Raw genomic sequence first — 288358 nt, 5'->3', positions numbered from 1 at the left:
ACTAAAATAACACATCCTAGATCTGAATTAATTAAATATTCTTATTAAATACTTATTTCTTTACATAGTTGAATGTGCTGACAACAAAATCACACAAAAATGCTCCCTCAGTAAGAGCATCAGTAAGACCATCGTGGCTGGGTCTTCCAGCATGACAACGACCCAAAACACACACCCAGGGCAACTAAGGAGTGGCTCCATAAGAAGTATCTCAAGGTCCTGGAGTGGCCTAGCCAGTCTCCAGACCTGAACCCAATAGAAAATCTTTGGAGGGAGCTGAAAGTCTGTATTGCCTGGCGACAGCCCTGAAACCTGAAGGATCTGGAGAAGGTCTGTATGGAGGAGTGGGCCAAAATCCTGTGCAAACCTGGTCAAGAACTACAGGAAATGTATGATCTCTGTAATTGCAAACACAGGTTTCTGTACCAAATATTAAGTTCTGCTTTTCTGATGTATCAAATACTTATGTCATGCAAGAAAATGCAAATTAATTACTTAAAAATCATACAATGTGATTTTCTGGATTTTTGTTTTAGATTCCGTCACTCACAGTTGAAGTGTACCTATGATAAAAATTACAGACCTCTACATGCTTTGTAAGTAGGAAAACCTGCAAAATCAGCAGTGTATCAAAAACTTGTTCTCCCCACTGTATGTATGTATGTATGTGTGTGTGTGTGTGTGTGTGTGTGTGTGTGTGTGTATGTATGTATATATATAACTTTAACTTTTTGACTTTTTTTACCAGAGCTGCCTACACCTTGTGAATTTACCAGAAAACATAGTAAAACAGGTTAAATTGTGTTTATTTCAGCTAAATACCTCCATGTATAGTAGAACACTGATACAGCAATACAGCAGTTTGATTAGTTTTTTTGCGTCTTTGGGGCACATTTTTACATATAATCTAGTCATCCTACTGTTCTGTTAAATACGCAATAAAATAACATTTATGCTTTGAATAAAAGCAAAACGTCATTTAAAAAAGAAATCTACAAAAAGGCACACAATCAGAATATATATTAAACAAAAATATAAACGCAACATGTAATGTGTTGGTCCCATGTTTCATGAGCTGAAATAAAAGATCCCAGAAAATTTCCATATGCACAAAAAGTTTCTTTCTCTCAAATCTTGTGCACAAATTTGTTTACATCCCAGTTTGTGAGCATTTCTCCTTTGCCAAGATAATACATCCACCTGACAGGTGTGGCATATCAAGAAGCTGATTAAACAGCATGATCATTACACAGGTGCACCTTGTGCTGAGGACAATAGAAGGCTAAAGTGTGCCGTTTTGTCACATAACACAATGTCACAGTTGTCTCAAGTTTTGAGGGAGCGTACAATTGGCATGCTGACTGCAGGAATGTCCACAAGAGCTGTTGCCAGATCATTTAATGTTAATTTCTCTTTCATAAGCCTCCGCCAACAGTGTTTTAGAAAATATGGCAGTACGTCCTACAGGCCTCACAACCACAGACCACGTGTAACCACACCAGCCGAGGACCTCCGCATCTGACTTCTTCACCTGTGGGATCGTCTGAGGGGGAGGGGTGTTGGAGTATTTCTGTCTGTAATAAAAAACCTTTTGTGGGGAAAAACTCATTCTGATTGGCTGGGCCTGGCTCACAAGTGGGTGGGCCTATGCCTTCCCAGGGCCACCCACCTGCCCAGTTATGTGAAATCGATAACTGTAACTCAGAAAAATGTTTGAAATTATTGCATTTATATTTTTGTTCAGTATACATGAAAAAGGCTTGCAGGAGTAGTCCGTTTGATACGATTTTACAGAAAGTCAGTGTTGACGACAACTTTGGCATAAGTGGAGAAATCCCTTGTATTAAAAGATAAATACATATATTTTTTTAAATAAACCAACAATTAAAAAGTTGAGAGAGAAACCGAGTAAAAGACGTGTGTAAATGTATAATAAGCTACTTGATGTATAAAGAAAATGTGTTGCCGTGGTAATCGGCCCCAGAGGTCAGATCTTGCACATTAAGCCACAGTCATGATTATTACAATGTTATGACAAGCTGTTCTGATGCACAGGCCATTTTGGTCCACTGATCTTTACATCACACTAGTATATACCAACTGCTCTGTTGTTGCAGACTACCAAAATATAGAGCATTGTAGATCAGATGGCATGTAATGTCTTGAAAATAATCTGATTATCCATTCCAAGTTGGGACCCCCTAGGAATTCTAGCCCAATACAACCCCTGTTGAATCAGAGGAGTTAGTGCTAGGCTAGAACCAAAATGGTCCCCCCATGGAATAGATTGAGAAACACTATCATAAGTGCATCCTAGACCCTTACACATATCGTCCTCTTCTGTTTGCATGGCACAGTGGTAGACCCCATGACTAAACGGGGTCGCTGGGATATGATGACACTGGGTGGCAGAGACTAGACCCCTCCCCATTCCTTCTCTTCGTGTTCTACTCTCAGTACGGCTCTGCCTTCAAACTCCGATATAGACAGCAAGTAAACACCATCCCCACAATCTGAGAGAGGGAGAGAGAAAGAGACTTCTACCATTACCCCTGAATTTCGAGAGACCAGGGCAAGCATGTTTATGGTGGCCACCTTGGGTTATCTTTGTGCTGTAAACAGTGAAATGGCTTATTTTTGCTCACCTGTACACAGGCGATGCCCACGCCCACCGCTCCAATGATCTTCAGGTGGTCCAAAATGAAGTTCTCCAGTTTAGTGATACAACCCCCCTGGAGAGAGAGGAAAGATAGGACCACATTGTGTGTGAGTGAGAGAGAGACTTTCAAGATGACTTTCAATTTTGATCATAGCTGTGTGAAGTAGGGGAGCTGAGGGGGATGCAGCACCAACCTGAAAAATCAGATTTAAAAATATATATTAATAATACAAATATATATATATTTGTATTATTAATATATATATATGTTTTATATATATTATGTTTTACTAAAGTAGTGCACTGGGCCTTTATTAGTATTAGTGGACCGATATAGACGTCTGAAGCGTGGGAAAAAAACATTTTCAGCATCTCCGCTTTGTCAAAAAAGGTAGTTGTATAATTAAGAACAGTATCTTGCAGGATTCAATAGTTGGAATTGTAATAATTGTTGCCCTGTCCCTTTCCCTGCAATTGCCATTATAATGGAATCCATAAAGAACAAAACCCTGTCCTTTACATCAAAAGGTGCAAAGTTATGGCCAAAGACATCAAATAAAATATTTTTCTTTCTTTCTTCAAATAACATGGAAAACAACCACATTTTGTGCAGCATTAATTTACCATCCTTACAAACCACTTAACTTCTTCGATATAGGGGGCGCTCTTTTAATTTTTGGATTAAAAAAAAACGTTCCCGTTTTAAACAAGATATTTTGTCACGAAAAGATGCTACGACTATGAATATAATTGACAGCTTTGGAAAGAAAACACTCTGACGTTTCCAAAACTGCAAAGATATTATCTGTGAGTGCCACAGAACTTATGCTACAGACGAAACCAAGATGAAATTTCAAACAGGAAATGGCCCAGATTCTGAAGGCGCTGTGTTCCAATGTCTCCTTATATGGCTGTGAATGCGCCAGGAATGAGCCTACACTTTCTGTCGTTTCCCCAAGGTGTCTGCAGCATTGTGACGTATTTGTAGGCGAAAGGCAACTGCCACGAATGATTTATCATCGAATAGATATGTGAAAAACACCTTGAGGATTGATTCTAAACAACGTTTGCCATATTTCTGTCGATATAATGGAGTTAATTTGGAAAAAGGTTTGGCGTTGTAATGACTGAATTTTCGTTTTTTTTTCTTAGCCAAACGTGATGAACAAAACGGAGCAATTTCTCCTACACAAATAATATTTTTGGAAAAACTGAACATTTGCTATCTAACTGAAGTCTCCTCATTGAAAACATCCAAAGTTCTTCAAAGGTAAATGATTTTATTTGAATGCTTTTCTTGTTTTTGTGAAAATGTTGCCTGCTGAATGCTAGGCTTAATGCTATGCTAGCTATCAATACTCGTACACAAATGCTTGTGTAGCTATGGTTGAAAAGCATATTTTGAAAATCTGAGATAACAGTGTTGTTAACAAAAGGCTAAGCTTGTGAGCCAATATATTTATTTCATTTCATTTGCGATTTTCATGAATAGTTAACGTTGCATTATGCTAATGAGCTTGAGGCTATGATTACGCTCCCGGATACGGGATTGCTCGACGCTAGAGGTTAATGTAAATATACATTACTCTATTGTACATAGGCTGGTCATCTAGGTGTGTACCTGTATACTTTCCATAAAGGTAAAATAAAAATCACCATGAAGAAGAACAATGCACAATATAGTAAATGAGCACATTGAGACATCAAGGGGTTTGTGATGATGTGGCTCAGTTGGTAGAGCATGGCGATTGCAACAGTAGGATTGTGGGTTCCCACGGGTGACCAGTACATAAAAGTATGAAAATGTATGCACTCACTACTGTAAGTTGTTCTGGATGAGAGTATCTACTAAAATGTAAAAAGAATGAATAACCCATTTCAGTTTACAAATATAAATAAATTGCATTTGCAAAGTATTTCAAGAAACTGGAAAACATATCGGGCAAGTATTTTTATATTCCACATGTATTATCAGATTACAGTGCTGTAAAGTACTTCAGTAAAAATACTTTAAAGTACTACTTGCGAAGTGTTTTGGGGTATCTGTATTTTATTTTCTTTAGTTGTCAAAATATAAATAGTAATGACCTTTTTACTCCATACATTTTCCCTGACACCCAAAAGTACTCGTTACATTTCGAATACTTAGCAGGTCACGAAAATGGTCCAATTCACGCACTTATCAAGAGAACATCCCTGGTCATCTGTACTGCCTCTGATCTGGCGGACTCACTAAACACAAATGCTTTGTTAGTAAATTATTGTCTAAGTGTTGAAGTGTTCTCGTGTCAATCCGTAAATAAATAAAAAACTAGAAAATTGTGCCGTTTGGTTTGCTTAATATAACGAATAAGAAATTATTTATACTTTGACTTTTGACAAAATAAATTGCAGCACACCCACCCTCAAACTACTTCCCACAGCTATGATCTGGATACACAAACCTGAACTCAAGCAGAATTTGCACTAAGCATTGCATGCACACTAACACTCAACAACACTGGCTGCTCTCTGTATCTGACACTCACCTCCACCTTGTAGATGTTTGATGGGTGGTCCCTGCGGCCGCAGTTTAGAGTCTGGGTTTTACAGCAGCTATCCGGCACCAGCCTGCCATCTGCCTCACTGGTGCGGATCCACACGCTCTCGCCCCAGTCCGATGAGCTGTTGCTGCCACAGCACTTAAACTGGCGGAAAAGAGAGAGGAGGAGAGGCCATTTCATAACAGGTTGAAATGCCTTGCAGTTGTTTCAGAAGACGAGCTGAATGATATTCAGTTCATGAACCAAATCCGTATACAAAACATCTTTCAAATAAGTTGCATAATGACGAGTTACATGTATGGCTATAACATACTGTAACCATGCATAATGAAAACACATAACTGTGCCAGTGTAAATAACAGTAGATACAATGAACGTAAACATAAACAAGTTGATTATTAATTCATATGGGAGAAAAATCCACAAATTCCCACATTAATATTTCCAAAAACCCCTAATCAAACTCTTCAAGTCTGCTTATGTTGTCTTGTCTTACCTCGTGCTGCAGCTTGTCCACTGCTTTGGTGACATGCTCCTGCTCTGGCTGCCTGTACTTCTGCACCATGGTCTCCCGCAGGTTCTGTTTCAGCTCCTCATTGAGCTGCAGAGGAAAACACGACACAGAGGATTTGAGAGAACAGACACCGTAAACATGACATTGGTCAGACTACAACACAGTTCCCAGCAGACTATAGAAACCGAAGACTGAATCATCTGTCAGTAGAATAACACTTGAAGGAATGTAATGTATCTCATTGTTGATTTAATAGAATGATCCACTGTATCAAAAAGGTCAAGAATAGCTAAAACTGTAATTATAGAAAGAACTCCTCTTGAGGAAAGAAGAAATTATATACATAAAGGTAAGAGGAAGTACATTTTCATTCATTTATAACCGTAGCGCAATACTTAGGTACTCGGGTAAGAGCATAGGCGTACATCTAGCTGGTTCGCAGTTTCTATGACAACCACAGAATGTAGAGCCAAGTCAGAATGTTAAGGAGAGATAAAGGGAATAAATGAACAGGGGAGGGAGGGTGTAGAGAAATAGAATAGGTTTTTATTTGACCTGTTGACAGCGTGGGAAACACTGCAGCAGTGAGATGAAAACAGGGTGAAAGGCCAAAGGAACATGAGGAGACAATTACACAGAGAGAGTTGAAATGACACACACCAAGCTGGTAAGATAACATTCCTGCAGGTCGAACATCTACACAGCAGGGGTATATAGTAGTAACAAGGATAGTAGTGGGAATCACATCTTAGTGATATCATCACACTCCAGAAATGCTACAACAAGAGGTGGCAGGCATGGGAAAGCAGAGCAGGAGAGAGAGAGAGAAAAGCAACAGAGAGACTGGGACATTATCCATGAACCTTCCCTTGTTGTAGTTTCAGTTTTTTTTACAAACATACACTCTTCTGTCTCTGGTCAGGCTCTGGGTATAGAGTGTTACTGGCGATGGAATCAGGTGGTGAATCAAGTCATTCATTACCTGTTGGTAATAGATGTAGGCCAGGACACCGGCGAGGATCTCCAGCAGGAAGATACACAGCAGCAAGACAAAGTACTGTGGGGAGACAATGAAAGGTAGGGGATTAGGTTGAAATGGATATACCCTGGCCCTCGGTCTATGGACTTCACAGTTAAAACAGGCAAATCCAATTTAGATGAGCTGGAGTTAAATGTATCAGAGCAGTCGATTGGTGGTTGTGGGGTCACTGTTGTTATTTTGTTATTTTGAGAAAAATAGACTAAGAATGTTTACCAATCATAGTTTTAATTTATACCATATTGATTATGTGGTGAGATGTCAATGGAGCTGTACAAACAGTATGCTGCCCTTAAAGGGATCCTTCAGGATTTTGGCAATGAAGAGCCAAAGCCAGATGAACTCGTGGATACAATTATGTCTCTGTGTGCAGTTTGAAGTTACTAACTAGCATTAGCGTAACTGCTAACTAGCCTTAGCACAATGACTGGATGTCAATGCTAACATTTATAGCACAATGACTGGATGTCAATGCTAACATTTATAGCGCAATGACTGGAAATCAATGGATGGTAACAGCTTAGACTTCCAGTCATTGCTTTAACGCTAGCTAGCATTGGCTCCCGAAACTAATTAGCTTCATTCATACTGGATGCAGAGACATACTGTAAAAATTGTATGCACGAGTTCATCTTCATTGCCAAAATCCCAAATTATCCCTTTACCAACTGGCCCAGAAACAGTTTCCTCTTTGATGATAAGGGTTAGCTAAGAAGTTGGTAAGGAGAATATCCTAAATCAGATATGAAAAAGGCATAAAGTTATCACAACCCCTCTGGGTCCAAGCTATGGTTAGAATCATGGGAAACATCTGTTATTGGGTTGGAAGTGCACTACGTAAAGGAGTGTGTGAGAACAGTCCTTTGCCTGCATGGACGTGTATTTGTTCCCAAGACATGCCCCTTAAAAAAAGGTACAATATTTAAGTATTGTTCATTCAAATAGCTCTAAAATGGCCATAATAAAGTGGCAAGGATTAGAGAATAAAATGCTTTCAAGTTGACATGATGTCTTTACACCCCAGGTCAAGGCCAACAAGCATGGATGCCATTAGCTACGGAGAGGATGGAAAAAAAGTTTAACCAAGGACAAAAGATTTAAGTGCCTTTGAACGGGGTATGGTAGTAGGTGCCAGATGCACCAGTTTGCGTCAAGCACTGCAACACTGCTGAGTTTTTCACAATGTGTGTATCAAAAGTCCCATTCAACAGTTAAATGTAGCTAGCCCTACTAGCCCTACTTTGCTAGACTACTTTTCCCACATGAATTGGCTATGTGGAGTATTATGTTGACAAATTATAACTTCATATGTCAATTTCGGCCCATGCATTGTAACGTAAACTCACTCACTTTTGTACATCGCCTTGGTCCGTACAATTGACCTTATTTTAGCGCCCCAAAAACATAATACTTCCAGATCAACTGTAATTTCAATACCATTGTAAGGCATAATTTATCCCCTTTCCAACAGAATTCACGCCGAGACCTTCATGCTGCCTGTTTCTGCATGATTCAAGAAGGCAATGAGCTCCTTCGGGTCTTTTTAAAAATGGCGGGTGGGGAAGCGAAACTAATGCGTGATAGTGAGAAGGAGAGGAGATGTATGGGAAAACTACATTTTTTCACGCGATCCGTCCAACTTATCACCTTATCGCCTCTAAAGTTAAAATAAAACACTATAAAAAGTTTATATAAAGTGTCATTACATACCTATTTGAAGGTTTGTGTCGAACTTGAATCGGGTTTTTAGGGCGGCGCTAAAGTGATCTTCAGAAGTAAACACTGTCTTTTGATAGTCTCGATCGTTTACAGTGATGACGCAAAACATGACTAGGTATCTATCCCCACTTACCCCGTAACTGTCCATTTCTTGTTTTTAAACGATGAGACAAGTGCTACACCTGGTGGAGAGATTGTAAGACAGAAATAGTTGCTTTATGCATGCTGTATGTTACAGCATGACACGTCACGATGTAACGGAGGGTCAGTTTTTTTCAACTTTTCTCCAATACTATAGAACCATTACCATGTCGATCAACGCTTGAATAGAAACGTAGTTCACACCCCAGATTTTAAAGTCAACACAGTCGCGACAGTCCCATTCGTTTTCTTTGTAGCCTCGTTTGAATGTCGCGGTTGGCCTGAAAATATGATGACTTTGCTAAAGTAGGTAAATAATTAATAGGAAACAACTTTGCCATCATTATGATATGGTCAAATGTTCTTTAGAGAGATGGCAAAGTTTGTCAAAAATAGCTAGCAATGGTAACGTTAGCTAGTTAAAGTTATACTAATTAAAGTCCCCAGGACATTCACAGTATTAGGCAAGACTGCCTTCTTCTCTTGTGCACCAGACACATGGAATAAATCTACAATCCAAGCTTCATCTAGATATGTTAAGAATGAATTTCAAATATTGATGGGCGACTGTTTCAGAGGAGTGTAAATGCTTTTTTTTAGGCTGAATCATGTTGTTATATGTTTTAATTTTGTAATGTATTGATTGTTGCTGCCTTCTTGGCCAGGTCTCCCTTGAAAAAGAGACGGGGTCTCAACGGGCTTTTCCTGGTTAAATAAAAGTTAAATAAAAATTTAAAAACTGCATCTACAGACAATCTGGTGACATCACAATGATGACAAAGGGTTCTCATACGAAATTATTTTCCTCTTTTTGAAATATCTGCATTGAATAGAACGTTCATTAATTTTTAACAGAACATTTATTCAGACAAACATGCAACCCATGAATGGCAAGTGTTGATGTGTATAGAGGTGATCTCTGTAGTACTGTAGAGGGGATTCAATGTTGAATCTGTTTTTTATTTATCCCAGAATCACATTTCCATGTTGGCTATGCAACTGCTAAATGTTTGGCCTTGTATCCTCATTGCTGTTGAATTATAACCACAACAGATCAGTCACGCAGAACACAAAATGTCTCCCGAACCTGGAGTTCTGAATGGAGTTTTGAATGGAGTTCTGAATGTAATCAGAACTCTATACAACAAAACTATTTCTCACTCAAGGCAAAATAACAATGGAAACTTATCTTAAGGAAGGTATTGAGGTTCCTTGATTCAATTAATATTTCACCAAATATGTTTTCTTTTGGTCCAGAAGTCAAAGGGCATATGCATTTAAGACAAAATAACTACATCTACACCACAGACCTCCAAAGATCCAGCTAACATCAGACCAGGGGATGCCAAGAAGAAGCCTCGGGCTGATAACCGAACCTATGCCAAGGTCAGGAGAATGACTGCCACAATGCACAACATAAATAGGACGGGAAGTCTAATGTTACTGCTAGCACAGAACATTTCCTAGTCAGAAATACTAGGATGTTGAGTTGTGGTTGGTGGAGGTTTGATGACCTATTGTTGTGCATCTGTATACTTTGAATAAAAACTAAAATCATGGATTTGGTGATCTTCTTTGTACAATGTTTTTTTTACAGGCCTATACGGCTACTTGTAATTTGCAAAAAAGTTATCATTGCTAAAGTATGAACATTTTTGGTATTAGCTTGAGGTCATAGAGGTCTTCACGGGTCCAACAGACACATAATTCCATGATTCGACCCAGGAGCCGAGCGGGTCCGGGTCCTAAATTCGGACTTTTGTTTCAGACTTGGGTCGGGTCTGATATAATTGCAACGTCTCTCAGGTATGTGCAATTCAAATGTATTGACCGACTGGACCCGGTTGGACACGTTCTCTGTTCATTTAATGTGTGAGGTGATGAGAACTGTGCGAGCTTGTTATGTCAGCCAACTGTAGGTCAATAAAACGTATAGCTTATGTCCAGCTGAAACTGGTTCCAGCTGCTCACCTCACGTGCGCCTGCTGCTGAGTAGAGAGAGGGCGCAAGTGAAAGCAGCCTTGGCCTAGGCTACTATTGATTGTGAAGATGGATGCCTTTTTCACTGAAGTAAAACAAAAGATAGATGAGAAAGAGTTTAGTGAAAAGAAGCCGACAAGTGGAGCATTTTCCGGTTCCGGGTTGGAGCGAGCGGTCCCATCTACACTTCGGTCCGCAGGTAGTATAACTTTTCATTACATTTCATTATAGTACAACGGTTTGATTTGTCTAATCTTAGCAATTTCTTCTTAGCTAGCTACATAGCCGTCTTTGTATCAAAGATAATTGCATAATTATCGTATTTCGTCGTCCTAACGTCCTAACGTATCTGCCCAGCAGCTAGCTAAGCAGCTAGCTAACATCCACTGTCCACCAGCACTGTAGAAACTATTACACTCAACTGAACGACTCGATTAGCGTAGTGTCAGCTAGCTACATAGTTGTCTTCGCTGTCTTCGTATCCAAGATAATTGTGTAGTTTAGAGTGTGTAGACTTAGAGTGATTATCTTATTTTACCGAGGTTAGCTAGCCAGCTATTTGTCGTCCTTAACGTAGGAGATGCTGCTAGCTAGCTAGCCAACAGCTAGCCAACCTCTACCGAATTGAACTTCAACTACCCGGTCAACATTCCGCGTCGCTCCACAGGTAGTATCACATTTTCATTTCACTTCATTACAGTACAACGGTTTGATTTGTTTGATCGTAGCTAGCCAGCTACATAGCCGTCTTTGTATCTAAGACAATTGTGTAGTCTAGAGCGATTTTCTAGGTTAGCTGGCCAGCTATTGTCGTTCTTTTAACGTAGCTAGCCAGCTAGCCCCCGAATAGCAGCACTGTAGAAACTATTACAGTACAACGGTTTGATTTGTTTGATCGTAGCTAGCTAGCTACATAGCCGTCTTTGTATCTAAGACAATTGTGTAGCCTAGAGCGATTTTCTAGGTTAGCTAGCCAGCTATTGTCGTTATTTTAAGGTACGTAACGCAATCAACCTGCTAGCTAGCCAGCTAGCCCCCAAATAGCAGCACTGTAGAAACTATTACACTCGACGGAACGACTTGATTAGTGTAGTGTCAACATCGCAGCCACTACCAGCTAGCCTACAAAGTCAACAACGCAGCCACTGCCAGCTAGCCTACTCCAGCAGTACTGTATCATTTCAATCATTTTAGTCAATAAGATTCTTGCTACGTAAGCTTAACTTTCTGAACATTCGAGACGTGTAGTCCACTTGTCATTCCAATCTCCTTTGCATTAGCGTAGCCTCTTCTGTAGCCTGTCAACTATGTGTCTATCTATCCCTGTTCTCTCCTCTCTGCACAGACCATACAAACGCTCCACACCGCGTGGCCGCGGCCACCCTGATCTGGTGGTCCCAGCGCGCACGACCCACGTGGAGTTCCAGGTCTCCGGTAGCCTCTGGAACTGCCGATCTGCGGCCAACAAGGCAGAGTTCATCTCAGCCTATGCCTCCCTCCAGTCCCTCGACTTCTTGGCACTGACGGAAACATGGATCACCACAGATAACACTGCTACTCCTACTGCTCTCTCTTCGTCCGCCCACGTGTTCTCGCACACCCCGAGAGCTTCTGGTCAGCGGGGTGGTGGCACCGGGATCCTCATCTCTCCCAAGTGGTCATTCTCTCTCTCTCCCCTTACCCATCGGACTATCGCCTCCTTTGAATTCCATGCTGTCACAGTTACCAGCCCTTTCAAGCTTAACATCCTTATCATTTATCGCCCTCCAGGTTCCCTCGGAGAGTTCATCAATGAGCTTGATGCCTTGATAAGCTCCTTTCCTGAGGACGGCTCACCTCTCACAGTCCTGGGCGACTTTAACCTCCCCACGTCTACCTTTGACTCATTCCTCTCTGCCTCCTTCTTTCCACTCCTCTCCTCTTTTGACCTCACCCTCTCACCTTCCCCCTACTCACAAGGCAGGCAATACGCTCGACCTCATCTTTACTAGATGCTGTTCTTCCACTAACCTCATTGCAACTCCCCTCCAAGTCTCCGACCACTACCTTGTATCCTTTTCCCTCTCGCTCTCATCCAACACTTCCCACACTGCCCCTACTCGGATGGTATCGCGCCGTCCCAACCTTCGCTCTCTCTCCCCCGCTACTCTCTCCTCTTCCATCCTATCATCTCTTCCCTCTGCTCATACCTTCTCCAACCTATCTCCTGATTCTGCCTCCTCAACCCTCCTCTCTTCCCTTTCTGCATCCTTTGACTCTCTATGTCCCCTATCCTCCAGGCCGGCTCGGTCCTCCCCTCCCGCTCCGTGGCTCGATGACTCATTGCGAGCTCACAGAACAGAGCTCCGGGCAGCCGAGCGGAAATGGAGGAAAATGCCTCCCTGCGGACCTGGCATCCTTTCACTCCCTCCTCTCTACATTTTCCTCCTCTGTCTCTGCTGCTAAAGCCACTTTCTACCACTCTAAATTCCAAGCATCTGCCTCTAACCCTAGGAAGCTCTTTGCCACCTTCTCCTCCCTCCTGAATCCTCCTCCCCCTCCCCCCTCCTCCCTCTCTGCAGATGACTTCGTCAACCATTTTGAAAAGAAGGTCGACGACATCCGATCCTCATTTGCTAAGTCAAACGACACCGCTGGTTCTGCTCACACTGCCCTACCCTGTGCTCTGACCTCTTTCTCCCCTCTCTCTCCAGATGAAATCTCGCTTCTTGTGACGGCCGGCCGCCCAACAACCTGCCCGCTTGACCCTATCCCCTCCTCTCTTCTCCAGACCATTTCCGGAGACCTTCTCCCTTACCTCACCTCGCTCATCAACTCATCCCTGACCGCTGGCTGGTCCCTTCCGTCTTCAAGAGAGCGAGAGTTGCACCCCTTCTGAAAAAACCTACACTCGATCCCTCCGATGTCAACAACTACAGACCAGTATCCCTTCTTTCTTTTCTCTCCAAAACTCTTGAACGTGCCGTCCTTGGCCAGCTCTCCCGCTATCTCTCTCAGAATGACCTTCTTGATCCAAATCAGTCAGGTTTCAAGACTAGTCATTCAACTGAGATTGCTCTTCTCTGTATCACGGAGGCGCTCCGCACTGCTAAAGCTAACTCTCTCTCCTCTGCTCTCATCCTTCTAGACCTATCGGCTGCCTTCGATACTGTGAACCATCAGATCCTCCTCTCCACCCTCTCCGAGTTGGGCATCTCCGGCGCGGCCCACGCTTGGATTGCGTCCTACCTGACAGGTCGCTCCTACCAGGTGGCGTGCCGAGAATCTGTCTCCTCGCCACGCGCTCTCACCACTGGTGTCCCCCAGGGCTCTGTTCTAGGCCCTCTCCTATTCTCACTATACACCAAGTCACTTGGCTCTGTCATAACCTCACATGGTCTCTCCTATCATTGCTATGCAGACGACACACAATTAATCTTCTCCTTTCCCCCTTCTGATGACCAGGTGGCGAATCGCATCTCTGCATGTCTGGCAGACATATCAGTGTGGATGACGGATCACCACCTCAAGCTGAACCTCGGCAAGACGGAGCTGCTCTTCCTCCCGGGGAAGGACTGCCCGTTCCATGATCTCGCCATCACGGTTGACAACTCCATTGTGTCCTCCTCCCAGAGCGCTAAGAACCTTGGCGTGATCCTGGACAACACCCTGTCGTTCTCAACCAACATCATGGCGGTGGCCCGTTCCTGTAGGTTCATGCTCTACAACATCCGCAGAGTACGACCCTGCCTCACACAGGAAGCGGCGCAGGTCCTAATCCAGGCACTTGTCATCTCCCGTCTGGATTACTGCAACTCGCTGTTGGCTGGGCTCCCTGCCTGTGCCATTAAACCCTACAACTCATCCAGAACGCCGCAGCCCGTCTGGTGTTCAACCTTCCCAAGTTCTCTCACGTCACCCCGCTCCTCCGCTCTCTCCACTGGCTTCCAGTTGAAGCTCGCATCCGCTACAAGACCATGGTGCTTGCCTACGGAGCTGTGAGGGGAACGGCACCGCAGTACCTCCAGGCTCTGATCAGGCCCTACACCCAAGCAAGGGCACTGCGTTCATCCACCTCTGGCCTGCTCGCCTCCCTACCACTGAGGAAGTACAGCTCCCGCTCAGCCCAGTCAAAACTGTTCGCTGCTCTGGCCCCCAATGGTGGAACAAACTCCCTCACGACGCCAGGACAGCGGAGTCAATCACCACCTTCCGGAGACACCTGAAACCCCACCTCTTCAAGGAATACCTAGGATAGGATAAGTAATCCTTCTCACCCCCCTCCCCCTTAATGATTTAGATGCACTATTGTAAAGTGGCTGTTCCACTGGATGTCAGAAGGTGAATTCACCAATTTGTAAGTCGCTCTGGATAAGAGCGTCTGCTAAATGACGTAAATGTAAATGTAATGAGTGTCCCCTGTAAGGGACAAGTTTTAATGTTGTAGTGGAAAAAGATGAGAAGAACGTGCGGCCAAATAAACTGTGTGCAACTCGCTATTCATCTTAATTGCAATTTTATAACTTTTATTTATTTTTGTATTTATTGACATTTGTTTTGTCATTATTATGCGATATCATTATTATTATTACTATTATTATTGTAGGCCTATTCAAGAATCTGAAGCAGTTCTTTAAATATGCAAAACGTGATTTGTTTTATTTTTGTCGAGACATTTCCGATGGCTAAATTAAGTTTGAACTGTCTTTTTAATTTTGTGCTCTGTATTTAGAAAAAGATACATTAAAAGTAGGCCTGTTGTAAAATAAATATAATAAGCCTATTGCTGTTATTTGTGGGGTAGGCCTGAAGGCACTCGCCTTTGTTTTATTGCTGCAATATAGGCCAGATCTTTAAATATGCAACAATTGTTTTATTTCATTCTTGAGCCATTTCCTTAGGCCAAATTATGTTTAGAGGTCAACCAATTATGATTTTTCAACACCGATACCGATTATTGGAGGACCAAAAAAGCCGATACAGATTTAAATCGGACGATATATATACATATATATTTGTAATAATGACAATTACAAGAATACTGAATGAACACTTATTTTAACTTAATATAATACATCAATAAAATCAATTTAGTCTCAAATAAATAATGAAACATGTTAAATTTGGTTAAAATAATGCACAAAAAAAGTGTTGGAGAAGAAAGTAAAAGTGCCATGTAAAAAAGCTAACGTTTAAGTTCCTTGCTCAGAACATGAGAACATATGAAAGCTGGTGGATCCTTTGAAAATGAGTCTTCAATATTCCCAGGTAAGAAGTTTTAGGTTGTAGTAATTATAGGAATTATAGGACGATTTCTCTGTATACCATTTGTATTTCATAGACCTTTGACTATTGGATGTTCTTATAGGCCAGCCTAATCTCGGGAGTTGATAGGCTTGAAGTCATAAACAGCGCAATGCTTGAAGCACAGTGAAAAGCTGCAGGCAAATGCAGGAAAGTGCTTTTTGAATGAATGCTTACGAGCCTGCTGCTGCCTACCACCGCTCAGTCAGACTATCAAATATCAAATCATAGACTTATAGTATAATAACACCCAGAAATATGAGCCTTAGGTCACTAACATGGTCAAATCTGGAAACTATCATATCGAAAACAAAACGTTTATACTTTCAGTGGAATATGGAACCCTTCCGTATTTTATCTAACGGGTGGCATCCCTAATTCAAAAAATTGTAGTTACATTGCACAACCTTCAATGTTATCTCATAATTCTGGCAAATTAATTACGGTCTTTGTGAGGAAGAAAGGGTCTTCACACAGTTCACAACGAGCCAGGCAGCCCAAACTGCTGCATATACCCCGACTCTGCATGTACAGAACGCATGAGAAGTGACACAATTTCACTAGTTAAAATACATTCATGTTAGCAGGCAATATTAACTAAATATGCAGGTTTAAAAATATATACTTGTATATTGATTTTAAAGAAAGGCATTGCTATTTATGGTTAGGTACACATTGGTGCAGCAACAGTGCTTTTTTCACGAATTGTTATGAAAACTTGAAAATCGGCCCTAATTAATTCGGCCATTCTGATTAATCGGTCGACCTCTAAGTTCCCACTGTAATGAAAAGGAAAAATCAAAGATGGCGAAATTAAAGACGATTTAATGCTGAAATATAAAAACCTGTTCTTATTTTCCCTATAAACAACAATTTGCCTTAATTAGGGTAATATCAAAAGTAAGAAACTTTTGTGGTTTGGTGTGATAAGGCTATTATTACTGCAGGCCTATGAAGGCAGTGTGAACCAGCACTCCAACAGTTGAACTTGAGAAATAATGTTTTATGCCTACCAGAGTTACTCCTTTAATATAATGCTCATCTTAATAAAATATTTTGATAGAAAATTGAAGAAATAGCCTCCTTCTGTATGCATATACAGTGCATTCGAAAAGTATTCAGACCCGTTTTTTCCACATTTTGTTATGTTACACTGACAGAGATCCAGAGTTCTCTCAGAATCTCAACCATCTCTGCAGCACTCCACCGATCAGGCCTTTATGGTAGTGGCTAAACGGAAGCCACTCCTCAGTAAAAGAGGCACATGACAGCCCGCTTGGAGTTTGCCAAAAGGCACCTAAAGGACTCCCAGACCATGAGAAACAAGATCTGATGAAACCAAGATTGAAATCTTTGGCCTGAATGCCAAGCGTCACGTCTGGAATGAACCTTCCACCATTCCTACAGTGAAGCATTGTGGTGGCAGCATGGGAGGTTTTTCAGCGGCACGGACCGGGAGACAGCCAGGATCGACTAGTCAAGATAAAGAGAAAGATGAACGGAGCAAAGTAGAGAGATCCTTCATGAAAATCTGCTCCATAGCGCTCAGGACCTCAGACTGGGGCAAAGATTCACCTTCCAACAGGAAAATGACCCTAAGCACACGGTCAAGACAACGCAGGAGTGGCTTCGGTACAAGTCTCTGAATGTCCTTGAGTGGCACAGCCAGAGCCTGGACTTGAACCCGATCTAACATCTCTGGAGAGACCTGAAAATAGCTGTCCAGCGACGCTCCCCATCCAATCTGACAGAGCTTGAGAGGATCTGCAGAGAAGAATGTGAGAAACTCCCCAAATACAGGTGTGCCAAGCTTGTAGCGTCATACCCAAGAAGATTCAAGGCTCTAATCTAAGACAAAAGGTGCTTCAACAAAGCACTGAGTAAAGTGTCTGAATACTTATGTAAATGTGAGCTTATTTTATTACATTTGCACAAAAAAATAAAGATTTTGCTTTGCCATTATGAGGTAGTGTGATGAGCAAAAAAACTAACATTTTAATCCATTTTAGAATAAGTCTGTTAAAAAAAAAATGTGGAAAAGGTCAAGGGGTCTGAATACTTTCCGAATGCACTGTATATCTGTATAGCAGAAGTAGCTTATTTGACAAGGATAAAGAAATCCATGTCGCTGTCAGGAACATGCCTCCAGCATATCTCCACCTTTCTCTCGGTCTCTAGGCCTAAACTTCTCTTCCTTTATATTTATTTTTGTAATATTAATACCATATAGTGGATGCCTAGGCATATAATCTAACAATATAATTCTCATCTTTATAAAAATATTCTGACCGACAATTCACAAATTAGCCTCCTTCTGTATGCATATACACTGAGTATACCAAACATTAGGAACCCCGCTCCCCTCAGAACAGCTTCAATTCGTTGGTACATGAACTCTACAAGCTGTCGAAAGCTGGCCCATGTTGACTCTAATGCTTCCTACAGACATCAAGTTGGCTGAACGTCCTTTGGGTGGTGAACCATTCTTGATACGCACAAGGAACTGCTGAGCGTGATAAACCCAGCAGCTTTGCAGTTCTTGACACCAACTGGTGAATCTGGCACCTACTACCATTCCCCATCCAAAGGCACTTCAATTTTTCATCTTGCCCATTCACCCTCATACACAATCCATGTCTCAATTGTCTTAAGGCTTAAAAATCGTTCTTTAACCTGTCTCCTCCCCTTTGTCATGACGTGGCCCTCTTTGGATATAGCAAGCACCAACCCAGGCTCTTATCTCAAGTTGTAAATTCCTGGAGGAGTCTCTCTCCCTCATGCAGTATAGAGATAGAGGGTTCACAGTAGAACAAAGAAACTTATTCTACATCACAGAACTTGAAAACTGAACAATGTCCATGTTTTGGAGAAGGCGTAAACGGTCGGTGGAGAATCCAGCTACGACCGGTCCATTTTTATGATTGTGACCTCAGGAAAGACAATACAGCCACATTACATTCATTCTGTTTATACAGGAGCCTCCGTTCTGAGCCTTGCATCTAATTATTGTATAAAATGAATGAGTAAAGATTAAACTATTTGTGAAATTGTGTAATGTGATTTTAAACCGTTAATGTGACAGTGAAACTTTAACCAGAAAAAAAAGCAGGTGTCCTTAATGTTTTGTACACTCACGTGTAACAGCAGGATAAAGAAATCCATGTCGTTGTCAGGAACATGCTGCAGGCATATCTCTATCTTTCTCTCGGCCCCTAGGGCTATAGGCCTAAGCTTCTCTTTCTTTATATTTACTTTTATAATATAAATATCATACAGTGGATGACTAGGCCAGTGGACACCATGCATACAATGGTGTATGCATTCAGTGCTCAAATCTCAGCTGAACCGTGAGGTGGATAATTATTGTTTTAGGAAAGTAAAAAAACAATAAATCAGGCTATAAAGTTTTGAATATGCTACATATCAAAACACAACAAATAGTTTTTTGGGAATTTGTTACAGGCAGTTTTTAAGGACACGTAACTGTGGATAATTTGCCCAATACCGTTTCTTGATTCTGCTGGCAGCGCCCAGTTGGAGGTTTCTTTCTTGCTCTCTTTCTACTTTCGGATCTGAACGGGTCTCTCAAATCCAAACCAGCACGGGCCTGTTCGGGTTTGTTTGTCCACAGGCTATTCTCGGGAACTGGTTTGAGTGACCGTTTGACTGTCCTCGGGTCTCTGCCTTCTTCACCACACTGTCTGTGTGGGTGGACCATTTCAGTTTGTCTGTGATGTGTACACCTCCAGAATAATCTCCTTTGTTTTGTTGACATTGGTGTCAGGGAAACAACCTCTCACTCACACTCCGAGTGCCCTCACCTCCTCCCTGTAGGTTGTCTAGTCACTGTTGGTAATCAAGCCCACTACCGTTGTGTCGTCTGCAAACTTGATGATTGAGTTGGAGGCGTGCATGGCCACGCAGTCATGGGTAAACAGGGAGTACAGGAGGCCAGAGTTAGATTAGAGTTTTATCTCCTATCTGATTTGAGCAGACACATCAGAGGTAGGGCATGGGCAAGTCTGCATTCACCGCCAAGTTCCTTTAGCATTAGACAGACGGGGAGATAAAAATCAGGGAAACCTTGACCCAATTCTCCTGGCTCACCGCTGATCTTTGGTGTTAAGTGGAGTTGGTCTTTGTCTTTTCTCAAAGTGGCTCTGATCTTGAATGCTGAGTAAGTACACTGATCAATGCTTGTTGATGTGGCCACAATGGTGTTGAAGAAACACACAGACACTAGGGTTGAGCAATATTACGATAGCATAGGCAAATGAATAAGCTGTCAATCATCGTCGATGGTGACGACATCGTGATATGACAGACGATGCTTTGACCTATTTGAACTTGACTGACGCCCTGCAGTAAATAACGGAGTATTGTAGTGCACAGCAGGGCAGCACACAAGTGTCATTCTGAGTAATTTTGCCTATTCCTACTTGATATAGCCTATTTCAAGAAATATGTGATACAAAATGCAAGAGAGGAATGTAGGCCAGACAGAGCGGAGAATATATTGTTTCTCTCTCCTTCTGTTGGCTGCATGGATTTTAGGCTATAGCCTAAACCTATTCATTTTTATTATAACAGACACTCCTTAACTATCTTGCATTTAGTCGTAAAAAAACCCACATAGCCTATATTCCCTTCTCTCTAACATTCGATAGGCTTTATGAATATGACCGAAGGCTATGTTTCATCGGTTTATGCATGGCTTTCTCCCCAAAAGTGATTTGAATTGCCTAAAAACGTAAAAGGAAGCCAGGGGACTAATAATGAAAGCAAGCATGAAAACCAAATGTCCAATAACCTATCCCCATTTATCCTACTGACCCATCATAAAAGCTTTAATACAAGTTAAAGTTATGAAGGTGTTGGCTTGGGCAGTATACCGCATGTACTGTATATAGGGGTATTTGAAAAAAGCCACGGGATAGTTTGTTAAAACGATTTATTGGAAATTTTTCAGTACATTTTAATATTTGTAGCTACTTTAAAGTTATTACCTGAAGTCAATTTGTGCAATACATTAGGAGATAAAGCAGATTGCGTTCTTCATTTGACCGGTCACATTATTTGATATTATGAAGCTTACCATAGTTCTCCGGAACAGTTGAGCCAGTCACGTGTTTGTTTGTAAATAGCACAAAGGGAGACTGCGGAGTATGTTGTGCGGCACCCATGAGCTGGATGAGTTATCTGCACAAGCTGTCATTCTTTCCCTGTGCTTCCTACTAGCATTTAATTCCTCCTCCATTATTCTCTCCTCTGCTCTGAGTACACATGCTGCTCTTCCTTCAGAAAAGCTTTATCATTTGCAGTTCACTTTATCATCTTTCAATTTCATTTGTACATTTTCCCACTCACCACAAATGACATCCGGGAGCTACTAGCTATGCTTGCATGACTTTATGAGGTGGATTAGCTAATAGCGTCTATGTGATTTCGCTATTAGTTAGTGCAAATTTTGTTCACATTCTGATAATAGAGCCACAATTGGCTATTCTTGCATTTTCCGCCACTTTGTGTGCAATGCCGGTAATACTATAAATCACAGGATGAGAGAAGGATGGTATGACGATATGAAAATCTGGGCACCGCCCAAGCCTAATGAGCAGTAGCTTATTTCACAAATATTTTAGCCTACGAAGGTACTGTATTTTTATTTGTTTTGCTCCAAGATGGCATAGCAGTTCAGACATCTTTTGTCCTCGTCTTGTCGTGTCCCATATATATATATATTTACAACTTTTTTCACATACATTTTTTAATTTTCCATAAACTCATCTTCAAAACTCCTGCAACCCGCCTCACCAATTTATATTTATAAAAAAGTATTATTTACCTCAAATCTGTAATCCTCCAAGAAGCTAGCCAGAAACTCCAAGAAGCTAGCCAGAAACTAGCCAGAAGCTAGCCAGGAGCTAGCCAGAAGCTAGCCAGAAGCTAGTTCAGAAGCTAGTTCGCTTCTTTACTGGCAAATCGTTAGTATTCAGCTAACCACGGTTTGTGGTCATCAGCTATCCTTTAGCTTGAAAATCTATCGCCAGTTTTGTATGGCGCAGCGCAGCAGCGGCTCGGAACGGAACATACCGGACCAATTTTTCTCTCCATGTCCCTGGATTTCAACCGCTAACTCTGGACATTCATACCTGGATCTCACAGCTAGCTAGCTGCTATCCGTGTGACTATCGGCTTTCGTCGATTCCGGAGAAAACATCAATTATTCCGGAGCTAGGCAGCTGAAGAGTTCCATCAATCACTCCTGGGCTAAAATCACATATCCGGACCCGTTTTACTGCCTACGCGGAGCCCCACCGGGCCTTCACAACTGGACTGCCGGCATTATCTACCCGAAGGAGTTATCCGGCTGGCTCCTCCATCGCGACGTTACCTGAACGCCCATCTGCGGCCTGCTAACCGTTAGCTGTCTTATCGGCTGCTATCTGAATAGACAATCGGACAATTTTATTATTATTTTTATTATTTTTTTTCTTTCTTCTTCTTGGGCCTCTATAACTATATCTATTGTTTATTTTTATTTTTTTGTGTGATTTGGATTAATCCCCTCTACCACACGGAACCCCACTAATCTACTGAAAGGAACGCAAGAGGTGGCTAATAACAGACCTCCATCCTATGCTAGCTTGCTACCGATGGCCTGGCTAGCTGTCTAAATCGCCGTGACCCCCAACAAACCTCTCCACTCACTGGACCCTTTTGATCACTCGACTAAGCATGCCTCTCCTTAATGTCAATATGCCTTGTCCATTGCTGTTCTGGTTAGTGTTTATTGGCTTATTTCACTGTAGAGCCTCTAGTCCTGCTCACTGTACCTTATCCAACCTATTCGTTCCACCACCCACACATGCAATGACATCTCCTGGTTTCAGTGATGTTTCTAGAGACAATATCTCTCTCTTCATCACTCAATACCTAGGTTTACCTCCACTGTATTCACATCCTACCATAACTTTGTCTGTACATTATACCTTGATGCTATTTTATCGCCCCCAGAAACCTCCTTTTACTCCTGTTCCAGACGTTCTAGACGACCAATTCTTATTGCTTTTAGCCGCACCCTTATTCTACTCCTCCTCTGTTCCTCTGGCGATGTAGAGGTGAATCCAGGCCCTGCAGTGCCGAGCTCCACTCCTATTCCCCAGGCGCTCTCTTTTGACGACTTCTGTAACCGTAATAGCCTTGGTTTCATGCATGTTAACATTAGAAGCCTCCTCCCTAAGTTTGTTCTATTCACTGCTTTAGCACACTCTGCCAACCCAGATGTTCTAGCTGTGTCTGAAACCTGGCTTAGGAAGAATATTCTGAAATTTTAATTCCAAACTACAACATTTTCAGACAAGATAGAAATGCCAAAGGGGGCGGTGTTGCAATCTACTGCAAAGATAGCCTGCAGAGTTCTGTCATACTATCCAGGTCTGTACCCAAATAATTTGAAATTCTACTTTTAAAAATCCACCTCTCTAAAAACAAGTCTCTCACCGTTGCCGCCTGCTATAGACCACCCTCTGCCCCAGCTGTGCTCTGGACACCATATGTGAACTGATTGCCCCCCATCTATCTTCAGAGCTCGTGCTGCTAGGCGACTTAAACTGGAACATGCTTAACACCCCAGCCATCCTACAATCTAAACTTGATGCCCTCAATCTCACACAAATGATCAATGAACCAACCAGGTACCTCCTCAAAGCCTTAAACACGGGCACCCTCATAGATATCATCCTAACCAACTTGCCCTCTAAATACACATCTGCTGTCTTCAAGCAAGATCTCAGCGATCACTGCCTCATTGCCTGCATCCGTAATGGGTCAGCGGTCAAACGACCTCCACTCATCACTGTCAAACGCTCCCTGAAACACTTTAGCGAACAGGCCTTTCTAATCGACCTGGCCGGGGGAACCTGGAAGGATATTGATCTCATCCCGTCAGTAGAGGATGCCTGGATATTTTTTTTAAATGCCTTCCTAACCATCTTAAATAAACATGTCCCATTCAAGAAATTTAGAACCAGGAACAGATATAGCCCTTGGTTCTCCCCAGACCTGACTGCCCTTAACCAACACAAAAACATCCTATGGCGTTCTGCATTAGCATCGAACAGCCCCCGTGATATGCAGCTGTTCAGGGAAGCTAGAAACCATTATACACAGGCAGTTAGAAAAGCCAAGGCTAGCTTTTTCAAGCAGAAATTTGCTTCCTGCAACAAGAACTCAAAAAAGTTCTGGGACATTGTAAAGTCCATGGAGAACTAGAACACCTCCTCCCAGCTGCCCAATGCTCTGAAGATAGGAAACACTGTCACCACTGATAAATCCACCATAATTGAGAATTTCAAGAAGCATTTTTCTACGGCTGGCCATGCTTTCCACCTGGCTACTCCTACCTCGGTCAACAGCACTGCACCCCCCACAGCAACTCGCCCAAGCCTTCCCCATTTCTCCTTCTCCGAAATCCGTTCAGCTGATGTTCTGAAAGAGCTGCAAAATCTGGACCCCTACAAATCAACCGGACTAGACAATTTGGACCCTTTCTTTCTAAAATTATCTGCCGAAATTGTTGCCACCCCTATTACTAGCCTGTTCAACCTCTCTTTCGTGTCGTCTGAGATTCCCAAAGATTGGAAAGCAGCTGCGGTCATCCCCCTCTTCAAAGGGGGGGACACTCTTGACCCAAACTGATACAGACCTATATCTATCCTACCATGCCTTTCTAAGGTCTTCGAAAGCCAAGTCAACAAACAGATTACCAACCATTTCGAATCTCACCATATCTTCTCTGCTATGCAATCTGGTTTCAGAGCTGGTCATGGGTGCACCTCAGCCACGCTCAAGGTCCTAAACGATATCTTAACCGCCATCGATAAGAAACATTACTGTGCAGCCGTATTCATTGATTTGGCCAAGGCTTTCGACTCTGTCAATCACCACATCCTCATCGGCAGACTCGACAGCCTTGGTTTCTCAAATGATTTCCTCGCCTGGTTCACCAACTACTTCTCTGATAGAGTTCAGTGTGTAAAATCGGAGGGTCTGCTGTCCGGACCTCTGGCAGTCTCTATGGGGGTGCCACAGGGTTCAATTCTTGGATGGACTCTCTTCTCTGTATACATCAATGAGGTCGCTCTTGCTGCTGGTGAGCCTCTGATCCACCTCTACGCAGACAACACCATTCTGTATACTTCTGGCCCTTCTTTGGACACTGTTAACAACCCTCCAGGCAAGCTTCAATGCCATACAACTCTCCTTCCGTGGCCTCCAATTGCTCTTAAATACAAGTAAAACTAAATGCATGCTCTTCAACCGATCGCTACCTGCACCTACCCGCCTGTCCAACATCACTACTCTGGACGGCTCTGACTTAGAATACGTGGACAACTACAAATACTTATGTGTCTGGTTAGACTGTAAACTCTCCTTCCAGACCCATATCAAACATCTCCAATCCAAAGTTAAATCTAGAATTGGCTTCCTATTTCGCAAACAAAGCATCCTTCACTCATGCTGCCAAACATACCCTTGTAAAACTGACCATCCTACCAATCCTCGACTTTGGCGATGTCATTTACAAAATAGCCTCCAATACCCTACTCAACAAATTGGATGCAGTCTATCACAGTGCAAACCGTTTTGTCACCAAAGCCCCATATACTACCCACCATTGCGACCTGTACGCTCTCGTTGGCTGGCACTCGCTTCATACTCGTCGCCAAACCCACTGGCTCCATGTCATCTACAAGACCCTGCTAGGTAAAGTCCCCCCTTATCTCAGCTCACTGGTCACCATAGCATCTCCCACCTGTAGCACACGCTCCAGCAGGTATATCTCTCTAGTCACCCCCAAAACCAATTCTTTCTTTGGCCGCCTCTCCTTCCAGTTCTCTGCTGCCAATGACTGGAACGAACTACAAAACATTTTGAAACTGGAAACACTTATCTCCCTCACTAGCTTTAAGCACCAACTGTCAGAGCAGCTCACAGATTACTGCACCTGTACATAGCCCACCTATAATTTAGCCCAAACAACTACCTCTTCCCTACTGTATTTAATTTATTTATTTTGCTCCTTTGCACCCCATTATTTTTATTTCTACTTCACACATTCTTCCATTGCAAATCTACCATTCCAGTGTTTTACTTGCTATATTGTATTTACTTTGCCACCATGGCCTTTTTTTGCCTTTACCTCCCTCATCTCACCTCATTTGCTCACATCGTTTAGACTTGTTTATACTGTATTATTGACTGTATGTTTGTTTTACTCCATGTGTAACTCTGTGTCGTTGTATGTGTCGAACTGCTTTGCTTTATCTTGTCCAGGTCGCAATTATAAATGAGAACTTGTTCTCAACTTGCCTACCTGGTTAAATAAAGGTGAAATAAAATAAATAAATTGCCCTAAAGTTGTGACTTAAAAAAATAACAACAATGGCAGTCTATAGCCCAAGCCTAGGCTTATTTATGACAGAACTAACACAATTATTTGTAGAAAAAAGGAAAGTCTGTTAGGGTACACAATAATATGTCTTTGTAGGGGTAAATTCGTCATCAAAAAGAAAGGAGAATCAAGGGATTCTTCATATAATTAATTAAAATGCATTTATTTATATGGCACATTCACTGAAATAACAACTTAAAAACACATTTCAGCTGCATGGCCAAAGATACGATGAAACGTTGTCTTCTTTTGAACAAAACATATTCCAATCACCCCTGATTGAGAAGGGAGTGGTCACAGAACAGCCAAAATTCATTAGACAACACCTAGTAAACAACAGTAGGCATTCAAAAAGTTAAATAGATAAGTTATCTAAATGCACATCAAGGTCAGAAGCATTAGAAACACTAGAAAAAAATAGGTAGTTCTAGCCTTGAACGAGAGTGGGCAAAATTCTGAGAATAGGAGAGCCATACATTTTATACACTGAAAAAAATCGATAAACGCAACGTAGTGTTGGTCCCATGTTTCATGAGCAGAAATAAAAGATCCCAGAAATGTGGTTCTCTTTCCTTTTTGAAAACATTTATTATTATTTTTTATTATACTGAGGCAAATAAAGAAATTATTATCCAGTTTTGAAGAGGATAGAGCAGTTACATATACAGTTGAAGTCGGACGTTTACATACACTTAGGTTGTAGTCATTAACTCGTTTTTCCACCACTCCACAAATTTCTTGTTAAGAAACTATTGTTTTGGCAAGTCGATTAGGACATCTACTTTGTACATGACAAGTAATTTTTCCAACAATTGTTTACAGACAGATTATTTAACTTAGAATTCCCTATATCACAATTCCAGTGGGTCAGAAGTTTACATACCCTAACTTGACTGTGCCTTTAAACAGCTTGGAAAATTCCAGAAAATGATGTCATGGCTTTAGAAGCTTCTGATAAATGATGTTAATTAGCCTGAATCAATTGGAGGTGTAACTGTGGATGTATTTCAAGGCCTACCTTCAAACTCAGTGCCTCTTTGCTTGACGACATGGGAAAATCAAAAGAAATCAGCCAAGACCTCAGAATTTTTTTTGTAGCCCTCCACAAGTCTGGTTCATCATTGGGAGTAATTTCCAAACGCCTGAAGGTACCACGTTCATCTGTACAAACAATAGTACGCAAGTATAAACACCATGTGACCATGCAGCCACCATACCCCTCAGGAAGAAGATGCATTCTGTCTCCGAGAGATGAACGTAGTTTGGTGCGAAAAGTGCAAATCAATCCCAGAACAACAGCAAATGACCTTGTGAAGATGCTGGAGGAAACAGGTATAAAAGTATCTATATCCACAGTAAAATGAGTCTTATATCAACATAACCTGAAAGTCCGCTCAGCAAGGAAGAAGCCACTGCTCCAAAATTGCCATAAAACAAAATCCAGACTATGGTTTGCAACTGCACATGGGAACAAAGTTCGTACTTTTTGGAGAAATGTCCTCTGGGCTGATGAAACAAAAATAGAACTGTTATGTTTGGAGGAAAAGGGGGAGGCTTGCAAGCCGAAGAACACCATCCCAACTGTGAAGCACGTGGGTGGCAGCATCATGTTGTCGGGGGTGCTTTGCTGCAGGAGGGACTGGTGCACTTCACAAAATAGATGGCATCATGAGGTAGGAAAATTATGTGGATATATTGAAGCAACATCGCAAGACATCAGTCAGGAAGTTAAAGCTTGGTCGCAAATGGGTCTTCCAAATGGACAATGACCCCGAGCATACTTCCAAAGTTGCAAAATGGCTTAAGGACAACAAAGTCAAGGTATTGGAGTGGCCATCACAAAGCCCTGACCTCAATCCTATAGAAAATTGTGGGCAGAACTGAAAAAGCATGTGCGAGCAAGGAGGCCTACAAACCTGACTCAGTTACACCAGCTCTGTCAGGAGGAAAGGGCCAAAATTCACCCAACTTATTGTGGGAAGCTTGTGGAAGGCTACCCGAAACATTTGACCCAAGTTAAACAATTTAAAGGCAATGCTACCAAATACTAATTGCGTGTATGTAAACTTCTGACCCACTGGGAATGTGATGAAAGAAATAAAAGCTGAAATAAATCATTCTCTCTATTATTATTCGGACATTTCACATTCTTAAAATAAAGTGGTGATCCTAACTGACCTAAGACGGGGAATTTTTACTTGGTTTAAATGTCAGGAATTATGAAAAACTGAGTTTAAACCGTATTTAAACTGTATACTGTAGATATGGCTCTGTTGTAGATTGATTCTATCCAGCCCACAGAACTACAGTAAGATTGCCCTATTCCTCATCAGACAGTCAATACTCCATCACAGCACACCACACAAACCTCCACCAGAAAGCAATATTAGAAAAGATATGCTTGCAATTAGCCTATGCCCAGGCATTCGAATCAAGATTCGTCCAGTTGCATTCGATTTCTCCACTGTAGCCCAACTGACATTTTTGCAGTTAAAAAAACCTTGAACATATAAATACATTTTTTTGGGGGGGGGGTTATAGGGGGCGATAGCATCATACATAATCACGATAGGACAAAGATTGACATCTCCCAACCCTAACACGCAGAGAGAGAGAGAGAGAGAGAGAGAAGAAAGAGAATGAGAGAGAGAGAGAGAGAGAGACCTCTGTGACAGCTGCTGAGAGGCAAGACATCGGAGGTCGTTCACACAGATTTGACAGCAGTTGTCTCGCCCTTATGGACAGGGTTAAGTTACTCGCACGCACGCACACAGACACACGCACAGACTCACACCCCTCTTCTCCCTTTTCCTTCCTAACCATCTCTCCCCTCCCTCCCTCCTGACAAGTTCATTCCTTCAGCATGATTCATCGGCCTAATCTTAACTCCTTGGGATGCACTCTGCATTCCAACACTCAAACACACAAAAGCCACAGCATATGCTTGGGATCAAACGTAGACATTTAGTAGAGGCCCATCTAGAATAGGAGCTGATAGATAACAAAATAGTTTGAGAAACCTTACCCAATGTGAATGAATAATACTGAATTAGGCAGCTTCAACTACTCTTCCCTTGTACCTTCACTAAGGAATATAACGCTCAAAAGGTCAGGGTAAGGAATGGATAGAGATCCTATTATTACTAAATAACAAAAGTCATTGAAGTGTTAGTATTGGTTTCCTCAAAATTCCATGTTCAATTTGATATGGAAACAATTGTCCTATGTGAATACCTATATATCACTTGAATTCAAATTTTGCCATGCAGGTCATTGCATGCCAAAACCAGACGCGCCACACAGGCTCTGATGACCTAGTTCTGTTCCTCACCAACCTAAAATTATTTGGCAACATGTTGTCAGCAGGCATTGGTCTAGACATCATTTGCAACATGTCTAAAAGAGAAAAAAAAGTCTACAGTGTATTCTTGTCATTCTGAGACAAGGGCACCTTACCACCTATTGCTTTAGAGTAATCATTGTGAATGTTTTCTATGGCCACCACAGTATAGTAATGAAAGTGTTATTGTAAATCACAGTCATTCATAACCCATTCACATTGAATTACTTCTAAGGTGAGGAAAACAACAAATTCTCATTTGGGTGCACTACCCCTTTAAGTTTGCCTCTGCTTCCAGCACAGTTCTGCTCTGTCTATGACAGCCTTGTAGGGCTCTGGCCAGTCAGAGTATGAGGTCAGTTTCTCCGTTCATTGCCTCTGGGGTTTTCTGACTCAGCCAGTGGTATAAATTTTGTCTGTTTGGAAGGAAAACAGTTTCCCTCCACTCTCTGTGCCACCTCCCTGTCAATTCTGCCCAGAAGAATGGACTGTGCTCGTACCAGACCCCTCCTTATGTGAGCGCTCTCTCTCCTTCTGTGCTCACCTTCTGTGAGCACACACTCCCCTTCTGTGCTCACCTTCTGTGAGCACACTCTCCCCCTTCTGTGCTCACCTTCTGTGAGCTCTTTCTCTCCGTTCTATGCTCTCCTTATGTGAGCCCTCTCTCCACTTCTGTGCTCTGCTTTTGTGAGCCCGCTCTCTCCCCCTCTGTGGTCTCCTTTGATGAGCTCTCTCCTTATGTGCTCTCCTTCTATGAGCTCTCTCCTTCTGTGCTCTCCTTCTATGAGCTCCCTCTCTCCTTCTGTGAGCACTCTCTCTCTACTTATGTGCTCTCCTATGAGCTCTCTCCTTCTGTGCTCTCCTTCTGCGAGCTTGCTTTCCTTCTGTGGCACACATCAACTCCATCATCCCAGACAACCCACTCCAATTTGCATACCGCTTGTCTACAGAAGATGTAGTCTCAATTACACTCCACACTGCCCTCTCCCACCTGGACAAAAGGAATACCTATGTGAGAATGCTGTTCATCGACTACAGCTCAATCAATGTTCAACACCATAGTGCCCTCCAAGCCCGTCACCAAGTTCGGGACCCTGGGACTGAAGACCTCCCTCCGCAACTGGACCCTGGACTTCCTGATGGTGATGAGAGTAGGTAACAACACCTCTGCCATTATGACCCTCAACATGGGGCTGCCCTGGGCTGTGTGCTGAGCCCCCTCCTGTACTCCCTGTTTACCCACGAATGTGTGGCCACACACAACTCCAACTCCATCACCAAGGCAGAGCCAGAGTGTGGTGCGGACGGCCCAGCTCATCACTGGGGGGGGGGGGGGCTCCCAGTCATCCAGGACGTACATGCCGGGTGGTGTCTGAGAAAGGCCCGGAAAATTGCCAAAGACTCCAGCCACCTGAGACATGGACTGTTCTCCAAGCTCCCATCCGGCAGGCAGTACCAGTGCATCAAGGCACAGACCAACAGACGAGTAAACAGCTTCTATCCCCTGGCCACAAGACTTAAAATGGCTAACAGCTTACTGCTCTCCCTCTCCCACAGCCTATCCACACTGACTATGCCCACCCACAGGTCTCTACCCACTCAGACACACACACACACACCTTCACTGTCACTCTTACTCACATGCAAATACTCAAAACACCCATTACTGACGCCACACAACTATTATTGATTAGATGTATTACTACCATTACACAGCTGTTCATAGATTATTGATTTCCATTACCATTAGTATTCACTGTATCTTGCTACTGGTCGATATCACTCCAGTTTACATGTATATATTACCATAAGTATTTATATATTCTGGTTACCAGTCACGTTTCAGACCTGTTTCCATGTATATCCTACTACCAGCCACATTGATGTATGAACCTACCTCAACCACCCCAGTATCCCTGCATATTGAATACAGGTACTGGCTCTGACACCTGCATTCTTGTGTTTCTTCAACTTATATCTTACTTGTGTTTTTTTTAATTATATTGTCGATTATTTCAATCTCACTCATAGACATTATCCTGACCAACTTGCCCTCCAATTACACCTCTGCTGTTTTCAATCAGGATCTCAGCCTCAGTGCCTGCATGTGCTATGGATCCGCAGTCAAACTTTCCCCCTCATCGCTGTCACACGCTCCCAAAAACACTTCTGCGAGCAGGCCTTTCTAATCGATCTGGCCCAGGTATCCTGGAAGGATATTGACCTCGTCCCATCGGTAGAGGATGCCTGGTCGTTCTTTAAATGTAATTTCCTCGCCATCTTAAATAAGCATGCCCCTTTCAAAAAATGTAAAACTAAGAACAGATATAACCATTGGTTCACTCCATACCTGACTGCCCTTGATCAGCACAAAAACATCATGTGCCGGACTGCACTAGCATCGAATAGTCCCCGAGATATGCAACTTTTCAGGGAAGTCAGGAACCAATACATGCAGTCAGTCAGGAAAGCAAAGGCTAGCTTTTTCAAACAGAAATTTGCATCCTGTAGCTCTAACTCCAAAAAGTTTTGGGACACTGTAAAGTCCATGGAGAATAAGAGCACCTCCTTCCAGCTGCCCACTGCACTGAGGCTAGGAAACACTGTCACCACCGATAAATCCACAATAATCAAGAATTTCAAGAAGCATTTCTCTACGGCTGGCCATGCTTTCCTCCTGGCTACCCCAACCCCTGCAACCCCTGAGATCCCTGAAGATTGGAAAGATGCCACGGTCATCCCCCTCTTCAAAGGGAGTGACACTCTAGACCCAAACTGTTACAGACCTATATCCATCCTGCCCTTCCTTTCTAAAGTCTTCGAAATCCAAGTTAATAAACAGATCACTGACCATTTCGAATCCCGCTGTACCTTCTCCGCTGCACAATCCAGTTTCCGAGCTGGTCATGGGTGCACGCTCAAGGTATTAAATGATATCATAACCACCATCGATAAAAGACAGTACTGTGCAGCAGTCTTCATCCACCTGGCCAAGGCTTTTGACTCTGTCAATCACCGTATTCTTATTGGCAGACTCAACAGCCTTGGTTTCTCAAATGACTGCCTCGCCTGTTTCACCGACTACTTCTCAGAGTTCAGTGTGTCAAATCAGAGGTGACAGTTGTCCGGACCTCTGGCAGTCTCTATGGGGGTACCACAGGGTTACATTCTCGGGTCGACTCTTTTCTCTGTATATATCAACGATGTCGCTGCGGGTGATTCCCTGATCCACCTCTACGCAGACGACACCATTCTGTATACATCTGGCCCTTCTTTGGTCACTGTGTTAACAAACCTCCAAACGAGCTTCAATGCCATACAACACTCCTTCCGTGGTCTCCAACTGCTCTTAAACTTTTTGGGATAGGGGGCAGCATTTTCACTTTTGGATGAATAGCGTACCCAGAGTGAACTGCCTCCTACTCTGTCCCAGATGCTAATATATGCATATTATTATTGGTATTGGATAGAAAACAATCTGAAGTTTCTAAAACTGTTTTAATGATGTCTGTGAGTATAACAGAACTCACATGGCTGGTGAAAACCTGAAAAAAATCCAACCAGAAAGTGGGATATCTGAGGTTTGTAGTTTTTCAAAGCTTGGCCTACCGAATACACAGTGTCTATGGAGTCAAGTTGCACTTCCTACATTTCCACTAGATGTCAACCGTCTTTAGAAACTGGTTTGAGGATTCTACTATAAAGGAGGGGCTCATGAGACCTGTTTGAGTCAGTGGTCTGGCAGAGTGTCTCAGGCTCGTGACGCGCGCTCCCAACAAAGTTAGCTCTTGTTCCAGTGCTTTTCTTCAGACATAGGAATTCTCCGGCTGGAAGCTTATTGATGTTAAAAACATCCTTAAGAATGATTCCATACATCGTTTGACTTGTTTCTACGACCTGTAACGGAACTTTGAGTTTTTGTCTGGACAAAGTGCTCGCGCCTCATGAAGATGGATTACTGGGTTGAACACGCTAACAACGAGTGGCTATTTGGACATAAATTATGGACTTTATGGAACAAATCAGTCATTTATTGTCGAACTGGGATTCCTTGGAGTGCCTTCTGATGAAGATCATTAAAGGTAAGTTAATATTTATAGTGTTACTTCTAACTTCTGTTGACTCAAATGGCAGATATTTCTCTGGCTGCATTGGGCTCTGAGCGCCGTTCTCAGATTATGCATTTTCCGTAAAGTTTTTTTTTAAATCCGACACAGTGGTTGCATTAAGGAGAAGTCTATCTTTAAGTCTGTGAATAACAGTTATTATCAATGTTTATTATGAGTATTTCTGCAAAATCACCGGATGTTTTGGAATCAAAACATTACTGCACGTAAGACGCCAATGTAAATTGAGATTTTTTGATATAAATATGCACATTATCCAACAAAACATACATGTATTGTGTAACATGATGTCCTATGAGTGTCATCTGATGAAGATCATCAAAGGTTAGTGATTAATTTTAACTATATTTCTGCTTTTTGTGAAAAATGTCTGGGTGTTTTTTTGACTTGGCTATGACCTAACATAATCATGTTGTGCTTTCGCTGTAAAGCATTTTTGAAATCGGACACGATGGGTAGATTAACAAGATGTTTATCTTTCATTTGCTGTATTGGATTTGTTCATGTGTGAAAGTTACATATTTCAAAAAATATATATTTGAATTTCGTGCGCTGACTTTTCAGCGGAATGTTGTCGAGGGGTTCTGCTAGCGGAACGCCTGCGCTAGAAAGGTTAAATGCTAATCAAACTAAATGCATGCTTTTCAACCGATCACTGCCCGCACCCACCCGCCTGACTAGCATCATTACTCTGAACGGTTCTGGCTTAGAATATGTGGACAACTACAAATACCTAAGTGTCTGGCTAGACTGTAAATTCTCCTTCCAGACTCATATTAAACATCTCCAATCCAAAATAAAATCTAGAATCTATTTCGTAACAAAGCCTCTTTCACTCACGCCGCCAAAGATACCCTCGTAGAACTGACTATCCTACCAATCCTTGACTTCGGCGATGTCATTCACAAAATAGCCTCCAACACTCTACTCAGCAAACTGGATGCAGTCTATCACAGTGCCATCCGTTTTGTCGCCAAAGCCCCATACACCACCCACCACTGCAACCTGTATGCTCTCGTCGGCTGGCCCTCGCTAGATATTCGTCGCCAGACCCACTGGCTCCAGGTCATCTATAAATCTTTGCTAGGTAAAGCTCCGCCTTATCTCAGCTCACTGGTCACAATAACAACAGACACCCGTAGCACGCGCTCCGGCAGTTATATCTCACTGGTCATCCCCAAAGCCAACACCTCTTTTGGCCGCCTTTCCTTCCAGTTCTCTGCTGTCAATGACTGGAACGAATTGCAAAAATCGCTGAAGTTGGAGACTTACCTCCCTCACGAACTTTAAACATCAGCTATCTGAGCAGCTAACCAAATCGCTGCAGCTGTAAATAGCTATCTACTATCTACCTCATCCCCATATTTTTCTTATTTACTATTTGCACACCAGTATTGCTACTTGCACAGCAATCACTCCAGTGTTAAATTGTTAAATTGCAATTACTTCGCAACTATGGCCTATTTATTGCCTTACCTCCTCACACCGTTTGCGCACACTGTATATGGACTTTTTTCCCCCTATTGTGTTATTGACTGTACGTTTGTTTATTCCATGTGTAACTCTGTGCTGCTGTTTGTGCCACACTGCTTTGCTATATCTTGGTCAGGTCGCAGCTGTAAATGAGAACTTGTTCTCAACTGGCCTACCTGGTTAAATAAAGGTGAAATCAAAAAGATAACTATATTATTAAATCACTACATTGTTAGGAAAGAGCTCTCAATGTAAGAATTAATTTTATATTTATATAGCCCTTCTTACATCAGCTGATATCTCAAAGTGCTGTACAGAATCCCAGCCTAAAACCCCAAACAGCAAGCAATGCAGGTGTAGAAGCACGGTTGCTAGGAAAAACTCCCTAGAAAGGCCAAAACCTAGGAAGAAACCTAGAGAGGAACCAGGCTATGAGGGGAGGCCAGACCTCTTCTGGCTGTGCCAGGTGGAGATTATAACAGAACATGGCCAAGATGTTCAAATGTTCGTAAATGACCAGCATGGTCAAATAATAATAATCACAGTAGTTGTTGAGGGTGCAGCAAGTCAGCACCTCAGGAGTAAATGTAGGTTGGCTTTTCATAGCCGATCATTAAGAGTATCTCTACTGCTCCTGCTGTCTCTAGAGAGTTGAAAGCAGCAGGTCTGGGACAGGTAGCACGTCCGGTGAACAGGTCAGGGTTAAATAGCTGCAGGCAGAACAGTTATGTTGTGTTACAGTGTAGGGGATTGGGAGTTTGCGTCCTGGTTGGGACAGAGTTTCCACTTGTGTCACCCATGTGTACGTGTGAATGAATGCGTGAACGCGTGTTCATGCAAACGTCTGTGCAAAATTGAGGGTCAACACTTACCACTCTCAGCAGCCTCCTCTGCTCCTTGAAGGTGGCGCAGCAGCCCAGCACTCCAGTCACCATGACGATGGCCCCGGCAAGGATTAGGATATAGGCGGAGGCGGCGTAGGTCGCGGAGGAGAGCAGGCTGATGTAGTCGCTCTTCTCCACCAGCGTCCAGATGCCCACTGCCATCACCACGCCCCCTGCCAGCTGGGAGGACAAAGTACAGAGGAAGAATTAGACACACAGGCTAGTGGGTAGTGGGCTGACACCGAAAACAGTGAAATTGATTGATCTACGTCGAGGAAGGAAGAGTTTTTGTATTTGTTATTTGTATTTTTTTATTTAGCCGTTATTTTACCAGGTAAGTTGACTGAGAACACGTTCAAGACGAGAGGGATGAATGAGCCAATTGTAAACTGGGGATTATTAGGTGACCGTGATGGTTTGAGGGCTGGATTTGGAATTTTGCAAGGACACCGGGGTTAACACCCCTACTCTTACAATAAGTGCCATGGGATCTTTAATGACCTCAGAGAGTCAGGACACCCGTTTAACGTCCCACCCGAAAGACGGCACCCTACACAGGGCAGTCACCAATCACCCTGGGGCATTGGGATATTTTTTAGACCAGAGGAAAGAGTGCCTCATATTGGCCCTCCAACACCACTTCCAGCAGCATCTGGTCTCCCATCCAGGGACTGACCAGGACAAACCCTGCTTAGCTTCAGAAGCAAACCAGCAGTGGTATGCAGGGTGGTATGCTACTGGCTACGACAATGAAATATTCTTATGATTACTGTAAAATTTGTTGTCACCTTCAATTCTTGCAAAAAGGTACATTTGAGAAAGTATATCTCAAAAGTCTTCAGGTTATTTTGCAAACTGCTAAACTTGGAACCAATTAGAACTCCTGCACATACCCCTCTTGATGAAGGCAGCCAAGATGTTAACACAGCCTCTGATGTGCTTTCAGTGTGTTAAGAGGATCTAATGTTAGCTCCCAAAGACTGAAATGAGATAAATATCGGTTTTCGAGTGCACTTGAAATATGCAGCATGCAATATGAACGGTCTTGATCATATGGAGTGTTAACTATTGAAAGCTCGCCAATGTTACAGCTGACTAGACTAGCCTAGCCAGCTAATACTGTAAATGTCAATGTGCCTGCTCAGGAAGCTAGTGTTTCATTAGCTATCTTTGTAAGTGAATTCAATAAAGATTCATGCTTTGGCATGATTGTCTGATTTCAAGGAACTAGCTGCAGGCTTAAATAAATATCCAATCAAATAATTAGCATAGAAACCCAGATATACAGAGCATTCGGAAATTATTCAGACCTCTTTACTTGTTCCACATTTTGTTACGTTAGTCTTATTATAAAATGGATCAAAATACATGTTTTCCTCAATCTACACACTATAACCCATAATGACAAAGCGAAAAAAGGTTTTTCAAAATGTACCATATTTACATAAGTATTCAGACCCTTTGATATTAGACTCAAAATTGAGCTCAGGTGCATCCTGTTTCCATTGATCATCCTTGAGATGATTTTACAACGTGATTGGAGGCCACCTAGGGTAAATTCAATTGACTGGACATGACGTGATGACTGGCATATATAATACAATGCTCAAAAAAATAAAAGGGAACACTTAAACAACACAATGTAACTCCAAGTCAATCACACTTCTGTGAAATCAAACTGTCCACTTAGGAAGCAACACTGATTGACAATAAATTGCACATGCTGTTTACAAATGGAATAGACAACGGGTGGAAATTATAGGCAATTAGCAAGACCACAGACCACTTCTCAGTTCCTATGCTTCCTGGCTGTTGTTTTGGTCACTTTTCAATGTTGGCGGTGCTTTCACTCTAGTGGTAGCATGAGATGGAGTCTACAACCCACACAAGTGGCTCAGGTAGTGCAGCTCATCCAGGATGGCACATCAATGCGAGCTGTGGCAAGAAGGTTTGCTGTGTATGTCAGCGTAGTGTCCAGAGCATGGAGGCGCTACCAGGAGACAGGCCAGTACATCAGGAGATGTGGAGGAGGCCGTAGGAGGGCAACAACCCAGCAGCAGGACCGCTACCTCCAATTGAGCACATCTGGGACAGCATGTCTCGCTCCATCCACCAACGCTACATTGCACCACAGACTGTCCAGGAGTTGGCGGATGCTTTAGTCCAGGTCTGGGAGGAGATCCCTCAGGAGACCATCCGTCACCTCATCAGGAGCATGCCCAGGCGTTGTAGGGAGGTCATACAGGCACGTGGAGGCCACACACACACTACTGAGCCTCATTTTGACTTGTTTTAAGGACATTACATCAAAGTTGGATCAGCCTGTAGTGTGGTTTTCCACTTTAATTTTGAGTGTGACTGCAAATCAAAACCTCCATGGGTTGATAAATTTGATTTCCATTGATAATTTGTGTGTGATTTTGTTGTCAGCACATTCAACTATGTAAAGAAAAAAGTATTTAATAAGAATATTTCATTAATTCAGATCTAGGATGTGTTATTTTAGTGTTACCTTTATTTTTTGAGCAGTGTATATATGTCGATATAAGGTCCCACAGTTGACAGCGCATATCAGAGCAAAAACCAAGCTATTAAGTCAAAGGAATTGTCCGTAGAGCTCAGAGACAGGATTGTGTTGAGGCACAGAACTGAGGAAGGGTACCAAAACATTTCTGCAGCATTGAAGGTCCCTAAGAACACAGTGGCCTCCATCGTTGTTAAATGGAAGAAGTTTGGAACCACCAAGAACCGTCCCAGAGCTGGCCGTCCAGCCAAACTGAGCAATTGGGGGAGAAGGGCCTTGGTCAAGGAGATGGGAGAACCATCTCTGCAGCACTCCACCAATCAGACCTTTATAGAGTGGCCAGACGGAAGCCCCTCCTCAGTAAGAGGCATTTGAGATCAGACCATGAGAAACAAGATTCTCTGGTCTGATGAAACCAAGATTGAACTCTTTGGCCTGAATGCCAAGCATCACGTCTGGAGAAAACCTGGCACCATCCCTATGCTGAAGCATGGTGGTGGCAGCATCATGCTGTGTGGATATTTTTCAGCGGCATGGACTGGGAGGCAGTCAGGATCAAGGGAAAGATGAACGGAGCAAAGTAGAGAGATCCAGAGTGCTCAGGACCTCAGACTGGGACGAAGGATCACCTTTCAAACAGGACAATGACCCTAAGCACACAGCCAAGACAACACAGGAGTGGACAAGTTTCTGAATGTCCTTGAGTGGCCCAGCCTGAGGCCAGACTTGAACACGATCGAACATCTCTGGAGACCTGAAAATAGCTGTGCAGTGATGCTCCCCATCCAACCTGACAGAGCTTGAGAGGATCTGCAGAGAAGAATGTGAGAAACTCCCCAAATACAGGTGTGCCACGCTTGTAGCGTCATACCCAAGGCGGCTTTAATTGCTGCCAAAGGTGCTTCAACAAAGTACTGAGTAAAGGGTCTGAATACTTACGTAAATGTGAACAGTTTTTTATTTTTTTATACATTTGCAAAAAGATCTTGCTGGGGTATTGTATGTAGATTGATGGGCAAAATGTTATTTAGTCAATTTTAGAATAAGGCTGTAATGTAACAAAATGTGGAAAAAGTGAAGGGGCACTGCATGTTTGAATCAGTGACAGCACCAGTAAACCAGACAGCACCATTTTCTTGTTTTTATTATTTACGGATAGCCAGGGGCACACTCCAACACTCAGACATCATTTACAAATTAATGTGTGTTAAGGGAGTTCACCAGATCAGAGGCAGTAGGGATGTTCTTGATAAGTGCATGGATTTTACTATTGTTCTGGCTGCTAAGCATTCAAAATGTAATGAGTACTTTTCAATGTCAGAGAAAATGCATGGAGTAAAAAGTACATCATTTTCTTTAGGAATGTAGTGAAGTAAAAGTTGTCAAAAATATAAAGAGTAAAGTACAGATACCCCCAAAAATGACTTAAGTAGTACTTCAAAGTATCTTTACACCACTGGTTAGAATGGAGGTTTAAAAAAATGACAACTGCATAAGCATATTAGCCAATACGTATAGCATACCATGCAATAAAATATTTTCTAAAAATTGTTGTACAATGGGCTCTGCAATAACCGAGTTTGATTTCTAAACCAGATGAGTCCTCAAATAGCAGCTACCCAATACCATGGTGGACATGCATAATGTTGGATGCATTGGAATATAAGGAATAGAGAATGATAAAGACCGTGTAGGATTATAAGAAAAAGCAGCTAGAAAACTACTGTTTTAATGTTCATTGAATGAGTACGTTTACATGCGCACAAATAATTTGATACTAAACGGATTATGGCAGTAGGCTGGTTATGGCGTGTCATGCAAACACCGCACTCTGCTTATCTTAAAATCGGCATAAGGTCATAATCGAAGTAAGCATGTGCTGATTAAAACGTGTTTTTCTGAGCAATCTTTCAAATTATTAAGACATGTAGATGCCTTAATCAGAGTTATAGCGGTGTATTTGATCTGCGCATGTTCGAGCACAAGCAATGTGAGCTTCTTTTAGCACAAGTGAAGTGACTACAGAAAAACTGAAAGTATGCATCTTAGAAATAGTTTTCACATACAAACTTTATACATGTCTGAACTCAAGAATCAAATATTCTTCACAAAAATAACATGGTCGTATTGGTAGAACGTTTCTGATTTCAGACGTGTCCATATAAACAGGATTATTAGGGAAATCGTTCTGCTGGCAAAGCATGTAAATGTTTAAATCTAAATTATAATAATCTGACTATTCGCACTATTATTGTGTTCATGTAACCACTCACATTGAGTATATTTAGGTGTTTTAAATGAATACCTTTCCGACTAACATTCTAAAAGTTGACCCTGCCAAAATCTTGCCAACCCATTCCTTATTCTACTAACTATGCCTGCGTGTGAGACATGTTTTCTATGACATACAGTACCAGTCAAAAGTTTGGACACACCTACTCATTCCAGGGTTTTCCTTTTGGTCTACATTGTAAAATAATAGTGAATACATCAAAACTATGAAATAACACATATGGAATCATGTAGTAACCAAAAAAAGTGTTAAACAAATCCCAAAATATTTTACATTTGAGATTCTTCAAAGTAACCACCCTTTCCCTTGATGACAGCTTTGCACACTCTTGGCAAAAACCTGGGCACCTGATGGGAACAATAGAATTCATGTTACAATAGTAAAATAATCTCTTTGTCATCTGTTAAACTGAATTCAGTCTTTGAAATGCTCAAACAAGCACGTACGTGTATCTGTAGTTGGTGTTCTTCAAATCTAAAATGCACTAGACTGTGTCAGGCAAAACCCACAAAATAGACAACATGCAAATACATATGTCAGTCCAATGTCTAAATAGTGACGGCAGGGCAAGTTCAAATTGCAGTAAGATGCTTCTCCTCACAGGTGAGTGAATCAGCTCATGCTTAGTGAATAGTACTTGGTTGATCTCTGGGAGCAGGACACATGAGAACTGAATAGATTATGTGAGAAAAAAGTGAGACAAGAATAAATACAATAAACCATGACAGCAAAGGAATGTAGTTTGAGTTAAAAATGAACATCCCACTCCAACTATTGACAGGGATAATGTGGTATTTCTTATTTGTCAGTATGAATGAAATTAGACGGTCCTGCCTTGATGAATAACTGTATGAGCTTTACACTACTTGTCCTGCAGATTTCTTTAGTCTTAAATTATTACTTGGAATAGACTGATATCTGAAATGGTCCTTGTCCCTGATTGACATGCTAGCTAGTGATAAAGCCCCAGTACCTTCAGAAAGTATTCATACCCCTTTATTTGTTCCACATTTTGTGTTACAGCCTGAATTCAAAATTGATTAAATAATGAAAGTGAAAACATGATTTTAGAAATCTTAGCAAATTTATTGAAAATGAAATATGGAAATCTCATTTAGATAAGTATTCACATGCCTGAATCAAGACATGTTAGAATCACCTTTGGAGTTTACAGCTGTGAGTCTTTCTGGGTATGTCTCGAAGATCTTTGCACACCTGGATTGTGCAATATTTGCCCATTATTCTTTTGAAAGTTCTTCAAGATCTGTTATATTGTTTGTTGATCATTGCTAGACAACCATTTTTAAGTCTAGCCATAGATTTTCAATCTGATTTAAGTCAAAACTGCAACTCAGTCACTCAGGAACATTCACCATCTTCTTGATTTTTTATACTGAAACATTTCCCAGTCCTTAATTAATGTTTACAACCATACCTATAACATGACGCAGCCACCAATACACTTGAAGATATGGAAAGTGGTACTCTAATGTGTTGTATTCCATTTGCCCCAAACATTACTCTTTGTATACAGGACAAAAAATGAATTGCTTTGCCACATTTTTTGCAGTATTACGTTAGTGCCTTGTAGCAAACAAGATGCATGTTTTAGAATATTTTTTATTCTGTAGAGGCTTCCTTCTTTCCACTCTGTCAGTTAGGTTAGTATTGTGGAGTAACTATAATTTTGTTCATCCATTCTCCTATCACAGCCATTAAAACTCTGTAACTGTTTTAAAGTCACAGTTGGCCTCATGGTGAAATCCCAGAGTGGTTTCCTTCCTCACCGGCAACTGAGTTAGGAAAGAAACTTGTATCTTTCTAGTGACTGGGTGTATTGACACAATTTCCAAAGTGTAATTAATAACTTTAACATGCTAGTTGTTGGGTGGCTTCACTGCAAGTATATTGTATGTTTTGGATTCAATAAAATCAAATAAACTTGACCATACTCAAAGGGACATTCAATGTCAGATTTTTTGAACCCATCAACCAATAGGTGTCCTTCTTTGAGAGGAATTGGAAAACCTCCCTGGTCTTTATGGTTGAATCTGTGTTTGAAATTCACTAATCGACAGAGGGACCTTACATATAATTGTATATGTGGGGTACAGAGATGAGCTAGTCAATCCAAAATCATGTTAAACAGTAATGCACACAGAGTGAGTCCATGCAACTTGTCACTTGTTAAGCAAATGTTTATTCCTGAACTTATGTATGCATGCCATAACAAAGGGGTTGAATACTTATTGACTAAAATATATTTCAGCTTTTCATTTTTAATACATTTGTAACATTTTCTAAAAACATATAATTCCACTGACATGATGGGGTATTGTGTGTAGGCCAGTGACACAAAATCTTAGTTTAATTAAAAAATATTTAGGCTGTAACACAACAAAATGTCAAAAAAGTCAAGGGGTGTGAATACTTTCTGAAGGTACTGTATCTGCGCCTGCTAGCTAGCAACTTATCTACTTGTTGTAACTAGCTATCTAACGAGCAAGCTAGCTACATTACTGAGGTTGCTGCATTCTAAGTTGGGAGTAATTTTACAGCTTGCATTGATAGATTACAAATAAATAAAAAATACTTTACCTGAGAAGTCGGCGGGAGATAACTCTCAAGCACGGATAACGTGATTGGCAGACGTTTTCAGCAGAGATAGTACCATGGATGGTACACAATGCAATGCTTGATTGGTTTACAGTTTAGTACTCGGCTGCCAATCGACTAGACAACATTTTTTAAACGTGTATTTTTCCATATATTGACACCTCCTATGTGTTTTAATCAAATCCACTATATTCACTGAGCTTGTCTGATGCTTTAAGCACACTCTTTAACTAAATAATTAAGGCACACAAATGACTAGAGGGAGTCCAACCACCAATTGATTTGATTGCTTTAAGGCTATGGATGAGAAAGTTTACTTATCATTTCCAAACGTTTAGGTCAGTTGTATGCTGTTAACGAACTATTAATAACAGCAAGGGTTACATTAAATAGGCTCAATATTTTTTACTGATACATTTGCTAATATTCAATTCATATGCACATAAAACAAACAAAAGCATTCACTTTGAGAATTGATAGGCTACATATAGGCCATTCATATATAGCTTATGCACAGCATAGTTCAATTTATCGAATCAATTGTTTTCTTGCGCAAACTGTGAGCAACACCTGTCAAACGCAGATATTTCTCCGAAAATACAGGGATGTTGATTTGTACGGGACTAGAATAACTGCAGGTTATAGCTTGTCATTCATTGCATGATGCTTGGTGCTCACGGAATCAGTAGGCTGTCAACCAAACACTCAAACAGGCAACAGAAGCAGGATCTGTCTTATTTATGTAGATATATTGATGATTTAATATATCTATATCTTTAATATATATGATTTAAGACCAGCCACATTAAACAGTTAGGCTATTGATTATAGACCTAATAAAGTTGGGATTTCCTCTCTCCTCACTTTTCTTAGACAATAAGGCATTCTGCTGCTGCCTCCGCCGCATTGTTCTTAACACCAATATGCTGGTTAACTTTACTATTATGCACAATGCAACATGGTCTAAGAAAAGACACCAATTCAACAGCAGACTGGGGGTAAACTACCTGCCCTCCAGGACACCTACACCACCCGATGTCACAGGAAGGCCATAAAGATCAGAGGACAACAACCACCCGAGCCATTGCCTGTTCACACAGCTATCATCCAGAAGGCGAGGTCAGTACAGGTGCATCAAAGCTGGGACCGAGAGACTGAAAAACAGCTTCTATCTCAAGGCCATCAGACTGTTAAACAGCCACCACTAACATTGAGTGGCTGCTGCCAACACACTGACTCAAGTCCAGCCACTTTAATAATGGGAATTGATGGAAATTGATGGAAAATATATCACTAGCCACTTTAAAAACAATGCTACTTAATATAATGTATACATACCCTACATTATTTATCTCATATGTATACGTATATACTGTACTCTAGATCATCTACTGCATCTTTATGTAATACATGTATCACTAGCCACTTTAAACTATGCCACTTTGTTTACATACTCATCTCATATGTATATACTGTACTCGATACCATCTACTGAATCTTGCCTATGCCGCTCTGTACCATCACTCATTCATATATCTTTATGTATATATTCTTTATCCCTTTACACTTGTGTGTATAAGGTAGTAGTTTTGGAATTGTTAGTTAGATTACTCGTTGGTTATTACTGCATTGTCAGAACTAGAAGCACAAGCATTTCGCTACACTCGCATTAACATCTGCTTACCATGTGTATGTGACAAATAACATTTGATTTGATTTGTTCCTGAATTGCAGACAGCGACCACTATCCAACGAGGGGAGAAAGAGCATTTGTTATAAAAACATAGTGTTTTTATTAGTGTTGCACAGTTGTTCTTATGTAATATAACCATACACAGTTGAAGTCGAAAGTTTACATACACCTTAGCAAAATACATTTAAACTCAGTTTTTCACAATTCCTGATATTTAATCATAGTAACAATTCCCTGTCTTAGGATGCCCACTTTATTTTAAGAATGTGAAATGGCAGAATAATAGAGAAAATTATTTATTTCAGCTTTTATTTCTTTCATCACATTCCCAGTGGGTCAGAAGTTTACATACACTCAATTAGTGTTTGGTAGCATTGCCTTGCCTTGTCTTGTTTAACTTGGGTCAAACATTTTGGGTAGCCTTCCACAAGTTTCCCACAATAAGTTGGGCGAATTTTGGCCCATTCCTCCTGTCAGAGCTGGTGTAACTGAGTCAGGTTTGTAGGCCTCCTTGCTCACTCATGCTTTTTCAGTTCTGCCCACAAATTTATATACGATTGAGGTCAGAGCTTTGTGATGGCCACTCCAATACCTTGACTTTGTTGTCCTTACGCCATTTTGCCACAACTTTGGAAGTATGCTTGAGGTCATTGTCCATTTGGAAGACCCATTTGCGACCAAGCTTGAACTTCCTGATTGAAGTCTTGAGATGTTGCTTCAATATATCCACATAATCGTCCTACCTCATGATGTCATCTATTTTGTGAAGTGCACCAGTCCCTCCTGCAGCAAAGCACCCCCACAACATGATGCTGCCACAGCCGTGCTTCACAGTTGGGACAGTGTTCTTCGGCTTGCAAGCCTCCCCCTTTTTCCTCCAAACATAACGATGGTCATTATGGCCAAACAGTTCTATTTTTGTTTCATCAGACCAGAGGACATTTCTCCAAAAAGTACGATCTTTGTCCCCATATGCAGTTGCAAACCGTAGTCTGGCTTTTTTTAATGGCGGTTTTGGAGCAGTGGCTTCTTCCTTGCTGAGAGGCCTTTCAGGTTATATCAATATGGGACTTTTTTACTGTGGATATAAATACTTTTGTACCTGTTTCCTCCAGCATCTTCACAAGGTCCTTTGATGTTGTTCTGGGATTGATTTGCACTTTTCGCATCAATCATCTCTAGAAGACAGAACGCTTCTCCTTCCTGAGCGGTATTACAGTTGCGTGGTTCCATGGTGTTTATGCTTGCGTACTATTGTTTGTACAGATGAACGTGGTACCTTCAGGCATTTTGAAATTGCTCCCAAGGATGAACCAGACTTGTGGAGGTCTACAATTGTTTTTCTTAGGTCTTGGCTGATTTCTTTTGATTTTCCCACGATGTCTAGGAAAGGGGCACTGAGTTTGAAGGTAGGTCTTGAAATACATCCACAGGTACACCTCCAATTGACTCAAATTATATCAATTAGCCTATCAGAAGCTTCTAAAGCCATGACATCATTTTCTGTAATTTTCCAAGCTGTTTAAAGACACAGTCAACTTAGTGTATGTAAACTTCTGACCCACTGGACTTGTGACACAGTGAATTATAAGTGAAATAATCTGTCTGTAAACAAATGTTGGAAAACTTACTTGTGTCATGCACAAAGTAGATGTCCTAACCGACTTGCCAAAACTATAGTTGTGAACAAGAAATTAGTGGCGTGGTTGAAAAACAAATTTTAATGATTCCAACCTAAGTGTATGTAAACTTCCGACTTGAACTGTACAATTTCAGTAGCACGTCTCAGACTGATGGACTATGCCATCCCCACGGCCTCCACAATGGATCATTCCACTACTGCCCGACTAAAGAAATCTCGGTCGACCAACAGCCTATTGACCAAACAATTGACCAACCGACTAAATGGGGTGAGCCCTACAAATATGAAAAACCACTTCCTCCCTTGACATAGATCGATCATCTCAAAACTAAAGCAGATAGCTTTCTACAGCCCACCACCTACAGTGGGAAACAAATGGACCACTGCCACCTTCAATTCTTATAGACAATCATCCTTATGCAGTATTAAACACTGTGGAATAGTTCCCATGAATGAAGATGGCAGTACTTGGTGTGTATTCTTCTTTAAACACAACATTACAGGCCTATATCAACTTAGAAAATACATCACCATCCACAGTTTGAATATGATGAAAAGCTTTTAAATCGACAGTATACTACATTTACACTTGTACATCAGCAGATGTTGCAGCACTGCACCAAAAAAATGTGTCCCCCGTGCCAACTCAATCACTTACACAGCTACTGATCTCCTTGTAATGCAGGGTCATTCATTCACTAAGAAGGGAGCAGAGGAGATGGGCGGCTATACACTCGATGTGAATGACATTCAGTCTGTGAAATATACACAAAGTCAGTCATGCTGATGTTTATATACTGTAAGGCTGTTCCCGACCTTTCTCCTCCCACTGCTCTTCAAAGATTCCGCCATTAAGCTCCTAAAGTTGTCGGTAACAGGTTACACCAGCGGTCGGCAACCTTTTCCATTTGGAGTGCCAAGTTATCGTACAATTTCTACTTATCTGCATGCAAGTTATGATTTTCATATGCACATTTTAGTAGAACACTTTCATTTATTTTATTATAAAGTCTTCAGATCTCAAAATCAATGTGTTAATCAAAATCCTATCAATGACGTGTTAATCAAAATCCTAAATGAAAACGATTCAAATCTTAAATTAATTTCTATTGCCATTTCCAATATGTAAAAATAGCCTACATAAAGCCAACAAATAAAAACATTGCAGCCTGCAGGTAGAAAATATGCTGATAAAAATAAATATCCTATAAATCACATTGGCTATGCATGGCCGGTCTTCAAGGAACTTGCAACATTGTAAAAAATATTCTGGGCTATCAGAGTTTCCTGCACCAGTGAGGTCCGGACAGCCAGACACAGCTGTAGAATATTTGCACAAGGGATAAGAATGTTACAAGTTTTTAGGGGAAAACATGTATTTGAGCATATGTAGCAGCCTAGGAGGGCTAGATTATTAGGTTTGCATTAGCAGACATCTTTCCTGAGATCTGTATTAGGACAGCTGCCATCTCCCACAGTGTGGCAGACTAGCCATTCAGTCAAGCAGTCTGGGAAGCACAGTTGTGTGATAGAGAATGTGGGATGGAATGACTGGTGGTGTTGTGTTAGTCTGTGGACACCAGAAAGATGCAAAAACCCATATTTCTCAGAGGAGTTGTCCTCCCAGCATGAAAGTCACATGCAGGCAGACAGACTCACCCAGAAGAGGAAGTTGAATGTGAATAGGAGATACTTCAGACAGACGGTCCCGCATGTTTCCTTCTTCTCGTCGTACGCTGTCGCTGGTGCCCCCATGCTGCAGGAGAAAGAGAGAGGTGGGTTTGAAAGGTTCAAATAGTTAACCTTATATCTGTTGTTGTTTCTTTTAGGCCCAGTTTCCCAAACACAGAATAAGCCTATTTTTGCTATCACAGATTGTTCTGGCAATTCTCAAATAAAAACTTAATTGGAGGAAGGATGTTTAACATGCTTTTTACTAGTGGTGCAACGGATCATAAAACTCACGGTTCGGATCTTATCACGGTTTTGAGTCACAAATCGGCTAATCAGCAACAAAAAAAAGGAGACAAATATAACTTTGCTTTCCATTTATTACTTAAAGCGAGGAACATTTCAATGTTTAAAAAAAATCTTAACAGTCAATACTCAATTGTTAAATTAAAGTGCAATGAGGCATGATACCTTCTTCCTTTGAACAATAGTGAATTAAAAATAACCTGTGTCCACATCAAAAAAAAAAAGCAAAGCAGACTTGAGCTTATAACTTCAAATTATTTTTCATAGAACTAGAATTGTGGCAATAACATTTAATAAAAAACAATATTATTATTCCAAATCAAAAATGGATGATTCTAATAGCAATAGCATAGACTAAGATTAGACTTCAGTATATTTATTATTTAAGTAATTCACACATTTTTTTAACCTCTTCAGTGGCCACAATCTCAGTGGTAAGAAAGATCACTCTATGTCCTCTGGTGTAGGGCAGGGTCTAGGTGGGACAGGGACTTTAACCTTGGATCCAGTGCAGTAGATCTATGAAGGTAGTCATGTACATTAGGGGGGTACCTGGGGTTCAGGTCCTCTCTATAATGGCAGCCTTGACATCTTTAGTGGTGGTGATGTCGTCCTCACTTGGGGCTATGGATTGTAGAATCCTTGTTTTCAGAGGTAGGATCATGGACACAGACGGTTCAGTTTCAGTGCTCAATAGAGTTGTAATCGTTTTGAGGGGTTTGAGCACCTGGATGACCTCCTCTGCCACTTTCACGTCATCGTCAGACAAGGTGACGATGTCTTTACTTTTTTCCAGGGTCCTGTCTGTCAGTGCAGAGTATACAGCTGCCTGCTGCTCAAGATAGCGCTCCAAAATGTCATAAGTGGAGTTCCATCTTGTTGTGACATCGTGTATGAGCTTGTGGGTCGGTAGCTGTAGAATTTCTTGCTTGGTCTTAAGCACATGAGCGGCTGTTATGCATCGGTGGAAAAAGGAAACCACCTTCCTGATCCTCCCAAGGAGGATTGTGATATTGCTATTGGGCCTCTCTAGCTTCCACTCTGCTACTGCTCCGAGCAGTACCTGTGACAGATTTGTCACTGTGTGACTCTCGTGCCTGTAGCACCGGACTTTGCATCTCCCACTCCTCTGTGGTGTAGTGAGCAGTCACACTGACATAGCTTTCCGTTGCCCTGGAGGTCCACCCGTCTGTGGTGAGGGCAACAGAGGATGCCTTGGATAATTTTTCGACAATTTATCTTTTTCTGTTCATAAAGATCTGGCATGATCTTCATACTGAAGTGGGTGCGTGAGGGGCATTTCATAGCATGGCTCAAGCACCTTCACCATATTTTTAAACCCTTCATTTTCTACAACAGAGTATGGCCTCATGTCTGCAGCGATAAACATCAATAGATTTGGTGATGGCTTTAGCCCAGTCTGATTCTGCAGCAAAGGACTGCTTGAATGCCGCGGGGAGACGTTGTTACGTCTTGGCTGAGTTGTCTCCTGTCACTGACACACTAGGGTGATGATGCTTTAAATGTGTGGCCATGCTCGATGTATTTCCATGATCATACACCTTTCTTGTGGCACAACGCCTACACACCGTAATGGTGTTGTCCACCACCCTTCTTCCGTCATCATATTTGACATTGAAGTCAAAATGCTCCTATACATGACTTAAATTAAGAGGGAGGCTTTTCCAGTACTTCAGCTCCTCCGCTAGCCATGGCTGTCACTGCTCTTTTTTCTTCTTTGCTTTTTGCAACGCAACTGCTTCAAAAAAATTATCAAATCAAACTTCAGGCTTCAGAGCAAAACACAACACGCATCTCTTATCTTTAACTTTTCCCTGCAACTCTGCCCAGAGATGTAGGGAATTATTACTTTAAAAAGTAACAGAGGCAGTAAAACTATATTTCACACGATGATGGTTAAACTTTGCAATTGATTTGCAGTTCACATGCGTGCCGAACCGTGGGGGGTGATCTGTATGGATCAACTACAGTCCGTACACCACTACTTTTTACAGTGCCTTGCAGAAGAATTCATCCCCATTAGTGTTTTCCCTATTTTTCGCCAACAGCCGATGCAATTGCAGGGCGCCAAATAGAAATCAACAGAAATGTCAAAAATCAAATTTCTCAAACATACAAGTATTAGGCACCATTTTAAAGATACAATTCTCGTTAATCCAGCCACAGTGTCTGATTTCAAAAATGCTTTACAGCGAAAGCTCCATAAACGATTATGTTAGGTCAACACCAAGCCACAGAAAAACCCAGCCATTTTTCTAGCCAAAGAGAGGAGTCACAAAAAGCACAAAGAGATAAAATTAATCACTAACCTTTGATGATCTTCATCAGATGACACTCATAGGCCTTCATGTTACACAATACAGTGGGGCAAAAAACTATTTAGTCAGCCACCAATTGTGCAAGTTCTCCCACTTAAAAAGATGAGGCCTTTTCATCATAGGTGCACTTCAACTATGACAGACAAAATGAAAAGAAAAAAAATTCAGAAAATCACATTGTAGGATTTTTTATGAATTTATTTGCAAAATATGGTGTAAAATAAGTATTTGGTCAATAACAAAAGTTTATCTCAATACTTTGTTATATATCCTTTGTTGGCAATGACAGAGGTCAAATGTTTTCTGTAAGTCTTCACAAGGTTTTCACACACTGTTGCTGGTATTTTGGCCCATTCCTCCATGCAGATCTCTTCTAGAGCAGTGATGTTTTGGGGCTGTTGCTGGGCAACACAGACTTTCAACTCTCTCCAAAGATTGTCTATGGGGTTGAGATATGGAGACTGGCTAGGCCACTCCAGGACCTTAAAATGCTTCTTACGAAGCCACTCCTTCGTTGCCCGGGCGGTGTGTTTGGGATCATTGTCATGCTGAAAAGACCCAGCCACGTTTCATCTTCAATGCCCTTGCTGATGGAAGGAGGTTTTCACTCAAAATCTCACGATGCATGGCCCCATTCATTCTTTCCTTTACACGGATAAGTCGTCCTGGTCCCTTTGCAGAAAAACAGCCCCAAATCATGATGTTTCCACCCCCATGCTTCACAGTAGGTATGGTATTCTTTGGATGCAACTCAGCATTCTTTGTCCTCCAAACACTACGAGTTGAGTTTTTACCAAAAAGTTATATTTTGGTTTCATCTGACATTCTCCCAATCTTCTTTTGGATCATCCAAATGCTCTCTAGCAAACTTCAGACGGGCCTGGACATGTACTGGCTTAAGCAGAGGGAGACACGTCTGGCACTGCAGGATTTGAGTCACTGGAGGCGTCGTGTTACTGATGGTAGGCTTTGTTACTTTGGTCCCAGCTCTCTGCAGGTCATTCACTAGGTCCCCCCGTGTGGTTCTGGGATTTTTGCTCACCGTTCTTGTGATAATTTTGACCCCACGGGGTGAGATCTTGCGTGTGTGGCAGTATAACTTTAGACCGTCCCCTCGCCCATACCCGGGCGCGAACCAGGGACCCTCTGCACACATCAACAACAGTCACCCACGAAGCACCGTTACCCATCGCTCCACAAAAGCCGCGGCCCTTGCAGAGCAAGGGGAACTACTACTTCAAGGTCTCAGAGCAGGTGACGTCACCGATTGAAACGCTATTTAGCGTGCACCACCGCTAACTAAGCTAGCCGTTTCACATCCGTTACACGTGGAGCCCCAGATCGAGTGGTCTTGTATGTCTTCCATTTCCTAATAATTGCTCCCACAGGTGATTTCTTCAAACCAAGCTGCTTACCTATTGCAGATTCAGTCTTCCCAGCCTGGTGCAGGTCTACAATTTTGTTTCTGGTGTCCTTTGACAGCTCTTTGGTCTTGGCTATAGTGGAGTTTGGAATGTGACTGTTTGAGGTTGTGGACAGGTGTCTATTATACTGATAACAAGTTCAAACAGGTGCCATTAATACGGGTAACGAGTGGAGGACAGAGGAGACTCTTAAAGAAGAAGTTACAGGTCTGTGAGAGCCAGAAATCTTGCTTGTTTGTGGGTGACCAAATATTTATTTTCCACCATAATTTGCAAATAAATTCATTAAAAATCCTACAATGTGATTTTCTGGATTTCTTTTCTCATTTTGTCTCTCATAGTTGAAGTGTACCTATGATGAAAATTACAGGCCTCTCATCTTTTTAAGTGGGAGAACCTGCACAATTGGTGGCTGACTAAATACTTTTTTGCCCCACTGTACATGTATGTTTTGTTCAATAAAGTGCATATTTATATATTTTTTTAATCTAATTTTACATTGGTGCATTACATTCAGTAGTTCTAAAACATGCTGTGATTGTGCAGAGAGCCACATGAATTCCCAGAAATACTCATTATAAATGTTGATGAAAATTCAAGTGTAATGCATGGAACTTTAGATACACTTCTCCTTAATGCAACCCCTGTGTCAGATTTTTTTCTTAAACTTTACGGAAAAAACATAATCTTAGTACGGTGCTCAGAGCCCAAACCAGCCAAAAGAAATATCCGCCATGTTGCGCAGTCAATATTAGTCAAAAATAGTATTATAAATATTCACTTACCTTTGATGATCTTCATCAGAATGCACTCCCAGGAACTGCAGTTCCAAAATAAATCTTTGTTTTGTTCGATAATGTCCATCATTTATGTCCAAATAGCTTCTTTTGTTAGGGCGTTCGGGAAAACAAATCCAAACGCGCGTTCGGTAAACAAATCCAAACGCCCGTTCGGTAAACAAATCCAAACGCGCGTTCGATAAACAAAACCAAACGCGCGTTCACGTCCAGTCGGACGAAAAGTTCAAAAAGTTATATTACAGTTCGAAGAAACTTGTCAAACTAAGTATAGAATAAATCTTTAGGATGTTTTTATCATAAATGTTCAATAACATTCCAACCGGAGAATTCCATTGTCTGTAGAAAAGCAATGTAACGAGAGATACCTCTCATGTGAACGTGCGTGACTGAGAACGAGGCTGCTGCCAGACCCCTTAGTCAAACAGCTTTCATTCGCTCCCACTTCACAGTAGAAGCCTGAAACAACATTCTAAAGACGGTTGACATCTAGTGGAAGCCTTAGGAAGTGCAACATAACCCATATCCCATTGTGTATTCGATAGGGGCTGAGTTCAAAAACCACAAACCTCAGATTGTGTTCTTCCAAACAGGAAGTGGGCAAATAACATAACACACACAACTTTCAGTTAATTAACTGAAAGCTCATTCACATTAGTTGTACTGCTATTCTTGTTAATTAGTTCAACTTGTCTATCTCCCGCTCTACTGTTGTATTGTAAAGGTGCTGTACAAAGGTAAAAACAGAATCACCTGGATGAATGAAGGACAACAATATAAACCACCCCAAAAGTGCATGAGCAGTCGCCCAACAGTCATCTTCTTGTCCCTCATTTGTTTGCATTTTGGTCCACCACTTGCAGGTCTTCTAACCCCGATATCCCTCAACCCTGATCTTATTCTTCTCTCTCTGCATCAACTACTGACTGTTTACTCTAAATGTCTTGGAGAGAGTACAGAAGTTTCAAATTGTTCCTAATCTTGGCAGATCGCTGGTATGCTAGATGCATAACTGTAGTTTGTGTTTAAATCAACTTAAATCTTAAAAAAACATTTATGCTCGTGTTCGTTAAATATTACTGATATCAACACACTATCCCGATGTTTCAATGCAAATTTGGCTTAAAGGGTAAATTGACCCAAAAACACTTCTGGGCCCTTTATAACACTTTTACAACACTTGCCAGTACCCCATACAGTTCTTAAGTTTTAGTTTTTTAGATTTGAGTTTATAGGACTATTTCTCTCTATACGATTTGTATTTCATATACCTTTGACTATTGGATGTTCTTATAGGCACTTTAGTATTGCCAGTGTAACAGTATAGCTTCCGTCCCTCTCCTCGCTCCAACCTGGGCTCGAACCAGGAACACATCGACAACAGCCACCCTTGAAGCAGCGTTACCCATCGGGGAAGAACTACTCCAAGTCTCAGAGAGAGTGACGTTTGAAACGCTATTAGCGCGCACCTCGCTAACTAGCTAGCCATTTCACTTCGGTAACACCAGCCTAATCTCGGGAGTTGATAGGCTTGAAGTCATAAACAGCTTAATGCTTGAAGCATTGCGAAGAGCAGCTGGCAAAACGCACAAAAGTGCTGTTTGAATGAATGCTTATGAGCTTGCTGGTGCCTACCATCGCTCAGCCAGACTGCTCTATCAAATCATAGACTTAATTATAACATAATAACACACAGAAATATGAGCCTTAAGTCATTAACATGGTCGAATCCGGAAACTATCCTCTCGAAAACAAAACGTTTATTCTTTCAGTGAAATATGGAACCGTTCGGTATTTTATCTAACGGGTGGCATCCATAAGTCTAAATATTCCTGTTACATTGCACAACCTTCAATGTTATGTCATAATTGCGTAAAGTTCTGGCAAATCAGTTCGCAATGAGCCAGGCGGCCCAAACTGTTGCATATACCCTGACTCTGCACGCAATGAACGCAAGAGAAGTGACAATTTCACCTGGTTAATATTGCCTGCTAACCTGGATTTCTTTTAGCTAAATATGCAGGTTTAAAAATATATACTTCTGTGTATTGATTTTAAGAAAGGCATTGATGTTTATGGTTAGGTACAGTCATGCAACAATTGTGCTTTTTTCGCAAATGCGCTTTTGTTAAATCATCCCCCGTTTGGCGAAGTTGGCTGTCTTTGTTAGGAAGAAATAGTCTTCAAACAGTTTGCAACGAGCCAAGTAGCCCAAACTGCTGCATATACCCTGACTCTGTTGCAAGAGAAGTGACACATTTTCCCTAGTTAAAAGAAATTCATGTTATCAGGCAATATTAACTAAATATGCAGGTTTGAAAATATATACTTGTGTATTGATTTAAAAAAAAGGCATTGATGTTTATGGTTAGGTACACGTTGGAGCAACGACAGTCCTTTTTCGCGAATGCGCACCGCATCGATTATATGTAACACAGGACACGCTAGATAAACTAGTAATATCATCAACCATGTGTAATTAACTAGTGATAATGATTGATTGATTGATTGTTTTTTATAAGGTATGTTTAATGCTAGCTAGCAACTTACCTTGGCTTCTTACTGCATTCGCATAATTGTTTTTTATAAGGTATGTTTAATGCTAGCTAGCAACTTACCTTGGCTTCTTACTGCATTCGCATAACAGGCAGGTTCCTCTTGAAGTGCAATGTAAAGCAGGTGGTTAGAGCGCTGGACTAGTTAACCGTGAGGCTGCAAGATTGAATCCCCGAGCTGACAAGGTAAAAATCTGTCGTTCTGCCCCTGAACAAGGCAGTTAACCCACCGTTCCTAGGTCGCCATTGAAAATAAGAATGTGTTCTTAACTGACTTGCCTAGTTAAATAAAGATGTAAAAAAAATCGTAATAACAACCCCCCCGAAAAACGAAAAAAAAAAAAAAATACCGATTTCCGATTATGAAAACTTGAAATCGACCCTAATTAATCGGCCATTCCGATTATTCGGTCGACCTCTCGTCAAGTCCAGACCTGCCCTCTCCTCCTCCTTCTGCCAGCCTTCTCTCTCTCCCACACACAGGCCGTAACAGAGTGTACTAGTCTAAGCTTTCTGTAACACTAATATAAGATCCTTCTCTACTGTAATTTCACTGCCTTCTCTACACCGCTCATGCGCACGCACACACACAACTGCATCAATACAAAATGCAAGACAGCCTTCTCTAGCCTACTGTAACACTGCAAGTCAACTTGGCCGGCCAGCCTGTGATAGACGTTACATAGCAAGCAACGGCTGTGGAAAGAAGACGTATTTGCATTGTGCTGTACTGAACAGTTTGAATGGGCTTATATTCACCATAACAGTGATCACAGCAGCATCATGCGTTCTCATGCTGCATGATCTGACATGATCTGACCATTACCGTCTTATACTGTGAGAGTGCATATTGATTCCTGCGGCAAATAATATATTTAGAATCATGTTATAAAAGGTAATATCTATAACATTATCTTATTATGTTAAACGTACAGTAGCCAAAGCTATTTATTGTGGAATAACTTTTCTGGCATCTCATATAGAGAAGTCCATATGCAGCAACTCATTAAGTTCACCATGCTTACATTTGGCATTAGTAGACAATGTAGGTTACTTCATCAAGCATTCATGGTTTTACAGTGTGCCTATATTTGTGTGGGGGTCTGTCGACTGAACCTGCCCGGTGTCTGTTCACCATCTGTTAGGGTGGCCCCATTAGTGTGTCCCTGTCAATTAAATTCAAACAAACCTTTGACAGGAACTCATCATTGTATTATGTACATAAACGGAGTCGCTGAGTCAAGAAAACGATGTGCACAGGAAGAGCACAACGCACTAAAGAGGTCATACTTAAATACCAAATCTGAGATACAAAATCATAAAGGCTCTTTCAATATACAGGGTTCAACACATTGAAAACATACAGAACAGGTCAAAAGTTTGGACACACCTACTCATTTAAGGGTTTATCTTTATTTGTACTATTTTCTACATTGTAGAATAATAGTGAAGACATCAAAACTATAAAATAACACATATGGAATCATGTTGTAACCAAAAGAAGAGTTACACTAATCACAATATATTTTTTATTTGAGATTCTTCAAAGTAGCCCCCCTTTGCCTTGATCACAGCTTTGCAAATGTTCACATTTTGAACACTGAAATCACCTTTTTCCTTAAACCTTAATGGAATCGCCTAGCGCTCAATACAAGACCACTGACAACCAGACATGCTCCAGACACACCACACCTGCCTGAAATTGTTTATGAGCCTATGAGTAGTCACGGACTTGTCTCATGTGCATGACAGATCATTAAAGTATTTAAATGCTTTGAACCCTTTCAGTTCAGGGCATGTTTTGGACTTGAATGAATATGGTTTCTTTCGTCATTTGTATGCTTTTATATTGGCTATAGGCCTGTGTTTAGGCAAACTATTATTCATTAGATTAATGATAAATAAAAACAATAATTAATGTATGGGTTTTGGGGTATTTTGCAAATAACTGGCACCGTATTTATTGTAGTGTACAATAGTTTGTCAACGATTCCAAACAAATTTATTTTGATGGGGATGTAGAAAATTCTATTGAAATACCTAATTGAAACTCCATAAATTATAATTATAGCCTTTGAATGACATGCAAACTGTCATACAAAATAGGCTACATAACATAAAGAACTAACAAAAATAAGTTGGAATATAAACAATGTTCTAAAGCAGGGTTCCTCAACTGGCGGACCGGCAGGTGATTTTAATTGGCCCCCCAAGTTCTCATACAGCAAATCAGTTCCAATGGATTTTAATTTTGGAAATCTGTTCCAAAGTATTACCACGCATAATAGAGATATATTGTGCCCTGCAAAATTATTCATTTTCATTGAACAAGGCAAGTCAATTAGGGACAAATTCTTATTTACAATGACAGCCTACCCCGGCGAAACCCTATACCAGATGACGCCGGGCCAATTGTGCGCCCCGCCCTATGGGACTCCCAATCACGGCAAGTTGTGATACAGCCTGGAATCTAACCAAAGTCTGTCATGACGCCACTAGTACTGAGATGCAGTGCCTTAGACCGCTACGCCACTCTGGAGCCCCAAATATTCAGACACTTTGGATTTCTTCACATTTCATTGTGTTACAAAGTGGGATTAAAATGCATTTAATTGTAATTTTTGATCAATAGAAATGAAAAAACTAAAATATAGTGGTTGCATAAGTATTCAACGCCCTGAATCACTACATGTTAGAAACACCTTTGGCATTGATTAGAGTTGTGAGTCTTCTTGGGTAAGTCTAGAAGAGCTTTGCACACCTGGATTATGCAATATTGGCCCATTTCAAAATTCTTCAATCTCTGTCAAGATGGTAAGCAACTCCGGTGTAGATTTGGCCTTGTGCTGTAGGCTATTGTCCTGCTGAAAAGTGAATTCCTCTCCCCCAGTACTTGCCAATGTCAACCATACCCATACCATGATGCAGCCACCACCATGCTTGAAAATAAGGAGGCAGTTACTCAGTGATGTGTTGGATTTGCCCGAAACATAAGGCTTTTTTTGCAGTATTTTTATTTTACCTTTATTTAACTAGGCAAGTCAGTTAAGAACAAATTCTTATTTTCAATGAGGGCCTCGGAACAGTGGGTTAACTGCCTGTTCAGGGGCAGAACGACAGATTTGTACCTTGTCAGGTCAGGGGTTTGAACTTGCAACCTTCTGGTTACTAGTCCAAAGCTCTAACCACCAGGCTACAGGTTTCAGAATATTGGTATTCTTCTTTTCTGGGTGGTTTAATATATAATCCACAGCAATATTAAACATGTAACCATGCTTAAAGGGATATATAATGTCTGATTAATTATTATTATCGATCTACCAATCACTAACCTTCTTCATGAGGCTTTCAAAAAGCTCCCTGGTCTTTGTAGTTTAATGTGCGCTTGAAATTCAATAATTGATTGAGGGACCTTACAGATGTTGTATGTATGGGGGACAGAGCAAGAGTTAGTCAGTAAAAAAAATAATGTCAACCCCTATTATTTCACACAGATTCCATATACCTTGTGATTTGTTAAGCCACATTTAACTCCAGAACTAATTTAAGATTGCCTAATCAAAGGAATTGAATACTTATGCGAGGACTATATTTTAGTTGTGAATTGTGTATTTACTCCCCCCCAAAGAAAAAAACAATTAGATTTTTTTTTTTAATCCCACTTTGTAACACAATTAAATGTAAAGAATTGCAAAGGGTCTGAATACTTTGGAAGGCACTGTATGTGGCCGTATACACATTTCATAACGATTAGAAATGTTTGTTTTAGTCAAATATTATATTTCTTTAGGCTTCTTGCGGTCAATTTGCAGTCTACGAATTATTTGTAATTATGTTCCGGCCCCTGACCATCTCCTCAATAAAAACAATCGTCCCGCGGCTGAATCTAGTTCAGTATCCCTATCCGAAAGAATATTTGGCATACCTAATCTCAGCAGCTGACTACATATCTCCGATTCACAAAGAAAATAGAATTGCTGTGTTCCTGTGAGCTAACATAGCCTACATGCTAACTAGACAACAATCATTTCCCCGCAGTAAAACGTTCAAATTGACATGTTAACCCTGCTTTGTATCACTAAAACAATAAATAATTAAATATGTTGCCTTAGAATCCAAACCGTTTCTGTGAATTGTAACGTTCGCTGTCGAACACGCTAATGTGTTAGCTACAAAGTAACAAGCTACCTACCTGCGGCTGTGTTGTTACAAGTAGCAAGGCGTTGATGTGTCCAAAATAATAGATATAGATGTGTAAAACTAGTTTTCGGTCGTTTTCATTCCGAACTCTATTTTTCAGGGATTCCTTCGATAGTCCAAACCAGACAGGGGGAAGCGCAAAATGTTAAACTAATGAGTAGTTAGTCCACTGGAGTCTATGACTGTACAGTAAGTAGGTCGTGTCGACTCCACCCAATCACTTTGATTTTTTTCTACCCTGTGGCGCAATAGAACAGCTCTGTTCCTGGTTGCTGCTGGGCAATTCCATGGACTCAGATTTGCGCTGAGAATCAGATTTTTAACTTGAAGGTATGTCAAACAAAAACTATTTGTTTAAAAGTTTAACAAACCATAGGCTACAACTCTATGCACAAGGACTACTTTTAATAATTTACACAGGAATTGTTTCAAAACACATTTACTGAAAGGACTGTGTAGATGCAAGGTTTGTTAACAGAATTCAAATAAAATCTACCTGCATTCTGTGTCCACGTTTTCTGAAAATGTTGTTAAATATTTGCTCTGATTTAAGATTCAAGGATGTCTGCAGAAATATTGGGGTGTCAGCTGGCCATGACATGACACATGGACTCTATTTTGCTTATTTAACTTCAGTTAGTGAAGTGGATTTACACCAGGTAACAGAATTGCGGAAAGTCAATTCCATCATGGTTCCCTGATTTGTACCCAGAAATGCATCATTATGAATACCATTCTCTTCATGGAGAGGTATCTTAAATAGCTACACAAAAGTATAAATATGCAATATCCTGCTTTGCATACTTCAGCATTATTCTACACTCTGGATATTATTGTAATGAGCTCTGTCCCCAAATATGACCACATTTTGGTTAGTCTGATTCGGACCAAATCTGAGCCGATTATAGATGTCTATGTTTCACAAGTTTGCACATCAAAGTCACATACGGCCGTGATTGGGAGTCCCATAGGGCGGCGCACAATTGGCCCAGCATCTCCCGGGTTTGGCCGGGGTAGGCCGTAATTGTAAATAAGAATTTGTTCTTAACTGACTTGCCTAGTTAAATGAAAACAACCCTCCACAAGCCAACACCACTTTGACACTCAACAAACTACGTGGGGCCATAAACAAACAAGAAATGGCTCACCCAGAAGCAGCGTTTCTGGTGAGCTGAGACTTTAATGCAGGGAGTCTTAAAACTGTTCTACCTCACTTTTAACAACATGTCTCCTGCTCCACTAGGGGCGCTAAAACTCAAGACCACTTTTATTCTACCAACAGAAATGCATATAAGGCCATCCCTTCTCCTCCCGTCAGCAAATCTGTCCATGATTTCATTCTCTGCAGTGATGCGCTAAATACGGAAGTGGTCCTATGAAGCAGACGTGAGGCTACAAGACTGTTTTGCCGATACAGACTGGGGTATGTTCTGGGATTCCTCCGATAGAATTGAGGAGTTTACCACATCCATATCCACACTGAGTTAATCGCTAGAGCTACTGTTTACAAGAAACGGGACACAGACATTGACACATACAAGAAGGCCCACTACAACCTCCAACATCAAACATGCGAAAGGACAATATAGGATGAAGGTTGAATCCTACTACACCGGCTCTGACAGTCGTTGTATGTAGCAGAGCTTGCAGACGACAACGGATTACAAAGGGAAACCCGGCCATGAGATGACTAGTGATTTTTATTTTTATTTTTTAAACCTTTATTTAACCTTTATTTAACTAGGCAAGTCAGTTAAGAACAAATACTTATTTTCAATGACGGCCTAGGAACAGTGGGTTAACTGCCTGTTCAGGGGCAGAACGACAGATTTGTACCTTGTCAGCTTGGGGATTTGAACTTGCGACCTTTCGGTTACTAGTCCAACGCTCTAACCACTACGCTATGCAAATCAAATCAAATGTTATGTCACATGCACTGAATACAGGTGTAGATCTTACAGTGAAATGCTTACTTACAAGCCCTTAACCAACGATGCAGTTTTAAGAAAATACCTAAGAGATAAGAAAACATATATAAAGAGCAGCAGTAAATAACAATAGCGGGGCTATATATAGGGGGTACCGGTAAAGAGTCAATGTGTCAATGTGCGGGGACACCGGTGTCGAGGTATTTGAGATAATTACGTACATGCAGGCAGGGTTGTCAAAGTGGCTATCCATAGATAACAGAGAGTAGCAGCAGTGTAGTTGGAGGTTGCGGGGGGGGGGGGGGTGCAAATAGTCTGGGTAGCCATTTGATTAGCTGTTCAGGAGGCTTATGGCTTGGGGGTAGAAGCTGTTTAGAAGCCTCTTGGACCAAGACTTGGCGCTCCGGTACTGCTTGCTTTGCGGTAGCAGAGAGAACAATCTATGACTAGGGTGGATGGAGAGTCTTTGACTATTTTAGTGCCTCTGACACCGCCTGGTATAGAGGTCCTGAACGGCAGGAAGCTTGGTCCCGTTGATGTACTGGGACATATGCGTTACCCTCTGTAGTGCCTTGCGATCTGAGGCCGAGCAGTTGCCATACCAGGCAGTGATGCAACCAGTCAGGATCCTCTCGATGGTGCAACTGTAGAACGTTTTGAGGATCTGAGGACCCAAGCTAATTTTTTCAGTCTCCTGAGGGGGAATAGGTTTTGTCATGCCCTCTTCACGACTGTCTTGGTGTGTTTGGACCATGATAGTTTGTTGGTGATGTGGACGCCAAGGAACTAGAAGCTCTCAACCTGCTCCACAACAGCCCCCTTGATGAGAATGGGGGCGTGCTCTGTCCTCTTTTTCCTGTAGTCCAAAATCATCTCCTTTGTCTTGATCACATTGATGGATAGGTGTCCTTGCACCGCATGGTCAGGTCTCTGACCTCCCTATAGGCTGTCTCATCGTTGTCGGTGATCAGGCCTACCACTGTTGTGTCATCAGAAAACTTAATGATGGTGTTGGTGTCGTGCGTGGCCGTGCAGTCATGAGTGAACAGGGAGTACAGGAGGGGACTGGGCACCCCTGAGGGGCCCCTGTGTTGAGGATCAGCGTGGCAGATGTGTTGTTACTTACTCTTACCTCCTGGGGGGCGGCCCGTCAGGAAGTCTAGGATCCAGTTGCAGAGGGAGCTGTTTAGAACTGTGCAGAAATCTGAAACAAGCTAAATGCCTTTTATGCTCGATACAAGGAATACAACACTGAGTGTTGTGTGAAAGCCCCTGAGTTCACGATGACTGTGTGATTTCGCTCACCGTGGCCAAAGTGAGTAAAACTTTTCAACCGGTTAACACTCGCATGGCTGCCGGGGATGATGAAATTCCAGTGTGTGTTTTCAAAGCATGTGCAGACCAGTTGGCAAATGTCTTCACAGAATTGTAAAATCTCTCCTTCATCCCAGACACCCTGGACCCTTACCAATTTACATACCGTCCCAACAGATCCCCAGATGACACAATCTTAATTGCACTTCACATTGTCCTCTCCCACCTTGACAAGAGGGGAAATAACTGTGATAATGCTGTTCATTGACTACCGCTCAGTGTTTAACCCTATGGTCCCTCCAAGCTCATCACCAACCTAGGGACCCTGGGACTGTCTATCTCCCTCTGTAACTGGATCCTGGTGGTGAGTATAGTATAGGCAGTAGCTCACCCTCAATATGGGGGCCCCTCAAGGGTGTGTGCTCAGTCCCCTCCTGTACTCCTTATTCAACCACGACTGTGTCGCCATGCATGAGTCCAACACCATCATCAAGTTTTCTGACGACACAACAGTGGTAGGCCTGAGCACCGACGGTGATGAGAGCTTACATGGAGGATGTCAGAGACTTGGCAGTGTGGTTCCATGACAACAGTCTCTCCCTCAACGTCAGTAAGACCAAGTAGCTGATCGTGGACTACAGTAGAAAGAGGGGAGAGCTTGGTATTGCAAATGCACCACCCTCGGCCGTAAAGTGCTACAGAGGGTGATGCAGACATCCAGTACATTACTGGCCGAGCTCCCTGTCATCCAGGACCTCTATATCAGCCGGTGTTAGAGGAAGGCCCGAACGATTGCTAAAGACGCTAGCAACCCAAGTCATAGACTGTTTACTCTGCTACCGTCCGGTGAACAGTACCAGGGCTTCAGCACTCGGACCAACATGCTCCGAGACAGCTTCTCTCCCCAATCCATAAGACTGCTACATAGCCATAAGATTGCTAAATACAGTGCATTCAGACCTGTTTACTTTTTCCACATTTTGTTACGTTACAGCCTTATTATAAATGTATTACATGTTTTTTTCTCTGAATCTACAGACAATACCCCATTATGACAAAGCAACATTTTTTTTGCAAATGTATATATATAAAAAAACACACATTTACATTAGTATTTAGATCCTTTACTCAGTACTTTGTTGAAGCACGTTTGGCAGTGATTACAGCCTTGAGTCTTCTTGGGTATCACACTACAAGCTTGGAATGCCTGTATTTGGGGAGCATCTTCCATTCTTCTCTGCAGATCCTCTCAAGCTGTCAGATTGGACGGTGAGAGTCGCAGCACAGCTATTTTCAGGTCTCTCCAGAGATGTTTCATTGGGTTCAAGTCCGGGCTCTGGCTGGTTCACTCAATGGAATTCAGAGACTTGCCACAAAGCCACTCCTGCGTTGTTTTGGCTGTGTGTTTAGGGTCGTTGTCCTGTTGGAAGGTGAACCTTTGCCCCAGTCTGAGGTCCTGTGCACTCTGGAGCAGGTTTTCATCAAGGATCTTTCTGTACTTTGCTCCATTCATCTTTCCCTCGATCCTGACTAGTCTCTCAGTCCTTGCCACTGAAAAACATCCCCACAGCATGATGCTGACACCACCATGCTTCACCGAAGGGATGATGCCAGGTTTCCTCCAGACGTGACGCTTGGCATTCAGGCCAAAGAGTTCAATCTTGGTTTCATCAGACCAGAGAATCTTGTTTCTCATGATCTGATCTCATATGCATTTTACTGAGGAGTAGCTTCCATCTGGCCACTTTAACATAAAGGCCTGATTGGTGGAGTGCTGAAAAGATGGTTGTATTTCTGGAAGGTTCTCCCATCTCCACAGAGGAACTCTGGAGCTCTGTCAGAGTGACCATTGGGTTCTTGGTCACCTCCCTAACCAAAGCCCTTCTCCCCCAATTGCGCAGCTTGGCCGGACGGCCAGCCCTAGCAAGGGTCTTGGTGGTTCCAAACTTCTATTTCAGAATGATTGAAGCCACTGTGATCTTGGGGACTTTCAATGCTGCAGACATTTTTTGGTACCCTTCCCCAAATCTGTGCCTTGACACAATCCTGTCTCGGAGCTCTACGGACATCCTTTTGACCTCAAGGCTTGGTCTTTGCTCTGACATGCACTGTCAACAATGGGACCTTTTTAATAGACAGGTGTGTGCCTTTCCAAATCATGTCCAGTCAATTGAATTTAACACAGGTGGACTGCAATCAAGTTGTAGAAACAGCTCAAGGATGATTAATGGAAACAGGATCAACCTGAGCTAGTTTAATGGCTGTGATAGGAGAAAACTGGGGATGGATCAACATTTTAGTTACTCCACAATACTAACATAAATGAAAGTGTGAAAAGAAGGATGCATGTACAGAATACAAATATTCCAAAACATGCATCATGTTTGCAAAAAGGCACTAAATTAATACTGCAAAAAATGTGGCAAAGCAATTCACTTTTGTCCTGAATGCAAAGCGGGTCAAATCCAGTACAATACCACTCTATATTTTCAAGCATACTGGTAGCTGCATTATGTTATGGGTATGCTTGCAATCGTTAAGGACTGGGGAGTTTTTCAGGATATAAAATAAACGTAATGGAGCTAATCACAGGCAAAATCCTAGAGGAAAACCTGATTAATTCGGCTTTCCATCAGACACTGGGAGATGAATTCACCATTCAGCAGAACAATAACCTAAAACACAAGGTCAAATCTACACAAGTTGCTTACCAAGAGCATAGTGAATGTTCCTGAGTCACCTAGTTACAGCTTTGAACTTTTATTATCCTCCTTCATCATGAGGGAGAGAAATTAAAACATATCCTAAAGACATGGGTTTTTGGTAATGCAACTCCAAGGCACAAGACAATGTTTCTAAAACTTATAGTAGGCATAAAAATGTATCCAACACTAAATATAAGTGTTGATATTAGTTGGCAGGGGTCTTTACTTGTTGGATGTGTACACTTGTTCTGGTACATGTTTTCTAAGACCTGTTTTCCATCTGTTTGACCAGAAATCAAAGCCTTAGCTAATTCCACATTTTTTAGGATGGAAAATGGTTGAAACATGTATATGCTTTAATTTATTAATAATATAGACTCTTAGCTTTCATTTGACACCCAAATTTGACATGCTCCTATGAACTTCACAGGTTGGTGCTCATGGGTCATTTTACATGGAAATGAATTGCTACTGATTCATGATCTTTCAAAGAAAAGTTAATAGAATATGATATAATAAAAGTAAGCAGGCAAACACAAAATACATTTGTCAATCATAAATGCATATGAATCTAACCATACGAAGAAAAGGATACAAGGGGTAACGATCGCCCACATTTGAGTATCATCGTATCTTCATAATTATTGGGATTGACCTTTTGCATCATTGTTTTCATTAGGCTGACATCCCATATCATGCTATTATGCTTTATGTTCATTTAATTTCAAGAGATATATTGACTGTAAAATTAGACTGACTTGAAATGGGATAACATATTGCCTATGTGCATCAACGTTTTTTAAGCACAATTGAGTACCCTTGAATGCTAAATGTACTGTGCAAAGCCTCATCATAGTCAAGTCTAAACGTTGTTGCCACTAGATGGCAATGGTTCCCCTTTGGGTTGGTTTCATGTAATACATTACCGTAATCTTGTATATAGCCCGCCAAAGGCAAAGTTTACTATCAGCATCATTTGAGATGTAAGGATATGAAGTTTTAGATATTTGATAACAGACCTAAAAATACCAAATCACATTTGAAACCCCCATGCAGATACCCTTTTGTTTATCTTACTTTAATTTTGATCTATTAAATGATAATAGCCAAGAAAAGGCTGCGGGGTTTGTTCTATTGTACAAAATCACGCCCTTCTATTAGGGATGTAGCGCGGAAAAAACTGTCACCATGGGAGACGCGCAGGCAGGTTGGGTATGTGCCAATGGTCTGTGTTACTGCTGTGTTGTGGATGGTCAAGAGAGTGTGCATAATTTGGAGAGAATTACGCGCGGGTAGACGCCAGATAGAAACATCTTCATCTCAAAAAGGGACATTTCAGGTACTAGCTATATTTTATCATGTGTTTTTAATTTCAATATTGTGGTTTTCAGGATATCCTCAATTTTAATTGACGCTACTGCTCACCACTTTGTGTAGACAACAAGCTGTCAGGTTGTTTCTTAAAGAGATTATCGCCCTAACAATCTAAGGCTTTGAAAACACGGGAGTAGCGGGTACAATGTCAATATACGGTTGTAAACCTAACTAACTAAAATATACTACACTGAACAAAAATATAAACGCAACATGTAAAGTGTTGGTCCCATGAGCTGAAATAAAAAAGTCCCAGACATTTTCAATATGCACAAGAAGTTTATTTCTCAAAAATACTGTGCACAAATTTGATTACATCCGTTAGTGAGCATTTCTCCTTTGCCAAGATAATCCATCCACCTGACAGGTGTGGAATATCAAGAACCTGATTAAACAGCAATGTCATTACACAGGTGCACCTTGTGCTGGGACAATAAAAGGACACTTTAAAATGTAGTGTTTTGTCACACAACACAATGCCCCAAATGTCTCAAGCTTTCAGGGAGTGTGCAATTGGCATGCTGACTGCAGGAATGTCCATCAGAGCTGTTGCCAGTTTATTTAATGTTAATTTCTCCACCATAAACTGCCTCTGACATCATTTTAGAGAATCTGGCAGTATGTCCAGGGGGGGGGGGGGTTATGTCTGTAATAAAGCCCTTTTGTGGGGAAGAACAAATTCTGATTGGCTGGGCCTGGTTCCCCAGTCAGTGGGCCTATGCCCACCCATGGCTGCACCCCTACCGAGTCATGTGTGATCCATAGACTAGAGCCTAATACATTTTTCTGGTGACTTATTTCCTTATATGAACTGTAACTCATTAAATCTTTGAAATGGTTGCATTTATATTTTTGTTCAGTATACATATACATAATTTAACAGCACAATGACAATAGTAAACCTTACATGGCTTATTTTGGGGCTTGTAACCAGCAGCTGTTGGCTCCCTACTTACAGTCAAGTGTTTGAATGAGAGTTGCTATGTGACATTTAATCATTAATTTTCCAATCAGCCGGGATAATACATTTAAAACAATACATGGAAAATGTAATTGCAATCTTTGTCTTACACAGAAAATGTGTCATATCAAATTATAATGATGATACAAAGTGCAGTCTATTATTGTTATTATTGGGCACCGTTTATTGTTATTTAGGCTATATCACTGTGCTTCTGTGAGTAAGTTTCTAGGTTACAACTATAGCATCAGTTTGTGCATCGGCCCTGCAAGGCTTGGCCTAGAGTCTTAAGTGTGTGAAACTAGTCCTAATCCACCTTACACCTGCCGCAGTGTGAAGCTATAAATATGTCACTTGCTTCTCAGGTCATTAGAGTCCATGTGGAGTCACTAGGAAGCTTGTTGGGACAGTGAGCCAGTCTCACAAAATGCCATCACAGCAAGTGTAAGGACTACAGTAGTCTACCTGGCTTTGTCACAAGCTGCAATAGCTACAACACTCCATAATTGGTTTATTGTATCAGTCAATGAGACGGAGACAGTGGACACTGTGCCTGTCTACTCAACAAACAGATATCTCTGTGTTTATACAAGCAGCCCAATTCTGATATTTTATTCACTAATTGGTCAGTTGATCATACAGTTGATCAGGCTGTTGATTGTGGCCTGTGGAATGTTGCCCCACGCCTCTTCAATGGCTGTGCAAAGTTGCTGGAAATTGGCGGGAACTGGAACTGTCATACACGTCGACCGAGAGCATCCCAAGTACAGTGCATTCGGAAAGTATTCAGACCCCTTTTCCAAAACAGGTTTTTAGACGTTTTTGAAAATCTATTAAAAAAAATAAACATATCTTATTTACATAAGCATTCGGGCCCTTTGTTATGAGACTGGAAATTGAGTTCTGGTGCATTCTGTTTCCATTGATCATCCTTGAGATGTTTCTACAATTTGATTGGAGTCTCAATTGATTGCACATGATTTGAAAAGGCACACACCTGTCAATATAAGATCCCACAGTTGACAGTGCATGTCAGAGCAAAAACCAAGCCATGAGGTCAAAGGAATTGTCCGTAGTGATCCAAGACAGGATTGTGTCGAACCACAGATCTGGGGAAGGGTACCAAAAAATGTCTGCAGCATTGTAGGTCCCCAAGAACACAGTAGCCTCCATCATTCTTAAATGGAAGAAGTATGGAATCACCAAGACTCTTCCTAGAGCTGGCAGTCTGGCCAAACTGAGCAATCATGGAAGAAGGGCCTTGGTCGGGGAGGTGACCAAGAACCCAATGGTTGAGAGACTAGTCAGGATCGAGGGAAAGATGAACGGAGCGTAGTACAGAGAGATCCTTGATGAAAACCTGCCCCAGAGCGCTCAGGATATCAGACTGGGGCGAAGGTTTACCTTCTAACAGGACAACAACCCTAAGCACACAGCCAAGACAAAGCAGGAGTGACTTCAGGACAAGTCTCTGAATGTCCTTATGTGGCCCAGCCAGAACCCGGAATTGAACCCGATCTAACATCTCTGGAGAGACCTGAAAATAGCTGTGGAAAAAGTCAAGGGGTCTGAATACTTTCCGAATGCACTGTATGCTCAATGGGTGACATGTCTGGTGAGTATGCAGGCCATGGAAGAACTGGGACATTTCAGCTTCCAAGAATTGGGTACAGGTCCTTGCAACATGGGGTGTGCTTTATCATGCTGAAACATGAGGTGATGGCTGTGGATTCTCTACACAATTGTGTTCATTGTCCGTAGCTTATGCCTGCCCATACCATAACCCCACTTCCACCATGGAGGGCAATCTGTTCACAACGTTAACATAGGCAAACCACTCGCCCACACAATGCCATACATGTGGTCTGCGATTGTGAGGCAGGTTGGACGTACTGCCAGATTCTCTAAAAGAGCAACAGCTCTGGTGGACAGAGCAACAGTATGGTTTGTGAATATGCTGGTACTTTTTCGCTCCAAAAATCCACCGCACAACTTGATCCCACATCTGCCACCAACATAGCAATTTAAAATCACAACTCATGCCAAGCTGTCAATCTGTGATGGATACGACTCAGACCAGATAGCCCAGTTTGGTCATTATTTTTACACTTGGAGGCAACAACACTTGAAGCCTTGATTCCCATGCAGAGTGAATGTAATTCTACAGCGTAAATCCTAGTTAAATACCAGTACTGTAGGTATCATTGTACTGAATGTCATGACTATGTAAAGTAAGAGGTCATAAGTCAACATCAACATCATTGTTGATGTTAAAGGGTAAACACATGCGTTAATGGGGTCATGGTTATGTATAGGCTTCTCTGCTCTTGCAGCTGAGGTGGCCTAGGCTACAGTAGGTCAATTGTCTTAATTCAGTAGGCCATGCTATAGTATAAAGCAGACCATCTCTGAGTCCCATTGATCTTCAGTACTTGATCACTTCCGTTAATGGATTTGAAAGGAAACTAGTGTAAGAAATATAGTGGGGAAAACCAATCTAGCTACAACAATCCAATTATTTTAAATGTGTGGGGAAAAGTGCAGGAGTGCACACTTCAGGAGAAAGGTATAAGAATTTCCTCGTGATTTATTTTAAAGAAAGATCCCACTTCTGAACTACTTCTCCCCTTCATTGGGGCATCCAATGTAGGCATTAAACACTCTCTAAGTCAAAGTCAACACTCAAGGCCATAACTCCAGTTCCTATGGTGGAAATACGCTAGACTGCATGGCAATGACTGGCTATGGCCATGACTGGTTACAGAAATGACCGGTTACAGCATGACTGAGCGAGTGAATAGTTTAATCCCTCAAATGTCCCAAGTGCCCCTATTGGATAGGGCCTTACTTCTGTGAGCATGGCATGGGGCAGCATAACACACAGGCTTATCCAGTCACAATCCTGTCCCGTTTGTGAAACACTCCCAGCAGGTGACAGTGGTGGTAAGGTTACCATTGTGCCACTCAGACCAGACAAGTGACTTTTACAAAGTGCAAAATGTCAGGTCTTGTTAATTGTGTCGAGGTGGGCCAGTTTACTTTAAACTAACTAAATTACAGTATACAGTGCCTAAACCAGCCCTGTTAAGAAGTGATCTTAATTTGGACACAGACAGTGCCAGTCAGACCTGGGTCAATTTATTTTTTATTTTTTTTAGTTACTTTAGTTGCACTTGGTTTAGCTCACCTGGTGTCGGCTGGGCAGGGTTTGCGCTTTTAGAACTATCCCATGGGCACTATTGTGCCGGGCACGCCAAATCAGGCACACCTAAAGTATTTTACACACCTACGAAAAGACAACATAATTTAGACCCAAATATGATGCCAGTTCTTGTTATTTGTATCTTGTCAACCATGGAATATTTAGAGCGTAGGGCCAAATCATTTGTAGAATGCATACTGGCATTTGAATATAGGAATCCAGACACACTGTGGACACGGTAGACACATTTTAAATGTAGGTGTAGATGCGTAATTCCGAACGGTCACGCATCTACGCCTACATTTAAAATGTGTCTACCATGCGTGACCGTTCGGAATTACACGATCAGAAGGCTATGATCAGAATACTAAGGCTGCATGAATTGTCAAGTCTAGACAGGGCCTTATAGCTCTACATCCACACATGTCATGTCACATTTAGACAAGTTTAGGGTATACATATTTTGGGAAATTCAAAAACAGACTCGTTAAGATGCGTAAGATTGGACCACTCAGTGATACTGTACTGGATGTTCATGCAACAGAGTCATATCAATCATTTTGAGTAACCCTTTGTGTGCGTGCGTGTGTACAGTACATGTATTTATGTTTGGGAAACAGTTATTACAGATGTATTTTTACCACTGTATATTGTTTACTCTCTGCTTACTCTGTTTTTCCCTACTACAGAGTCTCTGTTGAATATAGCTGTGGAATGGATTTAGAGCCAGTAGAAAGGTGATGCGGGTAGAACACCCTATTGGAAAGCGACTGTCACCTTTGCCTGAAGGTGTTCAAAGCTAACACCATGCCATAAGGAACTGTGTGCTACAACGGTTTTACTGTGGGCTGGAACTATTCTTTTGGGCTGGAAAGAGGACCCTCTCCACTTTCAACATGCTAATAGCTAACAATAGCATTTTCAGAGAGCTCTTCCAATGTCTCTGGCCGATAGCAAACCACAGAGCTCCTCAGTCAGTGGAATAATCCTTAATTAGGAACAACAAACGCACTGCACCTGCATCTGCTCTACGTAAACACATATATATTGGACACAGCAAGCTGCCGTGCAGAAGCTCAAGACGGCAGCTGGCACCTCCATGTGTGCACCTGTGTCTGTATAGTTAGTGTGTATGTTTCCCTGTCTGCGTGTGTGTGAGTGTGCGCCACCTTGGATCCTCCTTGGAGCCGCACACAGCCCGGGCATCCAGCCTTCGGCCCGGAGATGCTGCAGACCAACAACTACTCCCTGGTGCTGCTGATCCAGCTGAGCCTGTTGACCTTTGACCTGTTCGTCAACTCCTTCAGCGAGCTGCTGAGGGCAGCGCCCGTTGTCCAGCTGGTGCTCTTCATGTAAGACGCGGGGAAGGATGGGAGAGCCAGGGGTAGACTGATGTCAATTAATTATTTAAGGGTGGGAGAAAAAGGAGATTGACACAATGTAAAAAGCAGTGTTTCTCAACTCTGGTCCCTGAGCACAGTGTGTGCGTGTGTCCAATGTGTGTCTTCATTTGTTTAACGTAACTGTAACTAAATGGAAGCTTCTCTCTCTCTCTCTCAGTATCCAGGACATAGCCATCCTGTTTAACCTGATCATCATTCTGCTGATGCTGTTCAACACCTACGTGTTCCAGGTGGGCCTGGTGTCCTTGCTGCTGGAGCGCTTCAGGGCCCTGCTGCTGCTCTCTGCCCTCTACCTGACCCTCAGCATCTCCCTACACTCCTGGATCATGGTACACTGTGTGTATGTGTGTGTGTATGTACGTGTGTCAATTAAAATCTAAGTTTATTCATCACATGCACAGTTTACAACAGGTATGAAAGGTGAAGCGAAATGCTTATGTGCTAGCTGTGATCAAGCCATCAATGTTTTGTGATTATTGGTGTCGTAAAAATGTTAGCTAACGGGTTAGCAATTAGCATGTTAGACATTTCAGTGGAAATACTACTACTATCAGCTTTTTGATAAGCGGTTTAGCAAAAAAAAATTGTCCCGTATTATCAGCATATGGTCCCCAGTTATTGGCCACCTTACTATTTTGTTCAATTACAAGATATAACCATTTTAATTTTGTTCAAAAAGAGACACCAACCTCCTATCCAAGGTGTTTACTAGATAGTTGGCTAGCCTTCCAGTAAAAAACAAAACGACTTGCCTGTCAACTTATCATTGCGTAGCCCGGTGTGCCCTCCTGTAGACTCTTTAAAAATGGTCCTTCATCAAAATCTTCTTCAGTGTTGTAACCAAATAATGTCTCATGATTTATTTTACAGACAAATCTTATTTTTAATACTAACATAGAAATGAGTATGAATAATTTTGGTAAAAAATTGGATTCAATTAAATTATGTGTGGTCTGTTGTGCAGTAGAATTTTACAATATACAGCGTGTCCCACAAACTGTGTGTATGTATATAAATGTGTGTGTATATATATATATGTATATATGTGTGTGTGTGTGTGTGTGTGTGTGTGTGTGTGTGTGTGTGTGTGTGTGTGTGTGTGTGTGTGTGTGTGTGTGTGTGTGTGTGTGTGTGTTTGTATATATGTGTGTGTATGTATATGTATGTGTATATGTATATGTGTGTGTATGTATATGTGTGTGTATGTATGTCTACATACATATACATACATATATACACACATACATATATACACATCTATACATACATACATATACACACACACATATATATATGTATATATATGCCTCTTTGCTTGACATCATCAGCCAAGACCTCAGAAAAAAATTGTTGACCTCCGCAAGTCTGGTTTATCCTTGGGAGCAATTTCCAAACGCCTGAAGGTACCGTGCTCATCTGTACAAACAATAGTGTGCAAGTATAAACACCATGGGACCACTCAGCCGTTATACCGCTCAGGAAGGAGACGCGTTCTGTCTCCTAGAGATGAACGTACTTTGGTGCGAAAAGTGCAAACCAATCACAGAACAACAGCAAAGGACCTTGTGAAGATGCTGGAGGAAACAGGTACAAAAGTATCTGTACCCACGGTAAAACAAGTCCTATATCGACATAACCTGAAAGGCTGCTCAGCAAGGAAGAAGCCACTGCTCCAAATCCGCTGCTCCAAAACCGCCATAAAAAAGCCAGACTACGGTTTGCAACCGCACATGGGGACAAAGATCGTACTTTTTGGAGAAATGTCCTCTGTTCTGATGAAACAGAAATAGAACTGTTTGGCCATAATGACCATCATTATGTTTGAAGGAAAAAGGGGGAGGCTTGCAAGCTGAAGAACACTATCCCAACCTTGAAGCACGGGGGTGGCAGCATCATGTTGTGGGGGCGCTTTGCTGCAGGAGGGACTGGAGCACTTCACAAAATAGATGGCATCACGAGGTAGGAAAAATATGTGGATATATTGAAGCAACATTTCAAGACATCAGTCAGAAAGTTCAAGCTTGGTCGCAAATGGGTCTTCCAAATGGACAATGACCCCAAGCATACTTCCAAAGTTGTGGCAAAATGGCTTAAGGACAACAAAGTCAAGGTATTGGAGTGGCCATCACAAAGCCCTGACCTCAATTCCATAGAACATTTGTGGGCAGATCTGAAAAAGAGTGCGAGCAAGGACGCCTACAAACCTGACTCAGTTACATTAGCTCTGTCAGGAGGAATGGGCCAAAATTCACCTAACTTATTGTGGGAAGCTTGTGGAAGGCTACCTGAAACGTTTGACCCAAGTTAAACAATTTAAAGGCAATGCTACTAAATACTAATTGAGTGTATGTAATCTTCTGACCCACTGGGAATGTGATGAAAGAAATAAAAGCTGAAATAAATCATTCTCTCTACTATTATTCTGACATTTCACATTCTTAAAATAAAGTGGTGATTCTAACTGACCTAAAACAGGACATTTTTACTAGGATTAAATGTCAGGAATTGTGAAAAACAGAGTTTAAAAGTACTTGGCTAAGGTGTATGTAAACTTCCAAATTCAACTGTATGTGTGAAGCCTGCATGTGTGAGTGTGTGTCTTGTGTATTTTCATGGGGATAGTTGTGATTTCTAGTTATTATAGAAATGTGCACGTGTGAAGGTATGGGATCTGTTCATAGACTGGTGATCAACATTCAGTGAATTTGAGGTTTGAGAGAAGTACTGTAGAGGAACAGATCTTTCTTACAGACAATTGGTGGATTTAGCCTGAGCTGTGATGTTCAGGAAGCTCCCTGGCAACCAACTATGACTGAGCTTTTGTCATAAGTGGATTCACACCTAGCCACAAATAAAATGAGAGTATACTTTATTAATCCACAGGGGGAAATTATATTTTTCACTAACCTGATATGTGAGATTTATTTTACTTTGTGGATATGGAATTTAAAGTTTTCTGTAGGCCTCAGAATTGTTTATTACATATGTATTATCATTTACTATCAATTTATTGTTTACTATATGTTTCAGTGAAAGAATGCTATCCCTCAAACTGAATGTGTGTCTATCTCTGCAGAACCTACGCTGGCTAAAATCAAACCGCTATGTGTGGACGGATGGTCTCCAAGTGCTTTTTGTCTTCCAAAGAATAGGTGAGGCTGTCTTTGGTCACACACTTACTGAAACACATTTTAGGAAACCTTTTAGGCCTGAAACGCAATAGTTGTTGTCTTTTCTGTTTCAAAACCAAATGACTTCAGTCTTTCATTGGTGATGTGTGTTTGTGTGCAGCGTCCGTGTTGTACTACTACTTCTACAAGCGCACCACAGAGTACCTGGGTGACCCTCGGCTCTATGAAGACTCGCCTTGGCTCAGAGACGCCTTTGCCAATGCCAGGGCCCGCCAGTGAGCAAAGAGCAGTGTGTGGAGATTAAACTGGAAAGGACAGATCCTAAATTGACCCCTCCATTTCCCCCCAGACACAGAGAGACACTGCTACGTGCAGAACTGAAATAGACGCTACCGTGCACAGGCATGGGCTTATACGGAGGGAAGACGTGGGTAAACGTTAACAGGAAGGGTGAAAAATGAGATTCTGCTTGGATACAGCAAGCCACTTTGCAGGGCAAGCCAGATGTACTGTAAGAGGCAAACTGGTTTAGGGCCTTGATTAATGGACAGAATGTTATACCAAGATGACTGTGATGCTGAAATTTTGAGAACTCATAGTTTGATGTGACATTGACACAACAAGTTATATCTTTTTTTCACACTTTGTAACCTTGTGACTGAGGTTGTCTGTTATTTAGCTATCAATGTAATTATTATCTTTGTTGTTTTGTAGGATGATTTGAGAGTTTGTGTGCCAGATTTTGTGTGTGAAGATGACTGGAAAGAAAAACTAATGTTTTATGTGTTTAAAATGCTTACTCCCCCCTCCCCCCCTGCTTTTTGTACAAATGTATTAAACAAAGCCCACACAGTGCATACACTGATACACCCTGTATGTGCTCAGTATTCCTTTCAGTAAATACTTCCAATGTTAATCCTATATCACATGCACTCAGCATAAGCACACATTTATGTGACACATCAATTGACGTCACAAGCTCTAAGCATTGTGAATGAGGTTACCTTTTTGTTATGACCCTATGAGGTCATTGCATTGGCCTAAACACACTGGATTTACACATGGAAAAAGACAAATCGTTAGACAGTCACATGCAAAATCTCCAAAAACAATTTGGGGGAACAGAATGTACGCTGTGCAGATACAGTATGTCTCAGAATAGGGGATTAAAGACCTACGGCAGAGTCTATATATTAGTGAAGGTAAAACTGGATGTGTCAGTCAATTTATCACCCCATCTCTCCTAACCCACCCCATAATTAGTGCTCAACAGTAAATATACACTCCAATACGCCATATGCATGCTTGCTTTCATGGAGCCACAGACAGGGATCTATTCTTATACCTGGGATTAATCAGGGATTGAGTCTTTAGCCTACAGCCCACAGGCCAGTGTTTTTGACAGCAGTGATGTCACTGCAAGCCCTGTGTTTATGAAGGTGTCAGCAAGGATGGTAGATAGACGAAGATGTCTTACTCAGGCAGTTTACCATTGGAAAAAATAGTCAGGGTTCCTGTCTGTAAGTGGGCGTTCCCTCTCTCGCGTCAGCATGCTTTCCTGCGTGAGGCCAATGGCTCTGGTCTTACTTATTGTCCCCTCCCTGTTCTCCCCATACGCCCTTACTAGAAATAGATTGTTTCTGTGGCACCCCAACCGCGGGGCAGGGGCAATAAGTAGACCAGAGTGGCCCCGTCCTGAAACAAATGAAGGAGGGAGGTGTCTCGCTTTCTCTACCGTCGCTGGTGTCAGTCCAATGCTAACCTAACGCATGCATATGCGCACACACAGTATTACAAGCCGAAGAACACCTGCCATTTTGACCATTATCGATTTTGATTGATACAGTAAGTAGATTAAGTGTTTCTTATAAGGGCATTTTGCTTGATCAACCGTGAGCAACAATGCCATGGCTCTGAAAGATCTCTGCTGCGGAGGTTGACAATTTAAAACACTGATGAGCAAAGCATCGCAACACAGTATTTCTTGTGAAAAAACGTCCTATTACAGATGGGTAAGCCAAATAGTATCAATTATGACACTCTCCTCTTCCGTCCAATTCAGATTGACAATGCACCATATTATAAAAATACATGCACCAACAACGACAAATCGAATTCCGAGCCACATGGGGCGCTGTGAAAGTAAATATATCTCGTGTTTTTAGCAATACACTTCCGCTTGTTTTTTTTAATTATTTATATCCATGGTTTCAACACTTGTGAAGAACTGATACGATTTCGCTGGTGTTCTTATTCTGTTTTTGAACGCCATGTCTTATAATTACGTGGTAACAGCGCAGAAACCGACGGCAGTCAATGCCTGCATCACCGGTAATTATGCTATTCTTGTTAGCTCGCGCACCAACATGTCGTAGCGACCTCATCCACTAGCACGCTAAGCTCCCGCGCGAGAAGCCAAGCTACAGGCACCTGCAGGCCCCTTGATATTGTTTCGCCAGCAAGTTGATCAAGTCCATTGATAAAGGCTTTGTTCAAAGTTGTTTTATTAACCATGCACTGCATTGGACATGTGGTTTCGCTCGACAGATATCATATAGCTAGCAATCGATTGTCAATCAAGTGAACACAAAATGTCACGAGCCAGTGTGTGCTCCTGCGCAGCCAGGATGTTTTGAAGCTAATGCTAGCTATTTTCAGCTGTCCGATGTCAATTTGTTTGGATTACTATTACCTTCTTGTTTATCAGTTGGCCAAGAATCTCAGACAGGTTTGGAGCTTCAGTGTTGCAAAATTACATAGGTAGCAGGCAGGCCACTGCAGTGCCAGTTAATATGTCCACCTAAATAATAAATTGGCAAATTTATAACGTTATAGTCATGGACAGCCTGCGTAGTTACGAATGTAAGGACATTTACTTAGCCTTTAACTGCCTGCATTTCTTTGATTGCAAATATGTTGGCGATAGCTGGCAAACTATTCAATGTATTACTTTTTAGGTTAAAATCACGTGTGATTAAAAATCACTTAATTTAAGGCATTCTGACACTGACTAACAAATCCCATATTGTTCATTTTAAAATCACACTGTCTATGCAGTGTTGTCACCTTAGTGTATATTTTGAGTAAAAATGATCTGCTTAGCTAGAAAAGTAGGCCAGTTGTATTGCTAGTACATAGAAAAACAAATACTTGAACTCAAGCAATTAGCATTTTCAATATACAGGAAGGAGATTGGGGGAAAAAATATATTGCGTAGACTTCAAATCAAAATCAAATCAGATTTATTTATATAGCCCTTTATACATCAGCTGATATCTCAAAGTGCTGTACAGAAACCCAGCCTAAAACCCCAAACAGCAAGCAATGCAGGTGTAGAAGCACGGTGGCTCGGAAAAACTCCCTAGAAAGGCCAAAACCTAGGAAGAAACCTAGAGAGGAACCAGGCTATGAGGGGTGGCCAGTCCTCTTCTGGCTGTGCCGGGTGGAGATTATAACAGAATATGGCCAAGATGTTCAAATGTTCATAAATGACCGGCATTGTCAAATAATAATAATCACAGTCGTTGTCGAGGGTGGAGCAAGTCAGCACCTCAGGAGTAAATGTCAGCTGGCTTTTCATAGCCGATCACACACTAGCCAACTTGCCTAGTTAAATATTTTTTTTAAATATCTGCTAGTCATACAGAAAGCAGGAAGGCACTCCAATAACTACTAATTTAGCTCTTAGAAAAAGTTAGTCCGACTGACTAGACCACCCTCTCTTTCCCAGGCCACTTTACTTCTGCCGAGGACCTGAATTTGCTCATAGCCAAAAACACACGCCTGGAGATCTATGTGGTCACAGCGGAAGGGCTCCGGCCCGTCAAAGAGGTGGGCATGTACGGCAAGATTGCTGTCATGGAGCTCTTCAGGCCAAAGGTGAGTCTACTGCTACCTGTATGTTTGTGTGTGCATGTTAGTCATTTCAAAGCTGGGTCACATTCAGTAGAGAAAACATTTTGAAATAAGGAGGTACTGCATGAACTTGTATTCATTTATTTTGTTTAACCTTTATTTAACGAGGCAAGTCAGTTAAGAACAAATTCTTATTTACAATGACGGCCTACACCGGCCAAACCCAGACGATGCTGGGCCAATTGTGCGCCGCCCTATGGGACTCCCATTCACGGCCGGTTGTGATACAGCCTGGATTTTAACCATAGTGTCTGTAGTGACGCATCAAGCACTGAGATGCAGTGTCTTAGACCACTGTGCCACTCGTGATCCCAATAAACATAATTCTGTGTTCTTAACGTTGCAAAAGGTTCCACTACGGTGTGCCCCTCTTAAGAAGACCCGGGTTTCTTTCTGTAACTGCCATACAAGTTGTAAACTAATGCCGAAATTGAACGTCAGACATATGTTTTTACTGGCTTCAATGAAGAGGAACTTTTTGCCTGTTTTGACTGCAGGGCGAAAGCAAGGATCTGCTGTTCATTCTCACGGCCAAATACAACGCTTGCATCCTGGAGTACAAACAGAACGGGGAGAGCATTGACATCATCACCCGCGCCCACGGCAACGTGCAGGTAGGATAAAAATAAATATGAGCGTAGCTAGTGTCTTTGAGCTGTTGATGGAGATCAAGGTATATGTTCTGCAAAACTACAACAGGAATTCTCTGCAGACTGAAACAATAGGATGCTGTGAAACTCCTCTTACTTGACCAACTTATTTATTTTTGCATAGGACCGCATCGGGCGTCCCTCGGAGACAGGCATCATTGGCATTGTAGACCCTGAGTGCCGCATGATCGGCCTGCGGCTGTACGACGGCCTATTCAAGGTGATTCCGTTGGACCGGGAGAACCGAGAACTCAAGGCCTTCAACATCCGCCTGGAGGAGCTGCAGGTCATCGACGTCCACTTCCTGTACGGCTGTCAGGCGCCCACAGTCTGCTTCATCTATCAGGTAGGGAGGGGTGGAGGTAAAATAGGGTGGGGGGAGGGACGGGTAGGAAAGGGTGGGGGGAGGGACGGGTAGGAAGTGGTGGATGAAAGGGGTACAATGTTGGAGTGGTTGTGTTTTGAGGGGGTGGTTAGGGAGGAGTTGAGACAATGCAAGATTAGGAATATGATGCTGTTTGAAAGAATATTGGGGAGTCGGAGAGGATGTGTATATGAGACAGTAGTGCATGTCCGGTGAAAGGGGGAATGTGTGCTTTAGTTAACAGAAATGTTGCGTGAATATCTGTGTGTGTCAGTCTGATTTGTTTCTGTGTTTGTGTGCTGTAGGACCCTCAGGGACGGCATGTGAAGACCTATGAGGTGTCGCTGAGGGAGAAGGAGTTCAACAAGGGGCCGTGGAAACAGGAGAACGTGGAGGCTGAGGCTTCTATGGTCATCCCAGGTGAGGAGAGAGAAAATCCAAGGCAGGGTTAGACAATGATCGTCGGACCCTGGTCCAATGCTCATGAGATTTACTTCATTCTGATGTTCAAAACTCTTAGATTAGTGTTTAAAGATAATTTCCACTGGAACTGCAGCGCTCAAGGGTCCTCTTCTGCTTTTTCTACTTCTTCTTATAGTGTATTTGAATGTGATTCCCTTGTTGGTTGATTTACGTGGTGGTTTATGTATTTGTCTATTACAGTCCCAGAACCATTTGGAGGCGCTATAATCATTGGACAAGAATCCATCACCTACCACAACGGGGATAAATACTTGGCCATTGCGCCTCCCACCATCAAGGTAAGATCAACGTAAATCAACACAATGCAGAGGCTTTCAACTCTGAATTGGATATAGTGCTGCACTTCTCCAGATGCTCAAAGCATTTTACATAGAACAGAGGGACACTCCCCTCATACACCACCTCTGTCCCGCCCCAACAGCAAAGCACCATCGTATGTCACAACCGCGTGGACCCCAACGGCTCGCGCTACCTGCTGGGGGACATGGAGGGCCGCCTGTTTATGCTGCTGCTGGAGAAGGAGGAGCTGATGGACGGGGCTGTGGTGCTCAAGGACCTCCGTGTCGAGCTGCTCGGAGAGGTATGTGTTGTAGGCCTGCTGTCTCCCTCTCTCTGTTTCCGGTTGTTTTCTCTTTTGTGTGGTCTCTCATTTCATCTCAACTTCTGTCTTTTGTTCTTCTCTCTGTAGAAAGCCTTCTCTCTTGCTCTCTCTGATGTCTCTCTTGCTTTTTCTGTCTCCCTCTGATCTCTTCTTTTTTTATCTGGCTCAGTCGTCTCGTATCTTGCTTTCAGTGATGTCCCTTTTGAACTCTCTTTCCATTTCTCTGCTTCTTTCCTCTTTTGATATTCACATTACACAACTGAGTCTCAATGGCAGAATTATCCTTCAGTGTGTATTGTAAAAAATATGTGAGTGTACACCAGGCCCTTTTTGTAAGTTGATAATATGAGATGGGCTGAAGAGTAGGGTTGCACATTTTGGGGAATATTCAGAGGTGGTAACTTTCTGTGGGAATATATATGGGAATTAACGGAAATATATACATATTAATATTAATACCATTTAAGTGTAGATGTTTTTGCTTTGGATATATTTACCATATCGTATGGAGACAGAAACATACACCTTTTAGCTTATCATAAGAAGACATAATTGCAAATTATTAAATCCTTCCAATATTACCAAAACCATTTAGTTACGAATTTAACTTTTTAATTAAAATAGTTGACTTTTCACATGGGATGATTTTATTGAACAACAAAAGAAAGGGAATGATCCATAGCATCTCCCAAAAACGTTTTCAACATACATCTGTAAAATTATAGTCTTAAAAACTAAAGCTTTGGTTGTCTTCCTCTCAGGCTTCCATGTCTTCTCCCTGGACCGCCTCAATGTCCTCCTCTTGAACATCAGACTCTGAGGCCTCAGGATGGCTCGTTGTCAGGCTCAAAAAGCCTCAAATTTGCCCAGATGTCCACCAATTTCTTTACACTTGTATTGGTCAGCATGTTGCGTGCTTTGGTGTGTGTGTTCCCAAACAAGGACCAGTTGCGCTCTAAGGCGGCTGATGTTGGTGGGATTTAGAGGCGGATGCAGGCAATGGGAAAGAGCCTCAGATCCACAAAGTCCCTTCTACCAGGTGGCTGATGAGATATGTTGGCACGACTGCCATATTGCATCTTCATACCAAAGCCCTTGCTTGGAAGTGTACTTTGCCAGACTGCCAAGAACCTTGCCCTCATCCAGGCCAAGGTGGTGAGATATGGTAGTGGTAGTGATGACACCATAGGCCTTGTTGATCTCTGCACCAGACAGGATGTTCTTGCCAGCAACGTATGCTGCGGCATGTATGGGCTTCAGACAGTAGTCTTCACGCTTTTTGATGCATTTCACAACTGCAGTTTCCTCTTCTTGGAGCAACAGTGAAGTGGGCAGGGCAGTACAGATTCCTTCTCTTACATCTGCAAGAAGAGTCTGAACATCAGACAGGATGGCATTGTCTCCCTCAATCCGTGCAATGGCTACTGCTCTAGGTTTCAGGAGTTTCAGGCTGCTTACCACTCTCTCCCAAAATGCATCATCCAGGAGCATCCTCTTGATGGGGCTGTCCATATCGGCAGACTGTGATATGGCAATTTCTTGGAGCGACTCCTTCCCTTCCAGGAGACTGTCAAACATAAGGACAACACCACCCCAACGGGTGTTGCTGGGCAGCTTCAATGTGGTGCTCTTATTCTTCTCGCGTTGCTTGGTGAGGTAGATTGCTGCTATAACTTGGTTACCCTTCCCGTACCTAACCATTTCCTTTGCTCTCTTGTAGAGTGTATCCATTGTTTTCAGTGCCATGATGTCCTTGAGGAGCAGATTCAATGCATGAGCAGCACAGCCAATGTGTGTGATGTGAGGGTACGACTCCTCCACTTTAGACCAAGCAGTCTTCATGTTCGCAGAATTGTCTGTCACCAGTGCAAGTACCTTCTGTGGTCCAAGGTCGTTGATGACTGCCTTCAGCTTACCTGCAATGTAGAGACCGGCGTGTCTGTTGTCCCTTGTCTGCTCTTGCAGAACACTGGTTGAGGGGTGGAGATGATGTAGTTAATTATTCCTTGCCCACGAACATTCGACCACCTATCAGAGATGATTGCAATACAGTCTGCCTCCTCTGATTTGCTTGACCTTCACTTTAACTCTGTTGAACTCTGCATCCAGAAAATGAGTAGATAAAGCATGTCTGGTTGGAGGGGTGTATGCTGGGCAAAGAACATTCAGAAATCTCTTCCAATACACATTTCCTGCGAGCATCAGAGGTGAACCAGTTGCGTACACAGCTCAAGCAAGACATTCATCAGCATTTCTCTGACTATGTTCCTCCATTGAGTCAAAAAATGATTCTGATTCCAGGAGGACCGTGCGCTGTTGTTATCAATAAGGTGGCAGGTTCATAATTTTTAACTCGAATAGAAGTGGAAGGACTTTTGTCAGAGGTTGCTTGTTGTGAGCACTGAGGGAACTTTATGCACTTGGCCAGATGATTCTGCATTTTTTTCCCGTTCTTCACATTTGATTTGGCACAGTATTTGCAAATGTACACAGCTTTTCCTTCTACATTAGCTGTAGTGAAGTGTCTCCACACATCAGATAGTGCCCGTGGCACTTTCCTGTAAAGATTTGAAAGAAAATTAGTTTAAAAAAACAACATACAATTCCATACATTACATTACATTTAAGTCATTTAGCAGACGCTCTTATCCAGAGCGACTTACAAAAAAGAAACGTCCCCTTTTCAGGACCCTGTCTTTCGAAGATAATTTGAAAAAATCCAAATAAATTCAGAGCTTCATTGTAAAGGGTTTAAACACTGTTTCCCATGCTTGTTCAATGAACCATAAACAATTAATGGACATGCACCTGTGGAACAGTCATTGAGACAGTAACAGACAGTAGGCAATTAAGGTCAGTTATGAAAACTTAGGACACTAAAGAGGCCTTCCTGCTGACTTTGAAAAACACCAATAGAAAGATGCCCAGGGTCCCTGCTCATCTACGTTAACATGCCTTAGGCATGCTGCAAGGAGGCATGAGGACTGCAGATGTGACCAGGGAAATAAATTGCAATGTCCGTACTGTGAGACGCCTAAGACAGCGCGACAGGGAGACGGGACGGACAGCTGATCGTCCTCGCAGTGGCAGACCACGTGTAACAACACCTGCTGCACAGGATCGGTTCATCCGAACATCACACCTGCGGTACAGGATGGCAACAACAACTGCCCGAGTTACACCAGGAACGCACAATCCCTCAATCAGTACTCAGACTGTCCACAATAGGCTGAGAGAGGCTGGACTGAGGGCTTGTAGGCCTGTTAAGTTTGCTGAAAGTAAACGCAGTTGACAGTGAGAGGACGTTTATTTTTTTGCTGAGTTAAGCAGTTAGATTAAACAACTCCTTTGTAAGAAATGTTTTAAATGAAACGTGTGGATAGAGGTGAATTAACACTCCTCAGTTAGCAGGCTCAAGCAGGCTAAAACCCACTTGGTAGCAAAAACTAACTAGCAGAAATTGTTAATAAGTTAGAAATGATTTAAACAAACTTTGCTGTAGGCTACTATTTACTAATTAACAAAACATCCCTTTACAACACTACTGAAGAGTAATGTCTGTGTGCGACCCTCCCTCCCTTGCAGACGTCCATTGCAGAGTGCTTGACCTACCTAGACAACGGTGTGGTGTTTGTTGGTTCCAGACTGGGCGACTCCCAGTTGGTCAAGGTAAGTTTGGACCGGTCACATAGAAAATACCTCTGAATGTAACCCCTGGAAAAGTGTTGATTTTAACAAAGACAAATGAGAGAAAATTAAAACAGAACTGGTTTTACAAGTTGCTTTTTGAGCATGGTAGAGTTTTATAGCACTTGTAGGCAACCAAGGGGAAGATTGCTATCACTCAGTAATGAAAGGTACAAACCAGCTTTGAAATTGAAGAGTTTAAGAAAGGATAAGCATGCCTCACAATTTTTTCTGTGCTGAGCGGTGGACATCAATAGTCCACTTGTTGTTTATCTAGAGTTGTCACCCCCCTTTCCAGCTCAATGTGGACAGTAACGACTCAGGGTCGTACGTGGCGGTGATGGAGACCTTCACCAACCTGGGGCCCATCGTGGACATGTGTGTAGTGGACCTGGAGAGACAGGGACAGGGCCAGCTGGTCACCTGTTCTGGAGCGTTTAAGGAGGGCTCCCTCAGGATCATCCGGAATGGCATTGGGATCCACGAACACGCCAGCATCGACCTGCCAGGGATCAAAGGTCAGTAGGAGGGCTTCTGCGCCCTTGGAAATAAGGAGGATGCTGCTTTCTCTGGACCAATACCCAAATCGACCCCTCGCCCTTATCTCCCTAGACAGATCTGAAGGAGTTGGATTAGTATACGCAATATATGGTAGTCTCTCTACCTCTGATACACTAGGGCCAAATTCAAGCTGCCTTGAATGAAATTCTCAAATTCGAGCTGGGTGGAGGGAAACCCAGGCCAGCGCAGCCCAGTTTCACAACTGGTGCCGGCTCAATTAGAATCCAGGATGTTGACACCATTACTATACAACCGCAAAGCTGATCACTGCTGGATGCTGACACAACATTTAGCTAGCTTGTATGGGCTTGTTGCTGTTAGGTTGCCCATGGACAAGCAGTACTGCAGTAGTCAGACATGACACGAGTTACCACAATACCTGGATCCTTCATACATTTTTGTACTACAAAAACTTTTATAAGAACGCTCAGCCCTAGAATGCTAGCTAGCTTAAAGCATTTGCTTGCAAATCAGTTGAAACTAACTAGCTAAAATCAGCAAGCAGGAATTTTTGCTGACCAGGTCGTATTGAATGCTCGTTAGCTACATCATATCAAACCTGTCTGGTTTGCTAGCTAATAGCCAATGCCAAAATGTAACGTCCCCATATTATATATTTTTTTATTCAATTCAGTCTGGTATGAGAACAGTCGCCCCTATCTGCAAAGGCAGGGTGTCTGCAGAAAGCTGTATATCTTTTTTTATTTTTTATTATTTTTTTACCCCCTTTTTCTCCCCAATTTCGTGGTATCCAATTGTTTTTTTTAGTAGCTACTATCTTGTCTCATAGCTACAACTCCCGTACGGGCTCGGGCTCGGGAGAGACGAAGGTTGAAAGTTATGCGTCCTCCGATACACAACCCAACCAAGCCATGTGTCGGAGGAAACACTGTGCACCTGATGAGACAAGGATATCCCTACCGGCCATACCCTCCCGAACCCGAACGACGCTAGGCCAATTGTGAGTAGCCCCACGGACCTCCCGGTCGCGGCCGGTTACGACAGAGCCTGGGCGCGAACCCAGAGTCTCTGGTGGCACAGCTGGCGCTGCAGTACAGCTCCCCTAACCACTGTGCCACCCTTGAGGCCAAAGCTGAATATCTTGGCTATTGATCTGTTTCTTAAAATATTGGGTGTGATTTACTACCATAAATGGGCATACGGATGTATAAGGGCAGACTGAGCCGATAACCTGATTTTAAGATGGCTGCTACCTATGTTCCGGTTAGCGTTGTGAAGCGTAAACATAATTAACACGGAATACGTTGATTCACACCGAAAGCTGGGCCTCCACAGATCATGATGATGTCTTATTTGTCTGCATGTAACCTTCTGTTATTGATCATCAGCCCAGAGTCACACTTTTTCTTACCATTTTACAAGGTAAGCTTCAATTTGGTCTGTTTTTGAGCTATAGCTACATTAATTCTTAGGTTGGGAGGAACAAATCTAGCCTATTGCCAATGTTATCTGATGATGTATGACATGGCAACGTCGAATGTCCCCCGAGTGACTATCATTGCGCTTGAAAAATATGATAAACCTTTGGATTAGAGGTCGACCGATTATGATTTTTCAACGCCGATACCGATTATTGGTGAACCAAAAAAGCCGATACCGATTAATCAGCTGATTTTTATTTTATTTTAAATTTGCTGATTTTTTTAAATTTGTAATAATGACAATTACAACAATTCTGAATGAAAACTTATTTTAACTTAATATTAAACCATAAATAAAATCAATTTAGCCTCAAATAAATAATGAAACATGTTCAATTTGGTTTAAATAATGCAAAAACAAAGTGTTGGAGAAGAAAGTAATATGTGCCATGTAGAATATGTGCCATGTAAAAAAGCGAACGTTTAAGTTCCTTGCTCAGAACATGAGACCATATGAAAGTTGGTGGTTCCTTTTAACATGAGACTTCAATATTCCAAGGTAAGAGGTTTTAGGTTGTAGTTAATATAGTATTTATAGGATTATTTCTCTCTAAATCATTTGTATTTCATATACCTTTGACTATTGGATGTTCTTATAGGCACTTTAGTATTGCCAGTGTAACAGTATAGCTTCTGTCCCCCTCCTCGACCCTACCTGGGCTCGAACCAGGAACACATCAACAACAGCCACACTCGAAGCATCGTTACCCATTGCTCCACAAAAGCCGCAGCCCTTGCAGCGCAAGGGGAATAACTACTCCAAATCTAAAAGCGAGTGACGTTTGAAACAGTATTAGCGCACACCCAGCTAACTAGCTAGCCATTTCACATTGGTTACACCAGCCATTAGGCTGATAGGCTTGAAGTCATAAACAGCGCTGTGCTTGCGAAGAGCTGCTGGCAAAACGCACAAAAGTGCTGTTTGAATGAATGATTACGGGCCTGCTGCTGCATAGTTAGCAGCAGGCCCTGACTTAATTATAACACACAGAAATACGAGCCTTTGGTCATTAATATGATCGAATCCGGAAACTATCATTTCGAAAACAAAATGTTTATTTCAGTGAAATACGGAACCGTTCGGTATTTTATCTAACGGGTGGTATCCCTAAGTCTAAATATTCTTGTTACATTGCACAACCTTCAATCTATGTCATAATTATGTAAAATTCTGGCAAATTAGTTTGCAATGAGCCAGGCAGCCCAAACTTGCATATACCCTGACTCTGCGTGTAATGAACGCAAGAGAAATTACACAATTTCACCTGGTTAATATTGCCTGCTAAACTGGATTAGTAGTTATAAAAAACAGTCATAATCACTAGTTATAAGATAAGTTTAATGCTAGCTAGTAATTTACCTTGGCTTCTACTGCATTTGCGTAACAGGCAGATTACTCGTGGAGTGCAATGGTTAGAGCGTTGGACGAGTTAACTGCGGTTGCAAGATTGGAACACCTGAGCTGACAATGTGAAAATCTGTCGTTCTGCCCCTGAACAAGGCAGTTAACCCACAGTTCCTAGGCAGTCATTGAAAATAGCAGTGTTCTTAACTGAATTGTCTAGTTAAATAAAAGATATAAAATGTAAATGTGAAAAATAATTGGAAATCGGCACCCAAAAATACCGATTACCTATTGTTTTGAAAACGGCCCTAATTAATCGGTCGACCTCTACTTTGGATATCCCCTGTATGTCCCCCCCAACACCACCACAATGTTTGAGAAAGATTGGTGTTATAGAAATTTCGTTTTTATAGGGAACAATAACTTTTAGGCACATCCGGTGTGCAAAAACAGTGCAATTACCATATTCAAACACTTTGGAGGAGTTGAAAGGACACTTGAATGTACCCTGGATACCCAATAACACCACCACAATGTTTGAGTGAGATTGATATGGTAAAAAAAAAAAAAATATACATACATACATACATACATACATACATACATACATACTGAACAAATACCACAAATACCTATTTTAGGAATTGAAAATATGTAATAGCATTGGAATGACCTAATTTACAGATATATGCCAGGTTTAGGGACACATCAATAATTATCTTGTAGCTTGTCAATTAAATATTACTTTCAAACAAAAACATGTATTTTGTATCTTCTGATAATTTCCTCATACTATCCCAGATGTCATCTATCCAAGTATATCATGTTTTGGCTTGTCAGAATCATGTAATTACACATTAATAGCAGTTACTTTTGGGTGTCTAATTAGGTAGACATCTACATTCTAAGAGGCTAGCCTGTTTAGCTACCTAGCTAAGTTCAGCAAGCTAAATACTTGGCTCTGAGTCTGGCTGGCACTGGCAGGTGTATGGGATAATGTTAGTTACAACATGGTGAGGGTGAATTAAATTCTTCAACATCTTGCTAGCTAGCAATATTAGCGATGCCAGCTGCAGTCACATATTGGCTGCCTAGCAACATGTCGTCATTTCTAATTTCTGAAGGCAGTGGAAATGCAATTTGAGCTAACCCACCAAGGCCAGCCCAACCTGGGTTGACTTCAAAGTGCCAATGGAAATGGGGCTTCAGTGGGATTTTCTCCATATTGTTTGCATCTGTCTAATTATTGCTGTTTTCTAGTTTTTGATAGTTGTTTAAAAAAAATTGTTTATGGTCCCAGGCAACGGCCACATACTCATGAACACACTGATGAGAAGCAAATTGTTTACTTGGCCAATCAATGAGGCCCAGATAGAGAACGAAAGCTTTGAGAAACTGCCCTGGCCCACCAGGACTGTGGGCACGGATCAATCAAGCTACAGCGTTGACTCCTTTCTAGTTCAGGGTCCTGTTCACTAGGCACTGAAATGGAAGAAAACAGACTAAAACCGAGAGGGACTACCTGGACTCTTAATCCAATAGTTGTCCAAATAAGAAGCTCATTTTTGTTTTCTGTAGCAAAACACTTTGAAACATTTTCCGTTTGTCCGAATGAAACACCACCTAGCTAATAATGCTGCTTGTTTTCTAGTTCTGTTGAACACTTGATGTTTATTTTTCCTCCATATTTTTTGTTGTCCTCCCAGGTTTGTGGCCCCTTCGCTCAGAGGCTGGGAGAGAGACAGACGATATGCTGGTCCTGTCTTTCGTGGGCCAGACAAGGTGAGACAACCAGTGGCGGCCTTATAGAAAGGTTCTGCACGTTTTGACCACAATACAATCGCTCCCTGTTCCGTCTGGTGAAGCCTTCGCTAATGCCTCACACAGTACCTTGTTTATATGACGAGTTATTGATTTGACACATATTATAACAAAAGGGAGAATAGACAGATAAAACAAAATATTAATTTAATTTTAGAGTCAGACATTGTTGACATGGATAGATTTTTACACCAATTGTAACGAGACAATTTTACAAAGGTTGAAATGATCAAATGCATGAAAAAACTGTTGGACACTAAATCCAGCGAAAACTAGGACCATGAAAAAACAACCAGCTGGCTCTCTTCACCTGCTATTACACGTAAACTAATTCACTAAGATCTGCCCACTATAGTGCTGTCTGGTCAGAACATGATGTTGAGGCCCATACTCAACACTTGGTCACCAACACACGCAGACATGGGCATAGATGATTCCATTTTTAAAGTTATTTTATATTTTTTGTGTGGTTCTAAAAGGGGAAACAATACAATCATTTGAATTTACTAAGATAACTGTACATATGTAATATAACAATAAGCAGATGAGCAAACTGTGGTATAATAAACATATGAATGAATCCCATAGTATACCATCTAGACATCATTAAATATACACTGCCAGGGAGATATATGTAGAAGGCCTAAGGCCATGGAGCCTTATAGCTGGCCTGGCTGAGATCTTAATTTAGGGCTACTGCGCCTGTGCTGGTGCACAGAAAGAGCTGGAACATTCTGGGAACTTCTAGAATCTGTAGAATGGTACTAGCTACTACGCAACACAAGGCTATACACATTGCAGATATAAACATATTGCAGCTATAGCATGCATATAATATAAACAAAGCTAATACAATATTGAGTATGCTAGACGCACTCAATAAACACACCTGTAGCAATAATAATAACGATACTATACTTATTGCAATGGAAGCACACAACACTTAGTTAGGAAACAGCATGTGAACAGTTGCTCAGCACTTCCTTCTTGCAACAGCATGTAAACACTTAATAACTTGAGGTGTCGAGGGCAGTGCCCTGCATTGCGTCCAAGCATCCTTATTGGTTGGAAAACAACAATGTCTGACTCTAAAATTAAATTAATATTTTGTTTTATCTGTCTATTCTCCCTTTTGTTATAATATGTGTCAAATCAATAACTCGTCATATAAACAAGGTACTGTGTGAGGCATTAGTGAAGGCTTCACCAGACGGAACAGGGAGCGATTGTATTGTGGTCAAAACGTGCAGAACCTTTCTATAACCAGGATTAATCCGTGAAGAGCTCACGTCTCCAGCAAGCCAGTGGCCATCGATGGTGAGCATTGCCCACTGAAGTCTGTTACGACACCCAACTGCAGTCAGGTCAAGACCCTGGTGAGGACGACAAACACGCAGATCAGCTTCCCTAAGACGGTTTCTGACAGTTTGTGCAGAAATTGTTCGGTTGCGCAAACCCACAGTTTCATCAGCTGTCAGGGTTGCTCCTCTCAGACTATCCCGCAGGTGAAGAAGCCTGATGTGCAGGTCCTGGGCTGGTGTCGTTACACGTAGTCTGCAGTTGTGAGGCTTGTTGGACCTTCGCTAAAATTACGGAGGCGGCTTATGGTAGAGAAAGTAACATAAAATTATCTGGCAGTAGCTCCGGTGAACGCTCCAAATTTGTGCACATTTGGGCGAAATAAGCTTTTTGTGCATATTAAACATTTTGGGGATCTTTTATTTCACCTCATGAAACATGGTACCAACACTTTTTACATGTTGCGTTTATATTTTTAAGTATATAAGTCGTTCCGTGTTTCCTCAGGGTGCTGATGCTAAGCGGGGAGGAGGTGGAGGAGACTGAGTTGCCTGGCTTTGTGGACAACCTGCAGACCTTCTACTGTGGCAACGTTGCCCACCAGCAGCTCATCCAGGTATACACAAACGTGCGCACACACTAGTGATGAGGGGAAAAATCTATAGTTGCATATTGGGATAATATAATCATTTTTCACGTTATGTGGTATAGTTTTTACTATTGCAATATTTTTGCGCTAATTGGCTGTACCTGCACCAAAACTCATTCATTTCCATGACTGATTTAAAATGTTTCTCATGGCTCGCTAATCCCTCTGCGGCAGACATATGATGAGCAATATGTTTGGGACATCAAATCGCAATAAAATCAGTATTGAATCGATATACAATGCCTTCAGAAAATATTTATACTTATTCCACATTTTGTTGTTAGAGCCTGAATTCAAAATGGATTGTTTTTCTCAACCAGCTACAGACAATACCCCATAATCACAGTGAAAACATATCTTACATTTTTGGGGCATATTTATTGACAATTCGATATGTAAATTAGATATTTCTGTAAGTAGTCACCCTCCTGAGTCATTACTTCATAGAAGCACCTTTGGCGGTGATTTAAAGCTTTAAGTCATCTTGGGTATGTCTATCAGCTTTGCACATCTGGATTTGGGGATCCATGCTGGCTGTAAAAATCCCTCCATGCGAGGTTGAAAACCAAATGGCCAATAATCCTCCTACTAGGCCTATCGTAATAGCTTTAAGATATGGTTAGTTATGAACCGTAGCTTATTTCCCAAATATTCAAGCCTACGTAGGTGTTGTCCTAATGTTAGTGGCTTTCAAGAATGAAAGTCTACAGCCTCAGCCTCTTATAAATCACAGCTTTATAAGAGAGGTGACAAAAAATTAATTTTATTGTTCTATTTTGAGGCAAAATAAAGCAATTGTTATCCCGTTCTGAAGACTGTAGACTGCTTCTATCCAGGCCGTGATGTAGGCCTATAACCTATCTCACTACGGCCTGTTCCTCATCAGACAGTCACTGTGCCATCATGTGCATCTGCCACACAGACACACAGACACACACACCTGTGCCACACACATGTACACACACGCTTGCACTTTGTCAATGGAGCAGAATATCTTTTCCTCTGCAAAACTGATGTTTAATGGTTGTTTTTATCCGGTGGGCACCTGACACTTACAACAGGTGAGATAAATTGCACATGAACAAGAATCACTTGCCTTAAACTAAATGTATTTTTATGTGCAGTTGTGAATCAAACAAATACACATGTGAACACTAAAAGTGTTCAAACACTGCATTGTGCGACGGTGCCAATATATTTATGTACTGTGTGTGTGTGTGTGTGTGATTCAGATCACGTCGGGCGGTGTGCGTCTGGTAATGCAGGACAGCAAGGCCCTGGTGTCTGAGTGGAAGGAGCCACTGGGCCGGAACATCAGCGTGGCCGCATGTAACTCCTCCCAGGTGGTGCTGGCCGTGGGCCGCGCCCTCTACTATCTCCAGATCCTCTCTGGGGAACTCAAACAGATCAGGTACACGCAACTCAAATCCAGTTCAACTTTATTTACAGTGTTGTTAAACACCACCTGAGACGTGGTGAGCCCCAGGCCAACTGAATTGTAGCTTTAAGTATGAATAAAAAAGTTACATCAACAGAAGAAATGACAAACACAGTTCCTTCAGAAAGTGTTCATACCACTTGACTTTTTCCACATTCTGTTGTTACAGCCGGAATTTAAAATGGATACAATTTATTGGATATTGTGTGTAAATTGACACACAATACCCCATAATGACAGTAAAAACATTTTTGTATAATTTATTGAAAATGAACTATAAGTCAGTAAAAGTAATTTACACCCCTGAGTCGATAGTTTGTAGAAGCACCTTTTGGCAAGGATTATAGCTGTGAGTTTGTCTGGGTAAGTCTAAGAGTTTTGCATGCCTGGATTGAGAAACATCTACCCATTTTAATATTTTCTAAATTATTCAAGCTCTGTCAGATTGGTTATTAGACAAACATGTTCAGATCTTGCCATAAATTAAGTGAATTTAAGTCAACTAACTTGGCCACTCAGGAACATTCACACATGGCAGCATATGCTGTGGGTATTTTTTTCAGCGGCAGGGACTGGGAGGCTAGTCAGGATCGAGGGAAAGATGAACGGAGCAAAGTACAGAGATCCTTGATTAAAACCTGCTCCAGTGTGCTCAGGACCTTAGGCTGTGGCGAATGTTCACCTTCCAACAGGACAACGATCCTAAGCGCACAGCCAAGACAACACAGGAGTGGCTTCAGGACAAGTCTCAATGTCCTTGAGTGGCCTTGCCAGAGCCTAGACTTGAACCAGATCAAACATCTCTGGAGAGGCCTGAAAATAGCTGTGCAGCGACGCTCCCCACCCAACTTGACAGGGCTTGAGAGGATGTGCTGAGAAGAATGGGAGGAACTCCCCAAATACACGTGTGCCAAGCTTGTGGTGTCATACCCAAGAAGACTTGAAACTGTAATCCCTGCCAAAGGGGCTTCAACAAAGTACTGAGTAAAGGGTCTGAATACTTATGAAGATGTGATATTTCAGTTTTTTTTAAATGATACATTTGCCAACATTTCTAAAAACTTGTTTTTGCTTTGTCATTATAGGGTATTATTTGTAGATTGGTTGAGGGGAAACAAACCATTTGATCCATTTTAGAATAAGGTTGTTAATGTAGCATGATGTGGGAAAAGTGAAGGGGTCTGTAATTTGTAAGTCGCTCTGGATAAGAGCGTCTGCTAAATGACTTAAATGTAAATGTAAATGTCTGAATACTTTCCGAATGCACACATACACACACCACTTTGAACCCAGTTGGAGTCAGCTCTACAGGCCATCACCATGCCTGAACTTGTCTTACACTGCTCTTCAAGGAACGCTCTACTAATGTGGTCTGGTTCAGTAAACACTGTTTAAGTGACTGTTGATGCTCAGCTGTAGCAAAAGCTGTGCCTTTTTGAGAGTGGGCTGTACCAACACACACCCCCTGACTGGGGCAAAACATATATCAATTAAGTAAATCTTGGCTACACAACATAAAGTGCTTTGAGCACCTTTAAATGCACTTTATAAATCCAATTCCCATATTGGGGTGTAGTGACATACCCAATGGGTTGGAGGATTCTCTTCACTCATCTTGAAAAATACCTATACTAAACACGTGTAAATAAATCAGTCCGTCAACATTAACACAATGGAAGTATCGAAATGGCATGGAATGGCATGGGCGACCAAGGAAAAACAAATTGGGAGAATTTAAGGCGCTGTGGCAAACAATAATGCAGACACTAGGAATGGGGGTGTGAGCATGCCAGTCTGGGCAGGTGAGTTGTAGTCATTGTTTGTGTGCGTCTGTTAAGTTGTTCATATAAAAAAAAAACGAAATACATATGTATCAAATGTGTTCTATAGTTTTTAGTATTAAATTATTTTTTTTTATATATATATATATAATTGGATAAATGTTTTATTAAATCTCATGCTGTTCTGTCTGTCCCCCCTCAGCACGGTGGAAATGGAGCATGAGGTGGCCTGCCTCGACATCACGCCCCTGGGGGAGGGTGGAGAGTCGCCCCTCTGCGCCGTGGGCCTGTGGACGGACATATCGGCACGGGTCCTCAAGCTGTCCTGCTTCACCGCCCTGCACAAGGAGATGCTCGGAGGAGGTGAGAGGGGGTGGAGATTCAAGTGTACTAAAGGGAGTCCAGGTCCAGGTCCCACCCTGAGTCCAGGTGGTGATGGCTGGATAGATAGATGGAGCAACTGATTTGAACCTTTGTGTAGCCAGGTAAGTCTGTGTAACTTTGAGAAAAAGCTCATTTCCGCTGGGGATGGGCACAAGTACTCGGTTCAAGGTTTTGTATACGGTGACTTTTAATCGGCAATATTTTTATAAATGCAACTATTTAGCATGTAAAATGTATATAAGCACTGACAAAGTGTTTGTTTGGAGTCTGTCAGTGAAAATATTAGCTTAGTTTTTAGTTGAGTATCAGAACAAACCGTAATTGGAGAAACTGTTATCGCAGCCCCCATTTCACGCTAACATGCGAGTATTCGAGTATGCTAAATTATTTTCCAGTGGGCCTTCCGGGTGGTGCAGTGGTTAAGGGCCACCAGAGACTCTGGGTTCGCGACCCAGGCTCTGTCGTAACCGGCCGCGACCGGGAGGTCCGTGGGGCGACGCACAATTGGCCTGGCGTCGCCCGGGTTAGGGAGGTTTTGGCCGGTAAGGAAATCCTTGTCTCATCGCGCACCAGCGACCCCTGTGGCGGGCTGGGCGCAGTGCGCGCTAACCAAGGTTGCCAGGTGCACAAGGTTTCCTCCGACACATTGGTGCGGCTGGCTTCCGGGTTGGATGGCTGTGTTCATTTTTTATTTTTATTTTACCTTTATTTAACTAGGCAAGTCTCTCCCGAGCCCGTACGGGAGTTATAGCGATGAGACAAGATAGTAGCTACTAAACAATTGGATACCACGAAATTGGGGAGAAAAAGGGGGTAAAATTCAAATATATATATATATATATATTTTTTTTTTTTCCAGTGTACTCGAACATAGACATACTTTCAAATGCCCATCCCTTTAATGTCCGCCCACTGTTTTGTTGCACAACGTGTTCTTTTAGTAAAGCTTCTGTAAAATCAAACATTTTATTTTTAAAAATATGATTGGAAGCTGCAAAAAAAAAATCTGTATTGGACATTCTCTTTGTGTCCTCCTGTTATCATTATTTTTGGATGTGTTTATAAACCCCTCCTATTCAAAGCCTGTGTAACTTGTCCATGAAAGTGGAGGGAATCCTAAGGGACAGAAGCACTCTTGCTGCTTCCACACATCCTAGATCCATTTGCAATGTTGCACAACCATGTGGAAGCTGTTATGTGACCTAGCTGTCAATACTTTTCTTAATTGCACCTCGGGGGATGAATAATAGAGTTGTTTTGACAGTGGAATTCTGCTGCTATTCCAAAGCTTTTCACACATTTGACGCGTTTGTGTGTGTCTGTGTGTGTGTGTAGAAATTATCCCGCGCTCCATCCTGATGACGACGTTCGAGGGCGGCTACTACCTGCTGTGTGCCCTGGGAGACGGAGCGCTCTTCTACTTCGGCCTGGACCTGACTACAGGTCAGGCTGCTGGAGCAACACATACTGCTGTTGCCTTTTGATTGAGTCACATTTGAATAAACATTCCAGACGGTTTAACTGCACCATCATGTAATTTATTGATAGAACAAATTAGGTTAAGATATGTCAAATGGGCCTGTTCATTGTCTTAACAGCTGCAATTCGATTCTGTTTCAACCCACATGTCAAACTCTTCATTGGAAATACAATGAGTGTACAAAACATGAGGAACACCTCCCTAATATTGAGTTGCAGCCCCTTATGCCCTCAGAACAGCCTCAATTGGTCAGGACTACAAGGTGTAAAAAGCGTTCCATAGGGATGCTCGCCTAGGTTGACTCCAATGCTTCCCACAGTTGTCAAGTTGGCTGGATGTCCATTCTTGATACACACGGGAAACTGTTGAGTGTGGAAAAACTCTGCAGTGTTTCTGTTCTTGACACACTCAAACCGGTGTGCCTGGCACCTACTGCCATACCCCATTCAAAGGCACTGAAATATTTTGTCGGCCCCATTCACCATCTGAATGGCGCAAATACACATTCCCCTTCATGTACACTGATTTAACAGTAAGGGATTCACCTGGTCAGTGTATGTCATGGAAAGAGCAGGTGTTCCTAATGATATTGACACTCAGTGTATATTGAAAATGGAAAAGGTTTTGGATTGGAATTGCCGCTTATCTCCTGAATAGACTGAATTGAACGTGCGCTTAATCCAGGCAGGTTGGCGAACTTATTGTTAAACGGTTGGCATTGACCCTGTTGTGTTGCCAACAGGCGTGCTGAGCGAGCGGAAGAAGGTGACTTTGGGCACCCAGCCCACGGTGCTGAGGACCTTCCGCTCCCTGTCCACCTCCAACGTGTTTGCCTGCTCCGACCGGCCCACCGTCATCTACTCCTCCAACCACAAGCTGGTCTTCTCCAATGTCAACCTCAAGGAGGTCAACTACATGTGTCCGCTCAACTCCGAGGGCTACCCCGACAGGTTAGTCAGTCACGCGCGTCTCAATAGTCCAAAGTGGCATCCTTAGCACGTCTTCTCCATTTGGACTGATGTGAGACGATTTGAACAGGTTTAAACGGACCCCCCCCCGTCACCTGTCCTGTGTTTTCAGACCAGTGCAAGAGGAGACTAAGAAGTCCGTTGTGGTTGTTTTTCATCATTCAAGGAAGAAAGGACATTAATGATTACAAAGCTCGAAGTAATATGCAACTTATCTGTTGTTGGGGTGAGGTTGTAACCTGTGTTTCTGTGTCTTTGACAGTCTGGCTCTGGCCAACAACAGCACTCTCACCATCGGGACCATCGACGAGATTCAGAAGCTCCACATTCGCACGGTTCCCCTTTACGAGTCTCCCAGGTAAGAGGGAACAACACCAATAGAAATAGTTCAACAGAGTAGAAGTATATCTACCCAATGGATTTACCCTCAGATAAATCAAGAGCGACACATTTATTTGTTTCTTTTGACTCTTTCCTCTTTCTCACTCTCTCACTCCCCCCTTCAATCTCTCCACTTTATTCTCCCTTCTCGCTCTCTCCCTCTCTCAGGAGAATCTGTTACCAGGAAGTGTCTCAGTGTTTCGGGGTGCTGTCCAGCCGCGTGGAGATGCAGGACGCCAGTGGGACCACTGCAGCAGTGCGCCCCAGCGCGAGCACTCAGGTAGCTGCACACCATGTGGCATTTCACTGTACCACTGCCAGGATCTCCTATTCTGTGCCCGTATTCATAAGTATTCTCAGCAAGGAGTGCTGATCAAGACCTTTTGAATATGGGCCCCGAGCCTTGTTTTCCGTATTCAACGGTTTTCATGCCGCATCGTGACTTAAGTGCAACTGCGTGTTTTGTGAAAGAACAGTCAGGAAATTTCTGTAAACTTCGCTCTATATGAGCTAAAGCATCAGCATCTAGAGTTACTGTATTTCATTTAGCAGGTTTAGTGCAATTATGTTTTCTGGGGGTGCCTTGAATGCTACTGATGCACATCGCTTGGCTGACAAGGTGTCCAGATGACTTAGTTTAGTCTAGGTTTAATGCACATAATGACTAAAGATAAGAAAGGAGAAAAAGAATATTATTTACAAGAACACTTTTCCCCTAGCCTTGTGGTGGTTCATAGTCTGGGTTACCATATCTCCCCCTCTCCCTACCTCTCCCCAGGCTCTGTCTAGCAGTGTGAGCTCCAGTAAGCTGTTCCCCAGCAGCACCTCCCCACACGAGACCTCCTTCGGGGAGGAGGTGGAGGTGCACAGCCTCCTGGTGGTTGACCAACACACCTTCGAAGGTAAGTTCCCCCTTAAAACCGTCTTGATTAAGGAGAATATTTGTCAATTTGAAGTGAATTAATGTGATCTGTTACTGGTGATTGGTAAGCTGATGGTTGTACTCTTGAGGAGTACACAAAAATCATACCTTTTTTGTGGTGATTTGTCCTCAATACTGTGATTTTTTTTTTTTCACGTGTGTTCATTCTCACAGTGCTCCATGCCCACCAGTTCCTCCAGAGTGAGTACGCCCTCAGCATGGTGTCCTGCCGCCTGGGCAGGGACCCCGCGGTCTACTTTATCGTTGGCACAGCGATGGTCTACCCAGAGGAGGCGGAGCCCAAGCAAGGCCGCATCATTGTCTTCCACTACACTGACGGTTAGGACAAACGTTTTCTTTCTTCCATTCTCATTGTTCTCGCTCACTCTTTCCCTTCATTCTTCTCCTGTTTTTTTCACCCCCCTCTTTCTTATCCTCCTGTTTTTTTGCTCGTACTCTTTCTCACACTTTCTTCTACCGTCTCTTTCTTCCCCTCATCTTTGTATCTCTCTTTCTCGCTCACCTTTCCATGCCTCTTCCTCCCTTGACAGTGCCTGATAGCACCTTCCTATCGATAATCATCTGTCGTGAAGATGAATGACTCCCGAGTGAACAGATGCTGTGAATACTGTATCAGAGAGCTATAACACTAGCCTGAAAACCAAACTGGTGTGCTGCAATTCACCATTTGTTTAAAAGAACTGCCTGGAATCCAAACCAATTAAGCTGGGTTTCACCATTCTTTCACAGTGAAACAAACAGTTAAATTAAACATATCAGTTTGGATTTCAGGCTACTGTAACACCAGCCCTGACCCAGCCTGTGTTATTTCTCTTCTTCTGTGTAGGTAAGCTGCAGACGGTTGCAGAGAAGGAGGTGAAGGGAGCCGTCTACTCCATGGTGGAGTTCAATGGCAAACTACTGGCCAGCATCAACAGCACAGTGAGTACTTTTGGTTTAAAAAGTAGATTTTTATTTTTTTAAGCCAGCTCCTATTTTTACAAGCTATAGTTGTAGATACTCACAAGAAGGGACATTTTTACATCCACTTAAATTAACTTAAATTCACTTTTGTCTCTCCATTGCCGTTAATTCATCACTAAGGGAATATTTGATTTAAGAGAGTCGAGTACTTTCGCCCTATGGTACTTGGCATAAAAAATAAATGAAAGGAGGCATTCCGCAGGCTAAGTCTTATTTCTCAATCCTGACTTTAAAATTTGTTTTTAAAAAAAAAAGAGAACCTTTGTGTTGCTGCCTTGTGTTGCTGCCTTGTCAAAGTCAGTGCTTCCTCTACAATGGACCGTACACCGTACAATGGACCGTGCATCAGTACAATGGCCATAATGACTGCCACAGTGAAACTGTAGTTATCGGACTCACAACCATACGGAATGAGTGTTAGGGATAAACTTGAACTACAGAGAATTTAGTTGATTTGAACTTTATCCAGTAGTGTTCTTTCAAATGGAACGTTGGAATCGGAAGGAACATTGACGGGAGTATTTCTTGTAATTGCGTGATAAACATGTCTCCTACAAAAAAAACCTGGTGCTTTCGAGTCCTTGTTACTCCAAAACTCCTCAACAATTGTGTATGTCTATCAACGCATCATCAATGTGCGCCCGCCCCAGGTGCGTCTGTACGAGTGGACTGCCGAGAAGGAGCTGAGGACAGAGTGTAACCACTACAACAACATCATGGCACTCTACTTAAAGACCAAAGGAGACTTCATCCTGGTGGGAGACCTGATGAGGTCTGTACTGCTGCTGGCCTATAAACCCATGGAGGGCAACTTTGAGGAGGTAAGGAATGATACTAAGAGAGGCCCTGCCAGTGTTCCAATTCTCCACCCTTTTCCCCTAAGAGGATGGGGGATGTGCTCAGTGCCACACTTCGAGGAGGGTGTAGAATTGGAACGCAGACTGGTAGACCTTTATAAGGTCTAAATGACGATTTGTTTTGGTTTTGCTCATATACAGGTTTTTTCATCATGGGTGGTTCCTCTTTGGAATACAGCATTCTCCAAAATATAGATTTGAATGCTTTTATTTTGTCGCACTCATTTCTCATGGGCTATATCGAGGAGGATTCAACACCAAACACTTCCAATGAATAGAAACTTGAGTGATGAGTTGGAACCATTGTTTATCAATAATTGCACCTCTTGGCTTAATAAAGTTTATTGAATGGATTTGAGCCACTGGTGATACGCCTGCTTTTCCCCTGTCACTCTTCTCAGATCGCCCGTGACTTCAATCCCAACTGGATGAGTGCTGTGGAGATCCTGGACGATGACAACTTCCTGGGGGCGGAGAATGCCTTCAACCTCTTTGTTTGTCAAAAAGACAGGTGAGGTGGAATCTGACCTCTTTCTAGAATCCTCTCACCTTGGAAGGAGGCAAATAAATAGTATGCATAGAATCGCTGAAGGACTAAATGAGATGGAGCCCGGCCCAGACGTCCTCGCACTCTGACCGCCGTCCTCCATAAGCCGTCGACTTAATCATCCATGATCACTGAATTCCCGTTGACCTTTATCCTTCTCTCTGATGTTTGTTGATGCCACCGTTTCTCTCTTCTCGTCCTTCCTCCTGTGCTCTTTTGTCTGCAGTCATCAAATTTGCATTCTATCACTGTACCTTTCTTATTTCTCACTAACTCTTCCCTCACGCGCTTGTTACCTGTCATCTACATCTATTGCTTTTCCCAGTTATTTTTCTGCCTGCCTCTGTATCGTTCGCTTTATCCCTGCCGCTTTCTCTCAATTATAATAAATGGGCACACATTTCCAAAGCAGAAATGTATAAATAGATAGGTACAATGATTAGAATCAAAAATAAACTTTTTGTGCCATCTCTGAAATGTAGCCTTTTTTAGAACTAAATAAATGGGTACACATTGCCAAAGCATTAAATAATTTGGACCAAAATAGAAGTTGAGCTCTCTCCCTTCCTCTTTCCCTTGGCAGCGCGGCCACTACAGACGAGGAGCGACAACACCTGCAGGAGGTGGGCGTGTTCCACCTGGGGGAGTTTGTCAATGTCTTCTCCCATGGGTCACTGGTGCTGCAGAACCTGGGCGAGAGCTCCACCCCCACGCAGGGCTCCGTCCTCTTTGGCACCGTCAACGGCATGATCGGTAATGGCCCCCACTGCCACACGCCAGGGGCGTATTCACTAGAAAACAAATGAGACGAAACAGGGAGGGCCTAACCTGAATTTGTCAAAATAAGAAACGCTTATTTTTTTTCCTGTTGCAAAATGTTTTTCTATGGTTTGTTTGCGGTAATGAATACACGCCAGGGTCGTAGAGCATGCAGTAGCACAAAACATTTTATGACCGCAAGAGATCTGTGTTCTTGCTTCTGTAGCAGCACTTGGGTTTCAAAATGTTGTTTTTCTGGTGCCTACTGAACTAGTACTGATGCCGGTTTCAAGGTCCCGAATGCCCTCGTGTCTTTCTTTTTTTTTAGCCTATGTACTGTTAGTGTAGCGGTCTGCTCTACAGATTTTCCTCAACTACATATGAGAGGTGAGAGGTGGGGAGCAGTGGAGAGGGGATGAAAGTAATTTCCAAGTGACCGTCCAAAATCAAAGTCACATTCTTTTCTCCATTTCTTTCGTAGCGGTGTTAATAAAGAAAGGGGAATGATGCTTTGAATGTTCAGTGAGTTCTGCCATTACTATTATTTCACTGAGGCACCTTCACAATTCTGCTGAAAGCTTTTCCTGGTAAGAGAACCCTTTCTCTGAGTAAGCACCACTGGTCATTCCTGGGTTGACTGCTAATGAGCAATGAAGCAAAAATATATACAGGCTCTTTTTAAAGTAGTGAAAATGTATTAGTCCCCTGCAAAAAGCTACACAACACATTTGTGTTTGTGGACATCATGTTCGGAAGGCACAAATTGGAGAGAGAAAATTGTTACACCTTCCCTCAGACAACCCACACTCCAATTCCCTCTCAGCTTTCATCTTTTCTCCTTCACGAGGTATGAGTGGCGAGCATACTGCTCTGCATAGCTCATCCATTTCGGTTCTCCTTTTTCTATTCTCCTATAAATGACATGCCATCTGTCTTATGTCTCTAGGTCTTGTGACCTCTCTGTCCGAGGGCTGGTATAGCCTGCTGCTGGACCTGCAGAACCGACTCAACAAGGTCATCAAGAGCGTGGGCAAGATCGAGCACAGCTTATATCCTTTCCTTTTGGTGTGGGGTGGGGGTTCACGTGGACATATAAGATGGGACGGGACGGTGGTTGATTACAGGGGGAGTCACAGGGAAGAATCAATACGGTTGTGACTGTCATGGAATTTTGGATAACGGTAATTGGCCAGCCAAATGACCGCGGTCACTGTAATAACCTCCTCCACTCCTGACTGCATGTGCTGCCATAAAAATAGAATGACTAGAACAGATGTCCCAATACAAGTCAATGATGGCATAATGGGTGGATTTGGGTCCATTGCAAGGCGCAAAGCAGGAAGTCTACCCATCAATATGTGCTGTGATTTGCTGATTCAACTGACATTAGAAAAAAATACATTCCAATTGCATGAACCACATCGGTTAACATAAATTGAATCTACATTACCATGGAAATGATTGCGTCACAATACCAGGCAGTCCTGAGTGGCGCAGTGGTCAAAAGGTTAGATCCCAGGCTGTGTCACAGCCGGTCTTGACCGGGAGCCATTGGCGCAATTGGCTCAGAGATAGGGGGGGTTGGCAGGGGGCTTTCCATGACTCGTCGCGCTGTAGTGACTACTTGTGGCAGGGCCGGCACATGCAAACGGAATTCGGTTATCAGTCGAACAGCGTTTCCTCCGACCCATTGGTGCAGCTGACTTACGGTTTAAGCGAGCAGTGTGGTAAGTGGCACAGCCAGGCAGGTAATGTTTTGGAGGACGCATGACTCAACATTCACCTCTCCCGAGCCTATTTGGGAGTTGCAGCGATGAGCCAAAGATTGTAATTTGGAGAGAAAATGGGGTAAAAAAATAAGCTTGTGGCCATTTCACCCTGAACTCATCTGATCTCGATAGCAGTGCATGTGCTCATATTTTAGTGAACATTCTATGAGTAAATGCAGCTTCCAGTCCTCAAAAGGACAGAGTTTCCTGTAAGAGGAGTGACTTTGCTGTAGGGGTATGTGTGTAGGTGTGTGTTTGTCTTCCTTGACTTGGTGGCACCTGGAGGTCCTTCCATACAGAGCGTAAGACTGAGCAGGCCACGGGCTTCATTGACGGGGACCTCATCGAGAGCTTCCTGGACCTGGGCCGCGCCAAGATGCAGGAGGTGGTCAGCACGCTACAGGTACCAACACACATGCACGCTCTCTGAAGCACACTCATTCACTCGCTCTCACACACTAGCTTGCTCACACTTTTTGGACTGCAGTGACACTTAAGAAAGGTACCACAGCTGTGCGGGCCAATCCAAACTGCTGGAACAGTGAGCTGACATAACACCCCCTTCTGCGTTTCAGATTGACGACGGCAGCGGCATGAAGCGCGAGGCCACCGTGGACGAGGTCATAAAGATTGTGGAGGAGCTGACAAGGATCCACTAGCCCCTCCCACCCAGAACCCGACCATTACGGTGGGGTGGAGGGAGGGAACTGGGGGAGGGGTGGCTAGGGCTCTGTAAATACTTATAAATAAAAAGGTGTTTGCATGACTGTCCTTCAGACTTCAAATGAGTTGACAGTTTGTTTTTTTTTTTTTTTTTAATCTGATCCCAGACGGGCCACCTCGATTCTTCACAGGTGCTTGGATAAACAAAATGGCCTGTCAACCATAACGAGGATGATGAGCAAAGGGACTGGTCAGAAAGGCATAAGTTATGGAAGAGAGGGAGGATGGGGGTGGCCAGATCACTGCAGTGCAAGGACGGGGAGAGATGACTTGTGGATTTGACAGGGATCCACTAAAGTAGGAATGATTGAAGTCTGGAGAGAACATGAGTAAAAGAGAAGGAAGGAACGGGTGGAAAATGATACATTAGCTGTTTTGTCTGCCGTTTCTCCAAATAAAGGTTGCTTTAGTACTGTGTACCTCTGCGTTCGGGTCTTTGTATTTCATCAATGGTGCACAGAGGTCTCTTGTCTTTCCACTGATTGATATTCATTAAATTCAGTTGGTTTTGGGGTTTTAAAACATGTCAAGTCTTACACCAGTGTAATTTCAAAATAAATGTACATTTCAACAATTACATTCTATTAAGAAATGTATGCACTCACTAATTAATGTAAGTCGTTCTGGATAAGAGCATCTACTAAATGACAAATGTAAAAATGAATCATTTTTAGTGACTTAAGGTCACTGAGAGCAGTAATGGTCATTTGTGCTAAATTACCACTAAAATGTACTATATTAACTTCGGCATTGTCTCCTGGAGTTGAATTCTTATCTTAACTCACTCTTGACTATGGGGACACGTTTGTTTCAAGGCATAATAAAGGGGCGAAGGATTTATTTGGCAAAGCCCGAGCGTATTTGTAGTCAATGTGCATTTTGGGATGGTGTGAGGAGACCTCAGGGTTCCAACGGAACCATAATAAGCTGTGTTCGGGCTATGAGAAGTACTTGGCTATAATTATTATGACTTATCTGCAGACAGTTACTGGGCTACCTGGTCAATCAATTATTAACTGTCAGGGAAAAGGCTGGAATTGAATAGCCCTGTACCCGTATTCATATAGCATCCTTTTACGAGGTAGAAAATAAAACTAACCCTAAATCGGCACTCCTACTCTTGAGATGCTTGATGCATATGGTCCCTGATGTAGGCTAAAACCTTGCTGGAATGACATCTGCAAAGACGGTGGTGCCAAGCTGCCAACTGAACTTGCTTCAACCAACTGATGCCATAGAAGCACTACTGCCGACACGAGAGGAAACTGGACCACGTGTACACTGTAGCTGAACAGAGGCGCTTAAGTTTAAATGTCGTTACACAGGCTCTTAGGACACCCAAGAGAGGCGTTATCTGCCGACGTCAGCTGTACACCAGAACGCCCATAACATCCTCTGCCAGGACCAGACCTATTTGTTAGATCAAACAGCTTTCCTCATTTCTTGTCTCCCTTGGCAGGTTCTCCCTTGTCTGGCAGTGCTTTGTTTTTGATGACGAACATGTGAACATGGAGCCAACGTGCTGCGTTACAGGAGAGGGGAGGGGGGGGTGATCCTGGCCTTGTGTCAATCATCTAAGGAAAGCAATGGGAACTGATCCATTTTGATTGAGGTATTGCAGCACTTTGGATTTGAAATTATACAGTGACTATGAGGTTAAAATGCAGATTGTCATCTTTAATTTGAGGGTATTTTCATCCATATCTGGTGGCACATAGCCTAGAGGTTAAGAGCATTGGACCAGTAACTGAAATGTTTGAATACCCAAACCGATGAGGTGACATCTGTCGACATGCCTTTGAGCAAGGCACTTAACCCTAATTGCTCCTGTAAATCGCTCCGGATAAGCATGTCTGCAAAATAAACATTTTTAGAAATTACAGCACCTTTTGTACATGGTTCTGTAAAATAAGGGGGATACAATTATTTGGACAAATTCATTTATGTGTATTAAAATGTAGTATGAAATTGATTTGGTCCCATATCCCTAGCACACAATGACTACTTTATGTACTCTCCTCCATTGTCTTGGAACACCTTACATTTACATTACATTTACATTTACCAAATACTTTTGAACTGGAAGAACTTGTCCTGATTGGTGTTTTTAAATGACTGATGAAGGATTTTGAGGCTGATTCCCTGACCTGTCAATGTTTTTAATTTGCTGTTTTATACTCTTGTGAATTCAATGTTATTTACTAGATTACTTGTAGTTTTTCATGTTGTCTGTCTAATGTTTTTGTAATGACTTGGTGCTGCCTATCTTGAAAAGGAGATTTTAATCTCAATGAGCCCTTCCTGGTTAAATAAAGGTTAAATAAACTACATCAAGCTTGAGTCGACAAGCTTGTTGGATGCATTTGCAGTTTGTTTAGTTTGTTTCAGATTATTTTGTGTCCAATAGAAATTAATGGCAAATAAAGTAGTGTCATTTTGTCATCACTTTAATTGCAAATAAGAATATAATAAAAAAAACAGCCCCAGACCATTATTCTTCCTTCACCAAACTTTACAGTTGGCACTATGCATTGGGGTAGGTAGCATTCTCCTGGCTCTGATTCAATGAACTGCTTGGAGTAACCCTGGATTGTAAACTGTCATGGTCAAAACAGGTTGACACAACAGGAGCTAAGATAGGGAGAAGTCTGTCCATAATAAACCGTTTCTCTGACACTATCAACAAGGCAGGTCGTACAGTCCCTAGTTTTGTCACACCTGGACTACTGTTCAGTCGTGTGGTCAGGTGCCACAAAGAGGGACCACGGAAAATTACAATTGGCTTAGAACAGGGTAGCACGGCTGGCCCTTAAATGTACACGGCGAGCTAACATGAATAATATGCATTTACATCTCTTATGGCTCAAAGTAGAGGAGAGATTGACTTCATCACTACTTGTTTTTCTAAGAAGTGTTGACATGCTGAACGCATCTGAGGTGTCTGTTTAAACTACTAGTACACAGCTCGGACACCCATGTATACCCCACCAGAGGTCTCTTCACAATCCCCATGTCAAGAACAGACTACATAGAGCCATGACTGCATAAAGCCATGACTACATCATCAGGTAACTGATGCAAGCAGTAGAATCAGATTTCTTTTTTAATTTATAAAAATACACCTTATGGAACAGCGGGGACTGTGAAGAGATGCACACACACAAGAAGAGACACACGCATACTCACACAAACGCTAGCACACACACTCTACACACACGTTCATTGTAATATTGTTGTATGGTGGTATTGTATTGTACTGTCGATATTTAGTGGCATAATAATGCAATATGATGTAGTGTTTTTATGTTTTGTTTTGAGTGCAATGTTTGGCAGCAGCTAATGCGGATCCTTAATAAATACAAAAATACAAATATTCACGATTCTTGTTTATTTGTAATCATGGGAGCAGACAATAATCTGAAACACAACCAAAACAAACAGCAAATGCATCCAACAAGTTGGTAGAGTCACAAGCATGTTGTAGTCATTGCGTGTGAGGAATATGGGACCAAATACTAAACGTTTGACTACTTTAATACACTTGTTGGATGCTTTCCTTCCAGTTCTCTGCTGCCTGTGACTGGAACCAATTGCAACAATCGCTGAAGTTGGAGACTGAGCAGCTAACCGATCGCTGCAGCTGTACATAGTCCATCGGTAAATAGCCCACCCAATTGACCTCCCTCATCCCCATACTGATTTTATTTATTTACTTTTCTGCTCTTTTGCACACCAGTATCTCTACCTGTACATGACCATCTGATCATTTATCACTCCAGTGTTAATCTGCTAAATTGTAATTATTCGCCTACCTCCTCATGCCTTTTGCACACAATGTATATAGACTCTTTTTCTTTTTTTTCTACTGTGTTATTGACTTGGTTATTGTTTACTCCATGTGTAACTCTGTGTTGTTGTTTGTTTCACACCTGCTATGCTTTATCTTGGCCAGGTCGCAGTTGTAAATGAGAACCTGTTCTCAACTAGCCTACCTGGTAAAATAAAGGTGAAATAATAATTTATTTATTTTAAACATAAGTGAATTTGTCCAAATACTTTGGCTTCCCTAAAATGTCCAAAAAGTTCTGCAATTTCTAAAAGGTTCACCCGATATCGATGAAAATGTTGTAATTTTAAATACTTTTGGACCTCTGTATAATAGGCACATTTTCAGAATTTACCATGGTTTTATCAACATTTTTCTTTTCAAAACATCCTCAATGACATCCATAATTCTAGTTTGATTAAGATATATCTAATCTATTTGACATATGTAGGGTTTTTTGAACCCACCCAACATCAGACTATCCATAATGCTTTAGAGATTTGAGAGATATTATTATGGGAATTCTGGTGCAATCCCAGAAAGGCAGAGAAGGTTGGGACGTGACTGTGATGTACGATGATGATCCATCTCATTTGGAGTCTGGAAGATTCCCTTGGGGCTGGTTAGAATTTTTTTTTTTTTTTTTTTTTATCTAAGAATGTTTAAGAATAATATAAAAGAGAGAACATGCAGCTCATATCAAAATGATCAACTTCAGCCATTACCTAGAGATAATTCACAATACAAATGTGACCTTATATTGAACAATGTGAGCTGTGTTGAGGTCTTTAGTTCTAAGAAATTAACTCAATGTTAATTAGGGCTGTGTTGTATTGTTCAGCTGCCAGTGGATGTTAGACTAACGGTTGATGTTTGCAAATGCTACACGCACTGTTCTGAGAGTTGAGTTGCACACAGCAAATATCGAATGTGACGACAAGTCATTGTCATAATTAGCTTGGATGTTTAGTGAATATCCACATAAAATATTCAGTGACAGTGGCCTATTTTGTCATTTGCTGTAAATATTACATTTGGTGGCATTTTTTATTTAATTTCACCTTTATTTAAACAGGTAGGCCAGTTGAGAACAAGTTCTCATTTACAACTGCGACCTGGCCAAGATAAAGCATAGCAGTGTGAACAGACAACACAGAGTTACACATGGAGTAAACAATAAACAAGTCAATAACACAGTAGAAAAAAAAAAAAAAAAAACGATGGACTATGTACAGCTGCAGCAATCGGTTAGCAGCTCAGATAGCAGATGTTTAAAGTTGGTGAGGGAGATAAATCGCGGGGACTATTCGATGCTATTGCAGTCCGCCACAGGATGTTTTTGTGCTGGTCGAGGGCAGTCAGGTCTGGAGTGAACCAAGGGCTATATCTGTTCTTAGTTCTGCATTTTTTGAACGGAGCATGCTTATCTAAGATGGTGAGGAAGTTACTTTTAAAGAATGACCAGGCATCCTCAACTAACGGGATGAGGTCAATATCCTTCCAGGATACCCGGGCCAGGTCGATTAGAAAGGCCTGCTCGCAGAAGTGTTTTAGGGAGCGTTTGACAGTAATAAGGGGTGGTCGTTTGACTGCGGACCCGCAGCGGATACAAGCAATGAGGCAGTGATCGCTGAGATCCTGATTGAAGACAGCGGAGGTGTATTTGGAGGGCCAGTTGGTCAGGATAACGTCTATGAGGGTGCCCTTGTTTACAGATTTAGTGTTGTACCTGGTGTGTTCCTTGATGATTTGTGTGAGATTGAGGGCATCTAGCTTAGATTGTAGGACTGCCGGGGTGTTAAGCATATCCCAGTTTAGGTCACCTAACAGAACAAACTCTGAAGCGAGATGGGGGGCGATCAATTCACAAATGGTGTCCAGGGCATAGCTGGGAGCTGAGGGTGGTCGGTAGCAGGCGGCAACAGTGAGAGACTTATTTCTGGAGAGAGTAATTTTTTTAATTAGTAGTTCGAACTGTTTGGGTATGGACCTGGAAAGTATGACATTACTTTGCAGGCTATCTCTGCAGTAGATTGCAACTCCGCCCCCTTTGGCAGTTCTATCGTGACGGAAAATGTTATAGTTGCGTATGGAAATCTCAGAATTTTTGGTGGCCTTCCTAAGCCAGGATTCAGACACGGCAAGGACATCAGGGTTGGCAGAGTGTGCTAAAGCAGTGAGTAAAACAAACGTAGGGAGGAGGCTTCTGATGTTGACATGCATGAAACCAAGGCTTTTTCGATCACAGAAGTCAACAAATGAGGGTGCCTGGGGACATGCAGGGCCTGGGTTTACCTCCACATCACCCGCGTGAGTGAGAACAACTGATGGAATAAGCTTGTCCTAACAGTCAGGTTGAGTTATATGGTCTGACAGTTATTACACATGATCATGTAACAAAAGGTGGATGGAAATGTAACCTTGATAACTTTGAAGCATAACTATGATAATGCTGCATAATACATGCTAATGCACTCGCTAATTACTGTTCTATGTAATACACTGAGATAGAAACGCACATAAAGGGAACACTTAAACAACACAATGTAACTCCAAGTCAATCACACTTCTGTGAAATCAAACTGTCCACTTAGGAAGCAACACTGATTGACAATAAATTTCACATGTTGTTGTGCAAATGGAATAGACAACAGGTGGAAATTATAGGCAATTAGCAAGACACCCCCAATAAAGGCTTGGTTCTACAGGTGGTGACCACAGACCACTTCTTAGTTCCTATGCTTCCTGGCTGATGTTTTGGTCACTTTTGAATGCTGGCGGTGCTTTCACTCTCGTGGTAGCATGAGACGGAGTCTACAACCCACACAAGTGGCTCAGGTAGTGCCGCTCATCCAGGATGACACATCAATGCGAGCTGTGGCAAGAAAGTTTGCTGTGTCTGTCAGCGTAGTGTCCAGAGCATGGAGGCGCTACCAGGAGACAGGCCAGTACATCAGGAGACGTGGAGGAGGCCGTAGGAGGGCAACAACCCAGCAGCAGGACCGCTACCTCCGCCTTTGTGCAAGGATGAGCAGGAGGAGCACTGCCAGAGCCCTGCTAAATGACCTCCAGCAGGCCACAAATGTGTATGTGTCTGCTCAAACGGTCAGAAACAGACTCCATGAGGGTGGTATGAGGGCCCGACGTCCACTTTTGGCATTTGCCTGAGAACACCTAGATTGGCAAATTCGCCACTGGCGCCCTGTGCTCTTCACAGATGAAAGCAGGTTCACACTGAGCACGTGACAGACGTGACGGAGTCTGGAGATGCCGTGGAGAACGTTCTGCTGCCTGCAACATCCTCCAGCATGACCGGTTTGGCGGCGGGTCAGTCATGGTGTGGGGTGGCATTTCTTTGGGGGGCCGCACAGCCCTCCATGTGCTCGCCAGAAGTAGCCTGACTGCCATTAGTTACCGAGATGAGATCCTCAGACCCCTTGTGAGACCATATGCTGGTGAGGTTGGCCCTGGGTTCCTCCTAATGCAAGACAATGCTAGGCCTCATGTGGCTGGAGTGTGTCAGCAGTTCCTGCAAGAGGAAGCCATTGATGCTATGGACTGGCCCGCCCGTTCCCCAGACCTGAATCCAATTGAGCACATCTGGGACATCATGTCTCGCTCCATCCACCAACGCCACGTTGCACCAGACTGTCCAGGAGTTTGCGGATGCTTTAGTCCAGGTCTGGGAGGAGATCCCTCAGGAGACTATCCGCCACCTCATCAGGAGCATGCCCAGGTGTTGTAGGGAGGTCATACAGGCACGTGGAGGCCACACACACTACTGAGCCTCATTTAGACTTGTTTTAAGGACATTACATCAAAGTTGGATCAGCCTGTAGTGTGGTTTTCCACTTTAATTCTCCAAATCCAGACCTCCATGGGTTGATAAATTTGATTTCCATTGATAATTTTTGTGATTTTGTTGTCAGCACATTCAACTACGTAAAGAAAAAAGTATTTAATAAGAATATTTCATTCATTCAGATCTAGGATGTTATTTTAGTGTTCCCTTTATTTTTTGAGCAGTGTTTTCACGGTGGGAACCACACATGCGGAGATAATCCCTTCACAAACTATGCGTCTCACAAATACACGGCAGTTGGAACCAAAAATCTTACATTTGGGACTCATCAGGGCAAAGGACAGATTTCCACCGGTCTAATGTCCATTGCTCGTGTGTCTTGACCCAAGCAAGTTTCTTCTTATTATTGGTGTCCTTTAGTAGTGAATTCTTTGTAGCAATTCGACCAAGAAGGCCTGATTCACGCAATCTCCTCTGAACAGTTGATTTTGAGGTGTGTCTTTTAATTTAACTCTGTGAAGCCTTTATTTGGGCTGCAATTTCTGAGACTGGAAGTTATCCTCTGTGGCAGAGGTAACTCTGTGTATGGCGGTCCTCATGAGAGCTAGTTTCATCATAGCGCTTGATGGTTTTTGTGACTGCACTTGAAGAAACTGTAATGGGAATTTTAATGTTTGTGCTTTTCTTCTAATTAATTTCTGTCTTCTATTAATGTGCTGTTCTAATAACCAATTTCTGTGTTCATGCACAAATCCTCACTATCAGTAGCTGCAATTTGGCAGTACGCCCAGACCGCGTTTTGAGAATGAACATAAGATATCTCAGTTTCAAGGTCTAAGTTTAGAGAGAAAGAAGCCTCGTGATGTATTGGTCTGTCACATGTTATGAACCCGTATTGGCCTGTCACAAAACGGTAATGAATAATTAATTATGCTAAATCATGCAAATACAGTGCCTTGCGAAAGTATTCACCCCCTTGGCGTTCTTCCTATTTTGTTCCATTACAACCTGTAATTTAATACATTTTTATTTGGATATCATGGAATGGACATAAAATGGTAAATATTAGTGAAGTGAAAAAAAGAAATACAAATATTTCAAAAAGTAATGAATCCCCAAAATAATATCTGGTGCAACCAATTACCTTCAGAAGTCACATAATTAGTTAAAAAACGTTCAACTGTGAGCAATCTAAGGGTCACATGACCTGTCACATGATCTCAGTATATATGCACCTGTTCTGAAACGCCCCAGAGTCAGCAAACACCACTAAGCAAGAGGCACAACCAAGCAAGCGGCACTATGAAGACCAAGGAGCTCTCCAAACAGGTCAGGGACAAAGTTGTGGAGAAGTACAGATCAGGGTTGGATTATAAAAACATATCCGAAACTTTGAACATCCCACAGAGCCCCATTAAATCTATTATTAAAACAGAAAGAATACGGCACCACAACAAACCTGCCAAGAGAGGGCCGCCCACCAAAACTCACAGACCAGGTAAGGAGGGCATTAATCAGAGAGGTAACAAAGAGACCAAAGATAACCCTGAAGGAGCTGCAAAGCTCAACAGCGGAGATTGGAGTATCTGTCAATAGGACCACTTTAAGCCGTACACTCCACAGAGTGGGCTTTACGGAAGAGTGGCCAGAAAAAAAAGACACTGCTGGAAGGTGAAACGCCAGTCTCAACGTCAACAGTGGCGAGGCGACTCCGGGATGCTGGCCTTCTGGGCAGTGTTGCAAAGAAAAAGCCTTATCTCAGAATGGCCAATAATCGGAAAATATTTAGATGGGCAAAAGAACACAGACACTGGACAGAGGTACTCTGCCTAGAAGGCCAGCATCCTAGAGTCGCCTCGTCACTGTTGATGTTGAGACTGATGTTTTGCGGGTGCTATTTAATGAAGCTGCCAGTTGAGGACTTGTGAGGTGTCTGTTTCTCAAACTAGACACTCTAGTGTACTTGTCCTCTTGCTCAGTTGTGCACCAGGGCCTCCCACTCCTCTTTCTATTCTGGTTAGGGCCAGTTTGCGCTGTTCTGTGAAGGGAGTAGTACACAGCGTTGTACGAGATCTTCAGTTTCTTGGCAATTTCTCGCATGGAATAGCCTTCATTTCTCAGAACAAGAATAGACTGACGAGTTTCAGAAGAAAGTTCTTTGTTTCTTGCCATTTTGAGCCTGTAATCTAAACCAACATGCTGATGCTCCAGCTACTCAACTAGTCTAAAGAAGGACAGTTTTATTGCTTATTTAATCAGGACAACAGTTTTTAGCTGTGCTAACATAATTGCAAAGGGTTTTCTAATCAATTAGCATTTAAAAATCACAACGTGCCATTGGAACACAGGAGTGATGGTTGCTGATAATGGGCCTCTGTACGCCTATGTAGGTATTCCATTAAAAAAAATCTGTCGTTTCCAGCTACAATAGTCATTTACAACATTAACAATGTCTACACTGTATTTCTGATCAATTACATGTTATTTTAAAAGACACACATTTCTTTCAAAAACAAGGACATTTCTAAGTGACACCAAACGTTTGAATGGTAGTGTATATACAGTTGAAGTCAGAAGTTTACATACACCTTAGCCAAATACAACTCAGTTTTTCACAATTCCTGACATTTAATCATGGTAAAAATGCCCTGTCTTATGTCTGTTAGGATCACTTTATTTTAAGAATGTGAAATGGCAGAATAATAGTAGAGAAAATTATTTATTTCAGCTTTTATTTCTTTCATCACATTCCCAGTGGGTCAGAAGTTTACATTCACTCAATTAGTATTTAGTAGCATTACCTTTAAATGGTTTAACTTGGGTCAAACGTTTCGAGTAGCCTTCCACAAGCTTCCCACAATAAGTTGGGTGAATTTTGGCCCATTCCTCCTGACAGAGCTGGTGTAACTGAGTCAGGTTTGTAGGCCTCCTTGCTCACACACACTTTTTCAGTTCTGCCCACAAATGTTCTATAGGATTGAGGTCAGGGCTTTGTGATGGCCACTCCAATACCTTGACTTTGTTGTCCTTAAGCCATTTTGCCACAACTTTGGAAGTATGCTTGGGGTCATTGTCCATTTGGAAGACTCATTTGCGACCAAGCTTGAACTTGCTGACAGATGTCTTGAGATGTTGCTTCAATATATCCACATCATTTTCCTTTCTCATGTTGCCATCTATTTTGTGAAGTGCTCCAGTCCCTCCTGCAGCAAAGCACCCCCACAACATGATGCTGCCACACCCATGCTTCACAGTTGGGATGATGTTCTTTGGTTTGCAATCCTCCCCCTTTTTACTCCAAACATAACGATGGTCATTATGGCCAAACAGTTCTATTTTTGTTTTATCAGACCAGAGGATTTCTTCAAAAAGTACAATCTTTGTTCCAATGTGCAGTTGCAAACCGTAGCTCTAGTCGGCTGGCCCTCGCTACATATTCGTCGCAAGACCCACTGGCTCCAGGTTGTCTACAAGGCCATGCTAGGTAAAGCTCCGCCTTATCTCAGTTCACTGGTCACGATGGCAACACCCATCCGTAGCACGCGCTCCAGCAGGTGTATCTCACTGATCATCCCTAAAGCCAACACCTCATTCGGCCGCCTTTCGTTCCAGTACTCTGCTGCCTGTGACTGGAACGAATTGCAAAGAATGACCTCCCTCAAAATTCAAGTTGAGACCTTTATCTCCCTCACCAACTTCAAACATCAGCTATCTGAGCAGCTAACCGATCGCTGCAGCTGTACATAATCTATTGGTAAATAGCCCACCCATTTTCACCTACCTCATCCCCCAGTTTTTATTTATTTACTTTTCTGCTCTTTTGCACACCAATATCTCTACCTGTACATGATCATTTATCAATCCAGTGTTAATCTGCAATAATTAAGCTGAACCTCGCAAGACGGAGCTGCTCCCGGGGAAGGACTGTAATTATTCGCCTACCTCCTCATGCCTTTTGCACACATTGTATATAGACTCCCCTTTTTTTTCTACTGTGTTATTGACTTGTTAATTGTTTACTCCATGTGTAACTCTGTGTTGTCTGTTCACACTGCTATGCTTTATCTTGGCCAGGTCGCAGTTGTAAATGAGAACCTGTTCTCAACTAGCCTACCTGGTTAAATAAAGGTGAAATAAAGTCTTACTTACTTTTTTATGGCGGTTTTGGAGCAGTGGCTTCTTTGCTGAGCAGCATTTCAGGTTATGTCGATATAGGATTAGTTTTACTGTGGATATAGATACATTTGTACCTGTTTTTTCCAGCATCTTCACAAGATCCTTTGTTGTTGTTCTGGGATTGATTTGCACTTTTCATACCAAAGCACGTTCATCTCTAGGAACCAGAACGCATCTCCTTCCTGAGCGGTATGATGGCTGTGTGGTCCCATGGTGTTTATACTTGCGTCCTATTGTTTTTACAGATGGTTCCTTCAGGCATTTGGAAATTGCTCCCAAGGATGAACCAGACTTGTGGAGATCTACAATTTTTGGGGGGTCTTGGCTGATTTCATCTGATTTTCGCAAGATGTCAAGAAAAGATGCTCTGAGTTTGAAGGTAGGCCTTGAAATACATCCACAGGTACACCTCCAATTGACTCAAATGTCAATTAGCCTATCAGAAGCTTATAAAGCTCTTCCAAGCTGTTTAATGGCACAGTCAACTTAGTGTATGTAAACTTCTGACCCACAGGAATTGTGATACAGTGGAATAATCTGTCTGTAAACAATTGTTGGAAAAATGACTTGTGTCATTTACAAAGTAGATGTCCTAACCGACTTGCCAAAACTATAGTTTGTTAACAAGACATTTGCGGAGTGGTTGAAAAATTGGTTTTAATGACTCCTACATAAGTGTATGTAAACTTCTGACTTCAACTGTATACAGTACCAGTCAAAAGTTTAGACACACCTACTCATTCAAGGGGTTTTCTTTATATTTTTACTATTTTCTACATTGTAGAATAATAGTGGATCCATCAAAACTATGATATAACACATGGAATCCTGTAGTAACCAAAAAAAGTGTTTAAAAAAATCAAAATATATTTTATATTTGAGATTCTTCAAATATGAACTCTATCCACTGGTGAATTGTAAGAAAGTGGGTTGATTGCCATCTAAGAGCCAACATATATTTTTTTGCGGCAGTGCTGCCTGTCGGTAGTAATCGTCTCTGATTGAGAGATTCAGGGAGCTATCCTCTTATTAACTAACACATCAGATGCAAAGCATTGAATATTGACATACATTCACTTCAAAATGATTTTTATAACTTTGTCCCAGAAGCATTTAACTGCAGGGCTTTTTCTTGGTGGTAAATACAACCTGTGAACAAATGTTAAATGTATAAGGTTGATGGTTCGGATTATGGGATGCCATGGTCATATTTTTCCGGGTCAGTTACAGTAGATCTGTGGACCATACTAATGGCTAGCTCAGCATATATAAAGGTTTCTATATATATATATATATATGCCCATTTAAATGATTCATAAATTCCATCATTGGATGGTTCGGTAGTTGTCTTTCCCAAGGGACGCCACAGGCCAGCAAAGCTGACGTAAATTGTAAATATGGGGGGAAAAAGGGAGTTACCTGGTAATGTGTGTCTTTGAAAACTTTAATGTTCTCAAACCATTACTGTCCATGATATCGGCAAGGGTATGGATTCCACATTTGAACCTTTGGGGGGGATGCAAAAGGCTGCCCTACAGATCGTAAAGCATTATTGTGTATGGCATGTCATTTCAATTCCCAGTTAACATACTTATTCTATTTTGTGCCAAATAGAAATTGTGTGAGCAATAATAGGACCAAAGCATAGTTTAACATTGTTCAATGGATATATCAGTGAAGACCACCCCTTCCCGTGCAATAGGAGAGACACCATATGTATCTCCATACTTAGCCAGTGGAGGTAGAAGAATATTGTCTAAACAAATGTATGAAATGCTAGTAGCTGGTAATACAATTTAACGTTTGTTATGAATAGTCCTACGTCTTTGCAAGTTTGTTAATTATATCTGGGCTCGCATACCTTGCAATATTTATTTTGAGACCGCAATATGGATTTTTAGCCCAATAGCCAGAAGGGGGGAGACAATGGAAGCATTGAACTACAGAAATTCAGCTGTGGTAATATATTAATTTTGACAATAAGATATTATGCCGGTTAAAGCAAGTGGGATATTTGTCGAGGTAAAATACTTCTGACGTAAGTACTATTTTCAGTCAAAACCATTTTGCCTTCAGTTGGAAATGTCATCATTCTATAGCAGGGGTGCACAACTCAGGCCCTCAAGTCCACAAGGGCTGCACCACGTTCAGTTGCCAAACGTTGACGAACGTTGCAGAAAGCCATAGAGCCGACATGATTCCTTGTTCTACACAACATATTTCCATCTTCCAAAATCACGAGTCCTGCTGAACGCGCAACTGATTCTAGTTTCTACCTGGTACTTTATTGTGACTGGCTGGAGAGTGTGCACACCTGTTTCAAGGTAGAAATCAGTCCCAATTAAAAAGCGACAATGAAAATCTGCATGCAGCACTCAAGGAACAGAGCTGTGCACAATGTTGCCTTGGGCTATACCTACCTTTAGACACCTTTTTACAAATGAAGTGGTTGTAATGAACAAACACTGACATTTTATTTAATAGAAAATATATTAGAAGACTTCAGACTCCAGGACAATACAGGGGATGTACAGTCGTGGCCAACATTTTTGAGTATGACACAAATATACATTTTCACAAGGTCTGCTGCCTCAGTGTCTTTAGATATTTTTGTCAGATGCTACTATGGAATATTGAAGTATAATTACAAGCATTTCATAAGTGTCAAAGGCTTTTATTGACAATTACATGAAATTGATGCAGAGTCAATATTTGCAGTGTTGACCCTTCTTTTTCAAGACCTCTGCAATCCGCCCTGGCATGCTGTCAATTAACTTCTGGGCCACATACTGACTGATGGCAGCCCAGTCTTGCATAATCAATGCTTGGCGTTTGTCAGAGTTTGTGGGTTTTTGTTTGTCCACCCGCCTTTTGAGGATTGACCACAAGTTCTCAATGGAATTAAGGTCTGGGGAGTTTCCTGGCCATGGACCTAAAATATTGATGTTTTGTTCCCCGAGCCACTTAGTTATCAAGGTGCTCCATCATGCTGGAAAAGGCTTTGTTCGTCACCAAACTGTTCCTGGATGGTTGGGAGAAGTTGCTCTCGGAGGATGTGTTGGTACCATTCTTTATTCTTGGCTGTGTTCTTAGACAAAATTGTGAGTGAGCCTACTCCCTTGGCTGAGAAGCAACCCCATACATGAATGGTCTCAGGATGCTTTACTGTTGGCATGACACAGGACTGATGGTAGCGCTCACCTGGTCTTCTCCGGACAAGCTTTTTTCCGGATGCCCCAAACAATCGGAAAGGGGATCAGAGAAAATGACTTTACCCCAGTCCCCAGCAGTCCAATCCCTGTACCTCTTGCAGAATATCAGTTGGTCCCTGATGTTTTTCCTGGAGAGAAGTGGCTTCTTTGCTGCCCTTCTTGACACCAGGCCATCCTCCAAAAGTCTTCGCCTCACTGTACGTGCAGATGCAACCTGCCTGTTGCCATTCCTGAGTAAGCTCTGTACTGGTGGTGCCCCGATCCCGCAGCTGAATCAACTTTAGGAGATAGTCCTGGCACTTGCTGAACTTTCTTGGGCGCCCTGAAACCTTCTTCACAACAGTTGAACCGCTCTCCTTGAAGTTCTTGATGATCTGATAAATGGTTGCTTTAGGTGCAATCTTACTGGCAGCAATATCCTTGCCTGTGAAGCCCTTTTTGTGCAAAGCAATGATGATGGCACGTGTTTCTTTGCAAGTAACCATGGTTGACAGAGGAAGAACAATGATTCCAAGCACCACCCACCTTTTGAAGCTTGCAGTCTGTTATTCGAACTCAATCAGCATGACAGAGTGATCTCCAGCCTTGTCCTAGTCAACACTCACACCTGTGTTAACGACAGAATCACTGACATGATGTCAGCTGGTCCTTTTGTGGCAAGGCTGAAATGCAGTGGAAATGGTTTTTGAGGGATTCAGTTCATTTGCATGGCAAAGAGGGACTTTGCAATTAATTGCAATTCATCTGATCACTCTTCACAACATTCTGGAGTATATGCAAATTGCCATCATACAAACTGAGGCAGCAGACTTTGTGAAAATTTATATTTGTGTCATTCTCAAAACTTTTGGCCACGACTGTACTCCTAGGACAAGCAGACAGTTCAACCATTGCCACGTTTGCAGCTCTCCGTCAGCTCTCTGTCTTTACTGTTTCATCAACTCAGTCAGCGGCTTCAGAGAGACGAGGGAGTGGAGAGGTGAAAGAGAGTGACCGCGAGCGCATGTTTTATTGATCAAGCGCGAGAAGGGAGAAAGCAAGCGAACATGGGAATGAAGTATGGCTCTGCTGAGTGGAGGGAGAGGCATGCAGAAAGTAGGCCTTTGATGAACTCGAGGCGCAATAGCAGAGGTCTCAACAAGGTGGCGAGAGTAGGGGGGAGAAAAGCATGTGCGGACATTTGTTCAATGCTCAAAGGAAATAACATATAGCTCTTTTGATATGTGAAACATTTTAGTATAACCTTTAGGGAGCCTGTAGTGACTGGGGGAGGTTCAGGCATACTGCAGTTTGGTGGTCATGCAATGGGTTTTGAGGCCCTAAAGTAAATATATACTGAACAAAATTTAAGCAAAATGTAAAGTGTTGGTTTCATAAGCAATGCTAATTTCTATGCACAGAGATACCGTAACGAGATCCTGAGGCCCATTGTCGTGCCATCCAAAAATATAGTCTAACTTAAGGAAGTGAAATGTAAACACCAAAGCGTGTTTTAACCCAATACACCCTAAATGATAAGATATTTGTAAATATGTATGCATGTAGGCTATGTATTATAGGTACTTATGTTTAATAGTTTGTAGTTTAGCAGTTTTTATTCATTTTAGGCCTACTTTTATGCTGTTAAGGTAAGTTTTTATTATTATTTCATTATTATTAACCAGTAGTTGCCATATTATTATTGTTATTATGTATTGTTTGTTTTTTGTTTTTCTCATTTGGACACTTGAAAACAAGATGGTGCATCTCAAGAGATTTCATCCCGCAAAATGTTAAATAAATAAATACTGTAGAAAAACGAAGAGAAAAAAGTCAAATTCATACTTAAATGCGAATAGAAAATAGGCTAAATGAATTAGTCTATTTTGCGTTTTTGGTCAATATTACATATTTGTCAATTTGGTGTATTTTCAACCAAGTATCAGTTTCAAATCATTTTTGTTTTATTACCACAAAGTCATACTATTGAAGACTGTGTAATAGTTAACCTCACAGCCTGTTAAGCCCTAGAAACGTAGATTTTTTTTTTTTTACCTTTATTTAACCAGGCAAGTCAGTTAAGAACAAATTCTTATTTTCAATGACGGCCTGAGAACAGTGGGTTAACTGCCTGTTCAGGGGCAGAACGACAGATTTGTACCTTGTCAGCTCGTGGGTTTGAACTCTCAACCTTCCGGTTACTAGTCCGACGCTCTAAAAAATATGAATCTTACTTTGTTCCCCACCCTGGTCTCCCCTACCTCGGTGTGACTGTGTGTGTGTGTGTGTGTGTGTGTGTGTTGCTTGCACACCTGTCCAGTCATAGATGTTGTGGTGTACAGGAAATACACCTGTTACCTACCACTCACTGGCTAGTGTTTAACTGTAGCATCTGAAGATGTAGGCGGTTTTCCCAGGGTTTTTGTAAGGGGGTAGATCAGCTTTAATATTGCAGATTATAGCTTCTATCAATAGCTTCTATCAATGTAATTGTCTTTATCATTTCCAATCCCCCATATATATTTTTTGTAAATATATATATTTTCCCAGTGTTAATTGTGTAAACAGAAATGCACAGCTGCTACCAAGACTCCACTGACACTGACAATCAAAGTACATGTCAACCTACCAAGAGAGATTGTGAACCCACAAAAACATTTCTAATCAAAGGTTTTGCAGAGTTTTCTGATGTTCTCATGCATTTGGTATGGAAGACTGTGTGTTCTACCTAGCTGGGACACAGGGAATGGTTATTCATGGGGGTTACACAGAAGTTGGCTCAATGTGAATGAAATAATATTGATGAGAACTGTGGGAAAGAAATGCCCCTAGGCCACAGCAGGGAGACGTTGTTGAGGATCTTGACAGATTCTGTGACAGTCAGATCTCAAGAGACATTTAGTAGCCTAGGATGACTCATGTTGGTTTTGTTGATCTGTGCAACTCGAGATGGGGCCTAGGGACCATCTTCTATTTTCAGGATATTTTGTGAACATCCAGACATTCTTAGTATTGAAGCTGCCATACTGATTTATATCATTATATTGTATACATAGTAAATCCCTACAGATGAACTTGTTTATTAAATAAGTATTATTATGAATTCACTGTTACAACACACTATAATTTACAGTATTTCTTGACGTTGGAATAAAAAATAAATAAAAAACTCAAGGAAAAGTTGATTTGGATGAGCCAAACATTTACTAACACCATTATAAGAGCCATGCACTTTACTACTCATATGGCCTGTCTTAATAAATGCACTCTTGACCTGCATTCCTTAGCTCTCCTCTCGTTTCAAAAACACTTAAGATTATAGAATGATTCAAAATCATTTAAAACAAATCTTTAAAAAAAAGGATTACTCCTATATATTACATATATATGTTGACCACAAAATGAGCGAATAACATTTAATTCAGCAAAAAAACATCCATTGGCTCCCGATAGTACATTGTGCTTGTTTTACAGTACAGGTCGTTGTGAAGATGTTTACATGAGGATTGGTCGGCGAGTCGTTGGTGAGAAAGGTCTGTCCTAGAGAGAGAGAGAGAGAGAGAGGTGTGTGCCTCACTCATTCACAGAGTCCTTTGGGGCAAAGAGGGGACACTGCTAGGCGTAGAAGGTCTCCACTTTGACTGCTTGGCAGAACATGGTCATAGAGAAGACCAAACCCAGAATCTAAACAAAGGGAACACATACACAACCAAAACCAATGTGACACAACTACATCATCTATAAAGTGGTCGTGTCTGAATACCCATACTTGTGTCCTAAATATAGTATGGAACATTTAGAAAATTGAGTATACTTTAATAGCCCGTATTTCATAGTAATGTCGGCTTTGACAGTTGATAATCGGATATGGGGATTTGCTACCGAAATTAACCAATAACGCAAAACAACGCAATCGTGCAAGATGCATTCTCAGTATGAGAAAATATAACGTTTTCTAGTACGTGATTTTTTTCAATTTAGTATGGTTTAAATGCCAGGATGTTATACTCATTTCGGCTCTTCATCCAGTAGAATTCGATGCACACTTTTCCACAAAGTTGGGAAGAGGTGGGCTGTGAGTGATTGGCCCCAGTTCTCTTCAAGTAGCCAAACGACAAAACTAGGCTCCTTAATTGGGAAGATGCTGAATAGCGAAGCTTCTGCGGTGGTGTTCAAATGTAGGTTAAGTGGTTTTTGTTCTCCTTAAAATTCTCACGAGTATTGCATTGTAAGCAACATCTAAATTGGCCATGGATGGAGATAGTGATTTGGACTTGTGGTTTAACTTAATTATCTGTACTGGCCAATGATTATAACGGCGATTCTTATCCAACCATTAATTCATACATTGTTGTTCCCCTGGCCTGAAAGAATGAAAGTTCAATATGTAGCTAGATGTAGAAGTCTAATGTTAACTAGCTAACTTGCCCATGAACGGACGTTAGGCTAGCAAGCAAGCATTTTAGCCAGGTAGCTGAGGACAACAAAAAATACAAACGTGTACTGTATGACAGAGTGATAGACTGTTTCGGCAACATGAAAGAGAGGACGATGGCATTAGTGTTTCTCTACAAGTACGGTGAGTAAACAGGTTTTTCTACACACACACACACACACACACACACACACACACACACACACACACACACACACACACACACACACACACACACACACACACACACACACACACACACACACACACACACACACACACACACACACACACACACACAGAGAAATCAGAACCATGGACAGCCACATCATATTTATCTTACGTTGATTGGACTAAATTGTTTTTGGCATCTTTTCGTTGTCACTATTAGACTAAGCACAGGTGGTGTTGATGTTAAAATGTTTAAGTTAAAGTGGTGCTGGAGGAGTGCAGGCAGATCCTGTTTTCTTTGCGACAGTTAAGTGGTCCAAAAATGTCTGAAACATTAACTTGTTTTTACCATGCTGTAGGTAATGGAACTAACTGTACATGCAATATGCTTTGTGGACTTCACTGGACAGAGGTTGCTATATTTTGTGACAAAACAAAGGTGTGGTTGAATTTATTTGGATTGTTTAGCCCTGTATATCACGGTTGCAAGGCACATGAATAAACAGGTGATAGAGCAAACAACGAAATTATCACAACGCAGGTTGCAGTCGTGGCATACTGTATACTTTTTATATGCTAAATAGTATGCAGTTTAAGTGTGTAGTAAGCTAGTATGGGTATTTGGACAAGACCAGTGTATCCATTGAGAATAAAAGGAACAACCTCAAGAATTTGAATTGGATTTCACTGTAATTGTTAATTGAGGCCTACTTTTAAATCATCTAATTTCTTATCAATTATTAGGGATATTAGCCTGGTTCCAGATCTGTTCAATATGTGCTTTAACCAACTCCTGACTTTTGTTGTCCTGCCATTCAGTCTGACCCCCAATGCAAGCTACAGTAAACGTTCATATGCACAGATATTTCGAATGGAGTCTGTATAGCAAAGTTGGAAAAGCAGATACCGATCTACTGGTGCCAAGCTAAGATGTTATGGTTCCCTGTCAATAGACATCACTATAAAATGCTACCCACTGAAGCATAAGCACTGAAGAGTACAATTGTGTCACCAGTGTCTGTACCTGTGTGAGTGCCGTACACAAGGCAAATATCCACAGGGCCACCAGATTCTGTTGTATCCAATCCTTCACCCGCTCGTAACATGGCTGTGGAGACACACAGGAATGGAAACAAAAGTTTTACAGCACATTATACAAAAAAACGTCACATTAATTTATAGCATGGGGTGCCTAAGTGTAGCCTACAGCAGGGTTGGGGTACATTTAATTTTCCTTCTCGTGCTAGTCTTGGTAGACTTACAAGAGGATCGGCCCACAGGCCCTTCTCTACACCGCCCAACACTAAGTGACACATCCCCCATACATGCCTTTTACTCTGCAAATCATCTCCTTATCATGTTAGCTAAGTGGGTCCCATATGGATGCCTAACCCCCCCCCCCCTCTTCTCTGTTGAATAAATGTTCCCTGGGATAGCTACCATCCCTATCTATCACTAGGGGGGGGGAAGGTTGGGAGTAACTTGCAGATGGTACCATTGCTCTGTGCTGGGACAACATTTAGACGAGCGAACGAGCTGAATTTTTCATGGCAAACACAAGCAGATTATACACTTAGGCGACAACGCCTAAAGTTTCTCCAACTCTCCCTTTTGAATATTCAAGAGACATTACGTGAAACACAGTGTCAATGAAAAGGATGATGTACCACGAGACAAATAAGTCTTCACGTATAGAATTGTCAATAGTTTATATATCCTTAAAGCAGCTAAAGTGGTTGTTGTAATTATGAAAGATAGTGGCATAGACAACGTCAGACAGCGATGGGACTGGCACAGAGTACATGAGCCTGGCATGGTATACGGCAGAAAGAATTTATGCCTCCCAGTCTTTAGCACTGCTGGTTTTCAGTCTTCCCCTATAATCAGGGATTTAGACCTGTGACACCAGTTGAGTGGATTCTTTCACCAAACAAATGTATTAATCAAGTAATTATATATTAATTAACTACCAGGGGCAAAAGAAAGAAAATCAGCAATGCTGCTGCAGACCTCAAGGCACAGATTTCAAAACCCCATAGATTAACATAATAAAAAAAATCCCCATCGAAATCTGTCTAAGCTAGAGATATGTTTTTTTGTTCTGTATGGGCTCAATCCACCACATACGCCCATGTTGGCCTTCCGCATTTGCGGTGAAAAGTGACAGGGATACAGAGCTGTTTGTCAGACCAGGAGATGAAAATGTCTAACACTACAGAGGTTTTCTTGAGAAGACCGATTTTTGGAAATTGTTTGGGCAACAAACTATGACCCCAGTATCGAAAGCAGAGACTCTCATGAACACCAACGGTGTTCTCCGTTTTGTTCTACGACCCCCAAAAGTGTCACAGGACTCGTCTAAACGTAACCCGGTACTGGTTTTTAAAAAGTTTTGTGCCTCAAAAAAGGGGTAAAATGTGTAAAATAATATATAAACTCAACAAAAAAAATAAACATCCTTTCACTGTCAACTGCGTTTATTTTCAGCAAACTTTCAGCAAACTCGTGCACTAGCGACATCTGTGGTGGGCCGGGCGCAGTGCACGCTGACACGGTCGCCAGGTGTATGGTGTTTCCTCTGACACATTGGTGTGGCTGGCTTCCGAGTTGAATGGGCATCGTATCAACTTAGTGTAAATATTTCAACAACTGAGACATAAACTGAACAAGTTCCACAGACATGTGACTAACAGAAATTGAATAATTTGTCCCTGAACAAAGGGGTTTCAAAATCAAAAGTAACAGTCGGTATCTGGTGTGGCCACCAGCTGCATTAAGTACTGCAGTGCATCTCCTCCTCATGGACTGCACCAGATTTTGCCAGTTCTTGCTGTGAGATGTTACCCCACTCTTCCACCAAGGCACCTGCAAGTTTCCGGACATTTCTAGGGGGGATTGGCCCTAGCCCTCCGATCCAACAGGTCCCAGTCGTGCTCAGTGGGATTGAGATCCGGGCTCTTCGCTGGTCATGGCAGAACACTGTCATTCCTGTCTTGCAGGAAATCACGCACAGAACGAGCAGTATGGCTGGTGGCATTGTCATGCTGGAGGGTCATGTCAGGATAAGCCTGCAAAAAGGGTACCACATGAGGGATGAGGATGTATTCCCTGTAACGCACAGCGTTGAGATTGCCTGCAATGACAACAAGCTCAGTCCGATGATGCTGTGACACACCGCCCCAGACCATGACAGACCCTTCACCTCCAAATCGATCCCGCTTCAGAGTACAGGCTTCGGTGTAACGCTCATTCCTTCGACGATAAACGCGAATCCGACCATCACCCCTGGTGAGACAAAACCGCGACTCGTCAGTGAAGAGCACTTTTTGCCAGTCCTGTCTGGTCCAGCAACGGTGGGTTTGTACCCATAGAGCGACGTTGTTGCCGGTGATGTCTTGTGAGGACCTGCCTTACAACAGGCCTACAAGCCCCCAGTCCAGCCTCTCTCAGCCTATTGCGGACAGTCTGAGCACTGATGGAGGGATTGTGCGTTCCTGGTTTAACTTGGGAAGTTGTTGTTGCCATCCTGTACCTGTCCTGCAGGTGTGACGTTCGGATGTACCAAAAATGTGCAGGTGTTGTTACACGTGGTCTGCCACTGCAAGGACTATCAGATGTCCGTCCCGTCTCCCTGTCGCGCTGTCTTAGGCATCTCACAGTACGGACATTACAATTTATTGCCCTGGCCACATCTGCAGTCCTCATACCTCCTTGCAGCATGCCTAGGGCACATTCACGCAGATGAGCAGGGACCCTGGGCATCTTACTTTTGGTGTTTTTCAGGATCAGTAGAAAGGCCTCTTTAGTGTCCTAAGTTTTCATAACTGTGACCTTAATTGCCTACCGTCTGTAAGCTGTTAGTGTCATAACGACCGTTCCACAGGTGCATGTTCATTAATTGTTTATGGTTCGTTGAACAATATGGGAAACAGTGATTTTTACGAATTATCTTTGAAAGACAGGGTCCTGGATGTTTCTTTTTTTTTGTTGCTGAGTTTATATTATTTCATTCTGTGAGACATATATACACTGCTCAAAAAATAAAGGAAACACTAAAATAACACATCCTAGATCTGAATGAATGAAATATTCTTATTAAATACTTTTTTCTTTACATAGTTGAATGTGCTGACAACAAAATCAAAACAACACTACAGGCTGATCCAACTTTGATGTAATGTCCTTAAAACAAGTCAAAATAAGGCTCAGTAGTGTGTGTGGCCTCCACATGCCTGTATGACCTCCCTACAACGGCTGCGCATGCTCCTGATGAGGTGGCGGATGGTCTCCTGAGGAATCTCCTCCCAGACCTGGACTAAAGCAGCCGCCAACTCCTGGACAGTCTGTGGTGTAGCGTGGCGTTGGTAGATGGGCGAGACATGATGTCCCAGATGTGCTCAATTGGATTCAGGTCTGGGGAACGGGCGGGCCAGTCCATAGCATCAATGCCTTCCTCTTGCAGGAACTGCTGACACACTCCAGCCACATGAGGTCTTGCATTGTCTTGCATTCGGAGGAACCCAGGGTACCTAATGGCAGTCAGGCTACCTCTGGCGAGCACATGGAGGGCTGTGCGGCCCCCCAAAGATATGCCACCCCACACCATGACTGACCCACCGCCAAACCGGTCATGCTGGAGGATGTTGCAGGCAGCAGAACGTTCTCCATGGCGCCTCCTGACTCACATGTGCTCAGTGTGAACCTGCTTTCATCTGTAAAGAGCACAGGGCGCCAGTGGAAAATTTGCCAATCTTTGTGTTCTCTGGCAAATTAAAAACGTCCTGCACGGTGTTGGGCTGTAAGCACAACCCCAACCTGTGGACGTCGGGCCCTCATACCACCCTCATGGAGTCTGTTTCTGACCGTTTGAGCAGACACTTGCACATTTGGCCTGCTGGATGTCATTTTGCAGGGCTCTGGCAGTGCTCCTCCTGCTCCTCCTTGCACAAAGGCGGAGGTAGCGGTCCTGCTGCTGGGTTGTTGCCCTCCTACAGCCTCCTCCACGTCTCCTGATGCACTGGCCTGTCTCCTGGTAGCATCTCCATGCTCTGGACACTACGCTGACAGACACAGCAAACCTTCTTGCCACAGCTCGCATTGATGTGCCATCCTGGATGAACTGCACTACCTGAGCCACTTGTGTGGGTTGTAGACTCCGTCTCATGCTACCACTAGAGTGAAAGCACAGCCAGCATTCCAAAGTGACTAAAACATCAGCCAGGAAGCATAGGAACTGAGAAGTGGTCTGTGGTCCCCACCTGCAGAACCACTCCTTTATTGGGGGTGTCTTGCTAATTGCCTATAACTTCCACCTGTTGTCTATTCCATTTGCACAACAGCATGTGAAATTTATTGTCAATCAGTGTTGCTTCCTAAGTGGACAGTTTGATTTCACAGAAGTGTGATTGACTTTGAGTTACATTGTGTTGTTTAAGTGTTCCCTTTATTTTTTTGAGCAGTGTATATATATTCCTGAGCTTTCTTATATCTCCTAGATATAGGATAGATACTTAAAAAACTTATTCCTTATGATACATCTCTTTTGCCATTTAAGAATGTGTTATTCACTGGGTTTCTATGGGCTATAGCCCATAGGGTTAAATACCCCTTATATTTGAATATGCCTTATACCCCAAATATAAGGCATATGAGAACAGGTAGTTATCCACAGCAGAGCAGTGTTTCACAAATGGTGGGTTGGGTTTTAGCAAAAGCTCAGTGGACTGTGGGTGGATTGTCTGAGATTTATCACAGTATACTGTAATGTTTTGTTTACCTGGTTGGTCACAAGGAAGTTTTTGGACCAAACAATTACATTTGGGCAACGAAAACAACCGCGTGTGCGTATGTGTGTCGGAGAGAGGGAGAGTGTATGTGTGGGTACATGTGTGTTTGTTAGTGTAAGTGTGATTCTGTGCATCTTACCGCGGTCCACCAGGTCCCTGGGTTCACGAGGCCACAGTTGTCGCTGTACTCCAGACAGCAGGAATCGGGCACGCGGCTGGCATTGTACACCTCAAACCAGTCCGTATGGTTGGTCACGCCACAGCAGCGGAACTACACCAGACAAGGACACTGAACGTTAATGACCGAACAGAGAGGAACACCAAAAATGCTACACACTAAAACCATTCTGCATAATTCATGAACAGAGATCGTTCTCTGGCACTTCCATATGTACGGTACCAGTCAAAAGTTTGGACACGCCTACTCATTCAAGGGTTTTTCTTTATTTATACTATTTTCTACATTGTAGAATAATAATGAAGACATCACAACTATGAAATAACACATATGGAATCATGTACTAACCAAAATAAATGTTAAACAAATCTAAATATATTTTATATTCTTCAAAGTAGCCACCCTTTACCTTGATGACAGCTTTGCACACTCTTGGCATTCTCTCAACCAGCTTCACCTGGAATGCTTTTCCAACAGTCTTGAAGAAGTTCCCACATATGCTGAGCACTTGTTGGCTGCTTTTCCTCTCCTCGGTCTAACTCATCCCAAACCATCTCAATTGGGATGAGGTTGGGTGATTGTGAAGGCCAGGTCATCTGATGCAGCATTCCATCACTCTCCTTCTTGGTCAATTAGCCCTTTCACAGCCTGGAGGTGTGTTGGGTCATTGTCCTGTTGAAAAACAAATGATAATCCCACTAAGCACAAACCAGATGGGATGGCGTATCGCTGCAGAATGCTGTGGTAGCCATGCTGGTTAAGTGTGCCTTGAATTCTAAATAAATCACAGACAGCGTTACCAGTCTCTTCTTCTTATTGGTGTCCTTTTGTAGTGGTTTCTTTGCAGCAATTCGACCATGAAGGCCTGATTCACGCAAGTCTCCTCTGAACAGTTGGTGTTGAGATGTGTCTGTTACTTGAACTCTGTGAAACATTTATGTGGACTGCAATTTCTGAGGCTGATAACTCTAATGAACTCTAGGTCTTCCTTTCCTGTGGCAGTCCTCATGAGAGCCAGTTTCATCATAGCGCTTGATGGTTTTTGTGACTGCACTTGAAGAAACTTTCAAAGTTCTTGAAATTGTCTGAATTGACTGACCTTCATGTCTTAAAGTAATGATGGACTGTAATTTATCTTTGCTTATTTGAGCTGTTCTTGCCATAATATGGACCTGGTCTTTTACCAAATAGGGCTATCTTCTGTATACCACCCCTACCTTGTCACAACACAACTGATTGGCTCAAACGCATTAAGGAAAGAAATTCCACAAATGTACTTTTAACATGGCACACCTGTTAATTGAAATGCATTCCAGGTGACTACCTCTTGAAGCTGGTTGAGAGAATGCCAAGAATGTGAAAAGCTGCCATCAAAGCAAAGTGTGGCTACTTTGAAGAATCTGAAATATAAAATATATCTTGATTTGTTTAAAACTTTGGGTTAATACATGATTCCATAAGTTTCATTTCATAGTTTTGATACCTTCACTATTATTCTACAATGTAGAAAATAGTAAAAAATAAAGAAAAACCCTTGAATAAGTACTGTATGTTAAACATATCTCTGTCACATCTTTTACTTGGATAGTTCTCCCTCATCACTCCAAAATGGTCATTCCTGAATTTAAACTAGATGAACTTTGCCTGGGTGCATTTTGCAGTGTGGTAATGTATTCAATGGGGGAGGGTGGAGAGGGTTAACTTAGTCTTATGGAATAAGAACACTTGCTGCGGTTTTGACATGTGACTCAATCTAGAATTTAATCTTGAACACATGGTCTCACTCACTCACTCACGATGTGCAGTCAGTCACACAACTTCACTAATGCACACTATTCACTAATGCACACTACAAACAATGAAACTGGACTTTATAATGTAAAAAAAAGGGTCATTCTGTGATCAAATAGCCCAAAGTGATATCTTGTATCTGGTATCTTTTGACATCTCTCGGCAGCTTTCACCAGCAGTGGCTGCTGCATTTTTATCAGCTCCTTTTATTCAAACTTTTTCTCTACTATCTTTCCTCACCGTGTGTTTTCTACTTTTCTTTTGCCCATGATTTGAGCTGTGGATTTTAGTCATGAATAATACAAAGCCAAGCACATCAAAGTGAGTGTGGAAACAAACAGTGTTGTTCTTCGGGGAGCCGTGCGGTCCAATTTGCATTTCTCTTACTGTTTGGCAGCCTATTTAAAGAATCCAAGGCTATTCTTATTGGTTGGAATCAGGTTAGATTGCGTAATCCCTTGTCCCTATGAAGTGTCCCTATGATCATGTAATTAGCCTGCAGTACTGTATTTCTAAAAACTTGGCCTCTTTTAACACTATCCTGGTCCCAGATCTGATTGTGCTGTCTTGCTAACTCCTATGGTCATTGTCATGCATTGGTATAAACCGATCTGGGACCAGGCCAATTTAAGACAAGTGTACTGTTCTACTGCTGACCACCAGGGGGCAGTCTAAGCAGGACACATTGACTTACATTTTACATTGACATTTTAGTCACTTAGCATTCGCTCTTATCCAGAGCGACTTGCAAGTAGGGTTAAGTGCCTTGCGTATGGACTTACATCAGTTTGTACGATCATCCAGGCATTGGTCAAGCCTACGTTGCCTTCGGTGCCAAAGAGCTGGAGTCCCCTCTTCAAATCCCTCTGGGCATAGTGATCAATCTGGATACAAGACACACAAAGACATCAAGGTGAAGACATGGACATCCTTACTCATGCAAAACACACACACACAAACACTCTCTGTCTCTGTCTCTCTGTCTCCGAAACACACAACTTATTTACACATTCAGACAGTCAACCTACAATACATCAATCTGATATATTGCCATTGATCCAGAGCCTTTGCTCTCTCAAAAACTGTGCCAGTAGGGTAATGCAGTCTTTTGGCATGTTTGTATAGAGGGCAACAGGCTGACACCATCAGTGGTCTGTTCAACCCGCTGTCAAAAGGGCTCTCCCAACTTTGCTAAAATCACATTTGTTTACAGCCATTTCAACAAAGCCGCAATGTAGCATGACTAATAGACTCTATACCTGATTATTTGCCTGAGCAAAATAATATACGGGTACAATGTAGAACACAAAGGTAACACAAAGGATAAAAGAGCATGAATAAGGACTTCAGGGGAAGTGTTACTAAAATACAATTTCATGATTTTAGCTTTGTTCTTGTCTTGTATTCCGTTCTGAAAATAACAGGAGCAAAATTTGCTCTGCTGAAAGCACAACGGGCCTTATTCTGACTTGAGATGCACGCTTAACTCCGACTTTCGTGTCCTTCATTGATGTCAATGGGAGAAAAATTTGAGTTTAGTGCTATCTCAAGTCAGAATACGGCCCTTAGGAAATATTTCTCCTTGTATCTTTACAGCAGATACTGGCTCATACTTCCAACTTTGCTGACACTGCTGTAACTTAAAAAAGGCATGATCAAATCTGTCTGGATAAAGATCAATCCACTCTGATCATTTTTTTTGGGGGGTCTTGGAGGCCTGGCGATTAGGAGCTTGGGCCGATGGCTGATGGATCGCTGGTTCGGGTCCCCGTTTTTGACCTTGTGGGAGATCTGTCGACGTGCCCTTGAGCAGGGCGTTGACCCTGGTTGCTTCTGTGTGTCGCACTGAATGGGAGTCCGTTAGATGATCAATGTGATGTAGTTGTTGAGCGGCTTCACTGCAAGTATATTGTATGTTTTAAATATTCAATAAAAAATAAATAATAATATACTTTTAAAAATTATTCTAATAATAATAATTTTAAAAAGCATATCCCGTGTATCGCCTTGGAACACACTGACTCATATTATGCCAGATCACCACAAGACAGCTAAACCTGCCATATTAGATTAGAGATTCAAAGGATTTTGCATCATTTTCCAGCAAATGGCAATTGCTGCGGCCTCACAGTCTTTAAAGTCATTGCTTTGAGTGATTCTAATCAACTTGACGCTGCTTACAGAAGCTACTGTTGTTTTATACACACTGTTATGGATTAGCCTGAATCATGTTGTCATCAAATGTGCAATTTAGAAACAGTGTGAAAACACACCAAACACTCTCTCTTCCCAAAGCAGCTCATTATACAGCAGTAGAGCTATTAAAATCTTTCTCTAGGCCTCAAGGTTTGCTGTTTTTTCATGTTTATTTTCTTCCTGGTAGTTCATTTATGGATTAAGGCTAAACTAGAGTCCGCTCACCTGGTGTCCCAGGTCTGAATCCATCCCTTGCTCTTTCTCATTGTCTAAAAATATGTTCTCTCCTCTGTCCTCTCCTCTGCTCCTTCATCTGTACTGATCTTAAAGAATGTACCAGCTGAAAGCCAGGCTAATGACGAGCTTCCAGCATATTTTTTCCCCTTTCAAATCTTTTCCTGTCAGTGCAGTGAAGGGAGAGGAGAGAACAACATTTCATTTCAGACAGTGTACATAGAGTGCATTTGCAAAGTATTCAGACCCCTTGACTTTTTCAACATTTTGTTACGTTACAGCCTTATTCTAAAATGGATTAAATCGTTTTTCCCCCTAATCAATCTACACACAACACCCCATAATGACAAAGCAAAAACAGCTTGTTTCGAAATAAAAAATAAAATGCGTAAATATCACAAGCTTCGCACACCTGTATTTGGAAAGTTTCTCCCACTCTTCTCTGCAAATCCTCTCAAGCTCTGTCAGGTTGGATGGGGAGCTTTGCTGCACAGCTATTTTCAGGTCTCTCCGGAGATGTTCAATCGGGTTCAAGTCTGAACTCTGGCTGGGCCACTCAAGGACATTCAGAGTCTTATCCCGAAGCCACTCCTGCGTCTTGGCTGTGTGCTTAGGGTCATTGTCCTGTTGGAAGGTGAACCTTTGCCCCTGTCTGAGGTCCTAAGTGCTCTAGATTTTCATCAAGGATCTCTCTGTACTTTGCTCCGTTCATCTTTCCCTCAATCCTGACTAGTCTCCCAGTCCCTGCCGCGGAGAAACATCCCCACAGCATGATGCTACCACCACCATGCTTCACCGAATGGATGACAGGTTTCCACCAGACGTGACGCTTGGCATTCAGGCCAAAGAGTTCAATCTTGGTTTCATCAGACCAGAGAATCTTGTTTCTCATTGTTCCTTTTAGTAAACTCCAAACGGTCTGTCATGTGGCTTTTACTGAGGGGTGGCTTCCGTCTGGCCACTCTACCATAAACACTTGATTAGTGAAGTACAGTAGAGATAGTACTTCACTAATCAAGGCCCTTCTCCCCCAATTGCTCAGTTTGGCCGGGCAGCCAGGTGGTTCCAAACATCTTCTATTTAAGAATGATGGAGTCCACTGTGTTCCTTGGGCACTTCAATGCTGCAGACATTTTTTGGTACCCTTCCCAAGATATGTGCCTCGACACAATTCTGTCTTGGAGCTCTACAGACAATTCCTTCGTACTCATGGCTTGTTTTTTGCTCTAACATGCACTGTCAACTTTGGGACCTTATATAGACAGGTGTGTGTGTGTTTCCAAATCATGTCCAATCAATTGAATTTTTTTCTACAACTCCAAGTTGTAGAAACAGCTCAAGGATGATCAATGGAAACAGGATGCACTTGAGCTCAATTTTGAGTCTCATAGCAAAGGGTCTGAATACTTATGTAAATAAGGTATTTCTAAAAACCTGTTTTCGCTTCGTCATTATGGGATATTGTGGGTAGATTGGGGGGGGGGGGGGTTAATCCATTTCAGAATAAGGCTGGAATGTAACACATTTTGGAAAAATCTGTGGGTCTGAATACTTTCTGTATTTTTGACATTGCACTGTGTTAAATGTTTAATGGACAAGGAATCAGGAAATGTGAAGAGAAGGCGAAGGCTCTATGCATCGTCCCATTAACTAGGCAAGTCAGTTAAGACCAAATTCTTATTTACAATGACGGCCTACCCCGGCCAAACCCTATACTGCACGACGCTGGGCCAATTGTGCGCCACCCTATGGTACTCTCAATCACGGCCGTTTGTGATACAGCCTGGAATCGAACCAGGGTCTGTAGTGACACCTCTAGCTAGATGCAGTGCCTTAGACCGCCCGCTCGGGAGCCCCAACTGGTAAAATGGCAAACTGTTTATCTATGTTCGTCTGTGATAGCTCCCAGCAAGGATAGAATACTGTCAAAATGGGGTCTTTTTGTGGTTCTATTCTCTCTGGAGGTATTCCCTTTAATGTCGTATGTTTATTCAAATGCATTCATATGTATTCATATTTATTCATAGGGAAACATTGACAGGAGCTGTTCACGTTTTGTTTTCCACAGTCTATTTTCCTCAATGCTGCTTTGCTCCAATTCTACTTATTGTATTACGGTTTTATCTCAACCTGATTGCAATATTGAATTCTATGAAGTTTAAATCAACAGATACTTTTACTAGACGTGGGTTCAAATAGTTTAGTATTTGTACTTTGAGCGATTGGTTGAGCCTGCCTGTAACGGCTGTCCTCTTCATCTGAGGAGGAGTAGGAAGGATCGAACCAATATGTGTCCATGTTCATATTTATTTAAACTCAGAACACTAAAACCAAAATAACAAAAATAGACCAACACAAAACAGAAAACCTGGTACAGATACAAAACAAAAAACAACTACCCACAACTCAAGGGTGAAACCAGGCTGCCTAAGTATGGTTCTCAATCAGAGACAACGATTGACAGCTGCCTCTGATTGGGAACCATACCAGGCCAAACACATAGAAATACAAACATAGAACAAAACAGAATACCCACCCACATCACACCCTGACCAAACTAAAAATAGAAATAATCTACGGTCAGGGCGTGACATTACCTGAGTGCCAGTTGATCCTGCCTGGAGTGCCAGAGGTCCAGCTAAAGTGTTTTAAGCAAAACAAATACTATTTGAACCCAGATTTTTTTTACTGTCAACACCCCTACAGGATTTCAACAATGGGTTTCTCCTTTTCACACAAAGAACAGAACATTTTATGTTTTGTAGGTAGTCCAATGAATTAGTAATTTCATGTCGCCATTAATTTAATGGGTGAATCACTATGATTACTTGTGTGTTTTACCAATCAAACGTTTCTCTCAGCACAAAATGAAACTTCTCCATGCTTGAAATGTATTCAGGAAGTGGTTACATGACTCAATTTCAAATTGCTACATTGAACCTCAGTCCCATGCTGCTGAGGTTGAAATGTGCACCTTGTTTATGTAAGAAATATGATCCTTACTATTATATACAACAAACTGAGTTGTGCCACACATTGGAGAAAATGTCACTGTTTTTCATTTGAGTCACATTCTAATGCTTTCATCATTGACGCTTTTACAAATATTAATGAATTAATCATATTGTAAACAAATAAATTATTTAAAAAAACATTATATAAAGTGTATACCAACTGAAAGTGACTGACACCAACTCCAGGTGACTCTGACAACTTCCATGGACATGTGAGTCTGTCCTAATATGGACAACGTACGGATCACCATTTTCCTACAGTAATTGGTTTGACCGACTCGGTTTCCTACTTAGAAAGGAACCCCCGCCTGGCTGCTGTAACTTTTTTAATGACCCTATTTGATTAGGTGGTGATGAGACTAGGTCAGCGTTTCCAAATCCTGGTCTTGGGGAACCTGAGAGGAGCACATTTTAGTTTAGTTATTGAAGTCAGTCAAAGATTGCAAGGTTGGCAGCTGTAGGCTGGCATTAGGTGGCACGCGCTGATGTGTTGAAGGAACAGATGGGAGTGTTCAAGGCCATCAGTGGAGTAGCGGTGTTGTGGGAATGAGACCCGGCAACAGAATACTGATGAAGGATCAGAAATCAGCTCTCTGGGTAAAGTTTCCTCATTATTCCGTACTTTCTCATTTATGTTGAATCAACGTTGCTGGTAGGCTGAATATTTCTGAAATAGGGCAGCAACAGACTGTACACTGTTTTTGTAACTCAGATTTTCAGCGGTAACTGATACATTTTGCGATAACGCAAGTTGACATAACCATTAACGTCATGCGCCAACTCATTTGACCACTATGACCTTGCTGAATCGTGTGTTTAGTGCTGGGCTGAAATAAAAGCCAGCACACACATCTGCCTTCCAGTGCCCGTAATAGAAAATGATGTTTAAAAAAAAAAAGAACATAGCCTTCCCAACAATAACATTAACATGTAACTCTCTTATGTACATATGGAATGGCCCTGCGGTTGAAGAACATCGTAGAGTCCATTTAAGCTAGCCGCTGGAGGACCATTCCCTTTTCTTTCTTCATTTCTTTCTTAAGTCCTACAGTACATCTACAGTACGCCTGGCTTTTACAGTGCTCCGGTCTTTTACCCAGTTTCTCATTGCACTGCTTTGTGTAGAACAGTTAAGAAATTAAACTGAATCATTCAGATCCGGGAATGGAGGATAGGGAATCCGACATGGGGACTAGGGTGGGGACTGACATCCATAGCGAAAGGGATATAAATGGCTGAAAGCCCAGGAAGATGCTACCAATCCAGGAACTCTTCTAGAATTACACACCAAGTGAGACAAACCAAAGGATTATAATGGCTGTGGGGCAGAGGATTCAGATTTAACAGAGCCTGTATGGGTTTTATTACATAACCACAAGATAAAAAGCTATACACAGTACGAGAGTGGGAAAAATCAAATACACTCAAAGGAAATAAAGAGGGAGGAGAAAAATATCAAAGGGTAGGATCATTATTTACTAAAAGGTACAGGCAGAGACTGTAGACACCAACGGCCTTGGCCCTGGCCCTCGGGGTAGCGAGGATGCCACAAGTCATGCATAATGGATTAGCCGTGGCCGATAGATTGGAGGGCGTCCCGTTATTGGCGCACCGCTTGTTTAGATGGAATTTGAAATGCTGTGAATTGTACTATTGTGTCTGTGCATGCCAGTGTACTGGTGTGTATGTAGGAGCAGGATGTATGTGTGTGTGTGTGTGAATTTTATTATTAATCCCTTCCCAAGTTGGAAATGCTCTGATGTGTAGAGATGTATTTATGTTGAAAAGCCAATGCTCCTCTACTTTTCAATCCAGCTCCACAGACATGTGACTAACATAAATGGTATAATGTGTCCCTGAACAAAGGGGGGGGTCAAAATCAAAAGTAACAGTCATTATCTGGTGTGGCCACCAGCTGCATTAAGAACTGCAGTGCATCTCCTCCTCATGGACTGCACCAGATTTGCCAGTTCTTGCTGTGAGATGTTACCCCACTCTTCCACCAAGGCACCTGCAAGTTCCCGGACATTTCTGGGGGAAATGGCCCTAGCCCTCACCCTCCGATCCAACAGGTCCCAGTCATGCTCAATAGGATTGAGATCCGGGCTCTTCTCTGGCCATGGCAGAACACTGACATTCCTGTCTTGCAGGAAATCACACACAGAACGAGCAGTATGGCTGGTGGCATTGTCATGCTGGAGGTTCATGTCAGGATGAGCCTGCAGGAAGGGTACCACATGAGGGAGGAGGATGTATTCCCTGTAACGCACGGCGTTGAGATTGCCTGCAATGACGACAAACTCAGTCCGATGATGCTGTGACACACCATGACAGACCCTCCACCTCCAAATCGATCCCGCTCCAGAGTACAGGCCTCGGTGTAACGCTCCTTCCTTCGACGATAAATGCGAATCCGACCAACACTCCTGGTGAGACAAAACCGTGACTCGTCAGTGAAAAGCACTTTTTGCCAGTCCTGTCCTGTCCAGCAAAGGTGGGTTTGTGCCCATAGGCGACGTTGTTGCCGGTGATGTCTGGTGAGGACCTACCTTACAACAGGCCTACAAGCCCTCAGTCCAGCCTCTCTGTCTATTGCGGACAGTCTGAGCACTGATGGAAGGATTGTGCATTCCTGGTGTAACTCGGGCAGTTGTTGTTGCCATCCTGTACCTGTCCCGTGTTGTTCGGATGTACTGATCCTGTGCAGGTGTTATTACACGTGGTCTGCCACTGCGAGGACGATCAGATGTCCGTCCTGTCTCCCTGTAGCGCTGTCTTAGGTGTCTCACAGTACGGACATTGCAATGTATTGCCCTGGCCACATCTGCAGTCCTCATGCCTCCTTGCAGCATGCCTAGGGCACATTCACGCAGATGAGCAGGGACCCTGGGCATCTTTCTTTTGTTGTTTTTCAGAGTCAGTAGAAAGGCCTCTTTAGTGTCCTACGATTTCACAACTGTGACCTTAATTGCCTAAGCTGTTTGTGACTTCAGGACCGTTCCACAGGTGCATGTTCATTAATTGTGTATGGTTCATTGAACAAGCATGGGAAACAGTGTTTAAACCCTTTACAATGAAGATCTGTGAAGTTATTTGGGTTTTTACGAATGATCTTTCAAAGACAGGGTCCTAAAAAGGTACTTTTCTTTTTTTGCTGAGTTTATATTATTACATTCTGTGAGACTTAAACGGTACTGGAATCAACCACAATAAAAATAAACAAATAAGAGTGAGACGTCACCTTACCTGGTCTTGGTAAACAAAGAAGAGCATGATGGACAGAATCTCCAAGAAGAAGATCAGCAGAAGGAGGATGAAGAACTGTGGAGAGAGGAGAGAGAGGGAGAGGAGAGAGGGACAGGGGAGAGAGAGGGAGAAAGTGGGGAGAGAGAGAGAGAGGAGAGATTTTTACAAGTTGACCCATCGGGCCCAGGAAACGCTTTCCAGAGACCTATTACGTGCCTGTGTAATATGAGATTTAACTTGAGAAAGGAAGAGCGGGGAGACAGGGGAGCAGGACAGACAAAGTGTCAGGAAGAGTGAGTTGAGGAGACATGGGAGATCGAACGCCTTTAGATCATTCTGCCTTATATATATTTAAGACTGACAAGAGGAGAAGTGGAGGAGTGGGACAGTAATACTCAGAGACAGGTTGGGCCGTGATACAGTGAGCTGCAAAGGTATTGGGACAGTGACACATGTATTTGGCTCTGTACTCCAGCACTTTGGATTTAAATTGATACAATGACTAAGAGGTTAAACTGCAGACTGTTAGCTTTCCTTTGAGGGCATTTTTATCCATTATCGTTTTGAACAGTTTAGAAAGGAAAGCACTTTTTGTACATAGTCCCCCCATTTTAGGGGACCAAAAGTATTGGGAGGAATTCACTTATGTCTATTAAAGTACTAAAAAGTAAAGTATTTGGTCCCATATTCATAACACGCAATGATTACATCATGTGACAAATATCACTCCCCCTGTTATTGTAATGGTGAGAGGTTAACATGTCTTTGGGGTATTTTTTTGCATCTGAAACTTTCCCACTCATCATTATTCACAATTCATTTAGGATTATCCATAATCATGTTAGCGCCCACATTAATGTAGAAGTGGTTAGAAACATATTCGATTCTTATTTACAATTTACAATAAAAGGGACTCCAAAATGACACAATACATTACTTACCATTAATTTCTATTGTGCAAAAAATAATCTGAATCACAACCAAAACAAACAGCAAATGCATCCAACAAATTTGTCGAGTCACAAGCTTGACGTAGTCATTGAGTGATTTATTTTATTTTCTCACCAGCCCAAAGGTTTCTGCCCTAGTGCACTTCATCTCTCTCTCTCGCTGACTCTCTCTCTCTCTCTCGCTCTCTCCCTCCCTCTCTCCTCCTGAACTCATACAAACCAAATGGAATTTGTAGCCGGCATCAGACAAAAAAGTACTCTTGCAATATACCGAAGTCGAAAACAATTCATCAATTAAGGAAATTAGAAACAGAATGAGTTGTTTCAATTAAGATGGAAGTTAGAAAACCAATTGGCTGTCAGTTAGAGGATGTCAGGTAGGGAGTCGGTAATTGAATGGTAATCATATCTACTGCCAGAACCTCCTTCCCTCTAAAACGTCTCAGTCTGACATGATATTGGTTGTAATGTGATAGCAGGCAATCCATCAATCAAGTTGATAGTTGACTCATTCCCATGCCACAGTTCGAATGAGAACCACATGCTGCTGAGTGAACCAACAAGCAACATTGAGCTTAGCCAATATTAGGCCGGCAGGTAGCCTAGCGATTAAGAGCGGTCTGCCAGTAACCGAAAGGTTGCTGGTTCAAATCCCCAAGGTGGAAAAATGGGCTGTTCTGCCCTTGAGCAAGGCAGTTGACCAACAACAACTGCTCCCTGGGTGTGGATAACGAGGATGTCAATTAAGGCAGCCACCCGCACCTCTCTGATTCAGAGGGGTTGGGTTAAACGTGGAAGACGCATTCAGTCCTGCAACTGACTAGGTATTGCAAAGCTTTTGTCATCCACTTAATGCCTCACAACTGCTGGTGACTTTATGTACATGTGAAAATAACAAAAGTATGCGGCTGTGAGGGTAGCCCCCACAACAGTAGCCAAACCAGCCCTGTTATTTATGCTATGACTTGTTTCTCCTCTCGTCAGGCTTTGATGATATCCTAGTTTAGTGGAGATCAATGCCTTGGCAGTGAGAGCGATGAGGAGAACTATAATGAAACTGCTGGTCGACCATTGATCTCGGGCGGTTTATCGACTCTCTGTGATTCCCATTCAGCATGAAAGCTACCGAGGGTCTTTGTTGATAGACGGAAGAGGGAGAAACTGAAGGCATGCCACTGTCAGATGGTGCCTCCCAAATCAATACCTTTAGGAATCCAGCTACGTCGGACCGATAACTAACTTAGGGTGGTGGGAAGGTTACAACTGTGCTAGGTCCCAAATTACTCTCGACTGGCGGCCCTTTTGCTTTGTTGTGTAGCCACTGATCTGAAAGGATGGGCTACGCGAATGCAATGCTGTGGTGCTTTTAAAGATTGCACCAATGTCAGATTCCGGCCCACTAACTGAAACCCAACCTTCCGCTCTTCACCTTTGACCTGGGGCTAGTCTTTGCACATCTCATTTCACACCCATAGAGATTTAGTAGAGATTTAACTCCTGGACTGGGACTTAATGCACGTAATGCAGTAGAAGCTTCCTGAGAGGCTGTTATTAGCCGCAGACAGGGCTCTAACGTGCAACCAATTGGTTCGTATGCAACCAGGAGTGTTATTTTGGGAGCACTGTGCGACTTGGAAAAAATCTCTCAGATAATAATTGTTGTAATGATAAGGCGAGTGCAGATTCGATGGCGTCATGGTTGCACCATCACTACAGCGAAAAGGGCTTGCTTATAGCCCAACCAGGTCAAATGACCTGACCCATATTACCGGCACCTCATTTTTATCTACCTATAGTGGATCGCAGGGACCACATTTGACATTTATAAGCCATGTCTTGAGCCATTCTTAAACTACTCACACGTCGTTAAACATTTGTTTACACCAGTGTTGTAAAGTACCTAAGTAAAAAATACTTTGAAGCACTACTTAAGTCGTTTTTTGGGGGTATCTGTACTTTATTTCTTTTTGGCAACTTTTACTTCACTACATTCCTGAAGAAAATAATGTACTTTTTACTCCATACATTTTTCCCTGACACCCAAAAGTACTTGTTACATTTTGACAGGAAAGTGGTCCAATTCACACACTTATCAAGAGAACATCCCAGGTCATTACTGCTGTCTCTGATCTGGCGGACTCACTAAACACAAATGCTTTGTTTGTAAATTATGTCTGAGTGTTGGAGTGTGCCCCTTGCTATACGTCAATAAATAACACAAGAATATTGTGTTGTCTGGTTTGTTTAATTTAAGGAATTTTAAATGATTTATACTTTTACTTTTGAGACTTAAGTACATTTTAGCAATTCCATTTACTTTTGAAACTGAAGTATATTTAAAACTAAATACTTTTAGACATTTAGTAGTATTTTACTGGGTGACTCACTTTTACTTGAGTCATTTTCTATTAAGGTATTTTTACTTTTACTCAAGTATGACAATTGAGCACTTTTTCGAACACTGGTTTAAAAAAAGAAAGGGAAAAGCTCATAGCAATGAATAAATGACAGATCTCTTGCATGTTTTCATAACCAACCTGACGTTTTTTTAAAAGACAGTGTACAATGTTATGCATCTCAATAGGAAAACAATGCTTTTACACAATGTAGAAAACGAATATTCCACAAACGACTATGTAATATCATTGACAGGTATTCGTATCAACATTTTAGCTTTTATAATAAACAAATGCCTTTAGTCACATAATACCCACTGGACACAGAACACAATTGAATGTCTATTACACATTGGTTCAAAGTAATTTCATTGAAATTACGTGGAAACAAAGTTGATTCAACCAGTGTGCCCAGTGGATAGTTTCTTCTTTCTAGGGCACAACATGTGTTGAATGTAGCTAGAATTAATATAGGCTGTATCTCAATCAATCAAAAAATCTCATTTTCTGGTGCTACAAATGAAAATATAATTTAGAGCCCCGGCTGCAGGTTAACCATAATGGAATGTTGACCATTTTGCTCGACAACCCAGTTTACAGAGACCTGGTTCAAATTGACTGAAATGTGTTAACTGATCTGAAATGTGTCCCTACAAGACCACTTCAGAGCGGTCAGACTAGAAGTAGCAGTATACAGTGTAAAAGCATGGCAGTCCACAAATGGCTATTAATAAGCTCTGTTCCATGTTAGTAAACTACTTAGAATGTGTGCCCAAAGCTTTGTTCCAATATGCATACTAGCAAACCACTTGAAATGTGTGCACAAGGGCAAGGCTCAGTGGCGACCCGTCGTTCAGGGCAGGTGGGGCAGAGCCTGTTTTGAGCCCCATCTTTCTAGCCTGTTTGCATGTTATTTTGGCATAAATATGTCATATTATCAGTTTGCAAACAATGTAAAAAAAAATTCTAGTTAATAAAGCTGCTAGTAGTTAATACAAACATGGTCTCTTTTTTGCTTTCTTGAGTAAGGCAGCACGAAAATGCGGGTGTTTCAGCTTAGCTCAGTGCTTTCTGTGGTGGTGGGGCAGCCAGTGGAAAATACAGAGCGTAGGGGCTGTTTTTTTCCAAGATCCCAGTTGTCTTGAAAGTAGGGCCGATTTCAAGTTTTCATAACAATTGGTCATCTGCATTTTTGGACGCCCGATTATGGCCGATTACATTGCACTCCACGAGGAGACTGCGTGGCAGGCTGACCACCTGTTACGCGAGTGCAGCAATGAGCAAGTTGCTAGCTAGCATTAAACATATCTTATAAAAAACAATCAATCTTAACATAATCACTAGTTAACTACACATGGTTGATGATATTACTAGTTTATCTAGCTTGTCCTGCGTTGCAAATAATCAATGCGGTGCCTGTTAATTTATCATCGAATCACAGCCTACTTCGCCAAACAGGTGATGATTTAACAAGCGCATTCGCAAAAAAAGCACTGTTGTTGCACCAACGTACCTAACCATCAACATCGATGCCTTTCTTAAAATCAATACACAAGTATATTTTTTTTAAACCTGCATATTTAGTGAAAAGAAATTAATGTTAGCAGGCAATATTAACTAGGGAAATCACTTCTCTTGCGTTCTGTGCAAGCAGAGTCAGGGTATATGCAGCAGTTTGGGCAGCCTGGCTCGTTGCGAACTGTGTGAAGACCATTCCTTCCAAACAAATACATTTTCCAGAATTTTACATAATTATGACATAACATTGAAGGTTGTGCAATGTGACAGCAATATTTAGACTTAGGGATGCCACCCGTTAGATAAAATACGGAACGGTTCCGTATTTCACTGAAAGAATAAACGTTTTGTTTTCGAAACGATAGTTTCCGGATTTGACCATATGAATGACCTAAGGCTTGTTTTTCTGTGTGTTTATTATATTATAATTAAGTCTATGATTTGATATTTGATAGAGCAGTCTGACTGAGCGGTGGTAGGCAGCAGCAGGCTTGTAAGCATTCATTCAAACAGCCCTTTCCTGTGTTTGACAGCAGCTCTTCGCAATGGGGCGGCAGGGTAGCCTAGTGGTTAGAGCGTTGGACCGGAAGTTTGCAAGTTCAAACCCCCGAGCTGACAAGGTACAAATCTGTCGTTCTGCCCCTGAACAGGCAGTTAACCCACTGTTCCTAGGCCGTCATTGAAAATAAGAATTTGTTCTTAACTGACTTACCTAGTTAAATAAAGGTTTAAAAAAATAAAACCGCCACGCCACCTTCCTGTTCAAGTGGGCACAGCACAACAAGTTGAGTCCAAAAATGTATTGTACGCTGCTGCATAAATGATGTAATAATCCAGGGAGATATGTATACTGTAGCTACAGTAAGAAAGTAATACTAAGTGTATGTTATGCAGTAAGCTGTTAGTAGCACATGTGCCTCACCCTAATAAATTTGGTCCCTTTTCCACTACAAATTTTGCCTACAGTCCTGACTTGGTGGTGCACATGTATAGCCTGTTTTAGATAAATATAATCATTGAATATTGTAAGAGCTTTCATTGTCTGCTCATATACCCCCTTTATTTATCCAACGGTTCTGACTCTGTGTACTATGCCATAGTTTGTATGTCTCAATTGTCAGTAGAAACCACATTTGTTTAAGCAAGTCAGCCATATCCACCCCCTTGGGTTGTGCCGTGGCGGAGATCTTTGTGGGCTATACTCGGCCTTGTCTCAGGATGGTAAGTTGGTGGTTGAAGATATCCCTCTAGTGGTGGGTGGCTGTGCTTTGGCAAAGTGGGTGGGGTTATATCCTTCCTGTTTGGCCCTGTCCGGGGGTGTCCTTTCATGGGGCCACAGTGTCTCCTGACCCCTCCTGTCTCAGCCTCCAGTATTTATGCTGCAGTAGTTTGTGTCGGGGGCTAGGGTCAGTTTGTTATATCTGGAGTATTTCTCCTGTCTTATCATGTATCCTGTGTGAATTTAAGAATGCTCTCTCTAATTCTCTCTTTCTCCCGAAAGACCTGAGCCCCAGGACCATGCCTCAGGACTACCTGGCATGATGACTCCTTGCTGTCCCCAGTCCACCTGGCCGTGCTGCTGCTCCAGTTTTAACTGTTCTGCATGCGGCTATGGAATCCTGACCTGTTCACCGGACGTGCTACCTGTCCCAGACCTGCTGTTTTCAACTCTCTAGAGACAGCAGGAGTGGTAGAAATACTCTTAATGATCGGCTATGAAAAGCCAACTGACATTTACTCCTGAGGTGCTGACTTGCTGCACCCTCGACAACTACTGTGATTATTATTATTTGACCATGCCGGTCATTTATGAACATTTGAACATCTTGGCCATGTTCTGTTATAATCTCCACCCAGCACAGCCAGAAGAGGACTGGCCACCCCTCATAGCCTGGTTCCTCTCTAGGTTTCTTCCTAGGTTTTGGCCTTTCTAGGGAGTTTTTCCTAGCCACTGTGCTTCTACACCTGCATTGCTTGCTGTTTGGGGTTTTAGGCTGGGTTTCTGTACAGCCCTTTGAGATATCAGCTGATGTACGAAGGGCTATATAAATAAATTTGATTTGATATCAGCTATGTTTTTTCAAAAGCAGTAAATGTGTGAGGATCGAAGCTGGAGATGAGGGTACAGGGAGAACATTTAATAAACAATGGACATGAGACAGAACAGGAACCGAGTCTAGAAAGGGGAAAAATAACAACATCAATGCTGACACAGGGAACAAACTGAGGAGCAGACAGACATAGAGGGGGTAATCAACAAAGTAATGGAGTCCAGGTGAGTCTAATATTGCGCTGCTGCGCTTAATGATGGTGACATGTGTGCGAAATTAAGGGCAACCTGGCACCCTCAAGCACCAGAGAAGGAGAGCGGGAGAAGGTGTGACAGAATTAACTATTTCGCTGCCAGACCAGGCTCCCCTGAAAGCCAGGTGTAGCAGTGGTAAGGTGTTGGGACTCTGCTGTTGGGACAGCTTTATGTAGGCCCTAAAAGTATGTGGGCACCGTTTGTCACCGTTATAGTGCAATTACTGTATTGTTTAGTGGGTTTGCTGGCATGCATCTAAAAACATGTTTGTTTTTTTGCCCCGCCAAGATTTACATGCTAAAATCGCCACTGGCAAGGCTACATGTCCATAATCACATCCTGTATCACTTAGAATGAATCAATGTAATTGGCATGCATTCTAAGTGATCTGCTAGTGTGGATATCGGAAAAAAGCTTTGTATTCTCCAATGAATCTCATGGAGATAATGGAATAAAACATGAAAACATATCCTCACTAATAGACTGACAAGACGTTCAGTACACAACTGTTGTAAAATGCCGCCCACAACAAGTTATTGCCATGTTACAAATTACCACTCAACCGTATTACTTTTAATCCCGATACATATCAGGCACGAAGCACCACAGCACTTTAACAATTAGCACGGTCAAATCTTAATCTATTTCCCCTCGATGATCAGTTCAGTTATCAAATCTCTAATTGCTCTTCTAATGAAAGCAGAGGGTTAGAGCTGTCTATTTCGAAATCGATGTGAAGGCTCAAGATGATTCGTCAGTCGCTGCGAAAAAGCCTTTGCGGACATCGCCTTCCTATCAAATCGACACAGCGGTCCAACCGGCTAGGCATTCTGGGAGAATGTCAAGGCTGATACTAATGATGGGCTTTCGCGCTACGATATGTTTGATGGTCGGTCCCATGGGGCCAGTAATTGAGCCACCTGCTGCGCTGCTGTCAAACTTTATTTAATTGCTCGGTTTAAAGGCTAAGTGAACAGACTTTTAGTCATTCGAAGTAAATCAAACTATATGGTTTGTTTTACGATGAGAGACTTGTTCTTGGCAACCAGAGACAATTATGACTTGAAATAGTGTTTTTAATGGAAAGATCTTCATGGGGCTTGGAGTTATGAATGCTGGTCTAAAGTTCCCTCATGGGCCGCATGTACTGAAAGTACATAATGTGTCACTGTCTGTTGATGTTGACATCTGTATGTTGCTTTGGATAAAAGCATCTACTAAATTACAATTTTAAAAATGTGAATATAACATGATGCTTACTGCAGAAATGTGAATGTGTATAAAAACTAATTATCACGGTTATTTTTGTCAACAAGAGTGGCAGATACTCACACTCAGCAATAGCGGACGACTTTCTTTGACAGCTCCGACACAGCCGAGGCAACCAATCACCATGATGATGGTCCCGACCGCAATGAGTAGATTGGCTGCTGAGAGGGATGGGAGGGATGAGGAGAGTGTGGCAAAGTTGCCCTGGGTCACTGACAGCCATACCCCCACGCCCAGTATTCCACAACCCCCCAACTGTCAGAGAAAGAAGGAGGAGAGAGAAAGACAAAGGAAGAAAGAAAGAAAAAATTGAGAAAGTGAGTAGCATAAACAAAAAACACAACAGGATTATTTGGTGCACACATATACATTTAAACACAACACACACAATCCCAAGGCGATGTCAGGAAATGCATTGCCCGGCATGCTCAACCAAGACTAGAAGACTCAATTTGCATGGCTAAATATGTGATTATTGTTTTTCTCCCGCACTTATATTCCCAACTGTAGAACAACAGCAGATCTTTTTAATCAGCTCTTGAGCTCAAAGTAGGGCAGGTCATGAATAAAACTGCTCTGAAGCGTTGTGTGCTTCCGCTCCAATCACTTAAGACAGGTTGGTGCAAGTCATCCATCACCATCCACCATGATCAGAATATTAGAACAGCTGGGAATTAGGTGATTATACCTCTGTCTCTCCTCATACCCCTGAGAGAGAAGTCAGCAGGGAATCATAGTCAGAGAGAGGGAGAGCGATAGGAAAGGAGAGAGAGAGTGGAAAGAAGAGAGAAAAGACAGAGCATTTGGTAGACAGAGACAGACAGGGTACTGCATTAATGTACATGAAATAACAATGACAAGTTAAAACAGACATGCTCCAAGGCCGTATGTTATCGACACATACAGTAGCGCTTTACATGCTCTGTGCCTCAGTTGGTACAATGTCATACTTAAATCTCACATGCTCTGTGCCTCTGTTAGTACAACATCTCCATAACATACTGCTGCTGAGAGGGCCTCAATACTGACAGCCACAGTATGTGGACTGCCCTCTAACCCTGAAAATGTGATGGAGAGAGATGTACAGATCAGACCGCCTGACAGTGCTAGAGGGATGATAGGGAAATGATCTCGGGAGTTCTGTGAAGGCTCCCGTCTGCCCTCCTTATGAGACTACACTCCTCTTTTCATGGTTCATGAATCCATGGTGTTCTGTGTGAGACTCTGCTTGCGTCCCAAATGACACCCTATTCCCTATATAGTGCACAACTTTTGACCAGAGCTTTATGTGACCAGGTCAAAAGGAGTGCACTACATAGGGAATAGGGTGCCATTTGGGATGTACCCTCTATGTCGTAGTACGTTTAAGAGTTAATTTGCTGAGAAAAATAAAACTCTCAAAGGCTATTCATTGTGAGGCCAGACTGCCGTCCCTTTCAATCAATGAGTATTATTCAGTGTGTTGGTTATACTCGAGCACTTACTTTTGTTAAATTAAACTGCACCTATATATAGCCCATCTATAATTTAGCCCAAACAACTACCTCTTCCCCTACTGTATGTGTTTATTTATTTTGCTCCTTTGCGCCCCATTATTTCTATCTCTACTTTGCACATTCTTCCACTGCAAATCTACCATTCCAGTGTTTTACTCGCTATATTGTATTTACTTCGCCACCATGGCCTTTTTTTGCCTTTACCTCCATTTGCTCACATCGTATATAGACTTATTTTTTCTACTGTATTATTGACTGTATGTTTGTTTTACTCAATGTGTAACTCTATGTTGTTGTATGTGTCGAACGGCTTTGCTTTATCTTGGCCAGGTCGCAATTGTAAATGAGAACTTGTTCTCAACTTTCCAAACCTGGTTAAATAAAGGTGAAATAAAATGCTGATGGTGTTATGCTATAGATGTCCTTGTGGTAAAATGAAAACTAATAAAAGCAACAACAAAAAAGTAACTATCAAAAGTAAACAACGGCAGTTCTATAGCTATTTCCAAACAATGTCAATGTAACCTACAATCTTATAAATTGAAAAGCACATGCTTGAGAGAAAGTATAACGATGAAACCTTCATTATGACATATCTCAGCCATAAGCACATAAGCAATGTCGTTTTAGAGAATTTGGCAGTACGTCCAACCGGCCTCACAACTGCAGACCACGTGTAACCACGCCAGCCCAGGACCTCCACATCCGGCTTCTTCACCTACAGGGATCGTCTGAGACCAGTCACCTCGACAGCTGGAAAAACTCATTCTGATTGGCTGGGCCTGCCTCCCCAGTGGGTAGGCCTATGACCCCTCAGGGCTACCCATGGCTGCGCCCCTGCCCAGTCATGTGAAATCCATAGATTAGGGCCTGATTAATTTATTTCAATTGACCGATTTCCAGAGTTGAAAAAATATCAGCACCAACATGTCTCCTTCCATTCCTCATGGTGTACTAAATTTCACCTTAAACTTAGGAATCTCGCTCTCTTTATCGGCAATTAACTAGATCATATCCCAGGGGAAATGTATGTAATTAAACGTCCCAATTGGCAAGACGTCTTAACTCCAGACATTTGCATAAATACGGCACGATTAAAACACTGCCCCACTTTTCTAATCACATTCGCATGACAAAAACGTTTGAGGGGAGAAATACTAGTAATGGGTCGTTTGCCAGCTAAGAGCTCTTTTTGAAGAACTTTGGGAAGCGAATCGCATCGTTGAAAGAGCTGTTCACGTGGCTCCCTGATTTACATACTGCAACTACTGCTTTTTGAGCTTCAAACAACGATTATCTGCAAATAAGTTACAAAATCATTATCTGAAGATGGTAAATTCTCACTGCAGAACCATAAATAGTGGGGAGAACACGTCATTCTGGTCCACGCTTATGTGTAAATAATAATTTGAATAAAAATTTGTCCACATAAAAAAGTACTTGAATGTGCATATCACGATCTGACATAATGGTAGCCTACTTTTTGTGCTTTACATGAGTGATTTTCAAGCATTTTGAATTAAGAGCAGGTTGGGAGCCTAATGATGCGTCTCTTTTAAGTGAACGGAGCCAAATGATGATGCTCATTCGAAAAGAGTCGGAATGCCCATCACTAAGAAATACGGGTGTATTTTCAGTTCAATTTCAGTAGGGAGTTCGTTGTTTACATGACACCACAGAGGCGTTGTGGCTAGTGGACGAGCTGCATATCAAAAGGGTCTCAGCACTGAAATGTAGCCCTATTTATTTCTAACCAATCTGTATTTTGGCAGAGGGGGTATTATGCATCATGCAGTGTTATGAATTGGATGATAGCCCGTTTTACGGCACAATGCGAGATGATTTCTAGCAGTGGTAAAAACAGAGCATTTACCCCCCAAAAAAATAACATCAAGGTTTTTATTGACTATTCAATAAGGGACAGGTTGGGTCCCACATGATCAGGTTCAATCTGAATTTGATGAAACGTTGAAGTTGTTTCTTGCAAGAAGCTAAGAACAATTCACCATACTTAAAGACTATAGGCTACATCTCAGCAGTTCTGTAACGTTAAGAGAAACCCAGTACATTTATAATCAGATGTAGATGTGTATTAAAACCAATTGTTTATTCCACTTTCGGCATGGAAAATATTGCAAAGGTGTTCAGTAATTATGCTTCTGCATAATTACCAGTGATTAATTGGACTAATTCATCAACTCAGTAAATGACTCGTCCTTTTGAATCTCTCACTAGCAGCAAGTTGGTTCGACACCAAACTAAGACAAATGACTGGGCTCCTGAGTGGCGCAGCGGTCTAAGACACTACATCTCAGTGCTAAAGGTGTCACTATAATGCCAGCTTCGAATCCAGGCTGTATCACATCCGGCTGTGATTGGGAGTCCCATAGGGGCGGCGCACTATTGGCACAGCGTCGTCGGGGTTTGGCCGGAGTAGGCCGTCATTGTAAATAAGAATTTTGCCTAGTTAAATAAAGGCTAAATACAATTAGTGAGTCTAAGCAGATTGTTCATTCTTTGTTAAGTGGGTTGAAAGAGGGAGCTGAATCGCCCCTGAGGCCTTCTGGTGTCTATAGCTAAAACTGGTGCCAAACAACAGTTTTTTTTTTACCCTGTTCCCATAATCTGTTTGTTTGGTCTTGCCAACTCCTATATGACAATGACCATAGGAGTTGGCAAGACGGCACAATCAGATCTGGGACCAGGCTACTGATTTGTATCTTCTTATATATCAGTATTCAGAACATCATCTCTATACTCCAGGTGTTATAGATCACTATCCAGGAGTCCCCACAGTAATGCTGTATGTATTATCTGCCAAATGTGTCCCTCCGCTCTGTCACATCTCCCACAATCTGTTTGTATATGTGGGAGTTAGAATAGATAAAGGGAAAATGCTTTCGGTATGCATTTATAGTTTGTTGTGCTAGTGGGTAAATCTGTCATTTATATCCAGGTCTCAGATATTGGAACTTAGACACTCCTATTCCCAAGCAATGTAAGAAAGCATCAAAGGAGCACATGTTTCAGGATGTGGTTTGGTGACATCATACAAAAAAGTGTGGCGGTAATTTATGACAGAAGAAAGCAGCAAAGCCAGTAATGCTTTCTCAGCATTTGAATAGACAAAAAAAAAATGATGACTATACGGACTCTGCAGTTGTTGCAGAGTAATATACAGTATCTCCTTCTAGAGTAGAGCCAGGGTTCATAAATAATAATACTCTTAGAGGCAAACTATCAGTCATGCATTTGTATCACCCCCCCAAAAAAAAAAAAAAAAAAAAAAAAAATGGAGGCACACAGGAGAGCATCTGATACACAGCCTGAGGACCATTGGAGCTCTTGAATATATCCTGGTAGTGATAGCATGCTACATCCTACTACTGTCTTGAAAGGCTAAATGGCCTTGAATATTAAGATGCTCTCATCCCCAATACTATAATGTTTCTCCTTCATGGTGAATAGAGAGCTCCCGGCTAGCAGCTAACCTCTTCACCACCTTGGCCATGTTATCATCCCTAGCTTCCAAACAGACACCATTACTCCTCGTTCTCCACCGTGAAAGCCCACGTGCTGCGAGTATTCCGGCAGGTGCTACACATTGGTGTAGGATGGGGTATTTTACCTAATATACAATGGAAAGTGTTTTGAGACCTTGGCGAACATAAAATGCAATTTATCACTCATGCGGCGGTTCATTCAAGACAGAGGTCCCAATTCAATCTAAATCTAAACGCTTGTCATTAACAAGAACGCAATCCAGGGAAAGAAGGATGCATTGCATCTTGAGACCATTGCATCTTGAGACCATAGCTTTTTTCGGAATATAGCCAAGTGGCGGTTTGAAACTGATTCAGATTGTTTAATAGTCACAGGGTTGCAGGTGTGATTGCAGCGTACAGTGAAACTCTTATGCTTCGAGCTCCAACATGCAGAACTAGTGAAATAAAATAATGAAAATGGTAATAAAAAAAATATAGAAATAGCACTATATTCATAATAACAACTGAGGCAGAGATGAATAAATAAATGTCCATTGGGGTGAAGGCAGAGTAAAGACTGTTGAGGGGGTGAGGTGGAATGACCATAGGGGGAGCAGAAGCATGATCATTGAGTGAAATCAAACCAAAAAGTAATAATATAAATATTAACAACAGCAACAGTGATGAATGTCGTTGGGGTGGGGGCAGAGTAATGTCCATAGGGGGAGTAGCAGGTAAGATAGGTGAGAGTTGAGGGTGTCCATAGGGGGAGTAGCAGGTAAGATAGGTGAGAGTTGAGGGTGTCCATAGGGGGAGTAGCAGGTAAGATAGGTGAGAGTTGAGGGTGTCCATAGGGGGAGTAGCAGGGGGAGGGGAGCAGGTATCTGACTAGAGGTGGTTATTCAGCAGCCTGATGGTCTGAGGGTGGAAACTATTGGCCATTGGTCTTTTTTTTCCGCCATGATGCTCCTGTACTGCCTGCGTCTGAGTGATTGAAGCGGGGAGAACAGGGCGTGGCTTAGGGGACTGGGGTCCCTGATGATCTTCTTGGCCTTCATGCAACACCTGGTGTTGTAGGTGTTCTGTTGGGTAGGCACCGTGTGCCCAATGGTGCGTTCGACTGCACGTATCGCCCTGTGAAGAGCCTTGCAGTCCGCGGGGGTGGAGTTGCCGTACCAGGCTGTGATGCAGCCTGACAGTATGCTCTTGATGGTGCTCCTGTAGAACACTGAGAGCCCTCGGGGGACAGGCCAAATGTCCTCAGCATCCTGAGGTTGAAGAGTCGCTGTCGTGCCTTCTTCACTACGGTGTCCGTGTGGTTAGACCATTTCAGCTTCTCAAACACAAGTATACAGCGGTGGTACATAATGGAATGTGTCAAGCCTCTGGTGCCTTTGGAAATTCCACCGAATGCTACAACTGCTTGCATTGACGCACATGGGAAGAGCTCCAGCAAGCATGGTTTACAGAAGGCGGAGTACGATTGTCTCTCTGGAGTACAGCACAGCACCAAACAAAATAACACAGCCCCTGCAAAACCATATAAATAAACTGTAGCTGTTAGAAAGAGGTAGCGAGGAAGAAAGATGGAGAGAGAGATAGGAAGACAAGGAAAGAGAGCGAGGGAGGGAAAGAAGGAACGAGAGAGAGGAGAGGGAGAGAAAGAGAGAAGCATGCCAATGGTAATCAATAATGTTCTCTAGGGGATTCTCCCTGGTTCCTCCTCCTCGTCTTCCTACTCCTCCCTTATTCCAATAGCATGTGCCACACACAAACACACATGGCTCACACCCACACACACAAAAGCATGTACTGTACACACAGCAAACACACCACGCGGCCCACACACAGGTACCCCAGGGTCTAGGCTCATTATATCGACTATGCTTGGAGAGAACAGTGATTTGTTGTGGTAGCTTCTCAGTTTGTCAGACCTTGTCGACACTCCCTTGTGACAGCAATTATCTCTGTCCACAGCCATGTCACTCAGCAAGGGCCCGGGTCTGCGGGATTAATATGCTAGGTATATTTAGCTAACGTTGTGTTTAAGCTAAACCATTTGAAGTATACTGAACAAGATATAAATGCAAAATGCAACAATTTCAAAGATTTTACTGTGTTACAGCTCATATAAGGAAATCATTCAACTGAAATACATTCATTAGGATCCTAATCTATGGATTTCACATAACTGGGAATACAAATATGCATTTGTTGGTCACAGATACCAACAACAACAAAAAAGGTAGGGCCATTTGCCTCATGCCTCACGACACATCTCATTCGCATATACTTGATCAGGCTGTTGATTGTGGCCTGTGGAATGTTGTTCTACTCCTCTTCAATTGCTGTGTGAAGTGGATATTGGCAGAAACTGGAACACGCTGTCGCACACTTGTCTGGTGAGTATGCAGGCCATGGAAGAACTGGAATATATGTGATATGAGACTGTGCATTATCATGCTGAAATATGAGGTGGTGGCGGAGGATGAATGGCACGACAATGGGCCTCAGGATCTTGTCAAGGTATCTCTGTGCATTCAAATTGCAATTGATAAATTGCAATTGTATTTGCTGTCGATAGCTTATGCCTGCCCATACCACAACCTCACCACCACCATGGGTTCTGACTTAGAATATGTGGACAACTACAAATAGCTAGGTGTCTGGCTAGACTGTAAACTCTCCTTCCAAACTCACACCAAGCATCTCCAATCCAAAATTAAATCTAGAATCAGCATCCTATTTTGCAACAAAGCATCCTTTACTCATGCTGCCAAACATACCCTCGTAAAACTGACCATCCTACCAATCCTTGACTTCGGCAATGTCATCTACTAAATAGCCTCCAACACTCTACTCAACAAATTGGATGAAGTCTATCACAGTGCCATCCGTTTTGTCACCAAAGCCCCATATATTACCCACCACTGCGACCTGTACGCTCTCGTTGGCTGGCCATCGCTTCATACTCGTAGCCAAACCCACTGGCTCCAGGTCATCTACAAGTCTCTGCTAGGTAAAGCCCTGCCTTATCTCAGCTCACTGGTCACCATAACAGCACCCACCCATGGCACGCGCTCCAGCAGGTATATCTCACCAAAGCCAATTCCTCCTTTGGCCGCGTTTCCTTTCCCGTTCTCTGCTGCCAATGACTGGAACGAACTGCAAAAATCACTGAAGCTGGAGACCCATATCTAACTCACTAGCTTTAAGCACCGGCTGTCAGGGCAGCTCACAGAGCACTACACCTGTACATAGCCCATCCCCATACTGTATTTATTTATCTTGCTCCTTTGCACCCCAGTATCTCTACTTGCACATTCATCTTCTGCACATCTACCATTCCAGTGTCTAATTGCTATATTGTAATTACTTCGCCACCATGGCCTATTTATTGCCTTACCTCCCTTATCTTACCTCATTTGCACTCACTGTATATAGATCTTTCTTTTTTCTACTATACGTTTGTTTATTCCATGTGTAACTGGAATGTGTATGTGTCGAACTGCTGTGCTTTATCTTGGCCAGGTCGCAGTTGTAAATGAGAACTTGTTCTCAACAAGCCTACCTGGTTAAATAAAGGTGAAATTTAATAAAATAAAATGGGGCACTGTTTACAACGTTGACATCAGCAAACCGCACGCCCACCCGACGCCATACATGCTGTCTGCCATCTGCCTGTGTAACGATTGTCATCGGGAGAAGGAGAAGAAGACCAAAGTGCAGCGTGGTACGTATTCATAATAATTTTAATAAAGATGAATACTGAACGAAAACAACGAGGTGCAACAAAAACACTAAACAGAAAATAACTACCCACAACCCATTGTGGGAGAACGGGCTGCCTAAGTATGGTTCTCAATCAGAGACAACGATCGACAGCTGCCTCTGATTGGGAACCATACCAGGCCAAACACAGAAATACAAAACCTAGAATACACAACATAGAATGCCCACCCCAACTCACGCTCTGACCAAACTAAAACAGAGACATAAAAAAGGAACTAAGGTCAGGATGTGACAGCCTGGTACAGTTGAAACCGGCATTAATCTGTGAAGAGCACAGGGGACTGCGGGCACAGGAGCCAGTGGCCATCGAAGGATAGCATTTGCCCACTGAAGTCGGTTATAACGCCGAACTGCAGTCGAGTCAAGACCCTGGGCAAGCAAGCAGGTGATCTTCCCTGACACGGTTTCTGACAGTTTGTGCAGATATTCTTCGGTTGTGCAAACCCACATAATTATCAGCTGTCCGGGTGGCTTGTCTCAGACCATCCCGCAGGTGAAAAAGACGGATGTGGAGGTCCTGGGCTGGCGTGGTTACACGTGGTCTGCAGTTGTGAGGCCGGTTGGACGTACTGCCAAATTCTCTAAAACAACATTGCTTATGTGCTTATGGTAGAGAAATTAACATTCAATTCTCTGGCAACTGGTCTGGTAGAATTCCTGCTGTAAGCATGCCAATTGCACGCTCCCTCAAAACTTGAGACATCAGTGCTTCCCTACCAAGCAAAAAGTTAGTAACTGCTCATTTGGTCGAAAATTAGTTAATGTCATTACTGCTACATTGATACATGCTTAATCATGTGGACAAGTATCCTGCCTATATTGTTTTGTGTTTTGGAGAAAATGTGGGTCATGTTAGCAGCAACTGTATAAAGTTACTGTGAAACCACAGTAAATAAAATACATTTTTCTCAGTTCCACGCTATGAGCAGTTACTGCCGTTTTGCTTGATAGGGCAGTGTGGCATTGTGTTGTGTGACAAAACTTCACACATTATAGTGGCCTTTCATTGTCCCCAGCATAAGGTGCACATGTGTAATGATCACGCTGTTTAATCAACTTCTTGATATATCAAACCTGTCAGGTGGATGGATTATCTTGGCAGTTGAAAAGTTGAAATGTTCACTATAGTGAAGTAAACAAATTTGTGCACAAAATTTGAGAGAAATAAGCTTTTTGTGCATATGGAACATTTGTCGGGTCTTTTATTTAAGCCCATGAAACATGGGACCAACACTTTACATGTTGCGTTCATAATTTTGTTCAGTATACTGTACATACCCGCTACATACACTACCGTTCAAAAGTTTGGGGTCACATAGAAATGTCCTTGTTTTCCATGAAAACATACATGAAATGAGTTGCAAAATGAGTAGCAAATATAGGCAAGACGTTGACAATGTTATAAATAATGATTTTTCATTGAAATAATAATTGTGTCCTCCATTTGCAGCAATTACTGCCTTGCAGACCTTCTAGTTGTGGCATTCTAGTTGTCAATTTGTTGAGGTAATCTGAAGAGATTTCACCCCATGCTTCCTGAAGCACCCCCTACTTCTTCCCTAAATAGTTCTTGCATAGTTTGGAGCTGTGCTTTGGGTCATTGTCCTGTTGTGGGAGGAAATTGGATGCCGTCAACAGAGTATGACATGGCGTTGCAAAATGGAGTGGTAGCCTTCCTTCAATATCCCCAGACCATCACATTGCCTCCACCATGCTTGACAGATGGCATCAAGCACTCCTCCAGCATCTTTTCATTTTTTCTGCCTCTCACGAATGTTCTGCTTTGTGATCCGAACACAAGCTTAGACTTTTTTCTCAATCTTCCTCTGTCCAGTGTCTGTGTTCCTTTGCCCATCTTAATCTTTTCTTTTTATTGGCCAGTCTGAGAGATGGCTTTTTCTTTGCAACTCTGCCTAGAAGGCCAGCATCCCAGAGTCGCTGATGTTGATGTTGAGACTGGTGTTTTGTGGGTACTATTTAATGAAGCTGTCAGTTGAGGACTTGTGAGGCATCTGTTTCTCAAACTAGACACTCTAATGTACTTGTCCTCTTGCTCAGTTGTGCACCAGGGCCTCCCACTCCCTTTTCTATTCTGGTTGGAGCCAGTTTACATTGTTCTGTGAAGGGAGTAGTACACAGCGTTGTATGAGATCTTCAATTTCTTGGCAATCTCTCACATGGAATAGCTTTCATTTCTCAGAACAAGAATAGACTGACGAGTTTCAAAATGTTTTTTGTGCCTGTAATCGAACCCACAAATGCTGATGTTCCAGATACTCAACTGGTCTAAAGAAGGACAGTTTTATTGCTTCTTTAATCAGCACAAGGTTTTCAGCTGAGCTAACATAATAGCAAAAGGGTTTTCAAATGATCAATTAGCCTTTTGAAATTATAAACTTGGATTAGCTAACACAACGTGCCATTGGAACACAGGAGTGATGGTTGCTGATGGTGGCTTCTGTACGCCTATGTAGATATTCCATTAAAAATCAGCCGTTTCCAGCTACAATTGTGATTTACAACATTAACAATGGCTTCACTGTATTTCTGATCAATCTGATGTTATTTTAATGGACAGAAAAATGGATTTTCTTTCAAAAACAAGGACATTTCTAAGTGACCCCAAACTTTTGAACGGTAGACTATACACAACAACTCAGCAGCCGTTACCCTTTACCCAATGTCGAACATGTTATGAAAAATATTTTTCATAAGGCATGCTAGGCTAGAGAAATACGACAACTTGTCGCAGAGCTGTTATTTCATGTTTGAGTAGCGCTTAGGTATGTATCATGAATGCCTGGGAAACCGTTGGTATATAGTGTCACAGTTCACTTTACAGTAGTCTGCAATGTCAAGGTTTTAAGACGTTAAGTATTATCTTTTCCCACGAAGAATGTAAGATTGTCTACCACACAACCTTTAAAAAAAGCATACAAAAAAACACAATAACACTGAATAAAACAGGAAACCAAAGTAACATCAGAAGCTATTTACTGTACTTGCCAATCACATTTGTAGCACAAATGACCTTGTGAAACTCTTCCTTTCCATATTTCTTTCTTCTTCTTTGATAATGGCCCTCCTCACTCAGCCTTTCTGTGCATTCAGGCAGCACTAATAGCATTGCAGAACATCCTTCCACAATAGTGCAGCTAAAGGACTCAATTAAATGAAGATGGATAGGAGAGGATTGTGGTGGCCTCCACAGCTGGTTCCATATAGCCCAGACTCAGACATACTCTCTGTGTGCTTGAGAGATAAAGGCATCATGGATGACACACATCAGTGACATGATGGGGGATGAGATTTTCTCAGGGTTGAGCCGACAATGAGAGTATGAGATCAAACAGGAGCGGAAGGGAGGGAATATAGAGGGGGAAGAGGAAGAAGGGAAGGGAAGAAAGAAAGGGAAGAAAGGGAAGAAAGGGAAGAAAGAAAGAAAGAAAGAAAGAAAGAAAGAAAGAAAGAAAGAAAGAAAGAAAGAAAGAAAGAAAGAAAGAAAGAAAGAAAGAAAGAAAGAAAGAAAGAAAGAAAGAAAGAAAGAAAGAAAGAAAGAAAGAAAGAAAGAAAGAAAGAAAGAAAGAAAGAAAGAAAGAAAGAAAGAAAGAAAGAAAGAAAGAAAGGAGACAGATATTTTACTGGATGTGTAAATGTGAGTCATCCAGTTGGCGTTTCCACTCACTAGAAAATATGGTCTTGAGAGGAAGCCCAGTGTCCGGCAGTGGGAGATGATGGAACAAGATGGATTTTGGCTGACATTCTGCACATTTTCTCATCGATGGAACATTTCGATACGGTTTTCTTTTCCAAAACTAGAATCTGTTATGAACAGAGTGGATAAAGTTTTGTAGACTTCACAGAGTAGGCGCTCCCCAACGGTAATATGCAAATACATGCTGGAACGTGCCAATAAGCTCTTGCTAGCTTTGCTCTGCCTATCCACTATGATGAATTTGCTCTCATTGGAAACGACAGGCTGTTGTCTATCTTGCCTTAGTTATACATATATTTGGTAAGTGACCACTGAGCAGTAATGGTGTGTGGGCAAAATCACTCAGAAAGCCAAACCAGGAAGAAATATCCATATTACAACCAGTGGTGCAAAAAGTATCCAATTCTCATACTTGAGTAAAAGTAAAGATACCTTAAGTGAGTGAGTCACCCAGGAGTCACCCAGGAAAATACTGCTTGAGTAAAAGTCTAAAAGTATTTAGTTTTAAATATAATTAAGTATCAAAAGTAAATGTAATTGCTAAAAATACTTAAGTATCAAAATTATAAATATTTTCAAATTGTTTATCTTAAGCAAACAAGACGGCATAATTTCATTTAAATGTTTTATTTTCAGATAGCCAGGGGCACATTCCAACACATAATTTACAAATGAAGCATGTGTGTTTAATTAATCCACCAGATCAGAGGCAGAAGGCATGACCAGATATGTTATGTTGATAAGTGTGTGAATTTGACCAATTTCCTGTACCGCTCATCTTTGAAAATGTAATGTGTACTTTTGGGTGTCAGGGAAAATGTATGGAGTAAAAAGTACATAGTTTTGGGGTGAATGTAGTGAAGTGAAAGTAAAAGTAGTCAAAAATATAAATGGTAAAGTACAGATACCACAAAAAACTACTTAAGTAGTACTTTAAAGTATTTTTTACTTAAGTACTTTACACCACTGATTACAACCTACAGTTGAAGTCTGAAGTTTACATACACTTAGTTTGGAGTCAATAAAACTCGTTTTTCAACCACTCCACAAATTTCTTGTTAACCTGTCTGGCCCAGCCGGACGCAACCGCACCCCCTGCCAACAATAAATGCAAATGCACTATGCCAAATGCTAATAGCACTCGTTAAAACTCAAACGTTCATTAAAATTCACATGCAGGGTAGTCAATTCAAGCTACACTCGTTGTGAATCAAGCCAACGAGTCAGATTTGTAAAATGCTTTTCGGCGAAAGCATGAGTAGCTATTATCTGATAGCAGGCAACACGCCGAAATACCAGAAGGGACGTAAACAAAGGAATTAGCGTAGCCGGCGCTACACAAAACGCAGAAATAAAATATAAAACATTCATTACCTTTGACGAGATTCTTTGTTGGCACTCCTATATGTCCCATAAACATCACAATTGGGTCTTTTTTTCGATTAAATCGGTCCTTGTGTACCCAAAATGTCAATTTATGAACACCGTCAGATCCAGTAAAAACACTTTTTTTTTAAACGCGACATTATTTTTTTTAATTCAAAAAAGTTGCCTATAAACTTTCACAAAACACTTCAAACTACTTCTGTAATCCAACTTTAGGTATTACTAAACGTTAATAAACGATCAAATTGATCACGGAGCGATCTGTATTCAATAAGCACGAGTTTGGGAAACATAGTTCTAGAAACTTCAGAGTGTTTTCTATGCACACATACTAATCATATGCATATACTATATTCCTGGCATGAGTAGCAGGACGTTGAAATGTTGCGCGATTTTTAACAGAATGTTGAAAAAAGTAGCCCGATCTCTAAGAGGTTTTAACAAACTATAGTTTTGGCAAGTCGGTTAGGACATCTACTTTGTGCATGACACAAGTAATTTTTCCAACAATTGTTTACAGACAGATTATTTCACTTATAATTCACTGTATCACAATTCCGGTGGGTCAGAAGTTTACATACACTAAGTTGACTGTGCAGTTAAACAGCATGGAAAATTCCAGAGAATTATGTCATGGATTTAGAAGCTTCCGATAGGCTCATTGACATAATTTGAGTCAATTGGACTCAGAGCCTCTTTGCTTGACATCATGGGAAAATCAAAAGAAATAAGCCAAGACCTCCGAAAACAAAATTGTAGACCTCCACAGGTCTGGTTCAAATTTGGGAGCAATTTCCAAACGCCTGAAGGCACCACGTTCATCTGTACAAACAATAGTACACAAGTATAAACACCATGGGACCACACAGCTGTCATACCGCTCAGGAAGGAGAAGCGTTCTGTCTCCTAGAGATGAACGTACTTTGGTGCGAAAAGTGCAAATCAATCCCAGAACAACAGCAAAGGACCTTGTGAAGATGCTGGAGGAAACAGGTACAAAAGTATCTATATCCACAGTTAAACGAGTCCTATTTGACATAATCTGAAATGAAGCAAGGAAGAAGTCACTGCTCCAAAACCACCATAAAAATCCAGACAACGGTTTGCAACTGCACATGGGGACAAAGATTGTACTTTTTGAAGAAATGTCCTCTGGTCTGATGAAAAAAATATAGAACTTTTTGGCCATAATGACCATCGTTATGTTTGAAGGAAAAAGGGGGAGGCTTGCAAGCCAAAGAACACCATCCCAACTGTGAAGCACAGGGGTTGGCAGCATCATGTTTTGGGGGTGCTTTTCTGTAGGAGGGACTGGTGCACTTCACAAAATAGATGGCAACATGAGGTAGGAAAATTACATGGATAAATTGAAACAACATCTCAAGACATCAGTCAGGAAGTTTAAGCTTGGTTGCAAATTAGTCTTCCAAATGGACAATGACCCCAAGCATACTTCCAAAGTTGTGGCAAAATGGCTTAAGGACAACAAAGTCAAGGTATTGGAGTGGTCATCACAAAGCCCTGACCTCAATCCTATAGAACATTTGTGGGCAGAACTGAACAAGCGTGTGCGAGCTAGGAGGCCTACAAACTTGACTCAGTTACACCAGCACTGTCAGGAGGAATGGGCCAAAATTCACCCAAAAAGCTTGTGGAAGGCTACGCGAAACATTTGACCCAAGTTAAAAAATGTAAAGGCAATGCTACCAAATACTAATTGAATGTATGTAAACTTCTGACCCACTGGGAATGTGAAGAAAGAAAGAAAAATTGAAATAAATCATTCTCTCTACTATTATTCTGACATTTCACATTCTTAAAATAAAGTGGTGATCCTAACTGACCTAAGTCAGAGAATTTTTACCAAGCTTAAATGTCAGGAATTGTGAAAAACTAAGTTTAAATGTATTTGGCTAAGGTGTACGTAAACTTCCAACTTCAACTGTATGTGTTTTGATAATTGTTTTCCCTATTACCTGTTAGTTCATATGCCTCGTCATCATGATATATACTGTAGGCAGGGCTGAAAGTAAGGCGGTGAGCCTATCACAATAATTAAAACAAAATTTCAATTAAAATATAGGCTATTGTACCACTTTTTATCATGTCAGCGGCATGAAAAATTTGCGAATGAACTTCAAAACGTGTGGAATAGCCTACGCTTCAAAATGTGATGTGGTTCGACGAGAGTCACCTAGGAGTCACGAAAAGGGTTGTACTAAAATGTTTGATGTATTAGAATAATTGATTATGCTTATGTTTTATTAATAAAAGGGGAGGGGTTATAAGACCCCTACGGATTAACAATATATATATATATTCATTGTAGAAGTTTAGTATTGTTCTACAGTTGTATTTTAGTTGTCTCTTTCTCTCTCTCTGCCTCATTAGAAAGAGGCCCCTCTTAGAAATGTGTGACTTAGACAGACCTCTGCAGGGGAGTGAAGGAGATAAGACGAGGCACACATTCCACAATAAATCAACTTTGGGGGAGGGGACATTTACTGCTAAGTGTTTAGCTAACAATAAAGGCCCTGTTAATATAGCTTTGTAGGCATGGTTTTGGTCCCAGGAGTAGAGGATGATGACGTAGGCAGTGACATCACCAGGGCGCGACTTAGGGTTTAATAAAACCACTGGAGACCTTTTGTTTGATGCAGAACTTACTCAGCAACATTTGTGCTATGTTCCTGTTTGTCAACTTTTGTCTGCAATTGCATTAATAAAGGTTTTTGAATGATTTAATATTGTCATAATGCTAATTTCACCAATGAGTAACTGATTGATGAGGAAACGAACCCTAACAAGTGGCTGACACCGAGACGTGCACAGACAACAGTGAACGCATCAATTCTGGCCTAATGACTACACTTTTTGGTGTTTTGTGTAACAGATGTATCTTCACCACTGTTTGGAGACTGGAAATAATTTGCGAGTGGATGAATGTGCACGGGCAGCCTAGTAAAGGATCCCTTTGAAGTGATTGTTTGACAATCAGATGAAAATATCATGACTGTTTGTTTTTATGGCACAATAAAAGGTCAAACATTTTAAAAGTTGAATAACAAATCTTTACAACCAGGCCTACAGAAATCATATTGAATTAATAGGGATTCTATGTGTAATTCTATGATTGGCCCATAAACATTTTGGGGAGGTCCCACACCGGGAAGAAATGTATTCTATTTTCACCCCTGCATATAGGCCTAAGGCCGAGACTATAAGAAGACACGCTGAATAAATTCAACCACACCTTTGTTTCATTATAAAACCGGAGAGCAACATCTGTCCGTTGAAGTCCACAAAGCATAGTGCATGTAACAAACAGTTGTATGACCTACAGCATGGTCAAGCAAGTTCATCTTGCCAACATTTTCAGACTACTAAACAACTATTGATTTAGAACCACGGAGTTAGCATACCGCAAGTCGCAAAGAAAACAGGAGCTGCCTCCACTATTCCAGCATCATTTAAACGTCAAGATTTCAACATTATCAAATGACCTATGCTTAGTCTAATACAGTGACAACTAAAAGATACCAAAAACTATTTAGTCCAAGCGAAATATGATGCGGCTGCCCATGGTAGCCTACATCTAGCTATATATTGAACTTACATCCTCTCAGGCCGGGGGCCCAATGTATGAATTTACGGTTGTATCAGAATCGCCGTTATAATCTTTGGCTAGTATGGAGAATTAAATAAATCCACAGGTCCAAATCTCTATCTCCATTGATGGCTAATTTAGGAAAGGGCCAATTTGAGAAGTGTGCTGCAGAATGGCAGTAGCATAACAAATGAATAATGGAGGGAGGAAGAAGAGAGAGAGGGAGAGAGAAAGAGACATAGAAGCAAACGGTGACCCAGGAGAACTATACAACAGACTGGCTTTAGCAGCATAACAAATCTGTGAGAGGAACGGAAGGAGGGAGGAAGAAGATGAAGAGAGAGCAGGTGCAACAGAATGTACGGGGACAAAAAATAGGTTATAAGAGGAAGCTAGAGAGCGAGTAGGAGGAAAAATGGACTCTGTGAATCTGAAGAGCACACATTGAGTTTCATTAGACTGGTGACTATCCCGAAATGGGTCAATTTCCCTACATTTACAGTTAACGGATGCACTCCCCCAAGGGCCCCTACCATGGAGGCACTAAATCTTTGCGCCTAATAAAATCCTATATCAAAATGTGTTCCAACTCATAAGCTAGCGAACAAAACACCCCCACCGCTACGCCTCACTGTGTGTGTGTGTCCGTTTCTGTGGGTGCAAACAGCTGATATTCCATCAATCTCGGAGCGTGTGTGTTAACGCTCAATTTGAGTGAGAACGGCCATAATTCCCTTGTCCCTCCCTCCTTCTGTTCCGCTCTCTCTATTTTCTCCATTCCTCCCTCTCTTTCCCTCCCTCCCGCTCCCTCTCTCCCTCCATCCCTACCTTCATTCCTTTCCCTCTTCCACCCTACAGTAGTCCATCTTTCCCACTGCCAGCCTTAAATCAACTCATGTTCACATCTTTTTTTTTCAAATGATAAATCTGCCTTGGGTGAATAGCTAATAAAGTAGCAGGGGCAGCTCAACCAGCCAATGCTACTCTGAAGAGAGTGGCATGGGAAGAGTAAATTTGAGGATTACTATAGAAAGGGCTTCAGGCTAGTTGGAGGTTAGTTAGTGTTGAAAATTTCAATAGGGTTCAGCATCAAACGGAATGAGGTGGGAGCAAAATGGCAAGGGAGGGGTTGTATTCCATTGTAACAAACAACTTTGTATCTGTTATGGAACAAAACTAGTGCATTGGAAGATGTGACTTGATCAAACCCACTCCACTCCTCTCTGTCAGTGAATATACACACAAGCAGTATATGGCTCTTGGTGGATCTGAGTAAGAAAATGCAGCCATAGCTTGTGCTGCAACACCACTGTATTAGGTGTTTATTTGATGTGGCGTCTTCTAGGCCTAGGTTGAACTGTAATGACTGAATTTGACTGAATGAGCTTAGCATACTTTATAAGCTGATCTAAACAGCACGAAACAATCAACAATGCCACAATCACACCTTAAGGATGTCACAATGACACATCATTGGCTACCCCGTGGATGAGTAGAGACTGCATAGGGAACACGCGCTGCTGGAGTCTGACTTACAATAGCTTCGTGCCATAGACTGCTTACTTTGCTAAGCATTTAGAAAAGCCATACATAATTAACAGTCCTATCACCAGCTGCTGCATCTAGCTAGCTAGCCGCAGGGGAGCTCAGTTCATTTGACTGGCAGTCCAGGCTGAGGGAATCTACTTGGCAGTATCCATCCTGCTAGTGTATGTCATTGACTCGCAAGCCAAACAGCATTAGTTATGTCACTGCTAGCAAATATTTTGAAGAGAGAAAAGGAAGCCTGTAGTGAGTACTCTACATTGGTAGATGGTGTGGCCTTTCAACATTGAACTATCCTGTATTTATTCCCTATTTAAAAACACACAAAAACAAGGTCTAGGCTAGAGGTTAGACATATGAACCAGAGTCGGAGGGTTGCCAGTTGAATCTCAGGCCTGGCAACAGTGGGAATGAGACATGAACTGGCAAGCTGAGGGTTGCTGGCATTGAGTACACCACATCAGTCGCTGGCTTCATCAATAAGTGCATCGATGACATCATCCCCACAGTGACTGTACGTACATACCCCAAAAAGAAGCCATGGATTACATGACACATCCGCACTGAGCTAAAGGGTAGAGCTGTCGCTTTCAAGGAGTGGGACTCTAACCTGGTAGCTTAGAAGAAATCCCGCTATGCCCTCCGACGAACCATCAAACAGGCAAAGCGACAATACAGAACTAAGATTGAATCGTACTACACCGGCTCCGATGCTCGTCGGATGTGGCAGGGCTTGCAAATCATTACAGGCTACAAAGGGAAGCATAGCCAATAGTCAATATTCATCTAAAATAACTTGAGAAATCTGTCATTAATTTTTACGTTTTGGCCGAGGAGATTTTTGTTGCGCAATTGTACACCCAACTAAAATGTTTGGTGAATAATCCCTACTGTTGACCAATCACTGACGAATGGGCATAGACTTGGGTTACCAAAATCAGCTTGCCTCGAGAAAACAGCTGAAAAACCCTTGCCGAAGACCAAAACAGTCATAAAATTTATTCATAATATATGCACAAACTATTCCAGATGGGAAGTATGCGGATTGCCTTAAACCATAGGCAGAAGTTTACTGAATTGATTACTAGATCATTAGGTGGAAATTAAAGTTTCGGCTTTGATACAGGTGTTGTATTAGTCTAAAAATAAATCTCTGCCAAAATGTGTCATCTCTCCCATTTCCTATTCGACTGGTAGTTGTTCTGAAATGTTAATTGCTTGCCTACATTTTACTCCCTCCTGACTAGTGACAAAAAAGGAAATTAGAAGCCGAAAATCTCCCCTCCCTTCTATTTTGGGACTGCAAGGCCTGGCACACTTCAGAATCATTTTTGGTAGCTCAAACTCAGGTTGACCAGTAGTGTGTGTCACAGAAAATATTTGACTCTTGCCACAAATTAAGGAAATTAGAAGGGGGAGGAGAATTTCGGACCCCCCCCCCCTTCTAATTTCCTTAATTTTGTCACTAGAGTCAAATACTTTCTATGGCACACGTCAGAGTCAAATACTTTCAATAGAACAAACTTAACGTCAGGATAGGCAACAGAAATTAATAATGAATGTATGTGTGTTATATTAAACATAGAGGAGGGAGTAAAATGTCAGCAAGCAATAAATATTTCAGAACAAATGTTGAGGTGACCAAAGGAGGAATTGGCTTTGGGGGTAACCAGTAAGATATACCTGCTGGAGCGCGTGCTACGGGTGGGTGCTGCTATGGTGACCAGTGAGCTGAGATAAGGCGGGGCTTTACCTAGCAGAGACTTGTAGATAACCTGTAGCCAGTGGGTTTGGCAACGAGTATGAAGTGAGGGCTAACCAACGAGAGCGTACAGGTCGCAGTGGTGGATAGTGTAGGGGTTTGGTGACAAAACGGATGGCACTGTGATAGACTTCATCCAATTTGTTGAGTAGAGTGTTGGAGGCTATTTTATAGATGACATCGCCGAAGTCGAGGATCGGTAGGATGGTCAGTTTTACGAGGGTATGTTTGGCAGCATTAGTGTAGGATGCTTTGTTGCGATATAGGAAGCCGATTCAAGATTTAATTTTGGATTGGAGATGGTTAACAATATGAGACTGGAAGGAGAGTTTACAGTTTAACCAGACATCTAGGTATTTGTAGTTGTCCACGTATTCTAAGTCAGAGCTGGACGGGCGGGCAGGTGTGAGCAGTGATAGATTGAATAGCATGCATTTAGTTTTACTTGCATTTAAGAGCAGTTGGAGGCCACGGTAGGAGTTGCATGGCATTGAAGCTTGTCTGGAAGTTAGTTAACACAGTGTCAAAAGAGGGGCCAGAAGTATACAGAATGGTGTCGTCTGCGTAGAGGTGGATCAGAGTATCACCAGCAGCAAGAGCGACATCATTGATGTATACAGAGAAGAGAGTCGGCCCGAGAATTGAACCCTGTGGCACCCCCATAGAGACTGCCAGAGGTCCGGACAACAGGCCCTCCGATTTGACACACTGAACTCTATCAAAGAAGTAGTTGGTGAACCAGGCGAGGCAATAATTTGAGAAACCAAGGCTGTCGAGGCTGCCAATAATAATTTGGCGATTGACAAGAGTTGAAAGCCTTGGCCAGGTCGGTGAATATGGCTGCACAGTCCAGCTCTGAAACCAGATTGCATATCGGAGAAGGTATGGTGGGATTCGAAATGGTCGGTAATCTGTTTGTTAACTTAACGAAGACCTTAGAAAGACAGGGTAGGATAGATATAGGTCTGTAGCAGTTTGGGTCTAGAGTGTCATCCCCCTTGAAGAGGGAGATGACCGCGGCAGCTTTCCAATCTTTTGGAATCTCAGACGATACGAAAGAGAGGTTGAACAGGCTAGTAATAGGGGTTGCAACAATTTCTGCACATAATTTTAGAAAGAGAGGGTGCAGATTGTCTAGCCCGGCTGATTTGTAGGGGTCCAAATTTTGCAGCTCTCTCAGAACATCAGCTATCTGGATGTGGGTAAAGGAGAAATGGTGGGGGGTTTTGGCGGGATGCTGTGGAGGGTGCCAGGCAGTTGACCGGCGTAGGGGTAGCCAGGTGGAAAGCATGGCCAGCCGTAGAGAAATGCTTGTTGAAATTCTCAATTATAGTGGGTTTATCAGTGGTAACAGTGTTTCCTAGCCTCAGAGCGGTGGGCAGCTTGGAGGAGGTGCTCTTATTCTCCATGGGCTTTACAGTGTCCCAGAACTTTTTTGAGTTTGTACTACAGGACGCAAATTTATTTCTGAAAAAGCTAGCCTTAGCTTTCCTAACTGCCTGTGTATATTTGTTCCTAACTTCCCTGAAAAGTTTCATATCATGGGGGCTATTCGATGCTAATGCAGAACGCCACGGGATGTTTTTGTGCTGGTTAAGGGCAGACAGGTCTGGAGTGAACCAAGGACTATATCTATTCCTAGTTCTACATTTTTTGAATGGGGAATGCTTATTTAAGATGTTGAGGAAGGAAAAATGTTTATTTTTTTATCCTCTTTTTTGTGGTATGCAATTGTTAGTAGCTACTATCTTGTCTCATTGCTACAACTCCCGTACGGGCACGGCAGAGACGAAGGTCGAAAGTCATGCGTCCTCCGATACACAACCCAACCAACCAAGCTGCCCTGCTTCTTAACACAGTGCGCATCCAACCCGGAAGCCAGCCACACCAATGTGTCGGAGGAAACACTGTGCACCTGGCGACCTTGGTTAGCGCGCACTGCGCCTGGCCCGCCACAGGAGTCGCTGGTGCGTGATCAGACAAGGATATCCCTACCGGCCAAAACCTCCCTAACCCGGACGACGCTAGGCCAATTGTGCATCCCACGGACCTTCCGGTCTTGACCGGTTACGCCACCTGGGAGGCCCTAGGAAGGCACTTTTAAAGAATAACCAGGGATCCTCTACTGACGGGATGAGGACAATGTCATTCCAGGATACCTCGGCCAGGTGGATTAGAAAGGCCTGCTCATAGAAGTGTTTTAGGGAGCGTTTGACAGTGATGAGGGGTGGTTGTGTGGTTGCAGACCCATTACGGATGCAGGCAATGAGGCAGTGATCGCTGAGATCTTGATTGAAAACAGCAGAGGTGTATTTGGATGGCGAGTTAGTTAGGATGATATCTATGAGGGTGCCCGTGTTTACGAATTTGGGGTTGTACCTGGTAGGTTCATTGATAATTTGTGTGAGATTGAGGGCATTAAACTTAGATTGTAGGATGGCCGGGGTGTTAAGCATGTCCCAGTTTAGGTCACCTAGTAGCACGAGCTCAGAAGATAGATGGGGGGCAATCAATTCGCATATGGTGTCGAGGGCACAGCTGGGGGCAGAGGGTGGTCTATAGCAAGTGGCAACAGTGAGAGACTTCGTTCTGGAAAAGTGCATTTTTAGAAGTAGAAGCTCGAATTGTTTGGGTACAGACCTGGATAGTAAGACAGAACTCAGCAGGCTATCTTTGCAGTAGATTGCAACACCGCCCCCTTTGGCAGTTCTATCTTGGTGGAAAATGTTATTTTTGGTGGTTTTCCTAAGCCAGGATTCAGACAAGGCTAAGACATCCGGGTTGGCAGAGTGTGCTAAAGCAGTGAGTAAAACAAACTTAGGGAGTAGACTTCTAATGTTAACATGCATGAAACCAAGGCTTTTACGGTTACAGAAGTCAACAAATGAGAGCAACTGGGGAGTAGGAGTGGAGCTAGGCACTGCAGGACCTGTATTAACCTCTACATCACCAGAGGAACAGAGGAGAAGTAGGATAAGGGTACGGCTAAAGGCTATACGAACTGGCCGTCTAGCACGTTTGGAACAGAGAGAGTAAAAGGAGCAGGTTTCTGGGAACGATAGCATAGATTCAAGGCATAGTGTACAGACAAAGGTAAGGTAGGATGTGAGTACATTGGAGGTAAACCGAGGCATTGAGTAATGAGAGAGATATTGCCTTGCGAAATTATTCGGCCCCCTTGAACTTTGCGACCTTTTGCCACATTTCAGGCTTCAAACATAAAGATATAAAACTGTATTTTTTGTGAAGAATCAACAACAAGTGGGACACAATCATGAAGTGGAACGACATTTATTGGATATTTCAAACTTTTTTAACTTCTTGAAACTCCCCATCCCGGATCCGGGTTTGTGACTAAAGCCTCAGGCTCATTAGCATAACGCAACGTTAACGATTTCTGAAAATCGCAAATAAAATGAAAATAATGCGTCTGCTCTCAAGCTTAGCCTTTTCTTAACAACACTGTCATCTCAGATTTTCAAAATATGCTTTTGAACCATAGAAATTGACTAATTTGTGTAAGAGTATGCAAAGCTAGCATAGCATTTTGAGTAGCATTTAGCACGCAACATTTTCACAAAAACCAGATAACCAAATAAATAAAATCATTTACCTTTGAAGAGCTTCTGATGTTTTCAATGAGGAGACTCTCAGTTACATACCAAATGCGCAGTTTTTCCTGAAAGCGTCTGTGTGTAGGAGAAATCGTTCCGTTTTCTACATTGCGTCTGGCTACCGAAACGAACCGAAAATTCAGTCACCTACAACGTAAAACTTTTTCCGGATTAACTACATAATATCGACCGAAACATGGCAAACGTTGTTTGGAATCAATCCTCAAGGTGTTTTTTCACATATCTCTTCATTGATATGCAGTTCGTGGAAGCTTGCTTTCCTCTCTGTATCGCATGGAAAAATACTGGCAGGTGACTTTGCGCACCAATTTCGGCGCAGGACACCGGGCGGACACCTGGTAAATGTGGTCTCTTATGGTCAATCTTCCAATGATCTGCCCACAAATACGTCACAATGCTGCAGACACCTTGGGGAAATGACAGAAAGGGTTGACTCACTCCTCTCGCATTCACAGCCATATAAGGAGACAATGGAAAACAGAGCCTCAAAAATCCTTGTCATTTCCTCGATGCCATCTCATCTTGGTTTTGCCTGAAGCTCACGTTCTAGGGCACGCACAGAGAATATCTTGGTATTTCTGGACACGTCAGAGTGTTTTCTTTCGAATGGTATCAATTATATGCATAGTCGAGCATCTTTTTGTGACAAAATATCTTGTTTAAAACGGGAACGTTTTTCATCCAAAAATGAAATAGCGCCCCCATAGATGTAAGAGGTTAACAAATCAAAAACTTTATTCAGCCCCTTTACTTTCAGTGCAGTAAACTCTCTCCAGAAGTTCAGTGAGGATCTCTGAATGATCCAATGTTGACCTAAATGACTAATGATGATAAATACAATCCACCTGTGTGTAATCAAGTCTCCGTATAAATGCACCTGCACTGTGATAGTCTCAGAGGTCCGTTAAAAGCGCAGAGAGCATCATGAAGAACAAGGAACACACCAGGCAGGTCCGAGATACTGTTGTGAAGAAGTTTAAAGCCGGATTTGGATACAAAAAGATTTCCCAAGCTTTAAACATCCCAAGGAGCACTGTGCAAGCGATAATATTGAAATGGAAGGAGTATCAGACCACTGCAAATCTACCAAGACCTGGCCTTCCCTCTAAACCTTCAGCTCATACAAGGAGAAGACTGATCAGAGATGCAGCCAAGAGGCCCATGATCACTCTGGATGAACTGCAGAGATCTACAGCTGAGGTGGGAGACTCTGTCCATAGGACAACAATCAGTCGTATATTGCACAAATCTGGCCTTTATGGAAGAGTGGCAAGAAGAAAGCCATTTCTTAAAGATATCCATAAAAAGTGTTGTTTAAAGTTTGCCACAAGCCACCTGGGAGACACACCAAACATGTGGAAGAAGGTGCTCTGGTTAGATGAAACCAAAATTGAACTTTTTGGCAACAATGCAAAACGTTATGTTTGGCGTAAAAGCAACACAGCTAATCACCCTGACCACACCATACCCACTGTCAACCATGGTGGTGGCAGCATCATGGTTTGGGCCTGCTTTTCTTCAGCAGGGACAGGGAAGATGGTTAAAATTGATGGGAAGATGGATGGAGCCAAATACAGGACCATTCTGGAAGAAAACCTGATGGAGTCTGCAAAGGACCTGAGACTGGGACTGAGATTTGTCTTCCAACAAGACAATGATCCAAAACATAAAGCAAAATCTACAATGGAATGGTTCAAAAATAAACATATCCAGGTGTTAGAATGGCCAAGTCAAAGTCCAGACCTGAATCCAATCGAGAATCTGTGGAAAGAACTGAAAACTGCTGTTCACAAATGCTCTCCATCCAACCTCACTGAGCTCAAGCTGTTTTGCAAGGAGGAATGGGAAAAAATGTCAGTCTCTCGATGTGCAAAACTGATAGAGACATACCCCAAGCGACTTACAGCTGTAATCGCAGCAAAAGGTGGCGCTACAAAGTATTAACTTAAGGGGGCTGAATAATTTTGCACGCCCAATTTTTCAGTTTTTGATTTATTAAAAAATTTGAAATATCCAATAAATGTCGTTCCACTTCATGATTGTGTCCCACTTGTTGTTGATTCTTCACAAAAAAAAACAGTTTTATATCTTTATGTTTGAAGACTGAAATGTGGCAAAAGGTCGCAAAGTTCAAGGGGGCCGAATAATTTCGCAAGGCACTGTAAGTCTGTTTTGCCTCTTCGTGCGGTGACGTCGATTGACCACTCGTGGATTAGTAGGGTTCCAAGTAGCTCTGGGTAGCTAGCAGGCCGCGGTTAGCAGAATGGACCATCAGCGGACGTCGAGTCTGAGGGGGCTGTTGGAATCCTCGGGCAGATTATGTCAGTATTCCAGTCGTAGAGGTTCTGTGCCCCGTACATGCAGTAGAAGGGGTCCGGATATTGTAGCCCAGGAGTGGGCTTCGGTGGAAGCCCAGGGGCCCTAGTTGGGCTAGCTTCAGGCTAATTGGTGCTTGCTCCGGGATGGAAATGCTAGCCAGGAGTAGTCACCCGGGATTGCGTTTAGTTAGTTGCGAAGATCCAGATGAAAATGTTCAGAGTTTGCGGTAGGAATCCGGGGATATGGAGAGAAAAAAATAGGTCCGTTATGCTCTGGTTTGAGTCACGTTGTACGAACTGGCGAGAGCTTTCCGAGCGAAAGGTTAGCCGATGACCGCTAGCAGTGCTTTGCTGACTGATAGCTGGTAGGTAGTTAGCTGGCTAGCTTCAGTTGAGGGATTCCAATCCAAAGTAAATAGAAATACTTTAGGGAAAAAAACAGATCCAGATCCACATTGGGTGATGCGGGTTGCAGGAGAGTATTTAGAAGTTGAGGTTTAGGAAAATATTTTTAAAAGATATACAAAGAAAAATATATAAAGTGAGGGAATAAAGTATTCGATCCCCTGCTGATTTTGTACGTTTGCCCACTGACATAGAAATGATCAGTCTATAACAACAAAAACAATCCAGAAAAACGCATGTAAAAATGTTATAAATTGATTTGCATTTTAATGAGGGAAATAAGTATTTGACCCCCTCTGCAAAACAGGACTTACTACTTGGTGGCAAAACCCTTGTTGGCAATCACAGAGGTCAGATGTTTCTTGTAGTTGGCCACCAGGTTTGCACACATTTCAGGAGGGATTTTGTCCCACTCCTCTTTGCAGATCTTCTCTAAGTCATTAAGGTTTTGAGGCTGACGTTTGGCAACTCAAACCTTCAGCTCCCTCCACAGATGTTCTATGGGATTAAGGTCTAGAGACTGGCTAGGCCACTCCAGGACCTTAATGTGCTTCTTCTTGAGCCACTCCTTTGTTGCCTTGACCGTATGTTTTGGGTCATTGTCATGCTGGAATACCCATCCACAACCCATTTTCAATGCCCTGGCTGAGGGAAGGAGGTTCTCACCCAAGATTTGACGGTACATGGTCCAGTCCATCGTCCCTTTGATGCAGTGAAGTTGTCCTGTCTCCTTAGCAGAAAAACACCCCCAAAGAATAATGTTTCCACCTCCATGTTTGAGGGTGGTGATGTTGTTCTTGGGGTCATAGGCAGCATTCCTCCTGCTCCAAACACTGCGAGTTGAGTTGATGCCAAAGAGCTCCATTTTGGTCTCATCCGACCACAACACTTTCACCCAGTTGTCCTCTGAATCATTCAGATGTTCATTGGCAAACTTCAGACGGGCATATATACAGTGCTTTCTTGAGCAGGGGGACCTTGCAGGCGCTGCACGATTTCAGTCCTTCACGGCGTAGTGTGTTACCAATTGTTTTCTTGGTGACTATGGTCCCAGCTGTCTTGAGATCATTGACAAGATCCTCCCGTTCATGACTGATTCCTCACCGTTCTCATGATCATTGCAACTCCACGAGGTGAGATCTTGCATGGAGCCCCAGGCCGAGGGAGATTGACAGTTCTTTTGTGTTTCTTCCATTTGCAAATAATCGTACCAACTGTTGTCACCTTCTTACCAAGGTGCTTGGCGATGGTCTTGTAGCCCATTCCAGCCTTGTGTAGGTCTACAATCTTGTCCCTGACATCCTTGGAGAGCTCTTTGGTCTTGGCCATGGTGGAGAGTTTGAAATATGATTGATTGGCTCTGTGGACAGGTGTCTTTTATACAGGTAACACGCTGAGATTAGGAACACTCCCTTTAAGAGTGTGCTCCTAATCTCAGCTCGTTACCTGTATAAAAGAAACCTGGGAGCCAGAAATCTTTCTGATTGAAAGGGGGTCAAATACTTATTTCCTTCATTAAAATGCAAATCAATTTATAACATTTTTGACATGCTTTTTTCTGGGTTCTTTTGTTGTTGTTCTGTCTCTCACTGTTCAAATAAACCTACCATTAAAATTATAGACTAATCATTTCTTTGTCAGTGGGCAAACGTACAAAATCAGCAGGGGATCAAATACTTTTCCCCTCACTACATACAAGAGACACGACAGGACAAAGATGTCTGACTGCTACGCCATCTTGGATTTTTTTTTAAGGTCTACCCCAGTTGTATTCGGCACATGTGACAGATACAATTGGATTTGATACCATGTACATCTGTTGCCCCTTAGGCAAGGCAATTAACACCTAAATGGGGTTCAGCACTAATACATGGTATGAACTAATACATGGGTGTTTTTCTAGGGGTTGGGAAAAAGCAAAAGACTACAACTATCAGAATCAGAATCTTAGAAAGCCTACCGTCTACAGCCATGTTGCCATTTGGCACTTAACACCTAAACGACTTAGGCTAATACCTACATTGCTCCAAAGCTGCTGCACCGTGGCTGCCCCTGTAATTACCTCTCGCTTGTGCAGACTCTTGGAAAATGAGCAGTAATATTCTTCTTTATGTTCCTCAACAAAAATATGACTGTGATAACCACAAAGGAGGTGTATTTTGAGTTATGTGACTGAAGCATCCTGAAAGCATTATAGGACCTCAAAAGAAGATGTATTATTAAATCGACCAGTCTCCTTGAAAAATGTGTTGCTTTATCTCCTGCTTTGAAGCACATTAGTGGAAGGCCAGACAGAGCCCCGTCATTGTAAGCAGAATCAGACAGATTGAGAGAAAGAGAGGCTTCCCGATGAGTAGAAAGATACAGCGCATACCTCAGGAGGTGACCATTAAATATTACAAACCTTCCCTATGTGGCAGCCAACAAGGTCGTGATAAGTGTTTACCACATGCTGTTATGTGTGTATAACCCCAAAAGGTATAATTGCATCAATATATCATGGGTTTTTAATAAATAATAAATCTGACCAAAATGCTTGTTTAACTATTATTTCATACCCACTAATGCGCTACTAGATATACTAATCAATAGTTGTCACTCCCTGATCTGTTTCACCTGTCCTTGTGATTGTCTCCACACCCTCCAGGTGTGGAGACAATCCCAGGTGCATATATCCCTGTGTTTCCTGTCTCTCTGTGCCAATTTGTCTTGTTTGCCAAGTCAACCAGCGGTGTTTTTTTCCGCTCCGATTTTTCCCCCAGTCTTTGTTTGTTTTGAGTCCTCCTGGTTTCGACCCTTGCCAGTCCTGACTCTGTACACAACTGCCTGACCACTCTGTCTGTTAAGACTACCAGCCTGCCAATCCCCTTGTACTGTTTTGGACTCGGATCTGGTTTCTGATCCCTGCCTGGCCTGATCTCGTGACTACCTATCGTCTGGTACTGTTTGGACTTGGACCTGGTTTATGGACTCTCGCCTGTCCCCGACCCGCCTTTGCCTACTATCGGAGCTCTACCATCTGCCTCCTGTGTCTGCATTTGGGTCTCGCCTTGTGCCCTTATAATAGATGCATCAACTGATTATGAATAATACAGCCCTTCGACTATTAGGATGGGCTTGTGCGAACTCCAACAAAAATCAAAACCATGTCTGTTTCCATATTGAGTCTGCTTCCATTTATTACAGCATGGAGCTCATTTTCAATGAACAATCTCATTCCGGTCCTTACATGATCATCAAGGTGGTTTATGAATCAGTTGGCCTGGCCCTTTCCATATTTCCCTCCCTCTACGCCGCCTGCTGTTGCTCCACCTGTTCCCTCAACCTCCCAATATGCATACCTGCATCCTTCTCTCATCCCTCTCGCCTCACTCTTCTTTCCCTTCTTCCTGAGGCAGCCGGTGCTGTATTCCGCTCACAGGTCCCGCAGTGTTAACAGATTTGTTCTTTCTATATCGATGCCATTCGGACTCCCTGCTGCGCCTAACGCATTATCGTTATATAACTAGGGTCGTCCTAATTCATTTTTGCCACTGTGTGCTTAGTGTTTGTCATTCTAATACGAGTCACCTTTCTTCGCTGGTCAGGCAGTAAGGCACGGCAGCTTTCTGTTGAATTCTGCTCTGCAGAACCAGGCTGGCTCAATTACTGAACAACGGTAATAGGGATGAAAACCAGGCTTCGTCTCTCTCTCGGGAGGAGAATCAGACCTTAAAGCCCACTCCAGGCCGAGCCACTTCCCTGATCCGCTGCTCTTTTTTTATAATTTTCCCCCTGCTTGGGTTAATACTTTAATGCCTACTTGCTTCCCATCTCCTTCCACCAGCTTCCTCGCACTGATTTCCCCTCTCCCTCTTCCTCTTATTTCTTTCCAGCAACACTCTCAATCTAAAAGCCCTCCCACCCTCCTCAATTTCCCTTGTCGATATGAAGATGGAATGTTAATCTGTGTTAATAAACCCTCTATTTTTATAGCCTGGCAGGGGAGTAGGGGCCATGTCTTCTGCCAGTGTGTTTGTGTGTGTGTATGTGTATGTATATGTGTGTGAGAAAGACTGTGTGTGTGCGTGTGTGTGTGTGCACGCGAGTTTTGAGAAAGCGAGAGGGGAAAAGGAAGGCACGATACACAATTATCTATGTTCCAAAGTTCAGCAGTCAATCCTACTCCCTGTTTCATTAGAAGCCTGATTCTTCACTACGCTCGGACAAATCTAAGATACCAAACCAAGTACTGTACCTCTAGCAGTCTTTGCCTCATGCTCAACATGTCATCACCTGGTTGACATCTGTTAAACCCAGTAAGATAATCAATCGTGTTCGAGAGAGAGAGGGTATGCTTGAGCAAGGAACTTGGCAGACTAGCTGATCTACAAACCACATTGCACTCCAAATGGCTACCCATTAAGTTAGCGTTTTATCACTAAGGCCCCCCTTCCAGCATTGGAGAACATCCCGCACCACATCTATTTCTATGGGCACAAGACTGTTCATGACACAAACTGTTCACACCCCTCTTGTTTGCGGAGAGAACTTTTTTGCACGTTTCTTCCAATTCCACACATTTTGTCATGGGGCGCAGAGAAAATGTTGCAGTTTAAAGCTAATTGTCTTGCAATTTTATACATTTTACCATGTTTAATGTGATATTTGAGTGACTCAAACGTTAAAACAAAATCTATGGGCTAAAAATAGCTCTCTAAGGAATGCAATGACTGGCATGACAAGAGGGAAACTGACAATCACTACCCAATTTCTACTGTTACAACTTCCAAGAATAAGTTGAAAACCAGACTGAGTTCCTTTAAAAATATGACGTTTTTTGGGGGGTTAATCATTCTTGATGGGTAATCTTTATATACATTTTTTTCTCTCTATAGGGCCTTAAAAGGTACAATTATTTTCCACCATAATATGCAAATAAATTAATTTAAAAAATCCTACAATGTGATTTTCTGGATTTTTTTTCTCATTTTGTCTGTCATAGTTGAAGTGTACCTATGATGAAAATTACAGAACTTGCACAATTGGTGGCTGACTAAACACTTTTTTGCCCCACTGTATGTTCTTGACAGCTGTGAAGGTTTGTCAGAAACTGCCGGTGACAAAGAACCTTTCTCAGTTTGTAAATGTGTGATTAGCATTAGCAAACCATAGTACTTATTCAGCAGAGTGGAACGTTATAGAAAGTTCAGATAGAGCTGTATTGTGTAGACCAGCCATGATTCTCTGTTGTGTAGAATGGAGATTTGTATCCACTCTATCCATTTACCTTTCTGTGTGAAACATTGAAACCTTCCAAATGTTTCAGTCCCACTGAATAAGCCATAAAACACCACTTCCAGAGTCCAGATGTATTTAGAATGGGAGGCTGACCACGGTCTGTGCATAGTAGGTCTGTGCATGTACTATGAATATATCGTATTATTGATAATCATGTGATTATGTGTTGGACATGCGCTGACAATCCAATTGTTATTTATTCTGCCTTATGCTTGAACATATAATAGAACAATTGATCTCCCCCTAAAAAGGAATGGGAGACTCAATTTCTCTACAGCAGTAATGGCAACCAACAAGGGGAGAGAAATGTCAATATAAAATGTGTCTGTCGTTACACGTCCAGAGACGAACGAGTGTGTTGAAACAGCCATCCCATTTATCAAAGAGAATCCATTTATCTTCAAATTGACATTGCTTTTACTCCATGGCTTGTTCGTTTGGACATCCAGTACAATCAGTCACCCTTCCATCTACATCTCTCGCTTTTTACTCGCACGTTCCCTCTTGCTCCTGTTTAGTATAGTGTGTTCTATATAAACAAATCCTTTACGTTTCTTTTGAATTGTTCCAGAAAAACAACAGTTCTTTCCCATGGTGCCTCTGTGACTGCTTTGCCCAGCCCTGAGAGCCTACCTCTACACTAATTAATGTTGATTATTTTCCTATTTGCCGCAAGAAACCAGGCACTTTCACAGGCTTTGATTGCCTCCGGAGCGTATCCCACGGTGAACCAGGAGATCCACTCAGCTTGGATCAATGTCACTCGCCGGCTTATTCATTCCGAGTGGGACTCCATTGCTCCCTAAACTCGGTTCCTTTGGCGACACGGTATTGTCAATTAGGTTGTATCGAGCTCTTTTTCGTCTGAGCGTCAGGGAGGGGAAGGAAGGAGTGCAAGGAGTCCATCCATCTGTTCCCTCAAATGATAGAGAGAGATTTGACGGGTCAAGGGTCCCCCATCTTACTGTAAACCCTGGTGATGTTTTGTTCTTCGGCTTGGAGAACACTTTTTGGTTTCAGGTAGAACACTCTGTGGAAAGGGTTTTAAATGGAACCCCAAACGGTTCTAATTGGAACCAAAACGTTTTTGTTCAAAGGGTTCTCCTATGGGGACAGCTGAAGAACCCTTTAACGTTATAGATAACAATGCTTTTCTAAGAGTGTAGAGTGTAGACTGTGCCGAATTTCAACTGCGACAACTCCGATATGAAATGTCTTTCTTCTCAAAGTTGCCAGGATGTCACATGCATCACACTTACATTGAGTATACAAAACATTGAGAACACCTGCTCTTTCCATGACAGACCGACCAGGTGAATGCTATGATCCCTTATTGATGTCACTTAATAAATTCACTTCAATCAGTGTAGATAAAAGGGAGGAGAAATGTTAAAGGATTTTTAAGCCTTGAAACAATTGAGACATGGATTGTGCGTGTGTGCCATTCTGAGGGTTAATGGAAAAGACAAAAAAATTTAATTGCCAGGTGCACTCTGTGTCAAGAACTGCAACACTGCTGGGTTTTTCATGCTCAACAGTTTCCTGTGTGTATCAAGAATGGTCCACCACCCAAAGGACATCCAGCCAACTTCCCACAAGTGTGGGAAGCATTGGAGTCAACATGGGCCAGCATCCCTGTGTAACGCTTTCGACGCCTTGTAGAGTCCATGCCCTGACAAATTTAGGCTGTTCTGAGGGCAAAGGAAGGGGGGTGTACCTAAAATACAATATTAGGAAGGTGTTCTGTAAGGTATCAATACACCTGTAACACCCTAAGAATGAATAAACTTATATTAGATCAAATAATCCTCAATAATCCGCAATACATTTTTATCTTGACTAAATTCGACACACTCATTGCTCCCCATTGAAAAACTCCTCACTTGCTTAATAATGAATGATCTGCTTAAAGTGGACAGATTTGGGGTGGAGTAAACCCTCTCACTCACCAAGAGTGGTAGGTCTGTCCATGGTAAATCTCTGCATGAACTATGAATGTTCCGCATGATTGATTAAGATGTGATTATGCGTTGGACGTTCGCTGACAAGCCAATTGATATTTGTCCAATTATGTTTATTCTGCCTATTGCTTGAACATATAAACCAATTGATCTAAAAAAAAAAAAAAAAGATTGGGAGACACAAATTTCTCTACAGCAGTAATGGATAGTGGCAAGGGGTGAGAAATGTCAATATAAAGCGAGTCTGCCTTTACGCGTCCAAAGATGAAGGAGTGTGCTGGAACAGCTGCCTCATTTCTCTTCAAATTGACATAGCGTTTACTCCATGGCTGTTCGTTTGGACATCCAGAGATTTGTACGGTGCGTGGAATGGGCCCAAATTCCTCTACAGCGATGTGAAAGACTTATTGCCAGTTATCGCAAACACTTGATTGCTGTTGTTGCTGCTGCTGAGGGTGGCACAACCAGCTATTAGGTTTAGGGGGCAATTACTTTGTCACATAGGGCCATGAAGGTTTGCTTTTTCCCTTAATAAATAAAATAAAACTTAAAAACGGCATTTTGTGTTTACTTGGGTTATCTTTGTGTAATATTAACATTTGTTTGATCTGAAACATTTTAAGTGTGACAAATGTGCAAAAAAATAAGAAATCAGGAGGCAAATACTTTTTCACAGCACTGTACATATCCCATCTGATTCCAATCTATACTGAACAAAAATATAAACGCAACATGTAAAGTGTCGGTCCCATGTTTCATGAGCTGAAATAAAATACCCCAGAAATGTTCCATTCACACAAAAAGCTTATTTCTCTCAAATGTTGTGCACAAATGTGTTTACATCCCTGTTAGTGAGCATTTCTCATTTGCCAAGATAATCCATCCACCTGACAGGTGTGGTATTTCAAGAAGCTGATTAAACAGCATGATCATTATACATGTGCACCTTGTGCTGGTGACAATAAAAGTCCACTCTAAAATGTGGAGTTCTGTCACACAACACAATGCCACAGATGTCTCAAGTTGAGGGAGCATGCAATTGGCATGCTGACTGCAGGAATGTCCACCAGAGATGTCGCCAGAGAATTTAATGTTAATTTCTCTACCATAAGCCGCCTCCAAAAAACATTTTAGAGAATTTGGCAGTACGTCCAACCGGCCTCACAACCATAGACCACGTGTAACCATGCCAGTCCAGGACCTCCATATCCGGCTTCTTCACCTGCGGGATCGTCTATACGACCAGCCACCCGGACAGCTGATGAAACTGTGGGTTTGTACAAGGAAGGTCACCTGCATGCTCGTTATCCTCACCAGGGTCGTTGTCGTAAACCGACTTCAGTGGGCAAATGTTCACCTTCGATGAGCATTTGATGGAAATTTTAAATGCACAGAGATACCTTGACGAGATCCTGAGGCCAGTTGTCGTGCCATTTATCCACCGCTATCATCTCATGTTTCAGTATGATAATGCACGCACGGACCCATGTCGCCAGGATCTTTACACAATTCATGGAAGCTGAAAATTTCCCAGATATTCCATGGCCTGCATACTCACTAAACATTTCACCCATTGAGCATGTTTGGGATGCTCTGGATTGGCATTGTACGACAGCGAGTTCCAGTTCTCGCCAATATCCTGCAACTTCGCACAGCCATTGAATAGGAGTGGGACAACATACCACAGTCCACAATCAACAACCTGATCAACTCTATGCGAAGGAGATGTGACTCGCTGCATGAGGCAAATGGTGGTCACACCAAACACTGACTGGTTTTCTGATCCATGCCCGTACTTTTTTTTAAAGGCGTGACCAACAGACTCATATCTGTATTCCCAGTCATGTGAAATCCATATATTAGGGCCTCATATATTTATTTTGACTGATTTCCTTATATGAACTGTAATTCAGTTCAGTAAAATCTTAGAAATTGTTGCATGTTATGTTTATTTTTTTCTGTGTAGTAACATTTGGTACTCTGATCTGTGAAAAAACCTGATGAATCCTGGTCCGAATTAATTCTGGCACTTGATATTGGTAGTCCAGTATCCAAGACCATAGTATCAACTGTATTGGTGCATGAGTCAAATACATTATTTTCTGCTGTAAACAATCTAGCATTTTATGTCATGTAGAATGTGCATATACCCTGTTATTTACAGTTCTCATGCACTAGGGAACCACACCTGGTAAACCATGTGAATGTTGAACTATCAGAACTCCAGGAATTGGGAGCCTATAGATCCTGTAGACTGCTGGGTTCTGACCTACATAACACAGGCAAATAAAAAACTTTTGAGGACTAGCAACTTCAATCCCTCTCTTTCTCCTTTTCCCTCTCTCCCTTCTCCATTTCTCTTTCTGTTTTTATCTCCGTATGTGTCTCACCCGCGGGTCCCCGCAGTGTGAGTACACCAAGTCAGTACTAATGAGATTAACTACATAGGGCGCTAATTAAGTGACTTATTGGGGACTTTGCTGCTACTGTACTGTGTGTTTGTGTGTGTGGAGCCCTTTGCGGCTCAAGTGGGAGCTGCGGCTGCTGAAAGCTATATGTTTACTACCGTGCATCCTGGCGTATTTTGGGAGGCCCACTGTTTTATTAATTATTCTGTGAAGTCATTTTGGCAACATTTAGGGGCTTGTCGCTGTATGCCCTGGGAGAAGGGATCCCTTTTTTCTGTAATTTCTATCTTTTCTACAGTTTGACTGGGAAGGACTGATATACCCCTTGCACCTCGCTGCCGTTCAGCAGACAATAATACTCCAGGGTAGAGTGAGAATGTATTAAGCTATTTCACTCAGTTAAGGTAATGGAGAAAATGAACATTAGGATAACTGAATTTAGCCCCGGAATAAGTGAATGCTTATTGGATTTCAATTTGAATTAAGTGAGTGTCTTAGTACCAGAAAGGCCACACACACAAAGTCTCTTATACACTTCCTCTTTGACACACACCTGACACAATAAGCTTTTCAACATGCATTCAACATCAAAAGGACTAAAAGCTTTGCTGCAAGGTTAAAGTAAAATAAAACTGAAAATAAAACGAAAACTAATCCTGAAAAAACTAAAAATAATTAACACTCCTGTTTGAAACTATACTAAAACTATTATTTTTTACTCCAAAACTAACTAAAAATATATAAAAACATTGAATTATGTTCAGTTTTAGTTTTGCGGGGGACAAACATCTAATGGGGTTTTCAAGCTTCTGAATCTGGTGGGTCATATTGAGATTGGGCACGTTCATGCAGATTACTTTCGTCAAATTGGTGACCGCCTTTCGAAGTGTGTTGCATGATGGGGATACAAATTATCCAACTTGCACCTCATGTCGACTGCATGAACAAAACTAATTTAATCAAAAGGTCATGAAGTTTTGACTCGATCCCTGTCAAGAGAGGAGCAGATCTTTTTGTATATGACAGTAAAACATTCTTATTGGCAATTTCATTCCTTGCACATTTTCTCATAAAAAGTATATTTCAGTCCTCTGTCTGCTCAGGCAAATGTGTAGAATTGCTAAATGTGGACCCAATCAGAACTCCTGTACATACCCCTTGTGATGAAGGCAGCCAATGGCCTGCTTCTATCTAAGATGTAAACACAGCCTCACGTGAAAACTTGAGCTGTTATCTGATGGTGATGAAGACTGAAATAAGATAAATATCAATTTTTGAGTGCACTTGAAAAATACAGCATTCAATGTGAATTGTCTTGATCGTATTCAGCGGTAACTCTGTTGACCACATAGCCAAGTTATTGAAAGCTAGACAATGTAATAGTTTATCTAGCCTAGCCAGCTACGGTAAATGTAAAATAGCCTGCTAAGGAAGCTAGTGTTTCATTAACAATCTCTGTCAGTGAATTAAATAGTTTTATTATGTTTTGACATGGTAATACAGTGCCTTCACACCCCTTGACTTTTTCCACATTGTGTTGTGTTACAGCCTGCATTTAAAATGGATTACATTTAGATGTTTTAAATCACTGGCCTAAGCACAATAACCCATCATGTCATAGTGTAATTATGTTTATCCAAATGTCTGGCCCTGCGGCCTTGTGAATGTTGACCTGTTTAAAAGGTCTTACTGACATCGGCTACGGAGAGCATGATCACACAGTCGTCCGGAACGGCTGATGCTCTCATGCATGCTTCAGTGTTGCTTGCCTCGAAGCGAGCATAGAAGTAATTTAGCTCGTCTGGTAGGCTTGTGTCACTGAGCAGCTCGCGGCTGTGCTTCCCTTTGTAGTCCGTAATAGTTTGCAAGCCCTGCCACATCCGACAAGCGTCGGAGCCGGTGTAGTACAATTCAATCTTAATCCTGTATTGACGCTTTGCCTGTTTGATAGTTGGTCAGAGGGCATAGCTGGATTTCTTATTAGCGTCCTTATAGTAACTGTAAGGTCCATCAGTCAAGCAGTGAATTTCAAGCACAGATTCAACCACAAAGACCAGGGAGGCACTAAAGTAATACTGCAAAACATGTGGCAAAGCAATTCACTTTTTGTCCTGAATACAAAGTGTTGTGTTTTGGGTTTGCCCCAAACATATTAAGGTGTACCACTCTCCATATTTTCAAGAATAGTGCTGGCTGCATCATGTTATGGGCATGCTTGTAATCATTAAGAACTGGGGAGTTTTTCAGGATAAAAAATCAACGTAAATGGTGCTAAGCACATGCAAACTCCTAGAGAAAAACCTGGATCAGTCTGCTTTCCACCAGATTCTGGGAGATGAAGTCACCTTTCAGCAGGACAATAAGCTAAAACACGAGGCCAAATCTACACTGGACTTGCTTACCAAGAAGACTGTGAGTCGCCGAGTTAGATGTTCAAGTAGATTTAAGTCAAAACTATGGCAAGACCTGGAAATGGTTGTCTAGCAATGATTAACAACCAATTTGACAGAGAATCTTGAGAAGAATAATGGGAAAATGTCACACAATCCAGCTGTGGAAAACACTTAGAAAGACTCATAGCCGTAATTGCTATCCACACTGACTGGTGAAGTAACTTAATGAGCTTAATGTAAAAAACTTAATTTCACAGATTAAAAAAGCAATAGAAAGGAACAATATAAACCGGTAATTTTCTTTAATTCAAACTGGTTCCAAACTTTATTTTGCTGGTTGGAACAGTGGAATGAAAAAATAAAAATAAATAGTGGTTCTGTTCAGAACGAAACGATTGGATTCCAACCCCTGCTACTATGACTGAGTGAGGTATGTTTTCCATAATGTACGTTTCATGCATATACATTAGAACAAAGAATAACATCACATTTAGTGATGTGGAGAGAAATAGCAAAGGTGCCTTATGCAGTATTTGAAGTACCTAAGTATAGTGTAACCTACCAATCAATGTTGAGAGAGAAGTGTCGTGGGGGGCACAATCTTACAATGTTGCTGTGCAGAAATTAAAGCTTTACCATCTACGACAAAAGGCTGAGCCTCTGATGGAGACCGTAGAACTGTCATCAACGCATGTTTCAGTATTCCTTCCCGCTTCTCTCTAGGAGCATTCATGTGCCAAGGCCCTATAGGTGTATCAAAAGGATCCCACCATGGTCACCAATGTAGCCAACCGATATAGAGAGATGTGCCTTAGCCGAATGCAATCTTAAGATCATGTAGTCCAAAGATGAAAACTCTACCATCTATGGCAACCGTCTGGGCTCCTGACGGGTTCAATAGAATTTTCAGCACTGCAAGATACAATAGTAAAACAATGTCAAACTGATTCTATATTGAATATAGTCTTTGAGAAGCTCTGACAAGCATGTGTCCAGTGCCTTGCAAAAGTATTCACCCCCTTGGCGTTTTTTCCTATGTTGTTGCATTACAACCTGTAAATTAAATGGATTTTTCATTTGGATTTCATGATTTCATGTAATGGACATACACAAAATAGTCCAAATTGGTGAAGTGAAATGAAAAAAAATAACATGTTTAAAAAACTTTTTTTTTTAAACGGTAAAGTGGTGAGTGCATATGTATTCATCCCCTTTGCTATGAAGCCCCTAATTAAGATATGGTGCAACCCAATTACCTTCAGAAGTCATATAACTAAATAAAGTAACCCTGTGTGCAATCTAAGTGTCACATGATCTGTCACATGATCTCAGTATATATACACCTGTTCTGAAAGGCCTCAGAGTCTGCAACACCACTAGGCAAGGGGCACCACCAAGTAAGCAGCAGCATGATGACCAAGGAGCTCTCCAAACAGGTCAGGGACAAAGTTGTGGAGAAGTACAGATCAGGGTTGAGTTATAAAAAAATATCAGAAACTTTGAACATCCCACGGAGCACCATCAAATTCATTATTAAGAAATTGAAAGAATATGGCACCACAACAAACCTGCTAAGAGGGCCGCTCACCAAAACTCACGGACCAAGCAAGGAGGGTATTAATCAGAGAGGCAACAAAGAGACCAATGATAACCCTGAAGGAGCTGCAAAGCTCCACAGTGGAGATTGGAGTATCTGTCCATAGGACCACTTTAAGCCGTACACTCCACAGAGCTGGGCTTTACGGAAGAGTGGCCAGAAAAAAAGACATTTCTTAAAGAAAAAACAAGCAAACAAGTTTGGTGTTTGCCTAAATGCATGTGGGAGACTCATCAAACATATGAAAGAAGGTACACTGGTCAGATGAGATTAAAATGTAGCTTTTTGGCCATCACGGAAAACACTATGTCTGGCACAAACCCAACACCGCATCACCCCAAGAACCCCATCCCCACAGTGAAGCATGGTGGTGGTAGCATCATGCTGTGGGCATGTTTCTCCGTCGGTAGGGACTGGGAAACTGGTCAGCACTGAAGGAATGATGGATTGCACTCGATACAGGGAAATTCTTGAGGGAATCCTGTTTCAGTCTTCCAGAAATTTAAGACTGGGACGGAGGTTCACCTTCCAGCAGGACAATGACCCGAAGCATAATGCTAAAGCAACACTCAAGTGGTTTAAGGTGTAACATTTAAATGTCTTAGAATGGCCTAGTCAAATCCCAGACCTCAATCCAATTGAGAATCTGTGAAACGATTTAAAGATTGCTGTACACCAGCAGAACCTATCCAACTTGAAGGAGCTGGAGCAGTTTTGGGCAAAAATGGGCAAAAATCCCAGTCGTTAGATGTGCCAAGCTTATAGAGACATACCCCAAGAGACTTGCAGCTGTAATTGCAAAAGGTGACTCTACAATGTATTGACTTTGGGGGAGGGGGTGGGGGGTGAATAGTAATGCACGATCAAGTTCTGTTTTTTGTGTGACTTCTTGTTTGTTTCACAATAAAAAATATGTTGCATCTTCAAAGTGGTAGGCATGTCGTGTAAATCAAATGATACAACCCCCCCCAAAAAAATCAATTTTAATTCCAGGTTGTTAAGGCAACAAAATAGGAAAAAATGCCAAGGGGAGTGAATACTTAGCAAGCCACTGTATTTCTAAACTCAGCAAAAAAAGAAACGTCCCTTTTTCAGGACCCTGTCTTTCAAAGAGAATTCATAAAAATCCAAATAACTTCACAGATCTTCATTGTAAAGGCTTTAAACACTGTTTCCCATGTTTGTTCAATGAACCATAAACAAACATTGGTCGTTAAGACACTAAACAGCTTACAGACGGTACGCAATTAAGGTCACAGTTATGAAAACTTAGGACACTAAAGAGGCCTTTCTACTGACTCCGAAAAACACCAAAAGAAAGATAAACAGGATCCCTGTTCATTTGAACATGCCTAAATAGCTAAATATTGGCTAGATATTAGGCCATTCATTAGCAAAATATTAGGGCTATAAGATAATTTACCTGTCAAAGTACAAGAGTTCAAGTTTATGAAATGGCAGATCTGTAGTGCATTATACCTGGGCTACAACATCACAATGCAACAAGGAATGTATTATTGTTATACTGTGAGTACACAAGTATTGTAAATAAGCTGTAAACTGCAGTGATGTAGACTGATTTGAATAACCGTTCGAACGTTTTGTTTCATGCCAAAATAACTGGCCTAGGCTGATTATGCAACCATTTGGATCCGTTTGGGTCTATTCTCAACCGCTTAGAAGGTCCAGAAAGGTACATTAGCAGATCAGTCATCTTGTCAGGATGTATATAGCCCAGTGTTAAGATTGGCTTACAAAAAAAACAAATATGGGCTTCTCCAATTCAACTTCCAACTCGTTCTTAATGCTGTAGCCTATTTTACATTCAGCAAGCAAGCGTGCGTCTCTCGTCCAGTAGGCTAAAGAAGATAAGTACTTTCAGCAAAAAAAGAAACGTACTCCCACTGTCAACTGCGTTTATTTTCAGCAAACGTAACGTGTAAATATTTGTATGAACATAAAATTCAACAACAGACATACACTGAACAGGTTCCACAGACATGTGAATAACAGAAATGGAATAATGTATCCCTGCACAAAGGGGGGTCAAAATCAAAAGTAACAGTCAATGCAGCTGGTGGCCACACCAGGTACTAACTACAGCAGTGCATCTCCTTCTCATGGACTGTGCCAGATTTTCCAGTTCTTGCTGTGAAATGTTACCCAACTCTTCCACCAAGGCACCTGCATGTTCCCGGACATTTCTGGGGGGGAATGGCCCTAGCCCTCACCCTCCAATCCAAACAGGTCCCAGACGTGCTCAATAGGATTGAGATCTGGGCTCTTCGCTGACCATGGCAGAACACTGATTCACGTTTAGGAAATCTGGCACAGAACGAGCAGTATGGCTGGTGGCATTGTCATGCTGGAGGGTCATGTCAGGATGACCCTGCAGGAAGGGTACCACATGAGGGAGGAGGATGTCTTCCCTGTAACGCACAGTGTTGAGATTGTTGAGATTGCCTACAATGACAACAAGCTCAGTCCAATGATCCACCTCTAAATCGATACCGGCTCCAGAGTACAGGCTTCGGTGTAATGCTCACTCCTTCGACGATAAACGTGAATCCGACCATCACCCCATGTGAGACAAAACCGCGACTCGTCAGTGAAGAGCTCTTTGGGCCAGTCCTGTCTGGAACAGCGACGGTACAGCGACGGTGGGTTTGTGCCCATAGGCAACGTTGTTGCCATTGATGTCTGGTGAGGACCTGCCTTACAACAGGCCTACAAGCCCTCAGTCCAGCCTCTCTCAGTCTATTGCGGACAAACTGAGCACTGATGGAGGGATTGTGTGTTCCTGGTGTAACTCGGGCAGTTGTTGTTGCCATCCTGTACCTGTTTCGCAGGTATGATGCTTGGATGTACCGATCCTGTATAGATGTTGTTACACGTGGTCTGCCACTGCGAGGACAATCAGCTGTCTGTTCAGTCTCCCTGTAGCGCTGTCTTATGCGTCTCTCAGTACGGACATCGCAATGTATTGCCCTGGCCACATTTGCAGTCCTCATGCCTCCTTGCAGCATGCCTAAGGCACGTTCACACAGATGAGCAGGGATCCTGGGCATCTTTCTTTTGATGTTTTTCAGAGTGAGTAGAAAGGCCTCTTTAGTGTCCTACGATTTCATAACTGGGACCTTAATTGCCTACCGTCTATAAGCTGTTAGTGTCTTAACGACCGTTCCACAGGTGCATGTTCATTAATTGTTTATGGTTCATTTAACAAGCATGGGAAACAATGTTTAAACCTTTATAATGAAGATCTGTGAAGTTATTTGGATTTGTACAAATTATATTTGAAAGACAGGGTCCTAAAAAAGTTTATAACTGGCATGTTCATGTGTCTCATCCCATGATCAACTGACCATGATCTCACCACCTGGGTAGTCTTTACCAATCATAGCGCAGTTTGATATGGCAGTAAAATGCATTGAATTCCAATTCAGTATGTTTACACATATGAATATTACCTCCCCCTTCTTTAAAAAAAATGTTTTATACATATTCTAAGCATTTCTTTTGAATACATGAGCTGTCGTTTGAACTCCAGGTATGTAACCATTTATACTGCACCAACTGAATCTACATAAGACTCAAACAATGATTCAGCATACTGTTACTTTTAGAACAAAGGATTCCCAGCAACTCAGCTTTCACTGTAGCAATGACATCTCCACATTTCAAACAAATACAATACCAAAGCACTTCAAATAAACTTTTCAATAACTAGTTTACAGTCTGTAACTATTTTAGGGCAGCAATCTACCTACACCCTTTTACATTTCACAGGTCTAGGACAGCTCTGGGCTTGACCTCTCTTCTTGACCTTGTGTGATAGGATGCTGAGCATGCTTTTGTGTCAGTCAACAGTTATTGTGGTGTTGCATGTAAGTATGGTGGATGTTGTGCTATGTGTGTGTGTGTGTGTGTGTGTGTTTGTGTGTTTAGTCCATCACATTCTCTTCCAGGGGAACGATTCATCTCGTCAGTGTATTGTTCTTTTGTGTTCAGTAGGCGACAACGATTGAGTTTATTTTATTTTTACAGGGACAGTGCACATTAATCAACGTTTCAGTAAAAGTGTCGGTTTTAGCCAGCCGGCTAATTTTCAACCGCAGTCCCTGGGCAGGTCATTAAAAGCAATTACAATATAGACAATAGCAACATAGGACAAGCAAGACATAGCATACAGACAGAGCAACATAGGACAAGCAAGACGTAGCATACAACCAGAGCAACATAGAACAAAAAGCAGCAAGATAAAATTCATAACAGCAACAAAGTGTTTCCACACCTCACAAGGTACAGACAACAGACATGGAAAGCGGCAACACACAGCTAAGGACCATGTTCACAAATCTGATTGACCTTTAGCCATGTCTTCAAGCATTTTGTGAAAGTGTGATATGTGGTGCAGTTATGTGTGTTTGATGGCAGTGTAGTCCAGACATGGGAAGCTCTCACAGGGAAAACAGAATTACTAAAGGTGCTTTTCCTTAAGGGAACTATACAGTCACCTCATGGCAGACCTTGTGGATCTGCTGCTATATGTTTGGGTTTTCTGTTTAACAAAAATACTGAGTGGAGTGGGAGCCAGGCCATTTAGGATCTGGAATACAAGACATGCATCGGTGTATTGCACAAGATTTTCCCAACTCAGGAGCTCATGCTTTCTGAGGATGTAACAGTGATGATGGCTATTGGGCTTCCTATCAAGCACTTTGAGAGCCTGTTTGTAGACAGATTGAATAGGTCTAACCTGCAAGCTTGGGCCCAACTAGTTAAGCAGTATGTTAAGTGCGGGAGTATCATAGACTTGAAGTACAGTTTTGCTACCTCTGTAGTTAAACAATTTCGTTTAAATCGGAAATTAGCTAGGTTGAATTTGGTTATTTGAATTACGTTTTTTTCACATGCTTTTTAAAAGAGAGGTTGGAATCAAGTATGATGCCAAGGTTCTTAAAATCAGATACCACCTGGAGCTTCTCCCCTGACACATAGACATCTGGCTGAGTAGCATCTGTTGCCCTCTTTGCGAAGAACATGCAAACAGTTTTTTTGACATTGAGATGCAAACACGAGTCACTGAGCCACTTTCTAACCTGGACCATTACAGTAGTGAGTTCTTGTGCAGCTTGTTGTTTGCTCTTTCCATGCACATATATCACTGTATCATCTGCATACATTTGAACTTCAGACCCAGTACAGACAGAAGGGAGATCATTAATGTACAGGCTGAACAGGAGGGGCCCCAGTATTGACCCTTGGGACACGCCCACATCATAGCTAAGAGTGGGCGACAGCTCATTGCTCACTCTGACACACTGAGTTCTGCCTTCAAGGTATGATTTCATCCATCTCAAGGCATCAGGGGAAAAGTTGAACTTGGACAATTTTGTGATGAGAATCTCATGGTTAACAGTATCAAAAGCCTTCCTTAGGTCCAGAAACACAGCCCCAACAACGCCCCCTTTGTCAATCTTGGACTTCACATTTTCCAGAAGAAAGCAATTGGCCGTTTCTGTGGAGTGTTTCGCTCTGAAGCCAAACTGCATGGAGTGTAATGTGAAGGGGCTGTTGTTGAGGTGGGCAATCAGTTGTTCTGCTACACACTTTTCAACAACCTTTGACACCACAGGTAGTACACAAATGGACCTGTAGTTACTCACGTCAGCAGGGTCGCCTGATTTAAAGATGGCCTTTATTATAGCCGACTTCCATACCCTTGGAAACATCCCGAGACCAATAGATGCGCTGGTGACCTTCGTAATGGGGCCAATGAGTGACTCCCAAGTCCAGCCCAAACACATCTTTGGCTTTAGAGTTCTTTAGTGAGCTAATCACCTTGTTCACCTTTGACTCAGAAACCTCCGTTATGAGGAAGACAGGTTGAGCATCATTTACTAGCACTGAGCCCAAGAAACCAGTGGAGGGGTTCTGTGTCAGTACCCTGAGAGTCAAAGTAGGAATTGAAGGCTATTGCTATTTCGACTGCATCCTGTGTTAGATTGTTATTCACCATGATTTCTAGTCTTTTTGCAGTGTTACTATGGTCTTTCCCTATGAACTTTTTTAGATTCTCCCAGATCAATTTAGAATTTCCCTTTGCTTCACCAACTATGTTAATGAAAAAAAGTTTGCCTTGGCCTGTCTGATTTCTTTCATCACCTTATTTCTCAACATGGCAAACCTACGCCTGTCATGCTCTAATTTGGATCTTAGGGCTATTTTTAAAGCATCATCTCGTTCTTTCATCAATTTCCAGATTTCTCCATTTAGCCAAGGAATAGTGCTCTTTTGGCCAGGTTTGGGTTTGATTTTCTTTAGGAAACCATTTATTGTAGTCTGGATTGTGGATAGAAAAACTTGACTATCAGCTTCCACGTCTGTATAGGACAAGAGATCATTCCAGTTAGTTCCCTTAATTGCGTTTTCAAAATAGCTTAATTCACTCTTAGGTATTCTTAGTTGATCCAGCTTTCTAACAGTAGAGAGGTTAAACCTGCTTTTAGACAGCTTTCTGGCTATAAGTGTCAGATTATGATCAGATTGCCCAGTAACCATATTGAATGATTTAGTCACTCTCTCTGGTGTATTACTGAACACCAAATCAATCTGTGTTTTAGAGCAACAAGTCACCCTGGTTGGCCCTTTAACTAGCTGTGTAAGGTCAAAAGTATTAGTGATCCGTTTGAGGGTTTTCCTACCAAACTTGTCTTCATAATTAATGTTAAAATCTCCCATTAAGATTACCTCTTTCCCAAAGTCACATTCCCTAAGCATGTTATTAAACTGATCCCCCCCCCCCAAAAAAAAAACACTTTTGGTGTAAGGTGGCCTATACATTCCAACAAGGGTAAAAGACATTTGGGGAGACAGTGTAACGTTCAGGCCAATACATTCTAGTTCATTATCGCATGACCACTCAATTTGTTTACATCGGATATGTTCTTTAATGTAAATCATCACACCCCCTCCTCTTCCTTCCATCCTGTCTCTCCTGAAAACATTGTAGCCAGGCACAATCAAAGCAGCATATGGATTTGCGGTGGTCCACCGCTCCTTCAGCAGTGCGGACGTGATATGGCGCAGCGTATGTTGAGTTCCACATAATTGTAATGAATATAGTGAAACTTAGCAGGTATGCCCTGACCTACTCTACCATAGAAAATAAAGGCTGTCTTTGGTCAGGACGTGACACCAAGGAGGTACATGCTGGTGATTTGGAGAATTTGGACTATTTTGTGTATGTCCATTACATGAAATCCAAATAAAAATTCATTTAAATTACAGGTTGTAATGCAACAAAATAGGATAAACGGCAAGGGTGTGAATACTTTTGCAAGAAACTGTATCTTGGCTTTCTTGGCTTAATGGATTTCACCTTTGAGTTGTCTCGCTGAAAATGTCTTACTCTTTCAAATGACTGCTCGATCCACACAGCCCACACAATGTCTGCTATGTTAGGGATGCTGTGTTGCACGTGTAGCGCAAAATTTTACGTGGCATTACTACGTCATACCTACGTTATGTAGGTACAGTTGAAGTCGGAAGTTTACATACACCTTAGCCAAATACATTTAAACTCAGTTTCACAATTTAATCTTAGTAAAAATTCACTGTCAGTTAGGATCACCACTTTATTTTAAGAATGTGAAATGGCAGATTAATAGTAGAGAAGGATATATTTCAGATTTATTTCTTCATCATCACATTCCCAGTGGGTCAGAAGTTTACATACACTCAGTATTTGGTAGCATTGCCTTTAAATTGTTTAACTTGAGTCAAACGTTTTTGGGTAGCTTCCCACAATAAGTTGGGTGAATTTTGGCCCATTCCTCCTGACAAAGCTGGTGTAACTGAGTCAGGTTTGTAGGCCTCCTTGCTTGCACACGCCTTTTCAGTTCTGCCCAAAAATGTTCTATAGGATTGAGGTCAGGGCTTTGTGATGGCCATTTTGCCACAACTTTTGAAGTATGTCATTGTCCATTTGAAAGACCATTTAACTTCCTGCTTTAACATCCTGAATGATGTCTTGAGATGTTGCTTCAATATATCCACCTAATTTTCCTGCCATCTATTTTGTGAAGTGCACCAGCCACTCCTGCCGCAAAGCACCCCCACAACATGGTGCTGCCACCCCTGTGCTTCACAGTTGGAATGGTGTTCTTCGGCTTGCAAGCCTCCCCCTTTTTCCTCCAAACATTATGATGGTCATTTTGGGCAAACAGTTCTATTTTTGTTTCCTCAGACCAGAGGACATTTCTCCAAAAAGTACGATCTTTGTCCCCATGTACAGTTGCAAACCGTAGTCTGGCTTTTTTAATGGTGGTTTTGGAGCAGTGGCTTCTTCCTTGCTGAGCAGACTTTCAGGTTATGTCGATTTCGGACTCATTTTACTGTATATTTAGTTACTTTTGCACCCGTTTCCTCCAGCATCTTCACAAGGTCCTTTGCCATTATTCTGGGATTGATTTGGACTTTTCGCACCAAAGTACGTTCATCTCTAGGAGACAGAATGCGTCTCCTTCCTCAGCGGTATGATGGCTGCATGGTGTTTATGCTTGTGTACTATTGTTTGTACAGATGAACGAGGCACCTTTAGGCACTTGGAAATTGCTCCCAAGGATGAACCAAACCTGTAGAGGTCTACAATTTTTTGCTGAGGTCTTGGCTGATTTCTTTTGATTTTCCCATGATGTCAAGCAAAGAGGCACTGAGTATGAAGGTAGGCCTTGAAATACATCTACAGGTACACCTCCAATTGGCTTAAATGATGTCAATTAGCCTATCAGAAGCTTCTAAAGCCATGCCATCATTTTCTGGAATTTTCCAAGCTGTTTAATGGCACAGTCAACTTAGTGTATGTAAACTTCTGACCCACTGGAATTGTGATACAGTGAATTATAACTGAAATAATCTGTCTGAAAACATTTGTTGGAAAAATGACTTGTGTCACGCTCAAAGTAGATGTCCTAACAGACTTGCCAAAACTATAGATTGTTAACAAGAAATGTGTGGAGTGGTTGAAAAAACGAGTTTTAATGACTCCAACCCAAGTGTATGTAAACATCGGACTTCAACTGTATGCAGGGTAGCTTTGACATCGGTTTTTAAACATCGGCGTTAAACTAGACATCGGGCCGATACCGATGTTGCCATTTTTAGCTATTATCTTCCGATTCCGATATGTTCACCAATATATTGTGCATCCCTAATATAGACAGGTGCGTGCCATTCCACATCATGTCCAATCAATTGAATTTACCACAGGTGGACTCCAATCAAGTTGTAGATACAACTTATGGATGATCAATGGAAACAGGATGCACCTGAGCTCAATTTCGATTCTCATAGCGAATAATTATGTAAATAAGGTATTTCTATTTTTAATACAGTTGAAAAAAATTCGAAAAACCTGTTATTGCTTTGTCATTATGGGCTATTGTGTGTAGATTGATGAGGGAAAAACAATTAACAAAATGTGGAAAAAGTCAAGGGTTCTGAATACTTTCCGAATGCACTCTAACAGCATTCACGAGCTCTGTAAATTTTGTTCTGTGAATATTGATTCCTTTCTTTGCAATGACTTCAACAATACATCCCAGGTGATCTTCAGTTGCAAAATTGGTTATTCCCTCTTGCAAATGTAGTGCCTGTGTCAAAAAATGCTCTTGCATTAGAAAATGGAGCAACATTTCTCTTGTGTTGACAAATAAGATATGTGAGCCCACCACACCTTTCTGATTTGCAATACCTAGATTAAGCTTATCTGTCATCTCCTGGGATGGTCTGAATCCATTCCATTATACCCCATTCTCTTTCAGTCTTTGCATTATTTTTACCCATATTCTGCAAATTTACCTGGCCTTCTGACAGTAGAATCGTGTTGAGACAGTAAGCTAACATATCAAATCAGTTCCTCTGTCCTCACAGCTGAATTTAAACAATATCTGCTGACGACATTCCAAATTCTATATAATCCATCATTGATGATATGATTGATAAAGTATGGTTACATTTAATTTGCCCTGTTGAACCTACAGTTTGGAATGACTTCGATAGCAACAGTGAACTTATTAAATGGAGATTTCAACAATAATTCTCACAATAGCACATTGGTTATAGTCAGTGAGAAATATCAAGCCTATGCAAGGCTGGGCTTGGTTAAAAACTTTGATGGGAGACCGAAGGAGCAAAAAAAACTTGAGTCAAGATCACTTTGAGTCCAAATGCATGCAGAGATCCATCGTTCAGATTTCTAAAAACATGACTTTAAAAAATGTAAGCCTATGCAACATTAACCAATTAAAACAGTTCTGTAGCAATGAGGTTTGTGCAGTAGGCCCAACACATTATCACTACATATTGTCTATGCTTGAATTTGCCTGCCAGTATTTTTTTCTTCCAGCTGATGGCGAAACTCAAGTCGCACTGCATTATTTATGCCTCATGCACCAATTCATGTTACTCCTATGGCCAGAGAAAGTGAAACATTCCTTGATATTAAAAAATACACAAGCCGCTAATAAACAACGCAAGCTTATCGGAACACTTTGCTATACTCAGTCATTGCCACTGCAGTGCTGGTTTTAGCGTGTGGAAGAACATGCATTTAACAGCTTATAAAAAGGTACTGAACAAAGTGTTGACAGTGCTGAATAACAACTTAAAAATGAACTTACACATTAAACAGCCGCTGTCTCTAGTCATGGTTTCAAAAGTTTCGAAATTATACAGTATCAACGTTTTTGAGGCTTCTTTTTGCAGTCTATGGCTCAAGAAAGCTCATGTCTGCACAGTTATCTGATTGGCCAGCGGCAGGCCTATAGGTGCACTTGATTTGCTCTCTGGGCCTGTCGGGTAGGCAGAGTACTTCTTTCAGACACATGAAATGGTTCAAATTGGGAACACTTTGCCTTCCAGTGACCATACGTACATATCCCAGCCAGAAGCCATGGATTACAGGACACATCCGCATCAAGCTAAAGGCTAAAGCTACCGCTTTTTCAAGGAGCAGGACACTAAATCCGGACGCTTATAAGAAATCCTGCTATGCCCTCAGATGAACCATCAAACAAGCAAAGTGTCAATACACGATTAAGATTGAATCTTACTACTCCGGCCCCGACGCTCGTCAGATGTGGCAGGGCTTGAAAACTATTACAGACTACAAAAGGAAACCCAGCCGCTAGCTGGCCAGTGACGCAAGCTTACCAGATGATCTAATCGCTTCGAGGCAAACACTGAAGCATGCATGAGAACACCAGCTGTTCTGGACGACTGTGTGATAACGCTCTCGGTAGCCGATGTGAGCAAGACCTTTAAACAGGTCAACATTCACAAAGCTGCGGGGCCAGACGGATTAGCAGGACGTGTACTCAAAGAATGCGCGGACCAACTGGCAAGTGTCTTCACTGACATTTTCAACCTGTCCCTGACCGAGTCTGTAATACCTACATGTTTCAAGAAGGCCAACATAGTCCGTGTGCCCAAGGAAGCAAAGGAAACCTGCCTAAATGATTACCGCCCCGTAGCTACATATGTAGTATAGGTAGACCAATTAATCGGAATGGCCAATTAATTAGGGCAGATTTCAAGTTTTCATAACAATCGGAAATCGGTATTTTTGGAGACTGATTTGGCCGATTAGATTCATTATTATTTTTACACCTTTATTTAACTAGGCACAACAGTTAAGAACTTATTTGCAATGACGGTGTAAAGGGTGTCGTCGTCGGATGAGGAATAATCGGACAAAAGCACAGCGTGGTAAGTGTTCATACTTTTTATTAAACTGAACACTATAACAAAATAACAAAAGAGAATTAACGAAACCGAAACAGTCCCGTCAGGTGCAGAAAACACTAAACAGAAAATAACTACCCACAAAAACCATGTGGGAAAAAGCTACCTAAGTATGGTTCCAAATCAGAGACAACGATAGACAGCTGTCCCTGATTGAGAAACATACAAAGATATACAAAAACATAGAAAAAAAGAACATAGAATGCCCAGTCAAATCACACCCTGACCAAACCAAAATAGAGACATAAAAAGGTCAGGGCGTGACAGACGGCCTAGGAACGGTGGGTTAACTGCCTTGTTCAGGGGCAGAACGACAGATTTTTACCTTGTCAGCTCGGGGATTCGTTTTTGCAACGTTCCGGTTACTAGTCCAATACTCTAACCACCTGCCTTTACATTGCACTCCACAAGGAGCCTGCGTGGCAGGCTGAATACCTGTTACACGAGGGCAGCAAGAAGCCAAGGTAAGTTGCTAGCTAGCATTAAACTTTTTAAAAAACAATCTTCACATTATCGGGGCCTCCCGGGTGGCGCAGTGGTTAAGGGTGCTGTACTGCACCCTTAACCACTGCGCCACTCGTGAGGCCCCGATAATGTGAAGATTTTTTTTTTCTTTTCTTTTTTTTAAAGAGACTCTGGGTTCGCGCCCAGGCTGTCGTAACCGGCCGCGACCGGGAGGTCCGTGGGGCGACACACAATTGGCCTAGCATCGTCCGGGTTAGGGAGGGCTTGGCCGGTAGGGATATCCTTGTCTCATCACGCACCAGCGACTCCTGTGGCGGGCCGGGTGCAGTGCACGCTAACCAAGGTTGCCAGGTGCACGGGGTTTCCTACGACACATTAGTGCGGCTGGCTTCCGGGTTCGATGCGTGCTGTGTTAAGAAGCAGTGAGGCTTGGTTGGGTTGTGTATCGGAGGACGCATGACTTTCAACCTTTGTCTCTCCCGAGCCCGTATGGGAATTGTAGCGATGAGACAAGATAGTAGCTACTAACAATTGGATACCACGTAATTGGGGAGAAAAAGGGGTAAAATTCAAAAATTGTAATAATTATTTTTTTAAATAAATAATTTATTCACATTAATCACTGGGTTAACGACACATGGTTGATATCAATGCCTTTCTTTAAAATCAATACACAAGTATATATTTCTAAACCTGCATATTTAGTTAATATTGCCTGCTAACATGAAGTTCTTATAATTTGGGAAATTGTGTCACTTCTCTTGCGTTCCGTGCAAGCAATCAGGGTATATGCAGCAGTTTGGGCCATCTGGCTAGTTGCGAACTGTGTGAAGTCCATTTATTCCTAACAAAGACCATAATTAATTTGCCAGAATTGTACATAATTATGACATAACATTGAAGGTTGTACAATATAACAGCAATATTTAGACTTACGGATGCCACCTGTTGAATAAAATACGGAACAGTTCCGTATTTCACTGAAATAAATAACGTTTTGTTTTCGTAATGATAGTTTCCAGATTTGACCATATTAAAGACCAAAGGCTCATATTTCTGTGTGTTGTTATGTTATAATTAAGTCTATGATTTGATAGAGCAGTCTGACTGAGCACTTTTGTGCATTTGCCAGCAGCTCTTCACAATGCTTCAAGCATTGAGCTGTTTATGACTTCAAGCCTATCAACTAATGAGATTAGGATGGTGTATCCGATGTGAAATGGCTACCTAGTTAGCGGGGTGCACACTAATAGTGTTTCAATCGGTGACGTGTTGTAGAATAATCAGAATTTGTTTTTAACATATGTAAGATGTTTTATATTCATCATATGTTTGTAAGTTACTTCTCATCAAGAATGGTATTTTTGTATAATACTGTGGCGAGGTTGCAGTTATCTGTTCTATGTCAAGACTAAGTTGCATGGGCCACAGAGAGGGGAGAGGTCAAAGTGTCATCATGTGTAAACATATCTTTTGCTCCACAATATCTGTGTGCCTCTGTGAGTTTGTCCAGGATTGGTTGTATTTAGAATTGGTTCTAAATTACAATTCTAATTCTAATCTAAATTACAATTTGATATATATCATAGGGTGGGGGTAATGTCTTGGTACCATTTTGTACCAAGGACGAGATAAGAGCTTTGTTTAGGAGACCAAACTGAACGATAATTTGTAGCCAACAGTCTTCTTTGGGGATACTCCTCTCAGAAGTAAAGTCTTTCTTTGTGTAAGTTCCTAAGACCTGTGTTTTGTCATGTCGTCTAGGAGGGGGTGGATCTTCGCTATAAAGGATCCCATTTGCCATTGTGTGGGGGCTCTCAACTTTTCAGTAGAGATACTGAACTGTTGAGAGTTACAGAAAATGCTATAGAGCTCATATAATTAAAGATGGACTTTGATAACTAACTCTGACTTGTGTGTGTGGTTTGCTCCCATGATTTGGTAAATAGAGGAAATTTTCACGACAGACGTCACTCGCTCTGAGAATTGGAGTAGTTGTGCCCCTTGCTCTGCAAGGGCCACTGCTTTTGTTGAGTGATGGGTAACAATGCTTCGAGGGTAGCTTTTGTCGGTGTGTTCCTGGTTCGAGCCCAGGTAAGGGCGAGGAGAGGGACGGAAGCTATACTGCTACACTGGCAATACTAAAGTGCCTATAAGAACATCAAATAGTCAAAGGTATATGAAAATGGTGTAGAGAGAAATAGTCCTTTAATTCCTATAATAATTACAACCTAAAACTTCTTACCTGGGAATATTGAAGACTCATGTTAAAAGGAACCACCAGCTTTCATATGTTCTCATGTTCTGAGCAAGGAACTTAAACAACAGCAAAGGACCGTGTGAAGATGCTGGAGGATAACGGTAAAAACGTATCTATATCTACAGTAAAACAAGTCCTATATCGACATAACCTGAAAGGCCTCTCAGCAAGGAAGAAGCCACTGCTCCAAAACCGCCATAAAAAGCCAGACTACGGTTTGCAACTACACATGGGGACAAAGATGATACTTTTTGGAGAAATGTCCTCTGGTCTGATGAAACAAAAATAGAACTGTTTGGCCATAATGACCATCGTTATGTTTGGAGGAAAAAGGGGGGGACTTGCAAGCCGAAGAACACCATTCCAACCGTGAAGCACGGGGGTGGCAGCATCATCAAATCAAATTTTATTTGTCACCAACACATGGTTAGCAGATGTTAATGCGAGTGTAGTGAAATGCTTGTGCTTCTAGTTCCGACAATGCAGTAACAACCAACGAGTAGTCTAACCTAACAACTACCTTATACACACAAGTGTAAAGGGATGAAGAATATGTACATAAAGATAAATGAATGAGTGATGGTACAGAACGGCATAGGCAAGATGCAGTAGATGGTATAGAGAACAGTATATACATATGAGATGAGTAATGTAGGGTATGTAAACATTATATTAAGTGGCATTGTTTAAAGTGGCTAGTGATACATTTTTTACATCAATTTTTCAATTATTAAAGTGGCTGGAGTTGAGTCAGTATATTGGCAGCAGTCACTCAATGTTAGTGGTGGCTGTTTAACAGTCTGATGGCCTTGAGACAGAAGCTGTTTTTCAGTCTCTCGGTCCCTGCTTTGATGCACCTGTACTGACCTCGCCTTCTGGATGATAGAGAGGTGAACAGGCAGTGGCTCGGGTGGTTGTTATCCTTGATGATCTTTATGGCCTTCCTGTGACATCGGGTGGTGTAGGTGTCCTGGAGGGCAGGTAGTTTGCCCCCGGTGATGCGTTGTGCAGACCTCACTACCCTCTGGAGAGCCTTACGGTTGTGGGCGGAGCAGTTGACGTACCAAGCGGCGATACAGCCCGACAGGATGCTCTCGGTTGTGCATCTGTAGAAGTTTGTGAGTGCTTTTGGTGACAAGCCGAATTTCTTCAGCCTCCTGAGGTTGAAGAGGTGCTGCTGCGCCTTCTTCACCACGCTGTCTGTGTGGGTGGACCAATTCAGTTTGTCCGTGGTGTGTACGCCGAGGAACTTAAAACTTGCTACCCTCTCCACTACTGTCCCGTCGATATGAATAGGGGGATGGCTCTCTCTGCTGTTGCCTGAAGTCCACAAACATCTCTTTTGTTTTGTTGACGTGGAGTGTGAGGTTATTTTCCTGACACCACACTCCGAGGGCCCTCACCTCCTCCCTGTAGGCCGTCTCATCGTTGTTTGTAATCAGGCCTACCACTGTAGTGTCATCCGCAAACTTGATGATTGAGTTGGAGGCGTGCATGACCACACAGTCGTGGGTGAACAGGGAGTACAGGAGAGGGCTCAGAACGCACCCTTGTGGGGATGAGCGGGGTGGAAATGTTGTTACCTATACTCACCACCTGGAGGCGGCCCGTCAGGGAGTCCAGTACACCTATTGGGGTGGTAAGCAAATTGGAGTGGGTCTAGGGTGTCAGGTAGGGTGGAGGTGATATGGTCCTTGACTAGTCTCTCAAAACACTTCATGATGACGGAAGTGAGTGCTGCGGGGAGGTAGTCGTTTAGCTCAGTTACCTTAGCTTTCTTGGGAACAGGAACAATGGTGGCCCTCTTGAAGCATGTGGGAACAGCAGCCTGGGATAAGGATTGATTGAATATGTCCATAAACACACCAGCCAGCTGGTCTGCGCATGCGCTGAGGGCGCGGCTGGGAATGCCGTCTGGGCCTGCAGCCTTGCGAGGGTTAACATGTTTAAATGTTTTACTCACGTCGGCCGCAGTGAAGGAGAGTCCGCAGGTTTTGGTAGCGGGCCATGTCAGTGGCACTGTATTGTCCTCAATGTGAGCAAAGAAGTTGTTTAGTCTGTCTGGGAGCAAGACATCCTGGTCCGCGACAGGGCTGGTTTTCTTTTTGTAATCAGTGATTGACTGTAGACCCTGCCACATACCTCGTGTCTGAGCCGTTGAATTGCGACTCTACTTTGTCTCTATACTGACGCTTAGCTTGTTTGATTGCATTGTGGAGGGAATAGCTACACTGTTTGTATTCGGTCATGTTTCCCGTCACCTTGCCCTGATTAAAAGCAGTGGTTTGCACTTTCAGTTTCGCACGGATGCTGCCATCAATCCACGGCTTCTGGTTTGAGAATGTTTTAATAGTTGCTGTGGGTACGACGTCGCCGAAGCACTTGCTAATAAACTCGCTCACCGAATCAGCGTATTCATCAATGCTGTTGTTTGACGCAATGCGGAAACATATCCCAATCCACGTGATCGAAGCAATCTTGAAGTGTGGAATCAGATTGGTCGGACCAGCGTTGAACAGACCTGAGCGCGGGAGCTTCCCGTTTTAGTTTCTGTCTATAGGCTGGAAGCAACAAAATGGAGTCGTGGTCAGCTTTTCCGAAAGGAGGGCCTTATATGCGTCACGGAAGTTAGAATTACAATGATTCAGGGTTTTACCAGCCCTGGTTGCACAATCGATATGCTGATAGAATTTAGAGAGTCTTGTTTTCAGATTAGCCTTGTTAAAATCCCAGCTACAATGAATGCAGCCTCAGGATATGTGGTTTCCAGTTTACATAGAGTCAAATAAAGTTTGTTCAGGGCCATCGAGGTGTCTGCTTGGGGGAGAATATATACGGCTGTGATTATAATCGAAGAGAATTCTCTTGGTAGATAATGCAGTCGACATTTGATTGTGAGGAAATCTAAGTCAGGTGAACAGAAAGACTTGAGTTCCTGTATGTTGTTATGATCACACCACGTTTCATTAATTAATCATAAGACATACCCCCCGCCCCTCTTCTTACCAGAAAGATGCTTGTTTCTGTCGGCGCGATTCGTGAAGAAACCAGTTGGCTGTACCGACTCCGATAGCATGTCTCGAGTGAGCCATGTTTCAGTGAAGCAAAGAACATTACAGTCTCTGATGTCTCTCTGGAATCCTAACCTTGCTCGGATTTCATCAACCTTGTTGTCAAGAGACTGGACATTGGCGAGTAGTATGCTCGGGAGCGGTGCGCGATGTGCCCGTCTCCGGAGCCTGATCAGAAGACCGCTTCGTCTGCCCCTTTTCATGTTGTGGGGGCGCTTTGCTGCAGGAGGGACTGGTGCACTTCACAAAATGGATGGCATCAATAGGAAGCAAAATTATGTGGATATATTGAAGCAACATCTCAAGACATCAGTCAGGAAGTATAAACTTGGTCTGGGGGGAATGGACCTAGCCCTCACCCTCCGATCCAACTGGTCCCAGAACAATTTAAAGGCAATGCTACCAAATACTAATTGAGTGTATATAAACGTCTGACCCACTGGGAATGTGATGAAAGAAAGAAATGCTGAAATAAATCACTACTATTACTCTGCCATTTCACATTCTTAAAATAAAGTGGTGATCCTAACTGACCTAAGACAAGGAATTTTGACTATGATTAAAGTCAGGAATTGTGAAAAACTGAGTTTAAATGTATTTGGCAAAGGTGTATGTAAACGTCCGACTTCAACTGTATATGCCTTAATTACCTCAAACCCCTGCACATCGACTCGATACTGGTACCCCTTGTACATAGGCAAGTTATTGTCACTCATTGTGTATTTATCATTATGTGTTATTAGTTTTCTATTTTTTCTCTATTTTCTCTCTCTGCATTTTTGGGAAGAGCCTGTAAGTAAGCATTTTACTGTTAGTCTCCACCTGTTGCTTACGAAGCATGTGACAAATCAAATTTACTGACAACACCAAGCAGCCATTGCAAATGTGCTCATGAGTTGACCAGTCAATTTGCCAGAGTTAGAGGTTCCAAGCCTGTTTTATTCATTCTGGTTTCTATGCCTATGAGATACCGGAATGAATTCAGCTGTGAAGTGGAGAATGGTGCTGTTCCAGGTGGTCTACATAGCAGTCACACTGCATGCAGTCACCAATTATTGCATGACATGTTACTGATGGCGTTCCACAACATCACACTGCCATCATTCGGCTAGCTAAAGTTAGTTGCAAAGTTAGGCTGAAAAGTTTTGCCACCAGCTCCTCCTTGGTTGGTTTTTCAACCGGGGCGATGTTAGGAGGTAGGTCTAGAGTGTCAACTTTGAAGTCTGGGTCTTTGTATATGATCCGTTTATCTTCCCACCGCTTGACAGCCTGTTGGACCAATCAGGTTCTAAAGTTGAATGCCTTCTGTTCAGACACTCTTCTCTACCCAGTCCTTGGCTTTATGTTGTCCTATCCTACTGCCTGTCCTGTCAATCTGCCTATGGTAGCAAAATGACGAGGAGGGCATTTTCTGAGCTAAACTGACCAAAATGCACCTCCAACAACACATAAAACCACACACAATTTTGCCCTAAAACAATGAAAATTTCCCTCAACCAGTGGCAAATTGACTTTTTAGGTGAGCACTGATGCTGCCCTGTGATAAGCAGTGCCCACTTTGTCAAAGGCAAGGGTGCAAAATACTTAGCATATCCATTCCTTGCGTGCCTCCAGGGTGCTGTTGGAGAGATGAATCGCTGCGGCGCTCCACCAACGTTCCTCCCCAAAAATATATCTAAACTCAGCAAAAAAAGAAACAGCCCTTTTTCAGGACCCTGTCTTTCAAAGATGATTTTTACAAATTAAAATAGCTTCACAGAGCTTCATTGTAAAGGGTTTAAACTCTGTTTCCCATGCTTGTTCAATGAACCATAAACAATTCATGAATATGTACCTGTGGAACGGTAGTTAAGACACTAACAGCTTACAGACGGTAGGCAATTAAGGTCACAGTTATGAAAATGTAGGACACTAAAGAGGCCTTTCTATTGACTATAAAAAACACCAAAAGAAAGATGCCCAGGGTCCCTGCTCATATGTGTGAATGTGTCTTAGGCATGCTGCAAGGAGGCATGAGGACTGCAGATGTGGCCAGGGCAATAAATTGCGATGTCCGTACTGTGAGACCCCTAAGACAGTGCTACAGGACGGACAGCTGCAGTGGCAGACCACATGTAACAACACCTGCACAGGATCGGTACACCCGAACATCACACCTGCGGGACAGGTACAGGATGGCAACAACAACTGCCCGAGTTACACCAGGTACGCACAATCCCTCCATCAGTGCTAAGACTGTCTGCAATAGGCTGAGAGAGGCTGGACTGAGGGCTTGTAGGCCTGTTGTAATGCAGGTCCTCACCAGACATCAACAATGTCATCTATGGGCACAAACCCACCATCGCTGGACCAGACAGAACTGTCAAAAAGTGCTCTTCACTGACGAGTCGCGGTTATGTCTCACCACGGGTGATGGTCGGATTCGCGATTATTGACAAAGGAATGAGCGTTACACTGAGGCCTGTGCTCTGGAGCGGGATCGATTTGGAGGTGGAGGGTCTGGGGCATGTGTCACAGCATCATCGGACTTGTTGTTATTGCAGGTAATCTCAACGCTGTGCATTACAGGGAAGACATTCTCCTCCATCATGTGGTACTCTTCCTGCAGGCTCATCCTGACATGACCCTCCAGCATGACAATGCCACCAGCCATACTGCTCGTTCTGTGCGTGATTTCCTGCAAGACAGGAATGTCAGTGTTCTGCCATGGCCAGCGAAGAGCCCGGATCTCAATCCCATTGAGCACATCTGGGACCTGTTGGATTGGAGGGTGAGGGCTCGGGACATTCCCCCCAGAAATGTCTGGGAACTTTCAGGTGCCTTGGTGGAAGAGTGGGGTAACAACTTACAGCAAGAACTGGCAAATCTGGTGCAATCCATGAGGAGGAGATGCACTGCAGAACTTAATGCAGCTGGTGGCCACACCAGATACTGACTGTTACTTTTGATTTTGACCTCCCCTTTATTCAGGGACACATTATTCCATTTGTTAGTCACATGTCTGTGGAACTTGTTAAGTTTATGTCTGTTGTTGAATCTTATGTTCATTCAAATATTTACGCATGTTAAGTTTGCTAAAAATAAACGCAGTTGACAGTGAGAGGAAATTCAATGTTTTGCTGAGTTTATAATAAATCATGTAGCAGATATAAGATAGGTGAGTTTTCTGTAGCCTACAGGCTGGACATAAAATGTATGACAATGTAAGATGGACACTTTTTACATCATGCAGGTTTTTCTGATCAAATAGCCAAACCTAAATGACATCCAATCAAATAAAAACTGCGCCGTCATGTTAGCAAACAACATATCCTAAAAACAGGACAGGTCAAAGTAAAATGGTCAATAGTTTCAAGTTTGTGGTTTCAAGTTTGTATCCGTACATTTTTGACAAACTGATCATAGCTTAAATAACCAAATTGATTAGTTACAGGAATCCAGACTAAAAAAAGCCAAATGTAACCGTCTGTATAACAAAATGGTGGGCCTACCACGTGGATAGGCATCTGTGAAGACTCCTCAGAGGAGGAAGGGGAGGACCATCCTCTTCAGTGAATTTCAGAAAATAAATGGGCCTAGGCCTATACAACATAAAATATTACAGGCTGATTAGCTGTATTGATGATGGCACAATATGTTTACATTTAGGTAATTTAGCAGACGTTCCTATGCAGGGCGACGAACAGGAGCAGATAAAATTAAGTGCACCAAACATTCCTGTCATTTAGCTCCAGACTTTTAAACGGGCAACTATTTCCAATTGAAGAGTTCTGCCTGTTTCATCTTATAAGAAGCATAAATATCTTAACGCTGTCTGAAGAGGTAAAAAGCATACCCCATAACAAGTGATAATTTTGTTTGCCAGCATGTATTGCCCATAACACACACACCCCCACCCCCCACCCCACCCTCTCCCACACACAGACACAGCTGCTAATCACAAATACATTGACCCCTTTCTGGCAGCAGGTTATAGCAGATTTTTTTTAAGGGTCTGGGGGTCACTGGCTCCCAGGAAGGAGTGGGCCTTGGCAGTGATTGCTTTCCAATGTACAAGACCTAATTTTATTACAAAAGAGGACAGGTGCATTCAATTGGTCAAAGGGGACCATAGAATCAGGATGATATAGAGACCCCAATTCCCAGAGCATGCAGGGAAAAGGATAAAGGAAGGTCATGAAGGGTGAGTATAGATAGAATGCCAAAGAAGAGATAGACATCTGTGAATTTGAAGCTTAACGGTCACGTTTGACAAGCCGTGCAGGCGTCAAAAGAGTGGTGAGGGGACGGATGCTATCGCTGAGACAGACACAATCAAACAGACACAGTCAAGAGCCCACAAGTGTAAAAAGAGTAAGAGATAACCACTTTTGCAAAAGAGTAAGATAGAAATGATAATGAATTAGAGTGCGACTATTTCAATAAAGTGATACCCGCGATACAAACAGGTTTGCGCATGCATAGGCTGAACACAAACAGGCAGAAATATACCCACATAGAAATACAGAAACTGAACTTACTGAAGCACACCCACACAATCACTCATATAACAGACAGACAGAGACAAAGACAGACAGAGACAAAGACAGACAGAGAGAGACAAAGACAGACAGACAGAGACAAAGACAGACAGACAAAGACAGACAGAGACAGACAGACAGACAGACAGACAGACAGACAGACAGACAGAGACAGACAGACACAGACCTCACCAAGACTTGCCACATCTCAAAATATCCCCACCACACACACACACACTCCAAATGCCAAAAAGCTGGACTCACCCAGAAGAGGAGGTTGAAGAAGACCATACCGTAGCGCAGGCTCCTCATGCAGCCCTCAGCCATCCTGCAGCGCCGCAGCTCTAGGAGGAAGATGAAGGAGAGGTCCAGGTAAAACACCACATACTTCTTCCCCTGCGAGGTGGTGTAGCGGCCTTTAGCCGCCTGCGGACCCGGCGCCGTGTGGAAGCCGAATGCAAAGGGCGGACGTTTATACTCGTACTCGCCACTGTAGCTGTGGAAACCCGAGTTGAAGGGTGGCGTCTCGGGCTTGCTGTCCAGTGAGGGACTGCGCCGGTAAGGCGTCTCGTCCGTGCTCGAGCGCCTCATGGACCAACCAGAGGTGAGTCGCTAGCAACAGCCAAAGTTTTATTTCAACCCCCTCAAGAGCTTCAAGAGGTCTTTGAGAGCCCACACAAAAAAAGTCACTTAAGACCTAAACAGAGACACAAAGTACAAATAGCGTGTCCTCAGGGGACAAATGTGCATAGTTGTGGTGCCAGTAATGTGGAATAGCACCTGTTCCCAATAGTTTCTAAGCAAACCAGCCTACAGTGATTTCACCACAGAAACTGAAGCGTGATTAGGCATGCAGTCCAACTGTGCCCCTGCAGTGATAGACCAGCTAAGATTAAAACACATCACCTCAAATTCGTCTGTGGACGATGTCTTGTCATCTGTGGTTATCCAGAGTGCCTTCATTCGTAATCCTACACCTGTATATTCCCGTTTTAACGTTGCTTAATCCTACAACACCTGTTCATTATATGTTCCTTTCCCAAATCCCACAACTACACTTGTCTTTCACAAAGAAGCTTTAGTTTTTCCAATTCCTGCTAATCTCAGGTGAATCGGACGCACATAATTGCAAGAGCGCTTGGCACATCCAGAACTGCTCTCATCTGATCGGTTGGCTGAGTGATACGTCACATCTGGTGCCATTAGAAATTCCGGAGCAGGTGCGCTCTGGCAGAGAAAACAGTCACTCTTGACAACAACAACAGGGTTTTAGCCAATCAGTCTCTTTTACACCAGAACCACTTCTCCATTAAGACCGCACGCTAGTACTACATCCAGTTGGAATTGATTCTGAATGTTCACCAGTGTCCATTGTCTTGGCTCCACTTTCCCTCACATGCAGAAAAGTTAAAAGGAGAGAAGATGTGCAGACCAAGAGACAACACTGAGGTGAATGCGTGGGGATGAGTGAAAGGAAAAGATACGTGAGAAAAGGATAGGTAACTGAAATGAGGAGAGAATTCATTGGTTTCCTTTAAGTGAGCGCTCTACCACTTTCCTTGCCTGGTTTTCCTGTTCGTCCTGGTTCGTTCTCTCTTTCTCCTCTCTAACTCCCCCTTTCTGCTTTTCCTCTGTTCCCCTTCCCGCAGCTGCTGTTTCGCAGGTCTACCTGCTACTTGCCTCACTCCTTCTTTACCTCTGTCTCCCTCCCTTTCTGTATATCAGTTTCACAGTCCAGCCAGTAGAGCATTGCATTCAGGTTCCCTCTCCTCTTCTCTCCCTCCCTTCTGTGCACCCCTTTTGTTTGTTTTCTCCTCTTCCTCTCCAGGTGGGTAACTAGAGTGAAGTATCTGCCAGGGTCATTTCCAGAAGAAGAGAGAGAGACACCTTCCTTGGATGAGGGAAGAAGAAAAAAAGACTGCAGTGTTATAGCAACCGTCCAGCTCCCTCTCGCTCTCCCTCTCCCTTCCTTCCTCCCACCCTCCCTCCCTTTCTGTCTCTCATTCACTCACACTATTTCAGCACTCCCCCCTCTACTCCTTGGTAACTGTCCTCAAATCCTGACAGTGAGATGGGTTGGAGCAGTCATTCACAGCCTATAGCCACACCCTACTACAGAGCTGAGCCAATCCGCTTCCTGCGTCCCATCCTCCCTCGCACCACACACTGTTCCTCCCTCTTCCTCGCTCTCCCTCTCTGACATACACAAACACGTGAGCATCAACCCCACACAAAAGAGGACCTGCTCCTTGGTTAACATACCAGAAAGATGCTAGTTCTCCATCTCCCTTTCTCTCTCCCTCCCTCCCTCCCTCGCCATCTCATTCCACATTCTAAGGTTGTTCTCTCACTCGAACCTACGCTCTATAGATGCTTGACTACAGTCATGTTTTCTACCTCTATCCCCCCGACAGGAACAAACATACCCACACATTGCAGCTAGAATCCCATGCTGCAAGCAACTCTCCCTAGATATACATATGCTATAAACAAAATAACACGCTCCGCAACTCTGTGACCATCTGGTTCAAAACAATGAATGGTGACGAAGGTTTCAACAACAAGGCTTGAACAAAAAAGGTCAACTATGATTGAACTTGTATTTTTCCCCTCGCCAAGATGCCAGTAGCAGAATATTGAACTTTCAGTTTGTTCTTAGATGCATGTACATGTCAGGCTTATGAGTAACTCAATGCCTTGCAGTCTATCATTGTTTATTGCTTGCTAATGATGTTTGGTAATTGTGTGGACCATCTAAAAACAGCATTTGTATTGATATTAAATTAAATCCTATACTGTATAATATACCTATTCAAAATCATTTCCCCATATACCTCACATATTGCTGAACATACAAAATAAGGAATGTAGCACAGTTCCCTGTAGATATGCGTATCAGTCCATCAGGCTTACAGCATAATCTCTCTTCTACAGGCTTAGAGAACCATGCCTGGTAGCCCCATTTTAAAGAAAAAAACAAGCAATGATAAACTACATTATGACAATTTAACAATTCATTAAAATAGCAGTGGAGGCTGGTCCAGGTAGGAAGGAGGAAACGGACCTCTTGTGAATTTGGGAAAAATACATCAAACATATTCAGACAACAATATGGATCATTTAATGTAAATACTATACACACAGACTCAAGGCTCAGCAGGTTGTGAAATGCACTATACGTACAAAGCCACCTTCAATAAACAGACAAAGTGACCAAGAAATACAATAGTCTTAAAGTAGGGGAGAAGACTGAGGCTACATTCTATTGTAGTCATCATAGGCTAGCAGACCCCCTACGTCCAAGACAAGGACTCTTAATAGAGGAGGAGTCCATACCACTGGGACGTGACATTCCTATTTTGTCAAGTGAACTAATGATAATGGTTGTGGAGTGACATCAATACTTTCATGCCGAGAACAAGTCAATGGCATGCTAGATCAATGTCAATGATCAACGTTTGAATATTGAGAGCAGGACTGTCTCAATAGGATGTAGATCAGTGGTTCCAAACGGTGGGTCCAAAATATTCCTTAAAATGTCAACATTTTCAAGCAAAGATTCATTTATTTTACTATATTTTCTATTTCCATTGCCTGGGTTTTTCAGCTGCACAAAAAAATTGAAAATATGTATTGTGTTTTATTTTGGAAGGAGGCAGGGGAAAATGTGGACTTTCCACACAGAGGGGATCAGTACAATTACCAGATATCAAACACTGTGCAATCCCAGTAAAAGAAACCAAGAGAAAAACAACGGTGTGCCCCTCTGAAGAGCAAAGGTAGATTACCTCTCCTAGTGTGAAACGACAAAGGAAATGGAACTTTAATAATTCATCAAATCTACCGCAAAGCCTGCACACACACAGCCTCCATATAATTCATTTTTATTTGATTTGCAGTCATACCGGGCAGTATGTATCTAAACACAGTTCCACACAGTCCACACTTATATCCACACTGGGTGGCATTCAATCAAACTCACACTGCAGGAAAACCCTGTACTGCCCTAAATGGATTTTAACGTGGATCCAGCACCCAACTTTCTTTAAAGAGTCATTTTTAAGTGAGCACATTTTCTATTATCTCATCTTAATTACAGCTATAGTGATACAAACATCAAAACATAACATCGGCCTCAGCCCTAAATAAACTAGAGTGATACGTGAGAAGGCACCTGCCGTCCATCCATTACAATTCTCAGCCCGGGGACAGTGACAATAGATGCCAGCCTGATGCTGAACTCGTCACACCTAACAGCCCCTGTGAAAACCTATTCACCCGCCATAATCACGATGTACGCATATCTATCAGATCTCTCAGTGATGTTATGAGCATAATCTATCTTCACTAACATATCAGATTTCTCCCGTTATAGGATAATAATATTCTCCACTCAATATCCACGCAGAGTCGAGGAATGCTTTCTTTATGCATCAGCACATGCAGATTACAAACATGATTGAGAATTAGTGCGTTTGTAATGAATGGGTGTTGAGACAGAGAAAAGGGTGTATGTGAGACTGACACAGACACAAAACTGGGGTTAGGGGAGGTGTTGGCTCATCGCAAATCTAATCCCGCAGCCATTGTCTCCCGGGGATTTAGATGAGATTGGTGGGGAAAATCCCCTTAGAGGACAGGGTGTAAGGATTGCAGAACATAATCCATCAATCGCACATACACACACTCATAGCCCCCCCCCCCTACACACACACACACACACACACACACACACACACACGATTTAAGAAAAAACTGACAATGTTTGTATGACCCCCCTACCAAACAGGCCCATTTTTACCACATTCCTGTGACAAGTGGTAGTAGTGGTGTGCAGATTTGGGTGGGTGTTTATATGAATAAAACCATTGACAATACATCAAAAATAGATATTATTAATTTGTTTTGGCAAGTCCTAAGAAACACTATAAGACTAATAAAATGTTTGTTTTTTAAACTACACATATATGTTGTAGTAAGAATAAAATAAATCATTTTTCCCACACAACTTGTGTCACAGGAAGGTGATAAAGTGATATTTTTGAAACAGAGCCCAAGCCCATATTTTTTTTGTTATCCATGTTTCATCTCTTTCTTACCCACTTTGTTAGGGTGCAGACGTAGGGTCTTACGTTGAGCGTATCTTCATCAAGATACTGATAGAAAATAATAGCAATCCTATTTTCAAAAGCATGCAAGTCTCGTGTTAATATTTCACAACCTCCGCGTAGGAAGCTTGTGTAGTTGCATACATGCGATTGAGCAAAATAAAAGGCCTACATTTGATTTGGGCAACATTATTGCATGCTGAATGTTTCTGATCAGTGATAGATGGGCAAACGAATAAATGAGCTATACAACCCCCACTTATTTGCGCAGCCAGAAACCAATTAACCAAATCGCCGATACAGACAGAGATTCAGTGAAACAAAATCACATTGATTGAAACAAGTCAATGACGTCTCAAGCTTTTGGGCAAATGTAGACCTAGCCTACTAAGCGACTGCAAGTGAAGAGCAACATAATCCACTTGTTAAACTGCATAACATGCTGGCAAAATGTTCAAATAGATGAGTCAACTAGACAAGATGATCATGAGCAGCACTCACCTCAATTTAGATAACATTTCCCCTGCCTATTTGTTGCCTAACCAATACGGAAACGGAGATTCAGTGAAAAACAAAATCTGACATTGACTCCTTTGACTCCTCTTGATAAATCAATCAAAACGGTGCTGAAATTATCATCTAGTTGACCACACGCAGGTATGGCTTCAAATGTATTACAATGATTGGTTGAGTTTCAATAAATGCCTTCAACTGAAATAGCCTACTTTATTCCAATATGTTCTTCATTCCCACAGTAATTCTTTATGGATCCATCCAGTTGTGGTAAAGAAAACATTACATGCTTAGTAGAGTAGGGTATGCGAAGAAGAGTGACATTCCTTGCTAAGTTTAGAACTGACAGGAGGATGGTATATTGTGCTGCCTAGCAACCATCAAGAGTTTCATTAAGAGTGTAGTGCGTGCCAATGCCGCCTCAGCATTAAACTAAGTTTCATACTAAAGGTGTCAGCATGCCTTGATTCGGCTGGCCCCTAGCCTGACGAGCGTGCTCGCATACTCCCTTAAAAGACCTTTGCTTGAAAAACAAGACAAAAAAGCAGCAATAGTTCTGTTTGTATATCTTGAGACGCCGTAGCCAAAATAGTCAGTATTCGTCTAAAATAACACAAGAAATCTGTCATTCATTTTTACGTTTTGGCCGAGGAGATTTTTATTGGGCAATTGTACACCCAACTAAAATGTTTGGTGAATAATCCCTAATGTTGACCAATCACTGACGAATGGGCATCGACTTGGGCTACCGAATTCAGCTTGCCTCGAGAAAACATTGTGTGTGCACGAACAGCCGGAAAACCCTTGCCGAAGACCAAAACAGTCATAAAATTTATTCATAATATATGCACAAACTATTCCGGGTGGGAAGTATGTGGATGCCTTAAACCATAGGCAGAAGTTTACTGAATTGATTACTAGATCATTAGGTGGAAATTAAAGTTTCGGCTTTGATACAGGTGTTGTATTAGTCTATAAATAAATCTCTGCCAAAATTTGTCATCTCTCCCATTCCCTATTGGACTAGTAGTTGTTCTGGAATGTTTATTGCTTGCCTACATTTTACTCCCTCCTCTATGTTAAATATAACACACATACATTCATTTTGGTTGCCTATCCTGACGTGAAGTTTGTTTTATAGAAAGTATTTAACTCTGATGTGTGCCACAGAAAGTAGAGTCAAATACTTTCAATAGAACAAACTTAATGGCAGGATAGGCAACAGAAATCAATAATGAATGTATGTGTGTTATATTAAACATAGAGGAGGGAATCAAATGTAGGCAAGCAATAAACATTTCAGAACAACTACTAGTCAATAAGATATGGGAGAGATGATGAATTTTGGCAAAGAGATTTATTTATAGACTAATACACTTAAAACAAATAGCCAACCTGCAAAAAACTGCAGACATTACTAGTGGCTGCCCCGCGATCAAAGGACACAAATAAAAAATGCTTTCTGCGACTAAAATTAAAATGTATGCTAAACTGACAACGGAGTGAAGAGCAGAAATCTCAACTAACAAGCAAGTTGCAGCAATGAAGAATTGAGTGCGTGCGCGTTCACGCGAAGGGGAGATTTTCGGCACAACACCTGCAATTACATTTCAGTTATAAGGAAAAAATCGGGAAAAAAGTTGGCGGTATGGTAAAGTTGGCGAAAAAATGTCGTAGTATGAAAGGGATATTACACACATGCAGCAAGCAAAAAAAAATCACAACGTACCTAGCACACATCTAAGCATGCACACAGCCCCACACAAGCCACTGGGCTCACTTACTGTATGTACATCATGGCGTTTAGCGGGTGAATAACAGTATAGCGGGTGAATAACGGTGAAGGGATTGCATTCGCATTATGAGTAATCTCGTCACTAGATTTCTCAGACAGGTGGCTGGTTGTGCGTTGGCGAGCTCCAGGAAATTTGATTATAAGGGAAAGTGACAGAGCGGTAAAAGAGAGCGGTAAATGCGGATAAATACGGAGAGTATTGGGGGCACAAGTCGGGTCGGGTCAGCGGACCGGTGTGTGTTCACCGTGCATATCAGGCACTTCGTCTTTGATTAGAACCAAAGCAGTTTATTTTTCCAAGGATCACTCATTACCCTCTCCACGTTAGATTGCACGAGATAGTTCAGCAGACGCAACACTGTCTCATAATTCTCTCGAATTCACTGGTAATGGTTTCCCAGTCCCCAAGGGCATCGATTCATCCACTTAACCTGGCACCATAAAGAATGAGAACCAATATGCTGTTGTTTGATTACGGTAGCTACTAGCTTAAAGCAAGCCTTTCCTGTAGCACACAGTGTTGCTTCTGAGCTAAGGCCAAACAATAGGACCAATGGCATAGGTCTACACTCTTAGAATATACAATATTTTTGGGGGGTTATCTTGGTTCCTCTGTGGAAAGGGTTCTACTATACATGAAACCCAAAAGGGTTCTACCTGGACCCTAAAATGGTTCTTCTATGGGGACAGCCAAATAACTATTTTAGGTTGTAGATAGCCCCAATCAAACTCACTGCAGGTGAAGCGCAACTGTGGTAAAGCTGGCCTCATCATAGCCAGTGCAAGCTTAGAGACATTGCACATACACAGTTGAAACGGTTAAGTGAGAAATGCAGAGTTCCTCTGAGATTCTCACCATATAGAATTAATAATCATACAAATATAATTAGTAATTCTATTTCTATGGTTCACATCCCCGCTGTGGGAACATAAGAGTTCTGGTGCCATAACCGGGAAATCGTGTTTACTAGTTGAAACACACCGGCTGGTAAGTAATTCATGTTTGAAAATAAATAGATGATATGAGAGTCCTCTGCATATGCTCCCCCACACTTCCTAACAGACTGACTGGTCGAAACACACGTTTGTTTCGCAGTAGGGACCTGATAGAAACCAGCCCTAATTTAGTTTCACTTCAGTTAGCGAGTGATGTTAAATCAATGTGGAAACCGATTGGATTTGAAAAAAGGGAATTTCATATTTTTTTCACCCAACTTTTTACCTAAATCAAATGACATAGTGAAATGTTTTGTTGATTTCACATTAGTTAACAACTCATGTCACGTGGGACTAGGTGGGTGAGGAAGGAATCAGGCGCAGAGTTCCACTGGGAAAAGGTGCACTTTAATGCGGCACAAAACAACAAGCCCAAAACACAAGGCGCGGTTAGTAATGTGGACCACTCAAAACACACGGTGCCAGGTCCAGAAACAAGAACACCTCTACCTACCGCACACACGTAACATAAATACAATCCCGCACAAAACAAGGGAGGGGTACACGTACTTTAAATAAGGAAGCCCATTAAGCACATACAACAGGACACAGGTGAAACTAATGAGACAAAACAAACAGACAACGAAAAAGGGACCGGTGGCCTGTGACGACGACCGCCGAGCACCGCCCGAACAGGCAGGAGAGCCAACTTCGGTGGAAGTCGTGACAACTCTGTAAATCAAAACTAGACGTTGAACTGACGTCTGTGCCCAGTGGGTTGAATGTTTATTTAATGTACTAAAATGTTCAGTAAACCAACACCGAAGTTGTTTGCTAAGTAGCAAAGAAACTGAAACTGGTTAACTGTGGCGGTATATTCTTAAGAATTACATAAGTCTGTGAACACCTAATTACCCAAATCATAATTACTGTTGAGGACTGTTTGCATGGAGAGAGATTATGCTAATTAGTAGACCTACACAGAACCGTAGGATGAAAACTAAAATAATAATAAATAACAATAATAATAGGATAAAAGTAAAATAGACCAAAGATGTTAAACAGTAGTCCTTACGCAACAGTGGTGGCTGGGAGAGGTGGGGAGGCTGGCACATTATTTAAATCGGTAGAAAATTTGCTACAACAGAATGTTGATAGTCTTATGTAAGAATGATGAGAAACCTACAGAGGACATTTTTACTATATGCTGGATTTAGGTTTCCCAATTGCCTTATTTGTCTCAGGTCGGTCCATTTATTTTAATTTTTTTTTCAATCTGACTTGCTAATGTTCTGGTGACTGGTGAACAGAAATAGCAGGAAAGAAAACTGGAGCAAAAATGAAAGTAGGTGAGAAAAGGGGAGTGTTATGTAGAACACCTATTTATGTGTGGAGAATGAGATAAGAGTGTAATTGGGGGATGAGGGAACCAACTCTAGTAGTTGATGTAATGATAAAATGGTAAAACACTAAATAACTACCAAACACACACACACAATCCCTCAGTCTAGTCCATTCACACACGCTACTATGTTTCTTTCCAATATTTGGACGAGTTGAGACACTTTCGTTTGACTATCTTACCCACTGGTGGTCAATTTAAAACACTGCATGTTCACAGAAATGGTACACTATATCTTAACAGTGTCAAACCTGCTGATGCAGTAAGTCCTTTGTGGCCTCAATCAGCTTTTAAATCAAAATAGTCATAACCTCACTGTCACCCTGGAAGTAGACAATGTCAGCATGAACACCAAATATGTGTCTGTTTCATAAATAAACGTCCCCTGCCTCCCTCTCACAGCATAGGAACGCTTGACAGCCAGCAATGCATTATCCCTAACTGCATCTTCACTCTCTCCAAAGACATCAGGAAGTGTAATTCAACTGCACAAAAACATTGAGTCAGCCCACTACTGCAGGTTAACAATATTGAATCAGGCTAAGGTATTAAATGTTCAGAAAACAATTGGGAACACATACTGTATAACACATAGCAGAGAGAGAGACCGGTAGACAGAGGTAGAGAGCGAAAGGTAGACAGAGAGAGTCAGAGTAGGAGAGAGAACAGGGAAGAATGAGAGATGTTCCCTGGGACTTCACTTCAGCTTTGATCAGGCTCACTCTTTTTTCAAAAACAGAGGGAATACTTGATCTAGGAAAATCTATGACTGTGTGAACTGTGTCACAAACTTCCCCAGAATGTATTTTTGAAATAAAGCAGAGATAGGGAAGGCTTCAGGATTGGACAACACGTTCTTCCCGATTTCTGACAGATGTTGCCATGGCAACTAAACCCGGCCGAGCAAGTAAAACAGTACCTTGTGAACTTCTCAATGAGAGAGCGAGTCACTGTGGATGGCGTGGCAGACCATGCATGCTAATGATATAATGGAGGACCTTGTTAGGGGTGAAGCTAATAGAAGCAAATGCATTTACATAAGTTTCCATTTGGTTGATTGATTTGCTGCGTAAGTGTGCTAATTTGTTCAACCATGGATCTCTATTTACCTCTCTGAAGACAGCAAATCACCATCGAGCAACTTCACAAGACGAAACCCCAATCCATGACGGGGTGATCTGCATGTAGCCTACATGGAGTCCTGTGTGGCTCATTTGGAAAAGTATGGCACTTGCTGAGTTATGATTGTGGGTTTGATTCCCACTGGGGCCACCCATATGAAAATGTACTGTAGACACACACTGCTATAAGTAATTTGTATAAAAGTGTCTGGTAATTGGCATATATTTCAGTATTTCATTTTCAATGCATTTGCAAAAAAAATGTCTAAAAACATGTTTTCACTTTGTCATTATGGGGTTTTGTGTGTAAATAGATGAGAAAAATATATATTTAATCAATTATGAATTCAGGCTGTAACAACAAAATATTGAATAAGTCAAGGGGTATGAATACTTTCTGAAGGCACTGTATACCTTACATGCAACCCATGATAAGACTATGTAATGTGCATGTTAACAAAGTCTATTAAACTGAATAGCAGACTCCATTTAACATTCTAGAAAAAACACGTGCAATCAAGTATTATGCGTTTAGTTGACTAAGATCAAGGAATGGTCATGAGAAATTAATATCAAAGCAAGTATTATTTAACACCTTTGTAAAATGAATGGATTCACATACAAGGCATAAATTCTAAGCTACATACAATACTGACATTAACAAAACATCATTCTAGGCATTTACAGTGCATTTGGATAGTATTCAGACCCCTTGATTATTACACATTTTGCTACACTACAGCCTTATTCTAAAATGGATTAAAGTTTTTTCCCCTCATCAATCTACACACAATACCTCATAATGACAAAGTGAAAACAGCTTTGTAGAAATTGTTGAATTTTTTAAATCAAATTTACATCAGCATTCAGACCCTTTACTCAGTATATGGTTGAAGCACCTTTGGCAGCGATTACTGCCTCGAGTCTTCTTGGGTATGACGCTACAAGCTTGGCACACCTATATTTGGGGTGTTTTTCCCATTCTTCTCTGCAGATCATCTCAAGCTCTGTTAGGTTGGATGGGGAGCATGGCTCCCCACTTAATTTAACAGAGCTTCAGAAAATCTGCAAGGAAAAATTTTAGAAAATCCCCAAATCCAGATGTGCAAAGCTGATACAGACATACCCAAAATGACTCAAAGCTGTAATCGCCTAAATGGTGCTTCTACAAACAAACGAATTGGCTGCGCCTCTGCCCAGTCATGTGAAATCCATAGATTAAGGCCTAATTTATTTATTTAAATTGTCTGGTTTCCTCTATGAACTGTAACTCAGTAAAATCTTTGAAATTGTTGCATGTCGCGTTTATATTTTTGTTCAGTATAATATGCTTATACGCTAACTAAGTGTGACAGACACTGGGAACTAATTGAGGATATAATTACATAAAACACCCTGAACTGAAATGGTTATTTGTTCAATGACGAAGTGTCATATTAGCTGCAGTGTGACATTTCAGCGGCATTTATAATATTTGCGAACTGGAGGAGAGCAGCGGGGAGGATGAGGTGAACAGCAGAGTGGAAAATGAGTCTTCAAAAAGGACTGATTTACATTAAATAAATAGATAATGCAGCAACCATGTCTAAAATACAGCACTATGCGGCCTGCTGACGATCAAGAGCAGGCTCTTCAACAAAGTGGTTGTGGATTGTGCTGACATTCATGAGGTCCCTGGTTCAAGTCCAGCTCCTGGCCCACCCCCCAAATTCACAACAGTGTGTTAGGCTTTTTCAGTGTTATAATACTTAATGTCATATACTAAAGCACCTTTTCTGCACTAAAGGCCTATACAACATAGCATAAGACCATTATCACAGTATACAAAATAACACCATATCAAACCGATCAGATATACAAGAAAAGCTCCTCAGTCAGCTCGTTACATGTTCATGTGTGACAGAGTTTTACCACAGGAGTATTGAGTTGTGGACTGAATGAAGCCTCCATCTTTACAAGCACTCAATCTCACTACTATGCCAGATTACAGGATATCAAGATGAGCTCTTGATACCCGGTCACTCTCCAGAAGTCGAAATAGCCCCATGTAAACCATCAAAATATGAGTGGGCCTTCTATCGCAGTGTACATATCTTCGGGAACTCCCCACAGAATGATTGGCAAGCAATCATTCATTCATTCATGACAGTCTGGACAACAGAGTTTGAAATGCAGTAAAGAGTAAATCAATGTAGTCTCACTGAAATACAAAATAAATATAAATGGGGAGAGAAGAATTGAAAACGAGAGAGAGAGAGACAGAGAAGAGAGAGAGTGAAAGGAGAGAGACTGAACAAGAGACAGATGTTATTGTTGCCCAAATGTTAATTGTTGTGTAAAGGGTGTGTGGTGAGACTGAGAGGGAGGAAGAGTGTGGTTGAGGCATTTGGTTTTTCACTCCATTTACTTAACTTCAGCACTCCCACACAATAGTAAACAAACAAAAGACACTTCAAAATAGATCCAACATGACCTTGTTCACATCTGCATCTGATCTTACAACCAACCTGACAAGAGGCACAATGGTACATTTTGTGAAGTGTGTGTATACAGTACAGCCTGTCTAGTGCTAGTTGTACATTTCCCTCTCCCTTTATATTTTAGAAGGCCCTTTAGAAGGCAACACCTGTATGAACAAATCTTTCCTCCCACTTGTGCCTAAAAAGGCTTCTCTGTGCATTGTCCAGGAATACACACACATACTCACTACACATGCTTTTACCACACAAACGCTCTACAATTTTTAGCCTAGTGGTTAGAGCGTTGGGCCAGTAACTGAAAGGTTGCTAGTTCGAATCCCCAAGGTGAAACATCTGTCATTCTACCCTTGAGCAAGGCAGTTAACCCCCCCCCACAACAACAGCTCCCCGAGCACCCACTGTGGAAGCCCCCAGCACCTCTCCATTTCAGAGAGGTTGGGTTAAAAGCAGAAGTCAAGTTTTGTTGGAACTTGTGTGCAACTGACGATAAAAATACATGTATTATTTAATATGACCCATTTCTCTTTCTCCCTCTTCCACACACACACACACACACACACACACACACACACACACACACACACACACACACACACACACACACACACACACACACACACACACACACACACACTATACAGAGCTGGTTTGGCATGTCCACTCTCAGTGGAGCCAGTGTTTGCGATAATTATCCCGACCCGAATGTTGCCACACCTAGAGGGAACCACAAGTCGCCCACAAAACTCTCAGGGACAAAAACACCAGCTGCAGGAGTAAAACTAAAACACACCCTCTGCCTTCTCCATCCCCCCCTTTTTATCATTCCTGTTTAAACTGTTTCTCAAATACTTTTTAAAACCTTGTCCTTGTTAGTGAACACAACAGAAAAAACATGGCCAAATATCAAAGCCCAAACTTGGAGTATGCCGGTTTCATTTTCTCACGGCTTGTGCAAGTCAATGTAAACAGTAGGCAACTGAGAAGTTAGAGTTCATCAGTATCGGACTGTTGAGGTGTGGGCGAGCATATGGAGGAGGCTGTTTCTGTGCTCTCGCTATGTTTACTAAGCTCTGCATTGGCATAACACCAACACGTTCACGTACTGTAAGCATATTGCTGCAATGTACAACAACAACAAGAATTATATCGATATGAATGATAAGTCACTTTGATGGTCCCCAGTTGGTTGTCATGACATACAATGCATTCGGAAAGTATTCAGACCACTTGACCTTTCGGGGCGGCAGGTAGCCCAGTGGTAGAATGGTGGGCCAGTAACCAAAAGGTTGCTGGCTCAAATCCCTGAGCTGACAAGGTAGAAATCTGTCATTCTGCCCCTGAACAAGGCAGAACAATAAACCCACTGTTCCCCAGTAGGCCATCATTGTAAATAAGAATTTGTTCTTAACTGACTTGCCTAGTTAAATAAAAGGTTATTAAAAAATGTATGCAACTGTTTTTTCGCCTCAATCTACATACAATGTCAAAGTAAAAAATATGATTTTTTTTTTTTTTTTTAACATTTTTGTACTTTGTTGAAGCACCTTTGGCAGTGATTACAGCCTTGAGTCTTCTTGGGTATGACGCCACAAGCTTGGCACACCTGTATTTGGGGAGTTTCTCCCATTCTTCTCTGCAGATCCTCTCAAGCTCTGTCAGGTTGGATGGGGAGCGTTGCTGCACAGCTATTTTCAGGTCTCTCCAGAGATGTTTGATCGGGTTCAAGTCCTGGCTGGGCCACTCAAGGACATTGTTGCGAAGCCACTCCTGTGTTGTGTTGTGTTGACCGTGTGCTTAGGGTCGTTGTCCTGTTGGAAGGTGAACCTTTGCCCCAGTCTGAGGTCCTGAGCACTCTGGAGCAGGTTTTCATCAAGGATCTTTCTGTACTTTGCTCCGTTCATCTTTCCCTCAATTCTGCCTAGTCTCCCAATCACTGCCGCTGAAAAACATCCCCACAGCATGATGTTGCCACCTCTATTCTTCACCGTAGGAATGGTGCCAGGTTTCCTCCAGACGTGACGCTTGGCAATCAGGCCAAAGAGTTCCATCTTGGTTTCATCAGACCAGAGAATCTTGTTTCTCATGGTCTGAGTCTCCAAGCGGGCTGTCGTGTGCCTTTTACTGAGGAGTGGCTTCCGTCTGGCCACACTACCATAAATGCCTGATTGGTGGAGAGCTGCAAAGATGGTTGTCCTTCTGGAAGGTTTTCCCATATCCACAGAGGAACTCTGGAGCTCTGTCAGAGTGCCCATCGGGTTCTTGGTCACCTCCCTGACCAAGGGCCTTCACCCCCGATTGGTCAATTTGGCCGGACGGCCAGCTCTAGGACAACAATGATGATGGAGGCCACTGTTCTTCAGGGTCGTCAATGCTGCAGAAATTATTTTGGTACTCATCCCCAGATCTATGCCGACACAAATCCTGTCTCGGAGCTCTACGGACAATTCCTTCGACCTCATGTCTTGGTTTTTGCTCTGACATGCACTGTCAACTGTGAGACCTTATATAGACAGGTGTGTGCCTTTCCAAATCATGTCCAATCAATTGAATTTACCACAGGTGGAATCCAATCAAGTTGTAGAAACATCTCAATGATGATCAATGGAAACAGAATGCACCTGAGCTCAATTGAGTTTCATAGCAAAGGGTCTGAATACTTACATAAATAAGGTATTTGTTTTTTTAAATTTTTAATACATTTGCTAAAATGTCTAAAAAACTGTGTTCACTTTATCATTACGGGGTATTGTGTGTAGATTGATGGAAAAAAACATTGAATCAGTTTTAGAATAAGGCTGTAACGTAACAAAATGTGGAAAAAGTCAAAGGGTCTGAATACTTTCCAAATTCACTGTAGAGATGGAAGTTAACACATTTGTAATAGAAAACATCCTACATTCCTATACCAGCCTATAAGACCACATAAAGTATTCTTGTCCTATGATGACATTGTACTGTAGGGCTGATCAGCCTGCCTTTATCTGTGGGTATGAGTTGGGCAGTCAGTGGGGCTCAATGTTCCTCTTCCAAAAGAAGGAAAGCCAATACAAGGGAGGGAACAGCTCCAGGAATGCTTGGAATTCTGAAATGTTATTCTCTAGGGAAAGTTTATTTCTGTCTTTTATCTGGAACCAGGGGAAAGTTCCTATGACACCCTTTCTCGTTCCTCACTCCACAGGTACCCCCTGTACATAGCCTCATTTTCGTTATGTTATTGTGTTACTTTTTGTATTTTTTACTTTAGTTTCATAAAACGGCATTGTTCGTTAAGGGCTTGTAAGTAAGCAGTTCACGGTAAGGTCTACACTTGTTGTACTCGGTGTATGTGACAAATAAAATTAGATTTTGATTTGGAAAAAACACATGAGGAGAGACATTTGAATCATCACGTGGTTGCTACGGAATTTGATAAATATTGAATTAGTAACCCTAAGTAGCCTATGTGAAGGAAATACTAACTCTCCTAAGGGACGTTGGTGTGATTTTGAAGATGTTGTCATGATGATAAGAAATTGCACGTTTCCATGACCATGTATTCAAAACTCTTCCCAAAAGGTATTACAAGTTGCAGTTATAATAATAAAATGGTTATTCTGTGTGTGTGTCAGAAAATAGTTCCGGAAATATATAATTAAAATAGTTTGCACAGCACATTAGCGTCAATTAGTATGTTAGCTAGGTCTGTACTCTATAAATTGGCAGAAAATAGCAATATTGCCAGAGGAAATGTAGGCTTACCTCTATTTATATTTTCTCGTCAATAATGGACCTCCCCGTAGAATACTCGGTGAGTAGGCCAACTTTGAAAGTTCACTCTTTCTCGCTCTCTCGTGCCTGAGGTTCCCGTTGTAAAACTAGAACCGCCTTCAAATGTATCAGTAACCTTACTGTAGTAGCCTACACATTTGAATTCCCGTCGGGCGAACACGTTTATGGAGCTCCGCAATGGTGATGATAGGCACGTTTCAATCAGTTTTACATGCGCTCCTTCTCTAGTACAGAAGGTGGCGGTAACACAATTTCTGTTTCCCTGTTTTATTCTTGTTCCCAAATACTTTATACATAAACAAACATTCCAAAATACTATACAAAAATTACACATATTTGAATTTAACTATCTTATTAAAACATTAACCCTAGTGAATAACAGCAAGAACAACATTTTCCTGAATCATTATAATAAGATTTTTTCAGAGTGATTACAATTGCACGAGAATAGTTGATTTTTTTTATTATTTCATTGATATTTTTTGTATGTTTTAGTATTTTATTGTTAATACCTGCGTTCTGTTTTGAATGATGTAACAATGTAAATTGTTGACCTGGTATTTTAAATAAAAAATCTATAAACAAAACATTTACTTCCGGTTTTTGGATGTAACCTCTAAAATAAAAGTCCGCTGTAAAAGCTATGTTTATGATACAGCATCTCATTGGTTCCTGCATTAACGCCCCACATCGAGCACCTATTGGTTCCTGCATGAACACACCAGTGTCCTCCTTACGCTTCGAACACATCGACAGTGTTTTTCATTTTAGTACGCCAGAATTACATTCATTTCCAATGAAAAGCTGCATTTTCCTTGCAGCATTCCGTTGCAGAAGCAGTTGCAGTGGGTTCCGGTGTTGTGCATACATTGGATTGATCGTATGCGTCAAACTGTATGCGTAGACGGATTGACAGAAATGGTAGCAGAAGGTGAATGTTGAAGCAACTAAAATTAAATACAATTTTATTGGTCACATACACATGGTTAGCAGATGTTATTGCAAGTGTAGCGAAATTTCCGACAGTGCAGCAATATCTAACAAGAAATATCTAATGATTCCACAACAAATACCTAATACACACAAATCTAAGTAAGGAATGGAATAATAATATATACATTTATGGATGAGCAATGTCAGAGTGGCAAAGGCTAATACCCTGACTACAGCACTCGCATGTGCGACCGTTGCAAAATAAGTTTAGAAATCTATATTAATTCAATTATTGCACCTACACTGCTCGCATGGGTCAACGAGATTCTGCGTTGCCAAGGCCTAAAATAGAAGTCCGTTCTATTTGTAACGCAGATCCCACTGCAAATCCTGCCTCTCCCATCTCCCATTGGTTTATAGAAGCAGATATCCACGTGCCATCTCCTCATTGGTTATACCCATGGGGGTGATTGAAAGATGAACTGTGTTGTTGGTCGTCGTGGTAATTAACCATATAAATTCAAAGAAGAAAAAGCCTGGAAGGGGGATAGATGACTAGAAATGATTGGGTTGACCGGTTTATGTGTGGAGTCATTGTTGGAGTAGAGGACCTTGTGCATTTCAGGTAAAAAAATAAATAATATATATATAACCAGGCAAGTCAGTTCAGAAGACATTCTTATTTTCAATGACGGCCTAGGAACAGTGGGTTAACTGCCTGTTCAGGGGCAGAACGACAGATTTGTACCTTATCAGCTCGGGGGTTTGAACTTGCAACCTTCTGGTTACTAGTCCAACGCTCTAACCCCAAAATAACAACTCAATGTTTATATCCCAGGACAAATTAGCCAGCAACAGCAACCTCACTAAATAGGACAAATTAGCTAGCAAGTGCAAGCTAGCTAGCTAAATTGCCATAAATGTTTAATGCTTTTCCAATTGGACCAGCGTTGAATAGTCCTTAGCACGGGTACTTCCTGTTTGAGTTTCTGCCTAGAAGTAGGGAGGAGCAAAATGGAGTCATGATCAGATTTGCCGAATGGGGACAGGGGAGGGCCTTGTATGCATAACGGAAGTCAGTGTAATGATGGTCCAGTGTTTTTCCAGCGCTACAGTCAATATGCTGATAGAATTTAGGTTGCCTTTTCCTCAAATTTGCTTTGTTAAAATCCCCAGCTTCAATAAATGCAGCCTCAGGATATATGGTTTCCAGTTTGCATAAAGTCCAGTGAAGTTCCTTAAGGGCCATCATGGTATCGGCTTGAGGCGGAGATATACACAGCTGTGATAATAACCAAAGAAAATGATCTTGGGAGATAATGATAATTTGATTGTGAGGAATTCTAGGTCAGGTGAACAAAAGGACTTGAGTTCCTGTATGTTGTTACAATTACACCATGAGTCATTAATCATGAAACATACACCCCCGCCCTTCTTCCCGGAGAGATGTTTATTCCTGTCAGCGCGATGCACTGAGCGTATCACTAGAGAGCCATGTTTCCATGAAACAGAGTATGTTACAATCCCTGATGTCTCTCTGGAAAGCAAATCTTTCCTTGATTTTGACCAATTTGTTATCTAGGGACTGGACATTAGCAAGTAATATACTCTGACTGCCTTTCCACCGGCGGTGTTGTTTTGGGTTTGCCTCTGGAATCAGTTCAAATGCCCTGGGTGGTGCGGACAAAGGATCCGCTTCGGGAAAGTCGTATTCCTGGTCATAGTGCTGGTAAGTTAACATCGCTCTGATATCCAATAGTTATTCCCGGCTGTATGTAATAACACTTAAGATTTTCTGGGCTAACAATGTAAGAAATAATACATAAAAAAGGACTAGAAGCGAGGCATCCCTCAATGTCGGCACTATTTTTTGTAGCAGAAGGTGAATGTTGAATTTTTGTTGCACACACATCCAGATTTGCTGTGTACTATTTTGCTCTATAACACTATCGGTGTGAACAAGGCGTTACCCCTCTATCACACCGACAGCCTCATTGCATTTTGGTACACCAGAATTACATTAATTTCCAATGGAACGCTGTGTTTGCCTTGCATCATTGCGTTGCAAAGGCAGTGTGTTCTGTGTGGTGCATACCTTGGATTTATCAAACTTATGCGTCAAAGTATGAGTAGACAGCTTGACAGAAATGGTATCAGAAGTTAAATGTTGAACTTTTGTTGCACACATATCCAGATGCTGCGTTCCATTTTGTGCAATAATGCTCTAAGTGTGATCAAGGCATAATAAAAGCCTACTGGTAAAAAATATACCATTCATATTTTTTTTAATAAATCATTATTTTGATTGTATGATTCTTGTTTATTTACTGGTGCTATTGTTCAAGGATGCAATTTTTAAATGTAATGTTCATGAAAAGTCTTACTGTACTTTTGTTGAATTGCACAAACAAATTGCATTGTACAGGAAAAACAATAGATTGTGTGTCCATGAAGCTAGGGTCCAGTCTACTCACTAGAGTCCCTAGAATACAAATCAGATGAGTTTGAACAAAAAACTAGGCCATAGGAAGCGTTGCTGGACTTTTACTGTGGTCAAATGTCTTAAAATGAGGTGCCTGGTCACTATATGTTACGGTTTTCTTCCGGTGAAAGAGAGGAGGACCAAAATGCAGGACCAAAATGCAGCATGTTTATCTTTATACAGCTTTAATAAAGATGATAACGAACAACTACAAAAACGCACCATGAAAAACCAAAACAGCCCTATCTAGTGCAACAAACACAGAGACAGGAACAATCACCCACAAAACACTGAAAGAATATGGCTGCCTAAATATGGTTCACAATCAGAGACATCGATAAACACCTGCCTCTGATTGAGAACCACTCTCAGCAACCATAGACTTACCTAGACTACTTCACTAAACTACAATCCCATTACCTCCAAAAAAAACGAGACAAAACACACCACATAAATACCCATGTCACACCCTGGCCTGACCAAAATAATAAAGAAAACACAAAATACTAAGGCCAGGGCGTGACAATATGGCACAAATATAGCACTGTATGGGAAAAACAGGGAGTACTCAGTAGGGTTTGTAGAATCTATATATGGTTTCACTTCATGGGGCTCTGAATAATACAGAGTGTTGCTGGCCTTTTACTATGCCCATTACATTGGCCACAATGCAAATCACTTTAGTGGCGGTCGGTGCCGTTTAAAATGAGGGAGGATGATACTTTTTTTATGAGCTTGGGCTTATTTCTATTACAGCATATTGGATGACTGTCATTCATTTGCCCAGCTCAATGTAACATCGATAGGTTTAGGCTACTACATTTTCCATGTACCCGTCATGAGGTTGCTACAACCTAATTTTTCATTCAGCCCATGAATGAAGGTTTACAACGTAGGTACACAGACCGAGAGAATTTTGAGTAATCAAGGTGACAGACAGTGACACATTCAATACCGCCTTGCACACTCTTGCCTGCATCTAGCTGATCGAGGGTGTAATCATTAGTCCAACAGTTGCAAATGAGAGTTCCTATTGGTCTTGGCGGTGCGTGGGTGAAATCACTGGGTAAGTCGTCGTCCGTCCGTCCCCCCCCAACATTACAGCCTATGTGTTGTGATAATTTTGTTGTTTGCTCTATAACCTGTTCATTGATGTGCCTTGGGAAAGTGATATACAGTCAGGTCCATAACTATTTGGACACAATTTGCATAATTTGGGCTCTGTACGCCACCACAATGGATTTGAAAGTCAACAATCAAGATGTGCTTTAAGTGTAGACTTTCATCTTTAATTTAAGGGTTTTGTCAAAATTATTGTATGAACCGTGTAGGAATTACAACCATTTTTATACTGTAGCGACCCGCACAGACAGCTGTGTGTTATGTGTTAGGCTAGGAGGTGGTTGTGTTGTACTGACCAGTACCCGGTGTTCGCGGGGTCCGACATGTCAATCAACCTGCTATCTGCCAATCACGGGAATGCCTGGAATGTTCTGATGCCGGGCATCCTGGTGGTTGGCGGAGTGGCGTGGAGGGGGGGTGGAGCATTGGAAGTTAAGACCAGGTTCAGCTTTTTGTTCTCTCTCTCTTACGTCTGGGCTTCCCAAGAGAAGGTCACGATTGGCTTGTGGGTTATCTGTTATCTTTTTGGCGTGTGCTACGGCCCAAACAGTAGCCTGTGTAAAGTTGGTTTAATAAAACGTCAATTCGCAAACTCAAGCCTCTGTCTGGACAATTGCTCATTTTATGATCTAGTCAGGTCACTACATTGGTGTCAGAAGTAAAAACGTTAATACAAGTTAGCCAGCTAGCTAGCTGACTTATGTGGCTAGCTACCGTAGGTGAGAACGGGGATTGAAAATGCGTCGAGGGAATCCGAAAGTGAAGGTGGAGGTAGGCGACGATTATGGCCAAGGAGATGCGTGTGAATGGACGTCGGGGGTTCTGTCTGAGGAGATCGCCAGGGCGTCGGAGCGCAGAGGCCGCTTGAGGGAGGACGTTAGAGCGATGGCGGCTGAAGCGGGCATGAGTGCTTCGTCGTTGTATTTCGCGGGATTCTGGTGGGCGGACCGAAGTGGCGACGTCGACGCGGCGTGACGAGGAATCTGGGGCTCAGGATGTAAACAAACATGGCGGCGCCCAGTTCCCGGCTGCGTCCGTATCTGTTAAGACCCCGAAGTATTCCGGTAAGGCGGATTGGGAAGCTTTTCATGCTCAGTTTGAACTGTTAGCTCATTTTCGGGGGTGGTCGGATGAAGAAAGGGCACTGCAGTTGGCTTTATGCCTCACGGATGAAGCTCTGGCCTGTTTGATATTGATTAGCCCCGAGGACAGGCATGATTATGGTGCTTTAGTGGGAGCACTGAGGAGGCGCTATGGACAGTGTGTACAGCCCGGGCTACTGCGCTCCGAACTGAGTAATAGACGCAGACAGCCTGGAGAGCCTCTACGGGTGCTAGCTAATGACATTGAGAGCCTCTCTCGGCGGGCATATGCTCACATGCCCCCTCCGTGCAGAGCGAGCTAGCACGGGACCAGTTCATACAGGCGCTCTCTCCTACGGAGCTGCGCATACAGACCCAGCTGGCTCATCCTGAGTCATTGCAGACAGCCTTGGAGATGGCTTTGGAGAGGGAGCTGGTGTGGGCTGGGGCTTCAGCTGGGGCTTTGGTGGGGGTGCAGGGAGACACACCCTCTGTGCGAGCTGGGGGGCAGAGCAGCCCGGAGCCGGAAAAGCCTGCTTGGGTGGCCGAAATGACAAAACTCATTCGGGCTGTGTCGCTACAGGCGGCACGGAACACAAGCCCTGGTCCCAGGGTCTGCTGGGGTTGTGGCCAGCCAGGCCATCTGCGCCGAGATTGCCCCATGTCCCCCAGAGCTCAGGGAAACGGCTCGGGGTCCGCATAGACCGGGTAGTGCGGACCCCTGGCTTTCTATCCCAACCACCATCATCTTCAGGAGGAGCCCACCGGCACAGACGGGAAGCAAGGCTCCACTTCCCCAGAAGCAGACGAGGGCAAGCGGATGGAGCCTGTTGTTGTGGTGGGCCGGACCTGTGTTGGGGACTTTTGTCATGTCCCTGTCACTGTGGAGGGGGTGCCCTGCTCCGCCCTGGTGGACACTGGGTCCACAGTAACCCTGGTGAGGCCAGATATTGTGCCAGGTTGGACTCAGTGTGAGCCTACAACTGTGCAGCTCCGCACAGTCACAGGTGAGCTGGCACCCATGAAAGGGAAGGGAATAATGACTCTGACAGTAGGGGGCAGGACTGTGCGTCATCCTGTGTGGGTGGCGGCTGTGCAGGACCCTTGTATCCTGGGGTTGGACTTTCTTAGGAGCACAGGCTGCCAGTTAGACCTAAATAGGGGCACACTGAGCTTCCAGGGAGGGACGGAAGTCACCATGGCTCCCCCTAATGTCACATTCACTCAACCCAACAAACCCTTTACTCCAACAGTTAAAGCAGCAGAGACTCATGGCTGCGCCCCCTCCCCCACAGCTGTGTGTGACTTTTCCCCAGTCCCCCTGTCACCTACGGCGGTGTGTTACATTCCCCCAGCTACCTCCATGACACAGCCCTCTGTGAGCCCGGGCCACAACCCCCCAGCCCAGCTACCCCAGATGGGAGAGGAGAGGACACTGTCTGCAGTGAGGGAGATATGGGGGAGGAACTGTGTTGGTCTTGACCCCGAGCAGCAGGAACGGTTGTGGCAGTTGCTGTTTGAATTCAGAGACAGCTTTGCGTTGAGTGAGGAAGAGGTGGGTCAGACTCATCTGGTGCAGCATGAGATCGACACAGGTGATGCTCGACCCATCAAGATGCGTCCCCGCCGTATCCCGCTGGCACGCCAGGAGGCGGCAGACAAGGCTGTGTTGGAGATGCAGCGGGCAGACTTCATTGAGCCCTCAGACAGCCCCTGGGCGGCGCCAGTCGTCATGGTTCCGAAGAAGGGGGCAAGCTGAGGTTCTGTGCGGACTACAGGCGGCTGAATGAGGTAACCAGGAAGGACTCGTACCCCATACCACGTATCGATGAGTCGCTGGACCTGGTTAGGGGTCCTCCTGGTTCTCCTCACTAGACCTCCGCAGTGGCTACTGGCAGGTGCCCCTCTCCCCAGAGGCCAGAGCCAAAACTGCGTTCTCCACTAACAGAGGACACTGGCAGTTCAAGATCCTGTGCTTTGGCCTGTGCAACGCTCCAGCTACTTTTGAGCGTTTGATGGACAGGGTGCTGGATGGCATCCCCCGACAGCAGTGTCTGGTATACCTCGATGACATCCTGGCCCATGGCAGCTCCTTCCAGTCAGCCCTGGGGGCGCTCGGCGTGTGCTGGAGAGGGTGGCTGCCGCAGGTCTGAAGCTCCACCCCGAGAAGTGCCACTTCATGAGGAGAGGTGTCCTTCTTGGGCCACCGAGTGGGGAAGGAGGGGATCAGCACCATGGAGGACAAGGTAGGGGCTGTCAGAGACTGGCCCACCCCCACCGACCAGCGTCAGCTGAAGAGCTTCCTGGGCCTGGCCTCGTACTACAGGAGGTTTGTACGGGGCTTCTCAAGCGTTGCTGCTCCACTGAACCGCCTGCTGCCGAAGGACAAGGCTTTCACTTGGACAGTGGAGTGTGAGGAGGCGTTCAACACCCTCAAACGTGCACTGATCGAGGCCCCCGTGCTCGCCCCCCCTGACCTCACCTTGCCCTTTATCCTGGACACAGACGCGAGCAATGTGGGCATGGGTGGGGTGCTGGCCCAGGTGGGGCCAGAGGGGGAGAGAGTGGTGGCGTACTTCAGCAAAACATTTGACAAACATGAGCGCCGCTACTGTGTCACCCGGCGGGAGCTCTTGGCTGTTGTGGCTTCCGTCAAACACTTCAAGTACTACCTGGGTGGTCTGCCCTTTACTGTAAGGACTGACCACTCTGCTCTCCAGTGGCTCATGTCTTTCAGAGAGCCAGAGGGGCAGGTGGCACGCTGGTTGGAGGAGCTTCAGCCGTATGACTTCATGGTGGTGCACAGGGCAGGGGCACGCCACTCCAACGCCGACGCCATGTCCCGTCGGCCCTGTACTGCAGACGGCTGCCGCCACTGTGAACGGAGAGAGGGACGGGAGAGAGAGCTGCGGGCAGAGGAGGGTGTCTGTGCCACAGTGTGTCGGGCGAGCGTGCCGGTCTGCTGCGAGCTGCAGACTGTCGACGTGGCTGAATGGCGGCAGCAGCAGGGACGGGACACAGACCTACAGCCAGTGCTACAGTGGGTAGAGGCGCAGGTGAGGCCACCATGGGAAGAGGTGACAGCGCTCTCACTTGCGACCAAAGGGTTGTGGTCGAAGTTTGAGAGACTGCGGCTGGCTGATGGCGTGCTACAGCGGGCATGGAAGGAGTCTGCTACGGGAGAGGAGAGGTGGCAGTTGGCGGTCCCAAATGCATTGCGGGAGGCTGTGCTCCAGAGTACTCATGGGTGGGGGTGGGGACTGGACACTTTGGGATCACAAAAACACTGTGCTGCCTCCGTCAGGGCTTTTACTGGGGGCAGCACAAGAGGGATGTGGAGGACTTTGTCGCCGCTGTGACAACTGCACAGCGAGAAAGGGCCCCCCAGGCCGCTCTCATGCTCAGCTCCAACAGTTCCCAGTGGGGGCTCCCATGGAGAGGGTGGGAGTGGATGTAGTTGGGCCGTTCCCCACCACAGACAGTGGAAACCGCTGGGTGCTCACGGCCATGGACTATTTCACAAAATGGCCCGAGGCCTATGCTCTGCCTGACCAGGAGGCAGAGACCATCGTCGACGCCCTGACAGCGGGGATGTTCAGCAGGTTTGGAGCTGCAGAGTCCATCCACAGCGACCAAGGCAGAAACTTTGAGTCCCGTGTGTTCGCCACCATGTGTGAGAGGCACTACTCCTCTCCATCCTCAAAGTGATGGCCTTGTGGAGCGCTTCAACAAAACGCTTGGACAGCAGCTGGCCATCGTCTCTTCCAAACACCAGCATGACTGGGACAAGCACCTGCCTATGGTCCTCATGGCATGCCGCTCCGCTGTCCAAGACTCCACCTCCTGCACGCCTGCCCTCCTCATGCTGGGGAGAGAGATCCGCACCCCTGCGGAGATGGCGTTTGGTCGGCCCCTGGATAGCCCTCATGTTCCTCCAGGGCCGGAGTATGCCCGGAGACTCCAGGACCGCCTGGAGACAGCCCACACCTTCGCCAGGGAGCAGCTGGTGAATGCAGGTGTGAGGCAGAAAAGGAACTATGACGTGCACACCCGGGGAAGGCACTTTGTGGCTGGGGAGCTGGTCTGGGTCTACAGCCCCCTAAGGAAAAAAGGCAGATGCCCCAAGTTGGACAGTCACTGGGTGGGACCCTGCAGTGTCCTGGAGAGGGTAGGGGAGGTTGTGTACCGGGTGCAGCTTCCTCCCAGGGGGAGAAAGGTGGCACTGCACCGGGACAGGTTAGCCCCATACAGAGGGGCCTCTTTTCCCCAAACCCCAGGAACCCCCACAATTCCCCGCTCTGGCAATGACATTCTCCAGGCACCCACCCTCAGGTGCCGCAGACAAGGCTCCAGACAGCTCACTCCCCCTGTCTCCCCCCCTGTGTCACCGCGTGGTTCCCCAGAGCCACGGACTGTATTACCCGTTCCCGCTTCCTTGTCCCCCATGCCTTCATCCCCTGATTCCCAGAGGGGCACTCTGCGACCATCACGGACACGCAGGCAAAGGAGACCTCCGGGTCGCTTCAGAGACTTTGTTTGTTCCCTCGGGGACGAGGGACTTTGTGGTGGGGGGGCTGTGTAGCGACCCGCACAGACAGCTGTGTGTTATGTGTTAGGCTAGGAGGTGGTTGTGTTGTACTGACCAGTACCCGGTGTTCGCGGGGTCCGACATGTCAATCAACCTGCTATCTGCCAATCACGGGAATGCCTGGAATGTTCTGATGCCGGGCATCCTGGTGGTTGGCGGAGTGGCGTGGAGGGGGTGGAGCATTGGAAGTTAAGACCAGGTTCAGCTTTTTGTTCTCTCTCTCTTACGTCTGGGCTTCCCAAGAGAAGGTCACGATTGGCTTGTGGGTTATCTGTTATCTTTTTGGCGTGTGCTACGGCCCAAACAGTAGCCTGTGTAAAGTTGGTTTAATAAAACGTCAATTCGCAAACTCAAGCCTCTGTCTGGACAATTGCTCATTTTATGATCTAGTCAGGTCACTACAATACATAGCCCCCCAATTTTAGGGGCTCAAAAGTAAATGAACAAACTAGGAATCACCAGATGCTGGGTTTCTTCCCTGGTCATTTACTGCGGCTGTCTTCAGTTCAAATCAAATGAATCATGTGTTATTCTTATCTCTTACTTTATTTAGGTATTTTCTTAAAACTGCATTGTTGGTTAAGGGCTTGTAAGGAGTATTCGGCGCATGTGACAGATACAAAGGGCAGCAGTAAATAGTTAGCTGTTCAGGAGTCTTATGGCTTGGGGGTAGAAGCTATTTAGGAGCCTCTTGGACCTAGACTTGGCCCTCCAGTACCGCTTGCAGTGCGGTAGCAGAGAGAACAGTCTACGACTAGGGTGGCTGGAGTCTGACAATATTTAAGGCTAGCTTGTTCCTGCTTGTTCTTGGGGAGTTTTACCTTCAGCTTGTACCGTATAGTGTCCGTATAGTGTCCATAACTTTAGGCCGTCCCCTCGGGCGAACCAGGGACCCTCTGCACACATTAACAACAGTCACCCACGAAGCATCGTTACCCATCGCTCCACAAAAGCCGCGGTCCTTGCAGAGCAAGGGGAACTACTACTTCAAGGTCTCAGAGCAAGTGACGTCACCGATTGAAACGCTATTTAGCGCACACCACCGCTAACTAAGCTAGCCGTTTCACATCCGTTACACAGGCACCCCATTTATGCTCTTTGACCACAGTAAATGTCCAACAATACTCTGCATTATTCAGAGCCCCATGAAATTACACCATATATGGATTATACAGACCGAACAGAATACTCCCCAACCCACTTTTACATCAGCACAAAGAATCTTATGTGGCTAATGGAATGGGTGGAGTAAAAGGCCAACAACACTCCGTATTATTCAGAGCCCCATGAAATGGCACCATATATGCATTCTACAGACCCTACTGAGTATTCCCTACAATACCTTTACTGTGCCACCCAGAATAGTTTTTGAACTTTAAGTCAATATGTATTCCATATACAGTGATTCCTATTGGCCATTTATTTGAACTTGGAACATGTTTTAAAACCCACATTTAATGCAAATGTAATTTAAATATGAATTAATGTTTACCGAATAATGTTTAATTTATCATGAATCAATGCAGGTTATTGATACTTTTCTACTATGACGTGCGGGCCTTATATTTTGAAAAATGTCGATATTCCGTGACCCGGAAATACTTATTTAAGTGTTGCTGACGAGACGTCGATGAAGCGTCGTATTAACCGAATCACAAAAATAGAACAAGTAGACAGACATTTCAACCAAAATGTCAAAATTACAGTTGTTGCAAGCGTTTCTCTCCGATCGATTAACAACAGTGGCTATAGAGATATCCGTGGTAGTGGAAAAGGCGTTTGCAGAGTACCAGGATGAGATGTCACGTTCAAAGGAGGAGAATCAACGCCTGCAGAGGCTGCTGGATTCGGTTTTTAATCCCGATCTGAAATTACATAAAGCAGGTAGGCCAGTTTATATGTTTACATTACATTTTTAAATGCGTCATTTAACAGACGCTCTTGTCCAGAGCATTCCTTCTTAATGATTTAGGCACAATGGAGAGTGTTGGAAGTCAGGGTTGCCAGGTCCAGCTAAAAAAACATTGCCCAATGACCACTTTTAACTTGCCCCAAAGGCCTGAAAACTAGCCCCTTTTTCCCCCTACAGAGTTGCCACATTTATACAATAAACCATTTCCCCATAATGTTATTGAGCCAATTAAGAAGGAATATCGACGTAATTTGGAACTACGTTAGAAGCTAAATTTGGTTTTCATAATTTCAAAATAATGATTATTGCTTACTTGACATAACGTAATAAACTAATTTGAATATATTGCAATATAAAATATAATTTGCCTTTATTAAACTCGCCAGATAATTTTCCATCAATGGATGTCGATTTAACTTGTTTGACTGCTATGATTAAGCAATAAGGGACGAGGGGTTATGGTATATGACCAATATACCACCGCTAAGACTTATGGCAATGCGGAGTGCCTTGATACAGCAGTTAGCAGTGGTATATTAGCCATATACCACAAACCCCATGGTGCCTTATTGTTATTATAACCTGGTTACCAACATAAAAGTAATTTTTTGTCATACCCAAGGTATATGGTCTGATATACCACGGCTTTCAGCCAATCAACATTCAGGGCTTGAATCCATTTTGGCATGTGCATAACTATAGATAAATCTGACAGGCGAGTTTGAGTGATGAAAGTTGGACAGAGGTTCTCAATCTCTGAGCAAGAAACACTTGGACAAATGTATTTTTTTTAACAACATTTTTGGGGTGGACTATTTTCTGGCAATTCTGCCATTTCTTGCAATTGTGACATTATGTGCCAAATGTTAAATCAAAATCAAATCAAATTTATTTATATAGCCCTTCAGCTGATATCTCAAAGTGCTGTACAGAAACCCAGCCTAAAACCCCAAACAGCAAGCAATGCAGGTTTAGAAGCACGGTGGCTAGGAAAAACTCCCTAGAAAGGCCAAAACCTAGGAATAAACCTAGAGAGGAACCAGGCTATGTGGGGTGGCCAGTCCTCTTCTGGCTGTTGCATAATAACACAAGGCTACTACAACAATACACTGAAGTTATCGGCTATGTATTAAATCTATTTTTTTTGCCAGCTCCAATTTGTGCAAGTGGCACAAATTTGATTTGCAATGATTCCAGTCATTTTTAGAGATGGTGGCGCCGGCAGAGATGGTCGCCTCGCTTCATTCAGGTCCTTACAAAACTATGCAGTTGTTTTTTTGGTACTATTTCTTACATTGTTATCCCAGAAAATCTTAAGTGTTATTACATACAACCGGGAAGAACTATTGGATATAAAAGCGATGTCAACTTACCATAATTACAACCAGGTATACATCTTTCTCGAAGCGGATCCTTTGCTCGGATCTCCACCCTGGACATGCGATCTTATCCCAGAGACCGACCCAAAACAGCGTGTTCGCCGCAGATGTAGCAGCCTACTGGTCAGACTCAGAAGGCGAGCACACCATCCACCGCTTCCTAGCATATTACTCGCCAATGCTCTAGATAACAAGGTGGACAAAATTAGGGCACAAGTTGCCTTCCAGAGAGACATCAGAGATTGTAACATTCTCTGTTTCACGGAAACATGGCTCACTTGTGATACGTTGTCAGAGTCGGTACAGCCACCCGAGTTCTTCACACATCGCGCCGACAGAAACAAACATCTCTCTAGTAAAAAGAAGGGCGGGGGTGTATGCCTTATGATTAACGACTCATGGTGTAATCACAACAACAAGTCAATTTTTCTTCACCTGACCTAGAATTCCTTACAATCAAATGCCAACCGCATTATCTTCCAAGAGAATTCTCTTCAATTATAGTCACAGCCGTGAATATTTTGTTGTTCCCAGCCTATAACTTAAACAGGAAAAGCCCATGCTCAGATCAATACAATGCTGGTCTGACCAATCGGATTCCACGCTTCAAGATTGAGCGAGTTTATTAGCAAGTGCATAGGAGGTGTCATACCCGCTGTGACTATTAAAACCTTCTCTAACCAGAAACCATGGATTAATGGCAGCATTCGCGCAAAACTGAAAGTGCTAGCCACCGCATTTAATCATGGCATGGTGACCGGAACCATGACCGAATACAAACAGTGTAGCTATTCCCTCCACAAGGCAATCAAAAAAGCTTCATTATACAGACAAAGTAGAGTCGCAATTCAACGGCTCAAACGCGAGACATATGTGGCAGGGTCTACAGTCAATCACGGATTACAAGAAGAAAACCAGCCCCGTCGGGGACATCGACGTCTTGCTCCCAGACAAATTAAACAACTTCTTTGCTCTCTTTGAGGACAATACAGTGCCACTGACACGGCCTGCTACCAAAGCCTATGGGCTCTCCTTCTCTGCGGCCAACGTGAGTAAAACATTTAAACGTATTAACCCTCGCAAGGCTGCCGGCGGCATCCCTAGCCGCGTCCTTTAGAGCATGCGCAGACCAGCTGGCTGGTGTGTTTACGGACATGTTCAACCAATTCCTATCCCAGTCTGTTGTCCCCGCATACTTCAAGATGGCCACCATTGTTCCTGTTCCCAAGAAAGCTAAGGTAACTGAACTAAATTACTATTGCCCCATTGCACTCACTTCTGTCATCATGAAGTGCTTTGAGAGACTAGTCAAGGATCTTATCACCACCACCCTACCTGATACCCTAGACCCAATCCAATTTGCCTACCGTCCCAGTAGGTCCACTGACGATGCAATCACACTGCACACAGCTCTATACCATCTGGACAAGAGGAATACTTGTGCAAGAATACTGTTCATTGGCTACAGCTCAGCATTTAACACCATAGTACCCTCCAAACTTGTCATTAAGCTCGAGACCCTGGGTATCGACCCCGCCCTATGCAACTGGGTCCTGGAGTTTCTGATGGGCCTCCCCAAGGTGGTGAAGGTAGGAAACAACATCTCCACCCCGCTGATCCTCAACACTGGGGCTCCACAAGGGTGCGTTCTCAGCCATCTCCTGTACTCCCTGTTCACCCATGACTGCGTGGCAATGCATACTTCCAACTCAATCATCAAGTTTGCAGACGACACTACGGTGGTAGGCCTGATTACCAACAACGATGTGAGGGCGCTCGGAGTGTGGTGTCAGGAAAATAACCTCCCACTCAACGTCAACAAAACAAAGGAGATGATCGTGGACTACAGGAAACAGCAGAGGGAGCACCCCCCTATCCACATCGATGGGACAGTAGGTGAAGGTGGAAAGTTTTAAGTTCCTCGGCATACACATCACGGACAAACTGAAATGGTTCACCCACACAGACAGCGTGGTGAAGAAGGTGCAACAGCGCCTCTTCAACCTCAGGTAGCTGAAGAAATGTGTCTTGTCATCTAAAACACTCACAAACTTTTACAGATGCACAATCGAGAGCATCCTGTCGGGCTGTATCAACGCCTGGTACGGCAATTGCACCGCCCTTCACTGCAGGGCTCTCTAGAGAGTGGTGTGGTCTGCACAACGCATCACCGGGGGCAAACTACCTGCCCTCCAGGACACATACAGCACCCAATGTCACAGGAAGGCCAAAAAGATCATCAAGGACAACAACCACCCGAGTCACTGCCTGTTCACCCCACTATCATCCAGAAGGCGAGGTCAGTACAGGTGCAGCAAAGCTGGGAACGAGAGACTAAAAAACAGCTTCTATCTCAAGGCCATCAGACTGTTAAACAGCCATCACTAGCACAGAGGCTGCTGCCTACATACAGACTCAAATCTCTGGCCACTTAAATTAAGGGACTTAATAAAGGTATCACTAGTCACTTTAAATAATGCCACTTTAATCATGTTTACATATCCTACATTACTCATCTCATGTACAGTGGGGGAAAAAGTATTTGGTCAGCCACCAATTGTGCAAGTTCTCCCACTTAAAAAGATGAGGCCTGTAATTTTCATCATAGGTACACTTCAACTATGACAGACAAAATGAGAAAAAAAAATCAGAAAATCACATTGTAGGATTTTTAATGAATTTATTTGCAAATTATGGTGGAAAATAAGTATTTGGTCAATAACAAAAGTTTATCAATACTTTGTCTTCACAAGGTTGTCACACACTGTTGCTGATATTTTGGCCCATTCCTCCATGCAGATCTCCTCTCGAGCAGTGACGTTTTGGGGCTGTTGCTGGGCAACACAGACTTTCAACTCCCTCCAAAGATTTTCTATGGGGTTGAGATCTGGAGACTGGCTAGGCCACTCCAGGACCTTGAAATGCTTCTTACGAAGCCAATCCTTCGTTGCCCGGGCGGTGTGTTTGGGATCATTGTCATGCTAAAATACTCAGCCACGTTTCATCTTCAATGCCCTTGCTGATGGAAGGAGGTTTTCACTCAAAATCTCACGATACATGGCCCCATTCATTCTTTCCTTTACACGGATCAGTCGTCCTAGTCCCTTTGCAGAAAAACAGCCCCAAAGCATGATGTTTCCACCCCCATGCTTCACAGTAGGTATGGTGTTCTTTGGATGCAACTCAGCATTCTTTGTCCTCCAAACACGACGAGTTGAGTTTTTACCAAAAAGTTATATTTTGGTTTCATCTGACCATATGGATCATCCAAATGCTCTCTAGCAAACTTCAGACGGGCCTGGACATGTACTGGCTTAAGCAGGGAGACACGTCTGGCACCGCAGGATTTGAGTCCCTGGCGGCGTAGTGTGTTACTGATGGTAGGCTTTGTTACTTTGGTCCCAGCTCTCTGCAGGTCATTCACTAGGTCCCCCCGTGTGGTTCTGGGATTTTTGCTCACCGTTCTTGTGATCATTTTGACCCCACGGGGTGAGATCTTGCGTGGAGCACCAGATCGAGGGAGATTATCAGTGGTCTTGTATGTCTTCCATTTCCTAATAATTGCTCCCACAGTTGATTTCTTCAAACCAAGCTGCTTACCTATTGCAGATTCAGTCTTCCCAGCCTGGTGCAGGTCTACAATTTTGTTTCTGGTGTCCTTTGAAAGCTCTTTGGTCTTGGCCATAGTGGAGTTTGGAGTGTGACTGTTTGAGGTTGTGGACAGGTGTCTTTGAACTTGTTATCAGTATAAAACAGGTGCCATTAATACAGGTAACGAGTGGAGGACAGAGGAGCCTCTTAAAGAAGAAGTTACAGGTCTGTGAGAGACAGAAATCGTACTTGTTTGTAGGTGACCAAATACTTATTTTCCACCATAATTTGCAAATAAATTCATAAAAAATCCTACAATGTGATTTTCTGGATTTTTTTTTTCATTTTGTCTGTCATAGTTGAAGTGTACCTATGATGAAAATTACAGGCCTCTCTCATCTTTTTAAGTGGGAGAACTTGCACAATTGGTGGCTGACGAAATACGTTTTTGCCCCACTGTATAAACTGTATTCTATACCATCTACTGCATCTTGCCTATGCCGCAAGCCATCGCTCATCCATATATTTATATTGGTTGAAGTCGGAAATTTACATACACCTTAGCCAAATACATTTAAACTCAGTTTTTCACAATTCCTGACATTTATTCCTAGTTAAAATTCCCTGTTTTAGGTCGGTTAGGATCACCACTTTATTTTAAGAATGTGAAATGTCAGAATAATAGTAAAGATAATGATTTATTTCAGCTTTTATTTCTTTCATCACATTCCCATTGGGGCAGAAGTTTACATACACTCAATTAGTATTTGGTAGCATTGCCTTTAAATGTTCTATGGGATTGAGGTCAGGGCTTTGTGATGGCCACTCCAATACCTTGACTTTGTTGTCCTTAAGCCATTTTGCCACAACTTTGGAAGTATGCTTGGGGTCATTGTCCATTTGGAAGACCCATTTGAGACCAAGCTTTAACTTCCTGACTGATGTCTTGAAATGTCCACATAGTTTTCCTGCCTCATGATGCCATCTATTTTGTGAAGGGCACCAGTCCCTCCTGCAGCAAAGCACCCCCACAACATGATGCTGCCACCCCCGTGCTTCATGGTTGGGATGGTTTTCTTCGGTTTGCAAGCCTCCCCCTTTTTCCTTCAAACATAACGATGGACATTATGGCAAACAGTTCTATTTTTGTTTCATCAGGCCAAAGGACATTTCTCCAAAAAGTACGATCTTTGTCCCCATGTGCAGTTGCAAACCGTAGTCTGGCTTTTTTTTATGGTGGTTTTGGAGCAGTGGCTCTTCAGGTTATGTCGATATAGGACTTGTTTTACTGTGGATATTGATTATTTTCTACCGGTTTCCTCCAGCATCTTCACAAGGTCCTTTGCTTGTTATCCTGGGATTGATTTTCACTTTTTGCACCAAAGTACCTTCATCTCTAGGAGACAGAACGTGTCTCCTTCCTGAGCGGTATGACGGCTGCGTGGTCCCATGGTGTTTATACTTGCGTACTATTGTTTGTACAGATGAACGTGGCACCTTCAGGCGTTTGGAAATTGCTCCCAAGGATGAACCAGTCTTGTGGAGGTCTACAATTTTTTTCTGAGGTCTTGGCTGATTTCTTTAGATTTTCCAATGATGTCAAGTAAAGAGGCACTATCTTTGAAGGTAAGCCTTGAAATACATCCACAAGTACACCTCCAATTGACTCAAATGATGTGAATTAGCCTATCAGAAGCTTCTAAAGCCATGACATCATTTTCTGGAATTTTCCAAGCTGTTTAAAGGCACAGTTAACTTGTTGTATGTAAACTTCTGACCCACTGTAATTGTGATACAGTGAATTATAAGTGAAATAATAATAATAATCTGTCTGTAAACAATTGTTTGAAAAATTACTTGTCATGCAGAAAGTAGATGTCCTAACTGACTATAGTTTGTTAACAATAAGTTTGTGAAGTGGTTGAAAAACAAGTTTTAATGACTCCAACCGAAGTGTATGTAAACTTCCGACTTCAACTGTACATATTCTATTAATCTCTTTACATTTGTGTGTATTTGTGTGTATAAGGCAGTTGTGAATTTGTTAGATTACTTGTTAGATATTACTGCATATAGTCGGAACTAGAAGCACAAGCATTTCGCTACACTCACATTAACATCTGCTAACCATGTGTATGTAAATTTTACCAATACAACTTGATTTGATTTCAACATATGTATTGTATCAAATGCTAGCCTACAATGGCATATAAAGTGAAAGGCTAATGGGGGCAAAACTGCGAACATGGCAACCCTGGTGGAAGTTAGCCCAAGAATGTACTCTTAAGGAGTGTACGGGACTGAGGTAAAATTGGTTTTATATTGGATATTCAGTTCTCTCATCAATAGCTATTGAACCAAGTATGCCATGACTATATTCTGAAACAGAGTTGATGGAGAACAATCCACACCATAATACAATTTGGGATTTCAATCTTCAATAGCTCTTACACAACGCGTGTGTAGGCTGTCTTATGGACATGACATCACGTCACGCATTGATACTGACTCAAACTTGTTTGATGTTAGTCTGGAGTGTAATTTTGCTATCCATTTAGAATTAACTGATGTTTTTATTTATTATTATTTTCGTTTAAATTGTATAAGCTATTGAAAATTAGATGCACTTTTTTTAAGGGGGGCAACAACACACTTTTGGGTGGGGGGGGGGGTTGTTGTCCATCCTCCCTTGATTCAGAGTATATCATTGTCATGGCACGCTTTGTGGACGAGCTAATGAAGATTTAAAGCCGGCAAAGTTTTTACATTTGAATCGATCTTACACAATGCGGGTGGGTGTAGGCTGTGTTGCAGACGTGATGTCACGCATTGATACTGACCCAAATATATTTGATTTTAGAGTCTGGATAGTGTTTTAGATGTCAATTAATTCCAAATGGATGTCTTTTTTTATTACTATCATTTAAATTATTTAAACTATTGAAGATTGAAACCCGAAAACAAGCCATAGATTTTTGTCCATCCTCCTCCGATTCAGAGTGTATGTAAACTTCAGACTTCAACTATGTATCTTTTTTATATATAATCTTTAAACATAAAACAGAAATTCATTATTGATTTGAACCATAAAATGATTGAATTAACTATTTGGCTCCTACATCATCAGTCATATCTACACTATGTGAGCGATGCTAACATTAGCTAATAAATCATGTTAAGAGTCAAGTCACAGAGGTAGATTATTTATTGAAATGTGTAGATTTTTCTTGAAAGTTAATTCCTGTCTTTCCTTCCAGACCCCCTGCAGCTCACTCTCACTGTCTCTGAAGACGAGGTTCCACCTGACCAGCAGCACTCTGAGCAGGTTTGGAGTGATCAAGAGGACACAGAGTTCTTCATTCCCTGTGTGGAAAGTGACAGTGATCAGGGCTCACACCAAACTGGGAAAAACAGCAAGAGGGACTCCCTATCCACAATTTCAGCAGAACAGATCCAAACAAAACCTGAAGAAGAGGATGACGGAATATCAGAATCAACCAGTTATGCTCCCCTCACACAGTTAAAGCCTCTAAAAATCAAGAGGACACAGTTAAAGAAAGGACAAAGCTCTTACATCTGCGCTGAGGTCAAGACAACCAGTGAGCTGATTGAGCCACTGAGGGATCACACAAGGAAGAGGTCCTACAGTTGTACTGAATGCACAGCAACCTATGACAGACCATGTCATTTGAAAACGCACAAGAGAACTCACACAGGTGAGAAACCATTTGAGTGCAAAGACTGTGGTAAATGCTTTAACCGCAAGTATTGCCTGCACGTGCATATGTTAACACACACACGGGAGAAACCGTACTGCTGCCATTATTGTGGTAAATGCTTCGCTCTAAACACAAGACTAATAGATCATCTGAGGATACACACAGGGGAGAAACCATACAAGTGCCCTTTCTGTGCCAGATGCTTTACATTTCTATCTCACTTAAGTCGTCACAAGAAGCTCCATACAGGAGAGAGGCCATTTCAATGCAATGTATGTGGGAAATGCTACACACGGAAGGAGCACCTGACAGACCATATGAGATCCCACACTGGAACAAAACCATACAGCTGTAAGCAATGTGGCAAATGCTACAAACTGCAGGGAAACCTGAGATCGCATATGGCGAGTCACACAGGGGGGAAATCATGCAAGTGCCCTGTGTGTGGACTAGGTGTTATAAATCTTAATCGCCACATGCAAGTTCATGCAGGTGAGAAACCGCATCAATGCCAAGATTGTGGGAAGTGCTTTAACCGAAAGGAAAAACTGACAGAGCACTTAAGGACTCACACAGGAGAGAAACCGTATCGATGTCATGAATGTGGTGAATGCTTTAGGCTCAATGTAACCCTGAAGAAACACATGATGACGCACTCTGCTGCGGCAATTACTTCTCCATGAAAGAAGATTTGAGAACTCAAGAGGACACACACAGGGACAAATCTGTTCACTGCTTAGTGCATTGCATGTTTCAGCAATATTGTTTAGATTTTAATTTGAACAATGTTTCAGTCAGAAGGGTACAAAAGCTGAAAAGTAAGACGCATATCCAGTCAGAAGGGTACCTTGAACTGTGACATGCGGTTTTAAACGGGACAGAAACTGTATAGGTGCAATGATTCTGGTCAATGCCCTAATAAAAAGGCATGCTTGAAAAAAAACTAACATTTGCTGTGTATTTTTTATGCATTTGAAGAACACAACACCACAGTATGTGCAAAAAGATCAATCTTGAAAGAGGTTTGTGTGGTGCAAATGAACAGTATACGTCGAAAAAATAAAGAGTAGACCTCGTAGCTATTATGATTTTAAATGATACACACACAAAGCTTATTTCTCTCAAATGCTGTGCACACATTTATTTACATCCCTGTTAGTGAGCATTTCTCCTTTGCCTAGGTAGTCCCTCCACTTGATAGTTGTGGCATATCAAGAAGCTGACTAAACAGGATGGTCATTACACGTGTGCAGCTTGTGCTGGGGACAAAAGGCCACACTAAAATGTGCAGTTTTGTCACAACACAATGCCGCAGATGTCTCATGTTTTGAGGGAGCGTGCAAATTGGCATTCTGACTGCAGGAATGTCCACCAGAGTTGTTGCCAGAGTATTGAATGTTTATTTTTCTCCTATAAGCTGCCTCCAACGTCATTTTTGAGAGTTTAGCAGGAAGTCCAACCGGCCTCATAACCACAGACCACGTGTAACTATGCCAGCCCAGGACCTCCACATCCGGCTTCTTCCCCTGCGGGATCTTCTGAGAAACAGAAGTATTTCAGTCTGTAATAAAGCCCTTTTGTGGGGGAAAACTAATTCTGATTGGCTGGGCCTGGAATCCAAATGGGTGGGCCTATGCCCTTGCCCAACCATGGTTGCCCATTTATATGAAATCCATAGATTAGGCCTAATTAATTCCTTATATGAACTGTAAATCAGTAAAATTGTTGCATGTTGCATTTATATTTTTGTCAAGTATATTATTTCATAATTTCTTGTTAACAATATTAATCTTAGATCTTCACCAGTTATACTGTAAATGCTTATGCAAACACCGTTGCCTTCCATAGGTTTTCCCCCATTTGGAGACCAGACCTTTTTTCTTTTTTTAATATGTGTTTTGAGTTGCAGTGACCTTTTTATTTAATATATTATGTGTGCCTCATTCTAATTTAGTATGATTTATTTGGCAGTGACCTTTTATTTAATATATTTTGTATTCCTTCATTTTTGTACAAAAGCTGAAGAAAATACACACATCACATGCTGTTTTTTTGCAGGTGCTGGAGTTATAGGGGAACTTCCTCATGCGCCCAGATGATTTTATTGTTACAACGGATGGATGCCTGATGAGACCTAATGGTCAAAATGTTATAATTTCAAAATCATCTGGGAGCATAAACAGCAGTGTGCGCCATTTTGCTTTTATTTTTCACCTCATTCTAATTTTACACGATCTATGGCTTGCTGTGTTTCTCCCTTGTGTTTTCTAATTGATTCATTAAAGACTCCTCCCCCTTGACTGTGCTCCTTGGAGATGGGAGTTGGCCCAGGCATGCCACAACTGGGCCTGATTTGATTTAAAGAGCTCCCACAAAAAGGAGCTTTCAGCCCCAGCCTAGGCCTGCTCCTGGAGGGAGAAGACACCCAGTCAGCATAGATACCAGGAGCCAGAGGGGGACCAGAGTCGACAACGCTCTCTACCACACAGATAAATGGCAATCGATCCCTCTAAGCATGTGAGGGTGAGGTGAAATACTTCTAATCAGAATGGATCCCTCCCTCATCCATCTTTTTCTCTCTCCCTCTGGCTACCACTGCTGTTCCGTGGGCTGGGTGCCCACAATGGATGACGGCGCATGACTACCGACAACGAACAAGCGTTGGAATGGTGGTGGCCATCTTGAGGACCTCCAGCAGCATGGATTGTATCTCTGTATTTTCAGGTTCCATTGAGTATAATTTTTGATTTTATAAGACCTTTTTCATGCCGCTTGAAATGAAATTTCATACCAATTTTGAGGTCTGCGTGCCCCACAAACCTGCTGATATTCCAATGAGTAGGCTAATCACCTAATATAGAAAGGACAAACATCATGCTGGACTCTACCTTAAACTTAAATCTGGTGCTGGATCCTCGTGTGTGTGTGTGTGTGTGTGTGTGTGTGTATAATCCAAAGATCAGAAATAGGTAAATAAACATACATTTGTATTGCTGCACAAATGTTCGGTACGAGCCCATGAAACATTTGCATAATTGGGCACAACTGACAATCCCAAAGCAGATCCTTGAACCTGAAGAAACGTTTGAAGACCATTATCTTCAGGTTCAAGGAACTGCTATGGGATTGTCAGTTGTGCCCAATTATGCAAATGTATTTATGGTCTCGTACCGAATGGGGAAATTTGAGTTGGACATTTTTTATACGGTAATAATCTCCTATTCTAAGTTAATCAAAGTGTTTTATGAAATCGATGACATCTTTTTTTCATTTGGTTAGGTAAATTGGAGGAATGTTTTACATACATGAATTCATTAATGCCATCCATTAAATTATGTTAGTATCCGATAAAGAACATGTTTCCTTTTTGGAAAGATGGCAATTGCTTGCACACTGAGGTGTATAGAAAATAACCAGATTGAAATACCTTTCTTCATTTCAACAGTTATCATATTTTTTTTTTTTTTTACCATAGCCAACTCCTTTTGCATTAGGCACATTTGTGACTGATTTCTCATTCAATACACATGCCAAAGATTTCTGTGAACGATTCTAAACAAGAGGGTATAAAGAGTCATTATTGGACAATTGCCTTTAGAGAGTAAGACAAGCGGAATGCATTATTGCAACCACATCAAAGGAATCCCTCTCCTCTCTCAGCAACTTTGGTGTTGTCACGGCTGTTGAAGGAAGAGGAGCAAGGTGCAGCATGGTGAGCGTATATTTTCTTTTTATTATAAAAATGACGCCAAACAAACACTACAAAAACAAACCATGAAGCTAAAGGCTAAGTGCCCTAAACAAAGTCAACTTCCCATAAAGACAGGTGGGGAAAAAGGGCTACCTAAGTATGGTTCTCAATCAGAGACAACGATAGACCGCTGTCCCTGATGGAGAACCCTACCCAGCCAAAACATAGAAATACAAATAATAGAATATAGAATACCCACCCCCAACTCACACCCTGACCAAACCAAAATAGAGACATAAACAGGATCTCTAAGATCAGGGCGTGACAGGTGTCCACCTACAGTTCTATTTCAAGGTCGATCAAGGAGGTGGTTAATTGACATTGGCACATATCACAGTTACCCCAGCTTTGGTAAATCGTCTGTATCCCCTCTTGAGGTTTTGCTATAAGAGACCCTGAAATTTAAGGGATTGTTTAGTGAACTCATATTGGCCTAAGGAAAAAAGCATCACATTTTATGTGTATCGTTCCTGATCGCAGTTTCCATTGTCACGACTGTGTCCACTGTTACGCCGTGATCAGAGGGAACTTTCTTATCCATCCCCAACCGGGTGAGAGGATAAAGGTTTGAGGTAGATTAACATGTAACACAAAATATGTTGTATATCTCCTTAAGTGTTCCTGTCACTTTTATTGTGTGGATAAGACCAAATGTGGAGTTATGACAAGGATATGTGAGCATAAGAGCTCCTTTCGCAACCATGAGGAAAAATCACCTGTTGCGAGGCATTTCAAGAGCCATAATCATGAACTAAGTGCCTTAATTAATATGGGTTTTGAATTGGTGAAGCCGCCATATAGGGGAGGATATGGGGATAAATGACTTCTCCAAAGAGAGATACAGTACATTCGGAAAGTATTCAGACCCCTTGACTTTTTCCACATTTTGTTACATTACAGCCTTATTCTAAAATGTATAAAATAGTAGTTTCCCCCTCATCAAGCTATACACAATACCCCATAATGACAAAGCAAACACAGGTCTTTATACATTTTTCACAAACTTTACTCTGTACCTTGTTGAAGCACCTTTGGCGGTGATTACAGCCTCGAGTCTTCTTGGGTATGACACTACAAGCTTGGCACACCTGTATTTGGGGAGTTTCTCCCATTCCTATATGCATATCCTCTCAAGCTCTGTCAGGTTGGATGGGGAGCATTGCTGCACATGTAATAGTTGTAAATCTTACTCTCCTTGCGTTGTGTTTTGTCCAAATAAATCATCCCAGCCAGTGGTCCCAGTTGAGCATTATTTATTTCTGTTGTTAAATAGGAAACAGCACGTTTAGTTGTGCAGAGCTTAACGATGTTGATGGCTGTTGATGGTAAAATCCTTAGCATGAAAACAACTGTTAGCAGTGGGTATATGTGACCATTACATCGGTGTATGCTAGCTAACACACTTATTTACAGCAATCATATGCCAAAGCATATCCCAGAAAGACCCTCAATCCCTAACAGGTACCATATGCCCACACATGTATAAATCAGTAATGTACAGCAAACTTGTACACATTGTAAAATAGAAAACAGTATTCAGAACGTGATCTACCCTTTGCATCACATTTTCATACTAGGGAGACCTAACATTCGCGATCTCCCCCTATCTGCATGCGGGGCCACTCACAACACGCCTTGTTGTCATCAGAGTTGAACCAACCAATAAGAATGCTTGAACATTGAATACACCTTTCTTTAGAGGCAAGTGGAAACATAACCAACCCTGTTACAAACAGCTCTTTTCAAGTCTCTCCAGAGATGTTTGATCGGGTTCAAGTTCGGGCTCTGGCTGGGCCAGTTCGAGGATGAGTCTTGTTGGTTCCGAACTTCTTCCATTTAAGAATGATGGAAGCCACTATGTTCTTGGGGACCTTCAATGCTGCAGACATTTTTTGGTACCCTTCCCCAAATCTGTGCCTCGACACAATCCTGTCTCAGAGCTCTACGGTTTTTGATCTGAAATGCACTGTCAGCTGTGGAACTTTATCTAGACAAGTGTGTGCCTTTCCAAATCATGTCCAATCAATTGAATTTACCACAGATGGACTTCAAGTTGTAGAAACATTTCAAAGATGATCAATGCAAACAGGATGCACCTGAGCTAAATTTCGAGTCTCATAGCAAAGGGTCTGAATACTTATGTAAATAAGGTATTTTTTATTTATTTTTACAGTTCCAAAAAACTGTTTTTGCTTAGTCATTATGGGGTATTGTGTATAGATTGCTGAGGATTTGTTTTTATTTAATCAAATTTAGAATAAGGCTGTTAAGTAACGTTATTTTGAAAAAGTCAAGGGGTCTGAATACTTTCCGAAGGAAAGACTGCTTGGGCACTCTTGCCCCAGCAGGCCTTACTGATGAATTCTTGTTTTTTTTGTAGTAGATTTTTTTTGTAGTAGGTTATAAGTAGGCCAAACATTTAGGTAATGACATAATCATGTATTTGTATTGTGTGTATATATTTTTTATTGTTTTTTTATGTTTCCCCCCCAACTTCCTCTCCTGGGATCTCTTGATTTGGGTGAATACTGGTATTCTTGTTGTGGCATTGATTGCCATTGCCTTGCACACTGAAGAAGGGCTCATATCAGAATGTTCGTGCAGCCATAAACATTTAAATGTAGGTTTATTTACCTGAGTGCTGTCCTATTTATGTTCTTTTGACTAATATCATAGACTAATATTTGGTGCTAATTCACCAGTTGGAGAAGTGGAAACTCAAAACACATTAGCTAGATCCCTACCTCCTAAATATAATTTTCACTTGCAGTAGCAATGTTTGAATCTAACAGTAAAGTAATCACTAATGTCCTAAAGTAACGTTGCTGCCATAGCCTAATACCCAATGAGGCCGTTGTAATCAGGTCGGCCAACGCACTTGCTATGGCCAATGCTCAAATCCATATCAATATCTCGGTTGTAAAATAGACTGAGAAATAAAAAACATGTACACCTGCACAAAGGTGAGAACATACTCTCTTCAACTGTAACAAGTATTACTAAGGATATGTGTTTCTCTTAAAGCTAGGATCAGAACACGTTTGTTTTCTACAGGAGCGCAGTGGGAAAGGGTGCAAAAAGTGTCTCGCTCATTATCACTGTCGCAGGCCCAAGTGAAACAGGAAATGGGCAGGGCAGACACTTCCATTAGAGGAATTATGAATCTTTTGCTTTACTGTTTGACCAAATAATTGAATAGCTAAATAGTTGACTTAGCTAGCTAACGAGTGCGCTCAATAGCCAAGCTACAAGCAATGTTTCGAATTGGCTATCTATTTTGTAGCCTACCTTACTGTCTGCTCGCTCATCTGTCATCATCTGACTTGCATTATTAATTGTTCAGTTCCTTTTCGTCTCTCAGCAGAGCCACATAAGTCATCGATTTGTTCACCTTTGTGTCTGTATAGCCTCTCCCGAGGAGTGCACACTGCACTGTATTTAGGCTGTTACATCTGTTAGTGTCAATTGTCTAATAAAAAGCTAATCAGTCTGGCGCTTCAATTTAGCAAGCAAATTGCTGTCCATCTGTAATTATTGGGACAGCAGTGGTGATTTTAGCATGTAAATCTTGGTGGGGCAAACTCTACATATATTTTTTTAGATGCATGCCAGCAAAGCCACTACACAACACTAAACAGTACATACATTGTAGTGGCGATCTTAGCATGTAAATCTTGGGGGACAAACTCCCAATTTTTGTTCAGATGTATGCCAGTAAAGCCACAACACTAAACAATAGATTAAATGCATTATAATGGTGAGATACGCTGCCCACAAACTGTTAGGGCCTACATAAAGCTGTCCCAACAGCAGAGCTTTCTTTTCAGCACCATGGAGTGAATCCTTACCACTGCTACACCTGGCCATCAGTGGAGCCTTGTCTGGCGGTTAAAGAGTTCATTCAGCCTCATTTACTGCCTTTTTAAAAAGCTTAGCTGAAATGACTGACTTGCTTAAATAAATGTGGTTTCTACTGACAATTGAGATGTACAAACTATGGCATAAGGGAACGATGAGCGGATAAGAGGCGATCCGTAGTTTCACTAAAGACATTAATGAGCGAGCTAGGACGACGTAGTCAATATAACTATTTGTTTAGCACTTTTGAAATGTACAGCGACAAAATTCCGAACATTGGCCGTTTTTACAGTATTTTCCCTGTGCACCAAGTCAGAACCGTAGGATAAATAAAGAGGGCATATAAGCAGGCAATGAAAGCTCTTACAATATTTGATGACGATTCTCTAAAACAGGCTATAGGCTGCATGTACACCACCAAGTCAGAACATTAGGCAAAGTTATGAGGGGGAAAGGGACCACAATTAGGGCGAGGCACATGGGCTACTAACAGCTTACTACACACACTAAGTATTACTTTCTTAGCTACAGTATACATATCTCCCTGGCATATTACATTATTTCTGCAGCAGTATACAATACATTTCTGGAGTCACCTTGTTGTGCTGTGCTCACTTGAACAGAAAGATGGTGCGGCGGTCCTTCTTGTGGGCAAATTCTGAGTTGGATGACCATTCAAAACCTATTTTACCAGTCGGAGCTCGTGGTTTTCTGAATCACCAGTTGTCTTGAACTCACCGAAGTCTGAGATTTCCAGCTGTTTTGAATGGGGCAGAAGTCATGCTGGATTGACAGCATGACCAGTGTATTCAACATTTTCTGGCCTATGGTGTGAATGTTTGTCCTAATGTTTATCTTAAGCTTGGAAAAAGAAACCCAGACTTGGACCACGCACCCCCTCCACTGAATAGCAGGCAATTCAATCTTAGTCCTGCATTGACGCTTTGCCTGTTTGGTGGTTCGTCGAAGGGCATAGTGGGATTTCTTATAAACTTCCTGGTTAGAGTCACGCTCCATGAAAGCGGCAGCTCTACCCTTTAGCTCAGTGCGGATGTTGTCTGTAATTCATGGCTTCTGGTTGGGGTAAGTACGTACAGTCACTGTAGTGACGACGTCATCGATGCACTTATTGATGAAGCCAGTGACGGATGTGGTGTACTCCTCAATGCCATCGGAAGAATCCTGGAACCTATTCCAGGCTGTGCCATTAAAACAGTCCTGTAGCTTAGCATCTGTTCATCTGACCGCTGTTTTATTGAACGAGTCATTGGTGCTTTCTACTTTAGTTTTCGCTTGTAAGCAGGAATCAGGCGGATAGAATTATGGCTAGTTGTCAAATCATTATCTGTGTCTACATAACATAACCTTAGATTGACAATATGCGGGATGGGAGGCCACTCCCTCAATGGTCTGTCTCCTACCTCAGTCTCTTAGTGGTGAGAAAAGGCAACAACACATCTGCCACGCTGACCATCAACATAGGGGCCCCTCAGAGGTGCATGCTTAGTCCCCTCCTGTACTCCCTGTTCACCCACTACTGCATGGCCGCGCAAGTTTCCAACACCATCATTAAAATTGCCGACGACACAGTGGTTGTAAGCCTCACCGGCGATGATGAGACAGCCTATAGGGAGGAGACCTGGCAGTGTGGTGCCAGGACAACAACCTCTCCCTCAACATCAGCAAGACAAAGGAGATGATCATGGCCTCCAGGAAACGGAGGGCCGAGCACGCCCCCATTCACATCGACAGGGCTGTAGTTGAGCAGGTCGAGAGCTTCAAGTTCCTTGGTGTCCACATTACTAAGGATTTATGGTTCAAACTATATTACTTTAGTTTAGCCTACAACAGAAAATGCATGTGAAACAGACAAGTCAAAACAATTCTGCTGGCTTGCGTAGCAATAAAGCACAGCATTTATTTATTTTTATTTTGGATACATATGGGTTCGATACAGACCTGGATCAGATTCTCCCTCATTTGGATCGGGCTTTGATTTTCACACAAACAAATTGCGGGTCCTGTCCGGTGTCGGATGGGAATTTCACAGATTCAATTCAGTTTGGATCAAAATTTCAGGATCCGAGAAGACCTCTAATATACAGTACTCACAGTCACTGGTTCAACTTTAATGAGAATCTCTCATGGTGGACATCACAAACCTGGAACTCGGCCTGCAGAAAGACAGAATGTATAGTCATGGTAAAAAACAACAATTGAATAAACTAAAGAGCTACTTAAATTAAATAGTGAATAGTTTGAGGGAATGAAGCTTTCACCTTTTGCAAATTATCTGATGTTTATATATAAAAGCATGTTCTTCCTGAAGTCTACAGAAATGCGCAATGTTGAATGTTGCAGCAAATAGAAAAGCACTGCAGTGCATTTGTCCTAATGAAAACATCTTGATCTCCAACAAAAATATAGAGATAAAACAGGCTCTCTCAACCGGATTACCAAAATATGATTTCAAAAAAAGGTATTTAAAAAAATAAAGCATGATTAATTTTGAACAGTGGAAAAGTTGACAACTTTCAGAGCCTTGCTCTCCATCTTGTTTTCGAAAGGTTGCAAGTTCAAAACCCGAGCTGACAAGGTACAAAATCTGTCGTTCTGCCCCTGAACAGGCAGTTAACCCACTGTTCCTAGACCGTCATTGAAAATAAGAATTTGTTCTTAACTGACTTGCCTAGTAAAATAAAGGTAAACTAAAAAAATATTTAAGTTGACCATTCAAGTAGGCAATTCAATGTTCATACAAAAAAGTGAGGGGAAAATGGCCCAGAAATAAGCTAATAACAGTAAAATAACGACTGGTCTACTTTCAAAATTAGATTGTTTTCATTCAATTAGTATTTTCAAAAACAAGACCAGGCATCAAAAGAAGGCCAAGGAAATATGCAAATTCAACCATTGAGACGAAGCATGGATGATGGATTAGCGTTATTTGACATTCAACATTTACTGACACCGCGTTTGAACATCATTAGGCTATACAATATATCACAAAATAGGTATATAGTGTAACTATATTATACTTGCATCTACTTATTGTCTGAGGTTGCTTTGCTGTTTATCTTTCACCAGTTTGAACACAAAAGTTAAGGTGATAGAAAGAAAATCACATTCATGCAACATTTTTGAAAGAGCTGTATAGGCAATGTCTTCACCAGGTTACAGGGACAAAGTTAAACCTGTTATAAAAAAGGTTCTGTCCTGTATAGTCCTACTGTGGTTCATTAGTAAATATATAAACAAATAAAAGACTCACTCACTGTCTGTCATGTCTATTCCTTTACAATTTTCATTCTTCTGCAGGTGTGGCAGAGAGCTTTTCTTCTTCCTTTGCCTACACTGTCTGGAATGTTTTCCTCATTGACACTATTTTTGGTTCATCCAAAAAGGACAGCCATTCCCAAGTGTGATTCTTCTTGCACATGTCCATGCCTTCAATGGCAATACTGACTGTATTTGACTTAGCTTTTTGGAATTGATCTAATATTACCAAATCCTTTCTGAATCGATCATTCTTTTGTGACAGGAGCTCTAAATCGACTGGAAGCATCATAGAACATACCTTCAGAAAACTGGCTAGGATCAACTCAACAATCTGAACAGTCAACTCAAAAAAGTCTGTGTCGGTCCACATGGTAAGCCTGTCAAACACAAGGTTCTTGGGTACCTCAATGTCATCAAACAAGCATGCATTTCCTTCAACAAGGTCTCTCCCATCTTCCTGCCATTCCTTGAGTTTGGTAACAAGGGTTTGGTATCTCCAACACGTTTCCCTTCAAAGTTAAGGCTCTCCAGAGAGGATCAATGATAAGCTTGGAAACCAGACCCAGAGCTCTGCATCCGGCCTTGAACTGTTGAACCTCCAAATCAACAACAACTGTGGCAAGCAAACTACTCTCAGCTCCGTACGTACTGGTAAACTCAACCAAATCATCATGGATGCTATACACCCCAGCAGAATTATGAAACAGACCATCAATTCTATGTCCAATGGATAGAGACAAAGGGACTTAATCAAATTCTTTTTTGCTGGTCAAAAAGGTTTTGAACGGAACAAGCTGACCGTCCTCTGCCCATCCAAACTCTTGCACAGCATCACTCACAGAACTCACCAAACGCACTGTTCCAGACTCCAACTCTGTTGTCCCAATGTTAGGGGAGCTATGGTCTCCTACTTCTTTATCTCCTAAAATCATATTTTCCCAAAGTAGAAGACTTGTTTTTGCCTGGTGAGCAAAGCCATCAATCAAATGTAAGCCACAGAAGAGCTGACTTACAAGGCACATCATTGTCTTTTCAGTGGAACTAAAGCCACAATATTTCTCAACCATCAGTGGAAGGATGTCTGATCTGTATTCAGCGAGGATTTGTTCAAATTTCTTTTCGGAACCAGTCCCAGCACCAAAACACTTTGAAAAGGTTACAAAAATCCATCTCATCTGTTGCATTTCACCACTCGTAACAATTTCATTGATCATTTTCCTGCAAATGTCAACTTGGTAGTTCTCTGGGCATGGGGTTTGCTCTGTGACCCCAGAGTGAACGTCAGACTCCTTTAAGCAGAAGTCAGTGGGTCCATTATCTTGGCCAAGCTTGACAGTTTCATCTGTTTCGATAGAGATGATCTCTTCAGCATGCAGAGACCATACAGTCCTTGCATCAGCGACCAGATATTTCAAACCGGTCTTGTTAACCATCTTCTGATAGTTCATCTTCTCCTCTGTATCATTTGCCTCGTGTATCCTTTTCAAATCCAATTGTCTTTTTGACAATCTTGCAGGTGGGGTAGCTTCTTTTTTCTTGTATTGTCTAGTCACAAGCGGTATTATAAACACTTCTTTTGAAAAGTCTTCATTTGTGACATGTTTCTGTTTAGCCATTCGTTTCAGTTTGATTAAATATGTATGGCAAATTGACAGTGTTTCTGATTTTGCAAATCTAGATCAAAATTATATTCCAGTATATCATAGACAGTATACATATAAGCCTTTTTTGTATTTTTTGCAAACTTATGAACCTCATACATTACGCCATTTGTCAGTAACTGTGAGTCAAGTTTTGTTTTGGATGGTGGTTTGGATCTCACATCAAGTTCCACACCTAGTTCTTTGCACAAGGGGTAGCAGTTTTTCACCACTTTCTTTGCAAAGGGCATCACGTTTGCCATTTTAATTTTGCTGACAGGGACCTTTGTTTTTCCGGCAGACAATGTGAGTCCAGTCTTGTTGGAGATGGTCTGTTTCTTCACAGACTGAGGAACTAGGCCTACTCGTCTACCTCTATGAAATGTTTCTGCCTTCGTGTCTCTTACTTTGCAAGTGGCTCTTTCTCCCTTTTTCCTTCTCAAATCTAATCGTCTTCTTTCTGTTACTTTTTTCAGTCCTTGATATTTCCACACAATTGAGTCAATTGAGTTAATGACCTGCATTTTACTGGAAATCACTGCAGGTTTCTTTCTTGTGCCAACCCCCAGTGAGAAGTATTCCTTTAAATATGGAGGTTTCCTTCTATGTGCCATGCATGTCATTTTCTTAACAACTTGTCTCAACTTTGTAATAATATAGGTAGACAGCTTGGTTTTCTCAATAGGCAAATCAAGATCAAAATTGTGCTCTAGGACATCAATGACAATTTGCTTGTAAGTTCCACAAACATCTTTGGCAAAATTACCAAGTTCAATCATTACACCTTTGGCCAATAATTCCAAATTAAGTTTCTCTTTTGCCCCAAAATTGGATTTCACATCAAGTTCTAATCCTATTTTCTTACAGAGGGGATAGGGGTCCTTCATTGTTTTTGATATTGTAGAGGCCATTAGATGCCCGTTTTGGTCCCTTGCAAGGCTGTACACCGTTCCACCAGCACACTGCGTTACATCTTTCTCAGTTAACAGGTTGTCTGTCTTGACATGCTGAGTAAGTCTGGATACGATGTCCAGATGAGATTTGTCCGTTAAGAGAGTGTCTGCAGGTTCAAGATTTTCTGACACACGGTCATAATTTTTTGCAGTTGAAAGGGCATATTATGAACCTTTTATCGTGTTGGGATCAGGAAGGGTAAACACCTCCATTTACCAATTCAGGTTTTCCTAGAACAATTTTTCGCTTTCTCATCAATTCTCTTAATTTGTGCATAGTACGTGTCGCAAAATCATACCTTTGATGCTTTTGCAAACCAAGATCAAAGTTGTACTCTAGAATGTCACAGACAACATGCTGCTGAGCTCTATTAACTTCTTTAGCAAAATCAGAAACCTCAACCATCACACCTTTAGTCAGCAACTGCACATCTAGTTTCTGATTGAATCCAGACCCAACATTGAAATCCAAGCCAATTGTCTTGCAGTTGGAGTATGGATCCTTCAACTTTTTTCCAGCTGACGACCTTTGCGAAATATGTTTTGAGTAATTAACACGATGTCGCCACATATCTCCATCTTTTCTCCCTTTTTATGCCTTGACCATTTTCTTCCCTCATTTTTATTTTAACGTCATAGTCTTCCTCTTGAACAGAGGTAGAAGTAAATGGTTTACAATAGGCTGGAAGAATAGGCCTGTGAGTCCTCATATGACATGGTTGCAGCACTGGAGTTAAATTACTGTCACTTGCTATTGCAGGTGAAATTATCAGAAACGGTTTGGCAATACTTTGACTTGGGAGATTAACATAATCAGTCAGCACTTGATCATTGTTTAGTGGCTGTATTTGAAAGCTGCTAAATATCTGTGCAGTTGGGTTGATTTGTCCTCCCAAAGAAACACTTTCTGCAACTAAATGTTGCGACTGAGAAAAGGTACATACTTTTCCAATCTGAATATCATTGGGAGATATGTAAAAACATGGCTTATCTTTGATTAAATTCCCGACAGGGGTGCTTGGGTTATCCTGTTCTGTGTGAACATGGACAACACCTTTACTACCCACATTTACAGCTGGAGCACCAACTGTTGTTGAATTCATTTTAATCTCCCTATCACTTGATTTTGTATCTTCTAACGGAGCACCAATAAGGCTTTGTTTTGTTGTGTCATACCAATTTTCGGCATATGAATAACTTGCATTAAAAGAGTCAGACAAAATGACAGCTGGGGATATCTCCACCTCATCCTCCTCTGGCTTGATATCTACATCCATCTCACACCGACTAAACTAGCTATCTGGGTGACACCCAGGGTCAACTTAAATATAGTTTGGTTAGACCTAGTAATGTCCAAGTAGCTGACCAGGTCTATCTCCTTAAGCATATCAATCCAATTGATTTTTATAAAGTCCTTTTTATAACAGTGAAAATGGTGAGAGTCTGAGGAAATAGGTTACGTAATATTTGATATAGTGGTGTAACTACAGATGATTCCAAGTTTAAGGTTTGGCCTACACCAACTGACCAAGGGAGTCCACCCACTCTACTTCTCTGTCTGCTTGTAAAAATGACTGTTTATTACACCACAACACCTAATGGGTGCTTTGTGTCCTGAATTACCCCCACACAGTTTAACAAACTAACCTCAGGCTAACTGACAAGCCTAACTTGTATCTCACTGCAGTAACGTTAAATCCAATGAGACTTGGCACATAACAAATGCGTATTATGACTACCACCATGTAGCCAACTCATCTAGCTAACGATGTATTGAGGTCTATATTGACGGCAAATATGCCACTTGCAAGGGTGCATTGATTGCAGAACATGAATTATCAGTACATGGAGTAGCCTATTGTTTGTCATAGACTAGTGGCTCTCATCAAATAGCCTCGCTAAGCTTGCTAACGTTAGTTAGCTATTACTGTAGCTACCTTGATTTTGCAGGTCCCCCTTGGACTTCCATAAAACAGTTTGGAACTTGAAAAAAGTTGGTGCTACAGTAAAGTACTTCATCTTCCAGGTGGGAAACGGTTAGCTTATTCCCCGGAAATGTGAACTGAATGCTCTGAGTCCGAGATAGTGAGATCCTATTGGACCGTTATAAGTATTTATTAGCATTTTCCGTTAGGGAACGCCTACCCTGATGTGCGCGTGTGCAATAACTCAATTCGACCTCGCAGTCCTACAAAACGCTTCTTTTAATTTTTTTTTTTTTTTTACTTTGGCAAAGGGTAAAGTCACAAAACGCAGTCCACTCTGTTTGTAACAGATTATAATTTGGGAAACAGAAAACTGTATGTAGACCAAATATTTCTTAAATTAGAAAATTTGCAGAATGTAGGCCAAAATCAATCTCTGTCCACATTCTCCCACTTGTCGGCTACTGGGCTTCCTCTCATCACCCAATTTGGTAGTGAGTGGAAATGCCATCCGGATGCTTAACATTTATACATCTGGTGAAATATCTGTCTCATTGTTCTATTTTTGCTCGGAGTGTGTCTGAAAGTCGGCGTTGCAAAAGAAGGGGGGAATTAACAGCGATGGGTGTAACATCAGCGCTCCATTATTGCTTCGATCGGCCGTAGGGTGCACCGGGGGTCAGTTTAATATTTACATAGCAGGTTAAGAGAACTAACATAGCAGCTGCCAAAGAAGAAGAGTTAGTTCAGTATTGGACACACAGTCAAATGGTGGACAAGAAAAAAAGTGGAACATATTATGCATAAATATGGAGTGGGGGATTGCACAAGCCTTCTGGAAGATCTGGTGAAGAAGATGATGATGGACAAGAAAAAAAGGAGAAAAGTGTCATATATTTTGAGTGAATATAGAATGGAGGATCTCAGAACTTTTTGAAGAGCTTGAGGAGGAAATTGAACATGACCAGAGTGAGGATGAATTAACTGTGGCAGTTGCAGTGATGACTGCTGCGAAGACAAAGAAGTTGAGTGTAGGGGGAAGCAGTATGTTGAGGAAGGTTGGTGTCGAGTACAAAAAGAGGGATACGTGCCCAATAATTTCAGAGATGGAACCTGGCGAGAGTGAGGATGAAGTACCTGTGGTGAGGACCGCCGAGTTCGGGCCTCGCCCCGAAGATGATAAGGATGATTATGGCCCAGTGGGACTGAGATTTGTAGAGACAATGGATCATTGCATTTTGGCTGATCCATATGTGGGGTCAAGCTGTGGTGTAGGATTGGTTGGGAACTGTTGAGTTGGTGAAGGTAACTAGGAGTGGACTCATGTAGATTTGTGTTTCCTCCACCCAGAGGGAGCAGGTGCTCCGGATTACGCAATTAGGGACAATAATTGTGACTTGCTTTGCTCTCCGGAGCAGGGCGCTGATGAAAGGAGTGATAACGGGTCAGCACTAAGTGTTAAGGAGGAGCAGTTGAAACTTAAGATTCCCGGTGTCTGTGACACATACAGTTAGGTGAGACGTAGATCTGGTGGAGAGTGTGGGGAAACAGAAGACTTTGTCTGTCATGCTGAGTGTTTATGTAGAGTCTTAGTGTCAGTTATCCCATGAAAGCTTTTGTTTCCCCAAAATGCTAGTGTTTTAGGTGTCAAGTTCATGGGCATGTTGCAGCAGTGTGTAGGAGGGAGATGCCTAGATGTGAAAAGTGTGCAGGAGGGCATAAGATGGAATGTGTGGTATCGGTGGAAAACGTTATGGATGATAGTTGTTGGGCTGCCCATGGGGCTGGAGATCGGAGGTGTCCGGTGAGAGAAAGGCAGGTTGAGGTTGCCAGGGTTATGTATTTAACCTTTATTTCACTAGGCAAGTCGGTTAAGAACACATTCTTATTGACAATGATGGCCTAGAGTAGTACAGAAAGTGTTGTATGCCGAAGCAGTGAAGAGAGTGGTAGTGGAAGATGGGAACAGGGTGAGGGATTCTGAGAGGATTCCTGTGAGTAGGCAGAGACCAGAATATGTGCTTCAGTAAGGTGGGCTTTTTAGCATTTATAGCCATGGTTGTCAATTGTACTGCAGAAATGGATCAAAAGTCACAGAAAATAGTGGTTGTGGTGGCAGCGGCAGAGAAGTACTTGGGATTGAGAGGATTTACTGCGTAAAAGCTGCAGGATTAGGTCTGGTGTGGGACTAGATATAATTAAATAGTGGAATGGTGTGGTGTTTTTTTTTTTTTTTTAAGAGGGTTAATAGTTGGGAGTGAAATTTTCCTTTTTCACAATTTTGTATTACCATATCAAAGAATGTAATGTAGTTAGACTGTAAATTGCCTCATACACACCAGTAAAGTAGTTGGCAGTGTATGCACTTAAAAGGTGGATGCGATCTGCCAAACAAATTCCAAAGAAGAAGGTAGCAGGTTAGGATAATTAACGTGGCATGTTAGTAGAATGAGGTTAAGGTTAGGAAAGATGTTAGGCTTAGCTAAAATGTGTAGCAGGTTTGGATAATTAACGTGGCAGGTTAGGAGAATGAGGTTATTAAGGATAGCTAAAATGCTATGGTTGTCAACAATCTACTTGTCGTGCAGCCCACACACAAAATGGTGAGTGGCAACAAATCTGCCCAATTAGCTGATTCGGTTTCCATACACCCACTTCTGTTGACACGCCCACTTTCAGACACTCCACGTATGCAGCACATGACCCATGATATTCCAGATTGGACATTTGCATCTGCTTCTTTGTTTTGCAGTCAAGATAAACAGTGCAATATCGCCACCTATCGTACTGGAGGCAACAGTGTTTACTTTGTTATGGCTCGACCTCTCCTCCAGAGCTATTATCCATAACCTAAATGCCATAATACAAGTGCTAGCTCACTTAATACACCAAACACATATAATAATAGTCTATTAATACTAGTATTTATAATTTTTGGTACAACTTATAAAGGCTTCATAAACACTTCACAAATAGTCCATACTCTACAGATGGTGTGTGAACATACATATTGAGTTATGTCACATTTGGCAATTCACTCTACAGTGGAAATGGGTATGTAACCCTTCATAGAGTATGACAAACACTTATAGATGATTTGTGAATGTAGTACTTGTACTTGGTTTAAAGTGGGACCGATATTGACATTTTGTATTTCCGTAACAATATTTATTTAATCCCAACTATCCAAGCACCTGTTGCCAAAATGGAATCATCATCCCATAACTAATATCTCCATGTGAAGAGAGTAGCAATAAAAATAAAGTAATACAAAAAATGAAACTTTAGATAAAGGCTACAGAGGCAGATAACCAATAATGGAAAAGCTGGCTGTATTACGTGGAGATAATTGGACAAAAAAGGTTGCATAATTAAGAACAGTTGGTGAAGACAAACAAATCCTAACAAAAATCTTATGGACTAGTCCAATGAAAACAAATTTGATTTACAATTACCATACAAAACTACTTTAAATATATTTTTCACAATCCCTATATAAAAATACCAAGTAGTGAGATTTATGTGAGATTTACAGGATCATGCATGTCTACAGGTTTTTTTACAGGTAAAAAAGGAATACAATCTTATAAAGACATATTAATCAACGAAACACTCAAGGATGTTGTTTATATGAGTCAGGTAGAATACTACTCTTACTGCTGCGATATGTCAGAAGTGTAAAACAATGGTAATTTACATTTTTGTTGTTTAATTTCAAATGGTGAAACACCAGAGAGCTCTGCTATCCACAGTCAAGTGAGCTGCAATGATTTATGAGTAATGAGTCTATTTTCTGTGACCTCATAACTAATCAGAGTAGTCCAATATGAGGAAAGTGATGAACATTGTATTTCTGTCCTGGTAAAGGTTCAGGTCAGTCAGCCCAAGGCATGTAGTCCAAAGACAACCAGTCGGAAATCAACATGACTGTAGGCGCAATAGTGGTGTATAACATCCTCAGGGCAGGTCCGCAAGTTGAGGACGGAAACAGAGTGTGTCTCTCTAGTATGGCAAGCAGAGAACCTGTGAAGGAAGGAGCAACACAAATAATTTAATCATCAAGATCGCTTTTAGTGTGATAAGAACCATCATGTTTTTGAGCATTTACAGTGGCAAGATAATTTGTAGAAAGTTGTACAAATATTTATTGTATGTGCAAGCAGCTAACTGTCCCTAGCTACAGTATATTGCTCCTATTTAAGTAATGATTCATAGAGGTCCACACAGTGAATATGACATGTACAGTCACAAGCTTCCCTTACCATCATGATTAAGACGTTTTCTCCTCAAGTGTTGCGGACCTGGAACACCCCACTGCACCAGACCTCCTCCTATACCTAAAATACAACAGGATAATGCTTTGTCCTTTTTTCAGAAATTGTACTTTGTCTTTAGCCTTTCCCAACCCCACAAAACACACGTGCAGCGGCACCAGGTCAGCCGCAACACACCACCATGGAACATTTTGGGGAATATGTGCCCAGCTAAAGGGCACGACACAGAGGGCAGCTGGGAAATAACACAAGCCACGCATCAGTAACTGATCCACATCTCAAACCTCTAGGCTGACTACCGCCACAGAATGTCATTAATAATTTCTCGAGTAGTGCTAGTGTTTCACTACTATTGTCATACATTATAAATAATTAGAAATTACTGGATATCTTTGTCATTCACAACAGACTCTGAATAGTTTGTGTCCGACGGCAAACCTTAAAACACCTCCTGCGCCTTGAGGTCAGTCATGAAAAAAAGTAATGGCTGAAGGTGCAACAGTGGTGTCCAACAACCTCAGAGCAGGTCAACAAGTTGAGGACAGAATCAGAATTCACATCCCGTAATTGTTTCAAGCAGAGGATATGTGAATAAACATAAGGAGCAGAGCCAAAGATTATAATAATGTTTCATGAATATTCAAACCGTCAGGAAAGTTAGTAGACAGCACAAAAAAATAAGTGAAACTCACAAGAAGAAAGTCACTACTAATACATTTTTGGGGATCACAAACTGGACCCTGAAAAGAGCTGTTGTACACCCAGATTCAAATAGCATGCATCAAGTTGAAAGAGAAACATACGCATCACCTGTGAATACACATATATGAAATTATTAGATCAAGCAAATTAATAAAATTATTTTACCTTTATTTAACTAGGCAAGTCAGATCAGAACAAATTCTTATTTTCAATGACGGCCTAGGAACAGTGGGTTAACTGCCTGTTCAGGGGCAGAACGACAGATTTGTACCTTGTCAGCTCGGTGATTTGAACTTGCAACCTCAATACCTCATTGACCTCCTCATGAGAGGATATGAATATCCACTTTATTCTGGCCTAGTGACAGTGTTCATCATTGTAAAAAGATATCAAATCCCAACTCACAGCATTACTTGCATATATTTTTGATCCAGAAACTAGCTCCCCACCAGTGATGCATAAATCTGAGTAACAATGTGGAATGTTTTATTTCACCACATGGTTGACTCTACACTGTAGAGGTAAAAAATACTGCCTGCAGTCTTGACGGATCATTGAGAAGAGCATGACTGGCTGCGTCACCGCTTGGTACGGCACTGCAAAGCGCTAAGGGTAGTGCAGATGGCCCAGTACATCACTGGGGCCGAGCTCCATACCAGGACCTGTACCCCAGGTGGTGTCAGAGAAAGATTCCAACCACCCAAGCCAACAGGACCCTGAACAGCTTCTACCCCCAAGCCATAAGCTAAATAGTTAGTTAAATAGTTACCTGAACAAACTTTTTTTTAACTCATCACATACGCTGCTGCTACTGTTTACTATCGGTCACTTTATTCCTAGTTATATGTACATACAGTATATACCTCAATTACCTCATATCACTGCACATCAACTCGGTACTGGTACCCCTTGTATATAGCCATGTTATCATTACACATTGTGTATCTATTATTTCATGTTTCACTTTTCTATTATTTCTAGGGATGCACGTTATATCGGTAAGCATATCGGAATTGGCCAATATTAGCCACAAACGGCCACATCAGCCCGATGTCTAGTTTAACGCCAATGTGCAAAACCGATGTCAAAGCTGACGTGGGTACCTATATAACGTATGTAGATGTGGTAATGACGCCACAAAAAATACAGCATTACACATGCAACACAGCATTCCTAGCCAAGCCCACGTCGTCAGCTGTGTGGATCTATTTTGAAGTATGCAACATTTGTGCTGTTATTATTTACGGAGACTTTTATCTCCCTCACCAACTTTAAACATCTGCTATCTGAGCAGCTAACCGATCGCTGCAGCTGTACATAGTCCATCCGTATATAGCCCACCCAATTTACCTACCTCATCCCCACACTATTTTTATTTGATTTACTTTTCTGCACTTTTGCACACCAGTATCTCTACCTGCACATGTTCATCTGATCATTTATCACTCCAGTGTTAATCTGCTAAATTGTAATTATTCACTCCTATGGCCCATTTATTGCCTACCTCTTCATGCCTTTTGCACACAATGTATATAGATTTTTTTTTTTCTACTATGTTATTGACTTGTTTATTGTTTACTCCATGTGTAACTGTGTTGTCTGTTCACACTGCTATGCTTTATCTTGGCCAGGTCGCAGTTGCAAATGAGAAGTTGTTCTCAACTAGCCTACCTGGTTAAATAAAGGTGAAATATATATATATATATATAGTGCCTTGCGAAAGTATTCGGCCCCCTTGAACTTTGTGACCTTTTGCCACATTTCAGGCTTCAAACATAAAGATATAAAACTATTTTTTTGTGAAGAATCAACAACAAGTGGGACACAATCATGAAGTGGAACGACATTTATTGGATATTTCAAACTTTTTTAACAAATCAAAAACTGAAAAATTGGGCGTGCAAAATTATTCAGCCCCTTTACTTTCAGTGCAGTAAACTCTCTCCAGAAGTTCAGTGAGGATCTCTGAATGATCCAATGTTGACCTAAATGACTAATGATGATAAATACAATCCACCTGTGTGTAATTAAGTCTCCGTATAAATGCACCTGCACTGTGATAGTCTCAGAGGTCCGTTAAAAGCGCAGAGAGCATCATGAAGAACAAGGAACACACCAGGCAGGTCCGAGATACTGTTGTGAAGAAGTTTAAAGCCGGATTTGGATACAAAAAGATTTCCCAAGCTTTAAACATCCCAAGGAGCACTGTGCAAGCGGTAATATTGAAATGGAAGGAGTATCAGACCACTGCAAATCTACCAAGACCTGGCCGTCCCTCTAAACTTTCAGCTCATACAAGGAGAAGACTGATCAGAGATGCAGCCAAGAGGCCCATGATCACTCTGGATGAACTGCAGAGATCTACAGCTGAGGTGGGAGACTCTGTCCATAGGACAACAATCAGTCGTATATTGCACAAATCTGGCCTTTATGGAAGAGTGGCAAGAAGAAAGCCATTTCTTAAAGATATCCATAAAAAGTGTCGTTTAAAGTTTGCCACAAGCCACCTGGGAGACACACCAGACATGTGGAAGAAGGTGCTCTAGTCAGATGAAATCAAAATTGAACTTTTTGGCAACAATGCAAAACGTCATGTTTGGCGTAAAAGCAACACAGCTCATCACCCTGAACACACCATACCCACTGTCAAACATGGTGGTGGCAGCATCATGGTTTGGGCCTGCTTTTCTTCAGCAGGGACAGGGAAGATGGTTAAAATTGATGGGAAGATGGATGGAGCCAAATGCAGGACCATTCTGGAAGAAAACCTGATGGAGTCTGCAAAAGACCTGAGACTGGGACGGAGATTTGTCTTCCAACAAGACAATGATCCAAAACATAAAGCAAAATCTACAATGGAATGGTTCAAAAATAAACATATCCAGGTGTTAGAATGGCCAAGTCAAAGTCCAGACCTGAATTCAATCGAGAATCTGTGGAAAGAACTGAAAACTGCTGTTCACAAATGCTCTCCATCCAACCTCACTGAGCTCGAGCTGTTTTGCAAGGAGGAATGGGAAAACATTTTCAGTCTCTCGATGTGCAAAACTGATAGAGACATACCCCAAGCGACTTACAGCTGTAATCGCAGCAAAAGGTGGCCCTACAAAGTATTAACTTAAGGGGGCTGAATAATTTTGCACGCCCAATTTTTCAGTTTTTGATTTGTTAAAAAAGTTTGAAATATCCAATAAATGTCGTTCCACTTCATGATTGTGTCCCACTTGTAGTTGATTCTTCACAAAAAAATACAGTTGTATATCTTTATGTTTGAAGCCTGAAATGTGGCAAAAGGTCGCAAAGTTCAAGGGAGCCGAATACTTTCGCAAGGTACTGTATATATATATATTTCCAGAGGGGGGGAGAAAGTGAAATCTTTCTATACCACAAACCAAATTACTAATTTGAAAGTGCATCAACCCCCTACTTAGAACAAAAGCATAACAAAACTAAGCGCACACTTCCAACAACTAAACATGTTCAAGTCAAGCAAGTCATTTGAAAGACTAAGAACATTTCAGCGAGACAACTCAAAGGCGAAACCCATTAACACCAAGATAATGGAATTCATTGCCCTTGACAATCAACCGTTCTTTGTCGTGGATGATGTAGACTTTCACCGAACTGGTTCGAGCACCGGTACATACTACCAAGTAGGCACTATTTTTCAGATGTTGCCCTACCGGAGTTACACAGCATTGTTGAAACGCACATCCATGAGCTACTTGCTATGGGCTTCACTGCTATTAGCTTCACGAATTACATTTGGACCAGCGATGTCAGCCCAATGAGCATGCTGAGGCTGACAGCACAGTGGGTCAACGAGGATTTCGTAATGCAGAATAAACATCTTTAACCTGACCCTCATCTCCAGGCAGTTCTTGCAAGAGCCAGGGGCTGCTATGCTGCAAGAGTGGCCCTCTTTTAGAAGCAACATGTGCTAGTTGAAGCATTCAAGGTATGGCATGAGTGTGACAATCTTTTGATGAGAACATTATAGGCCAGTGTTGCCGAACACTTTTTCCTGTTGAACTACCACTCTGTTGGCTCTTGTTTAATGTTGTACATATTTTAGTTTTTCATGTATTTCAGGGGTTGGACAAGCTGACGGCAATGACAAAGCTGGCCTCACAGTTGGCAGCAATCACACTGACTATACCAGTGTCTTCCGTTAATTGTGAGAGGGACTTCTCTGCAATGAAACAAGTAAGAACATTTAAATGTAGATCCTCTTTGTCCCTCTCCCTTTGAGTTTTTTTCTTTTAAAAAGTCACCAGAACCAAGGTTCAGAGTACTTACACATATTTTGTTTTCCAGGGAGGTCCCCAGAGCCCCCCCATCCCCGCTAATTTTTCCCCCACAGCTAACAACATTTCCTGAGGAAACACTGGTACACACAGTCACTGGTTCAACTTCAATAAGAATCTTTCATGGTGGACATCACAAACCTGGAACTCTGCCTGCAGAAAGACAGAATGCATGGTCATAGTAAACAAAACAGAAAAACGGAAGAAACTAAATAGCTACTTAATTGAAACAGTGAATAGTTTGAAGTGAATGAAGCTCTCACCTTTTGCAAATTATTTGATGTTTATATATAAAAGCATGTTCTTCCGGAAGTCTACAGAAATGTGCAACGTTGAATGCTGTAGCAGATAGAAAAGCACTGCAGTGCATTTGTCCTAATGAAAACATCTTGATCTCCAACAAAAATAGAGATAAAACAGGCTCTCAAAAATGGATAACAAAAATATGATTTAAAAATGTATTTAAAAAAATAAAATAAAACAAAGCATAACTCGTTTTGACAATGGAAAAGTTGACAACTTTCAGAGCCTTGCTCTCCATCTTCTTTATATGTAAGTTGACCATTCAAGTAGGCAATTCAAAGGTCAAACAAAACAAATGGTCCAGAAATAAGCTAATAACACTAAAATAACAACTGGTCTCCTCTCTAAATGATCATGTTCTTTTTTTCATAAACAAGACCAGGCATCAAAGGTGAATAGAAGGCCAAGGGAATCTGCAAATTCAACTATTGTGACAAAGCCTCTACACTTTTCCTGACAGCACACTTCGTGAAAACCCTCTACATTGGATTTCAAACAATATAAACAGGTAAGCATGTGGAACCATTCACATGTGGTACCAAATGGATAAGTGTTATTCGACATTCAACATTTACTGACACCATGTTTGAACATATTTAGGCTATACAGTATACCACAAAATAGGTATACAATGTAACTAACTATATTATACTTTTAATCTACTTGTCTGAACTTATCTGAGGTTGCATTGCTGTTTACTTGAACACAAGGCGCTAGAAAAATAGCACATTCATGCATTTTTTGAAAGATGCCATGCTATTAAAAGGTTCTGTACTGTGGTTTACTAGTAAATAGATAAGTACCAAACCAATAAAATAAAATAAACATATCTTTCATGTCTATTACTTTACAATTTTTATTCTTCTGCAGGTGTGGCAGAGAGCTTTTCTTCTTCCTTTGCCTACACTGTCTGGAATGTTTTCCTCATTGACACTATTTTTGGTTCATCTAAAAAGTACAGCCATTCCCAAGTGTGATTCTTCTTGCACATGTCCATGCCTTCAATGGCAATACTGACTGCATTTGACTTAGCTTTTTGCAATTGATCTAATATTGCAAAATCCTTTCTGAAGCTATCATTTTTCTTTGACAGGAGCTCTGGATCGACTGGACGCATCATAGAACATACCTTCAGAAAACTGGCTAGGATCAACTCAACAACCTGAACAGTCAACTCAAAAAAGTCTGTGTCGGTCCACATGGTAAGCCTGTCAAACACAAGGTTCTTGGGTACCTCAATGTCATCAAACAAGCATGCATTTCCTTTAACAAGGCCTCTCCCATCTTCCTGCCATTCCTTGAGTTTGGTAACAAGGGTTTGGTATCTTTCTTCCATCTCCAACACGTTTCCCTTCAAAGTTAAGGCTCTCCAGAGAGGATCAATGATAAGCTTGGAAACCAGACCCAGAGCTCTGCATCCGGCCTTGAACTGTTGAACCTCCAAATCAGCAACAACTGCCGCAAGCAAACTACTCTCAGCTCCGTACGTACTGGTAAACTCAACCAAATCATCATGGATGCTATACACCCCAGCAGAATTATGGAACAGACCATCTATTCTGTGTCCAATGGATAGAGACAAAGGAACTTCATCAAATTCTTTTTTGCTGGTCAAAAAGGTTTCGAACGGAACAAGCTGACCGTCCTCTGCCCATCCAAGCTCTTGCACAGCATCACTCACAGAACTCACCAAACGCACTGTTCCAGACTCCAACTCTGTTGTCCCAATGTTAGGGGAAATATGGACTCCTACTTCTTTATCTCCTAAAATCATATTTTCCCAAAGTAGAAGACTTGTTTTTGCCTGGTGAGCAAAGCCATCAATCAAATGTAAGCCACAGAAGAGCTGACTTACAAGGCACATCATTGTCTTTTCAGTGGAACTAAAGCCACAATATTTCTCAACCATCAGTGGTAGGATGTCTGATCTGTATTCAGCGAGGATTTGTTCAAATTTCTTTTCGGAACCAGTCCCAGCACCAAAACACTTTGAAAAGGTTACAAAAATCCATCTCATCTGTTGCATTTCACCACTCGTAACAATTTCATTGATCATTTTCCTGCAAATGTCAACTTGGTAGTTCTCTGGGCATGGGGTTTGCTCTGTGACCCCAGAGTGAACGTCAGACTCCTTTAAGCAGAAGTCAGTGGGTCCATTATCTTGGCCAAGCTTGACAGTTTCATCTGTTTCGATAGAGATGATCTCTTCAGCATGCAGAGACCATACAGTCCTTGCATCAGCGACCAAATATTTCAAATCGGTCTTGTTAACCATCTTCTGATAGTTCATCTTCTCCTCTGTATCATCTGCCTCTTGTATCCCTTTCAAATCCAATTGTCTTTTTGACAATCTTGCAGGTGGATTAGCTTCTTTTTTCTTGTATTGTCTAGTCACAAGCGGTATTATAAACACTTCTTTTGAAAAGTCTTTATCTGCGACATGTTTCCGTTTGACCATTCGTTTGAGTTTAGATGCAATATGTATGGCATTTTGACAGCGTTTCTGATTTTGAAAACGTACATCAAAATTATATTTCAGAATATTATAGACGGTATACATATAACTCCTTTTTGTATTTTTTGCAAACTTATGAACCTCATACATTACGCCATTTGTCAGTAACTGTGAGTCAAGTTTTGTTTTGGATGCCGGTTTGGATCTCACATCAAATTCCACACCTATTTCTTTGCACAAGGGGTAGCAGTTTTTCACCACCTCCTCTGCAAAGGGCATCACATTTGCCTGTTTAATGTTGCTGACCAGGACAGACTGAGACAAGGTACATACTTTTCCAATCTGAATATCACTGGGTGACATGTAAAAACATGACTCCTCTTTGATTAAATTCCCTACAGGGGTGCTTGGTCTATCCTGTTCTGTGTGAACACGAACAACACCTTTACCACCCACATTTACAGCTGTTTGAAGTGGATCACCAACTTTTGTTGAATTCATTTTAATCTCCCTATCATTTGATTTTGTATCTTCTAACAGATTACAAATAAGCCGTTGTTTTGCTGTGCCATATCCATTTTCGGTATATGAATAACTTGCATCAAAAGAGTCAGACAAAATGACAGCTGGGGATATCTCCACCTCATCCTCCTCTGGCTTTATATCTACATCCATCTCACACCAACTAAACTAGCTATCTGGGTGACACCCAGGGTCAACTTAAATATTGTTTGGTTAGACCTAGTAATGTCCAAGTAGCTGACCAGGCCTATCTCCTTAAGCATATCAATCCAATTGATTTTTATAAAGCCCTTTTACAACAGTGAAAATTCTGAGGAAATATGTTCTGTAATATTAGATAGTGGTGTAACTACAGTTGATTCCAAGTGTATTGTTAGGCTTATACCAACTGACCAAGGGAGTCCACCCTAGCCTCAGGCTACTGAATAATCTTAACTTGCATCTCACTGCAGTAATGTTAGATCCAATGAGACTTGGCACATAACATAAACGAATAGTGAGTACCACCAAGTAGCCAAATCATCTTGCTAACTAGCTATGTATTGAAGTCTATATTGACGGCAAATATGACAATTGCAAGGGCGCATTGATTGCAATACATGAATTATCTGTACATGGAGTAACCTATTGTTTGTCATAGACTAATGGCTCAGATCAAATAGAGTAGCTCAACTAGCTAACGTTAGTTAGCAATTACTGTAGCTACCTTGATTTTGCAGGTACCCCTAAACCTTCCATACGACAGTTTGGAATTAGAAAAAAAGTTGTTCCTACGACAAAGTACTTCCAGGTGGGTAACTGGTTAGCTTATTCCGAAAATGTAAACTGAATGTTTTGAGTTCGACGCTGCGTATCGAGGCATTAGAAAATCATTCTAAACACTTGGCTAAAATCTTAGTCACAAAAAAACGTAGACATGCTGTGATTCCGCGTAAACGAGCTTCCTTTTCCGCTGAAAACCGGATGTGGAAACTCTACTCAGGCGTTATGATTCCGGGTGCGCCTTTCTCGCTCCAGATTCAAATAACGGGTAACTGCATATTTGGAGCAAATATTTTTGAGCAATATAAAGCCTCTCGTTTCCAATTGGATCAAGGAGGTGGGCAGAGTCAAGCACGAGATAGTGAGATCCTATTTGCTCGTTCTATAATTTATTTGAATTTTTCCGTTAGGGAAAGCCTGCCTTGATGTGCAATAAGTCAATTCGCACTGGCAGTCCTTCTAAACGCATTTGTTTATATTCCCGGTGTCTGTGACAGATGCAGTTAGGTGAGACGTAGATCTGGTGGAGAGTGTGGGGAAACAGAAGACTTTGTCATGCTGAGTGTTTATGTGGAGTCTTTGCCAGATAAGGTCAGGGCAGGAAGAGTCAGTTATACCGTGAGAGCTTTTGTTTCCCGAAAATAGTAGTGTTTTAGGTGTCAAGTTTATGGGCATGTTGCAGCAGTGTGTAGGAGGGAGATGCCTATATGTGAAAAGTGTACAGGAGGGCAAACAATTATGGAATGTGTGGTATCGGTGGAAAAAGTTATGTTAGCTGTAGGGCTGCCCATGGGGCTGGAGATCGGAGGTGTCCGGTGAGAGAAAGGCAGTTTGAGGTTGCCAGGGTTATGTATTTAACAAGGCAAGTCAGTTATGAACAAATTCTTATTTACAATAACAGCCTAGAGTAGTACAGAAAGTGTTGTATGCCAAAGCAGTGAAGAGAGTGGTAGTGGAAGATGGGTACAGGGTGAGGGATCCTGAGAGGATTCCTGTGAGTAGGCAGAGACCAAGAGAGAGTGATGGGAAGAATATGTGCTTCAGTAAGGTGGGCTTTTTAGCATTTATAGCCATGGTTGTCAATTGTACTGCAGAAATTGTTCAAAAGTCACAGAAAATAGTGGTTGTGGTGGCAGCGGCAAAGAAGTTCTTGGGATTGATAAGATTTACTTCTTAACAGCTGCAGGGGGTAGTGTTAGTGGTGTTATGTCCTCTCAGACCGTTGGTCTGGAGTAGGACTCGATATAATTAAATAGTGGAATGGGGTGGTGTTGAATTTGTTTTGAGAGGGTTAATAGTTGGATGGGCGATGTTGTATCACCATATAAAAAATGCCGTGAATGGCCTCACACACCAGTACAGTAGGTGGAGGTGTATGCACCTAAAAGTTTGATGCGATCCGCCAACCAAATCTCAAAGAAGAATGTAACCGATTAGGAGAATTAACATAGCAGGTTAGGAGAATGAGGTTACGGTTTGGAAAGGGGTTAACCTTAGCTAAAATGTGTAGCATGTTTGGATAATTAATGTGGCAGGTTAGGAGAATGAGCTTCAGGTTAGGAAAAGGCTTAGCTAAAATGCTATAGTTGTCAACAATGTACTTGTCGTGCAGCCCAGACACATAAAACAGTCTTGAGTGGCAACAAATCTGCCCAATTAGCTGATTCTCTTTCCACACACCCACTTCTGTTGATACATCCACTTTCAGACACACTCCATGGTAGCGGGTTCAAACACTTACAAGACACAAAGTCCACTTATCCTCGCCTTATGCCCTTGAGGGAATCCCCGTCACCATCTTGGAGGGTGTTCCAAATTATTAGCCAAGCAAGGAAAGTTTTACAACGTAAACTCCTAGGCCCTCGATTTTAGTTGGCTTACGAGTGTACAATTATGTTCACTCTGGGGCCTGAAACGACCCATAATTCAATTCGCGACGATTGTACATCCACTAAGAAAAGTCAGCAAAAACTTAAAAACAACATTAAAATGAATGCAAATAAGTTACAAATAGTATTACTAATGCACATGACGTCTCAAACACGTCTCGAAAAAGTAAATATGTTTGTTTGGTTATCCTTTGGAAATTGTAGAAATAAAACATTTTCCAGAATGCTATCATACAGTAGGCATTTATTAATAATGATATATTTAATATAAGTAGACATGCACTCATAATTGACTGTAGCACATATAAAGCACCTACCGGTGGCTGAAAACACAATAATCTCGGGATGAACGAGTGATGAATTTCCGGCCAAGGGTGGTCCATTTAAAAATCATTCCTTCCTCCCTCGCCCCTTGCCCTGCAAGTGTATACTCGTCAGACATCATGACACGTCATCAGAATTCTCCACTTAATTTGAAGGTTGAGGGGATTGGGTGTGTCTTTTAAGTGTTGCAACTCATGTATGCAGCAGATGACACATGATACTCCAGATTGGACGTTTGCATCTACTTACATCTGCTTATTTGTTTTGCAGTCAATATAAACAGTGCAATAGTACTGGAGGCAACAGTGTTTACTTAGTTCTGGCTCGACTTCTCCTCCAGAGCTATTATCCATAACACCCAAATGCCATAATACACTTGCTAGCTCACTTAACACCCCAAACAAATATAATAGTCTGTTAATAATACTAGTATTTATAATTTTAATAGCATTTATAAAGGCTTTATAAACACTACATAAATAGTTCACAACTAGTCTAGAACCATATGCGGTACACTACAAATTATTTCTGAATGTAGTGCTTGGTAGTGATTGTACTTGGTTTAATGTGGGACCGATATTTACATTTTGTATTACCGTAATAATACTTGTTTAATCCCAACTATTCAAGCACCTGTTGCCAAATTGGAATCATCATCCCATAACTAACATCTCAATGTGAAGAGAGTAGCAATAAAAATAACTGAAAGTAATATAAAAAAAATGAAAGTTTAGACAAAGGCTGCAGAGGTAGATAGCCAAGAATGGAAAAGCTGGCTGTCATTACGTGGAGGTGATTGCACAAAAAAGTGAAGACACAAAAATCACAACTAAAATCTTATGGACTAGTCCAATGTAAACAAATGTGATTTCAATGAACACACAAAAGTACATTACAAATATCTGTTTCACAACCACCATATAAAAATGCCAAGTAGTGAGATTTATGTTCCATGAAAATATTTACAGGGTCATGCATGTCTGTTTTTTTTTTTTTTACTTGAAAAAACCTGCAATCTTACAAAGCTACATTTATCAATGAAACACTCAAGGATGTTGTTTATATGAGTCGGGTAGAATACTACTCTTGCTGCGATATGTCGGAAGTGTACGCTTCGAACACACCGACTGTGTCTTTGCGTTTCGACACACCAGAAGTACATTAATTTCCAATGGAACGCTGCATTTGCCTTGCAGCATTGCGTTGCAGAGGCAGTTGCAGTGCGTTCTGTGTGGAGCATACGTTCGATTTATCGAACGTATGCATCAAATTGTATGCGTAGACTTGACAGAAAGTAGCAAAATATGAATGTAGATTTTTTTTTGCACACATATTCAGTAAAAATGTGCGATTACATAAAATGTTTGATTGCATAATTTCTTCACATTTTTGTAAACATTTATTTGCCAAGTATATTATTTATTCGATGACATCCACAAATTAATTGTGAGAGCCTATAATATAATTTCCCTCCAAAATGTAATAATAAATAGTCAAGATAGCAGAGTAGGCTCTTTCAACAATGAGACCAAGGTTGAGGAAGGTGGTCTTGATCGCACTGTTGGGCCGGGACCAGCCCCGCCGAAAGCGCAGGTCTGTGTGGGTCCAGAGATGGTTAAAGTTCCGAAAGCAGGCAGGGGAGTTCCACTGCCTAATTCAAGAGCTTTGACTGTTTTGAGAGGAATTCCGAAGTTACTTTCGTCTGGACCGAAGCCAGTTCGATCACCTGCTCCAGATGGTTGGAGCCAGGATCACCCGGATGGATAACAACTACCGGGAGTCCATCAGCCCAGTTGAACGCCTGGCGATTTGTCTCCGGTAAGGTACATTTTTAAAGCCTTTGATATCATAATTGATTTATATTTGATACATTGTTTGTATGTGCAACCTAGCTACCTAAAGGGCTCTAGTTAATAGTCCCTATTTGACATCAGATGTACTTTTACAGAATGTTTCCCAAAGTTGGTTTATAATCCTTTTTGAATTATGCAATGTTACCAAATGAAAAGAAAGGTGCCTTCTGCCCAGATGAAGGTAGGCTAGTCTTCTCCAGGACCCATTGTTGTTCAAGACAGTTACAGTCATTCATTACATTCTTATTGGACTCACATACACTCTTAGAGAAAAAGGTTCCAAAAGTGTCCTGCTTTCCCCATAGGATAACCATTTTTGGTTCCAGGTATAATACTTAATACATGGAACCCAAAAGGGGTACTACCTGGAACCTAAAAGGGGTACTACCTGGAACCTAAAAGGGATCTCCTATGGGGACAACCAGAGAACCCTTTTAAATAGATAGTACCATTCTTTCTAAGAGTAGAGTTGGCCTGGACTACAGTTTATTGATATAGTCATAGACTGAATTGTACTGTTTCAAGGCATTGTTAATGATGGTTGATGAGTATTACAATATAATTAGTAAAGCATAATAAACAGTAATGAGTATGAGAAGATATAATATGTGGGTGGAATTAAAGTTATACACAATATTGATTATTATTTTGAATTATATTTTAGATTCTTGGCAACAGGGGACTCCTACAGGACCATAGGATTCAGCTTCCGAGTTGGACGGTCCACGGTGGCAGGCATTGTCCCCTCTGTGGCACAAGCCATTTGGGACTGTCTGGTTGGTGAAAACATGCCTGTCCCCAAGGAGGAAGACTGGAGGGCCATCGCTGCCGAGTTCCCGGAGAGGTGGAATTTTCCCAACTGTCTTGGCTCCATTGACGGGAAACATGTAGTAATCCAGGCTCCACCGTGCACAGGTTCGCAGTTCTACAACTACAAGGGTACATATTCAGTTGTACTCTTGGCTGTAGTAGATGCCATCTACTGTTTCCGTGTTGTCGGCAAGGGAAGTGATGGCGTGACCCTCCGAGACTGCCTTTGGCCAGGCACTTCAGGATGGCACCCTGGATATTCCACCACCTGCATCACTCCCTGGGGCTGAAGACCTGGGACCTGTTCCCCACGTCTTCGTCGGCGATAAGACCCAACCTCATGAGGCCCTACGCTGCATTTTTTTACTTTCATCTTGTCTTAGATCAGCAAAGGTGTAGGGAAGAAATAAGCAGATTAAGTCTAAATTAGATATTAATAAACAACTGAAACAACTGACTATGAAAACATTATAATTTAATAAGTATTCAAGTACAGGAAAGAACATGACAGGTACAGTGCCTTGCGAAAGTATTCGGCCCCCTAGAACTTTGCGACCTTTTGCCACATTTCAGGCTTCAAACATAAAGATATAAAACTGTTTTTTTTTGTGAAGAATCAACAACAAGTGGGACACAATCATGAAGTGGAACGACATTTATTGGATATTTCAAACTTTTTTAACAAATCAAAAACTGAAAGATTGGGCGTGCAAAATTATTCAGCCCCTTTACTTTCAGTGCAGCAAACTCTCTCCAGAAGTTCAGTGAGGATCTCTGAATGATCCAATGTTGACCTAAATGACTAATGATGATAAATACAATCCACCTGTGTGTAATCAAGTCTCCGTATAAATGCACCTGCACTGTGATAGTCTCAGAGGTCCGTTAAAAGCGCAGAGAGCATCATGAAGAACAAGGAACACACCAGGCAGGTCTGAGATACTGTTGTGAAGTAGTTTAAAGCCGGATTTGGATACAAAAAGATTTCCCAAGCTTTAAACATCCCAAGGAGCACTGTGCAAGCGATAATATTGAAATGGAAGGAGTATCAGACCACTGCAAATCTACCAAGACCTGGCCGTCCCTCTAAACTTTCAGCTCATACAAGGAGAAGACTGATCAGAGATGCAGCCAAGAGGCCCATGATCACTCTGGATGAACTGCAGATATCTAAAGCTGAGGTGGGAGACTCTTTCCATAGGACAACAATCAGTCGTATATTGCACAAATCTGGCCTTTATGGAAGAGTGGCAAGAAGAAAGCCATTTCTTAAAGATATCCATAAAAAGTGTCGTTTAAAGTTTGCCACAAGCCACCTGGGAGACACACCAAACATGTGGAAGAAGGTGCTCTGGTCAGATGAAACCAAAATTGAACTTTTTGGCAACAATGCAAAACGTTATGTTTGGCGAAAAAGCAACACAGCTCATCACCCTGAACACACCATACCCACTGTCAAACATGGTGGTGGCAGCATCATGGTTTGGGCCTGCTTTTCTTCAGCAGGGACATGGAAGATGGTTAAAATTGATGGGAAGATGGATGGAGCCAAATACAGGACCATTCTGGAAGAAAACCTGATGGAGTCTTTAAAAGACCTGAGACTGGGACGGATATTTGTCTTCCAACAAGACAATGATCCAAAACATAAAGCAAAATCTATAATGGAATGGTTCAAAAATAAACATATCCAGGTGTTAGAATGGCCAAGTCAAAGTCCAGACCTGAATCCAATCGAGAATCTGTGGAAAGAACTGAAAACTGCTGTTCACAAATGCTCTCCATCCAACCTCACTGAGCTCGAGCTGTTTTGCAAGGAGGAATGGGAAAGAATTTCAGTCTCTCGATGTGCAAAACTGATAGAGACATACCCCAAGCGACTTACAGCTGTAATTGCAGCAAAAGGTGGCGCTACAAAGTATTAACTTAAGGGGGCTGAATAATTTTGAACGCCCAATTTTTCAGTTTTTGATTTGTTAAAAAAGTTTGAAATATCCAATAAATGTCGTTCCACTTCATGATTGTGTCCCACTTGTTGTTGATTCTTCACAAAGAAATACAGTTGTATATCTTTATGTTTGAAGCCTGAAATGTGGCAAAAGGTCGCAAAGTTCAAGGGGGCCGAATACTTTCGCAAGGCACTGTATGTGTGTTGTAAAAATGTTTAAAAAAATAAAACTATTGAAAGAGGTGTGTGCGTGCGTGTAAATTATTTTTTTATGAATGTGTATCCTGTAATCTGTAAGAGAACAGCAAGAGCATGTATTTTTGGCACAACTGCAGACCAATACAGGGACTACTCATAAAGCCTAGATGTAGTAGAGGAACTTCAGACATGGCCATAAAGAGAGAGGGCAGGGCACTGGAGATCTGAGGTACGAAGAGGTGAGTGTGTGTCTCTGTCTCTGAGAAAAGGGAATAATATGTAGCCATAACACAGCTAAACAAACAAATGGCCCCTGGACGTCACGGACCAGTCGATGGAACATAACTTCACAAAAAGTTTCAACACCCTGGTTTTCAAGTGGTTTTAAATTAAAGAAATATATTGACCTTTAGTCTCGTAAGAGACCAAGAGCATCTGTGAAAACTCCATTCAGAAATCTATCTAACACTAATAATGAATGCTATCCTAAGACTTTATAAACAAATTAATTTATGAATTGACTGAATTTAAACGGAACAGACGTGTGTGAAAAGAAAGGTACAATGAGGGAGGTCAAAACAACAACCAGACAACTCCTCTCCTCTTCCTTGTGAGCTGGTCAGCTAAATTGACTCCATTTCTGAAAGGGAAGAGAAAAACAACACATACAAGCTTAACATAATATGACACCATAAAAGGTGGGATTTATGTTAACTAAATACTGCTTGCATAGTGTAGTTAGTGGCATAAATATAGGAACATTGTTTTAAAGTTGGTAATACTTGCTGTTTACTCATGGAATGTGTATTTCAGATCAAAAGATGAATATGACAGGCAGATATTTCGACAGCAAACTGTTTTAGGATATTTTCTAACCCAGAAACAACAGCTATACATTTGCCTCATATTAATACTTTGATCTGAAATACCAATTAACCTACATGACTATACTGTAAAAATGACCTACTTTACTTCACTGTCGCACAATTATGACACTACCTGTGATGTGGAGAAGAAAATAAACTTACCATTGAACTCGGCTTCGAAAAGCAGTTGATACATTTTAACCTTGACTGCTGCTTTTCTTTGCTGAGGCAGCCTCTTCAGTGCTGGCACCAGGCTCATGGCAAAGAGGGTCTCTTCATCCTCCTTCCTGTGAGCATCAGGAGGGCTGCATCCCTCTCGACGGCTTGGAGGAGCCTCTGCTGAAATGAGTTGAGTGGATCTGGGGGCTG

The 288358-nt window shown here is 42.2% G+C and overlaps 5 protein-coding genes, 1 long non-coding RNA gene and 1 pseudogene across 10 annotated transcripts; 4 read left to right on the top strand and 3 right to left on the bottom strand.

The window, feature by feature from the left end:
- Nucleotides 1-788: 788 nt before the first annotated feature.
- Nucleotides 789-60449, bottom strand: LOC135546561 (CD151 antigen-like). The gene is made up of 8 exons (XM_064975091.1): nt 60211-60449; nt 48586-48682; nt 36147-36338; nt 6699-6773; nt 5699-5803; nt 5188-5346; nt 2646-2732; nt 789-2513 (listed from the first exon to the last, which is right to left on the bottom strand). The coding sequence occupies exons 2-8, from the start codon at nt 48679-48681 to the stop codon at nt 2454-2456; spliced, it is 774 nt and encodes a 257-aa protein (XP_064831163.1). The 5' UTR covers nt 48682; nt 60211-60449; the 3' UTR covers nt 789-2453.
- A 6947-nt stretch (nt 60450-67396) lies between these two features.
- LOC135557050 (transmembrane protein 138) lies at nt 67397-77103 on the top strand. Its single transcript, XM_064990349.1, has 5 exons — nt 67397-67504; nt 72392-73054; nt 73263-73434; nt 76182-76257; nt 76397-77103. Exons 2-5 carry the CDS (start codon nt 72927-72929, stop codon nt 76513-76515), a joined length of 495 nt encoding a protein of 164 aa, XP_064846421.1. The 5' UTR covers nt 67397-67504; nt 72392-72926; the 3' UTR covers nt 76516-77103.
- Nucleotides 77104-78411: 1308 nt separating this feature from the next.
- LOC135546551 (DNA damage-binding protein 1-like) lies at nt 78412-106465 on the top strand. Of its 2 annotated transcripts, XM_064975082.1 has the most exons (27): nt 78412-78567; nt 79967-80115; nt 80649-80765; nt 80926-81147; nt 81471-81585; nt 81829-81926; nt 82070-82228; nt 85835-85918; nt 86235-86454; nt 90991-91066; nt 92912-93020; nt 94286-94464; nt 96475-96635; nt 97992-98099; nt 98879-99086; nt 99367-99462; nt 99654-99765; nt 100264-100387; nt 100582-100746; nt 101255-101349; nt 102042-102212; nt 102650-102759; nt 103379-103548; nt 104501-104603; nt 105603-105726; nt 105899-106011; nt 106154-106465. In XM_064975082.1, the coding sequence occupies exons 1-26, from the start codon at nt 78507-78509 to the stop codon at nt 105980-105982; spliced, it is 3420 nt and encodes a 1139-aa protein (XP_064831154.1). In that variant the 5' UTR covers nt 78412-78506; the 3' UTR covers nt 105983-106011; nt 106154-106465. The 2 variants fall into 2 exon arrangements, with proteins under 2 accessions (XP_064831154.1, XP_064831146.1); XM_064975074.1 differs by having other exon boundaries at nt 105899-106465.
- LOC135551734 (small nucleolar RNA SNORA5) lies at nt 101673-101837 on the top strand (annotated as a pseudogene).
- A 17636-nt stretch (nt 106466-124101) lies between the features above and the next one.
- LOC135546540 (tetraspanin-4-like) lies at nt 124102-230774 on the bottom strand. 2 transcript variants are annotated; one of them, XM_064975060.1, is made up of 8 exons: nt 230533-230774; nt 213704-213783; nt 150594-150785; nt 142093-142167; nt 134185-134286; nt 131573-131704; nt 126672-126755; nt 124102-124725 (listed from the first exon to the last, which is right to left on the bottom strand). In XM_064975060.1, the coding sequence occupies exons 2-8, from the start codon at nt 213764-213766 to the stop codon at nt 124657-124659; spliced, it is 717 nt and encodes a 238-aa protein (XP_064831132.1). In that variant the 5' UTR covers nt 213767-213783; nt 230533-230774; the 3' UTR covers nt 124102-124656. The 2 variants fall into 2 exon arrangements, with proteins under 2 accessions (XP_064831132.1, XP_064831123.1); XM_064975051.1 differs by lacking the exon at nt 230533-230774 and having other exon boundaries at nt 213704-215376.
- Nucleotides 230775-245346: 14572 nt separating this feature from the next.
- On the top strand, nt 245347-252308 carry LOC135504809 (zinc finger protein 892-like). The gene is made up of 3 exons (XM_064923721.1): nt 245347-245826; nt 246203-246359; nt 250909-252308. Exons 1-3 carry the CDS (start codon nt 245347-245349, stop codon nt 252051-252053), a joined length of 1782 nt encoding a protein of 593 aa, XP_064779793.1. The 3' UTR covers nt 252054-252308.
- A 17778-nt stretch (nt 252309-270086) lies between these two features.
- On the bottom strand, nt 270087-280285 carry LOC135546531 (uncharacterized). 3 transcript variants are annotated; one of them, XR_010456593.1, is made up of 4 exons: nt 276323-280285; nt 276201-276212; nt 271039-271113; nt 270087-270799 (listed from the first exon to the last, which is right to left on the bottom strand). It is a non-coding gene; the product is annotated as an uncharacterized LOC135546531 (long non-coding RNA). The 3 variants fall into 3 exon arrangements; XR_010456592.1 differs by lacking the exon at nt 276201-276212; XR_010456590.1 differs by lacking the exons at nt 276201-276212; nt 276323-280285 and having other exon boundaries at nt 271039-273431.
- Between the last annotated feature and the right edge of the window lie 8073 nt (nt 280286-288358).

This window comes from Oncorhynchus masou, chromosome 1 (genome assembly GCF_036934945.1).
Source record: "Oncorhynchus masou masou isolate Uvic2021 chromosome 1, UVic_Omas_1.1, whole genome shotgun sequence".
NCBI lineage: Eukaryota > Metazoa > Chordata > Actinopteri > Salmoniformes > Salmonidae > Oncorhynchus > Oncorhynchus masou.
The sequence above is the reverse complement of the archived record's forward strand: the minus strand, read 5'-3'. Positions and strand labels throughout refer to the sequence as shown.

Coding starts and splice junctions, on each gene's coding strand:
- LOC135546551 (XM_064975082.1), top strand. CDS start 78,507: ATGTCTTATAATTACGTGGTAACAGCGCAGAAACCGACGGCAGTCAAT. Junction 80,766..80,925: donor GCGCCCACGGCAACGTGCAG/GTAGGATAAAAA, acceptor ATTTTTGCATAG/GACCGCATCGGGCGTCCCTC. Junction 94,465..96,474: donor GGGGAACTCAAACAGATCAG/GTACACGCAACT, acceptor GTCCCCCCTCAG/CACGGTGGAAATGGAGCATG.
- LOC135557050 (XM_064990349.1), top strand. CDS start 72,927: ATGCTGCAGACCAACAACTACTCCCTGGTGCTGCTGATCCAGCTGAGC. Junction 73,055..73,262: donor GTCCAGCTGGTGCTCTTCAT/GTAAGACGCGGG, acceptor TCTCTCTCTCAG/TATCCAGGACATAGCCATCC. Junction 73,435..76,181: donor CCCTACACTCCTGGATCATG/GTACACTGTGTG, acceptor CTATCTCTGCAG/AACCTACGCTGGCTAAAATC.
- LOC135546540 (XM_064975051.1), bottom strand. CDS start 214,030: ATGAGGCGCTCGAGCACGGACGAGACGCCTTACCGGCGCAGTCCCTCA. Junction 142,168..150,593: donor GTCGTCCGCTATTGCTGAGT/GTGAGTATCTGC, acceptor CTCTCTCCACAG/TTCTTCATCCTCCTTCTGCT. Junction 124,726..126,671: donor TGTGTACGGCACTCACACAG/GTACAGACACTG, acceptor CCCTTTGTTTAG/ATTCTGGGTTTGGTCTTCTC.
- LOC135504809 (XM_064923721.1), top strand. CDS start 245,347: ATGAAGTGCTTTGAGAGACTAGTCAAGGATCTTATCACCACCACCCTA. Junction 245,827..246,202: donor GCCTGATTACCAACAACGAT/GTGAGGGCGCTC, acceptor AGGGCTCTCTAG/AGAGTGGTGTGGTCTGCACA. Junction 246,360..250,908: donor ACTATCATCCAGAAGGCGAG/GTCAGTACAGGT, acceptor CTTTCCTTCCAG/ACCCCCTGCAGCTCACTCTC.
- LOC135546561 (XM_064975091.1), bottom strand. CDS start 48,681: ATGGGGGCACCAGCGACAGCGTACGACGAGAAGAAGGAAACATGCGGG. Junction 6,774..36,146: donor AGAGGAGGCTGCTGAGAGTG/GTAAGTGTTGAC, acceptor GTCTCCCCACAG/TACTTTGTCTTGCTGCTGTG. Junction 5,804..6,698: donor CCTACATCTATTACCAACAG/GTAATGAATGAC, acceptor TTTCCTCTGCAG/CTCAATGAGGAGCTGAAACA.